At 52.3% G+C, this 283996-nt stretch overlaps 4 protein-coding genes across 10 annotated transcripts in view; 2 read left to right on the plus strand and 2 right to left on the minus strand.

The window, feature by feature from the left end:
- The first annotated feature begins 3073 nt into the window (after window positions 1–3073).
- PHF21B (PHD finger protein 21B) lies at window positions 3074–134517 on the plus strand. Its single transcript, XM_050805905.1, has 13 exons — window positions 3074–3219; window positions 4104–4169; window positions 94306–94398; window positions 98142–98492; window positions 101118–101258; window positions 118825–118876; window positions 121409–121485; window positions 123589–123643; window positions 125370–125392; window positions 127285–127443; window positions 130265–130340; window positions 130674–130777; window positions 132995–134517. The coding sequence occupies exons 1-13, from the start codon at window positions 3166–3168 to the stop codon at window positions 133211–133213; spliced, it is 1470 nt and encodes a 489-aa protein (XP_050661862.1). The 5' UTR covers window positions 3074–3165; the 3' UTR covers window positions 133214–134517.
- Window positions 134518–163684: 29167 nt separating this feature from the next.
- ARHGAP8 (Rho GTPase activating protein 8) lies at window positions 163685–259510 on the minus strand. 3 transcript variants are annotated; one of them, XM_050805919.1, is made up of 12 exons: window positions 259475–259510; window positions 234305–234451; window positions 220670–220757; window positions 213991–214122; window positions 209546–209632; window positions 201076–201174; window positions 197947–198057; window positions 179962–180035; window positions 176955–177032; window positions 175958–176086; window positions 166384–166487; window positions 163685–164195 (listed from the first exon to the last, which is right to left on the minus strand). In XM_050805919.1, exons 2-12 carry the CDS (start codon window positions 234381–234383, stop codon window positions 163875–163877), a joined length of 1302 nt encoding a protein of 433 aa, XP_050661876.1. In that variant the 5' UTR covers window positions 234384–234451; window positions 259475–259510; the 3' UTR covers window positions 163685–163874. The 3 variants fall into 3 exon arrangements, with proteins under 3 accessions (XP_050661876.1, XP_050661875.1, XP_050661877.1); XM_050805918.1 differs by lacking the exon at window positions 259475–259510 and adding an exon at window positions 257434–258367; XM_050805920.1 differs by lacking the exons at window positions 163685–164195; window positions 259475–259510 and adding exons at window positions 166613–166671; window positions 257434–258367 and having other exon boundaries at window positions 166429–166487.
- SULT4A1 (sulfotransferase family 4A member 1) overlaps window positions 175567–283996 on the plus strand; it is a 996812-nt gene continuing 888382 nt past the window's right edge. The window contains exon 1 of the mRNA XM_050806025.1: window positions 175567–175570. The gene's annotated coding sequence lies outside the window, so the exon portion shown is untranslated. The remainder of the gene's footprint in view (window positions 175571–283996) is intronic.
- The window catches only part of PRR5 (proline rich 5), a 71425-nt gene continuing 60660 nt past the window's right edge, over window positions 273232–283996 (minus strand). For 4 of the 5 annotated variants that reach the window (XM_050805936.1, XM_050805935.1, XM_050805939.1 and 1 more), the window contains 5 exons: window positions 283625–283682; window positions 278601–278692; window positions 278025–278165; window positions 275783–275918; window positions 273232–274161 (listed from right to left, as the gene is read on the minus strand). In XM_050805936.1, the coding sequence (XP_050661893.1) occupies window positions 273686–274161; window positions 275783–275918; window positions 278025–278165; window positions 278601–278692; window positions 283625–283682 (903 nt within the window). In that variant the 3' untranslated portion in view covers window positions 273232–273685. Of the gene's footprint in view, window positions 274162–275782; window positions 275919–278020; window positions 278166–278600; window positions 278693–283624; window positions 283683–283996 lie in introns of all 5 variants that reach the window. The other variant, XM_050805937.1, reaches the window with a different exon arrangement.

Below are 283996 nucleotides of genomic sequence, written 5' to 3' on the forward strand. Positions count from 1 at the left end.
CTGAGAAAGAGCATCCCAGACAGAGGGCACAGCATGGGCAAAGGGAGGCCTGGCGCACAGGATGTGCTCAGGAAAATGCACGCTTGCAACGCGAGTGCAGGACTCCTGGGCTGGTTCACATTGGCTGAGCATGGTGGCTCACGCCTGTAATCCCAGTACTTTGGGAGGCCAAGGCAGGAGGATTGCTTGAGCCCAGGAGTTCGACACCAGCCTGGGCGACATAGTGAGACCCCATTTCTTTAAAAAAAAACAAAAAAATTAGCTGGGCCTGGTGGTGTGCCTATGGTCCCAGCTACTTGGGAGGCTGAGGTGGGAGGATTGCTTCGGCACAGGAGGTGGAGGCTGTGGTAAGCCAACGATAGAGCCACTGTGAGCCAGCCTGTGTGACAGACTCACTCAGGAAGTGAGTATGCAAAAAAACAGAAGGGCAGTAGATGTAACTGTAACCCAGATTAGTTAACAGAAACTTGCAAACAGTGCTTTAAGACCATAGTGGGAGCCACTATCCTCCAGCCAGCATCAGCCTGAGTCTGTGTGGGCTGAAGACGACCTGAATATCCTCTGTTGATTTAATTACCTACGTGGCTGATAAAATTACTCAGAATTTTTACCAAGAAGCCAGTGGCATTTACAGAGATTACAGTAGGAATCCTCTTTCTGCACGATTTCTCTCTGGCTCTCCAAGCACCGGTCTCCAGGGCAGTCCACTTTCCTGGGCTGGTGTTCAGCCCAGCAAAAGCACGAAGGAGGGAGGCCGCCGCCCTGACCCGGGCTAAACCCAGAAGCGGGAGGAGTGGATACCTCTTGCAGCACCCCGAGTCAGCGTCTTTGTTTTGCATTTGAGGAGCCCTGCTTCTCCTTGCTTGGGGCAAAACCAAAGGGATCACGGCCACTTCAAACACGGGCTAGTTTTGCATCCACATTAACCGGTAATGGCTTATGTGCCTGTGGTCCCAGCTACTTGGGAAGCTGAGGTAGGAGGATTCCTTGAGCAGGGGAGGTGGAGGCTGTGGTGAGCTATGATTTCACCACTGCACACTAGCCTGCATGACAGAGTGAGACACACACAGGAAATGAGTAACTATGCAAAAAACAGAGGGGCATGTACATGATCCTTACCATAATCCACGTATTAACCACATAATTAAATCAACACAGGATATTCAGGTTGTCTTCAGCTCACACAGATTCAGGCAGATGCTGGCCAGAGGGTAGTGGCTTCGCCTGTGGAGTCTTTTCTGTTCGTTTTTTTTCCGAGACGGAGTCTTGCTCTGTTGCCCAGGCTGGAGTGCAGTGGTGCAATCTCGGCTCACTGCAACCTCTGCCTCCCGGGTTCAAGCAATTCTCCTGCCTCAGCCTCCGGAGTAGCTGGGATTATAGGCTTGCGCCACCACGCCTGGCTAATTTTTTGTATTTTTAGTAGAGAGCAGGTTTCACCATGTTGGCCAGGCTGGTCTCAAACTCCTGACCTCGTGATATGCCCACCTCAGCCTCCCAAAATACTGAGATTACAGGCGTGAGCCACCACTCCGGCCGGCCTCCTGTGGAGTCTTAAAGCGCTGTTTGCAAGTTTCTGTTAACTAATTTGGGTTATGGGTGCTGGGTTATGGGATGAGGGGCCATCTGTATTTGGGGGTCCCAAGCACATAATTTATGACAAATGCCCTAACAGAGAGCAGAACAACACTGGGGTCCTCTCTTAAAAAAAAAAAAAGAAAGAAAGAAAGAAAAGGGGGAATTCCAATAACTTCTGCCAACAAAAGAAATGTGTGACCTGTTGGCATATGTTGAAAGGGACATATGTCGATAGTGCTTGCTTGGGTATTTTTTGTGCTGCCGGAGAGGAATCTGAAGTTAAAACGACTTAACAGCTTAAAAGTTTACTTTGACTTATGATGGCACCCTTTCTCCCCAGCGTGTTTGAAACGTGCCAGTTGCTGCCAACTGGGCACCCGGCACTCCGACCTGAATGAAGATGGCAGCCCCGAGGTGGCTGACAGTGACTCTGGGACATTAACCTCCTGGCTGCGGGGCTGGGGGTTCTGAAACGCGATCTCCGCAGTTGTAGTTATAATTGTTTTAGGTCGCATTGACCGGGCCTGTTTACGACTCTTAACAGTCTTAAAAAGTCCAGTGACATCTGTTGAGAGTTTAATTGTGAGTGTTAAAAAAAAAAAAAAACAAAAACATTAAAGGAAGAGCCAAGAGATCAATTTTCTTGCTGTTTAAACAACACGGAGGCCATCAGGCGGCGGGGGAATGTTGCGACGCGACTAATTTTATCTCCCAAGTCGCGGCGCTGGTATGGACAGGAGGGGTGGAAGAATTTAAATAAAATAGCAGAGGGAGGCGGAGGAGCGGGGAAAGGAGGGAGCCGAGGACCAGAGAGAGAAATGGAAACACGGACTCGCAGCCTCCCAGCGGAAAGTGTCCTCAACTCGGCGTTAACAGCGCAAGGGGTGAGGGCACCGCGTCCCCCGGGATGGACCTGGGGACAGAGAGGAAGACCCCGCGGTCGCCCCTCTCCGAGCGCCGGCACGAGCGGCCCCCGGAACCCCCGAGCGTGCGTCTCCGTCCGCCGCCACTTTTGTTCTCCGCTCGGGGCTCCGGGCCGCGGCGGGGCGGCAGTGCGCAGGCGCGGGCGGGGCGGGGGCGGGGCGCAGCGGGCGGAGGGTCCCGGCACCGCCCCCCGCCGCCCCGGCCCGCTCCATCCGGGCACTGCCGAATTAGCATCGTGCCGAGGCACAACTTTGCCGAGGCCCAGCGAGATCCAGGCGCGCGCTCCGGAGGAAATATAGTCCCTGCCGGCTGGAGGCTCGCGCGGGAGGCGGCGGCGGCGGCTGGGCGGGCGCGCGCGGGGCTGCGCGGGGCTCCCGGCGCCGGGGGGCCATGCGCCGGGCCGCGCCGGCAGCCCGGGGACCCGGCGCAACTTGCCGGGCAGCCTGAGGAGTTGGGGCAGCCGCGGGCTCGGCGCCGCGGCGCCCGGAAGCCTTTCTTCCCCCTCGCCAGCCCCCTTCCCTTTCGGCCGTGGGGGAGGGGGCTCGTGTCCCCCCCACCGAGCCCGGAGGCCGTGTCCGCCCGCGCCCGCTCTGGCTCCCGCGAAGCCGCGCAACTTCCCGGGAGCCCGGGCCAAAGTGAGCGCAAAGTGCTGCCCAAGTTGCCGGGATGGAGCTGCAGAGCCGGCCCGAGGCGCTCGCCGTGGAACTCGCGCGCCACCAGGTAGGTGGCCGGGGGCCGGGCTCGGGGCCGGGGAGTGTGTTGCGGGGCGAGGGGGTTGGGGGACCCGAGCCCGTCGTCCTCTCTTCCCGGTCTCAGGATCTTCCAGGCTGGAGTTTGCCCCGGGGCGGGGGGCGAGGGAGTGATCACACGCGCAGACCCCCTTCTGGGCTCCCCTTCGCCCGCCCCCGGCGCTGTCCTGCACAGTGTGGGGGATCGAGGGCGCGCGGGACCCGAGCCTGGCGTCTTCTCTTAAGCGATGTAGGGTCTGCATGACTGGGAGGGTGCCTGGAGGGGGCCCCTTCGTGAGCCGGCCCAGGGGAGGGGAGTGCGAACAGCCCCCTTTCCGGCCTCCCCTCGGGCCCCGCGCCCGGGGCGAACCTGCCCGGTGGGCGTAAGTAGTTTTGGCGATCGCTGCTGGCGAGCGGCGGCGTGGCGGCCGGAGCCTGAGCGGGGCTCGGCGTGCGCGTGTGTGTGTTGGGGAGATTAGGACGCGACTTGAATATTTATGAGCTTTGCTCGACACGGACTCGCCGTGTTTACTTGGCTCTTTGTTCCTCCCCCCTCCCCCGGCACACACTCACACTCACACTCACTCGCACACGCACCCCGGCCTGCAAACTTGCACTGCTCGGGGCGCGCCGCCGGGTGGCCTCGGCCCCCGCCCCGCCCCGCGAGCTGCCCCGATGAGGCGGCAGCCACAGGTAAGCGGCCCCGCGCGGCACTGCCCGGCCGCCGCGCGTGCGGGACGCCGCCCGGGAAACTTGGGGTACGCTGCGGCCTGTCCCGCTTGCGGGGCTCCGGGCGGGGGGTACCGCGGCCCGCGGGGCTGGGGCTCACCTGACCCCGGGCGGCCGGCTTGAGCCCGCTCCTCCGTGTTTCCGCAGAACGGCGACCTCAAGAAGCAGCTCCACGAAAGGCAGCCGCGGATCGCCGCGCTCAGCGACAAACAAGTAAGCGAGGGGATCGCGGCCCCCCCCCGGGATGGGGCGGGAGGGTAGCCGGGCACTTTGGCGGCGCCCTAAAAAGTGCCAGCCTGGGTGCCGCACGCTCAGACTCCCAGAGGGGTCTGTCTCCAGTTCTCAAAGTTCCCCACCCCTCCCCTTTCCTGGAAAGAAAGAGCCGGGTTCTCCGAGGCGGCGGGGAGAGCCGGCCCGGCGGGGGCCGAAGAGAGGAGCTCACTTAAAAGGCGGCGCGCGGCCCGGCGTCCATTTTGAGGTGGTGGACATGTTTTTGGAACGTGGCGATTTCTCCCGGCTCGGAGTCCCCCGCTTTGCGCTGAGGTGGCCGTGGGGGCGGAGGGGGGCGACCGTGGGGGCCTGGACACCAAGCTCCTTGGGAGCAATTTCTGGGTTCCGTGGCAAACCTCGTTTTGCAATCGTTCCTCGAGGCTCCCCCCGACCTTCCACTTCCCCAGCTTCACTTTTTATTCTTGGAACCTGACGCTAGCTCCCGGGGAACAAAAGAAAGGCGCCCCCGGGACCCCCCAGTTCTGCTCCAACTTTGGGCTCTGGGCGTTAGGTGTAGTTGGGGACACCTGAGAAGCTCCCCCGCGCGGGGGCGCGGCCGCCCACCCCCCTCCCGGCCCCCTCCGGGGAGGAAAAGTTGTCCATTGTGACTTAGTTGCGCTGAGCTCAGCGCTCGGGGTTTCAGCACCACGAACAGATGCCGCCGCCGGAGCCCGGCCGGCCGCGCGCCCCCGCCCCCTGGCTCCAGCCCCTCCCCCGCTGCCCCTCCCCCGCCGCGCCCCCTCCCCGCACTCGCACGCCCGCCCCTTCCCCGCGCAGCCCGGAGCCGAGAACTTTGAGCGGCGCAGCCAATGGCGCGCTGGGGGCACCGCGCTGGCGGGGACGGGGGCGGTGGCGCCCCTCCCTCCGCTGCCCCTTCTCTCCCTCCCTCCGCGCGCCCCGCCCCCGCCCCCGCCCGCGCCGCGCCCCCGGCCATCGATCGCGCTTCCTTCGGAATGCCGGCCGCAGCCGCCAGCGCCAAACTTGGACAGCTCCGGGCCCGCCCCTGCGCGCCCCCGCCCGGGCCGGCCCCCGCGCTCCCACCCCAGCCCGGGCCGCCCCATCGGACGCCCCCTCCCCCGAGGGATTTTCTGGCGTAGGGGAGAAAAGTGGAAGAGGTTGGAGCGGCTGCCGGTGACCCTGGCGAAGGAGAATTCGGAGGCCGGGCGTTCGTGTCGAGTCTTTAAAGTTAAAAAGTGATGGGAGGGGGCGTGCGCGAGTGACGGTGGGGGGGCCCGGGCTTGCTGAAAGGAAGATGGCAGTGCCGCGGGCCGGCGCCTGGTCTGGGCCGCCGGGCTGGACGGGAGGCCTGGGACGAATGCACTAACCCCTTTCTGTCGGTGCCGCGGCCCCCCCGCACCCGGCCGCGCGCCCCCGTCCGGGAGTGGAAGCTTCCATTCCCGCCGGAGGGGGGGGCCCGGCGCGCGGTCCCGGCGAAGTCGTGGAGTTGGCGGGGGGAGGGGACCCAGGCCCGGCATTACCATTTTGATTGCTTTGATGCCATTTTTGGAGGGGGAGGGGTCGGAAGACCCTTTCCCGCAGAGCACAAAGCTGTTTAATCACTGTGTAGAATCAAATCAGATACTTTCTTTAAAAAAAAAAAAAAAAATCCGCCACCAGATCTGGTCCAGTGTGATAGCTGAGGGTTACTAAGCCCTTTTTTCACTGGCTAAAACGGCAAGTTGTTGACTCCGAGTAGAAGATTTAAAAGAGAGAGGAAAAAAAAAATCCAATAACCTGGGAGCTTTTATTGGAACAATGTCTCTTTATGTTTCTGCGTGGCAGTAGTTTTACTATTTGGAATGACTCTTCTGAGCTTGGGTTTGATCATTTTTTCTGTATTGTAGCAACTATTTCAAGGCTGTTTAAATTTTTATGATGATAGTAAATGAGTCGCTGTTTATTATCTGTCATGCCGGAATTTAGATAAGCCGAAAGAAACATTTGAAAATCCTGTTTGAAGGTTGCAGCAGCTTCGGGAAGGAGCTCTCCGACTCCGGGCTGCCTTTGCCTTTAAATTTGAACTCAGGGAAGGAGGTTTGCTTGCGAACTGACCTCCATCTTTTTGTGTGTGTGAGTGTGTGTTTAAAAAGAAAGAAAACAAGGAAAACTTTTGTTCTCTGGCCTTTTAGAAATGTTTCCCTTTTAAATGACTAAAAATAACATCGGGTAAGCAGCCAGGATTTGGCCTGGCCATTGGAACTTGTGTTTGTAACTGCAAAGGTGTTGTTTTTCCATTTTCCTTTGTGGCATTTTATATAACAAGGGCTCATAAAAGAGGGAGGGGAGGGGGCTGCAGCCGTGGTTCAGCATGCTAATAAAGCCGCCTTGTCTTTCCCGGGCTCTGCGTTGAAATCTTTCAGAGGTCACCTATGAAATGAGTTGGGTAGACTTAACATTTACTCCCCTCTCCCTCTCCTTGGGAGAGTTTGGTGGTGATTGGCAGCTAAGCTGGGGAATAGTCGATGAACAAGCGCTTTGGAGGTGACTCTAGGCTGAACTAGGGTTTTGAAGAGGCTCTACTTGGTCACCCCAGAACCTGCCCAGAAGGGCCGAAATGGGGGAGTGGAGATGAAAAGGCAAGTGTGTCACAGTTTGCTTATTTAACTCAACGGAAAATTAAAGGCAGAATTCTTTGAGAGAGTTGCTTAGGGAAACGCTCATACTATCTCCACCTCCAGAGATGTTTTCTATGCTGGAACGTCGGGTACAAAGGTTAAGTTTCAATTAAAAGTGCACATGTGGATGATGAACTAGATAGTAAAATGAACAGATGACCCCATTATCCAGGTCTGTTAGCAGTACACCAGCAGCGGAATCCTGTCGTTCAGGGCCCAACATCAATTTCTCATGGATGCCCTTAGCACGACGTTTTTCTCAGTTACTTTAAGAAACATGGACAAGTGCGTCAAGGTGTTCAGAGGACTCATAGTGGTAGCTTATTGTTCAGAGTAGATAGATAAAAATTTTCTGTGTAACTGTCTAGTTTTTGTCCTACCATGGGGGACTAGGGAACAAACAGGAAGTGAGTTTACATAGGACTTTGCTATTTGAAAATGAAGTTCATATTTTCCACTAAAAAAAAAAAAATGAGGCATCGGATAGTTGGTGAGAGCTGATGAGTTGTGGCGCGGCCCAGGCCAGCTAAGCGGCCTTCCCAGGTGTGGCTGCACCTCGCTGCTGAGCTGTGATGCCGATAGCGGAGGGCCCTCTTCTTTAACAAGATACGATGTGTGAAGACTCCATTAGCTGCTCCAGTGGTTTACGCCATGAGTTTGTAGCACATGCAGAGAGGCAGTAACATTTTTATCTACATTGTCAAGCAACAAGCCCTTCTGTGTAAATAACAGACCCAGCGTAAATATTGGGTGGGTGGGAGTCCCCTCTTTGGAGTTCCGAGCACAGCATGTAGATGCCACGTGTGAGCTGGCATCTCCAGACCTGAACTGAATGCAGGTTCAGCTTTACAGTGGGATTGGAAAGAGCCTTCAGTTTGAACCGCAGTCCATGCTGCTCTGGTCTCAGGAGAAAGACCCCGGAGGTGAGCTTGGGACCATGTGCACTGCCCCAAGAGTCCATGGAGTTGATGAACTCTGGGTTCTGAGGGGCTGTCCCCGAGTGCAGCGGTAAAAATACATTGTCTTGAAAGGTGTTGTGTGTGCGCCCAGCGCTGAGATGTGTCTTCACCATGATTTACCAGCTGTGTCCAGCACTGAGAAGCAGCCACCGAATGAAGCTGGGGGGTTATCCACAGCCCCGCCCCACATTGTTTGCAGTCCTTTGGTACCAGGACTTTGTGTTTTCCAAACTCTCCTCCCAAGCTTACTCTCCTCCAGAAAGGTGCATTTTAATCTCTCTGAAGTAAAGTGCCAGTTCTCATTGTTGAAACAGTATCATTATACATTACAGAAAAAAATCAGTGCAACTCCAAAAGCTCGACACTTAATACTGCTAGGGGAAGATTGTGGGAATGGGACAGCAAGACCAAGCCTGATTTTACCACTGGTTAGCCCGGCTACCACCTGTGTGGCCGTCATCCCCCACCTCTCACACCTGCACCGCACCCCCCCAGCCCCAACACACAGCTGGAGTTTCCTGGACCCCTCCATCCCTTCATCGCCCTGGGCCCACCCACCGCCATCTCTTACCTGGAAGATAGTGATAGCCCCTTCACTGCATCTACTTAACAACAATAACAAAACCGCTTTGTTGAGATACACTTTCCATACACTCTTCACCTATTTGAAGTGTGCCATTCAGTGGTTTTTAGTACATTCACAGATCTGTACAGCCTTCACCACCATCCATTTTAGAATATTTTTATCGCCTACCAAAGGAACCCCTTGGCTGTCACTTCCCTTCTCCCTTTTCCCCCTTCCCCAGCTTTAAGCAACCACTAATCTACTCTGTCTCTAGAGTTGCCCGTTCTAGGCTTTCGTATGAATGGAATCATACTACGTGTGTGTGTGTGTATGTGTGTGTGTGTATATATATAAAATGACTATAGAGTATGATTATGCTATGTATATAGTATGATTCCATTTATGTGAAATAGATATATTTACATCTTTTTGTGACTGGCCTGTTGCACTTAATGATTCAGGCTTCATGCAAGTTGTAGCACGTATCAGTACTTCACTAGCTTTTATGTCAGGACTTCCTGCCATGTAGAGAGAACTCATTCTGTCCAACCGTTCATCCACGAGTGGACGTTTGGCTTGTTTCCACCTTTTCCTGTTTTGAGTGGCATGCTGCATCTACTCTTTTGCCTATTGTGAGTGGCATGCTGCATCTACTCTGGGCCCTTCTAGTACATTCTTCCCCAGAGTCAGTGTCTTAGAATGTGAATGAGATCACAGTGCTCCCTGGCTCACAGCCTTCCGGTGGCTTCCCCTTGCTCTTGGGATGAAACCCAGGGGCCTGCAGAGCCGCAGGGATGGCCCTGTCCACCTGCTCTGCCTCTGCCCCAGAAGCTCCGCCTCGCTCCTGCGGAGCAGCTACAGACACCTGGAGTGCTTTCCTGCCTCTGGGGTATTCTTAGCTTTGCTTGTGTAGATCTCCCTAGATCAGCTCCCTGTTAAGCTCCCTGAGGGGTGCCTGCTGGGCTCCCTTCTGCCTATTCCCAGGGCAGGGATGGTGTGAAGATAGGCAATGATTTGTTAACTGTCCTAGGGGAGCCCTAGCCTGCAGTAGGCCTGGAGCAAAGGGAAGATTTTGAAATCGTGTGTGTTGAAATGAGTGGACCCAGAGATGAATGAGACAAGCTCCCTGCCCTTGCAAACCCGACAAAAGAGTGAGGTGTGGAGAACAGTTTCAAGGAACTTTTGGAAAAAGGCTGTGAAAATCATACTGCAGGAACACCTGCATCATTGCTGGCCTGGAAACTGAGGACAGCTTCCAGAAGGGGGTTGCCTGGGAGATGTGTCCATAAGGCCTCCTGGAGTGGACGGGCAGGGATGGCAGCCAAGCTTGTCAAGGCAAAATGGCCCCAGAGAAACCCACAGTGGGAGGTAAGGGCGCTACTGAGTTTTCTGACCGTAAAACCATGAATGAGGAGGATAGAGAGGGCAGAGAAGGCCAGCTGGGGCAGTGTAAGGACGGTGTCACATGCGGGGACAGAGGGCCTAGAGTTGATACTGTGGCCTCTTGCTGTGCCTGGTGGCTTCTAGGGCACGAGGCAGGAAGGTGTGTGTAGGAGTGCAGGGGTGCTGAGGGCAGGTCAGAAGGGAGGAGCACGAAGGATGCCTGGGCTCCCCAAGTGCATGAGATACTTAGGTGTTTGTCACCTGCATGGGGAGCCTCTTGACAGGCCCCATTGTTGTGGGAAGCATGAGACTGGTGCTGGACCCAAAGCCCTGGGTGACTTGTACATACACCAGCCTGTGAGGGTGGGGATTCCAGGTGACCCTCCCCCAGACTTCACCAGAGGTTCTTAGAGCCAAAGAATTAGTGGGGGACACCTCTGGAAGCCTCAGAAGGCAACTGAGTGGGTAACTCTGCTCGGTTGAAGAAGAAAAGAGTGTGTGTGTGTGTGTGTGTGGTGTGTGTGGTGTGTGTGTATGTACATAAATGCAATTTATAGTTACATGTTTACCAGTTACATTTTTATTTCTATTGATTTAATTTTCTTGGCCACATGTATATAATGACCAATATTTTTGTATTGTTATATGTCAATACAACATTATACATATAAAGCCTGTGTAATGTGTGTAAAATAGTTACTATTTTGTCTGTTACCAAAATGAGAGGAAGGACTTGTTTTTGAAGTTAGGAAAATAATTACCATTCTGCTGAAGTAAATTTTACTAAGGAAAGCGGTGATCAGCATTCTGTCATTTTGGTGACATTTAGGAGATAAAGAAGAATTCTGCTTTCCAAAGATTCTTATTAGAAAAGCAACACATGCTCATCGGGAAAGTGGCAGTACAGGTTTGAATATCGTAAAATGCAGGTCTCACTTCTTCCTGCCCCACCGTATCCTTGGGCGGGAGCCACGGCCTTGAGGCGTGCCCATCAGAGGTGTCGCAGATGCGTCTATGATGTTGGATAAACACTTTCTCACACAAGTCCCTGCACCAGGCATCACTATTCCCAGACCTGCTTTTCACACCTGACATGGTATTGTGGACGTCTCTTGGGAACAGCTCAGGTTAATTCCACGAATACGAAAGGACTTTCCACCAGAAATAACTGGGGATATGGAAGTGGCGGTGGAGGGATATGTTGTGAGTGATGGTGACATCTCATCTACAAGGCTCTACACTTGCAGAGGGCTTTCACTTGATGTCTGCTCACAGCCCACAGCTGTTTTCACATGCAGTTGGGGAGGCAGGTGCGTCCACAGTCACCTGTCGAGGCTCAGTGAGGTATCTGTGTGAGGTGTCTGGCCACCAGGCTCACCCAGGTGGCAGATGGGACGATGTGCTATGCTGGGGGGTGTGGGGACAGCTGGGGGGTGTGGGGACAGCTCCAGGGAGGTGACATTTGCACTGGTAGAGAAGATGGTGGCAGATTGCACACTCGCTGCCATGGCTGGCTGTGGCACTCTCTTCAGTGCGCCTTCTCTGTCCTCCTTGATAAGACTTTTTTTATTTGATTGTCAGGATAATCCTGGGACTTGGGTCGGACTGGGCTGGTGAATCTTCAGGATGGATCAGAGGAGGGCAGCTTTCTGAGGCTGAGCCGCTTGGGACTGCCGTGAATGGAATTGTCAACTCTGCCCCCTAGCCCAGGGTGCCTCCGTGTCAGTCCCCTGCTCGTCTCCAGCTGGTCTCCCATGATGTAGGGTACAAGGTGATGTAGCCAGAAGAGCAAGGGCCTCAAAGTCAGCACATGGGTTCACGGCCCAGCTTCCTGCGTCTCAGCTGAGAACCTTGGGCAAGCCATTCGGCCTCTCTGAGCAAGCTCCGTTTGCCAGCTGTGAAGTGGGGATGGGAATAAGACTCACCCGGTGATTGAGATGAAATCAGCAGATATGAAAGTGCATTTAGATGCAGTGTGAAGGTGTTAAATGTAGGTCTGTTCCTAGAGATGAGGGTTGATTTGAACCACAGGAACCACTCCCTGCCCCGCCCGGGCTCTGACCTGGGCACTTTTGTCTTGTTACGTGTCACCGTTGGGGAGGCGATCTTTCCGTGCGAGAGTGCCATGTTGCTTGTTGCCCCCGTAAAGGTTGACGATCACTATGCTGACTATGCCGCCTGCATCAGCCACTCCAAAGAGTCCGCTTTGATATCTTAGAATCTTAAAACACCTGCTGTCGGAACTGGACAACTGATTTCAATTAACTTTGAATTTTTTCAATGAGATGACTCTGATAATAACTTTGGTAGTCCCATGATGCCTCATTAGAGCTGCTGGCTATGATGATTAGCCTTGTGATTTAGCAAGTTTTTCCTCCAATGCCTTTGCCTCTTCAGGAACCGAATCATGGGCTGTGTCTTTGATTTCAGTTGTGTGAGCAGTGAACACACGAGGCTGCTACTCGCCCCATCTGCGGACACAGCGCTGATCCTGAGGGCGCCACGCTCCTTCTTCAGCAGCTGAGGCTCTTGTGTGGGGCAGCATCTTGGGGAGGCTCTGGTCACCTCTAGAGGGTTAAGGAGCTTTGAGGGTGTCCGGTGGCCCAGCTTTGGAGGCTCTGCCCCAAGAATATCCTCCCGAGTGCTGTGTAGAAGGCTTTTAACTTCGTCTCCGAGAGGCACGTGATAAAGCAGTTTACAGTGCAGGCTTTAAAACTGGATAGACTGGAGTTCCAATCAATCCCAGCTCCATCCTTTGCCGGCTCTTCTGCCTAGGGCAGGCTTTGCCGCTTTGGAGGCTCTGGTTCCGTAGTTATAAAAGGGGATTGATAATAGTTCATGGCCAGCCAGGTAGCAGAGTGCCTGGCGCTCGGTGATCACTCAAGAAACAATTTCGAGAGGCCACAGGATTAATGAGTGGTGCGTTAAGCTCTGGGCCCACAGGAAGTTCTCACGCAGTGGGACTGAAGACGGGTTCTGACGCATCCTGGCTTTCCTGGGGGGCGCTGGCTCTGAGCAGGTGCCTTCTGGTTCTCTCTGTGGACTGGCTTGGCCCAGAGAGGTTGAGTGCCTTGTTGAGATCACACAGCTGGTGAGTAGAGAAGCTGTGGTCCAGTTCTGGACCATTGGGTGCCCAGCTTCGTGACCTTAACCCCAACACTGGCACGTGTAGGGGGAGAAATGACAGTGTATTGGCACCAATATGAAAAGTGAGGTGTGGACTGTTACTCCAGGGCACATGGTCAGATAAAAATAAGTGGAGTTATGATGTTGGAGACGATCCCCAGCAAGTTAGTAACCGTCCCGGTGACCATGAGTGGAACTTTCGTTCCAAAGTAGAAGTCATAGAAGCTTCCTGGGGTCTGGGTCTGAGTCTGGTCTCTGCATCTCCCGGGAGCCTGGCTCTTGGCTTAGCACCAGGGAGTGTGTGGCTGGCCAGGGACTCGGCCAGGATTGCGGGATTGCGGGGTTGCAGAGAGGAGTCTGCAGCGCAAAAGCCAAGCCCTTCGGAGCTGGACGGTTTCCTCCTCCTTTCTCTCACTGGCTTGCATGCTGCTCTCCTTTTTAGTATTATTGATGTTGTTGTTTTATATTTTGAGGTGGAGACAGCTCATTTTGAAATGGTCTCTGTTCTCTGAAGGAACAGATACGCTTTCCGAAGATTGTTCTGCGTTGTTTTTGGTGGTGACTTCCTGTTCAGTAGTAGCAATCCCAGTGTGAGGAGAAACTGCTGATGCAGCTTCGCTCTGGTTACAGTCCCTGACTGCCAAGAGCGGGCATCCCTTGGCAGCTCTGATGGGCCGTACTATATGGTTTTTTACTTTGGCTTGGCACTTGTGCTGGTCTTCTTAAAATATGGCAGAAAGGAGGGTATCCATGGGAGATTTTTATTTTTTTGCCCAGGGTTGAGTTGAACCCTCATCCTGAAGAGGGATGCGAGGGGCAGGCCAGGCTGGGTCCTGGTCTCAAAGTGGGGGTGTTGCAGCCCCTCTGGCAGCGATGTCCCAGGGACGAATGGGGTGAGCATTGTATGCACTGGGCGCGATTCCTGAGGCGCAGCCAGGAAATGAGTAGAGAGCGCTGTTGTCAGTACTACTTTATTAGCAATAATGCAAGAAGCAGAAAGCCAGCAGGACCCCAGAGACATTGCCGTTGAAAAGCAGGGAGGCATCTGTGACTTTTTGTTGATACAGAAACCTCTGAGTTGCTTTTGGTCTTTGGACGGGTGTGCCCAGAGCTGGGATCGGCCCCTGACTTGGGAGTCTGTTGAAATTGAGGGGATGTGCCCCCTGCCGTGGCCTGATGGCTTATGGCTGAAGCTAAAAGCATAGAATGTGAGAACTAAGGGGAGCACCTCGGCCAAGCCCCTCATCTTACCTGAGGGAAACTGAGGCCCCGGTCGGGATTGGGGATTGCACCCAGGAATCAGAGTGAGCCCCGTGATTACAGGTATTCTGATCCCTGTGCTTCGCCCATGCAAGAAACCTGTTGTGTTTGTTTTCACAGTTAGATTCACTTCACCAGAGTTTTCTTTCTGAAGCCGCTGGCCCCAGAGGGCAGCCTGTGCGTGAGAGTTGCTGGGTCCTGCACGGATGACCTTATGTGTGGACAACAGGACTGCCAAGAAAGGACCCTCAGGGCACCCAGATGTTTTCAGAACGGTTGCTCGACTCTCCAAGTAGTTGACTTCTGAATTGCCTAAGTAAGAGACGGGCAGCTTTGGCAGGGCACAGTGTGTTCCGGAATGGTCCATGCGATGAAACTTACTAAATCAGACTGGCTGCAGATCTCCAGGTGTGGGTGAGTTTCTTCACCTTCTGTGTCCCTGGAGAATCAGGAGTCCCTGCAGCCGTCACCTAGCCCAAGTTTGCTTATTTCTGTTTTCAGAGTCTGCATTTGAGGGTAGGGGCCAGCTGTGGGCTTGTTAGGGAAGAGACATTCCCCAGAACAGGAAAGGAGCTGAGAGATGGTGGCAGCGGTTATGGAGGCAGCAGTTATGCAGGCAGCAGTTATGCGAAGCGGCAGCAGAGGGGTCTGTTGGGACCTCCCTGAGGGGACAGCCTTGCTGCAGGCTGCCCCTGGGTGAAGCTGTAGTCAATTTGGGGAGAGGCTTTTTACCCCGGGAAAAAGAAAATGGCTGGAACGAGGCAGGAGGGGAGGGGAAGGAGAGACAGAGAGGGAGAAGTGCTTCTCTTTGGTGTCATCCAGGCGGAAAGCCAATCTGCACATGTAAATGAACTTGAAAATGTAATTAAAAATATATACATATTAGAGACCATGATCCAGAATTTAATGTGAGATGCAGCTCACAAAGTGACAGGTAGCATTTCCTACAATCAGCGAGACTGAGTCTCGGCTGTGATTAATGTGTCTCGGTGGTAATAAATGCACCACAGATAAATGCCGGAATTATTTGTTAAACTCCAGGTTGACAGCCCCATTGAATGCAAAGCTCTGTTTGCCCACATTGCCCACGCCCACCTCCCTGCAGCCAGTGCAAGAAGGTCCCCCCAAGAGCCTGGAAGGAGAGGTGACAGAACAGTTATTGGGGCCATCGTGGACTGAGGCCAGAGCCCTTGAGGTCATTCCAGCCATGGGCATGGGGAAGTGGCAGAAGTGGGCACCTCACGGGAAAGCTGCCAGGAGCCACCTGTGGCTGCCGTCTCCAAGTAGGAGCTGGGACTCGGTGGCCCAGGACCTTCAGCGTAAGGGACTGGAAAGGATGAGGGTAGTGGAGCAGTCTGTGTCTGAAGCCTTCTTGCGTGTTCTCCGGGGTGTGACCAGATAAGGATGCTCAGCTGGGAGGGCCGCGCACCAGGCTCGTGAGCAGTGGGCAGAATAGGCCCTTGTGGTGGTCACAGACTCGGGAGGGAGACAGGTGATCGATGAGAAACACAATGCATGACATATATGACATATGGAGTGGGTTGGAAGGTGGCAGGTGTTGTGGTGAAAAGTAGAGCAGAGGAAGGGGTATGCACATGCATGTGTGTGTGCGTGTATGCACACGTCTGTGTATGCTTGTGTGCATCTGTGTGTATGCACGCGTGTGTGCTTGTGCAGGCACGTGTGTGTATCCGTGTGTTCACGTGGGTGTGTGTGCGTGTGTGCATGCATGTGTATATGTGTGCATGTGTGTATGCATGTATGCATGTGTGTGTGTGTAGGACAGTTGGCAGCTTTAGAGAGTGGTCTAGAGGGGATCAGAGAGTCAAATGGGGTGGGGACCGTTCCTCTCAGTGTGACTGACCTCAGCCTTTAAATCACCACCTGGCATGAGTGTTTGAGAGGGAGCACCCCTTTCATGGGGCAGAATGTTGACCACAGATTGGAAGTTAGGTGAAGGCTGATTTCTGCCCTCAATCTGCAGGAATTCCCTGATGATAAGAGCTGTCTGGGCTAGAACTGGTTGTTTAAGGCCTTCGTCTGCCAAACCACCTCTCAATCAGTGCAGGAGAAGCGGCACCAACCAGCAGTTGTACGGGGAAGCCTGGCCGATGCTCCCTGACGCTGAGATTCTGTGATTCAGAAATCTTGAGACTCATCAGGGACTCTGTGGCTGTGTAATTACAACCTGAGGCTCCCGACCTTGGCAGGGATGGCAGACTCCAAAGCTGTGGGCCGGCGAGTGGTCCTGCCGAGGGCTGGGCACTGAAGAGACCGAGCCCCTCAGCTGGGGGCAGCATGGCCCAGCACCCCCCTGTTGTCATGTGGCATGGGCCCTGTGCTGCCGGCTCCTTGGATTTTTCAAGAGAAGCCAGAAATGAAGTGTGACGTTTGGAAGTGGGCAGTGAATTACAGCCTTTCCACATATCCCCGGGCAGAAGGGATGCCCCTGCAGATCGAGGTGACTGTCGCCTCTGCGACCATCTTTGAGCCTCTTGCCATGTCCCCTCAGCTGTGCCCTCGCCACATGGCTCCTTCGTCTGCATTGTCTGGGGCCCGGCGGAGGTGGGCAGTCCACCCTGACCTCAGGGACAGAATCTGTCTTTCCCTTGGATAGCTCTGTCATGCGGCGGCGGTGGTGGTGGTGGTGGGGGGTGTCATCTAGTAATTTCTTCCCTCCCTCATTTCTGTCTCCACTCAACATCTCGCGAGGTGCCGACAAACCGAGTGCTGAATGCAGTGACTGAGTCAGACTCAACCCGTTGAGATTCTAGAACCTTAGCATCCCAAAGTGCAAAGAGTCTGTGTTGGTGAGTCCTGAGATTCGAGACCTTGGTTCTACAACGGTCCAAGCTCCCAAGGTTTAGCGATTCTGCAGTCCCAGAGTGAGCCCCAAACCCCTGGGAGGGAAGGAGCCGATCACACCACCAGAGTGCCTCGGGGCTCCTCGAGGGTGTTTATCTCTCTCATTTAGATAAGTAAGTGGAACACAAATGCATTTCTGTAAATAGACTCGTCCCCCAGCCCCCCACACGCTCCAGCCCCAGCCACTGCCTCGTTGGAGTTATTTTATTAACGTGTTCTGCTGAGTGGACTTGAATGGGGAACGCAGCCTCTCATATTGTGGATCTAATTATAAGCACGAGGGACTGTACCAAAGAAGCGGCTTTGAAGGGAGAAGAGTCTGGCAGCTTGGTTGAAAGTGTCCTTTAATGAACTTCTGTGGCACTTGTATCTTAGCAACACATTTTATTACATCCTGGTGCAGCTGGACTTGCTATACAGTAATTCATCCCCCCTGCACCTCCCCCCGCCAACCTTGGCGACTGGAGGGAGGGATGTGCCCACCCGCTTCCCCAAGGCAGTGTTTGCACCTCTGCTGCTTTGTTTAGTTGATGAAAAAGGCAAACACAGCTCTGAGAGCCGGGGACCTGGCCGGGGACCTGGCTGGCTGAGTAGAGTGTATGAGCTGGGCTGGAGGGGTTGGGCGGTGGGCGGCCTCTCAGCCTGACCTGCTACGAGTTCAGATGCCATCAGATGCCACCACTGCAGGCTGCCATGCAGGTCTGCTGATTCTCACCCTGGCACTCCCCAAGTTTGTGTATTTTTATCTGGACTTCTTTCCCGTAATGACACTAATTTGGATACTGCGGAAGTCGGGACATTGGCACATCTTTCATCGCAATCAGCAGCCTGTATGTAAGTGGGGGTGGGGGAGTGTTGCTGAGACGAAGTGGGCGCCAGGGGAGGGGAAAGTGGGTCTGAAGCTCTGGGCCAGGCTGCCCCGTCCGGCGGGGCTCAGCTGCATGTGAGCCCAGGGGTTGCGGCCGGTTACTTTTCTCTGTGAGCCTCAGCTTTCTTCTCTGCTGCGTGAGTGTCCTGTGGCCGCCGTAACTGATCCCCACAAGCTGGGCAGCGTAAAACAGCAGAATTCATTCTCTCACTGTTCCGGAGGCCAGAAGTCTGAAAGGAAGGTGTCAGCAGGGCCACACTCAGTCCAGAGGCTTGAGGGGAGGCCCCTCTCTTGCTTGTGCCAGCCCCTGGCGGCTCCTGGCAGTCCTTGGCTTGAAGATGGCCCTCCAGTGTCTGCCTCCGTCTACACCTGGCTCTCTTACCTCGGGGCCTGTCTGGGAGTCTTATAATTCGCCAGTCATGGGATTTAGGGTTCACTCTAAGGCGCAATGACCTCAGCTAACTAATTACATCTGTAATGACCCTATTGCCAAATAAGGTCATCTTCCGAGGTTCCAGAAGGATCTGAATTTTGGGGGGACACCCTTCAACCCAGTACCTCTGCCACCTGAAGCTAGTCCTGCCTACCTCAGATTCAGGTTGCGGGTATGCCCCGGGATGACCCCGCATCAGGTGCCTTTGGCCCAGTACGTGGGTCCACTCCCTATCGTTCTCTCATAGCCAGGAGCTGAGGTGGACAGACTGTGAACCCATGCTCCGTCCCGAGCGGTGGGATGGCAGGATCTTCGGAAACTGTGACCGGGCAGGTGGTTTGAATATTTGAAATCAGGACCGTGTCAGAAAAGCTGGGTGCGTCATTTACTCTAGTTTGTGGCTCTTCACAGGCAGAAGGTTTGACATTAGGTTGTGTGTGTAGTTTTGAAAACCAGCCAGCTGAGAGTTTCACCCTGATTTGTTTTCATCCAGTGGCGAGGAAAGGATGCTTTAGAAGCACAGTCGACCTGGTAGGGATGCACGTTCTCCTGGGTGCACACACAGCTTCCTTGGTGCTATTTGGCCTGCAGGAAAGTAAAGAGTCCCAAGTTGCTCGTCTCCACGAGCCTCGATTTTTCTCATCTGTAAAGTGGCTAAAATGAAGGCCCCTGTCTCCAAGACCTGTGGTGGGGATTAACTGCCTTGAGGAGAAGCATGTGTGTAGACTGCACCTTGCCGTGTGTGGGTGGGTGGTTCTGGACTTGCTGTTCTTGGCTGTGGCCTCTTCTCTGGATGACCGGGAGGCTGGGATCTGTTTCAGCCTCCCCATCATCTGGGCTGTGGGAGAGCCCTTGGGTATGGGAGGATGGAGCCGGTACCGCTGTGGTGGGTGAGTGTGGACAGGCCTCTGCTGCCTTCACTTTCAACAACACGGAGGCCTGCCATGATCCCCCTTTTACCGGAGAGGACACTGAGGCTGGGCAGGGCGTGATGACTCACCTGAGGGCTTGTCTCTGAAGCTGGAGTGTGAACCGGCTTGGTCTGGGTCCCGTGTCCCTGTGTTGTCTATATGTTAAACTGTATCCCAGCCAGAATGGAGCCCAGCCCGCCCAGTCCTGCCAGGAATCCCAGCGAGCTGCCGGCCCCACCCCGAGATGCCGCACGTGGATGTGGCGTTTCAGGTTTACGTGGCTCCTGCCTGGACCTGATGCCTTGCGGTCCCCGGCATCTCAGGGAGTGGCAGAGTGGAGGTATCCCTTCTGACCAAGTGTGAGGACGCAGAGTCCTGTGCCCTGTTGGACTTGGTGGATTTGGGTAAAGCTCAGATCTTTCTGAGTCAGTCTGCGTCTGTAAAATGGGGACGAGGATCTACTGCCTGCTTTAGGGTGGGGTTGCAAGGCTGAAATGAAGAGAACCAGGGAGACCTGGGATGAGGCCAACAGGATCGTGTGAGCAGGGCGGGTGGGGTCCCAAGAGCCTGTTTGTGGGGTCACAGTCAGATCGCCACTCCTGTCCTCCTGTTCCCCACCCCACCACGTCACTCATTCTTACGCCTACTCTGTGCTGGGTGCTTTACACATTGTTCAGTCCACAGAAAGTGGGGCTGGAGCTCTTCCGTGGAGGGTGGCGGCCAAAAGCCGTAGCCGGGCTCAGGCTGAGTTGGTGGGGACCCTGGCCCTGTCGCCCACATGTGCACACGTAGAGGTTCAGTCCCGCATGTGGAAGACACACATCGCCTCTGCTCCTGCCTCTTAGGTGTGTTCCAAGGTTTGATGTGGGTGACGTGTTCGGCGGTCGCCTGCTGTGCGTGGCATCAGCCAGCAGTGGAGCAGGACTTGGAAGGCCGGCCTGGGACACAGGCTGGTGGCTCAGGTAGCCCTGGCACCACTTTCAGTGACTCACTCCGGTTGCACTGGCGTTGAGTGCGTCCACGCTGCGGTGCAGCCACAGCACCGCGTCCCTGTCAGTTCCTCCCGCGCATTTCATCGTCCAGCATCCCTGGGCAGCGGCAGCCTCTGCAAAGTGTCTTCAAGGGGGCTCTGTTCAAACACTCCAAGGGTCCTCCCCTGGCAGGGGCATGAATGGTGCTTTCTGCAACTTCAGAGGGCATGGAGAGAAGGGATTAACACAGAACTGAATTTCTGCTGAACTTAGAGAACTTCTAAGAGTGCACTGAGAGAACACAGCGTGCCCTTGAGGCGGTGCGCTCCCTGTCACTTATGTTGGTCAAGGTAAGGGCCGTGGCCGGGCGTGGTGTCTCACGCCTGTAATCCCAGCACTTTGGGAGGCCGAGGCGGGTGGATCACGAGGTCAGAAGATGGAGACCATCCTGGCTAACACGGTGAAACCCGTCTCTACTAAAAATACAAAAAATTAGCCAGGTGTGGTGGCAGGTGCCTGTAGTTCCAGCTACTCGGGAGGCTGAGGCAGGAGAATCACTTGAATCTGGGAGGCAGAGGTTGCAGTGAGCCGAGATCGTGCCACTGCACTCCAGCCTGGGCGACAGAGCGAGACTCCGTCTCAAAAAAAAAGAGAAGGGACGTTTGCATCTGGGGTGAGACCTGGCCAAGTGTGCTCCCCCCATGTCCGGGTCTAGTTTCTTAATGCCCCCAAATAGTCCATCTTGTGACCCAGCCAACAGCTTCTTTAAAAAAGCTGTTTCTTAGGTTACACAGTTGACTCATTTACTAAATGTGTTTTTGGAGGAGACCAGAGAAAGTGAAGACAAGAGTTCTCAGCAGCCCCTTCACCCTCTAAAGCCAGCGAGGGCAGCCATTGTCCCCCGTGTCCCCAGCTGAGTCCTGCTTATGGGGCTGGACGGACCAGCGGAGCTGAGAGTCAGGTCTGGCCAGCAGGCCAGTGGAGGGAGGCCAACTGGACACAAAACAGAGGTGGAAACAGTGGCCTCCACAGGAGCCCCCCAGCTGGGCACAGGGTGACCACCCCAAGGTCCTCTGAACTCTGTAAGAGGTCCCCAAGGTCCTCTGCATGGACTGACCCTCCATGGGTGTCCTGTCCCCACAGAGAGGACCACAGCATTGACCCTCCATGGGTGTCCTGTCCCCACAGAGAGGACCACAGCATCACTCGCCATCTGGGGGACGCCAGGTCCGTCCCCGTTCTCAGCCTCTCCTTGGGTCTCCTGCGCCGAGGCTGTGTGAGCCTCTGCCTCCTTCCCTGGGGGAGGACGCTCAGTGGGATCATCTGTCGCAAGTCCGCCTGTCATTTTGGTTGTTTTGTGTTCCGTTTGGCTGACATCACTGAAGAAGGAACCACTGCACGCTGTGGGTTTTCCAGGCACCGGAAGTCCCTTCCCGTTTGCACGGGTCCAGCACCTGGGAGGGGGGAGATTCGTGCCACACCGTGGAGTGGCCAGGCTGCCCTTTCTTTTACCCATTTTAGGGAATTCTTACTAACGTGCACATCAAGCTTTTTTGCCTTCTCAAAGAGGGTTTCCTCATTTGAACTTGATCCCCTTGGTGCACAAATGCTAAAATTACGAGTGTTAATGACTGCAGGATGCCCCAACCTGAATTAAAGCCCAGGCTGCATTTCTCTGGACGGTTTTGGAGACTGCCCTGCCCGATGTGGACGGGACCCTCGTGGCAGCTCGGGAAAGCAGATGGGGCGGGGCTTTGATTCCCGCCTCACGGGCCTGGGCATGGAGGAGCCGAGGCAGCAGTGCCCACCGTTGATGGCTACACCTTCCAAGGTGGTTCAGGGCTCCCCCTGGCCACGCAGTTAGCAGCTCCTGCCTTTTTTCCTCGGTCACACTCCTGGCTTTATTAAATAACATTGATCCAAATTTTTATTGCAGTAAAATGGACATAACATAGAACTTACCATCTTCACAGTTTTTAAGTGCCCAGTTGAGCAACATTAGATACATTCACGCTGTGTCGTCATCACCACCATCCATCTCCAGAATTTCCTCATCTTCCCAAACTGAAACTTGGTATCCATTAAACAATTATCCTATTCCCTTCTCTCCCAGCTCCTGGCAGCCGTCATTCTACTTATGTAAGTGGAATCGCAGAGTATCTATCTTTGTGCAACTGGCTTTTTTCACTTAGCAGAATATCCTGTTACTTAGCATAATTCACGCAGGTTGTAGCTCGCGTCAGAACTTCCTTCCTTTTTCAGGCTGTGCAATATTCCACTGCTTGCATGTACTCCATGATGTTTATCCATTCATCCATCAGTTCATGTTTGCGTTGTTTCCACCCCTCGGCTGTTGTGAATAAAGCTCTTAGGAACATGGGTGTGCAAATATGTTTGAGTCCCTGCTTTCTGTTCATGTGGGTATCTATGCGGAAGTGGAATTGATGGATGGGCCTTGTGCTTTGCTTCCTGGGCAAACCCTCGGTGGAGAGAAGCCTGAAGGGTTGCCTGTATCATCCTCTGGGGACATAGTCCAGGGGTGACCGTGTTCCATCAGACCTGTGTCCATGACTGTAGGAGCCATGGTTTTGCCATCACATCCTGCCAGGGAATTTGAGTGCCTCTCTGCTGGCTTCCCCCGGCCCCTGGTAGGCCTCTGTCCAGGGGACATGGGCACGGGTGGAAGTGGAGGCAGCGGCAGCATTCATGGAGCCTGCTGGCCCCTTCGGTGTACACTTTAGGAAGGGCATGCCTGTGCTCGAAAGGAATTCTCCCACTAGAGATTTGCATTGGCATTAAACACATGGACATTAAAAATGTAGCTCACGGCTGGGCATGGTGGCTGACGCCTGTAATCCCAGTACTTTGGGAGGCCAAGGCAGGTGGATCACCTGAGGTTGGGAGTTTGAGACCAGCCTGGCCAACATGGTGAAACCTGTCTCTACTAAAAATACAAAAATTAGCCTGGTGTGGTGATGGGCGCCTGTAATCCCAGCTGCTCAGGAGGCTGAGGCACGAGAATCGCTTGAACCTGGGATGCGGAGGTTGCAGTGAGCCGAGATCACACCACTGCACTCCAGCTTGGGTGACAGAGTGAGACTCTGTCTCAAAAAAAAAAAAAGTCCAGTTCTGGTGGCTTTGGGTAGACTTTATATTATTATAGTGATTCGTTTTCTTTTTTTCCTCTCTCAGGATGATTAGTCAGCAAGGGACCGATTCCCTCATTCCTCATTCATTAACAATAACGTTTGTACAGCAGCATCTCGGAGTGCTGGGTATTGCCACTTACATTAGCCCATTGGATTCACATTTCATGGGTTTAAAAAGCGAGGTTTGAGGGCTGGTGGGCCTTTTCCATGGCACCCACAAATAAAATCCAGCGTTTTCTTTGGAGGAGGCCAAGCTGAGATTGGAGGCAGGTTCCTGGAGTCCTCCTCATCACTCGCACACCACTGCCACTTCCAGCTTGTTCCTTGAGTCCGGGGTTTGAGAAATGTTCATGTGGAGAGTCCCCCAAGGTCTCCCGACCAGCCTGCTTTATCTGTGGCCCTTCAGACTGCGGTCCTGTGATCTGCCAGCCTGCCCTGGGCTGCGGAGAGTTAAGCAGCCAAGGCCTGAACGCTGTGCCCTCCCCGAAGTACATACCTTGAAACCTCACCCCGAGGTGATGGCATTAGGAGGTGGGGCCTTGGGAGGTGATTAGGTCCCAAGGGCTACACCCTCATAAATAAGATTAATGCCCTTATAAAAGAGGCTGAGGGTGTCTCTCTGCCTTCGTGAGCACACGGCAGCCAGGTACCATTTTGGAAGCAGAGAGCAGCCCTCACCAGACACTGCGTCTGCTGGTGCCCTCCACGTGGACTTCCCAGCCTCCAGAACTGTGAGCAGTAGACTCCTGTTGTTTGTAAATTACCCAGTCTAATCTTTTGATGTAGCAGCTCCAAAATGACCACAGCACATGCCATTGCTAAACTTCCACAGTACTCTCCTCTCGATGTGCAGGAAAAAAGACGCAACCTGCAGACCTTTCTCAATTAAACTTTTTTTCCCTGGCATTCATATTTCCTCAACCTTTGGTTCTCAGGTTCTTGCAGAGGACAAAATGACATAATAAGCATCAGACAAAAGTTTACAGTTGATTATGACTGTTTTGAAGACTTTCGTGGACTTCTAGTTATTTTTTTCACATGTAGCTAAATGAAGTTGTATTTTTTTCTTCCTTTCATTTCCCTTTTCCCTTTCCTTTTCCTTTTGACAGGGTCTTGCTCTGTCACCCAGGCTGGAGTGCATGCAGTGGCATGATCTTAGCTCACTGCAGCCTTGATCTCCAGGGCTCAAGCAATCCTCCCACCTCAGCCTCCTGAGTACCTAGGACCACCGGCCCATGCTACCACACTCGTCTAATGATTTTTTGCAGAGACGAGGTCTCACTATGATGCTCAGGTCGTAATCTTGAACTCCTGGGCTCAAGCCATTCTCCTGCCTCAGCCTCCCAAAGTGCTGGGATTACAGGTGTAGGTGAGCCACCATGCCTGGCCTTGAGGTGATATTTTCTATAGTAAAGTTTTTCCTTGATTGTATCATGGGATTAAATATTAGTTCATGGTATTCTGCAAAGATGCTATCCCTTGGCTCTGCTTCCTAAGTAAGTTTGACAAATGCTGACCAAATAGTCCAGGGATTCCCTGTTAGCCATTCTTACTGGTTGAGTTCTTTGTGTGACGGGGAGCTCACTATCTCCAAAGCAAGTCCACTCCAGGCCTGGACACCGTGGATCTTCAGGGTGGCCCACCTTATTTTGGGATCCATCAGTTCCTGTTCTTCCATCCATCTACCCACCTGCTGGGGGAGACCTTTATAATCTATGGCCTGATAGTCAATGAGGGGTGAAGGGTGAGAGAGAGAGGAGAAGGAGGGGTGGGGGAAAGGAGAGGAGAGAGAGAGAGAGAGAGAGAGAAAGAGAGGAGACAAAAGAGAGTGTTGGGGGCTCCATGGATTTAAGAACTGTAAACCTCAATGCCTGCCCTCAAAGGGTTCCTTGTCACCATGAGGAACAGCTGGGGTCCCGATGTAATGATCATAGGTGGTAGCTGCCAGTGCTCTGGGTGGTCAAAGGACCGTGGTATGTCTTGCTCTGAGCTCTAACCCTGTGCACAGCCTCCCCAACTTCACCTCTCAGGTCCCACGTTGGACCCTTGTTAGTTTCGTGAGCTTGAGCCTGTTATAAGCATCCTTGCACCTCTGTGCACTCACGTGCAAGATGAGATGATCGAGTGCACGCCTTGTAGACCTGGAAGTGTGAAGCAGAACCGTGACTGTTACAGCTTAGTGTGGGGCCTCGTGCCTCTCAGCTTGGCCATTACCTTCTGCTGCTGGCTTCAGAAACATCAGTCTCCCTGGGGGTCCCACTGGCCTGCCTTCTCATCTCTTTGCTAGTTCCCACCCTCATCTTGCCAGTCTCACCTCCTAAATGTTTTCATTATTTTTTCCGACTGCTGCCACTATTCCTTTAACCCACAGCAGCTTTCACTGGAAATACTACAGCAGCCCCCTGACTGGTCTCTTTACTTCCAGCCTCTGTCCACTACACCGTGACCAAAGTTGTTTGTCTCAAGTTTAGCCTTTATGTTACTCTTCTGTGCGTAAACACAAACTTTCATTCCCCTTGGCCAATGGCAGTAGTTTCTAATGTCTTCTTAGCCTGTCTCCCAGGTATGAATCTGATAGACAGGCCCTGCTTGGAGCTGGGGCAGGTGCAGGATCCTAGGACCCCACGTGCACCTACCCTCTGCCCAGCTCCAGGACCCCACCTGGACCTGCCCTCTTCCCAGCTCCAGGACCCCACCTACACCTGCTGTCTCCCCAGCTCCAGTACTCTACCTGGACCTACCCTCTCCCCAGCTCCAGGACCTCGCCTGTACCAACCCACCCCCATACCTCTAGGACCCCGCCTGCACCTGCCGTCTCCCCAGCTCCAGGACCTCACCTGGACCCGTGCCCCCCCACCCCAACACCTCCAGGACCCCACCTGCACCTGCCCTCTCCCCAACTCCAGGATCCCCAGCTCCGGGAACACTGGCATGTGGGAGGAATCTGGGCTCCAGCGAGCACAGTGTAGAAGCAGATGACTTGAGGAATAAAATTCAAGACTTCGTTGCAATGGACAGATAGGGGCTTTTATTATCTCGCCTCAAATCCCTTCTTCAGCCTCATCTCTGGACTCAAAACTGCAAACCATTTCTCAGATAATGTAAACATGTGGGGATCACTGAGCCTTAGCTCTCCTGCTTGGGTTGCCCTCTTTTTTTTTTTTTTAAATAAGATCCAGCCCATCCACCAATACCGAAGGCCTAGAGCATCTCCTTACCTTCAAGAAAGGACCTCTGGATTCATCTGGATTGGATCATGTAGATGCAGGTGGTAATGAGGATGGTGGTGATGGTGGTGGTGGTACTGCTGCTGGTGATGGGTGTCATGGTGATGGTGGTGCTGCTGCTGGCAATGTTGTCATGGTGATGGTTATCATAGTGATGGTGATAATGGTGATCATTGTGATGGTAGTGGTGGTGGTGCTCATGGTGATGGTGATGGTTGTCATGGTGATGGTAATGATGGTTGTCACAGTGATGGTGATAATGGTGATCATTGTGATGGTAGTGGCATTGGTTCACATGGTGATGGTTGTCAGTGATGGTGATAATGGTGATCATTGTGATGGTAGTGGCGGTGGTGCTCATGGTGATGGTGATGGTGGTGCTGCTGGTGATGGTTGTCATGGTGATGGTGGTACTGATGGTTGTCATAGTGATGGTGATAATGGTGATCATTGTGATGGTAGTGGCGGTGGTGCTCACGGTGATGGTGGTGATAGCTATGGTGATAACATCAGTGGCGGTCATGGCAGCTGTCATTTACTGACCACCTCCTATAGTAAAAGTGTTTTCCATGTTGCTTTGCCATCACAACACATCCCTGTGAGGAAATATTATCTCCCATATTATCTCCACAGTGGAGGGAATAGAGACTAGAGTTGTTTTTCTTTTTTCTTCATTTTTTTTTTCTTTTGAGAGATGGGGTCTTGCTTTCTTGCCCAGGGTGGAGCTCAGTGATGCAATCATGGCTCAATGCAACTTCCAATTCCTGGGTTCCAGCGATCCTCCTGGTTCAGCTTCCCATAAGTGGGACTGCAAACGTTCACCACCACACCCAGCTAATTTTTTTTGGTAGAGACAGGGTCTCACTGTCGCCTAGGCTGGGCCTTGACTTTTTCATATATCAGGAGCTAGAGCTTGCAAGTGTTGGCCTTGCTACTTGGTGGCAAATCAGACCCTGTGAATTGCAGTTTCCTCTTTAGTAAAATGGATGTAGTGAAAGTCCTCTCTGTTCTGACAAGAGATTCAGGTGTGCAACAGTTAAATTTTAATGAACGAATGGTGGGTGTGGAAGTACCTTACAAACTGTAAATGATATTGCTGTTAGATTATGTTCTTAAAGACAAGATGCTTGTGTGTGTTTAAAGCAGGAGCAAAAAAAGTTTTCAAAGTCCTGGTCACTGAAGTCGATACCCCAGCAGTGAAGTTCCTTGTGTTCCTGGAGGATGCCCTGCTGAGGACCCCCTGCAGAGTTAACAGTATAACAGAAAACCCACAGGGTTGCCAACATCACTTTTAAAGACCTTGACACTCAGGTAGCGTATTCCAGGGCTAGTACCTCCTGTTGCTTTTGCAGAGTCTTTGTGACATTGGCGGTCCCTTGATAGGTCTGACAAATCTCAGGTCAGGCCCGGGGTGCCATCCATTCTTCTTCTGCAGGGCTTGTAGTTGTGTTGGCCACTGGCGGGAAATACCGAGGTTCTGGAAGGAAATAACAGGAATATAATTTCTAACAGTCCTAATACGACTTTTTTTGAAAAATAAAGCTTTCCATGAAATAACAGGATAAGCAGTCCTAACACCCTACAAATTAAATTCATAACTTACAGAGCAGGATTAAAATACAAATAAGCATGTATGTCACACACTTTCATTTTCATGCTGAGCAGGCGTTTTTTTAACTCTCAGGTGTGCCTCCCAGCTACAGCATTGCCAGGCTTTGCACAGGGGCCCTCAGAGCCAGCCCCTTGACTGTACCTGAATCCTCAAATTCCCTTCACATGCAGAAGCCTGGTGCCTCCCCATAACTGGGAAATCCACAACTGGGTCCGGGAGTCTGTGTATAACATGCTTCCCACAAGATTCGGGATTCCCTGAAGTTTTGAGAACTGAGGCTCTGGGTGAGGTTAACTTTTTCCCTGGCCACCTGACCAGATGGAAAGGTGTGAAGGTCATGCTTCTTCAGCTCTTATTGGCCCTTTTGTGGTGGTGATGATGATGATGGTGGTAATGATGGTGATGGTGGTGATGATGGTGGTAATGAGGGTGATGATGATAATGGTGATGATGAAGGTAGTGAAGAAGGTGATGGTGGTGATGGTGATGATGGTGGTAATGATGGTGATGATAATGGTGATGGTGGTGATGGTGATGATGATGGTGGTGGTGTTGACAGTGATGATGGTGGTGGTGGTGATGGTTATGATGATGGTGATGATGGTGATGGTGGTGATGGTGGTAATGATGGTGATGATAATGGTGACAATGGTGATGGTGATAACAGTGATGATGGTGGTGATGGTGGTAATGATGGTGATGATGGTGGTAATGAGGGTGATGATGATAATGGTGATGGTGGGGATGGTGATGATGATGGTGGTGATGATGATGGTGGTGATGGTGACGGTGGTGATGATGATGGTGGTAATGATGGTGATGATGGTGATAATGGTGATGGTGGTGTTGGTGATGATGGTGGTGATGATGATGGTGATGATGGTGGTGATGGTGATAATGATGGTGATGGTGTTGGTGATGATGGTGGTGGTGATGATGATGGTAATGATGGTGATGATAATGGTGGTGGTGTTGATGATGATGGTGGTAATGATGGCGGTGATGGTGATAATGGTGATGGTGGTGGTAATCATGATGGTGATAATGGTGGTGGTGTTGGTGATGATGATGGTGGTGATGATGGTGATGGTGGTGATGATGATGATGGTGATGGTGGTTATGGTGATGATTGGGGGGGTGGTTATGGTGGTGATGATGGTGGTGGTCATGGTGGTGATGATGGTGATGGTGGTGATGATGGTGGTGGTGATGGTGATGATAATGACGGTGGTGATGATGACGATAATGGTGGTGGTGGTGATGATGGTGATGATGGTGCTGATGATGGTGGTGGTGATGGTGATGATGGTGGTGGTGATGGTGATGATAATGACGGTGGTGATGATGATGATGGTGGTGGTGGTGGTGGTGGTGGTGGTGATGGTGGTGGTGGTGGTGGTGATGGTGATAGTGGTGGTCATGGTGGTGATGGTGGTGGTGGTGATGATGGTGATGTGGTGGTGATGATGGTGATGATGGTGGTGGTGATGGTGATGATAATGACGGTGGTGATGATGGTGGTGATGATAGTGGTGGTGGCTGTCATGCCTTGCTAACCTCTGGGAAAGATTGAGGACATCGGCGTGTTGGAAAGGGGCCCAGCTCCGGTTCCTCAGAGTACATGCCTTTAATACTTGGGCATGGAATCTCTCCAAACTTCCCTTTTCCCACCTGCAAAATGGAAATAATATCTGTATCAGCTATAAAGGGCTATGCAAATATTAGTGGTTTTATTATTATTCAGAGGACTACCTGGAGTTTAATCCTGTGAATAAAAAGCAGGAGGAAAAAACTGTAACAATTTGTAAACAGTCTGTGATGTTAGATTGTTTCCATTGAACATTTTATATGATTGGTGTTTAGACATTTATTTTCATCTGCATTGGTTTTTCTTAGGTTAGATTTAAAAACTTTTGTCTTTTAAAATACTTCTTAAAAATACAAAAAGTACAGAAGATGATGTGCTAAGTCTCCCTTTCCTGCCCTTTGGTGTGGTGTTTGTGATAGCCCAGGGCCCTGCTCTTCCAGGCTTGTCTGCTGATGCCCACAGGGACCCTTCCCTGCAGTCTTTGCTCCAGTTTTCTCAGGGCCTTTGCCACTCGTGGGGGTTCATGCTGCAGCCTCTGCCTGAGGTAGCGAGTTCCCTTGGGCCAAGTGGCTAGGGACGACTGGACCTCCCTGAGAGCCACCAACAGCAGCAAACATGCCAACATGTCTGCAGGTCAATGACTGAGAAGCAAGAGGAGCCCAACTCGCTTTCCTGTTTTAGGTCATTCACTAGATTTCTCCCTGGTTTTGCCTTCGAATGCATTTTTTTTTTTTTTTTTTTTTTTTTGAGACAGAGTCTCACTGTGTCGCCCAGGCTGGAGTGCAGTGGCATGATCTCGGCTCACTGCAACCTCTGCCTCCTGGGTTCCAACAATTCTCCTGTCTCAGCTCCCCAAGTAGCTGGGATTACAGGCGCCCCCCACCATGCCCGGCTAATTTTTGTATTTTTAGTGGAGACAGGTGTGGTCCAGCTGGTCTCAAACTCCTGACCTCAAGTGATCCTCCCACCTTGGCCTCCCAAAGTGCTGGGATTATAGGCGTGAGCCACCGCGCCTATCCCTTTGCATGCATCTTGGTCCACATCAGATTCTGTCTTGGGGAGCGTCATTTCATAATCCTGCTGGCTTTGAACTTGTTGTCACAGTCCAGACGTCTTCCTTCTTCTGACTCTTCCTGATAGCCCCAGGTGCCTCCTTCCTGACAGAGCCTGCCGCTCCCGTAATACACACTCACCCCTAATGAGCTACTTAAAAATAATCAATGATTTCCAGATAAAAATCACCATTAATCTTAAATGCCCTCTGTAAACCTTGTTACAAATAATTGCCAGAAACACACAAAGTCTGAAATAAATTAAAATCGACAGCCTCATTTGACGGGAGTTGAGCTTCTGGTTTCTTGGTTATGTGCATCTCTTGCTCGGGCAGAAGCAGTGGCTGCGAGATGTGAGCCCAGGCGGGGAGTTTGCTTAGGACACGCCGAGCACCTGGGCCTGTGGAGGAGTGGGGAGCACACGGGCTTAGAGTCCTGCATACCTAGCTGGCTGGCCTGTGCCCTTTTAGAGTAATCAGATGACCTTCCGAGCCCCAGGTTTCTCATCTGTGGAAGGCTTTGGTAGTGCCAGCTGCCCAGGGTTGCACGTAGGTGATGGCAAGGGTGTGCCTGTCCCAAGTGGATGCTCAGTCATGATCTTGTCTTCTTTCATCTTCTCTCTCCGTGTCCCAGACCAGCCTTTGCAAAGTACTCATACCGGGTCATTCATTCACTTATTCACTCCTGCAGTGAGATACACAGAAGCTGGTAGGAAGCAGAGGTGGCAGGGACACCGGGTTCCTCTCATCTGAAAAAAAAAACACTGAGGCTGAGAATGGAGAAGTGACTCTAGGCCAGTCCTGGCAGAACCAGGAGAGAACCTGCATGCCATGACCCCCTAGCCCAGCGCTGTTTCTACCGCCACACCCCCATTCCCTGGGTGCTGGTGGGTGATGGGGAAACCACATTTGCCAAGGCAACGGGAGCCACCGAGGGCTGGGGCTGGGAAGTCCTGCAATCCCCTGGCCCTAGGGTGGCACGAACCCCTTCTCAGCAGTGGGGTACATGTGCAGGCACCAGCCAGTTCTTTAGCTGGGTTGCCATAGTAACTGGATGCACTTCTGTTACCTTCCTTTCATGGTCAGCCTTTTGTCAGTTTCCATTCCAGAACTCTCAGAATCACCCCAGCACGTCCTTGAGCAGAACACCTGCGTGCCGCTGTAGCTTGTCACGTTTCTTTGTCGGTCTCTGTGTAGCTGTTGTTAAGGGGTACAGAAAAGCCAGTGTTCCCTCCCTGCTTTCTGAGAGAGCACAGGTGAAGGGCTTGTCCAGCCAGGAACGAATTCTCAGGTCCACTTTTCACTGATGCACAGATGCTAGGCAGTCACTTAGCATCTCTGAGTCTTGGTTTCCTCATCTGCAGAATCAGGAAAGTCACATTTCCCTGATCACTCGCCTGTTCATTGAGCCAGGGCTTCCCGAGCACCTACTGCCTGCCAGGCCTTGGGTGAGGTGCTGGGTTCATGACAGCACAGGGTCCCCACCTTCGACAAGTCCACAGCCAGGTCTGGAAACAGATCAGTGCACCCCAACTTGAGGAGTGAAGCGGAGAGTGCAGAGGTCTGAGGGGGTCGCAAGAAGGAGCTTCCAGCCCAGCCAGGGGCTGCTGGAGACGGTATCCGAGGAGGGTAGAGCTAACACAGCGAAAGTGTTGAACAGATCGTGCCACTCAGGGCAGTTTCTTGCCTCCTTCTCCCTCTCCCTCCCAGTCTCTAGGTCTCTCCTCCCCTCCCCTGTGTCTCCCTCTTCCTCCAACCTGATGTGAAGCTTTGGACAATAAAGGACGTTTCCTCATCAGACTTCTTCTATGCCCTTGGTCCCAGAGACATGGCAACCCCCACGCCCTACCCTAAGTCTCTGCAGACAGCAGCTCCAGAGAAGAGAACAAAGCTTAGGACTTATTTATTTCCCGTTTTGCAGAAATGTTTATTTGAAAGCAGCACAGCAAGGTGGAATGGTTTGATTTGATTAGCAAGTCTAAATGTATTAGCAGCAAGACAGAAACGATATTACAATTAGCAGTAATTAGCTGTGTGATGACTCTGGGCGGCAGTGCCGGGTGACAGATGCTGCTTCCTGGTCCTGGGTTAGACGGAGAGGGCACGTTACCCTTGTGAAGGGGCTCGGCTTCCTGGGGCGGGCAGAGGACCCTGGCCTCGTTGTCAAGGCTGAGTGACAGCTAATTGTCCCTTGGAAGAGACACAGGTGTCGGCACCCACTTGTGTTGTGTGGAAAGTGACTTTGCGGTGTCGGGGGAGGCAGTGGCTTGACTTGTATGGATTTGGAACCTTCGCAGCTGCCCAGAATTTGCCTCTGATGGCAGTGGCTTCCTTCGTACCACTCATCCCTTTTCCGATCTTTGTCACACACAGCTCCTCCAGACACCCTTCACTGGGTTTTACCTGTGGGCTGGCTCTGTCCCTGAGATGTGGCCTGTGCTGCATCCCTAGGCCGTCCAGGCCTGCAGTGTGGACGCCCTGTGTGGTGATGCCCGGTAACCCTGCAGGGTGCTGGACGTACACTCAAGAGACTCTGGGAACCGTGTGTCCACATCTCTACATGTTACCTACTTTAGCGTGGGTGAGCAGTGACTGTAAGCTAGTCTGAGGTGTAGATAGAGACACCTGAGGCGCTGAACCTATTTTCCAGGAGTTCAGATCTTCCACTGGGGCCGGACATGTTGACATCCTGCAGAAAGAAACCAATGCTCCTTTTGGAGTGGTGAAAATGTCCTGGAACTTGGCAGGGGTGGTGGCTGCACAGCCTCGCAAATGGACTAAATGCAGTGGCCTTGTAGACTTTGAAATGGTTACCTTTTCTTTCCTTTTTTTTTTTTTTTTGAGACGAAGTCTCGCTTTGTTGCCCAGGCTGGAGTGCAGTGGCGTGATCTCAGCTCACTGTAGCCTCTGTCTCCTGGGTTCAAACAATTCTCCTGCCTCAGCCTCCCAAGTAGCTAGGACTACAGGCACTCGCCACGATGCCTGGCTAAATTTTGAATTTTTAGTAGAGACCGGGTTTCACCGTGTCGGCCAGGCTGGTCTCGCGCTCAAATGATCATGTTGGTCAGGTTGGTCTCAAACTCCTGACCTCAAGTGATCCACCCGCCTTGGTCTCCCAAAGTGCTGGGATTATAGGCGTGAGCCGTCGCGCCCGGCCTCCCTGTGGGTTTCATCAGCATTTCTCTGATTCGGGTAAGGCATCCTCCACATGTAGAATGATCACCCTTTTTTCCTCTTCTACAACACCTGCCCAATTTCCTGGCTCCCGTAGAAGGCTCTGGACAAGTTGGTTTCATTCTGAGGAACAAAGGATGTGTCCACGGGGGAACCAGGTGGCCACTGCTCTGTGTAGACTCTGCGTGGAGCCCCTGCATCTGGAGATCCCAGGTGAGGCAGGCCCACCGGCCCTGGGGAGAAAACTTGGGACAGGGCATCTTCCCAGTTCACAGCCTCATCCCAGTAACGATCCCCTGCAATGAAACTGCACTTTGGGCTCAGAAAACATTTCTTCCAGCTTTATCCCTTTCCAGCACCCCTAGACCTCGCTGCCACGTGGCTCAGGCAGCTCCAGCTGCAGCCCCCTGAGGGTAGACCACATCTGGCTCATTCGCTCCTGCACCCACAGTGCTTGGCACAGATCTAGAGTGTGGAGTATCCTTCTGCTGGCTTGGGGGCAGTGGGGTACAGGGAGGAGCTGCCATCTGGGGGCCGCCTCTCTGAGCAGCCCCGGTCCTTTGGTATTCGCTGCCTGAGGAACACAGTGGCCAAGGCCAAGTTCACCAGTGATACCAGGGAAAGAGCAGCCAACACTCCAGAGGCTGTCGTGTCTCTGACGGGCACCCGAGGTCGTGCAAGAGCAGTCAGGAGGCAGTCTTAAGGACAGGCGGGGCTGCCAGCCTCCTCTCGGCCATAGGAAGGCAGACCCTGGCCCCTTCCTGCAGCCCCTGGAGGGCAGCCAGTGGCAGAAAGGAAAGGTGGTCTCACCTCTGCCCAGCGTCCTCTCCAGCCTCCTCCACCTCCGGCGTGTGACGTGGCCAGCGTCTCAGCAGCTATGCCTCTCCCCTCTTGGCTCCTCCAGCTCCTTCCCTGCTTAGAGGGAGACCTGGTGTCCGTGACTATCTCCATTTACCGGCTGTGTGTGCTCAGACACTTTAAGCTGTGCCCAGTTCATGGTGTTTGGGCTTTCAAAATGTCTTTTTGTCTTGCTTGTTTTTGTTCATTGAGATAAAACTATTGACATAATATAAAAGTAACCATTTCACTCCTGTAATCCTAGCACTTTGGGAGGCTGAGGCAGAGGGATCATTTGAGGTCAGGAGTTTGAGACCAACCTGACCAACATGGAGAAACCCTGTCTCTATAAAAATACAAAAATTAGCCAGGTGTGGTGGTGCATGCCTGTAGTCCCAGCTACTCAGGAGGTTGAAGCAGGAGAATCTCTTGAACCCGGGAAGCGGAGGTGGCAGTGAGCCTAGATCGTGCCACTGCACTCCAGCCTGAGCATCGCAGGGAGTCTCCATCTCAACAAACAAAACAAAAAAACAAAATCACAGGGAGAGTCCTTTTTGTTCCTTCCAGATGAACCAGCACCGAAGGAGAATGATGACGGCGTCGGGGGCTCCTGGGTGTGAGGAGTGCTGCTGGGTGGGAAGCTGGAGTTTTTGGAAAACAATTCAGAATCATCTAGTAAAGATGAAGGGAGACGTACATCTCCTGCAAATCAGAGACCCCACTTGTAGGTATTTCCCTTAGAGAAATTATTACACACGTGTCCTGGGAGGCCTGAATATTCCTAGCAGCCAAAATGAAATAAAACAGAATGTGGTTGCCACTGATGGATAATGGATAAATATGCACATGTATGCACTGTGTCTATGGCAAGGAAAAGGAATGAGCAAGGCCACGTGCAACAGCCGTGACTCTTGGGAGCTTGGAGTTGAAGTTTTCTTCAAAAAGTTGCAGAAGAAAACTTCATATGATTTCATTTAATTAAAGTTCGAAACATGCAGGCCAGGTGCAGTGGCTCATACCTGTAATCACAGCACTTTAGGAGGCCATGGTGGGAGGATTACTTGAGGCCAGGAGTTCGAGATCAGCCTGGGCAACATGGCGAAACCCCATCTCTACAAAAAAAGTGAAAAATGAGCTGGGTGTGGTGGCATGCATCTGTAGCCTCAGTTACTCTGGAGGCTGAGGTGAGAGGATCACCTAAGCCCAGGAGGTTGAGGCTGCAGCGAGCCATGATTATGCCACTGCACTCCAGCCTGGGTGACAGAGCAAGACCCCATCCCAAAAAACAAACAAACCCGAAAAACAAGCGATACCTTTTTTTTTTTTTTTTTTTTTCCAGACAGCGTCTCGCTCTGTCACCCAGGCTGGAGTGTAGTAGTGGTATGATCTCAGCTCACAGCAATCTCCGCCTCCCAGGTTCAAGCGATTCTCCTGCCTCAGCCTCCCAAGTAGCTGGGATTACAGGCACACACCACCACACCTGGCTAATTTTTGTATTTTTGGTAGAGATGGGGTTTCACCATGTTGGCCAGGCTGGTCTCAAACTCCTGACCTTGGGTGATTTGCCCACCTCAGCCTCTCAAAGTGCTGGGATTACAGGCATGAGCCGCCTTGCCTGGCCCTATACACTTTTTGATATACATATGTGGTTAAACTATTAAAGAGTCAGGGAATGAAAAATACAAAATAGGAGTAGTTACCTGTAGCGGGTGGAGGATTTCAAAGTGAATATTTATTTTATTTTTTCCTTCATTCGTTTTTTTCTTTCTTTTCTTTTTGAGACAGGGTGTCATTCTGTCATCCGGGCTGGAGTGCAGTGACATGATCACAGCTCACTGCAGCCTCACCCTTTTGGTCCCAGGTGATCCTCCCACCTCAGCCTCCCCAGTATTAATAGCTGGGACTACAGGAGTGTGCCACCTTTTTGTATTTTTTGTAGACACAGGGTTTTGCCATGTTGTCCAGGCTGGTCTTGAACTCCTGGGCTCAAGCGATCCACGCACCTGGGTCAGTATCCTAAAGTGTTGGGACTGCAGCTGTGAGTCCCTGCCCGGCCCTGGCCATTTTCTTAAGCTGAGTGCTGTGTACATAGATGCTCCTGGTGTTGTTATTCCTCAAATGTTACACGTTTTAGAACTTTTAATCTCTCTTCAGTACTGAATAAAACACTTGTATGTTTTTAAATGGGCCTGTGGGTGTGGGGCTTCCTGCCTCCAATGTGAGATTCTGTGCTTTAGTACCGGCAAATGGGTCTGGGCTGTCCTTGGCCATGCAACCTCCAGGGACAGGACACTTCCAGCTCCCCAGAGGCTAAAACTTGTATAACTTCCGGAAACAAGACAGAACGGTCAAAAGTGCATGAAACCAACTGTGTAAATTGTGAAATGTGCATTGTAATTTTGTTTTTTTCCTTCTAAAATGGCATGAAGCCCCCATTTTAAAACTTTGGATAGGGAGAGATTGGTCAATGGGTACAAAGTTATAGTTAGGTGGGAGGGATGGTTCTCGTGTTGCATTGCACAGTAGGGTGACTGTGGTGCTCACAATATGGTATTAGGTGTCTTAAGACAGTGTAAAGAGAGGATTTTGAGTGTTGTCATTACAAAGAAATAATGTATGAGGTGATGGATATGCTAAATACCTTGATTTGATGATTATGCAATATGTACATGCATCAAAATATCCTACTGTACCCCATGAATATGTAGTTACGTGTCAATTAAAAACAAAATTTTTTCTTGAGACAGGGTCTTGCTCTGTCGCCCAGGCTAGAGTGCACTGGCGCAATCATGACCCACTGCAGCCTCAGCCTCAGCCTCCTGAGTAGCTGGCACTACAGGTGTGCACCACCATGCCTGGCCAAATTTTTTGTATTTTTTTGTAGAGATGAGGTTTCACCATGTTGCCCAGGCTGGTCTCGAACCCTTGAACTCAAGCAATCCATCTGCCTTGGCCTCCCAAAATGCTGGGATTACAGGCGTGAGCTGCCGTGCCCGACCCAAAATTTTTAAAATACATTTTCTTTTTAACCAAGATAAATTCTGGAAATGAAGCAAAACTGACCAGCGCCCTCTCCTGGGCGAGGTGGAAGTGGAGCCCTGGGTGGGAGGACCCGCTGGCCCCAAGAACCCTGCTGGTTCAGCACCACGGACAGCACTCAGAGCAGCCTCTTTCCTGGGCGTCGCTGTGGGCTTCCCTCGCTGATTTGGCGGCAGCTTTGGGGAGGAAAGTGGCAGGAGCCTGGGTTCCCTTCTGCCTTCCTCGCAGGCTGAGATGAGCCGGAAGAAGCTCATGCCACAGTGCTCAACATAACTTGGTGTTCTGTAAATGCTTAGAAAATCCTCTCTGCTGTCAGGGCAGGAGGACATCCAGCGATGAGACCTGCTTGCGACCCATGAGGGGACCCCATGAGCAGTGACAGATGTCACCAGGCCAAGAGGGACGCCTGCTCTCCATACACTTTCTAGGCTGACTGGAGGGAGGGGAGGGACGGGGCCTCTTGTGGCTCTGTGAGACACCCACCCAAAGGCACTTCCTGCTCTGGAACAGTGTCATGGTGGCCAGAGGGGGAGTCCAAGGTCAGGCAGGTGCTGGTCACTCCTCAGGCTTATCCCAGGGGTGGGGCTGGCGGAGGGAGCTGAAGTATCTCAGCCAGGAGCTTGGACCCTTGATTCTGCTTCCCTGGAGAAAAGGTGGGTTTGATGCAGAAGGGGTGAGAGGAGGATGGTGATGGGGGCTTCAAGAAGATTCTCTGCTTTCTTCCCTCAGCCAAGGGTGCAGATTGGGGAGCAGGTGGAGGGAGAGGAGAAGGTGGGGTCAGTGTCCAGGACAGGCTGTGGCTCCATGCTGGAGGAGAGACAGAGACCAACAGGAGGATCTCTGAGGATTCTCTCAGCTTTAAATTCAAAGATGTTTGTTTCTCATCACAACACCCATGTGTTAATTCACATTTCATTTTTATCTGCTTGTTCAGTGATTGGGTACTGAATGGTATTAATATGATCAGAATTTTCAATAACAGGAAACATTACACTATTCATTGAAACAAATTGGTTGGCATCTATATCTCCATATACTACCCTGGTCTTGTTAGATCTAAATCATATTCACACTCAGGAGCTCTGATTTGAACTGTAAACCCAGCATGGGAGGCGGGATACCTGCTGTTTGAAGAGCTCTCTCTCTCTCCCCTCCAATATCTGCTCTGATTGGACACACACTGTACAGCACCAGGCTGCATCTATGAGCAGGTCAGGTGGTGACTAGGGCCCGGAAGTGACCCGCTGTGGTCACAGTGGATTTGCCTAGTGTTAAAACTCAGTGTAACCTGCATGGATGTAGGACTTTGTGCAGCGTGGTACCAAGACGTGGGCATGTCAGCTGTTTGGGTGAAAATGTAAGCATGTGTCACGTCGGGATGTGTTTGTGCAGACCTCTGTGTCCTTAAGCATATGCTTTTTTTTTTTTTTTTTGAGACAGGGTCTCTGTCGCCCAGGCTGGAGTGCAGTGGTGCAATCACGGCTCACTGCAGTCTCAACCTCCTGGCCTCAAGTGACCCTCCTGCCTCAGCCTCCCGAGTAGCTGGAATTACAGGCACCCGCCACCATGCCCAGCTAATTTTTATATTTTAGTAGAGACAGGGTTTCACCATGTTGGTCAGGCTGGTCTTGAACTCCTGACCTCAAGTGATCCACCTGCCTCGGCCTCCCAAAGTCCTAGGATTACAGGTGTGAGCCACCACACCTGGCCGCATATGCATGTGTGCCCAATTTGGGCATTTCGGCCTGTTGTGCATTTTCATCATTTTGTTAAAGAGGGGAAAAAACCTGAAAAGCCAAAGAAGCCGGAAACTTGAGTGTTGATGGACATAGCTACTCAGTGCAACGAGGAAGCCATGGACATAGCTGCTCAGTACAATGAGGAAGCCGGTGGTGGCTTTCCTGGCCCACACTGTGAGTGGAAACTCCTCATGTACGTCGGCTTGGGGTGCTCTGGGCAGAAGCGGGCATCATATGGGTGCTCGAAAGCCCTCACTGAGTCACACACAAACACTCCAGGCAGAGAATGGGACTGATAGTCATGCCTGTCTGCTGTGGCCTTGGCCCAAAGCTTTTAGTGCTTCTGAGCCAGGAGGAGTGTCAGCCTGGCCAAGGTTGTCTCATTGGTGTCCAAAAACTACGCCCCTAGTGTTGTTCATTTCTGCTAATTCTGCCTACATTGTCCTTACCTGCCTCCTCTTCTGGCTAATTCCTGCTAGTTTATTAAGAATTGACTTGGCACCACCTCCTCCAAGAAGTCTTCCTTGACTTCACAGTGCTGGGCTAGGTCTTGTTCAACTGGTTGCGTAGCTTCTGGGGGCAAAAGCCACACTTTCCCCTCCAATGGCAATCCCACCCTTACACAGCCTCGAGAAAGCTGGGAACACAGTGGGTACTCTGTATATATTAGTTATGTTTCAGAATGGTTCCTTTCCCCCTCACCCCAGACAAGCACAGTGGGATTCTTCTCCAGTATTCACTTTGAGACCCTGGTGGGGTTTCTGAAGGTAAGCCCCACAAAAGTGTGCCCCTCACCCCACGCTGGGCCCCTAGGTTTTAAGTCTTGAGGTAGCCCCCACTCAGCTTCCAGCAGTTCACAGAAGTTGCCTTTTTGTTCCTCCCAGTTCCTGGCTCCATCAGCCTGTCCTCACGGTGAGCTGTGGTTCTCTGTCTCTGCCTGTCTCTCTAGTTTTAGGGTTGGCTGTTTGTCCTGTAACCTCAATTATCTGAGGATTCTAAGAAAAGTCACTGATTTTCAGTTTGCTCAACGTTTTTCTGGTTTCAGGGGTGGGAGCGGACATCTGCCAATCTGGAAGTTGACGTGCATAAGTTGAGTGCACTTGAATCTTCTCTTTGCCTCTTTGGCGGACCCAGGGTCCAGGGATGGGGAGGAGACAGGATGGAGACCAGCAGACCCCGTTTTTTCTGGCTGGGGCCTGAGGACCTGAAGGGAGTGCAGCCTCTTGGGGACTTCTTTCTGTATTAAATACAGACACAGACTTCACCGGGCTATGATGACTGGAGATGGGGAGTCAGCCATAGTATTTGCACTTAATTCTGACAAAAAAGCTGAGGGTCATCAGGGCCTGGAGTAGGAGTTTGTTAAAGTGGCAGTCACCTGGTATCATTCTCACAGCTGTGGACCGCCTGCGTGGCAGGGAGGGCATGTCTCCTCATCTCTGAGTGCCCTGCCTGCCAAACTCCCTCCCCTGCCCCCACTTCCTTTGCCCACTGGGCACCAGGCCTGTGCCAGGACCCAAGTTGTCTGGCAGCAAAGGCGCAGCCCCTGTCTGTAGGGGGACGGACACACAGCTCCTTTGCACACAGCTTTGGGACAGGGAGAGGGGCAAAATCCTATTTGTCCCAGGAGAAGCTCAGTTCCACCAGGGCGGGGCATGCAGCAGGTGCTGTGTTTGTTGATTGACTCAGTGAGGACTTTCGAGCACCCACACGATGACCGCTTCTGCCCAGAGCACCCCAAGCCAACGTATGTGAGGAGTTTCCACTCACAGTGTGGGCCAGGAGAGCCAGCAATGGCTTCCTTGTTGCACTGAGCAGCTATGTCCACCGCTTCCTTGTTGCACTGAGCAGCTATGTCCACCAACACTCAGTTTCCGGCTTCTTTGGCTTTTCAGGTTTTTTCCCCTCTTTAACAAAATGATGAAAATGTACAACAGGCCGAAATGCCCAAATCCGTCACTCATTATGCATTTTACCAAAGTAAAAAGAAAAGTTCTCCTTAATCACCTTTCATATTTTCATTAGCAACATCAAAGCCATTAGGTCTGGAAAAGCTCATCTGAGTCATCGTCTCTGGTAAGAAGTTGATGAAGAATGCAAAGGAATTTGAATTTCAAAGCCAAGCCTTTATCTCTCATTCTGTTTTCTGCTGTGAGGGCTCCCCCAAGACCCAGCCCTGTTGTTGGTTGGGGGGGGCCAGCGTGTCTGAACAGATACAGTGTTGCCTACTCTAAAGCATTCGGTGCCGCCGGTGTGGGCGACGCTGTCCTGAGCCCGCTGGAACCCTGATCTCTCCCCTCAACTGCAACCTGGAGGTAGGAGTTGCTTAACCTCCCTGAGCCTGTTTTCTTATGTGTTTATTAGCAGCTGTGGGGCGCCTGCTTCATGCCTGACTTTGTGCTGGACCAGGTGGGGTTTGAGGAAAGACAGATGTGTCTGTAAGGAGCTTAAAGCTGAGCTTGGGAGACAGACCCAGCAAGTGTGGGAGGGGCCAGCAGGCGAGTCCCCACGCTGTGCTGGTGCTGCTGGTCTGGCCACCACACCTTGAGCACCGCTGGGCTGGAGGAGTGAGTGCTAAGCTGATTCTCATCCTTACCAGACCTTAGGAGGGGAGTGGTTTCATTTTACAGATGAAGAAATAGAGGCAAAACAGACGAAGAGCCACCCCCTACTTTCTGCTGGTCAGAATGTAATCAACGTGTCATGACAAAGCCATGTCAGGGCATGCAGTGACCCAGGAGAGAGATTGGCTCTACTGAGCACACCCAGGAGGGTTCCATGGAGGTGGAGGCACAGTGTGTCTTGATGGGTTGTGGGACGGCTATGTTTTCTGGGGAAAGGAGGGACAGAGCCGCCCAAGGGCCAGCAGCCCCAAGGCACTGGAAGCCCTGGAATGGATGGTCATTCCAGGCTTCTGAATGGGGAATTCAGTTGGGGAATTCAGGCTTCTGCAGGTACCAGGGAGAGCAAAGGGTGGACACAGCGTAAATTGGCCCTGAGTCACCCGAAGTCCAAGAGTGGAAAGTGGAGACCCCTTCTCAGCATCTCCCCAACTCTGTGCACGGTACAGGTGGTCTCAGGTGCACCCTTTCTGCTGCCAGCCGCGAATGGCCCTGGGTAGGGCCGTTTACCAGGCAGCAGTGCTTTATCACCTGAAAAACACATGGCAGAAAGAATTCAAGGGAGGACGGAGAAAACCCAAGGATACCTTGTCAGGTGCGAGGAGGGCTTCAGAGTCACACCAAACAGGCTTCATAGCCACGCCGGGGATCCGTGATGGTGATTTACAGGGGCCAGCCGTGAGTGAGGAGGAGCCCTGTGGTTGAAAGACACAGGGTGTGGGTAGATTAAAACTCCTTCCAAAACACAGATTATTGAGCCTTTCCTCCCAGGGTTTTAGATTTCATCACTCTTGGGTGGGCCTGAGAATTTGCATTTTGAGGCAAGTCCCCATGCTCTGCTGGTGCTGCTGGTCTGGCCGCCACACCTTGAGCACCACTGGGTTGGAGGAGGAGTGCTGACTGTGAGTGCTAAGCTGATTCTCATCCTTGCCAGACCTTAGGAGGTGAGTGGTTTCATTTTACAGATGAAGAAATAGAGGCAAAACAGACGAAGAGTCACCCCCCACTTTCTGCTGGTCAGAATGTAATCAGCGTGCTGCTCGAAGGAAGTCTTGAATTTATATCCCTCGCCACTTATCCCCTCAATCTTTCCTGGCTGTATAGTCTCCGAAGAGCTTAGAGTTAAATTTGGGGCAAAGAGGGAACCTTAGGAGGTGAGGCTGGAGGGGGCAGGACCATGGTTCTGTGTGCTGGACTGGATGAGCAGTGCTACAGCAGTTCGGGGAGCTTTCACCACACAGACCCACCTTGACCCCGAAGCGAGGTTTCTAGGGAGGGCTGAGAATTGGCCTGGGAATTGCTGCTGTTGAAGGTAAGCAGATGTGGGTAGGGTCATGCTGGCCTTGCTACCACTGCTGAGGTGGTTAAGGGGAGACCTTGGGGAGCCACCGGTGGCTGTGCGGCAGCAGACCTAGAGGGGTGGGCATGGGGCTGCCGCCTGGCGCACCCAGCCCTACCAGGTCCCACCCTCCCCTAGCACAGGTGCTGCCTTTGGTGGTGCAGCTGTGCTTGACCAGCATCTGCCCAATGGCTTTGCAGCATGAACTAGGAATTCCTGGAGTCTCGAGCCAACAAAAATAGTGTACAGAAAAGATCCCCCCGCCCTTCTGTGCAGAGCAGGTCACATGGCATGGCCAGCCCGGCTTCAAGGGATGGGGAAATACCCCTCCCTCAGGACGCTTTTAATCTTTCTTCCTAGTGGAAAGCATACTGGCCTGGGAGCGAGGCAGGAATGTCAGGCGTCTCTGATAAGCCAGCTCTGTGGCCTTGGGCTGGCTGCACAGCCTCCCTGGGCTCTGGCTCCCCCGAATGTCAGCGCTAGCCTAGAGCTGTGATCTTGGTTGACCACCTGTAGAGCTGACCACCTGTAGTTTCATGAGCTGGCTGCGCTGCTGGAGGATGTGAGGATGATAGAGTCAAGAGCTTGAAGGTTGTCCAGAGCGCATGGAAAAATGAGACAGTGTTCAAATCTCAGCCCTTAGTTGCTGGATGTCCTTGGGCCAGTTAACCTCTCTGTTCCTCCATTTCCTCATCTGTAAAATGGGACACTATAGGCTCTTATAGAATTGTGGCAAGGATCGAGTGAGATAGCGGAAAGTCTGCACTCAGCCGTGTCTGTCGTATGCTGAGCCAGCTGGGCCCTCAGACTTTCACACACCTGATCTGCAATCCTCAAATAGCTTCATTTTTCTTTTCTTTCTTTTTTTTTTTGAGACTGCGTCTCGCTGTATCACCTAGGCTGGAGTGCAGTGGTGTGATCTCAGCTCACTGCAACCTCTACCTCCTGGGTTCAAGTGATTCTCGTGCCTCAGCCTCCCCAGTAGCTGGGATTACAGGCGGGTGCCATCATGCCCGGCTAATTTTTGTAATTTCAGTAGCGACGGGGTTTCACCATGTTGGCCAGGCTGGTCTTGAACTCCTGACCTCAAGTGATCCACCTGCCTCGGCCTCCCAAAGTGCTGGGATTACAGGTGTGAGCCCCTGCGTCTGGCTGGCTCCATTTTTCAGTGAGGGAAATGGAGGCCTAGGAGTTGAACCCCAGGCCCTCCTGACTGCACAGTTCAAGCGTCTTTCCAGGCCTCTGACTAAGAGCTCGAGGGTGGAAGGACCAGGCAGCTTGCAGCAGCTGGTTTTGGGGTGTCCTTTGTGAGGAAAACACCCCTTCTTTCAGGGAGCTCCTGCAAACTGATGCCAGCAGGGCCAGGCGAGCATGGATCACGTGGACACGGGGTCCCTTTGTCCTGCTTTGTAGGTCCAACCGTGTGCCAGTGAGCTCCAGGAAGCAGGGAGGCCTGCGGAGACTCTGGCCACGGGAAGTGTCAGTATCCTTTGGTGCAGCTGTGGATGGTGCCCAGGAGCTGAGCATCTTGTAGTCCTTGAAGGTAACAGCAAAACACGGAGTGATTGGGACCCTTTTGTCCAAGGGACACAGAGCCAAGAGAGCCCCTAGTGGCCACAGCTGGAGCAGTTTGAGCTACAACGTCAATAAAGTAGGACAGGTTGAGTATCCCTCTTCCAAAAATCTGAAACCCCAAAAAATCTGCTCCAAAACCTGACACTTCGAATAGTGATGGGAAACTCAGAGGAGGCGCTCGTTAGAACATTTTGGATTTTGGATTTTGGGGTTAGGGAGGCTCAGTGGATAAGTAAAATGCAAATCCTTCAAAATCAAAAAAATGTAAATTCCAAAACACATATGGTCCCAGGAGGGTTTTGTTTTTGTTTTTGTTTTTGTTTTTTGAGATGGAGTCTCGCTCTGTCACCCAGGCTGGAGTGCAGTGGTGCGATCTCAGTTCACTGCAACCTCTGCCTCCCGGGTTCAAGTGATTCTCCTGCCTCAGCCTCCTGAATAGCTGGGACTACAGGTACTTTTTGTATTTTTAGTAGAGACGAGGTTTTGCCATGTTGGCCAGGCTGGTCTCCAACTCTTGACCTCGAGTGATCTGCCCACCTTAGCCGCCCAAAGTCCTGAGATGACAGGTGTGAGCCGCTGTACCCGGCCTTGTCCCAAGCATTTTGGATAAGGAATAGTCACTATGTATTGCACCATAGACCAACTACAGAGTGAACATTTCTTAGTCCCTGCTGATGCAAATAAATGATTCAATAAATGAACAAAGACGAGACAAGTCTTCCGTGCAGAAGAGTTTCAAATAATTTATGGAGCTGCTCCACCCTCAAGGAGGGAGGGATAGTTCCTACCCCTTAAGGGTGGGCTGGGCACAGCGGCTTCCTCCCAAAGACCACAGTGTGCAAGGAAGGAAGTAGAGTGACTGCAGTGAAGACACCTGACAGTCACACCTCAGCCAGGTGACCAAGGTCAACACCAACAATGACAAGCCGGGTCAACAAGATGCGCCCTGGATATGTGAGGGAAATGGTACCACACACCTTTACGGTCTTCCTCCCCAAAGCCCATAACCCCAACTTCATCATGAAAGAAACAGACACATCCCACTGAGAGGACATTCTGCGAAATTCCTGACCCGTCCTCAGACTGCACAGGTCATCAATAGCAAGGAGAGTCAGAAACTCTCCCAGCCCAGGGCAGCCTGGGGAGAGTGACGACGAAATGCCATGTGGGATCCTCGTTGGGATCCTGGGACAGAAAAGGACATTGGGAAAAACGAAGGAAGCCTGAACACAGTGTGGACTTCAGTTCACAAACTATGTGCGTGACATTGGTTCCGTAGTGGAGGCAGATGCACCGGGCCGGTGTCAGACGTTAACAATTGGGGAAACGGCATGGGCTGCTTGGGAATGCTCTGTGCTATATCTTCATAACTTTTCCGGAATCAAAAACTATTTTAGAATAAAAAGTTTATTTTTAAAAAAGTAAAAGACCTCTTCTGTCGTGGCCCCCCCGCCCCGTCCCCCTGGTCTCTCTGCAGGGTGCATTGCTGGCCACCCCCCCCCCCACCCCGAGCAAGAGGACATCCAGCCCTGACCTCAGGGGACTCGGTGGTTGGAGAATTTTCCTGATTCAGCACCACGTGGTTCTCCATGGAGAAGCAGAAAGAGAATCGCGTTTTCTTGCAAAGGCATTGAGATGTGGTCACCTTTACTTGTGTTTTTTTCTCAACCTGCACGCAGGGGACTTGCCAGTGGGCTCTGGGGTAGATTGCATGTTGAATGGAGAGGCTAGGGGGCGGGAGACAAAGATAACTTAAGCCTTGCGAAGTCTGTCAAGAAAGCATACATCTATCTCTATAATGCACTAACTCGAGCGTGGGCGCTGCTCTGGGAGCCTCTGCAGCGATGTCACCTTTTCCATCTTGGACTGGACCTCACTCCTCAGGTTTCAAAGCCGTTGCCCATCACGATTTTTCTTGGTCTTGATGGGTTTGCTGGAGGTTACTGCGGGGGTCACTGCTACCCCATGCTGGGGCCTTGATGTGTGTGGCAGCTGGCAGGGGCAGCCTGGCCCCCACCTGTGACAGACGGATGGAGGGACCCAGGCTCCGAAGGGAGGACTCCTGGCTCCCTTCACGGCACCTGCCTGGCCTTGACCTGTGGTCTCCCTGCCTGCCCGGGAACTCCCTGGGGACAGTGGCTGGGTCTCTCGAATCTCCAGTGCTGGGGCCTGTCCTTCTCATGGGGACACTGCAGTGGCCCCAGAGCTCCCAATAGACACTGACCTGCCCAAGGGTTGTGTGGCAAGGGCTGGGCTTGGGGGTCCAGCGTGTCTGCTTTGACCTTCATGCAGATTGTGTGACCTTTTGCAAGTGCCTGCACCCGGCAAGGCTCAGGCTTCGCTCTAAAAGGGGCTGGAGACTCCAGGTTTTCTGAGGCTCAGTGAGCAGCAGGGCTCACTGCGTGGTTGCGGCTGTCCCCGGCTCTGCCTCTCCCCTTATGCTGGAAAGGCGGGGGCGGGGCCCTGGAGCCCATCTAGGAGGCCCAGGCAGCATAGGAGCAAGGACTGGAGGGATGCAGGGAGTGCCCAGGATGTGGGAGGGCATCTGGCAGGCTCTGGAGGAGGAGAGTTGAGCTGTGGAAGGGGCTTTCCAGGCTGGAGGGATGGCTGGAGAAACACCTGTCTCCAGAGGGAGACACAGCCCTGCCTTGGGTGCCCGGTGGGTGAGCAGGCCTGTGGGAGCAGGGTCTTTGGAAGTGGGATTTCTGGGTGGGGCTCACCTCCTTTAGGGAGGAAGTGGTAGAGCAGGGGGTGTGCAGCTTTGGGGTGGGGGGTGTCCTGACCCCCTATGCCTAGGAGTCCCTGTTCAGGGCCTCTGTGGTTACATGGCTGGCACTCACCCCAGGCTGCTGGGATGGTCCCGTCTGCCCCATTGCCTGGCATCTGGCAGTGGCTTCAGTCTGGCAGTCTGACTTCCCTGCCGGTGGGCAGTGTGGGCCTACTCAGCTCTTCCCAGGGCAAACACCAGCCACTCAGCTCTGGTCTGGAGAGCGAGGGAGACAGACGGTCCAGACAGCCAGAGCACCTGGGGGGCTGGGGGAGTCATCTCAGCTCAGGGCGCTGGCAAAGGAGTCAGGGAGGAGAGGCTGCATCTGGGATGATAGCGGAAAACCCCTCAGCCAAAAACTGGGGAAATGGCTAGAACCCGGACTGAGCAGGAGGACCAGGGCCATGCAGGACGGAAAAAGTCGAAAGTGGCAGAACCTGTGGGGTGGGGAGGGTGGGGCGGGGTGACTGACTTCTGGCTGGACAGATGGTGAGCTCCGCTGGGTGCAGGTGGCTGGTGTGGTGGTGGGGGGGGGATAGGCACAGACCCAAAGGACCCACATCTGGAGGCTGTGCAGAGGCGAAGAGGCGGGAGGAGTCCTGAGGAGGATGAGCATGGCCATCCACATACGAGCAGGTGTGCAGCCGAGTTGGACCAGAGGCCACTGTGTTCAGAGGTCAGGAAGCCTGGCCTGGCAGCTGCCCTGGACAGGTGGCCCGGGGGGAGCGTCCAGCAAAGCCCGTCTTCGGGCTGCTGTTCAAGCCAGGTTGAGTCCCCGGCTGGAACTTAGAGTGGCTGTGGTGTTCACGCCACATTGCAGACGCCCTGCTGGGAGCCCCGCCACACCACAGGGGAGGGAAAGGACATGGGCCCCTAAGATGCCCCTGCCCCGGGCACCCTGCGTGCCTGGTTTTCCCAACCACCTCATCTCCAGCGTCCGGACAGAAGCTGAGGGTCAGAGATGTTAATGTACTGCCCAGCCTCACACCGCAGAGGGCAGCAGGAGCAGGTTTGGCCCACACCGGCAGCACTGACAACCGGCCTGAGAGGTGGCTTCAGGCCCAGTTTACTGTGAGTCTCCAGGAGGCCAGGTGGCCAGGAGACTTGGGCCCGAGACTGGGGATGGAAAAAAAAGAGGCTTTAAATCCCTCCTAGAAAAATAAGTGAATGAGTGAGTGAGTGAATGAATGAACAGAGTAGACCCACTGCTTGTCTAAAGTCACATGGGAACTTGTGCTGCGGGCAAAAACTTTCCCCCAAAGACCTCACCCTGGGAGGCCTCTCCCTTTAAAATGTAGTTATTAATCACTGCAGCTGGAATTAGCATAATCGGGTCATTTAAATGCTGAGCCACAGTGAGTAAAATCTTCTCCTGCCGAGTCGGGGGCTGTTGTTACGCCGCTGAAGATCGGAGCTTTGAGAGTGGTCCTCCTCTGCGCCCCCGGGGTTGCCAAATGGCCAGGCTTGAGCTGCTCAGTGGGAGACCCCAGGTTCAGGGGTGGGAGAGTCAGTGCAGGGGGCCGGGGTGCACCACGCGAAGTCCCGTCCTCTCAGGCCGAGGCTGTTGGTGGGAAGAGTGGCCTAACTGTTGAGTGTGTCTCTGGGTGGGTCTGTGTTTAGGGAAGATAATGGTTAAACGGTGATGCAGGGAAGACAGAGGGTTGAGGCCTCAGTGAATATTAATAATAACGAGTATATTGAATCCTCCGTGTTTGTCAGTCTAGTGGCAGCGCATACGTACGGATATTCGTCTGTTTCATCTTCCCCACAGCCCCAGGAAACACACACTCTTGCTCTCGTTTGTCCACTCCAGTGATGAGGAAGCCAAGGCTTCCAGCAACCCTCCTGACACACAGCTGGATGGGGCGGAGGTCAGGGCTGGAACACAGCTGACTGGCCCTGGAGCCAGTGCCCTTCCAAAGATGATCCTGAGTGCCCTCTGTGTGCCAGGCTTTGATTCATTACCAGATGAATCGATGATGATGATGACAATGATGACCATGACAAGGGTTGCCAAGAAAGGCCTGGAGAAACCATGGGTCACGTCATCTTGGGGCTCTCAGGCCCTGCTTCATAGAAGTGAGGGCTTCATAGAAGTCACTTTATTTCTAGGTTAAAAAAACAACAACAACAAAATCCTTAACAGTGAGGGCTGATCCACCCTCAGTACCCTCAAAACACAGTTCAGTGTGGCGGGTTGTCCTCTCTTACCAGCGCGCTGTCTTGCCCTCAGGGCTGCTGCAGTGGTGTGAGCGTGGCGGGTTGCCCTCCCTCACCAGCATGCTGTCTTGCCCTCAGGGCCGCTGCAGTGGTGTGAGCATGGCTGCCAGGCCAGGCCTCCCATGAGGTTTCCCCTGTTTCCAGAAGGGAGAGCAGGGATTCCACGTCACAACTGCAGAGTGTCCTTGCGGAGAAGCCGAGATCTTGATTCTGTTAAGAGGAGGGATCTGGGGGACAGCCCCTGAACCCCCGGAGAGCTCAGCTTCCACATTTCCAGATGGCAGTGTCTGCCCAGGGTTGTTGAGAGAACTGGATGAGCCAGTACCTTGCAAACCATGAAATAATGCACAGGTAGAGGAGTCATGATTTGTTTTATCATCATGGTGCTTGGAAAAGAAAACCATACCACGCGGCTCTATTCCTGGTGCTATGAGGTGTTCTTATGCGGCCTCTAAATGCGTCGGGGCTGAGTCCTCTGGCCACATGGCAAGTAGGGCACGCCCCCACCCCGCCCTAGCTTCTATCCCCCATCGTTCCGTGAGGCACCTGCAGGCAGCTCTGCATTCAGGCATGCGTCCATCCAGTACCTGGTGTTCCCTCTGAGCAAGACACTGGGTTACGTGGGACCCAGCTTTTTGTCGGAGTTCCCCGGAGAAGCACAGCCAGTAGGATGTGTGGTGTACAGATGGTCCCTGACTAATGATGGTTTCACCTACTATGCTTTTGTGACTCTGTGATGGTACAAAAGCAATATACGTTCAGTACAAACCGTACTTTGAATTTTGATCTTTTCCCAGGTTAACAATATTCAGTGTGATACTCCCTTGCAATGCTGGGCAGCTGCTGTGAGCTGCAGCTCCCATTAGCCACACCAATGTGAGGTGTTCTGAGCACATTAAGTTAGGCTGGGCTAAGCTATGATGTTCAGCAGGCCAGGTGTATTAAATGTATTTTCAACTTAGGATATTTTCAACTTACAGTGACTTTATCGGGATGTTAACTTCATCATAAGTTGAGGCGCCTCTACCGATCATTAAAAAGTTATGTGAGGCTGCAGAGAAGAGGGAATGCTTATACACTCTTGGTGGGAATGTAAATTAGTTCAGCCACCATGGAAGGCAGTTTGGAGATTTCTCAAAGAACTTAAGACAAAGCTACCATTCGACCCAGCAATCCCATTACTGGGTATATATTGGAAAGAAAATACATCATTCTACCCAAAAGACACATGCATTTGTGTGTACATCTCAGCATCACTCACAATAGCAAAGACATGGAGTCAACCTAAGTGTCCATCAATGGTGGATTGAATAAGGAAAACGTGGTACATATGCACCATGGAATACTACACAGCCATAAAAAGAATAAAATAATGCCCTTTGCAACAACATGAATGCACCTGGAGCTCATTATCTTTATTTATTTATTTATTTATTTATTTATTTTTGAGATGGAGTCTCATTCTGTCACCCAGGCTGGAGTGCAGTGGCGCGATCTCGGTTCACTGCAACCTCTGACTCCCTGGTTCAAGCAATTCTCCTGCTTCAGCCTCCCGAATAGCTGGGATTACAGGGATGCACCACCACGCCTGGCTTATTTTCATATTTTTAGTAGAGACTGAGTTTCACCGTGTTGGCCAGGCTGGTCTTGAACTCCTGGCCTCAGGTGCTCTGCCTGCCTTGGCCTCCCAAAGTGCTGGTATTACAGGCATGAGGCACCACGCCCAGCCTGAAGGCCATTATCCTAAGCAAATTAGTGCCGGAACAGAAAACCAATTACCACATGTTTTCACTTGGAAGTAAGAGCTAAACATTAGATTCACAGGGACATAAAGATGGCAACAGCGGACACTAGGGACTTCTAGAGCGGAGAGGGGAGGAGGGGAGCAAGGTTGCAGAACTGTTGGGTACTGTGCTCACTACCTGGATGACAGGATCAGTTGTACCCCAAATCTGAGCATCACAAAGTGTATCCATGTAACCTGCACCTGTACCCCCCTGAATCTAAAATAAAAGTTGAAATTGTATAAAAAATCATGCTGGGCACGGTGGCTCACACCTGTAATCGCAGCACTTTGGGAGGGCGAGGCAGGTGGATTACGAGGTCAGCAGATCGAGACCATCTCGGCCAACATGGTGAAACCCCGTCTCTACTAAAAATACAAAAATGAGCTGGGTGTGGTGTGTGCCTGTAATCCCAGCTACTCGGGAGGCTGAGGCAGGAGAATCGCTTCAACCAGGGAGTCAGAGGTTGCAGTGAACCGAGATCGCGCCACTGCACTCCAGCCTGGGTGACAGAATGAGACTCTATCTCAAAAAACAAAATCAACTCCCGTGATTTTGAAGGGACAGATCCTCAAGTCCCAGAATCTGCAGTGGGCAAGCTGGAGAGCCTGGAGATTTGAGGCTGTAAGTTCCAGTCCAGAAGGAGGCTGGAGACCTGAGAAAGGCTGACGCTTCAGTTTGCCTCCGAAGGCAGGAAAACCCTGGTGTCCTGGCTGAGTGCGGGCAGACAGCAGGACTTCACTTACTGAGATTGTTTGCTTTGTTCAGGCGTCCGACTGGTTGGACGAGACCCTCATTCACTGGTGAGGGCCACCTGCTTTACTCAGGCCACCAATTCCGATGTGAATCTCATCCAGAAACATCCTCGCAGACACACCGAAGTCACGCTTGCCCAGATGTCTGTGCACCCCGTGGTCCGGTCCAGTTAACACAGTCACCACCACACAGCTCTCGGGGAAGACAGACGCGGGGAGAACCAGCAACCAGGTCACCCATGGCCCCTTAATGTGGGTGCAGACAGCAGCGACTTCCAGCCGGTGGAGAGTTGGCGACGATTTGGGAAGCAGGTGACAGTAGTCGTTGAGGGACAGGAGTCGGGGGCTTTGCCTGGTGCTGCCAGACTGCAGTGTCGACCCAGAATTTTCTCATTTTTCAGGCAGTGAAGGAAAAAAGAGATAGTTGTCTTCAAAGCCGCCATCCGACACTGAACTCAGGTAGCTGTGGAGGGAAGGGGGTGTCTCTGCAGGGCCAGGACAACTGGAGATCAGCAGGAAATGGAAAAATAGATCCAGCAGTGGGTCCCATGGCTTGTGGAGGCGTCCAGGGGTTTCCTGGGATGGTTGCCCTTTCAGGCGGATGTTTACTTAGCATCTGCTGGGTGCCAGGCCTTGTGGGAGGCATTGGGTGTGCAGTGAGGGGTGCTCAGGTTCAGCCATTAGAGAGGGATGCAGGACTAGAGACACGTCCGATGCTGAGGTCACACAGCGGAGGGCCCGCTCTCTGGAGTGCAGACTGGCCCTGCTCAGAGCGCTTCCTGGAGGCGCTGCCCCGACTTCTCACGAGCTGGCCGGGCTCACTTTTGCTGCCTTACGTTTGGCTCAGCCCCTGCCCTTGCTGTTGCTCCGGGTGGGCCCCGTGAACTCCTGGGCTTCTTTCATAACTCTGGTCTCAACTGAAGCCATTTCCTCTCCTGGGATATCTTCCCTCCTGTGCACCTATTGGTCGTCTCTTTATTGTTTTCAATGATCAGCTCCTCCATGAAGTCTTTTCCCTCGTGTAGCACTGGCTGCCTGTCATTGGTGCCTCTGCTGTGCCCAGCTCAGACATCCTCTGCAGCACCGGAACCACCTGGGTGCGTCTGAAATGACCTGCCCGTCTTCCCCATCACTGGCTTCCTCTCCGTGGTAGGAGCAGAGACAGACTGGTCTCCAGGTCAGAGCCAGGGGCAGCCAGGTGTGAATGAAGCCTGCTGAGCACGCAAACACTTCTCTTGGGGCCTTGGGACAGCACTTGGCTAGAACTGGTGTCTGCCGATCACCTGGACCAGTTAGAAAGGAGGAGGAAGGACCCAGGCAGGGGACAGACAGCAGGAGCAAAGGTCCGCGCAAGAGCAAGGCACAAAGAGGCCCAGAAGTGTGCGAAGTCCCACAGTTAAGGCGTGAAGCACAAAGTGGAGAGTATGAGAAGATGGGTCGGGGGGAAATGTCATCATTCTCTAGGTGTTTGTTATTCAGCGTCACCAACACACCAGGCCCTCCAGAAGGCATGCGAGCTTCGTCCTGAGATGGGAACAGATCATCAGTGGTTTCAGGACATGCCAGGGGAGCTTCCAACAAGGAAGAGACCAAGACAGACAGAAACCGGATCTGAGAGGGAGAGGAGGCCATGCAGGAAGCAAAAGAAGGCTTCCAGAACTCGCTCATCCTCCGAGAAATCGGGCAGCAGACCACCCGTGAATCAGAACATGCACTCCAGCGGGGACCAGCCATGGAACCAGCAGGAGACACTGGAAATAAATGTAGATCGTGCAGTTAAATAACCAAAGGAAGGGCCGGGTGCGGTAGCTCACACCTGTAATCCCAGCGTTTTGGGAGGCCAAGGTGGGCAGATCATCTGAGGTCAAGAGTTCGAGACCAGGCTGGCCAACATGGTGAAACCCCGTCTCTACAAAATACAAAAACCCTGTCTCCACAAAATACAAAAATAAAAATACAAAAATTAGTCAGGTGTGGTGGCGGGCGCCTGTAATCTCAGCTACTTAAGAGGCTGAGGCAGGAGAATCTCTTGAACCTAGGAGGCGGAGGTTGCTGTGAGCCAAGATCACGCCACTGCACTCCAGCCTGGGCGACAGAGTGAGACTCCGTCTCAAAAAAAAAAAAAAAAAAAAATCGAAGGAGGGCTGGAAGATGAAGCCGAGGAGATAGCTCAAAAAGTAGAATAGGATGCTAGTGAAATGGGACTAGGTGAGAAAAATTGAGAAAATTGGAAATGTCCAACTAAGGAGTTTCAGATAAAACAGGGGCATTGGCAGAGAGAACCGCGTGGATGGAGTGTGCACATTCGTTATCGAAGGACACAGGCCTCTGAGTTGAGAAAGCGCTTGGAGTTCTCAGCACAGCTAACAGGAAAAGGTCCACACTGCAGCGCACACCATGAAATTCCAGAGCCCGGGGTTTGGGCAGACCCCGACTAGACCCTCACTGTACAGGGAGAGGGGCAGTCCGGTTAGTCACGAAGGAGTCAGGGAGGCAGCAGGCCCGGATGCCAGAAGCCAGCAGAGCCGTGCACTCGAAATGCCCAGGGATGGGGACCGGGTGCAGTGGCTCACGCCTGTAATCCCAGCACTTTGGGAGGCTGAGGTGGGCAGATCACCTGAGGTCGGGAGTTCAAGCCCAGCCTGACCAAATGGAGAAACCCCGTCTTTACTAAAAGTACAAAACATTAGCCAGGCATGATAGCACACGCCTGTAGTCCCAGCTACTCAGGAGGCTGAGGCAGGAGAATCACTCGAACCCAGGAGGCGGAGGTTGCAGTGAGCTGAGATCGCGCCATTGCACTCCAGCCTGGGCAACAAGAGTGAAACTCCATCTCGGAAAAAAAAAAAAAAAAGCCCAGGGGTGATCAGGTCTAGCTAGAGTTCTGCTTTTAGACATGCAAGGCCTGAACGGGTTTAGAATGCTTGTTTCATGCGTCACCTTTCTCAGAAAGCTACTGGGCAAGGCATTCTACTGAAATAAAGGAATTAAGCCCAGAAAAACAGCGGATCTAAATTCAGGAGAGGGGCCTCCAGCAGCCTGGAGAGAAACCTATTTAGGTTAGCAACAGGGAACTGGTGCCTGGTGTGTTTGCACAGGAAAGGGTTTTATAATTCTATCAGGGAACTTAGGAAAAATTAGCAGCAGGAACACAGAACACCAAACAAATGGGAATTCAAGGCAGGAGAAAAAAAGCAGTGCTAGAAGACAGAGAGGGCCGACTATTGATTCCATGCATACATTATTTAAATATGAATAAAATGGACTTGAGAACTCCCTCTGGAGGCAGCGTGAGGATGGGCAGTGGCAAGCCCCAGAGGAAGGCTGTGAGGGGTCCGCGGTCCGCACACTCGCCCTGCATGGCAGCCCGGGTCTCTCTCACTCCTACAGTCAGTTCGGGAACTTGCTTTTGTACCTTCAGAGGGTTTTTCATTCAAAGGATCAGGGAAAAAACCCAAACAACTTTTTCCGGAAGAGCTAATTGTTGTAAAGTGTACTGTCCGGTGCCTGAGCCTCTGAGGCTGGGTGGGCACTGTGCAACTGTGTTCTCAACCTGCCTTTCCAAGACTGCGGTCCCCTGCAGAGGCTGTGGGCCCACAGCAGTGGCCGAGGAGTGGACACACGGGGCCGGGGAGGCCACAGGTACAGCAGAATGTGCAGGACAAGAGAGCTATGAGCTCAGAGGGAGGAGGGAGGGGGCCGTGCTGAGGTGGGGGTGGCCGTTGGACCGCCATGTGGGCAGTGGCCTCCGGGTACAACTCCCACCACCAGCAGGAGGGCTGGGACGAGGACGGAGCACAGGACTGAGGTGTGACGGCTGCCTCCTCTTTCCCTGTGGTTGGTGAGTGGACGTGGCCGTTGTTTCTCTTCACTTGATGGGCTCCTGAATGCTGCAGGCCCAGCCATGAGCATCTGGGGTACAGCTCTGATGAGAAGGGAGGGAGGTCAGAGGAGGAGGGAGAGCCCACCGCTTGGAGGGGCCCCTGTCCCTTAGCCCTAAGTTTTCTGTTTCCAAAGTGGATTCCAGAAACAAAGCACTGCCTTGAGCGGGCCCAGCAAGAGGTCCCCCGGACCTTTCCGGCGGTCAGGCCTCATGGTCCCGCTGGCCTTGGGCTTCAGACCTCCCAGGGCCACTTGTGGAGAGTCCCTCGAGGTCTCCTGGGCAGCGACCGCCTCGTGAAGGAAGCTCGGCAGCTCTGCAGTCCCAAAACGTGTGATAAATCCCAGTATTTCTGCCATTAAATGATATTGTCACAAGGGCTGAATTGCCACTTGCAATGAGTAAATTAAATATTGACGATTTCATTGACGGTTAGATTTAATTTGGAGCCTTCTTGCTGGGGCCGTAATGGGGCTGCCGATGGCTTACTGTTTAATCCCGTCTGTCACCCCGTTAAGTGTTGAGTAATGAGGAAAAGATACACTGCTCAGGGTGAGAAAGCACTGACTCTCGGGCCCCCGGGTTGAGCCTCCGCCTCATGGGTTGGGTGCCCCGGCACTGGGGCCGCTGTCCAGACAGCCTTCCTCTTCCTGCTCAGCTTCGCCCCCAGGCAAAATCCCCCTCCCCGGAGAGCCTCCTCCCTTGGTTCCCTTATATCTCTGACCCGTCGAGGCCAGCCTGGTGGGACGTTGCTCGTGCAGGGCACACAGGGCATCTCCCCTGTGCTCCCACCGCTGTGTCGTCAAGCTGGAGTGCTCAGCCGCCTTCGTCTCGGGTTGATGGCTGGACGTGGGGTGGGAGGGGACGGAGCTGCGTTGTTTATCGCTGTGCCCATGACAAAGCACGGTGCCTCCCTGTCGTGGACCAGGGCTCATATAGAACTACCAGGAAAGTGCGTGCCCTCAGCCTCCCCACGCATCTCTCTCCTCATCTGTAATGTGAAGGAAGTGTCTTTGAGCGCTGATCACAGCCCGACTCAATTCTAAGCAGCCGCATCCGTCAGGGCTTGCCAGAGAGCAGAACCAATGGGATACAGATGGGGGTGCGTACAGGGATTGATCATAGGGGCCTGCAATGGTGGAGGCCGAGAAGTCCCATGATCCGTCACCTGGAAGCTGGAGACTCGGGAATGCCAGTGCTGTCATTCAGTCCAAATCTGAGGCCTGAGGGCCTGGGGGTAAGTCCCAGAGTCTGAAGGCCTGGGGACCAGGACCTCTGAGGCCTGAGAGCAGAAGGAGGATGTCCCAGCTCAGGAAGAGAGAAGCCATCCTTCCCTGCCTTTTTGTTCTCTCTGGACCCTCAGTGGATTGGAGGGTGCCTACCCGAACTGGTGGCGTGGGTTCTCTTTCCTGGGTCTACCTGCCCACATGCTGATCTCTTCCGGAAACGCCCTCACAGACACATCCGGAAAGCGTATTTACCAGCGGTGTGACCCCTTAGCCGGGTCAGGCTGCCATGTGAAATTAACCGTCACAGGACCGTGAGCGCATCTTCTCACTTTGAGGTCACAGCACCCCTGTGAGTATAGGTGGTGTTTACCCAGATGAGGAGGCTGAAGCCCAGAGAGGTTCAGGGGTCTTCCCGAGGTCACACAGCTGCAGAGTGGCTCTGTGTGCTCCTCCCGGGTGCTGTGCTGGCTCTTGTCTGCAGTGGGGCTGGTGATGTTGCTCCGAAGCCTCCTCTGAGGCCGGGACTCTGGGTGCCTGGGAGATACTCACAGCATGACCGCTGACTTCTTCTTAGCCGGCCATTCCCACCCTCTGCCCGCTCAGGCTGGACACAGCTGCACCGCTGGACGTGGTCCCTAGTGTGGTCACTCTGGGATTTGCTTGATCATGGCAGCTGGGCTGGAAGCTCCACCTCGCCTGCCACCCCGAGGTTCTGTTGTCCCTGCCTGCTCCCAACGTTGCCCGTCCTGCCTTCTCTCCCCCATTCCTTCTCCCTGGAGGACTGTCCCCTGTGCCACCTGGCAAGATTTGCCTCTTCCTTCAAAGCCCGACACTGGAGCCCTGCCCAGAGCCTGTCTTCCGGCGGGGCCGGACCGCTCCTCGGTTAAAGTCCTGGGAGTGTGGGGTGGGAGGCTCAGGTGCATCAAACCTGGTCTCTACAAACGCGATACGCTCGGTGCCTGGAGATGGGTGTTGGTGCCTTTGGTTAAAGGATGGTTTTGTGATGTGAATAATTACTGCTTGGTGAATCTGTAGACCTGAATTGCTCAAGACAGGCCAGATGGTTTTATTTAGAGAAGCAGGTAAAATGGGATGGAAGATGGTAAAATGCAGACAGGGCTTCATGCAGAAACACTGTGTGTTGCTCACGCTGGCTCGGCTGGTGCGAGGTGGCTCCACGCCACAGAAACCTGCCAGGGTGGAGCAGCTGGACCATCAGAGCCGGCTGTTTCTTCATTCACTGTAGCTGTTTGTCCAATGACTTCCTCAGATGTGGCATTGGGCACCAGGCAGGGAGAGAGGAATCTGGCAAGATCCAGATCCAAGATCCCTGAGTGTGAGAGGGCCTGGAGGAAGGGCAGCCTGCGCATCCTGCGCTGGATCCCCAGAGAGGGAGGGGTGGTGTGTCCCAGTGACTGCAGATTCTTTCAGAAGCCTGGAGAGTACCAGAGAAGCACTGGGTGCTTGGAAAAAGTATTTTCCGAGGGGACTTTTTTTTTTTTAAACAACAAGAAAGAAACTAAACGTACAATGCATTAATAAGAAAAGGACCTCGCCAGTGCTCTTTCCTGTAGCTGCATCAGCGGGTAGCTTTCCTTCCCCGTAAACCTGGATCCTCTCAGGGCCCGAGGAATCACGGTGGGCCACACCCCACTGGGGGTCTGCTCTGATCCGAGAGTAGGAAGAGCCGGGCGGGGTGGTGGTTCAGGCCGAGGGCACGCTGAGCTGCCTTCCAAGGCCGAGCCTGGCTTCGTCTCTCTTGGTGGGGTGGGCTTGGGCAAGTTACTTCACTGCTCTGTGCCTCAGTTGGCACAACTGTTGGATGGGCGTGATCATACCTTTCCGTAGAGTTGTCCTGAGGATTAATTAATGCTTAAAATAGTATTTGGTGCCTAAAATTCCGTAAGGTGTTAGGTATTATTTTATAAGTCATGCTTGCTTGTAATACTAATGGGTGCGTTTGGGTCTGACAAAGTCCAATGCATTCCTCAAAATTCTGCTCACCCACACACCTGGCAGCTGCAGGCCTCAGGAAGGAGGTCTGGGGCCTCTCCTGGGGAGTCTCCATTTTAGCAGGAAGCTCCCTCTCCACTCCCCTACCCGAGACGCACTGCAGAGAAAACATTTAGAGCTGTGCCCAGTGTTGAAAGATCCGCTCTGGGGCTGGGATGGTGTTGAAGCAGAGAGGCTAATTAATAAGTTAGAGCAGGAAAAATAAAACGAAAGGGAACGTGGAAAATTAGCAGTGATCACACCACAGAAACCCAGTGGAACCTGTGGCTGGTTGGTTTGCGTAAGATTTGCAGGGAGGGGTAGGGAGGGGCACTCACGGGAGCTTCAAAGACAGGAATTGCTGCGAGTTCTAATTTCCAGTGTGATGCGTCAAATGGGTTGAGTTTCTGCTTTAAAAAAAACTGGGAATTTGTACCGCAGCTAGCTAGTGCATCCTGCCCAGGGCTTGGGAATCAGACCTGTGAGAGCCATTTCTGCCCCAGCTGCAGGCCTCAGTGTCCGAGAGAAGAGTCCTGTGGGGACCTTCTCCTTCTCAGTCTCAGTCTCACGGGCACCCTGGGTCTCAGAGGGAAGAAGGTGCTGCTCAGGGCTGAAGCCATCCTAGCAGTTGGGCTTCTGATGCCTGGCCCACCCCAGCCCACTTCCTGCCCCCCACCCTGGGCTAGTATAGAAGAGGCCCAGGGGTCTGCGGCATGGGAAGGAGTTAGGTCAGGAGGGCACAGGGCAGCCCAGCACACAGGGCTCAGCATTCCTGAGGGCGACCGAGGGCTAGGAGGGTGCTCGATGCAGGGGCTGAGCCCTGCCTTTTGCCCTGAGAGCTCTCTCTGTCACTGAAAATCTGTGCCTAGCACCCCGTTCACATCACTGAGGGCTGCCAGGGTCTCTGAACCTCTGGGGTTATTTAGAGGAGGTTCATAATTATAGGCTCTTTAAAAATCATAGAATCTTGGAATCAGACTCTTATACTCTTCTCTTTTTCAACTGTAAACATATTCATCGTAGGAGATGTGGAAAGTATAATATTCTCCATGAGAGGCAATCACTGAGTGATTAGATGTAATTCCCATCAGTCGAAAGCCCAAAAACTCTGGGCATCGTTCAGTCCGCTTGGAACTTGACTTTTTCTTCGGTTCTGCCTCCTCGTGCTCCCTCCACCCCCGGGATAGATGGGAACTTTTTTCCATGTCGAAACCGTTTTCAGTGACTATACGCCATTCTGTTGTGGAAACATGCCACGGTGAACTTAACAGTTTCTCTCACGTTGCATACATGTTGGTTCTATTTTCTTTTCTTTTTTTCTTTTTTGAGACGAAGTTTCACTCTTGTTGCCCAGGCCAGAGTGCAATAGTGATCTCAGCTCACTGCAACCTCCGCCTCTCAGGTTCAAGCGATTCTCCTGCCTCAGCCTCCCAAGTAGCTGGGATTATAGGCGTCTGTCACCACACCCAGCTAATTTTTGTTTTTTTAATAGAGACGAGGTTTCATCATGTTGGCCAGGCTGGTCTCAAACTCCTGACCTCAGATGATGTACCTGCCTTGGCCTCCATAGGTGCTGGGATTACAGGTGTGAGCCACCGCACCCGGCCAGTTGTGTTTTCCTAATTGTATACGTAACACGCAGTGAGCACCATCACAGAGAAGTTCAACCATAGATCTGAGAATCATGGAATCATTTCATCATAACCACTGTTACTCAGAATCTTTATTTCACTCGTGTTCACCACCTCTTTCTTTCTTTCTTTCTTTTTTTTTTTTTGAGACAGAGTCTCGCTCTGTTGCCCAGGCTGGAGTGCAGTGGCACAATCTCGGCTCACTGCAAGCTCCGCCTCCCTGATCACGCCTCCCGGGATTCTCCTGCCTCAGCCTCCCGAGTAGCTGGGACTACAGGTGCCTGCCACCGCGCCTGGCTAATTTTTTGTATTTTTTTTGTAGAGATGGGGTTTCACTGTGTTAGCCAGGATGGTCTTGATCTCCTGACCTTGTGATCCGCCCACCTCGGCCTCCCAAAGTGCTGGGATTACAGGTGTGAGCCACTGCACCCGGCCTCACCACCTCTTTCTAAAAGGAATTTGAAGTAATAAAGGACAAAAGGCAAGGAAAAGTGAGATGGGAAACGCACAAAGCTAACAATCCACTAAAGCTAAACCTGCACCTATCCCGTGACCTAGGAGTTCCACTCCTGGGTGCACACCCACCAAAAATGAGGGCCTGACTCACCAAAAAAAAAAAAAGGTGATCAGCATTAGCCATTCTTTATGATAAACCCAAACTGGAAACAACCCAAATGCCAGTCAGCAGTACACTGGAGATGTAGATTGTAGTCCATTCACAGAGTGGAATACTATGCAGCAGTGAAAAAGGACATCTTCTGGGTACAACAACTTTCACGTATCTCGCAGGTGTTAATGTTGGGCAAATGCATCAAGACCTAAAGAGTGCAAACCTTGTGATCCCTTTTATGTAAAGCAGGGATTCCCATCCCCTGAGCCACAGACTGGTACTGGTTTGTGGCCTATTAGGAACTGGGGCTCACAGCAGGAGGTGAGGAGTGGGTGAGTGAGCAAAGTTTCATCTGTATTTACAGCCACCCCCCATTGCTCACATTACCCCAAGTTCCGCCTCTGGTCAGATTAGCAACAGCATTAGATTTTCATAGGAACATGAACCTATGTGAACTCTGCATGCGAGAGATCTACGCTGCACACTCCTTATGAAAATCTAATGCCTGATGATCTGCGGTGGAGCCGAGGCAGTGACGCTGGCACTGGAGTGTGACTGCAAATCCAGATGAGCATTAGCAGAGAGGTTTGACTGCACAGAGACCATAGTAAATCAGTTGCTTGCAGACTCATATCAAAACCGTATCTGTGAATGGCAGGTGATTAAGCTGCATCTGGGGGCAGGCTTTATATTGGCAAGTGAGTTGACGTACTTCAGTTGCACTGCTGCGTCTGCTGGCAGGCTTTAGGTCAGAACCTGACACTTACTTTAGTCTGCATATGGCCCGCCTGTGATGTTATTTACCACTCTGTCCATGCCTCTTCCCCACACTGAGCACGTGTCTCAGTCACAGTTTTGGTAAGTCCACCAGCTAACACTGGCCAAAATGAGTAAGAAAAATATCAAGCGTCTCTGGAGAGCTTCTTTGGAAAGGGGGAAAGGCCCGATGATGAAACAGCAGAAGACTCAAAGAAAGCTGCATTTAAAAGGAAACGGGGAGAGCCCTGCTTCAATTACGGGTTCATTGCAACACGTGATTGACATTCCTCAAGCCCGCTTTGCATAATATGTGACCACTGGCTATCCAGTGAAGCCATAAAACCTTCAAAAGTGTTTCACCACGTGGCGACCAAGCACCTTGCCTTAAAAGACAAGCCTTTAGAGTTTTTCAAAAGAAAAAAAAACACGAACACGAAGAACAGAAGCAGTGATTGAAGGCCACCACTTAATCGACTGTGTCTGCACCGAGAGCATCACTCTTACTGTCTGATCGCATTGCTAAAGCTAAGAAGCCCTTTACTGTTGATGAAGAGTTGATCCTGCCTGCTGCTGCTAAGGACATTTGTCGTGAACTTTTGAGAGAGACTGCAGGTGAAAAGGTGGCACGCGTTCCTCCTTTGGCTAGCACCATAAGTAGATGAATTGATGAAACAGCAGAGGATGTTGAGGCACAATTGTTAGAGGGGGTTAATGAGTCACTGTGGGACACAACCCAGGGTTGACGAGTCTACCGATGTTGAAAACAAGGCAACAATGCTTGTTTTTGTGCAACATATTTTCAGGAGGATGTGTTATGTGTGCTTTCGTTGCCAACCCACACCACAGCTGCTATTCAAGTCTTTGATTACATATCAGGAAAGCTGAATTGATCACTTTGTATTGGTATGTGCATGGATGGAGCGACTGCCATGGCTGGACGGCTTTCTGGTTTCATTACTCAGGTCAAAGAGGTCACTTCTGAATGTGAGTCCACACACTGTGTCATCCATGGAGAAATGCCGGCCAGCCAAAAAAATGTCACCTGAACTTAACAGCGTTTTGCAGGATGTGATTAAAATGATCAATCACATTAAAGTACATGCCTTTAACTCAACGTCTATTCTTGCAACTGTGCCAAAAAAGTCACCTGAACTTAACAACGTTTTGCAGGATGTGATTAAAATTATCAGCCACACTAAAGTGCATGCCTTTAACTCACGAGGTCTGTGCTGGCAGCTCTGTGAGGAGATGGACACAGTGCACACACGTCTTCTCTGATGCACAGACGTGAGATGCTTTTTAAAGGTAGATCACTGGCCAGAGTTTCTGAGTTATGAGGGCTGCTCCAGAGGTTTCTTTTAGAAAAATAGTCACCACTGGCAGCACATTTCAGTGACATAGGATGAGTCGCAAAACTTGCTGACTTGTGCGACACATTCAACCTGCTCAACAAACTCAATCCGTCACTTCAAGGAAGAATGAACACTGTGTTCAACTCGGCAGGTAAAGCGGCTGCCTTCAAAGCCGAATCGGAATTATGGGGGTGACGAGGGAACACTGGGATTTTTGACACGTTTCAAACATTAGCAGAGATTTTGAAAGAGTCGGAGCCAGGGCCTTCTTTCTCCCAGCTAGTGCATGATCACCTGCCTCAGCTTGCTTTTTTCTTTTCTTTTCTTTCTCTCTTTTTTTTTTTTGAGGAGTTTCGCTCTTGTTGCCCAGGCTGGAGTGCAATGGCACGATCTCGGCTCACCACAACCTCCGCCTCCTGGGTTCAAGCAGTTCTCCTGCCCCAGCCTCCCGAGTAGCTGGGATTATAGGCATGCGCCACTATGCCCAGCTAATTTTGTATTTTTAGTAGAGACGGGGTTTCTCCATGTTGGTCAGGCTGGTCTTGAACTCCCAACCTCATGTGATCTGCCTGCCTCGGCCTCCCAAAGTGCTGGGATTACAAGCGTGAGCCACCGCGCCCGGCCCCTACCTCAGCTTTCAAAAGAGCTTGAGCGTTACTTCCCAACTACCAGAGAACCCCAAACGGGGAAGGAATGGATCCACGACGCATTTGTGGATGAGCTCCGTGGCTCACCTTTGTCTGAGCTACAAGAGGAGAGGATCTACTGCCTGAGGCTGCAAATGATAGTGGCCCTAAAAGTGTGTTGGAAGAAACTTCAAATCTCCATATGTTCTGGGTGAAAGTCCAGGCGGAATATCCTGAGATTGCCACGAGAGCACTGAGAAGCCTGCTTCCATGTCCAGCATCCTGTCTTTGTGAAGCAGCGTTTTCTCTTTTTTTTTTTTTTTTTTTCCAGACAGAGTCTCACTCTGTCACCCATGCTGGAGTGCATGGCGCAGTCTCAGCTCACTGCAGTCTCTGCCTCCCGGGTTCCAGCGATTCTTGTGCCTCGGCCTCCCAAGTATCTGGGACTACAGTTGTGCACCACCCCACCCGGCTACATTTGTTTTTTGTATTTTTAGTAGAGATGGGTTTTGCCATGTTGGCCAGGCTGGTCTCAAACTCCTGACCTCAGATGATCTGCCCGCCTCCGCCTCCGCCTCCCAGAGTGCCGGGATTACAGGCATGAGCCACTGCGCCCAGCCTGAAGAGAGTTTTCTGCAGTGACAGCAACCAAAACGAGATTATGGAGTAGCCTGGACATTAGCAACACCTTTAGGGTATCCATGTCTTCATCACCCCCAGATGGGACTGTCTAGTTGCAGGAAAACAAGCTCAGATCTCCCACTTATGCTATGTTATGGTGAGTTATGTGATTATTTCATTGTATATTACAATGTAATAGTAACAGAAATAAAGTACACAATCAATGTAATGTGCTTCAATCATCCCCAAACCATCATCTCCCTCCCAGGTCTGTGGAAAAACCATCTTCCACGGAACTGGTCCCTGGTGCCAGAAAGGTTGAGGACCGCTGATGTAAAGTACAGAACAGGCAGCACCACGTCCGAACGGGACAACAGCGGGGAGGAGGTCCCGGCGCCCTGTGCTCTGGGTCCTGAACTCAGCGGTCATTGTCTGGGTGTGGATGAAGGAGGAGTTCCTCCAGCTGTGCCCTTAAGACTTGCACACGTCACTGTTTGTAAGTTGTATCTGGATAAGTAAAAAAGAAAAGGAAGCACACCGAGCAGAGCCGAAGTGACGAACTGAAACAGATCTGAGCTTCCGGGAGCCAGGGCCACATCCTGGTCATCAGCCCTGTGCTTGGAGACCCAGATTCCGCCTGACCCTGTCCTCAGGCCTTTCATGGACGGCAGTGGCAAGAGCAGGTACGAAAGCAGAATTCACACTGGTCCCCACAGGGTCCGCGTGGAAGGCGCGACATGACAGGGAGGCAGAATTTGGTGCCTGTGCTGCCGAGCGGGGCTGCAGTGAGTGCTCTGTGCCCAGCCTGCCGCAGGAGATGCACCCAGAACACCCGGAGGGCCCGGAGCCCGTCCCTCTGCCAGGCCATTCATGGGAGCTGTGTGGCAGAGAGGCTCTATAGGTCGGGGGACTGGGCCCTGGCGCTGGCCAGGATTTGAGACCCAGCGGGCACTTCCTAACTTAGCATCCATGACTGTCAGTCACCTGCCCGTGCGTCAGTCTGCTTGACAACAAAGACGGCAGAGCCCTGCCTTGCGAGATCATTTTAAATGAGATCATGAACATGAACAGAATGCTTGGTGCCGAGTAGGTGCTCAGAATGGCAACACGCAGACTGGAGGCAGCCCTTCCAGAAGCACTGAGAATCAGCAGGGCCAAGGGTGGGGGCGGGGATCTTGCCTGGGGGCTGGGACAGCTCAGCCTGCGAGGCCAGGCTTCTCATGGGGAAGGGCTCTGCCACCCACGCAGTGTGCGATCTTGGGCCACTCGCTTAATTCCGGTGTGCCTTGGTTTCCTCATGTTTAACGGGATGAATAACGGGACCTCCTGGTGGCATTGTCATTGGGCTCCAGTGATGCCAAGTGGCCACAGCCCCTTTAAACGGAGCATCTGCTTGGCCAGCCTCTACCCTGTGCCCTGTTTCCAGGTCCTGCAGAGTCACCAGAGGCTCCTGCTACCCTCCCTCCTTCTGTAGGGGGTGGCTGAGCTGGCAGGGGCCTCCACAGTGTCACGGAAGGTTCCCCAGCCACAGGCTTCTGTCTCCCCTGTTGTGTTCAAGGCCTTGGGCTGGGGTGGGGACTGTGGTGTGCAGCCCCTGCAACGTGGAATATTTTCAGCCCCTGGAATCCTGCGCATCCCCCTGAGATGGAGCATGAGGCAGGAGTCTCCTGCAGGAAGGTGGAATTGATTCTGCCCACGCATTGTCCATCCACCCTTCCATCCATCCACCCCTCTGTCCATCCATCCACCTGTCCATCCACCCTTCCATACGTCCACCCACCGTCCATCCATCCACCTGTCCATCCACCCTTCCATACGTCCACCCACTGTCCATCTACCCTTCCATCTGTCCACCCTTCCATCCATCTACCCTTCCATCCATCCACCCACCGTCCATCCATCCACCCGTCCGTCCACCCTTCCGCACATCCACCCTTCCATCCATCCACCCACTGTCCGTCCATCCACCTGTCCATCCACCCTTCCATACGTCCACCCACCGTCCATCCATCCACCTGTCCATCCACCCTTCCATACGTCCACCCACTGTCCATCTACCCTTCCATCTGTCCACCCTTCCATCCATCTACCCTTCCATCCATCCACCCACCGTCCATCCATCCACCCATCCGTCCACCCTTCCGCACATCCACCCTTCCATCCATCCACCCACTGTCCATCCATCCACCTGTCCATCCACCCTTCCATACGTCCACCCACTGTCCATCTACCCTTCCATCTGTCCACGCTTCCATCCGTCTACCCTTCCGTTCATCCACCCACCATCCATCCACCCTTTCATCCATCCATAATAACAGGACTTCCCGCATTTCCTCTTTCCCATCCCACTCAGTGCGTGTTCACTGAGCACCCAGGATGCCAGCACTCTTCGAGACATGACCTCCTCCCTGTGCTCTGAGAAATGAAAGCCCAGCAGAAGGGATTGAGATTGTAGGCATGTCGGGAGGGCATAGAAGGTGCTGGTAGAGGGGTAGAGGGTGGAATTGGGGTGTCTGGCCTAGTTTGGGGGTGTCAGGGGAGGCTTCTCAGAGATGGGGAGCCCCTCTAGTCTCTGGCATCCCTCCCCACTCCCAGCCTCAGAAGTACTTGGTGCCTACTCTGCCTTCGGCCTTGGAAGGCGGCTTCCTGTAGTGTTCAGGGCTCTGCTGCAGTGCGCCTCCTCTGAGACGCCCTCCCTGACCACTCTGGCTCCAGCAGGCCTCCCGGCCCCCATGCTTCTCTCCTGCAGGGCCTGACTCTCCCTGATGAGCCGGTGGAGGCCAGGGCTGTGTCCACCTGTGTGTAGTTAGCTCTGGGTGCTTGGCACACTGTAGAAACTTGGTAATTATTTGGGGAGCAAGTGGGTGACCTGGGCAAGAGGCAGGGGACAGAGTGACCCATGCAGAACGAACAGCACAGATGGCCCTGAGGTCACCCTCAGGAGGGGATGGTAGAATCTTCGCCATCTCACTGCCTGGGGCCTGAGGCCCAAAGGGTTCTGGTCCCATCTCAGAGGCACTCAGCCCCCTGTGCAGTCCCGGACTTAGGTTCAGGCTGGCCCCTTGTGCTTACCCACAGCTTCCTGTCAAGGTCAAGGTAAGCAGGACTGCTTTACACCCCACCCCCCAATCCTGCCAACAGTATTTGGGAGGAGACCGGTCAGGTGCTGGAAGATGGCATTCCTGGGGTTCCCCATCACTCTCTGTCCCCACGACCAGGCCCTTCTGGAGGCACTCATTGCCCTGCAGCCCAGGTGCAGGGGATCTAAGCAGCGTGGGGATTTGGGGCTGGGGCTGGGGCCAGGGAAACAAACCCCAGCTGTGTGGTCACTGTGCTGGGAAACAGACCCCGTGCACTCAAGCACAGGTGATTCTGCAGAAAGCACAAAACCGTGTACTCTCGGTTCCCACCCAAGGATGGGAGGGTCTCAGATTTCTGGGGGCGGCTGCTTGGGAAGCACAGACAGGTGCCTCCCATGCTTCATGTCATTCAGCCGGAGTGAAATGGCCCCATTCACAGGGCGCTGGGGGAGGCTGGGTCAGAGCCCTGCTGCTCCCGCCCAGAGCGAGTCTGTCCGTTCCCACTGGGGAAAGCCAGGTGCCCATGGGCCTCCCAACACGAAGGAGATAGATGGTAACACACTCACACCTGAACCAGGTCTTCAGGAAACCAGGATTTCTGCAGCATTTTGTGTTCTTGGAGGGTTTTCCTGCCGTGGTAACCTAAGAAGCAAACCTCATTTTCATCAGTGATTTAGAGGCAGGAAATTAATACGTGAGACAGGCAAGGAGTGAGTGGGCCGTGGCAAGCACCTTCGAGGTGCGGGTGCAGCCCCGTATGCAGGAATCTCGTGCTTCTAAGAGGTAAGCATCACTCTCGTTCATGGAGGAGGAAACGAAGGCTCGGGACTGTGGCAGGAAGGTGGGAGTGACAGTTGAGGCTCCGCTCTGCCTGACTGTGCAGTCAGATGCTTTCCTTCCCCACGTCCTTCCTTCCGGGCCCCTGACTTCATTAGAGCAATTCTGAACCCATGCAATGGGCTGGGCAAAGGGTTTCTTCCTCCATTCATTCATTCACTGATTCACTCACTCATCGGGGGCTTGGTCAGCTTATTTCTTCCTGGCTCTGAGGATGCTCTTCTCGAAGCAGACATTCCCATTCGAAGGCCAGGACCCCACCATCCGCATCTAGCAGACAGAGGAACCAGGATGAGCCAGCGTAGCCCTGTGATGCGTCATTAGCTGGTGGACAGGCTCAGGAGTGGACGGGAGCTGGGCCTGGCCTGGAATCTTAGGAAATACCCTAACTCTGCTGACGCCGGCTGTGGGGTTCCTAATTTGTCCAGATACCGAGGCAATAATATAAACGTGGTATTGATGGCAGGGCCTGGGCAGGGCCTCCAGGTGGCCCTCATTAAGTCTCGATAGCTCCCAGAATCCAGAGGGTGCTTCAGATGACCAGAGAGGAAGAATGGATGGAAACAGACATCAGAGGTGAGCATGCCGTGGTGCCCCTCCCAGCACAGGCGTCCAGCCCCTGGACAGTGGCCCCTGGCAGCTTGAGGCCCCAGAAATAAGATGCACATGGAAAGGAACCTTATTTCCTCCCCAAATTCCCATGAAACTCTGGGCACCTTTGCCATCGGGGTTCTCATAGCCTGACAACACATGCCATAGGTGGAAGCCACCAGATGCTGGGCACACAGTCCTTCACTGTCTACAGAACAGCTGCAGCCTTTACAGACGGAGAAGCTGAGGCTTGTGGGGCTCAGCGTCTTACCGAAGGTGGAGCAGCGGGAGGATAGAGGAGGGAGCTGGGTTGAAGCCAGGTTTTCTGACCCCAGGCCCAGTGCTGTTCCTTCTCTCAGGGTCCAAGTGTGCTGTTGAGTTCAAAGGGCTAAAGACATTTTACTGAGCAGCTATTGTGTGCCAGGCCCAGGGGCTTCCATCTGCATGAGACCCAGTTGTCAGAGGAGCTTGGAAGCCGGGCCTGGAATGCTGCAGGTGGCTTTTCTCGGTACCCCACAAGTCTGCATGGTGCCGGGGGTGCCACTGGACTGGATGCTCTGGCTGCTGCCACTTCTTGGACCAAAACTGGCAGAGACTAAGGCGGGAGCTGAGGATGAGCGTCACATGGCCCAGGAGTCGCTGTCATGTGCCCGGCCACTGAGTGTGGACCCCAAACCCATCCATCGAAATGTAAACCTATGTTTGGTTTACAAAGAAAGTGGGTGGGAGTGGGGCACAGCGGTCAAGGATCCTGGTATGAGCCAGCTGCCAGGACTCCAGACGAGCCTGCGGCGCCTGGAGGAAGCTTGCAGCTGCCCATGTCCCCACGAGGAGACAGAGATGTAACTGAGCCTGCTGGAGAGCCGGGCACCCCCAGCACCAGTGAGGCCTTTCCCAGAGCCCCACATGCTCGTCGTTCCCAGACGTTCCCTGGTACGTCTCTGGGATCTAGCTCAGATGGGGCTCTGCTCAAAACAAAAGTAGGGGCTTGGGTTTTTCTGTCCCCCCGCCCCCCGAGCCCCAGGCCAGCTCTGTCCTAGGGATTACGGCCCTGCTGTTATAATCAAGCCCCTGTGCTTCGGTGTCCCCAAGCCCCGGCTGTGCTACTGGGGGACAGACACAGGGACCGTGTGCTCCTGGGGACGGGCACGGGGACTGTAGGCAGCTCTTTTCTCCAGGCTTCCTGTGGGGGGTATGTTGGCGCGAAGGCGGTAGGCAGGCAACCCCGGAGCGTGTTGGGGAAGAAGTGGAGGGCATCGCGGGCAGGAGGGGCTGGCCTTGGGGGCAGAGGCAGTGCTGAGCAGGATTCAGTCCAGATCTTCCATCTACTTTGTGTGCTCTTGGCTTTGACTTGTCAGCCCTTGTGAGGATGGGGGGCCCTCCCCGTGGGGGGTCCGCCTGTGGGTCCCTGCCTCAGGCTGTATCCTAAGTTCTGAATCCCTCTTTCTTCACTGAGTCACACGCTTCACCCTGACCCCCAGGAATCAGCCACTCCAGCCCCACCCCATCATACAGATGGGGAAACTGTGGTCCAGCCAGGGCAAGGGTTTGCTGCTGAACCAACTCCTGCACCCCTGTCCTAGGTGTCCTCCCAGGACTGCCACTCCCCGGAAAGCCTGGGTGGTCCTGCCCTCCACGCAGCTCCCCGACAGCTCGTGCGCTGGGTCTCAGCTCAGGGGCCAGGCTGTGGCCGAGCTGCAGACACCTTCCTCCAACCCTGTGCCTTGGCTGTGTCCTCAGGGCCACAGACCTTGGTGCCCTGTGTGGGGCAGCTGCTCCTGGGGCACACATGGGCTCTGCAGTCAGCTGCCTGGGCTGGACCAGCTTGCTCCGCCTCCCAGCATTGGCAGGTCACATTTCTCTGTGTGTTCAGTGGGATGGTAATAGTGCCTTTCCACGGAGCTGGGGGGATGAAGTGTGGGACTGGCCTAGGGCGGGGTCGGTCAGGAATTGTCGAGATCCCTGCGGTTATTCTCTTGCCCCTGGGCTGTGTGTTCCAGGGTCCTGAGGCTGAGGGTGCCCCCAAGGTCCTACTGTGGCTCAGGAATCCGGCAGGGCCCATTGGCTGCCCTCCAGATGGTGCCTGGCACGCACTGTCCTGGTGGCCTGGCTCTGTGTCCCAGGTCCCGACACCAAGTGTGAGATGTTGCAGGCCCTGGGTTTTCTGCTCCTGTTCGGAGTCTGGCTGGGAAAAGGGAGAAGGCGGACTTTTTGGTGGTGCTGAGACAGGGGCAGGTGCCGAGCCCAGCATCCCAGGCCCTTCTGGCCCCAGACTTGCTGTCCCATGTCAGGCTGTTCCCCAGGGCCGCACTCCCCCCATTGGGCCTCAGGCCGTGTCGTGGCCTTTTCTTTCAGGGTCCTACTCATCATCACCTCCTCTGGGAAGTGGCATCTCTGTGCTCCCGCAGATGGGGTGGGGGATGGGTCTGTGCCCACTGAACGGGCAGTCCCTGGGAGACGGGGCTGCTTCTGACTCAGTGCTGTGTCCCCTGTGCCTGGGGTGGGTGCTGCGTTGGCGAATGAATCGATGACAGGTGGCCCCCCAGCTTGTGCCCCTGCCGTCCTCACCTTGGCTCGTCACCATAGCAGGTCTGTTTCCTGACCAGAATGAAGGCCCTGCCCAGCACCTAATGGGTGCTCCCGAGCCCACATCGAGGCAGAGGCTTAGAATGACGGTGGCCTCTGCCCACCCCCGCCCCATTCCCCATGCTAACGTGGGAAGTGGGGTTGGTGGCATCTTATAGTTTTGCCTTGTGCCCACCACAACATCGGAGAAAGAAAGCGATCCAGCTGGGTTGGGATCTGTGATTTTCAGGTCTTTCTGGCCCACCTCCTCCACCCGCTGTTACTCAAAGCAGTGGAGATGAAAACCAGAGCTGAAGTGGCCTCAGGGGAGGAGGAGGAGACTGAGCTTCCTCCTGAGGAGTGGGATTGAGAGGCCGAGTCACAGAGGGACAGACTGGCCTGACCCGCTCCGGGGTAAATAGTCCTGGAAGCGCACAGCCGCTGACATCCCCACTGAGCTGGTGGCACTGCCGGGACCTCTGGAGGTCTCTGGAATCTCCCTCTGGGTGTTGCCGGCTGGTAGCTGGGTGGTCTTGGGCAGGTCACTCAACCTCTGATCCTCCCTTTCCTCAAGTGTAAAGGGAATGGTTATTGTGAGCTCACACAGCATTCCTCAGTTGGTATGGATGTGGGTCGTTACTGTTCTCGAATCCCGCTGCTCATGCGGCCAACGTTTGTTGATCCTTTAAAAATTGCAATGAGTTGGAACGTTTAGAAGTTGATCTATTGGCTTGGCGCGGTGGCTCACGCCTGTAATCCCAGCACTTTGGGAGGCCGAGACAGGCGGGTCACGAGGTCAGGAGATCGAGACCATCCTGGCTAACACGGTGAAACCCCGTCTCTACTAAAAAAATACAAAAACCTAGCCGGGCGTGGTGGCGGGCACCTGTAGTCCCAGCTACTCGGGAGGCTGAGTCAGGAGAATGGCAGGAATCCAGGAGGGGAGCTTGCAGTGAGCTGAGATCCGGCCACTGCACTCCAGCCTGGGCGACAGAGCGAGACTCCGTCTCAAAAAAAAAAGTTGACCTATTAATGGAAATTAAAATTACATTCCATGAAACAACAGCCCCCCACTCACCTCCACAGCCCCACCCCAAACTTTGGACACCTTCACATGAGGAAGGGGGGTGTGCCCATCTCACCCACTCCTGCCCACATAGACCAAGAGTTTGCCTCTAGTCCCTGAGCCTTGTCCAGCTGACTGGGGCTCTGGAAGGTCCCAGCTGCTAGGGTTAGCTCTGCCTGTTCCTTCAGCCCCTTCACCTTCTAGGTGGGGAAGCAGGTGCTTCACAGAAGTCCCTCCCTCCCGGTTATTTTTATTTGTCCACCAACGTCTGAGAGCAGTGTTCTCTCATCCTTTCCCCGTCCTTCCCCACCCGCTACTGTTTTTCGGGGGGCCATTTGGGCAGCCGCCTTCAGCCCCTGGGATCGTCCCTGACCCCTTTCAGTTGTGCCTCATAATTTGAGACCCCAAAATCTGAAATTAAAATCCTCCTCCATCCTGTTGGCCCCCGCTGCGCGCTGAAGCCTCATTATTCCAGCTTATTAACAGGAGGACCGCGTGGACAAGGGGTGCCTGTGATGGGGCTCGCAGCGGGCGGGCAGGAGATTAGCAATGCTAATGCTGGTAATTAGGGATGTGGCGTTGGCGCTGGGTGCAGGCTTGCTGGCAAATTTAAGGGCCAGATTTCCTGTTAGGAGTGTGGGAATAATTAAGGTGGCTGGAGGGTGTGGACAGGCTTGCCGGGAGATAGGTTCAGGCCCTCTTGCCAAGATGAGGCGCGGAGAAACTGGCGATCTAAACCCGCGGCACCTGCCCTGGCAGAGGTGCAGCATCTTTTTTTTTTTTTTTTTTTTTTGAGACGGAGTCTTGCTCTGTCGCCCAGGCTGGAGTGCAGTGGCCCGATCTCAGCTCACTGCAAGCTCCGCCTCCCGGGTTCACGCCATTCTCCTGCCTCAGCCTCCCGAGTAGCTGGGACTACAGGCACCCGCCACCTCGCCCGGCTAGTTTTTTGTATTTTTTTTAGTAGAGATGGGGTTTCACCGTGTTAGCCAGGATGGTCTCGATCTCCTGACCTCGTGATCCGCCCGTCTCGGCCTCCCAAAGTGCTGGGATTACAGGCTTGAGCCGCCGTGCCCGGCTGAGGTGCGGCATCTTAAGCACTTCTGCATTTCACAGATTGCTCCTTTTTACAGAAGGGGAAACTGAGGCTCAGGGTGGCAGTGGCTTGCCTGAGTCCCCACCCCACTGGCCCCGGCTGTATTTTGAGGATGGGGACTTTATTGTTGTCCCCACCACCTAACTGTGGGCTTTTTCTGAATATTTCATAGATACATCACTCTCCTGCTTAAAGTCCAGAGCCCGACCACGTCTCACTCATCCTCACCTCCCTGGCCCTCTGCAGCCTCCTCCCGGTCTCTCTGCCTCTATGGGCAGCCTCTTCTCCATGTTGCATTACTGGGCAGCTCCTGGACTGCTGGGCTCCCACCTCTACCCGACTCCCTCTTCCTCAGACCCACCCTCCCGCAGGTGGCCTTTGCTGCCTTCGGCCCTACCCCTTTGCCGTTCCCTAGCCCTGCTCCCACCCATGCCCTGTGGCCGTGAGTTCTCCTGGTCTCCTCACTGATGCTGGGACGGGCTGGGTGTCCCACGGTTACCCCCACCCCATGTCTGGGAATCGTACTTACCCTCCAAGACAGTGCCAGCGTCTCCTTCACCCCACTGTGCTCACAAATGCGTTGAGCCCCCTCTGCTGTCCCCACCTGGGAAGCTCATGGGAGGTCCAGGGAGAACCTTAGTGTTTGCTCCGTGCTCAGTGCTTCCTGCATTTCATTGAAACTTCGTGGAAACTTTGCAAGGTGACAGGTGAGGCCTCAGGTGGGGACACCAGTCACGCATAGCAGTCCTGGGGCAGAGCTCAGACGTGTTCTACCCACGGCCTTCTCTCCTCCACTTACCTCAGTGCACCCTGGAGCTGTGGTGTCTCCCCAGCCGTGGGTGAAGGAGCGTCTCCTGCCTCTATGGGTCATGCAGCTTCCCCCAGTCCCTGGCTCATCACAGCAGCCTACTTCTGGCTCAGCGGGAATCTCCCTTTTCCCTAGCCCTATCTGAGCCGATCTTGAGTTTTCTGCTGGAGGCTCCTAAGGGGCCTTGGCAGAAGGCAGGAAGGGCCTGCGCTTGTGCAGGTGCTGCAGATGGTCGGTGCTGGCTCTGAGCTCACGCACTGGAGGTGCCATGTGTGTGCAGCCCAGCAGCCTGGTGGAGGTTTTGTGAACTCCTTGATCTTTTTCAGTCCTCAGCCGGCTCCTGCTTCTCTTGCAGGTCCAGGTGCTGTCAATGCATAGCAGAGAAGTGACACACAAGTCCTTCCTGAATGCCTTCCTGGTCATCAGGCCACAGTGCATTTATTTCCATAATGGTGCATCCAGATTTCCTGCCTCATATTCAGTGCCACCCAGAACCTGTTCCTGATCGGGTTCCTGGGTCTCCTTCTAGAGATGGCACCTTATTTTTCAGGCCCTCATTGACATAACTGTGAATATTTACTCCATTCCAGATGAAGCAACTTAGCCATGCAGCTGCCAAAATGAGGGGTTATCAGTGCTGCCCCTGAGAGGGCATAGGTCTGTGTACCGGCTGGGCTCCTCCAGCGGCTCCCTTGGCCTTGCCTTTCTACGAGGGTTTGAGCTGCAGCTCTTGTCCTTAAAATATATAGATTTTTTTGGTCGGGCATGGTGGTTCACGCCGGTAGTCCCAGCACTTTGGGAGGCCAAGGCAGGCGGACCACTTGAGATCAGGAGTTGAGACCAGCCTGGCCAACATGGAGAAACCCTGTCTCTACTAAAAACACAAAAATGAACCGTGCATGGTGGCAGGCGCCTGTAATCACAGCTACCCCGGAGGCTGAGGCAGGAGAATAGCTTGAACCTGGGAGGCGGAGGTTACAGTGAGCCGAGTCCACACCACTGCACTCCAACCTGGGCAAGACAGCGGGACTCCGTCCCAAAAAAAACCAAAACAAAAACAACAACAAAACCGGGCATGGTGGCAGGCACCTGTAATCCCAGCTACTCGGGAGACTGAGGCACAAGAATGGCTTGAACCTGGGAGGGGGAGGTTGCAGTGAGCCCAGATCGAGCTACTGCACTCCATCCTGGGTGACAGAGCGAGATTCTCTCAAAAATAAAATACGTAGATTTTTAAAATTTGAGGTAAAATTTGCATACTTTGAAATTCACAGATTTTAATTACACTGCTGGATGAGTTTTGACAGTTGTGTACACCCAGGTAACTTATACTCCAAAACACAGCATTTACATCACCTCAGAAAATTCTCTCCTATACCTGCCCCATCCGTTCCCCCAGAGCACCAACTGTTGCGATTTCATCACCGTGGATTAGTTTTGCCGCTTCTTGAGCCCCACGTCCGGGGAGGCCTGTGGTCTTTGTATGGGCTCCCTTCATTCCACGCGGTGCTGTGAGGCTCCTCCGTGTCGTTGAGAGTATTTGTCATTCTTTCCCTGCGTGTTTCTCGGTGGCATCCCATGGTGTGGGGGTCCCATGAGAGGTTTGTCCACTCACCGGTTGATGGACATTTGAGTTGTTTTCCCTTTCAGGGGATTATGAATAAAGCTGCTCTGAATTTCATGCACACGATGTTTGGGGGATCTAGGTTTTCATTTCTCTCGTGTAAACACCTAGGAGTGAAATTGCTGGGTCAGAGAGCACAGGTGTGTGTTTAATTTTGTAAGCAATGACCCAACTGCGTTTTGAAGTGTTTGCACTGCCTCCCACTCCTGCAGTGCTTTGTGAGAGACCCGGCTACTTCTTGATGGCCCAGCTCAGCCCACTTGGGTCTCTGTCCTCGGCAGCCTGCACCTGTGCTGAGCGTGCACCTGTGTTCACACCTGGCGGCCGCCTGGCTGTGATGTCTCCCTCTCTGCCCAGCCTTGGAGGCTCCTTTTTCCCTGGAACTTGGTCCTTCAAGGCTTTCTCATAGTCACTGCTCTTGGGGATGAATAGGATTTTTATTTTGTCTGGGTGTGTCTTGATGTTACCATGGAGTTAAAGTTTCTCGTCCTTCCACTTCCTCAGCAGAAGGGAATGTTCAGCCGGACGCGGTGGCTCATGCCTGTAATCCCAGCACTTTGGGAAGCTGAGGCAGGTGGATCACTTGAGGTCAGGAGTTCGAGACCATCCTGGCCAACATGGTGAAACCTCCTCTCTACTAGAAATACAAAGAAGTAGTTGCCGGGTGTGATGGTGGGCGGCTGTAGTCCCAGCTACTGGGGAGGCTGAGGCAGGAAAATCCCAGGAGGTGGAGGCTGCAGTGAGCTGAGATTGTGCCCTTGCACTCCAGCCCAGCAATAAGAGTGAAACTCCATCTCAGAAAAAAAAAAAAGAAAGTGGATGTCCACAACTTTAGTCTTAAATTGTAAGCTTCCTGTAGAACAGCATTGTCTAATGAAAGCACAGTGAGAGCCGTATGTGTAAGTTTACATCTTCTGGTAAGCCCTAATAAAGTAACAAGAAACAGGTGAAATTAAAGTAGGGGGGTGAAAATCATTTTGATAATTATTTTATGTAACTCAATATGCCCAAGATATTAGTTCAGCATGTACTTCATTTTTAAAATATTAATGAGATACTTTAATACCTTTTCATGAGTCTTAGAAGTCCCACATGTATCGTCCACTTGAAGCCCGTCTCAGCTCAGGTTGGCCATTTGCAAGGGCTCATCAGTAACGGATGGCAGGAGGTGGTCCTGTCTCGAGGGGGCGCTGAGGCATCCGGGTGGGATGTCACATGCAGATTAGGAACTGGAACAAGAAGGGCTGGGGACAGGAGGCCACGGGGCTGCTGGCAGACAGGGAGAGATGAGGGTCACAGGCTGGGAGCTGGCATTTCTGCTGGGCCAGAGAGACAGTCGGCCTGAGGCTGAGGCCTCTCTACAAGGAGCTGCCTTCAGAACCAGGCGGGACCCGCAGCTTCCCCTGTGCCATCCCCACTGGACCTGGCCAGGGAGGAGCGCTCCAGGGCTCATGCAGGTGACAAGGCAGACCCATAGCCCCGTTCCATAGCTCTCCCGGGAGGGGGCTTGGCCCATTCATCCCAGGAGTGAAGACAGCAGCCAGGTTCTTCAGGACCCTCCAGAGAGATGTTCTCCACGGTGTTCGGAGGACAAGGAATGTTTCCCCTCTCCTAGTACATTTAAGTCAAAATCTAAAGCTTATTTTCAACACGTTATTTGCACAGTTCGAAGTGCTGTTCCTTCTAAAACTACCCCAGCGGAGAGAACAGAATGTGGTGTGTCTCCTGGGCAGCACGTGCTCAGCGCCGGGCTCAGCTCACAGTGGGTTCGTGCGAGGTCGGAGCTTCCCCGAGGAGGGCAGAGACGGGGCAGAGCCACCCCTTCTTGAGCTGAACACTTTTCTAGTCTCACTAACTCTGCTCGCCCTGTGGAGCTGGCATCGACGTCTCCATCTTACAGATGAGGAAACTGAGGCTCAGGAGGTTAAACAGCTTCAAGTCTCAGTTGCAGAAGGTCGTGTTGCCCTTTCCCATGAGACCTGCCAGTTTCTTGGGGCCTCCAGGGTGCCAGGTGTGTGCCATGTGCTTCTGTTTTAACTGTCAGGGCAAACCTGTATGAACTTTAATTCTCCGTGTTTACAGAGGAGGGAAACTGAGGCTTGAGGAGTTTGAGTAACTTGTTCAGGGTCTCATAACCCCTAGGTGGCAGGACCGGGGTTTCCTCTCGGCTCTTTGGGCTATGTTCCTGAAGCTTCCAGTTAGACGCAAGTCAGAGGGAGTGTGTTGGGGATGGGGCGACCACTGGACCGACTGCCGCAATCCTTTTCCCCTTGATGAAAGTGAATATTTATACTGCATGGGTGTGTGTGTTTAACCAGCCACCGAGATGTCAAAGGCCCTGGGAACTGCCTCTGGAGCAGAGCAGGGACTGTCCTCCTCTCCAAAGCCTAGTGCCTTGTGTCTTCTCTCTCCACGCCCCTGGCAGGTCTCAGCAAGGGCTGGGACACTTTCCAGGGTGGCCTGGTGGGGCCTGCTAAGCTTATGGTGGGTCTGGAGTTAAGTAGCCAGACCAGCAAAGAGTGAGGACCAGGCAGGGATGGGGGATGTGACCATCCCAGACACTTTGCAGAAGTGGGGGCAGCGGGGACTTTGGACGAATCAGAAGCTTCTGGCCGAGGGGGGCCTTCAGTTCTTCTAACCCCAGACTCGGGGGGCTTCAGGACTCCCTACAGCCTCCAGTTATGGGCCCACGTGGTGTTCCCCTTGGCTTGGAAACTCCTGGAGCCCCAGTGCCTACCTGCAGAGTCGAGATAGCTTGATGGGTGTGACCTGTCCATGTGCTGCCGCCTGGCCATTCCCAGATGGACCCGACGCCTTGACAGGCGAGGGCTCCATTCCTGACCATGCCGTCCCGGTATACCTCTAGTCTGTCCCTCTCTGCCTGGGACGATGTTGTCCCTTCTTGGCCTGAAAAATCTGCTCATGGAAGTCCCTTCTGTTGGATGTGGACATCTGTAAGGAGTTTCATTCGCATTTGTTGTGATGATGTCATCGCTCCTCCGTGTGCCTGTCTGTCTGAGGTCGCGTGCAGTGATGGATGGCTGGGTACCAGGCTGTTCTAACATCCTCACCACCACCCTCCAGGACAGGGGAGGCAGGTGGGCGAGGTGCAGGTGAGGGCCGGCGGCACCTGGGAGTCAGGAGGAAGTGGCCGATGGGACTCTGAGCCCCGTGCAAAGGCCCCCTGCCTGGTGGCAGCCACCAGGACCACCCTCCGGGTCAGCCGTCCCCAGGAGGGGAGGGGCTGCCATGCCCACGTCAGAGGGGAGGAAGCAGAGGTCAAGAAGGGCCCCTCTGGTCTTGTGGTTACACATGCCATGTATTTTCTTGTTAGTTTTCACCAGGAAAACGCCCTCCAACAGCATGGAAATGCGGTGACTGCTGAGCGTGGCAGGATCTCAGTAAACAGGCAAAGGCGCTCCATGAGCCCATGGCCTGTCTCCCGGGGACTGCCAGAGCCTTCCCTGTGGTTGTGTGAATCATTTGTATTCAGTTACTGTGCCCAGAAAACCCTTCTTTCGCGGTGCAGGGTACATACAGATTCATTCCTCACTTGCTTGGGGCAGTCGTCTCTTCTCTCTCTCTCTCTCTCTCTCTCTCTCTCTCTCTCGGCAGTCGTCTCTCTCTCTCTCTCTCTCTCACACACACACACACACACACACACACACACACACACACACACACACACACACCACCCCTGCACGACGGGCTCCAGATACTCGTCTCCCAGAATGATGGAGATGAGCTAGGCATGGAGGTGCATGACCAGCCTCAGGCAACTCCCGCACCCCGCTTACCGCTTCCCCTTCCATGTAGGCGAGACCTTCCCATGGACTTCCGTCAGGTCGCGGGCAGCACATTCTGATGCTCTCTTCTGGTCTGTTTCCCCAGACTGTGGGCAGAACCTCTCATCTGTGCACAAGGGGCCCAGCGTAGGGTGGGTGTGCAGTGAACACTTGCTGAGTTTAGTCAGTGCCAAGGGCTTCAGGAAATAGAAGAGGCCGAGCGCAGTGGCTCACGCCTGTTACCCCAACGCTTTGGGAAGCCAAGGCATACGGATCCCCTGAGGTCAGGAGTTCGAGACCAGCCTGACCAACATGGAGAAACCCCATCTCTACTAAAAATACAAAATTAGCCGGGCGTGGTGGCACATGCCCCGTAATCGCAGCTACTAGGGAGGCTGAGGCAGGAGAATCGCTTGAACCCAGGAGGCGGAAGTTGCAATGAGCTGAGATGCGCCACTGCATTCCAGCCTGAGTGACAGAGCGAGACTCTGTCTCAAAAAAAAAAGAAATAGGAGAGATCTTGGCTGTTTTCCCAGCGGGGCGGGAGCATTTGCCAATCCAACCAGAAGCCCGTCCCCGAGGACAGGACCCGCTCTCCTTGACGAGTGCCTTGTTAGAATGTGAGGCCCCTTTGAGGGGCTTGCGGGCACCTCTAGGATTGCTAGAATGTTCTGTATCTCGGTCTGCAGGGTGGTTACTTGGGTGTAGATGTCTGTCAAATCCAGTGAGCTGTGGTCTCAGCTCTGTGCCAGTAGAATGTAAAAGTAGAAGTAAAATGGGCCCTTACTCTGGAGGGCCAGGGGTTGGGGATAGGGTGACTGGGGTCCACCCACCCTTGCATACCTGCCCACACCGCAGCTAGCTCCAGGAGGCCTCTGCAGAGAGAGGAGCACCTGCTGGGCCATTGTCGGCATTCCGTGGTGCAGGTGCAGAGGTGCACCCTCAGTTAGATCCCAGGCAGTCACCAGTGTTCCATGGCACAAGTGCAGAGGTGCACCCTCAGATTCCAGGCTGTCGTTGGCATTCCGTGGTGCACCCTCAGTTAGATCCAGGCCATCGTTGGCGGTCCATGGCGCGGGTGCAGAGGTGCACTCTCAGTTAGATTCTAGGCTGTCGTCGGCATTCCGTGGTGCAGGTGCAGAGGTGCACCCTCAATTAGATCCCGCTGTCACCGGCGTTCCATGGCACGGGTGCAGAGGTGCACCCTCAGTTAGATCCAGGCTATCGTCGGCATTCCGTGGTGCACCCTCAGATCCAGGCCGTCGTCAGCATTCCGTGGTGCACCCTCAGTTAGATCCTAGGCCGTCTGAGGTGGGGATGATGAGGCTGAGGCCAGCGGGACTGCATGAGCCCACCTTATGTGGGAATTAGATCTCAATGACTGCCTATTTTGCGAGATCTGGAGGTCGGTGGGGACAGGCAGAGGTACTACTATCAGTTGGATTTTACTGCTACTGTGATTTGTTTGGAAGATGCGTGCCTGGCGGTTGCGGCCCCCCCAGATCCAAGGGCCCAGGTAGGGGGTTCAGGGCCCCCTGGCTAGGAGGGAATAAGGACACTCTGATAGTGGGTGAGCAGTCTCTGGGGACACAGGGACGAGTAAGTACCAACCACTTCTGTTTTTCCTCTTACCCCAGGCTCAAGGGAGGCAGCGCCTCTCCTCTGGGGTGGGGCATTTGCCCCCCAATCTGCTCTCTCCTGGCAGCCCTTGCAGCAAGCCCATGGCCCCTCTTAAAGATCAGATTTTGCTGCATCTTTAGGAAACATGACCAGAGGGAAAACTAACCTCTGGGTCTTCCCAGTGGAGGTTCGAGGCCTCCAGCCTCTGCCCCAGGTCCTCTGTGCAGTGACATGGCCTCACCCACCCTGTTCAAGGCCTCAAGTCTGCATCTTTCCCCGTGCCCTGCCTTCCTTCCTGGGGGATGTGGTTTAGAGATGACCCCTCCTGTCCAGCCCCTCCCTGGATTTTGGACATTCCCAGCAGGCTGCTGGCTGTGCCAGTCCTCTAAGAACAGGGCCCACGGTGGGAAGGATTGCACAGGAGGCTCCTGGTGGGTTCCTGGGCCCCTGGAGTCCAGATCTCTTCCAGATGGCATGTTTTCCAGTTGAGTAGATGCATACGTGGCCGTTTTAGCTTGTCTCACGGACACCCTCCACAGCAGAACTAGTGACCTCAGAGGCTGCCACTTCCTTGCAGAAGTTTCCAGAATACACCTCTACACATGCACCTGTGGTCACTGGGGACCTCGCAACCATTTTTTTTTACAACCCCCCCCTCCAAGATCACAACCCCCAATCCTTAGTACATGATACCATTCAGAGTGTGTGTTTTTTGCTAAATAGCATAAAATTACATCCTTTCAACTTAATCAAACTGCTCTGCAACGCCGAGGGCCGCCGAACGGGTGTTTTAAATGTCAGCATATGGTAGCCACTTGCGTTGTCTGGCACTTTTTGATTAAGAGCAGCTCCCCGTAAAGGCCTCTGCGATTGGTTAAGTGGCCCTGGGCAGCCTGCCTCCGCCGGCCTGGCTTTAGTCAGGGTCACCGAGACCGAGCCGGGTGGGAGCTGCCTGTGCCTGGCAGCTGGGCTACAGTGGCCACAGATCTTTATTCCCACAGTGCTCTCAGTAAACAGAATTGCCTTAGAGCAAGACATCAGCAGCATTCTGGAGTCAGAACTTTAGAAAATGACTCTTCGTGTGGTCAGTGTGGCTCATGCCTGTAATTCCAAGGTGGGTGACTCGCTTGAGCCCGGGAATTCGAGGCTGCAGTGAGCTACGATTGCGTCACTGTACTCCAGCCGGGGCAACAGAGCAAGACCTGGTCTCTGAAAAGAAAGAAAACGACTCCTTGTGGGGCTTGCTGAAGCTGGCTTTGGAAGAGGGTTCCTGTTTTAAAGCCCAGCATTGAGGTCTCCTGAGAGTCCCCTGGGCGTAGCTCACCTCTCCGGAGCTGCCGGCTATCGGGGCTGTCCCCAGCACCCTGGGAGAGAGCAGGATTCAGGTTGGGGAAGGGCTGCGGGCCCCGGACAGCTGTTCCTGGCAGGAGACGATACCGAGGTCCAAACAGGCCTCTGCACCTCGGGGTTGGGGGAGGGGATGCCGCCCTGCGTCCTGCCCTTTCAGGGGATTGGCCAGCAACCTGTCGGAAGAGGTGAGAGCCCTTCTGGTGCTTGCCCCAGACTCACACTCAGCTCCTGGGCGTGGATTCAAGGCCCCCAATGACAGGGCCTCCACCTGCCCCTCCTCACCTCCTTCACTGCCCACCTTTGGGAGCTGTAGTCTCCAGTTCTCTGAGCCCCTTGGCACACCTGCTGCTGGTGCCTCTGCCCCTCCCACCATCCTCCTATCCCGCCTCTTGACTCCTATGTGCTTTCCTGACTGCCCATGGTAACGTTCCCGTCCAAATTGCAAAGTCCCACTCAGACACCCCCTCCTCCAGGGAGCCTTCCTGCTTCCAACTCTAGACAGAGCTCCCTCTGTCTCCTTTATGCATATTTATTTACTGTAAAATATGCAGAGGGCCCTATAATAAGCCTCCACATGTTCTCCACCCAAATGGGTAAACAGGGAGGTTGGGCAGTTTGCTTCCGATCACTTTCTTAAAGGCTAGACCACTGTAGAGGCAATAGGCATTCTCCAGCTTCCTCCCTTCCCTCTCCCCTCCCCAGGGGCAGCCGCAGTCATGAGTTGGGTATAGACCCAGCCCTGGTTGTGTGCGTTTATGGGACACCAGCCGGCCACACCCGCCGCAGTGCTGGCTCTGCCTGAGTCAGGCCGTGGGTTCGTGTTGTTCACCCGAAGGGGTGTCTTCCACACTCTTGGTGATCGGGGCAAGTCTGGTTTCTTCCCTCTAGCTGCTGGGAAGTTTTCCATTGTATGAGAACTTTCTGGTTCCTCTTCTCTCTCCTAGTGACAGTGGGTGGATCCTAGCTTTCCTGGTTGCAGCTGCTGCAGAGGCTGTCCTGTGCTCAACAGAGTTGCCCCCGGCTGGAACTGCAGGCCTGGGCTCACTGCCTCACCTCATCTGGTGACCTGTCGCCTCCCCTCCCTCCAGCCCTGTGGACCCTCGCATCTCCGTGGGTCCCTCAGGCCTGCCACCTCATGCTGCATTGCTGTGGGTGTGCGTTGGCCCACAGAGGTGCCCAGGACTGAGAGGCAGCAGCACCATTGGAACGACTCAAGTGCCACCGGCTGCTGTTAGAACACCTGTGTGCCGGGCGTCTCCTGGCACAGGGAGCTCCCCTCTGGCCCTTGTAACAGGGACAGCAGTGCTTGCTCTCTTTCTTTGGAGATGTGGGGAGCGATGCGTCTGGCATGACCAGGGCCAGTCCAGGAGTGAAATTCAAACGCAGGCGGGTTGGCCTCCCCTGGTCTTTGTCGCAGATATGCCGGGCGTGGTGGTAAACGCATGTGGGCTGGAGGAGGCACGGAGCAGCCAGCTGAGACAGGAGGAAGTGGCAATTTCTCTGGAGTTTTACATGCACTCGCCGTGGCCCTTGCTGTTCTCTCCTGGATGAGCTTGGGGTTCATGAAGTCAGGATGTCTGAGTGAGAGTGGGGGACATCAAATGGGGACGTAAAGGCCAAGCCTAACCACACTCATGCAGCAGCGGCGGCCCGTGGAACCAGCTTGTTCGTTGCTGACAGTGATAAAGGCGGCAGTTGGATTTCATCTGTGAATAATGAACTGGTTTCACATGACAGTGAAAGTGGTGCTTATGTTCTATTAATATTTATTAGCTGTTATTGATGTTGGAACTGACTTGTTTTCTTTGCCCCACATCACAGCAGTTCTATAAAGATGCAAAGAAAATTGCAACTCGAGAAGCAATTAAATCGCCGTGCTCTGTGGCTGCGCGTGGCGGCTGGGCCATGTGGAGAGGAGAGCAAGGCCGCCTTCCATGGGGGCTTCCTGGGGGCTTCTGGGAGGCCTGGGGCTGCCTCCCCGCTCACCTCCCCAGCCTGGTGAAGCTCAAGTGTCCGGAGGCCTGTGGGTCCTCAGCCCCGGCAGTGGAGCCTCAGCGGTGAAGGGTTGGGGGCCTCTCAGCCCCAGGGCCTCGATGGTGGGTGAAGACTGGAGAGCCTGGTCTTACCCTTGTCCAGTGAGGGTCTCCATGGGAAACACGGCCCACTGCGAGGAAGCAGCCACAGAAACCCCGTGCTTTCTGTAGACAGTTGTCCTGGTTTCTTTAAAAAGTTCCTTTAAGGCATGTGTGTTGGCTCATGTCTGTAATCCCAGCACTTCGGGAGGCTGAGGCGGGCAGATCATTTGAGGTGAGGCGTTCGAGACCAGCCCGGCCAACATGGCGAAACCCCGTCTCTACTAAAAATACAAAAATTAGCCAGGCGTGATGGTGGGTGCCTGTAATCCCAGCTACTTGGGAGGCTGAGGCAGGAGAATCACTTGAACCTGGGAGGCGGAAGCTGCAGTGAGCCGAGATTGTGCCATTGCACTCCAGTCTGGGCGACAGAGTGAGAGACTCCGTCTCAAAAAAAAAAAAAAAAGTTCCTTTCATGGGAAGAAGGGGTGCTGTGGGGCTGTTCTAAATGGAAAGAAGCAGAAGAGACCCACAAATGACAGGGCTTGTCCTGGACTAGGTCCTGCTTGTAAATAACAGGACAGTCAGGCAGTTAGACTGTGGCCTGGCAGTTCGAGGACGGCGGGTGTGGGGCTGGTTCTGCTGTGTGGGGTAGGTCCTGGTGGTATGTGCTGAAGTGGGAGTGGGAAGAGCTCAGGGACCCTGCACAGCTGATGTCAGAGCCAGTGCTGGAACCCCTGTGCTCTGCCACAGCTCCAGAGCCAAGTGCCCAGAGTGCTTAGAAACTTTTATTAAAAACAGATTTTTCCAGAAGCACGTGTGGCTTTTGACCTGGAAGGTTGTGGAGTCTGTACCAACACCTGTCTCCTCCCCCGTGTTTGAGATTCCTGGAGATTTCCCCAGCTGCCCACACCCCCAACCCCTTAGCCATGGCAGGAAGAATTTGAAGTTATCTTTGACTTATGGCCCCTTTCCCCCCCCGCTATTAAAATGCTTGGAGCTGTAAACATAGTCACAAGCTCATTGATCTTGAAGAAAGTGCAGCTGTAAAGTACCGGGTGCTGGCGAAATCGCCTCTGAGATGACTGTTTCTGCTGGTGTCGATAAATTCCAGCTTGGAGCAGAAAGGTCAGCCCTTGCCAGATAAAATGGCTTTCAGCTCGCTAATTAAAGGTTTGTAGGGAAGTGGAAGAACGCACTCAGGTAGGCTTGGAGCGAAGAAAACACGCAGAGATGGGAGAGCCTGAAGCCAGCTTAGTGCTGGCGGAGAATGGACGGTTGTTGGAAGGGGACGGCAGTGTTCAGGAAAGAACCCACCGTCCCAGGGGTTGAGGAGGGGCCTGCGAGGCAACCCTGTTTACAGCAAACTTCCCCGGATCATGGGGACTTTGGGCTTTGCCTCAGAATCATCTCTCCTTTGGTGATGGGGCTGTGGGTCTGCGGTTGCAGAGCCTACTCCTTCTGCCGACCTAGCTCAGGGTGCTGGGTGCTTGAGGGTACCCCATACTCGGTGCTCCCTGAAGAGCTTCAGGGCACCTCGAGTCCCAGGCAGGGGCACACACACCGCGCTCAGGTTGGTTTGGAGTTTTGGGGGAAGCGCGTGGCCAGGCACTGTTTGTTCCGCCGGCCTCCCGCGGGTGTGGATGTTCCCCCAGGGTAGGTTGTGTCTCTCTCTTGGTGACTGACTAGGGAGGATCAAGTGGAAGTAGCTCTCCCTGTCATCTCCTCCTCACCTCCCTCTCCGGGCTCTGCCTCTCCACCGCCTCCATCCCTCCCTCCCGTGTGGGTCTCCCCTCCTTTCCCTGCCCCCTGCTGTGACCTCCTAAAGTAGGGGGACAGGAGTTGCCAGGGTCCCAAGTCAGGAGGGAGGGTTGAGCCTTGACAGATATAAAGGCTCAGAAACAGACACAGAGCCAAAGACGCTCCAGAGAAGAACTCATGTGGAAACACAGAGCCGTGCACACCCAAGTGGGTATTGGAAAAGGCAATAGCTACTTACAAGCCACATCCGGACAGATACAGTCACCCCCAGCCCACATGACAACACCTGAACACAGACACGGCCACCTCCGGCCCACACAGCAACACCTGGACACAGACATGGTCACCCCTGGCCCACACAGCAGCACCCAGACATGGCCACACGGCCACCCCCGGCCCACACAGCAGCACCCAGACACAGACACAGTCACCCCTGGCCCACACGACAGCACCCGGACACGCCAACCCCTGCCCACACGGCCACCCGCAGTCCACATGGCAACACCTGGACACAGACACACAGCCACCCCCGGCCCACACAGCAACACCCAAACACAGACATATGGTCACCCCTGGCCCACACAACACCTGGACACGGACACACGGTCACCCCTGGTCCACACAGCAACACCCAGATACAGAAACGGCCACCCCCAGCCCACATGGCAACACCCGGATACGGACACGACCACCGCTGGCTCACGCAGCAACACCCAGACACAGACACATGGCCACCCCAGGAAACACAGCAACACACAGCTACCCGTGGCCCACGTGGCAGTACTCGGACATGGACACATGGCCGTCCCAGCCCACACGGCAACCCCTGGTCCACAAGGCGACGTGTAAAACACACATGGCTGTCCTTTGCCCACCCAGAACCATCTGCAGAGGCAACTTGGCACGGCAACCCTGGAGGACTCAGGCACGTGTGGGCTTGGAAAACATGACAGCACACACCCACCTTGCCTGGAGGGCCACCCCATACCTCCTCACGGGCTGGACCACGTCTGGAGGCTTTATCTGGGGCGTCTGAGTGAGGACGGAAGCCCCAGCAAAGCAGGTTCTCTGGCACCTGTGGGATCTGCTGGCCAGCCCCACCCATGTGGAAATTTCTCCTCCCCCGGGCCCCAGGCCTGCCCCTCATGCACCCACTTACGGAGAACCTGCCTCAGGAATCTACTGCAGGGACGTTCCCACCACAGAACCTGCTTCCCTGGGAACCCACGTGCTGCGTAGGCCTTCATGCCACAGCGTGCGCTTCCCTGGGAATCTATTGCAGGGACATGCCTCATGGGCCTTCCTGCCACAGAACCCACTTCCTCGGGAATCCACCGCAGGCCAGGCCATGTCGGCCTTCCCACCGCAAAACCCACTTCCCTAGGAATCCACCACAGGGACGTGTTGCGTGGGCCTTCCCACCACAGGACCTGCTTCCTCTGGGCCTGCAGCCCCAGGTGGGCGGAGTCACCTGGAAGCTGGCTTATCAAATGGCTGCTCCTGCTAGCCTCCCACCCGCATGGTCTGTGCTGGCCTGGGGCCCCAACTGTTGACCAGCTGGGTAAATGGCACTGGCTGGCAGGCCAGGGGCGGGGAGATCAGAGCCTTCCACACACCTTGCTTTGTGGAAGTTGGGGGGACACTGGTGGTGGAGTTTGATGTAATGGGGAGGACAGTCCCCATAACCCCCATCTTTGAGACATGCATTTGGGAAGGTGGGCATCAGGCGGCACCTGAGGTGGTCTCAGTGCTGCCCACCAGGGTGTGCCGGCCGAGAGCAGCAGGCGGTGTTATAGATTGGGAGCTGCCTCATCAAGTGGCCGAGGCTGTTTGTCATGTGCTCCACATTGCATAGAAAGCTCTGTTTCAACAAATGTCCAGAGTGAATATCTAGGGGAATGTGGGTCATTTGGTTCCACGCAGAGAGGCAGGCATCTGGCTCGGAGGACATGAGCCTCTCAGAGTTTTGACCCCATGGGGCAGGTGGCAAAGAGGAGGCAGGAACCGACCGAGCATAATCAGAGAAACAGCTCTGTGCATGGGGCCTGAGACCCTCTGCCGTGTCATTTGAGGATGGATGATATTCATTGTAGGGGTGGAGAGATATTGATAAGGAGAGAAATGGGGAGGGAATTTTTAATAGCTTTGTGGAGGTATAATTGATACACAATAAACTGCACGTGTTTAGAGTGTACAATATAAGTTTGACAAATGTAAACCCGTTGCCACAATCAAAATCGTGAACACATCTTTCTCCCTGAAATGTCCTGGTGTCGTTTTGTAATCCCTTCCTCGCATCCCTACACCATTTCCACAAAACCTGGGATCTATTTTCTGTCACTTTGTTTGCAATTTTCAGAATTTCATATAACTAGCATCATACAGTATGGATATTTTTTGGAGTCTGGGTTTTTTTTGGCGGTGTTATTTTGTGATTCATCCATATTGTGTGTGTCAGTAGTTTGTTCCTTTTTATTGCTAACTAATACTCTGTCGTGTGAAGATACTACAGCTTGCTCATCCGTGTACTTGTTGGTGAGCGTTTGGATTGCTTCCCGTTTTAGGCTGTGACACCAAGAGCTGCTGTGAACATTCATGTACAAGTCTCTGAACGCGTACCTTCCCTTCTCTTGGTGAATGCTTGGGAATAGAATGGCTGTCTCTTATCGAAAATGTCGTCGTCTGCCCAGGCTGCCATAACAAAAATACCATGGACTGGTTGGCTTAAGCAACAGAAATCAATTTCTTATGGTTCTGGAGGCTGGGAAGTCCAAGATCAAGGTGCCAGCAGATTCAGTTCCTGATGAGGGCTCTATTCCTGGTTTGCAGATGGCCACCTTCTTGCTGTTTGCCCATGGCAGAGAGAGAAAGAGGATGAGAGAGAGAGGACACAAGCTCCCTCATGTCTCTTCTTATAAGAGCACTGAGGGCTCCACCCTCATGACCAGATCACCTCCCAGAGGCCCCATCTCCAAATACCATCACATTGAGGGTTAGGATTTCAACATTTGGATCTGGGAGAGGACACATACGTATGTTCTGTTCATTGCCATACGTATGTGTAACTTTTTAACTGTCAAACTGTCTTTCAAAGTGTGTCATTTTATGTTCCCAACAGCAGTGATTGAGAGTTTAGTTGCTCTACAGCCTCACCAACACTTGATTTGGTCAGTCTTTTTAATTTTAGTCATCTGAATAGGCTTGTATCTTATTGTGGTTTTAATTTGCATTTCCCTAATAACTAATTATGTTTAGTATTTTTTATTTGCTTATTTGCCATCAGTAGTTGTTCTTCTCCTCCTTCCTCCCCTGTTCCCTCGCCTCTTTCCTCCCCTCCCTCCTCCCTTCCCTCCTCCCTTCCCCTCCCTCCCTTCCCTCCTCCCTTCCCCTCCCTCCCTCCCTCCCTCCCTCCTTTCCTCCTTTCCTCATCCTCTTACTCTTCCTCCTCCTCTTTCTTTTTCTTTCTTCATTTTCTTCTTCTTGGATCTCACTTTGTCACTCAGGCTGGAGTGCAGGGATGCGATCATGGCTCACTGCAGCCTCAACCTCCTGGCCTCAGATGATCCTCCTGCCTCAGCCTCCCAAGTAGCTGGGACTACAGGCACTTGCTACCATGCTCAGCTAATTTTTAATTTTTTTTTTTTTTTTTTTAGAGACTATGTTGCACAGGCTGGTCTTGAACTCCTGGCCTCGAGTGATCGGCCCGCCTCAGCCTCCCAAAGTGCTGGGATTACAAGTATGAGACACCGCCTGGCCCAGTATATCTTCTTTAGTGGAGTATCTGTTCAAATATTTTGTTCATTTTTAATTGAGTTTTTTGTTTTCAGATTATTGAGTTTTGAGAGTTCTTTCGTATATTATGGATAAAGGCTTTCATCAGATAGGTGATCTGTATGTGTTTGTTTTCCAGGGCGTGGCCACTTTTTGCATTTTCCTAACATTGTCTTTCCAACTCTGGGAGTTTCTTATTTTGTTGAAGTGAATTTATTATTTTGCCCTCATATCAATTATTATTTTGCCCTTGTATCTAAGATTCTTTGCCTGACCTGACATCCCAAAGATTTATCTTACATTTCGTGTAGCGGTTTTATAGTTTTGGTCCCTACATCTAGATCTCTGATCCATTTGTTCTTTTTTTGTTGTTGTTTAAATACGGTATGTGGTACGGACTGAAGCTCTTTTCTGTTTGATTTTAGTATATGAGTATCTCCTTGTTCTAATACCATTTTGAAAAGATTATCTTTTTTTGTACTAAATAAGTTACTTTTTTGGGCTTTGCTGAAAATCAGTGGACATTGTATGTGTAAGTCTACTTTGGACCTCCATTCTGTTCCATTGATCTATTTATGCATCTTCACGCCAGTACCACACTGTCTTGATTACTGTAGCTTTATAACAGATCTTGGAGTCAGATGATGTTAAGTCTTTCCCTTTGGTTGTTATTTTTGTTTGTTTCATAGTTGTTTTGGCTATTCTAGGTCCTTTATACTTTCATATGCTTTCTAAAGTCATCTTGTCAATTTTTTTTTTTTTTTTTTTTTTTTTTAAATACTGGCTGAGATTTTGATTTGAGGTTGTGTCGAATCTGTAGATCAATCTGGGAAGAACTGAAATCTTAACAACGTTGAGGCTTCTGATTCATAGTTATGGTATATCTCTTTCTTAAGTCTTTAAAAATTTCTCAGCGATGTGTGGAAGTTTCTAGTATACAGGTCTTATATAGCTATTGTCAGATTCTTCCCTATTTCTTGTTTTTATTTCTTGATGCTATTGCAAATGGCATTTAAACCTTTTTGAATTTCTAAATGTTGGTGGCCAGTATATAGAAACACAACTGATTTTTTTTTTTTTTTTTTTTTTTTGAGACGGAGTTTTGCTCTTGTTGCCCAGGCTGGAGTGCAATGGTGTGATCTCGGCTCACCGCAACCTCCACCTCCCAGATTCAAGCGATTCTCCTGCCTCAGCCTCCTGAGTAGCTGGGATTACAGGCATGCGCCATCACGCCCGGCTAATTTTGTATTTTTAGTAGAGACGGGGTTTCTCTGTGTTGGTCAGGCTGGTCTTGAGCTCCCGACCTCAGGTGACCTGCCCACCTCCGTCTCCCATAGTGCTGGGATTACAGGCGTGAGCCACCGCACCTGGCCCACAACTGATTTTTATATACTGTTCCATCCTGCAATCTTGCTAAACTCATTTATTAGTCCTAACAGCTTTTAGAAAAATCCGTTGAGGCCGGCATACGGTTTTTCTTCATCCATGTGTTATTTTAGCAAATTACACGGACTGACTTTCAAATGGCAAAGCAGCCTTGCAGTCCTGGGATAAACTCAGCTTGTTCATGATGTCTTATCCTTTTTGTTGTTGTTAGAATTGATTTGTTAACATTCTGTTAAGAATTTCCGCATCTGAGTTCAAGAGAGAACCTCACCGATCCCTGGCCACTGATAGTTTGGCTGGATCTGAGCAAGGGGGTCCCTCTTTCCCCATTGGGCAGGCTCATGGGGTACAAATGTGGCCACGTAGAACTGCTCCATCAGGACCGAGCGCAGTGGCTCACACCTATAATCCCAGCACTTTGGGAGGCCGAGGTGGGTGGATCACCTGAGGTCAGGAGTTTGAGACCAGCCTGGCCAACATAGTGAAACCACATTTCTACTAAAAATACAAAAGTTACCCAGGCGTGTTGGTGGGTGCCTGTAATTCCAACTACTCGAGAGGCTGAGGCAGGAGAATCACTTGAACCCAGGAGGAGGAGGTTGCAGTGAGCCAAGATCACGCCACTACCTTCTAACCTGGGCAACAGAGTGAGACTCCATCTCAAAAAAAAAAAAAAAACAAAAAACTGTTCCATCGGGGCTGTGGGTAGTGGTAGTTCCCACAAAAGGAGACTTTAGACAAGTGGGTACCCCAAAACACATCTCCTATACGTGTGTGGGCCTGGAATGGAAGGGTACCATCTCCCTTCTCCTTACCCTGAATGTCCTCCCTGCTCCTGGTGCTGCCATCCCATTGTGTGTTGGCGAGACCCCCCATTGGGCTGGGATTTGGGGGGACATGTTGGTGCACACACCCAGGCCGTTCCCCCTCCTGAGGGACCCAGTGCAGATATGCACCAAGGGCCTGAAAAATATCCCTGCCTTTTTGGTCCATGCATCCCTGTATTCAGACTCTTCTACAGAAATGCTCTGTGATGTGGAAATGGATTTATCCACAAAGATGTTCGCTGCAGCATTGTTTATTTACTGGAAAAAGATGGGGCTAGAACTCAAATTTCCAAGAGTAGAGGATTGGCTGAGGAAATGCCATTATGTCTGCCGAATGGAAGATCCCATAGCCATTAAAGGAGTGATTTATGAAGATCGTAGCGACATCACACCTTGTCCTTAAGTGAAAGTAGAAAAATAGGTTACAAAATTCTATATATAGCTGTATGAAAAATTCACTGAAAAGAGGAAGCCGACGTGTAACAAAGGGTAATTGATTTCTGGGCAGTGCTACTCTTTTCCTTTCTCTAGTTTCCAAACTTTCTGGAAGGAATGTCGATTACTATTGTGATATTTTAAAAATCATAAGAAAGGGAAGAGTAGCATTTGCTGTCTCCAAGGCAGCTGCCCCCTGCTTGGCCAGGCTGAGGGCGACGGATTCGGTCTCAGCTGCTCGTCCCGTCTCAGCGCTGACCTCCTCTATCTTTCAGGCTTTGGGAACGATCACTGCAGTGCCTGTCACGGGTCCTCAGGTCAGCTCCTTGCAGAGGTTGGCCGGGCAAGGAGCGGCAGTGCTACCTCAGGTAAGCAGCCCTCGGGCGGGCCCTGGGGTATCCGTCTGTCTGTCCCCGCAGTCTCTGTTTCTCACCCTTCAGCGCTGAGGTTTCTGGTGGGCACTGGGCCAGGCGGAACCCATGCCCTGTCAGCTGCAACTTCCCCTCTCACCTCTTCTATCCGTTCTTCAATGGAGACATTTGGACCAGATACATTTTTTTCAGCAAGGAATTGGGAAATCAATTTAGTGGGTCATGACCAGAATTTTTTTAAATGGAATAAATGAGGCCAGACTAAAATAGAATGGAAATATCAAGATGCATCCTATGCCTTGTTTTTTGAGCAACTTGATTACAGACTGGGTGACTACATCATGTATGTTTTTGACTATGGGTTATGGTCAGGAAGTTTGAGACACTGTGGATGAGGGGATTCATTTCAGGGACAGCTCAGACTCTGGGCCAGGTGCCCTGGTTTCTTTTGCAGGGTTCCCCCGATTGGACTCCACGCTTGGCCCCAGTCACCTGACCTCTCGGCCTTCGTGGGCTGAGGCTTCTCACCTGCAGAGGGACTGGTGCCGGCGCTGGCTTCCTCCGTCGGTGGCCGTGAGGGTTGAGTCAATGGTGGCTGTGAGTATTGTCAGGAGAAAACATTTGTAACCATGCCTGATACAGAGCAAACGCCAGGTAATTATTCACCAGTTCCCTTATTACCACAAGCTCAGCTTTGTTGAGCACCTGCTGTATACAGTATAGTGGGCCAGGGGCTGCCAGTGATGAAGACCAAGATGACCCCTGCCTGTCATGGGACTTGGGGCTGGACAGACTCCCCCAGCTCGAGGATGGCGAGAGGTGGCTGCCCTGAGCTCCTCTTCTGTGTGGCAACTTTCCCCAGGTGCCCACTTGAGCTGAATCAGAGTCTAAAGCAGGGGTGGCCAATCTTCTAATCTTTTGGTTTCCCTGGGCCACATTGGAAGAAGAAGAATTGTCTTAGTCCGCACATAAAATACACTAACACTAACAGTAGCTGATGAAATAAAGGGGAAAAAATGTAAAAAAAAACTCTCATAATGTTTTAAGAAGGTTTGCATTTGTTGGGCCGCATTCCAAGCCATCCTGGGCCGCGTGTGGCCCGTGGTTTGGACAGGCTTGGTCTAGATGGAGGACAGACAAGGAAAAGGATACTGTGAGTCCAGGGTGATCGGGCCTTGCCAGAAAGAGACACAGGGGTGGCGGAAGCCCTGAGAAGGCTTGCCGTACACCTGGGCGTCAAGGAAGGCTTCCTGGAGGAGGCAGTGCTTGAGCTAGGCCTCAGGGTGAGAAGACATTGCAGGCCGAGGTGGAGTTAGGCCCCAGAGGGAGCCCCCCAGGAGGAGAGTGCAGGGTGAGAAACAGAGGCAGAGGTGGTAGGGAGAGACCAGAGTCCAAGCACTGAGGGAGGGAGGATGGGGCAGTCCTGGAGGTGGAGAGGCCACTGGGGACCTTAGAGTCGGGCTTCCCCTGTCAGTGACCTGTGGGCAGCAGGGAGCTGTGCGAGGCTTCAGAGCAAGGCAGGCTCCAGGGAGAGGCTGCAAATCAAGGCCAGTGCTGTTTCCCTCTGCCCCACACCCACCCTTCCTCCTCTGTCCCTTCTGCCTCCTGAACCTCTCTCTCCATGTTTCTTCCTTGCTGTCTCTGCCCCACAAATGCCTGCACCTGCCGTTGACCTGCTGGCCTCCAGGACAGTCAGCTAAGGCCAGGAGGTATCCAGCTCATGCCGGGTCCGGCTGCCGGCTGCTGCTGTTCCAGGTGGCTCACGGGGAGCACAGTAGGCAGCCTGTGATGGGGCCAGCCTCGCAGCGTGACCGCAGACCTGAGAAAGGAGAGAGGGTGGACCCGGGGGCTTCCTGGCCGGGGGCTGCATGCAGACCCGGAGACACAGGCAGAAAGGCTATAAGCTCCGGGTCCCTCGAAGGTGTTCTCTCTGGGGTGGCTCAGGCCAGATCCTGAGCTCCCAGCTGAGCTTAGTTTCTGTGTCTGGCATCTGTGATTGACACCAGCTCTCCCATGTCCACAGTCTGCTTATGTAGGGTGGGCGGCCGGGGTCAACCGGAACAGGTGGGGAAAACCCAGATGACCAGGGAGGAGCCGACAGAACACGGAACGGCCACTGCCACAGCTGAGGTCCTCACTGACCACCATGTGGGCGTCCACCCGCCCCCACACCAGTCCTCTTCAGAGGCAGAGAACAGCATTTTTCCATCGGGTGACTGTCTCCAGCTGAGGGCTGGCAGGAACGAGGATTCTTTAAAGCCTTTGGTATTAGAGTTTGTGTTGGGCTGTAAGCCTGGCATGGGGGGACAAAGGCCCTGACCTCTGGTGCCAAGGACAGAGTGGCAGGCTTACCTGAACCCAGGCTGGCCACATCGCCTCCCTGTGGTATGGTCAGGGCCCTGATGTGGGAGGCTGGGCTCCTTTTGCTGAGGACCCAGCATGGCAGGGGACACAGAGGTCACTAGACTCAAGGGCCAGCTCTGTGCCAGGCACTGGCAAGGAGCTGACAGACATGATGCTGTCCAACCGAAGAGCATGCTGTGTCTTGGTGACCTGCCCAAGGCCACAGGGCCGTGTAGGAGCCACCCTGGACAATTCTCTCCACATGCACCACTGGACACAGGGTGGGAGGAGATGGGCGGGGCAGCACAGCACTCTGTGCCCTTCACCGATGCCAGACAGGCCCTAATGATAACGACTGTAGCATCCTTATTACCCGTGAGTCTCCACTGCACACCTCAGTTTGCTCATCTGTAGAATAGGCCAGGACGGCCACCCTGCAGCGCGAATGCAGCGGGGCTCAGATGAGAAGGCAGGTCGTGCCCCTTCTCCTCGTCCCCTTGTCTCTCGGGACACGATACTGGCCTGGACCTCCCAGGGTGGGCGTGTCCTCATGTGGGGCATGCGGCGCTCCTGGTTCCATGCATGCGGCCAGTGGTGGTGGCTCTGATGGGAATTTCCACCATCAGAAACACAGCTGGGTATGGGGACGCTGGCGACAGCCCCCAGTCAGGTACACCCAGCACTTCCTGTGCGTTTTCTTTCTTCCAACCCCCAGTAAGTGTCATCACCTCATGCAGATGAGGGACCTGGTCCAGTTCAGGGGTGTCACTAGGACCCCAGAGGAGCCAGGATTGGGCCCAAACAGTCTGTCCAGAGCCCTGGCCTGAACCACCCGGTGGCTGCCCGGCTGCCCTCTGCTCACCTTCACTGTCATTGGAGTCCCGCAGCAGTCACGCGGGCTCCGCTCTGGTTTTCGTGGGAGCACAGCAGCAGCCCCCACCCAGATTGAGAAGCAGAACTGGGCAAGGCGCAGGAGGCCTCGCAGCCCCTCCCAGTCCCTGTCGAGGGGCAGCGCTTTCCAGACTTCCAAAGCCAAAGGGGGCTTTGCCGCTTGGGACTCGATCTGCAGGGCATCACACGGCACAGACTGTCCCCTCGCGTCCAGGCGCTGCCTTCCATCCTCCCCACTGCTCCTCACCATCTTCTCTGAGTGCAGCTGGGAGAGCCTTGGGTCCAGAGCAGCCCCTCCTGAGCCCCGTGGCCAGTCGGTGCAGGCTCAGGAGGTGGGAGGCGTTGGGGTCCAGGTCTCACCCTCTGTGAGGCCGAGATGGGCTCTGTGCTCTTTCCGATGCTGCCCCCATCCCCTTGAATATAGGAAGTCTCTGAGCCAGGGCGGCCCCTCCCCTGTGCTGCTGTGTGTCTGCCTGTCTGACCACACACCCGTCCCTTCTTCCCAGGTTAGGCCAAAGACTCTGATTCCAGACAGCCTCCCCGTTGCCCCGGGCCGGGACCGGCCACCCAAGCAGCCCCCGACATTCCAGAAGGCCACTGTGGTCAGCGTCAAGAACCCCAGCCCAGCCCTCCCCACCGCCAACAACACTGTCAGCCATGTGCCAGTGCCCGGCAGCCAGCCCCAGGCCCTTGCCGAGCCCGCCGCCCTTGCCTCTCCGCTGAGCAGTGCCGGGGTGGCCTACGCCATCATCTCCACCTCCCCCAGCAATGCCGCCGCCATGGCCCCCAGCACCGCCGTGTCTGTGGTCAGCGACAGCATCAAAGTCCAGCCCCTCCTCATCAGTGCTGACAACAAGGTAAGTGCCCACCAGCAGGCGCCTGAAAGGGTGTGCGGCCGCATGCAGGAGGGAAGTCTTATGGGAAGGGCCAAATGAACAAGCCCAGGCAGAATGAATGACCGGAAGGCAGAATGATCAAGTGGCCAAATGAATGGGGCAGAAACAGAGGAGTGAATGAATGAATGGAGTATGAACACATGGTTAAGGGAGTGAATCAGTGCCTGAACAAATGAATGAATATGCGATCCAGAGACAGTGTGGCTGAATGAATTAATACCAGTGGAAAAGGAGTGATTGGTCAATGAATGAATTCATTCAAATGATTAACCAATTAATGACGTGTGGCTGGATGAGTGGCTGGAAGAGATATCGATTCTCCGTCTCTGCTGGTGGAGTTGGACGATCAAGGGCTGTTTTTACCCCACTGCCCAAGGGTACAATCTCCCATAATTTTTGCCAAGTTTTAAAACTAAAACTAAGGTCCTCCCGCTGTTCCCCTCTGAGCTTCTGGTGGTTGTGCTGTTTGAGGCCTTCGGGGCTGCCTCATCCCTGCCGTCCCCTGTCTGTGGCCTCTCTCTCTGTTCCCCATTTGGGGTCTTCCAGGCCGCCCCTCTCTTGCTTCTGGCTGGGGTGCCCTCTGCTTCCCCGGCCTGGATGACGGCCGACCCTCACGTGACCTGGTGCTGTTGCACCCAGTGCATTCCCGGGAGTCCCGTGCTTCCAGGCTCTCCCGCCCACTGAGGGCCCCTCAGAGAATTTGCAGTCTGGAGAGTTGTCATGGGCCATGGCGGGATGGCAGGTGTATCCCAGGAGGGCACCTGATCCAGACAAGGTGCTTAGCAGATGTCGGAAGGAGCGTGTCTGTTTCACTGCAACTGCACCAGCATTTGATGTTGGCCTTTTAAACACTTCTTTGTCCATTTACTAGGCACATACAGATGCCTCGTTGTTGAAAGTTGAATTCCCTTGGTTACTGTTAAGCTTAAATGTTTTTCTTACACTTCAGAATTCTATCTTCTCATGGGTGACTTGAGAATGTCCTTTTTCCTATTGGAGATCTTAATGTTTTTCTTCCCATGAATATAAAAAGGGACATTTTTTTTTCCATACAGAGATTTGGGGGTTTTAAAAATGTGATACGAAGAGGAAGACAGCGCTTCCCTTAAACCAGCAGAAAAATGGGACATACTTTCTCTTTGTGCTCAGAAGCCTCAAATTCATCAGACAGTCACCACCTGTGCTTAGGGGAAAACAAACCAAAAAAACACCCAAGTTCAAGTCATTCCTAGTTTAAACCAGACTGTGACTGATAGATCCTGGAGAATTCCTCTTCTTGGAGCCATGAAAACTAGCAATTCTTTCCCAATTTCCTATCTAAAAAAATAAAATGATGGAGCTAGAGATGCAGCGGATCCTGGCCCAGGGAGAGGCTGGCCCGGATGGGTGGATTTCTTTCTTTTTTTTTTTTTTTGAGACGGAGTCTCGCTCTGTCACCCAGGCTGGAGTGCAGTGGCCGGATCTCAGCTCACTGCAAGCTCCGCTTCCTGGGTTCACGCCATTCTCCTGCCTCAGCCTCCCGAGTAGCTGGGACTATAGGCGCCCGCCACCTCGCCCGGCTAGTTTTTTTTTTTTTTTGTATTTTTTAGTAGAGACGGGGTTTCACCGTGTTAGCCAGGATGGTCTCGATCTCCTGACCTCATGATCCGCCCGTCTCGGCCTCCCAAAGTGCTGGGATTACAGGCGTGAGCCACCGCGCCCGGCTCGGATGGGTGGATTTCAAGCTGATTTTCAGCATCACACCCTTTCATCAAACCCGAGCATCCCCTGAGCCCCGAGGAAGGCTGACTAAGGGGGGCTGGCGCAGGGTAGCATCTGAAGACCCCCTTCCCCTTCCCCATCCACCACATGAGGGGCCTCATGGCAGTGAAAAAACTAGAACGTTATTCCCACCTGTGTCCCCAAGCCAGGCTTGTGTGTCTCAGGCACTGTGGCGTGAGGAGGGTGAAACGGAGCCAGGCCGACCTGAGGGGTTCTCAGCCCCTCTGCCTCCCAACTAGATGGTCTCAGGCCAGGAGCAAGTCTGAGCTCTCGTGGCCTCGGTTCATCTGCACCTGAGGTGGGATGAGAAGTCCTCGCTGCCGGAGTGTGCACAGCCTCCCTGGGGAGAGGTGTGGCTGGTTTTCACTGATGATCAACCTGACACTCAGAAGCAGTGACTCCCCTGAGGCCACACAGCTGGGACGCGGTGGGGCAGGACTGGAACCCAGGCCTTCCTGGTTCCTAAACCAGGCCGGCTTCTCGTGCAGACCCTCCCCATGGTGGAAAAGGTGTGTCAGGAGGGGCAGGTGCTGGACACACAGGGGTGCAAACCACTCAGTTCCCGAGGATCCTCCCTCCTAGGATGGCCCGGCCCAGGCTCTGTGCTCCCCAACCCCTGCCCTGTGCCCTACCAGCTACCTCCCCAGCCCCCTTCACTCTTCCATTCCTCCCCGTGCCCCTCACCCTCACTCTCCAGCCTCCTCCACCCCTCCTCTCTTCCCCTCACCCCTCCCTCCCCATCACTGTCCCCTCTGTCTCTCCTCTCTCTCCCTCACCCCTCCCTCCCCATCACTGTCCCCTTCACCCCTCCATGGCTTCTTCCAGGTCATCATCATTCAGCCTCAAGTGCAGACACAGCCCGAGAGCACGGCAGAGTCGCGACCGCCCACAGAGGAGCCATCTCAGGGAGCTCAGGCCACCAAAAAGAAGAAGGAAGACCGGCCCCCGACCCAGGAGAACCCCGAGGTAGGACAGCCCTCTCCGGAGGGCCCAGGCCCTGCTCAGCCTGCAGGTGCCGTCTGAGGCCGCTGTGTGTAGCGGGGATGGCCTCACTATGGGGTGGTGCCGACAAGCCACGGGCACAGCTGCCCTGTGCAGTGGGCAACCAGGATGGGGCCTCGCCCAGCAAGCCCGGGTGTCAACTGTTCTATCTCAGGGAGGCACTGACTGAACGGCAGTGTGGGGCGGTAGTTAGCACAAATTTTAGAACCATTCTGCGTGGGCCTGCACTCCCGGTTTCCAAAGGTGTGACTGTGAGCAGCTCGTGTCTGTTTGCTCGTCTGTACGGCGGGAATGGCAGGGCCTCCTTCCTCGCAGGGCTGCTGAGAGGACTCTGCAAGTTCATGTTTGCTGAGCCCCTGGACAGCACCTGGTGGGGACTTTTGGTCATTACACCCCCTCCCAGGGGCCCCGGCTGTGGGCCCCTCCGTCCTGAGTCCAGGAGGGAAAGGGGCTCCTCTGGGCAGCACATAGCCCCGAAGCGGTGCCTGCCTCTTCTCTGCCGTGGCCAGTTCTTGGTGTGTGCAGGACCCTGGGCACTGTAGAAGTAGCTTTGCCCCGGGCTGGCATGAGAGGTGCAAATGTCTCTGGAAGGTACCTGGAGAACTTGCCAGAAATTGCCTATATCTCCACCTCCCACACACACCCTCTGAAGGAGGCCAGATAAATAAGCTCATATTGAACCATCCAAATACATAGTGGACGCGCAACCCCTGCACTGATGGTGGCACGGGGACAGCAGCTGACTCAGGGCTGAACTGGTGGTGGCAGCAGGTGTACTGCAGCTTGGTCCTCGACATCCTAGGCCAGCACCAGCCCCGCATCCTCCACTCTGGGTCTTTTCCATTCAACCCTTCCCGCCCAGGTTCCTTTTCTTTTCTTCCTTTCTGTCTTTTTTTTTTTTTTTTTTTGAGATAGTCTCACTCTTTGACTCATGTTGGAGTGCATTGGCAGCATCATAACTCACTGCGGCCTTAGCCTCCCAGGCTCAAATGATCCTCCCACCTCAGCCTCCCAAATAACTAGGACCACAGGTGTGCACCACCACTCCTGGCTATTTTTTTTTTTTTTTTTTTTTTTTTGAGATGGAGTCTCACTCTGTCACCCAGGCTGGAGTGCAGTGGCTGGATCTCAGCTCACTGCAAGCTCCACCTCCCGGGTTCACACCATTCTCCTGCCTCAGCCTCCCAAGTAGCTGGGACTACAGGTGCCTGCCACCTCGCCTGGCTAGTTTTTTGTATTTTTTTTGTAGAGACGGGGTTCACCGTGTTAGCCAGGATGGTCTCGATCTCCTGACCTCGTGATCCGCCTGTCTCGGCCTCCCAAAGTGCTGGGATTCCAGGCTTGAGCCACTGTGCCCAGCCCTGGCTAATTTTTTAATGTTTTGTAGAGACAGGGTGTATTAGTCCGTTTTCATGCTGCTGATAAAGACATACCCAAGACTGAGCAACTTACAAAGGAAAAAGGTTTAATGGAGAACTCACAGTTCCACGTGGCTGGGGAACCCTCACAATCATGGCAGAAGACAAGGAGGAGCAAGTCACATCTTACATGGATGGCAGTAGGCAAAAAGAGAGCTTGTGTAGGGAAGCTCCCGTTTTTTAAACACATCAGATCTTGTGAGACCTATTCACTATCACAAGAACAGCATGGGAAGGACCCGCCCCATGATTCAGTTACTTCCCACCAGGTCCCGCCTACAACATGTGAGAATTCCAGATGAGATTTGGGTGGGGACACAGCCAAACCCCCATATCATTTTGCCCCTGGCTCCTCCCACATCTCATGTCTTTGTATTTCAAAACCAATCATGCCTTCCCAACAGTCCCTCAAAGTCTTAACTCATTTCAACATTAACCTCAAAAGTCCATAATCCAAAGTCTCATCTAAGACAAGACAAGTCCCTTCTACCTATGAGCCTGTAAAATCAAAAGCAAGTTAGTTACTTCCTAGATACAATGAGGGTACAGACACTGGGTAAATACAGCCATTCCAAATGGGAGAAATTGGTGAAAACAAAGGGGCTACAGGCCCCATGAGAGTCCGAAATCCAGTGGGCCAGTTCAACCTTAAAGCTCCAAAATTATCTCCTTTGACTCCATGTCTCACATCCAGGTCATGCTGATTCAAGAGGTGGGCTCCCACAGCCTTGAACAGCTCTGCTGCTGTGGCTTTGCAAGGTACAGCCTCCCTCCTGGCTGCTTTCACTGGCTAGCTTTGAGTGTCTGCAGCTTTTCCAGGTGCATAGTACAAGCTGTTGGTGGATCTACCATTCTGGTGTCCAGAGGACAGTGGCACTCTTCTCACAGTTCCACTAGCCAGTGCCCCGGTAGAGACTCTGTGTAGAGGCTCCAACTCCACATTTCCCTTCTGCACTGCCCTACCAGAGATTCTCTATGAGGGCTCTGCCCCTGCAGCAAACTTCTACCTGGACATCCAAGCATTTCCATACATCCTGTGAAATCTAGGCCGAGGTTCCTAAACCTCAATTCTTGACTTCTGTGCACCCGCAGGCTCAACACCATGTGAAAGCTGCCGAGGCTTGGGCTTCCACCCTCTGAAGCAATAGGCTGAGGGGTACCTTGGCCCCTTTTAGTCATGGCTGGAGCAGCTGGGACGAAGGGCACCAAGTCCCTAGACTGCACACAGCAGAGGGACCCTGGGCCCAGCCTAAGAAACCATTTTTTCCTCCTAAACTTCTAGGTCTGTGATGGGAGGGGCTGCTGCAAAGGTCTCTGACATGCCCTGGAGACATTTTCCCCACCATCTTGGTGATTAACATTCGGCTTCTCATTACTTATGCAGATTTCTGCAGCCAGCTTGAGTTTCTCCTCAGAAAATGGGATTTTCTTTTCTATCGCATTGTCAGGCTGCACATTTTCTGAACTTTTATGCTCTGTTTCCCCTTTTAAAACTGAATACCTTTAACAGCACCCAAGTCACCTCTTGAGTGCTTTGCTGCTTAGAAGTTTTTTCTGCCAGATACCCTAAATCATCTCTCTCAAGTTCAAAGTTCCATAGGTCTCTAGGGCAGAGGCAAAATGCCGCCAGTCTGTTTGCTAAAACGTAACAAGAGTCACCTTTGCTCCAGTTCCCAACAAGTTCCTCGTCTTTATCTGAGGAACTGAGACCATCTGAGACCATCTCAGCCTGACCTTATTGTTCATCTCACTATCAGCATTTTTCTCAAAGCCATTTAACAAATCTCTAGGAAGTTCTGAACTTTTCCACATTTTTCTGTCTTCTGAGCCCTCCAAACTGTTTCAACCTCTGCCTATTACCCAGTTCCAAAGTCACTTGCACGTTTTGGGGTGTCTTTTCAGCGACATCCCATTCTACTGGTACCAGTTTACTATATTAGTCTGTTTTCATGCTGCTGATAAAGACATACCTGAGACTGGACAGTTCACAAAGGAAAGAGGTTTAATGGAGAACTCACAGTTCCACATGACTGGGGAAGCCTCACAATCATGGCAGAAGGAAAGAAGGAGCAAGTCACATCTTACATGGCAAGCAAAGAGAGAGCTTGTGCAGGGAGACTCCCATTTTTAGACCCATCAGATCTCGGGATACTTATTCACTATCACGAGAACAGCACGGGAAAGACCTGCCCCATGATTTAATTACCTCTCACAAGGTCCCTCCCACAATACATGAGAATTCAAGATGAGATTTGGATGGGGACACAGCCGAACCATATCACAGGGTCTCTCCATGTTGCCCAGGCTGGTCTTCAGCTCCTGGCCTCAAGCCTCAAGTGATCCTCCTGCCTCAGCCTCCTAAAGTACTGGGATTACAAGTGTAAGCCACCAAGCTCAGACTCAGTTCCCTTTTCCCTCCCTGCTGTGCCCTTCATTCCACAAGATTGAGATGAGACATGTTGGCCCCCAGGAGTGGTTTCTGTCCACCCTATCCCCACCTGCAGCACCCTGCCCCAGATCCCCTGCACCCCTGCAGCTCCCAACGATCCTTCCCATCAGTGTACTGTCGTTACCAAAGGAAACCCGCTGTGCATCCCTTTACTTTTTCCTTTAGTTGTTCAACACGCCTTCGAGTTTGCTCCCTGCCAGGCTCCGTGCCAAAGGCTAGGGACGTCAGGATGCTGGTAGCAGTGGTCCTTGCCCTTGGGAAACTCGCTTCCATGGGTAAAGACAGATGGCTACCAAGGACTCTAATGGGTTCAAAAACACATGTGTCATGAGAGAATTCTAAATGAAGTGCTACAGGAGATGAGGGCAGAGGGAGAGAGCTGTTTCCTCCTGGAAGGACTGAGGAAGGCTTTGGAGAGAAGGTCCATGGTCTGCAGGGGTAGAAGCGTTGCCAGGATCCAGCAGAGAACAGGAGGCAGAGGAATAGCTCACCAGCCGGAGGGTACTGCATAGGCAGTAGCACAGGAGTGGGAAGGGACTCCACACACCCAGACTAGTCAGCTGGGCTTTCGGACTGCAGTAGGGGGTGAAGACAGACATTGGAACCTGGTCCTGGAGGGCCTGAATGCAGGCTGCCAAAGTGGAGCTTTGTTCTTAGGTAATGGGGAGCCATGGAATATCTTTGAGCAGAAGAATGACTTGATTATTGTCCTTTGACATGTCTGAAAAGCCAATGAAGTCAAGTAGCTGCTAAGTGAGGCTACAGCGCGAAGCAAGTCTCCTAGGTGGCCCTGGGCCTAATCGTCTCAAGAAAGTCCGTTCCCTTCTGTGGCAGCGTCTGCCCCTGCATGTGCACGGTGAGGCCCTGGCCCAGCTCGCAGCCCACAGCTCCCATGATGACCCTCCTGTCCTCCCTTGGGGTTCAGCTGCACCCTTAATACTGGGGAAGGTATTCTGGGTGGGTTCTCTTTGTTGTCGCAAAGTATTTAATATATCTTACTGTGCATTTATACAATTAGTATAATTACATCCAATTACATAATTAGCGTAAACATATGCGATGACTTAAATAGATAGAACTTGCAGTTACGGCATGTCCTGAGATAAAAAATCCTTATTAAAATTTATTTTAAAAGAGGACCAAGGCCGGGCGCGGTGGCTCACACCTGTAATCCCGGCACTTTGGGAGGCCGAGGTGGGCAGATCACTTGAGGTCAGGAGTTCAAGACCAGCCTGGTCAAATGGTGAAACCCCGTCTCTACAGAAATACAAAAAATTAGCCAGACGTGGTGCCACATACCTGTAATCCCGGCTACTTGGGAGGCTGAGGCAGGAGAATCACTTGAACCCGGGAGGCGGAGGTTGCGGTGAGCGAATATGGCGCCACTGCCCTCCAGCCTAGGCAACAGAGCGAGACTCCATCTCATATACATACATACATACCAAGAAGAGCTGTGCTGCACAGACTGCTGGACCTTGAACCTGTCAATGAAGTGTCTGAGTTAGAGCCTGGAAGCCGGACAGCAGCACCTGCCCCTAGAAACGTCACGGGATGAGCCAGGGTCAGCCAGTAGGGGTGTAGATTTTTGTGAAGAGACATGAGTGGTGTTTGTGCAACTCCACTGTCACCACATCTCTCCAGAAAGTGGCACTCGCCCTCAGCAGGGCACACGCGGGACGGCCAGCCTGGGGGTTGCTCGGAGCCACGCTGCAGCAGAAGGGGACGTCCAGTCCAGCAGTGTCCCAGAGTGACCTGTGCACCCTGGGGAGGAATATTTCAGTAGCTCTCGGACTCCACAAGGTCCATGCAGGGAACGGCAGAATGAGATAGGACCACCTAGGAGAGCGCTAGCTGCCGCCTGTCCATGCTCAGCATGCGTCAGTTTCAGGCCTCACAGGAAGGGACTGTTGTTAGTCCATGGTACAGATGGGGACGTGGAGGCCAAGAAGCACTGATCCTCCTCAGAAGTGGGAGCCACCCCCAGGCATCTGGCCTTAGAGCCTGCTGTCTGTGCTGTGAAGCCTTGCCACTGGAGATGCCACCTATGCCTTTGGTCAGGCTGAGTGGAGGTCAGGTGTGGGGTCAGAACAGACTCCTCAGGACCCGAACTGCTCAGTCATGAAGAGGCTGTACGGTACTTTGGATTCTCATCCTTCCCTGATTTTCCCACTTGTAGCTCACAGCTTTTCCTCCATATAAAGATTATGGTTGTGAAAAAGGCCACATTACCAGCCTTCCCAGGGGGCCACAGGCTGGCCTCACCCAGCGCCCCTGCACTTTCCAGAGATTCCAGCAGGTCAGTGGATCATGGGATTGTGTTCCTGGCCCTACATCCCTCTTTGCTCTGGCTGCTAGGGAGCTCACAGGCCAGTCTATATCCCACCTCTAATAATTGTTAGGGCCTATGACATGACTTCACCTTACTTTCCTAGGTTTGCTGTCCTTTCTTCTTTCTTCCTTGTTTACTGTCTGTTTCAGCATGTTGTACAAATGCCCCACAAAGCCTTTTCCCGGAATCAGGATGGATATCAGTAATGAGCGCTTGTCTTTTAGCTGTGTTCCGCCCTTCCTGTGACCAAGGCCAAAACCTCCTTGAAGGGCCTGTCCTTTTGTGTGTGACTGAGACTGCACTGCTCATTCCTGAGGACACTTGCTCATCTGCTCTTCCAGGTCACAGCCAGGGAAGCTCTTCCAGGTCACAGCCAGGGAAGCCAAAGTCTCTCGTGATCCTAAGCCCAGGGCTCCCAGGCCATGCACATCCCACGCCCCACTCCGCACTAAGCACATGCAGGACGCTGAACACTGCTGGGCTGTTCACCCCACACAAGCACACAGAGGTGGGATTGTGTCCCTTTTAGGATTGGCAAACCACAGGCTCAGAGCGACTTGCCCAAGGTCGTAGCTGCAACTCAGCTTGAGCCAGCCGGGCCGCGACCTCACATCTCCAGCCTTTCTGCCATCCCTCAGATGCCTCCTGATTTCAGCCATAACAGAAAATGACACCTACAGCAATACACAGAGAGTGGGGACCCAGGAAGCAACTTGGAGTAGAGGTGGAGGCTGGGGGTGGGTAGGGCCACTGTCAGACTGAGGTTTCCCAGCTGCCAGGCTGCCCTGGGGTTTCTCACAGCAAGGGTGAGATTGCGGCATGGACGTGCTTCCTAGCGGGCTCCTCACATCTGTGATGCTCTATAACCCATGACATGCGTGCACCCACAGGTGTCAAGGTGACGGACAGCGGAAGCTCAGGGATGTGAGGTGGCTGTGTCCAGGGCAGGGTGGCGGCCATCACCCCACGCTGATCACCACTGAGCCTCGCGGCTGGCTCTGCTTCCCCTTCCTTCTCCCCCTGTCCTCACGGCAGCTGCACAGTAGACGGGGCAGGAATTACAAGGTTCATTTTACAGATGAGGAAGCTGAGGCCCAGAGGCAAACCACATGTACGATCACGGGGCTGCATGCTAAGTTCAGACAGAACCTGGGCTTCTGGCTCCCGACCCGGGGCGCTCTCTGCTCACTCCTGTCCCAAGGCCTACAGCCTTCCTTAGGACAGAGCTGCAGCCCTCTCTCTGACCACCTATTATCCTGGCCTCAGCCAGCATCTGAATGAGTCTGGCTGCCCTCAGATCAGCACAGGCCCTGCAAAGGGCAGTCGGAGCAAGGTCTCAGCCCTGCAGCTCTCTGGGCAAGCCCTGTTCACACACATGCTTTGGCCCTGTGCCCGGCCCTCCTTCCTGTCTCATACCTGCCCAGGGCTACTGCAGTGGATCCCGGCCAGTCTCCCTGCCCCTGGATGGCTTCCTCCCTGTCTATTCACCCAGCAAATGATCTTTCCAATATTCGGAAATAACTAAGTCACTCCCTCTCTTGAAATCCATCCAAGCACCCAGTCCGTCAGGAAGACCCTGGGTTCTCACGTGAATGGACACGTCTGTTTCAAACCCACAGCAACTCCAGATACAGTGGAGAGAGAGAGGATAATGATGGAGCCGAACGTTGTTGTGTCCCTAAAACATGTCAGCCAGGGACCCACACCCTTGGCTGTCGGGCTCCAGGTTCGAAATTGAGCAAGGGTGACCCTGAGAGTGGGCAGCTCACACAGGGCAGTGAGTTCCAATAATTCCTTGGGTAAGAGATGAGTGGACCAGGCTCCTTTGCTGGTCTGGGCCACAACTGGACCTGGGGAGCTGGCCAGCACTGAGGCAACCGCAAACTCGCTGAAAGGGAAAGGTGGGTGTAAGGGAGAGAAAAAGAAAGAAATTGTGCCCAGATGAGTCTTGACAGAATTCTCACATATACGAGATCTCACGCCAAGGGCGGCGATCAGTTAAATCAACATTTGGAACATGAATTTATTCCAGATGAAGTGAACTGTGCTAAACACTCTAGCAACAGCTTTTAAATAAGTGTGTTTAGGATGCACAAAGAAAGGAGTAATATCTAGAAATAAATAAGGAATAATGAAGCAGAAAAATCAAGGAAATAAAGCAAGATTAGATGAACATACAAATTCGAAAATCTGATCGAAGTTCTTAAGAAGAACCTAATTAAACAAAGGATATATAAAACTAAAAACTATTTTTTGAATTTCATATACTTTTCCCCCTTCTGCCTCTGGTGTCCCTTACCATAAAAAGCATGTCAATGAGATGACATTTAAAAAGCTTACTAGACGGCAGGAACAGAGATAATTAGTGCTTTTGAACAGGACACCATGCATGGGGCACAGAGATGCAAATATGTGAAAGAAAAACTATGCAGGAGCAGGCAGGGACAGAAAGCAAGTGGGGAAACCTTGCTTTCACCTCCTGGGGCTTTCAGCAGGAGGGAGTGGGTGTGGGGCGATGGGGCAGGTGGAGAAGCAAAGCAGAAGAATGTCCCAGGATTGAAGAGCATCAGTTTGAGTTTTTAGATCAAAAGTAGACTCCATATCTCAGGTGTGATTAATAAAACCAAATCTAGGAGGCTAGAAATTCATGTCAAAGAGAAAAATCTTAAAAAACGAGGAGGGCAAGAACAGCGGAATGACAGATGTGCTGGGGCCTCCAGCAGCCTCAGCCAGATGACCACGGAGCAGTAAATATCTGCAGACTGCCGAGGGAAAGTTGCTGCCAACTCAGTATTTTATACCCAGTTAAGCTGTTTTTCAAGAGCAAGGGCAAAAGACATTTTGCACATAGGAAGACTAAGGGTTTTATCACCCACAGACCATCCTTAAAAGAACTGTGCTTTAGCCAGAAGATAGATGAAGCCAGAGACAGCCAGTGGGTGTAAAACAACTGAGTGTATAGACTGTTAAATAACAGGTAGATGTATTTAAGTGTAGACTGAAAAAAAAATCCAGTTTTGTTTTACAAAGCAGATAAAAGGAAAATTATAGGCAACAAAAATGGGTTGGAGGTGATGTTTTAGAGGGAGTTAGAACATGCCAAGAGCAGTGTAATTTGGGGAAGAAGAATAGAAATATTAACTCTAGCCTTCATTAGAAAAATGTAGGCCGGGCGCGGTGGCTCAAGCCTGTAATCCCAGCACTTTGGGAGGCCGAGACGGGTGGATCACGAGGTCAGGAGATCGAGACCATCCTGGTGAACATGGTGAAACCCCGTCTCTACTAAAAAATACAAAATCTAGCCGGGCGAGGTGGCGGCGCCTGTAGTCCCAGCTACTCGGGAGGCTGAGGCAGGAGAATGGCGTGAACCTGGGAGGCGGAGCTTGCAGTGAGCTGAGATCCGGCCACTGCAACTCCAGCCCGGGAGACAGAGCGAGACTCCGTCTCAAAAAAAAAAAAAAAAAAAAGTGTATAGTTAGAAACATATGCTGAAAACATTTAGGCTAATCAGTGAAAAAAATGTAATGCCACCTATAATTTCTAAATCAGCAGAGGAAAAAAAGTGAATGTGGACCTTTTTTTTTCTCCCAAGAAGTAGGAAATGAAAAAATAAAAAGGATACACTGAAAATACAAATAAAGTGGAGGAAATAAGTCCAAATAACTCAGTAACCATAATACATGCAAATGAAATCTTCCTACTTTTAGAGGAATGAGAACAGGCTTAAAAACAACCCAATCCAGTTGTATGCTGCTTGTCAGAGGCATACCTAAATAAAAAAAACACCAGAAAGGTTGAAAGGAATGAAAAAGACATTACTGTGAATACTAAAGGTGGGATCATCCATCAAGATAATTTAACAGTCACAAACTTACGTGCACCATAGCAGCATCGTTTGGGATATGTATTTGGTGCAAATGTATTACGCAGTTACTTTGCACCAGCCTAATAGCAGAACTGTAAGGCAAGACATTTGACAAATCCACAGAACACAGGTTTGAACACATGTCTATCAGAATGAAGCCAGTCGATCCCACAGGGCAAAAAGACTTGGCTGAGCTTCCAGTAGGAACAGAGCAGCTACTTAGAACTGAGACTCTCCCTGCATCCCATATAAACTAAGAGCAACAAGATTTTTTTTCTTCGTTTTGCAGATTTCAGACATGAGCGGAGCATCAGCAGACTGGGCAGGAAGCGTTAGTGTCGTCAGAAGCAGCAGAGGTCAGGGCTGGGCAGCAAGCTGATGGTGCAGTGAGCAGTGGCCAGGAGTGGTGTAGGAGACTCTAGGGAGGGCCAAGGAGCCACAGGCTGCAGAAAAAGTCAGTGGCATGTACTCCCTGAAGATCAGAAGTCCATCTTGAAGTGCAAAAGGAAGGAGAGTGTCTGAGCCGGCCTTAGCTTAGACGGGGCCAGGTCAGGCGAAAGCTGGGCCTGAGATAATATAGAATGTGCTGGAGGGCTGGAGGAGGGAGTGCTTGGTGTTGTTAGGTCGTAGAAAGTGCCAGGCAAAATATGCCTCCTGGAGGGATTGCACCTGCAATCTGTAAGGCATCCAGGATCAGGGAAGGTGGCAGAAACGCTCTTTGACCATGGGGGAGAGGCAGAGGAGGCGTGGTTAACCGGAGAATCCCACTGAGGGATGAAGAATGAAGTCAATTGCCTCGGCAGGAGAGGCAGAGCCTTTGAGTCGCTTTTAGAAGGCTAATGTAATCCCTTTCCCACCTGCTACAAATCTCCAGTATAGGAAAATTCAGCTCATTTTAGTTACGTTTAACAACAAAACATCAATATGAAGCTGCTATAAGCAAAAAATACGGAAAAGAGAAGCTATTTTTACCATGAGATAAAGAATACTAGGAAAAAAAATTTGATCTTCTGTTGTGATTATTTTTAAAAAAGAAACTTAATAAAGCAATCAGCACTAAGAAGGAACCTACACAGCTAAGTTACACAGATTTATGGAAGAGATAGCTAAGTGGCTAAATTACTGGAGAGAATGAACCATGAGCTGTAATTATTCACAAAAAAAAATAATAAAACCACCCCAGAAATGGATGCATAGCTGAATGAACACAGAGGGCCATAGATACAGCAGAAGACACGGTAAGGGACACCAGAGGCAGAAGGGGGAAAAGTATATGAAATTCAGAAAATAGTTCTTTTAGTTTTATATATCCTTTGTTTAATTAGATTCTTCTTTAAAAATTTAGAACACCAATTTGTGAGGATAAATTCCATTCATCAGGGCAAACACAGATCTCAGGTAGCCCTGGAGCTGAGGAATACGTTTGATATTTGGTAAAATTTGTGAGTCCGCAGCTTTTTGATGATTGGCCTTGCACTGCCCTGTAATCTTCTCTGTTTCTGTGTTGAAGAGCTCACCTTCCTGGTATCTGGGGTTCTGCAGCTGCTGCTGCTTGAAGTAAGCATTAGTAAGATGTATTGGGATTTTCACATTGCTGATAAATTTTGGTTGAGGTGGCAATGGCAAATTCCCGGTGTGTCCTTAATTGAGGACCAGAGGCCCAGACACAAGTAGCAGCCACTGCCCAGCTCTGCAGGAAAACCGCCCGCCCTCTTGCTTCTGTGGCACCCAGTGAGGAGGATCAGAAGGTCCCGGGGGTGATGCTGGCTTGCAGTTTTCTCCCATGATGACTGAAGGCTTTTTGCCATGACTCAATAGCTTCCAAGGCATATCTTCAGTAGGAGAATATCTAGGCATTTTGTAAAGTTGAACTACACGGATACCACCATTCTTGTCACCACCAACTGTTTGTAACAGTTGCAAGAACCTTCTCCTTTTTCTTTTCAACCTTGGATTTAGCGGCTGAGTACTTCCTCTTGTGCATGGCCTTTCTAGAATACATAGCAGATTGGGAATATCTGCCAATTCCTCTGACAAGGATGGGATTTCAACTTCAATGGGGCTTCCCCCTTCTTGGGCTTTTTAGCTTTGAGGTTCCCCCTTTTCACCTTGCCACCAGCATCAGCCTTCTTGGCTTTGGGTTTCTTCTCCTTAGTATCCAACTTCTCACCATCTTGCAAGACAGGAAAGAGAATAATGAGTTGTTAAGTTTCATAGTAAGTGAAACCTACGGGAGGCAAGCAAAGAAGATACAACACATGTATAATGGGAGGCATCAAAGAAGGAAACCAGAATGACGAAATCGTTTCCATAATTTCCTGCAATGAGGTGAATTTGGCTGTCCTGTGGTTGGCATTGGCTCCTGTTTCCTGTTCATAACCTGTCCTCAAATGAGTGTGGGTGAAGGGGGACTCGGGGAGAGGAAGATGGTGTGAGGAAGCAGAGGCACCACATTCCCAGTGTTCTCCCAGCCCAGCCTTCCCAGGTCAGGCAAGTAGAACAGCTGCTAGCAGCTCAGGACGTCCTAGAGTCCCTGCCACTGTCCAGTTAGTTAGACACAGGGTCCAAAAGTGATATTGGAACCAGGTGGCGCCAGACTGCTGCCAGACTGGTACTGATTGGCTGAGCTGCTGGATGGCCCCAGAATTCCCAGTCAGGCAGCTCTGCAGCCCCCTCAGTCACTCCAGTGTTCTTCCATCTGTGTGAGTGCACATCTCACAGGATTGAATTTGACGGACCCCACTTTTCATGGTATGGTGATGCTTCACTTTTTGAAGTACAATTAAAGGAAAATGTCCTGAACTTTTAAAAAGACTTTATAATCTGCATCTTGAAAGGACACATTGGATCCCAGGGAAAGCTGATGTGTGCTCCCTGGGGAAAATGTGCAATGCTGAGACACCCAGTGAAGTTACCGACTGTAGAGGGAAAGCAGTTCAGCTAGTGTCTGACTTTTCCACCGCCACATTCAATTCCAGGATACACTAGCGTAACATCTGCAAGATAATAAAGGAAAGAAAGAATGAGCCAAGGATTTCATATACAGCCTAGCTGTCCAAGTTTAAAGGCTACAGATAAAAAGTTGTAAATCTAGCCGGGCTCAGTGACTCACGCCTGTAATCCCAGCACTTGGGGAGGCCGAGGCAGGTGGATCACTTGAGGTCAGGAGTTTGAGACCAGCCTGGCCAATATGGTGAAACCCTGTCTTTACTAAAAATACAAAAATCAGCTGGCATGGTGGCGGGTGCCTGTAATCCCAGCTACTCAGGAGGCTGAGGCAGGAGCATCGCTTTAGCTTGGGAGGTGGAGGTTGCAGTGAGCCGAGATCGTGCCACTGCACTCCAGTATAGGTGACAAAAAAAACGTTGTAAATCTTTGGAGAACTCAGGAAATGTTCCGTGAGCCATTTATGAGAAACTGCTGGAGGCCCAAACCCAGGAAACCAAGAGACACGGGGAAACTTTGGTACCAGCGTTGGGGTGAGCATCAAATGTATTTAACTATGGGTGAGGATGTCAGAATAGAATTTAAATATGATGTGCTCCGATAATACATAAAAGATTCATTTAAGTAAAATTGAGAAGGAGGCAAAGAAGGTGGGAAGTGGAAAGAGTTCTCAGATTAGCTTATCTGTAGCAGTTGGGACTTTAAATGAATCAGAAAATACCCTTTAAAGCTGAAAAATTAAAGAACGATTTTTAACAGCATAGAAGTAAAAATCAGAAAGGAGTAAACCATTCGAGATGATCTGGAAAACCCAAGAGAATGGCTGAAAAAGCTGCAGACAATAAGAGAATTTGGCATTGCAGCAGGGTGTAAAATTAATGTAAAAATATCACTAATCTTCACAGCAACACGGCAACCTGTTAGAAGCTTTATACACAATCCCATTTACAATTGCAGCAGAAAGATTAAATGCCAAGAATAAACATAATACGAATATTCAATGTCTATTTGAGGAAAAATTTAAAACCCCTTACGACAGAAGAAAAGAAGGAGAAGGAAGGAGAGGAGGAGGAGAAGGAAGGAGAAGGAAGAAAAGAGAAGAAGAAAGAGGAAGGGGCTGGGTGTGGTGGCTCACACCTGTAATCCCAGCACTTTGGGAGGCCGAGGCAGGCACATCACCTGAGGTCAGGAGTTTTGAGACCAGCCTGGCCAACATGTTGAAACCCTGTCTCTGCTAAAAATACAAAAATTAGCCGGGCTTGGTGGCAGGTACCTGTAATCCCAGCTACTTGGGAGCCTGAGGCAAGAGAATCCCTTGAACCCAGGAGTTGGAAGTTGCAGTGAGCCAAGATTGCGCCATTGCACTCCAGGCTAAGTGACAAGAGCGAAGCTCTGTCTCAAAAACAGAAGAATAAGAACAGAGGGGCATGTCATAGCTTTAAGTAGGAAAACTTAACAATATGAAACTGTCATTATGCCCAAAGTTAATTTATAATTTTAACATTCCAGCAAATCCACCAACTGATTCCCTCATTCTCAGAACTCCTTAAGATGGTTTCTAAATTTCACACAAAAAATAAGAAGAGCCAGGAAACTGAACAGGAAAAACAGTGAAGGGATATTCTAATCCTCCCGGCTATTAAAATAGACCCTAAAGCCTTGAGAACTGAACATGTGGCAGGAGCTCCTGGAGAGGCAGATTTAAGGAACAAAATAGAAGACCCAGAAATAGACCCAAATAAATCTATGATAATTTAGTATATGATTAAAGTGACTCCTTAAGTCAGTGAAATATGGAAAGACGGAATTTTCAGTAAGTGGTATTGGAACAAATGGTAGCCATACAGAAAGCAGTGAGCCCCCACTTCCACCGTGCACACCAGGATCCCGTTCCAAATGGATCAAAAATTTAAATGTAAAAAGTGAAACTATAGAGACTAAAATTATTTTATTACCTCAGCACCTCTAGCCAGGATCCAAAAAATAAAAACACTGCAAAAGAAAATATTGATAAATTGTATTAAAATTTAAATTTTAACTACAATTTAAAAACTGATACTTTTTAAAAAAAATATGGAGATGAATGGCAACAAAATGAAAAAAAGCCCAGCCTGAGTGGAGCCTGATTCCCAGCTCCTTAAGTGTGAGCTGTCCATGGTGACTCATTCCCAACTAGTACAGTATGAGGGCGGGGGGCGGGCGCAGAAACAGTGACTTTGAGTGGAGCTTGGCAGACACATTTCAGCCAGTGACCAGGGTCACCAGCAGTGATGAGACAGGTGGGTGGTCTGTGCCCTTGCTCTGATGTGATGAGAAGGTGTGTTACCTCTGTGGTCTTCCTTCCCAAACCTACCACCCCACTGCACTCATGAGAAAAATAACAGACAAATCCCAAGTGAGGGTGCTTCTGCAAAATACCTGACCAGTCCTCCTCAAGCTGTCCAGGTCATTAAAAAAAAAAAAAAAAAAAAAAAAACTTGCTGAGAAACTCTCACAACCCAGAAGAGTGCGAGGAAGCATGGTATCTAAATACCGTGTGGGATCCTGGAACAGAAAAACAAAGGACTGGGCACAGTGGCTTACACCTGTAATCCCAGCGCTTCCAGAGGCAGAGGTGGGAGGATCGCTTGAAGCCAAGAGTTTGAGACTAGCCTGGGCAACATAGCAAGACCTCGTCTCTACAAAAAATTTAAAAATTAGCTGGGTGTGGTGGTGTGCACCTGTAGTCTTAGCCACTTGGGAGGCTGAGGCAGGAGAATTGCTTGAGCCCAGGAGTTTGAGGCTGCAGTGAGCCACTGCACTCCAGCCTGGTAGACAGAGTGATACCCTGTCTCTAAAAAACAAACAAGACTAAAGAAATCCAAATAAAATATGGGTTTTAGCTGATAATAATGTACTGATGTTGGCTCTTTAGTTGTGATGAACTGGGCGTGGGTATACAGGAACTCTCAGGAATGAGTCTTGCAACTTCCCTGTAAATCCGAAACTACAATAAATAAGCCAGTCCCATAAATAAAAGGTAAATGGGGAAAATATATTGCAAGTCATATCCCAGACAAGGAAATATTGAGTCACGGGTTCATCAAATACTCACGAGCACCTACTCTGTGGCTGGCCCTGAGTGAGGCTCTGGGGTTAGTCCTCTTACAGCATGGTGGCCGCAGAACTCCTGGCAGGCTCTATTTCGAGGCCGGCAAGAGAGCCTCACTCCAGTCACCAACAGGGATCTTATGTAACATAAATGCCACAGGAGTGGTTCCAGCACCTCTTCGCCCTGTGATGTTACCTAATCCCATGGTATTTTCAGTCCTGCCCACACTCAAGGCAGGGAATTATATGGGGTGACTACACTGCAGGGTAGGGGCTCGGGGGCCATTCTGAATTTCTGCCTTTCACCACCGAAGAATGTCCAATGAAAAAAAAAATGCCCTAGTGAGCTCTGTAGACAATACAGCGTCATGACCTTTTCACAAGTCAAAAACAGGTAAGGGTTGGGCATGGTGGCTCGGGTCTATAATCCCAGCACTTTGGGAGGCTGGGGCAGGCTTGCAAGACCAGCCTGGGCAACGTGGCAAAACCCCATCTCTACAAAAAATACAAAAATTAGCTGGGCACAGTGGTGCGCACCTGTGGTCCCAGCTCTTCGGGAGGCTGAGGTGGGAGGATCACTTTCACTTGAGCCCTGGAAAGTGAAGCTGCAGTGAGCTGTGATTACTCCAGTGCACTCCAGTCTGGGCGACAGAGAGAGAGCCTATCTCAAAAAAAAAAAAAAAAAGATAAAACTAAGTGCCACCCTGTTTCATAAGTGATAGAAATATATGCATGTGTATACAAAGTCAAGGAAATGGTCATTACGAAACGAGAAGGATTAGGATCACTAGAAATGAGGGTAAAAAGAATGAGATAAGGGGAGGGACACAGAAGAGATGCAACTTACGGGTCAAGTGTCAGGTTTTGAGTTTATTAGTAGGTTTATGATGTTCAATTTATTATTAAATAAACAAAATGAAAGCCATGAAAGGACTAATGGAGCAAAAGTGTTATGAACCAGTGACAGTGATTAGCCCAGCTATGTGCACCTTAGCTCTTTAAAGTATGTTTGAATACATGCATCCAGTGTTTTCAAGGAGCCCCTCCAAATTGAGCTGCAGATGCTCTCTTTGGGAATCCTATTTCCATGTGTTTCTTAGAAACTGACTTGGTGTCTGCAGTTGGGGGCCTCAGCGGTTGGGGTACCCATAAGGATTAGCCCAGCTATGTGCACCTTAGCCCTTTAAAGTATGTTTGAATATGTGTATCCAGTGTTTTCAAGGAGCCCCTCCAAATTGAGCTGTAGATGCTCTCTCTGGGAATCCTATTTCCCCATGTTTCTTAGAAACTGACTTGGCATCTGGAGTTGGGGGTCTCTGTGGTTGGGGCAGCCATGAGGTATTGCCCTGCACCTGCCGTAGCAGACGTTTGTTGAGTGCATGAATGAACGTTGACGTTTGTGTTAATGCTCCTTTGTCTATTCCTTCCCTCAGAAAATCGCCTTCATGGTAGCGCTAGGCCTGGTTACCACGGAACACTTGGAAGGTAAGGAAGGATCCAGGTAGCAGCAGGTTGGGCTAGGACTGACCCAAAAGCCGGGGTGTTGGGGGCCAGGCGTGATGTCGGGTGGTCTGGGCTTCAGCAGCAGCTGGTGTGGGTGTAGTGTGGCCTCACACTGCTGCAGTGGGTCTCAGGATGTCCTGGCTCAGATGGCAGCGTCTGTGTATGAACCACCTCCCAGGAGGTCTGCCCCAAGTGCCTGAGGCTGGGTGGCTGTCATCAAAGACACACAAGACGGAGAAACCTTCCAGGCTCGCCCTGGCTCCATGACTATGCACAAAACCCACGGTGGCACTTCCTCATTTCAGCAGAGGGACCGTGCGGGTTCCCTGTCCTCAACACAGGGAAATGACAAGAGGCAGACTGCCCGTTCCCGCCACTTTCTCAGGTGTGGGCAGGTTACTTCTGTGTGTCTCAGTCTCTTCATGTGTAAAATGGGTGATGGCTGAACTGTCCTGGGGGATTGTTGGAAGCAGCGCTGAGAGCTGGCCACCAGCTCGCCTGCCGTCAGACTAGCCTGCGGACTTCATGTGTGCCACCAAATGTGTCCATCAAAATTGGAACAGTAGTTTATTTGAGCAGACGGGACTGTGACTCTACGAAGGGGCTGTGTGACCTTACGGATGAGGGCAGTTTCACGTGGGCCGTGAACATCATCGCAGAATGACAAGGGCGATCTCAAGTGAGCCGCGAACATTGTCGTAGAATCTTAGGACCTGGAAAGCCTCAAAACCAGCCCCCTTGGAGAAGCCCCCATGGGGAAACCGAGGCCAGGGAAGCTGATTCACTCGCCAGTTAATACCAGGCCCAGGCTGGAATCCGGGCCTCCTAACTCCCAACCCAGAACGTTTTCCACCACACCCATCTCACCTGCAAAGGCGTTTCATAAAGGGAAAGCACGTACCCTGGTAACCCTGGATGCAGGAAGGTTCGCTAAGGTTCCTCTCCCTAAACGCAAGAAGGAATGAAGTGAACCCCCGCAGTGCCCGAGGCACTAGCGGTCTTTAAGGCAGTTTCTCTCCATTGCAGCAGGTGAGCGACCGAAGCCCAGGGGAGGGGAGGGACCTGGCTGAGGTCATACAGCTCATCCGGGGCAAGTGGGAGCAGAGCAAGCCTTCCCGAGCTCAGCAGAGCCCAGCACACGGGGACCCCAGTGTGCCACGCAGGCTCCAAGAAGAGAACCCTGTCCCTTCATGTGGCCTGGGTCTGACTTGCTCCCTGGCAGCAACCAGGGTGGGGAGGGCCAGGGGAGAGCCCCAGCCTTCCAGATCCCTGGGCAGGGAAGCCCCCTGCAAGCAATGCTTTCCCTGGCCTTCCCCTCCCTTCTGCGTGCGTGGTTGGAAGGCATTACTCTCCAGCCAAGGTTCCTTTGTAACCCTCCGTAAGAACATCTGCGAGTCCCCGCCTGATGGTGTGAGTGTGAGTGTGATGAATCCCGCTGCCCTCGGCGTGCCTTTGGGAACGGTTTAATCTCCGACCAAAACCACGGCACCACGGAGGCAGCATGCGGCTGTGGGAACAGAAGTCTTATGCTCAGGTCCTGCCTGTGCGCTGGCCAGAGTCCCTGGGCAAGGTCCTTCCCCACTCCAAACCTCAGTTTCCTCATCTGCAACACAGGGAAAACTGCGCCTGTAAACTTTGTGGGATTGGTGAGCGACAGCACAAAGTGCTTTCCTAATAGGTGTGATCATTCTTGGTCTTATAAATTGTCCTCATTTGGAAACCTCCCCAGCCTCTGCTGTGATATCCTTAAATATTTCTTTCTTGAGACCCTGTGTTCTTCCACAGAAGGTCTGAGCGCCTTATAGAAAACAGGCTGAGTAATATTGAAAAGGTTTAAGAAGCAAAACTAGGTCTGGGAGACAGATTAGAAGATGCTAGCACAGCTGCATACGGAGAGGCAGGTCATGGGTCCTGCCTGGGGGTCAAAGCAAAGAAAGAGGAAAAGAAAACACCATCAGTGTGGCCGTGCCCGTCACTCGCACACGAAGGATTCCTGCTGGGGGCTGCACTGGGGCAGAGGCCACCTGGGTAGAAGCTTTGCTCCTGGGCTTCCGGGAGCTGGGAGCCTCACCCTGCAGCTCACTGGACCAGTGGTATCACCAGACCAGTGGGTATCACCAGACCAGTGGGTATCACCAGACCAGTGAGTATCACCAGACCAGTGGGTATCACCGGACCGGTGGGTATCTGCCATCTTTCAGGTCCCAAATAATGGCCATGGGCCAGATAAGGACACACAAGGAGGACCCCACGCTAAGAGTGGGCACCTGGATTTGGGGTACCTGCCACCCTCCCCGCAATCTGTCGTTCAGCCTGAGGCCACCAAAGCTGTCCTGCCATGGAGTCCGTGATTCCTGGAGGCCCTAACCTGCCCTGGGCCACCCTGTGGCATGGATGCTGAACAGACAGGCTTCAGAGCAGGAGGGGATGGTGGTGCCCAGGGCTTGACGAGGAAGCATTTGGGGTTCCCAGGGCAGGCAGGACCCAGTAACTGCTGTGTCTGTGCCTTTCCAGAAATCCAGAGCAAGCGACAGGAGCGGAAGAGAAGAAGCACAGCCAACCCTGCCTACAGCGGCCTCCTGGAGACCGAGGTGGGGGACCTGCCAGCCCCATGCCACCAGGAGGGTAGGGGGCTCCCAGTGCACAGCCTCCAGGAAAAGCTCCAGGGCCTCCCTCATTCGCTTTCCTAACCACCCCCCTCGTCTTTCCCTCCTGGGCGTGGGGCCGAGGGATGACTGTAAATAATACCTCTTTCATCACCTCGAGTTCAGAATCAATTGATAGGAAGATGCAGAATAGGAGATGTCAGTTTATTCCTAATGGAGGCTGCCCTGGGGAGCGTGGCCTCATGGGAGGTGCACCGGCTTCTAGACTCTTCGCCCTGAATGATCAGGCGAATCCCCGGTCACAGGCAAGGCTGGACACCCCGGCCTCCCTGGACCACCTCACACCTCGTCTAGAGCCTGTGCCATCCACTCATGGCTGGGAGAGGCTGAGGCTGTACACAGCCTGGAGCAGGCGGGCACCATAGAGGAAGGCCCAGAAGGGGCTGGGTGGGCGTGGCCAGTGCCCTTCCCTTCTGTCAGTTGGAGCGTCCATCCCCAGGGATGGGGGTTGGAAACTGAGAGCCTGCACCAACATGGGTCCAGTGCAGCAGGGTTGGGACTTCAGGATGCTGTAGGGGAACCAGGGCCTCTCCCGTGAGCTTGTCCCCAGGGAAAAACCAGATCATAAATGATACCTTCCTGTCCTTGTAAATGACAGTCCAAAATTCTTCGGTTAAAATCCTAGTGTCATCTCCCCAAAGCCAGCTCTGCAGGGTCTGTTGGGACGTTTAGCTCTGAGGCTTAGGGTTTTCTTAGGGGCAGTGTCTTGGAGCCTTTCTCTGGGATGGAAGCCGTTTCCTTAGAGCTCCGAAGTCCAGAGCTTGGGGCAGCTGTCCTGAGGGAAACGGTGTGCCCCAAGGTCAGTGCCTGGTGTGTTGCAGACGCCAGCTCTGTGAGATCTGCAGGAAGGCGAGGAAAGTGCGGTCTCACCTCCCAGGGTGCGGGCTAGTCTGGGCCACTGTCTGGAGTCCTGAGTCTGGGGAGCCTGAGCTCAAGTGGGAGGGAGGTATTTGGCACAGAGTGGCAGCCAGTTCCAGGCCCTGCCATTGCCCTGTCTGTGGGGAGAGCCCACTGTGGGGCGTCCTCTGGCCTCGTCAGCCTGTCCACGCCTTTCCTCTGCTTCTGCCTGTCCTGCTCCTGTTCCAAGAACGTGCCCCACATGGGCCATTTCACACCATTCACTTCCTCTTCCTTCATCTGAGCAAGCCCTGTCCCCCGACTCGGACCCTTGATAAGAGCATCGTGGAAGTGTTTTCGGCCTCCACCCAAGGAAATGGTGTGTTCTCCACACAGTGAGGGCTCCATTCCTTTAGATTTGTTCGTTCATGAAAATGCGGCTGCTCTGTGGACGAGGCGTTACCCTAGGCTCCCGAGTCTGAGGCCAGGGCCAGAGACGGCGTAAGCAGGTCAGGAGTCAACCCAAGGTCCCGCGACCCTGAGCCTGGAGCAGGCACACAGCCCAAGGGGGCCCTTCCCCAGGTCCACAGCCTGACCACACCGAGAGAAATGGTGTCAAATCCAGCAACACAGTTCTACGACAGCCACAGCCAAAGCCACTTCAAACCACCAAGGTCTAGACCGGTGTGGCCTGTGGTTGCCAAAGCCAGGACTAAGGCTGCTCTTCTGGAATGTTCCAGAAACGTTTGTCCACATGTGATGTTTAAGGCCACATGCCAAGAAGTGGAATCTGGGGGAGCCAGTCTATAACACCCATTTCTCCACCTGACTCCAGACCCAGTTGAGAGGCAGGAGATAGGTGGAGAATGTGACATGCACCATGTGACTGATGTGCCCCACGGACGGCCCTTTGTGAGCTAGATGCACCCACAGGTGCAGAGAGGGTGTGTCCTAGACCTCCTGCAGGCAGAGCCTTTGTCGACTTCCCTGCCCCACCCCGCCCTCAGTCATCCCTGCGTCCTTCTGCCTTGTATTTGTTCCTGTTTCTGCCCCTGGCAGGGGGTGTTCAGCCAGAGCCTGCAGCCCTGGGTGGGGACCCTGTCCCAGAGTGAGTCCTGACCTGGGGTGGAGTCACCACCGAGGAGAGCCTGCAGACGATGGGGTGTGGTGTTTTGTTTTCTGTCCCTGCAGAGGAAACGGCTGGCCTCCAACTATCTCAACAACCCCCTGTTCCTCACAGCAAGAGGTAAGCACCGGCTTCAGGCTTTCTGCCAGAGCTGCTCAGGGCCACGGGGAGTCATCCCTGGGTGGTCCTCCACGCCTGGGCCTGGGCAGGGCTGCCCGCCTCCCACTGGGCTGACCTGGGCAGAGGAAGGTGAGGACGCTATGCTGAGAGGAGCCTCCCACCTCCCCACTCCTCCTGCAGCCTGTGTGTGAGCTTGGAGCTGTGGTCTGGGGGAGGTCCACAGCCTGGGCCATAGGTGTGAGCATGACCGATGTGGCATCTGCAGGTGTGACCCAGCCCGGGTGCTGCTGCTTCCATATTCCCCTGGAGATGACCTCTCTTCCCCGCACGCAGTCAGCCTCTGATACTCCTGGGCTGGGCTGGTGCCTCTCAGCCCACACCTTGCCCACCCTCCTCTGCCTGCTCTGGGCATTGGAAGAGCACAGGCTGGACTGGGGTGGGGGTCTCAGCCCAGCTCTGCCTCTGCCTCGCTGTGTGCATTGCTCTGGGCCGAGGGCTCCTGTACAAGGCATCAGGCCAGATCTTCAGGCTGGGACCTGGCCTGAGGCCTCTACCTGAGTCTGCAGTGCCCCTCCCTCCTCTGCCAGCCGTGCCCCAGTGCAGGACCTCAGGGAGCCACGTCCCTGCATTCAGACAGCAGCAGGAAGCTGCCAGTTCTCTTCAGTTAGAAAACCATAGTCCCATGGGCAGGAAGTGACGGTCAGCTTCCTGGGATTCTGTGTAGCTTTCAACATGTCACCATCCCTCCCTGGGCCTCTAGAAAGTGGGACCACAGTCACCTGCTTCTCAGAGCTGGGACAGTGACTTGAGGGGTGAGTGTGACTGCACTTTGTGAGCTGTCGAGTGCTGTGCAGACGCCGGAACTGTTCTTCCCGCTGGGTGGCATTATTTGCAGACGGATCTGATCTAGAGCCTGAAAGATACCTATGTTTGCGATCATTAAAATGTGTGGTTTGGTATCATTTACTAGAATGAGTGGATTACAGTCAAAAAAGAGTTGAAAATAAGTCACTTTGAGGGGTTCCTGGAGCGATGGTTCCTTTCCCTGGGCAGCTCACTACCACCATGTCCTCAGTGATCACAGGGCCCACATGAGCCTGTTCCCATGGTGGCTCCTAGCTGTGACCAGGGCAGAGACCCTTACTCCCATCCTGCCCAGGAGCAAGACCCCAGGTATCACAGGGCCTTGTGATAGCCCCATCATACCCTGGGGTGAGAGCCCAGGTATCACAGGGTCCTTGTGATACTCCCATCATGCCCTGGGGTGAGAGCCCAGGTATCACAGGGGCCTTGTGATATTCCCCTCATGCCCTGGGGTGAGAGCCCAGGTATTACAGGGTCCTTGTGATACTCCCATCATGCCCTGGGGTGAGAGCCCAGGTATCATAGGGGCCTTGTGATATTCCCATCATGTCTTGGGGTGAGAGCCCAGGTATCACGGGGGCCTTGTGATACTCCCATCATGCCCTGGGGTGAGAGCCCAGGTATCACAGGGGCCTTGTAATACTCCCATCATGCCCCGGGGTGACAGCCCAGGTATCACGGGGCCTTGTGATACTCCCATCATGCACTGGGGTGAGAGCCCAGGTATCACGGGGGCCTTGTGATACTCCCATCATGCCGCGGGGCAAGAGCCCTTGCCACATGAGGCCTCATGGACTCCAGTCCTGATCCGTGCTCCTCCGACGGCCACTAACATGTTCTCCGCCCTTCTTCCCTGTGCTAGCCAATGAGGACCCCTGCTGGAAGGTACGTGTCCCCTCCCTCCGTCTTCACGCCTCAGGGGTGGAGAATGTTTTCAGTACAGTCCTTGTAGGGTCCCTCCTAGAAAGAGGGAAAGAGCCTGGGTGGTGCAGAAGGCCTTTTGGTTCTGCCCTTAAGTGCTAAGAGCTTTGTGCAACACTCAGCCAGCTTTCCAGCCTGCCAGGCAGTGTCAAGTCGGGCGTTGCCACAGGGCTCTGCTGTCAGCTTCAAACAGGAGCCCTCCCTGCTCAGAACTGAGGATACAGAGACTGTGGGGGCCACTAAGGCCCAACTGGAAGCAGCCAGATGGTGCCCCCTGGCCTCCACCCTGGCTCCACCGGCCTCAGTGTGACCTGGGCAGAGCTGGCCCTCCCTGGTCCTCCGTGACCCATCCAAAAAGGGGCTGGACTTGTTAATCCCCAGGGATTCACCCCACACACCCATATTTCTGTGACCCTGTGGGGCCCCCACCCCCTACCCATGCACACACCACATCCCTGATTCCCAGAACATTGGCTGGTCATGACCTCGTTCATGGCACAGTCTCAGAATTTATTCAGCGTTTTTCTTCACTGAATTTCTGATCTAATTCTAAAAGAACACTCAAGTCCCTGCACATTTGTAACGGTCAAGCCTCTAAGAAGCAGTAGGTGATGATTGCCGTCAGCTCCGGTTAGGCTGTGTCATTTTCACAATAGCCCTGCAATGGCACAGGTTGGTGCTGGGGGGCCTGGTGGCGTTTGTCTGCAGACACCTTGTGCTCATCCAGGGCAGGCTTGGGGACAGGGGACACCTGGAGCCTGAGCCCTGTCCCCACAGAGCCCTCAGACTTGGGAGGGCCTCGGCTTCGAGGCAGGCAGTCGGGATGCTGGTCCCGACTCCACCTTCAGCTTGCCGTGTGACAACCGCCTTCCCCCCGCCCCGGCCTTTGCATGACACACAGGGTGGAGATGGGGATCTCTGAGGCCTCGTCTGAGGGCGCTGCCCCTTCGGCAGGGACATCCAGTGTCCTTGTGGCACGGGCCATCCCAGAGGAGAGTTCTCTGCTCTTTCCCAGCTCTGAAGTTGGAGCATGCTATTGACACATGGATGGCGAACAGAGAGTACAGGGTTTTTTTTTTTTTTTTTTTTTTTTTGAGATGGAGTCTCGCTCTGCCGGCAGGCTGGAGTGCAGTGGCCGGATCTCAGCTCACTGTGAGCTCCGCCTCCCGGGTTCACGCCATTCTCCTGCCTCAGCCTCCCGAGTAGCCGGGACTACAGGCGCCCACCACCACGCCCGGCTAGTTTTTTGTATTTTTTTTTTAGTAGAGACGGGGTTTCACCGTGTCAGCCAGGATGGTCTCGATTTCCTGACCTCGTGATCCGCCCGTCTCGTCCTCCCAAAGTGCTGGGATTACAGGCTTGAGCCACCGCGCCCGGCCCTACAGGGCCTTGAGTGGGGCCACGCCGCCCCTCCAGGCAGCGTCCACATAAGCAGTGGGGGCGGGAGGGAGTGCCGCACGCATCACTGGCCCCGCTCCCCGCACATGGACCTCTGGTGCAGCACAGACCCTGAGAGGGCAGGACACCCTGCCTTGTCGCCCGCACCTGGGCTCCAGGTCTTAACACAGAAGAACCAGGTTATGGGAGTCACACCAGGCCCGACTCCGATGCTCAGAGCCCCAGCCCCTAGTAAACCTGGCCCTGTGGGTGCCCCGCCTCCTCCCAGGGCCCAGGCCTGACCCCACACTGTCGCCCTCCAGGGTTTATCCCTCTGTCTCCGTAGAGTTGCTGGGAAACGTCGGCAGAAGAGCGGCCACACGTGGGTCAGACACAGCTGCCTGGGCCTGACCCTGGCTGACCCGGCCCCCGCTGACCCGGCTTGGCTGACCTGCCTCCTGCCCTCCCTTCTCTTCCAGAACGAGATCACCCATGATGAGCACTGCGCTGCCTGCAAGCGAGGGGCCAACCTGCAGCCCTGCGGCACCTGCCCGGGGGCCTACCACCTCAGCTGCCTGGACCCGCCCCTCAAGACGGCGCCCAAGGGCGTGTGGGTGTGCCCCAGGTGCCAGCAGAAGGTATGGGAGACTGTGTGGCCCCCTCACCCCAGACTGGCCTGGAGGTCCCCACCGTAGGCAGAGGCAGGGAGGGCAGAGGAGGGGTGAAAAGAAGGGCTTGGGTATAGTCAGGCTTTTTCAGCCTCAGCACAATTGACATTTGGGGCTGGATAATCCTTGGTTGTGGAACTTTATCCTGTTTATGATGGAATTTTTTTTTTTTTTTTTTTTTTTTTTTTTTTTGAGACAGAGTTTCACTCTGTTGCCCAGGCTAGAGTGCAGTGACACGATCTCGGATCATTGCAACCTCTGCCTCCTGGGTTCAAGTGATCCTCCTGCCTCTGCCTCTCAAGTAGCTGGGGTTACAGGCGCCCGCCACCACACCCAACGAATTTTTGTGTTTTTAGTAGACGGGGGTTTTTTTTTTTTTTGAGGCAGAGTTTCACTCTTGTTGCCCAGGCTGGAGTGCAGTGGCGCGATCTCGGGTCACTGCAACCTCCGCCTCCCGGGTTCAAGTGATTCTCCTGCCTCAGCCTCCCGAGTAGCTGGGATTACAGACGTGCACCACCACGCCCGGCTAATGTTGTATTTTTAGTAGAGACAGAGTTTCTTCATGTTGATCAGGCTGGTCTCGAACTCCTGACCTCAGGTGATCCGCCCACCTCGGCCTCCCAAAGTGCTGGGATTACAGGCGTGAGCCACCGCAACCAGCCAGTAGATTGGGGTTTCACCATGTTGACCAGGCTGATCTCAAACTCCTGATCTCAGGTGATCACCCGCCTCAGCCTCCCAGTGTTGGGATTACAGGCGTGAGCCACCGTGCCCGGACTATTATGGGATGTTTAGCAGCATCCCTAGCCTCTACCCATGAGATGCTGATAGTGGTCTTCTTTCAATAATGGCCTTTTTTCACGCCTGTAATCCCAGCACTTTGGAAGGCCGAGGCGGGCGGATCACAAGGTCAGGAGATCGAGAATGGTGAAACCCCGTCCTACTAAAAATAGAAAAAAAATTAGCCGGGCGCAGTGGCGGGCGCCTGTTGTCCCTACTTGAACCCGCGAGGCGGAGCTTGCAGTGAGCCGAGATTGCGCCACTGCACTCCAGCCTGGGTGACAGAGCGAGACTCCGTCTCAAAAAAAAAAAAGGAAAAAAAAAAAAAAAAAAAAAATGGCCTTTTAAAAACCTGAATCTTGCTTTGGGGAATCTAGTCTAAGGAAATAATTCAAATAGGGATAAAGTTTTGCGCGCAGAGAAGCCCCACACCCTTTATTTACAAAAGACTAGAGGGGAAACAGCCTCTCCTCGCAGCAGGAGATGGTGGAAGATCCCAGCTGTACACTCAGTGAGATACTCCGTCAGCATCCAACAGGTTTTTACAAAAAGTGTGATTCTTTGGATCTTGTTCACTATATGGAATTAAATTATAAAAATAAAAAACAGGCTTTACAGCTGCTGTATAGTTTGGGAATCAGCCATCTGAGAAAAACGGCAGAGTAAAAACCCTGGGAGAAAATGCTTGGGAGTGTGGCCCCTGAGTGTGGTGGGTGGCAGGTGGTGGCAGTGCTGGGCTTCAAGTGTGCCTTCCACAGATGCAGGACTTGTGTGGTCATAGGGAGTTACCTTTCTCTCTTTTTCTTTTTCTTTTTTTTTTTTTTTTTTTGAGATGGAGTTTCAGTCTTGTCGCCCAGGCTGGAGTGCAATGGCACGATCTCAGCTCACTGCAACCTCCGCCTCCTGGTTCAAGCGATTCTCCTTCCTCAGCCTTCCAAGTAGCTATAATTACAGGCAGGAGCCACCACGCCCGGCTAATTTTTTGTATTTTTAGTAGAGACAGGGTTTCACCATGTTGGCCAGGCTGGTCTCAAACTCCTGACCTCAGGTGATCTGTCCACCTTGACCTCCCAAAGTGCTGGGACTACAGGCATGAGCCACCGCGCCCGGCCCGGGAGTTTTAATACTTTATTTCAAAAAGTATTAACCATTGTGAGTTCCCATCGTCCTTGGTTCTGTGGGGGTCAAGGGCAGTGGATGTGGTGGGCAGGTGCTGCTGTCGGGCTGTTCCCTGTGGGGGCTGCCTGCCCATCCTTTTTTTTTTTTTTTGGTAGACAGGGTCTTGCTCTGTTGCCCAGGCTAGAGTACAGGAGCACGAGCACAGCTCACTGCAGTCTTGACCTTCGGGGCTCAGTCAGTCTTCCCACCTCAGCCTCCTGAGGAGCTGGGACCACAGGTACACACCACCATGACCAGCTAGTTTTTAAATTTTTTATAGAGGTTGGGTCTCACTTTGTTGCCCAGGCTGATCTTGAATTCCTGGGTTCAAGCAATCCTCCCACCTTGGCCTCCTAAACTGCTGGGATTAATGACTAGCTTTTTTTTTTTTTTTTTTTTTTGTGCCTCTTCTTGCTTTTTTTTTCTTTCTTTTTGGTCACAACTTTTTGAGGGCATGTGGAGAGGGAACAGGATTCTGTTCCCCACTTCAGCACAGTGTAGGGGGGCATCGAGTCTCCCCATTTGTCCCTGGCGTGCCTGGGGCCGCTGCCTTCAGCTCTTCTGGATGTGGGAGAAAGACAAGTGATCATTCATTCGAGAAGTATTTGAGCCGCTGCCAGGGCCCTGGTGATGAGCAGGAGGAGAGGCCCAGAACGTTCCTGCTTCATGGAGCTGATCTTATCGTGTAGCCCCTGTAAGCCGGGCCATGAGGCAGGTGCAGCTCCAGCTCCTGGTCTCGGGTGAGGACCCTGGGGCCCAGGGCGTGCCCTCTCAGGGTTACACAGCCAGGGTGTGGCCAGTCCCAGCAGGTCCCGGGCCTGTCCACTTTTTCATTTCCCCATCTGCTCCCCAGGCCTTAAAGAAAGACGAGGGTGTGCCCTGGACTGGGATGTTGGCCATCGTGCACTCTTATGTCACCCACAAGACAGGTGAGGCATCCTTGAGGAGTGGGAAAGGGTCCCTGCTCCCCCTCCTCCCCCACCCAGGCCTCTGGGCTCACCTTGTCCTGTGGGAGGACGGGTAGGTCCATTCCCTTCTGGGCCAGAGCACTGAAAAGTGGGACCCTGGGACCGATCCTGTGTCTGGGGCAAGTATGGCCAGGGGAGAGTGGCTCCAGGTCCTGTGCAGTTGACCACAGCCACTGGCTCCTTCAGGGGGATGACCTAGGCCTTGGTTCCATCCCTTCTGCCCCTCCCATTTACTCTACGGCCCAGCCACTCCTTACCTGCTCCTATCTGGCGACTTGGCCTTCTCTTTTCTAGTCAAAGAAGAGGAGAAGCAGAAGCTGCTGCAACGAGGCAGTGAGCTGCAGAATGAGCACCAGCAGCTGGAGGAGCGGGACCGGAGGCTGGCGTCAGCAGTGCAGGTGTGCCCCGGGGCCTGGGGGAGGCTGACCTCAGTCCTGCAGGTGTGCCCCGGGGCCTGGGGGAGGCTGACCTCAGCCCTGCAGGTGTGCCCCGGGGCCTGGGGGAGGCTGACCTCAGCCCTGCAGGTGTGCCCCCCTGGGGGGGCCAGGTGTGCCCCGGGGCCTGGGGGAGGCTGACCTCAGTCCTGCAGGTGTGCCCCGGGGCCTGGGGGAGGCTGACCTCAGCCCTGCAGGTGTGCCCCGGGGCCTGGGGGAGGCTGACCTCAGCCCTGCAGGTGTGCCCCAGGTCTGGGGGACAGGCAGATGTGTCCTTAGAACCACAGGTGTAGGTCCAGGCTGGCCTCAGTGCCGGTGTGCACCAGGGAATTCTGGGGGACAGGCAGATGTGTCCTTGGAGCCACAGGTGTAGGTCCAGAGCTTCACTGTTCACCTATAAGGCCCAGGAAGAAGACAGAGTCACCAAGGATCCCCCAGCAAGCCAGTACGTGGAGAAGGCAGCGCTGTGGCTCATTCAACAGATACTTACCAAGCGATTGATAGCACGCTGGCTGTGCCCCTGCTCAGGCCCCTTGGCAGGGCCCTGACTCTGAATCTGTTTTCTCTTGTGTAAAGTGAACATAATTCCTCCTCCATAGGATGGAGATAGACAAGATAATGAAGATGATGGTTGTGGTGGTGGTGATGATGGTGATGGCAGTCATGGGGATGGTGGTGATAGTGGTGATGGGAATATGATGGTGGTTGTGGCGGTGGTGATGGTGCTGATCACAGTGATGGTGATAGTGGTGATGTGATAATGGTGATGGTGATGATGGTGATATGGTGATGGTGGTAATGATGATGGTGCTGATCACAGTGATGGTGGTGGTGATGGTGGTGATGGTTGTAATGATGATGAGGATGGTGGTTGTGGTGGTGATGGTGGTGATGGTGCCGATCACAGTGATGGTGATAGTGGTGGTGATGATGGTGGTGGTGGTGATGGTGGTGATGATGGTGCTGATCACAGTGATGGTGGTGGTGGTGACCATGGTGTGTTGCTAATGTGGTGATGATGATAATGGTGATCATGGTGGTGATGGTGCTAACCACTGTGATGCTAATGGTGGTGGTGATGATCATGGTGATCATGGTGGTGGTGGTGGTGATGGTGATGGTTGTAATGATGATGGTGGCGATGATGTAGACCACAGTGATGGTAGTGATGATTATGGTGATGGTGGTGATGGTGATAATGGTGATCGTGGTGATGGTGGCGGTGGTGGTGGTGGTGATGGTGATGGTTGTAATGATGATGGTGGTGATGATGCAGACCACAGTGATGGTGATGGTGGTGATGATAATAGTGATTATGGTGATAGTGGTGGTGGTGGTGATGGTGATGGTTGTAATGATGGTGGTGATGGTGGCGATGATGCAGACCACAGTGATGGTGATGGTGGTAATAATGGTGATTATGGTGGTGATTATGGTGGTAGTGCTGATGGTGCTGATCACGGTGGTGGTGGTGGTGGTGATAATGGTGATCATGGTGATAGTGATAGTGGTAATGATCACAGTGATGGTGATGATAATGGTGGTGATGATATGTTAGAGGATGGTGATGGTAATGGGCCCTGGGGAAGCTCTTTAAATGCAGTGTCTCATTTAATCCTCTCTATAACGCTATGAAGAGGCTTTGTGATTGTCCCTATAATCATTTTAGAAACCATCTTGGGGAGGTTATTTGCCCAAGCAGTATTTGACCCAGAGTAGATGGATGTGGGACTCTAGGCATCAGTCCTTACTGCTTCTCCTTGTTGTGGTGGCATGTAGAGAGATTGGAAAAGACCACACAGCACAGCGGGCAAGAGGAAGAGCAGAAGGGCAGCCGGGAAGTGAAAGGTCTCCGAGGCTGCTGCAGGTTGGCCAGCAGGAGGAGGAGGAAGAGTGTGGGCAGCTAGCAAGGAGGAGGAGGTCACATCACAGCCATGGGGAGGACGTTCCCAGGCAGAGGCACACTTTTTCTAGCCCTAAGTTCCAAAACAAGCATCGTCTCCTGTGGGTCTGGCTGCTCTTTAATTGCATTTGTACCACTGCCTGGCTTTTGTGAAAGCCTCAGCCTGGTTTCTTGCAGGCATTTGCAGTGGAGAGGAGAGGGGCCCAGACGGTGGCTGCCCCAGGATGGCTGTAGAGCCAAATGCTAAGACCCTTTCCCCTGACCTTCTGCCCCAACAGAAATGCCTGGAGTTGAAGACAAGCCTGCTGGCCCGCCAGAGGGGCACCCAGTCATCCCTGGACCGCCTGCGGGCCCTCCTGAGACTGATACAGGGCGAGCAGCTGCTCCAGGTCACCATGGCGACCACTAGCCCCGCCCCACTGCTGGCCGGGCCCTGGACCAAGCCCTCAGTGGCAGCCACACACCCCACCCTCCAGCACCCCCAGGGCCACAACTGACCCCGAGGGACCAGTCTTCACACCCACGGAAAGTTTTTGGGACCCTGCTTACCCAGCCTGGGGGTTCTGTCGGCCTTAATTCATAAACACTATGAATTTCCGACAAAAATTAACCAGACAGAGGAGAGGAGGGAGAAAGAGCTGGGGGAGAGGCCTAGAGCCAAGACCAGGTGGGGGTGCGGCCCTGTGCCCTCCACACTCACAGGAGGTACCTAGGAGCCAGGTGGGAGTACGACAGGCTGTGGCACACAGCCCCACCCCCGGCCACCTCAGGGCTGCCTGGGCCTCCGGCTTCCAGGCCCTGCTCTCCACGGCCTCCCTCTGGCCCACTGGAGGGGCAGGCTGAGGCTGTGGAGGGGACAAGCGCACCGCCCAGCATGCAGTCCCCGCTGAGGGCACCGCCTCTTGGTGTCCTGTGGGAGGGGAGCTGAGAACACACGGACTAGCTGAGTGGTAGAGGTAGTTGGGACGAGAAGCAGGGTAGCGGATCTAGGTAGTTTCCCGATGCCCCACACTCCTAGGAGGTCCACCTGGGGTGGGCGGGCGGGCCTGGGGCACCCCGTCGCCTTTGCAGAACCGCCCGGGCCCCTTTCTGTCAGTATTATTAGGGTTACGAATTGCAGCTGTTTAACTTGAAAGACATTGTCAGAGGTGAGCGTGTCTGGGCGCCGGGACGCTGCAGTGATCCCCGCCAGGGCCTCTGCCCTTCCTGCTCCGTCTTCGGGGCCCTCGAGGCTGCCTCCTTCCTTTTGCCAATCTCTTGGACTCAGTTGCCGTTGATGCATTTTTCTCATGGAGTTTCTGGGCAGGGTGGATCTGCAACCCTGTTGGGGAGGGCATTTGGCAGGTTTTCTCTTTGAGGTTGAATCATTCAACTTAATGACTGAAGCCTCTTCTTGTCTTATTTGGAAGAGCCGATAAGTATTCCACTCCTCCCTTCTTGCCAGTGCAGACACTATGCCAAAAAATAACTTCACACTTTTGTATGGCGTTTTTATTGTGAGACATTTAATGTGAATGGCGGGGGGACTCTGGCTGACTTCCTTTTCTGCTTCTAGTAGTCTCTGCTTCAAGGTACACATGGGAACACCTCCCCTCGGAAAGCCCGGCCAAGCTGGAAGATCCAGCAGGTTTTTTAAGAGCCGGGTGGAGGATTGGGGAGGAAAGAAAGGGCGGTGGGCTCAGGAGGTTCCGACCTTCGGGGACCAGACTTGCTGCCAAGGGCTTCTGCATCCAGGGTGGGCAGTGCCGGCCTGTCACCCTCGCCCGATTCCCACGTCCCGATCCTGAGGGACTTAGCACAACAGGACAAGCGTCCAGGAGCCACGGGCTCCCACCCCGAGCATATCACATGGTGCCGAATTGCACTGAACACGCGTGTGTGCGTCGCACGCGGCCACGACCACAGACACGCACGCACACACGCAGAGGTGCAGAGCGAGGAGGCCGGCAAATCCCGCAGCTGCCACGGTCCCTCCTGTCATTCTCACGACTCCGGGAGAAACTGTGCCGTATGATACAGATCTATTTTAATACACTTAACACTGGGTGAACAAGATTTTTATATTCTTTTATTGATGAACAAAGCGAACCGTGTGAGGCACACGTCTTCTATATTGGCTACTCTGTGCCAAGTATGCATTACCGCGTGGCTTGCGATGTCCATGTCTTCAGCTTCCTTTTCTGTTGGTTTGGTTTTCTTCGCGGATGGATTGAGTTAAATGTTTTAGCAACGTCATGGGAGGATATGAAAGGTTGGACCCGGGAGGGGTAGCTGCCAATGTGTCTTGAGATTGTTAGTTGTTTTTTTTTTGGACCGAGGAGGACCGTCCAGTGGGTAGTGAGGATAGAGAAAAAGTGTTTGTCTTAAATACGCCAATGTAGTTTTCCTTCTTTCCAATGCATTAAAGTCGATCGATGATTTCAAAGCCCTGTGGTTTTGGTGTCCTTGCCTTGCGGAGAGGCCCCTGGGAGTGCCCGGGGCAGCCAGGTGGGCATTGGAGAGGCTGGAAATCAGGGTCCTCTCCCACCCCAAAGAGGGAGGGATGGAGGGGGGAAATAGGAGAGAGCTCGGTGCCCTCCACTCGCTCACCCCCATTCCCAGCTCTCAGAGACGGCGGGTGACCGTTTAGGGCTAGGATTGAGGGTGGAAAGCCTTGGAAACGCAGCAGGCCTGTCACTGTGTGGAGCCCAAGGTGGTGCCCTCTGCTCCCTCATGGGTTCCTGCCTCTCGGCCTGGCAGCATCGCCGCTGTCTCTCTCCCCCAGCAGTGGATACACGCGCTCCTGCAGCCACGCTGAGCTTACACCTTGCCCTACGGAGGAAACCGGGGAATCAGCCCCCCTGAGTCCTAGCTCCTGGCATTGCACAGGGCGGGGCTCTGATTGAACCAGTGGGTCAGGGCTGACCCCTGGGCAGTCAGCTGTGGCCAGAGGCTGTTGTCTGATGCCAAAGTGGGGTCCAGTGATCCAGGGGACAGAGAAGTGGAGGGCGTGTGGGGCTGCCACATGGTCCCACTTCATGGCTTACCCTGGGGAGAATAGTTTGCGGGGAGGGGAGCAGGTTTCAAGTTAACTCTGCCTGAGTCCTCCTGGGGGCCGCTCAAAAGACCACACTCAGCGTCCAAGGCCTCTTGGATCCTTTTCAATCCGGCTCCCCACCCCTTTGCTCCTCTGGAACACCAGGTCAGTAGTGACCTCCCATGGCCAGATCCACGGGGTGCTCCCGGTCATCACCCAGACCTCTCGGAACCTGGGGACACATTGGCCACACCCCCTGCCAAAGGAGGCTCCCGGGACCTCACTCCCGCTGGTGTGGCTGCTCCCGGGTCTCTGCTCCAGACTTGCTCCTCTTCTACCTAATCATCGAAGGCCCAGGCCCAGGTCTGTGCTCTGATCTCCCGTGGCCGGCCTCACCTGCCCCTGGCTTCTATCTGTACCCCCAGACTCCCTGCACAGCTGCGGCTGTCTCAAGCTCCACAGTCTCCACCAGGCCAGTCCCTCCACCTCCCCATCTCAGAGGAGCTTCAGGCTGCTGGGGCCGGCACCCTGGGAGTCACCCTTGGCTCTTCTCTCCCACCCTGCATACCTGGTCCTTGGCAAATCCATCAGCTCCGCCCTCAGGACGAAAGCAGGATGGGACAAGTCTCACCGCCCACCCCAACATCACCTTGGTCCCAGCCCCATGATCTCCCCTGGGTTCCTGCAGCCGCCGCCCACCTGCTCTCTCCCCCTGACCCGCTGCAGTCTCTTCTCAAGCCAGCAACTGGTGTGATGGCGACACTGTTAAAACCTTGTCATCCGGGCGCCTGTAATCCCAGCTACTCGGGAGGCTGAGGCAGGAGAATTGTTTGAAACTGGAAGGCGGAGGTTGCAATGAGCCAAGATCGCATCACTGCGCTCCAGCCTGGGCGAAAGAGCTAAACTCCGTCTAAAAAACAAACCAACCAACCCCCCCTGCTGCCCTGCGTCTCGTTCAGCAAAAGCTAAAGGCCTCACCCTACTCACCTTACTTGTGCCTCCAGGGCCACAGGCCCCGCTTGCTCTGGCCTCTGGTTTATGCCCTGCTCCTCTCCTCCTTGCCTCCTCGCTTGCTCCCACCGTGGGACCTTTGCACATGCCGTGCCCTCTGCCCCCAGCTATCTCCCTGGCCGGCTCCCTGAAGACCTGACCCTGAGCACCGCCCCCTCTCAGTGCTGCCTTCCCAGCCCCTTCCCCAGGACTCTGGCATTGCCCGTCCTCCTGCCTGCTGTTTGGTTCCTCGGGCTTCCACAGCCTGCCATGTGTACCCCTGTCGGTTTTTGTCTGCCTGCTCAGGAAGACAGGGAGTTCGGTTGGTTTTCTTTCCGAACCCCAGCATCTAGAAGTGCCTGGCAAACAGTTGGCACCCAGCATAGACTTTGGAGAGACAGAGCTGCCAGGCCTTGGGGCTGCGCCATCCTGGTTCAGGGCCCTCCCCTGGGGAGTCCCTTAGGCCACCCCAACTGCCAGGTGAGGCTGGGCGGGCAGATGAGAAAACAGAAACCAGGAAAGCGATGGAATTGCCTGAGATCCTGCAGGTTGTGAGTGGGTGTGCCCGGACTCCACTCGATCCTTGTCCTCCAATCCCACGCGATTCCACCACAGCCTCACTCCCAGCCAGGGACGGGGCTTGGGCGGCTCCTGTGACCTCCAGCTCCCGGACCATGCAGGGGATTCCCTCCAAAGCACCCCTCACTGCCCTGCCCCTCTACTTCAGCAACAGCGGCTCCCTCCCTCCCTCCCTCCCTCCCAGGGACAGCTCTGCCATTAGAAGGGGGCTCCCACGACGTGCAGACATCTGCCGCTCATAGTTCAGCACACCCCACCCCACAGCACCCAGGGGACCCTGCGCTGGGGCAACCCTCAGTTTGGGATAGTGGTCACTCCAGAACCCCCACTCCCAGCTCCATCTGATACAGCCCCTGGAGAGCAGGGTGCCCAGCTCAGGGTGGGCTGGCTGTCCAGGGCAGGCCGTCAGCGTGGAAGGAAGCTTCTCTTTGGCAGATCCGAAGGGCCAGCATCCCTGCGCTGCTGCTTGGGGGCCATTGTTAAGTAGGGGACGAGGGTTGCTTGAGCACAAACACAGGGACACTGCGATGGCTGAGCTGATCAACGAGACGGTGGCCAAGTGACTCATGAGCAGGTAGCTGGACGGATGGACGCTTCCTATCCAGGGTGGGACCCTGCTTATGAATTGTTTATTTCTGGAATTTTCCATTTAATATTTTTGGACTATAGTTGACCATGAGTAACTGAAACTGCAGATAAGTGGGGATTACTGCATAAGGGTCATTGTACTGGGGGTTAGGACTTCAACCCTGGGGCACACGACTTAACCCTGCTATGGTTTGAATGTGTCTCCTCCAAAATCCAGGTGTTGCTTGTGTGATAGTATTAGGCGGCAGGGCCTTGACAAGGTGATAGACCCTGAGAGCGCCTGCCTCGTGAATGGGATTGGTGCCCTTATAAGAGGGGCTTGAGCAAGGTATTTCATCTCTCTCCCCTTCTGCCTCTGGCTGTGTGAGGAGGACACAGCGCTCCTCCCCTCCAGGGGAACCGTTGGAAGTAGAGAGCAGCCCTCACCACACAGCCGACCTATGGTGCCTTCATCTTGGACTTCCCAGCCTCCAGAACTGTGAGAAAATCCGTTTCTATCCTGTGTAAATTGCCCAGTCTGTGGTTTTTTGTTGTTGTTGTTTGTTTGTTTGTGTTTTGAGACAGAGTCTCACTCTGTTGCCCAGGGTGGAGTACAGTGGCACGATCTTGGCTCACTGCAACCTCCACCTCCCAGGTTCAAGCGATTCTCCTGCCTCAGCTGCCTGAGTAGCTGGGATGACAGGCGCTCGCCACCATGCCAGGCTAATTTTTGTATTTTTAGTAGAGACGGGGTTTTGCCATGTTGGCCAGGCTGGTCTTGAACTCCCGACCTCAGGTGATCTGCCCACCTCAGTCTCCCAAAGTGCTGGGATTACAGGCGTAAGCCGCTGTGCCCAGCCTTAGTCTGTGGTATTTTGTTATAGCAGCAGAAACTGACTAAGACAAACCCATCATAGACAGCTTTCCTTGGGTTGCCTGAAACCTGCTTCCCTGTGGCTTCTGCTCTCTGGAGCCATCTGGAGCTGCCCTGTTTGCCTCCTCTGCCCCTCTAGGGGTGCATGGCCCATGATGGTACAATATGAGTACCACATCTCCCAGTCAAGTTGATTTGTTAATGAACAGGCTACATGACCCAAGCCATGCCAGCAAGAGGCCTCTCCAGGAATTGTACCAGTTCCCTCATGAAAGAATCATCTAGCACTGAAGAAAGGCCCATGTGAGCCCTAAGTACCTGGGAGCCCGCTTATTGGTGTTTTCAAACCTTATTAATTATTGAAAGCCTCTGCTTGCCCACCCACCAGCGTTGGTACCTGCAACCCACCAGGGTGTTTTCTACTTGCGAGTGACTGTGGACCAGCCCAGCCCAGCCAGCTCAGCACACCTCAGCACCCAGAGGGCTTGCAGCTGCTCCTTCTCCAAAGAGGTCTGAGTCTCAGCCTGGGGATGGGCTTCCCCTTCCAAATTGTTCCTCCCCAGGATACTTTCGTGTAGCCCGAGGGTACTCTTTAGAGATCAGTTTCTACCCTAGTAGTTATTGCCCTGTTATAGCTACTGATGGTTTACACCGAATGTTCCCTTTTCAAATTATTGTGTGGTTTCTGTTTCCTGAGTGAACTGTGACTGATACACCTTACATCCTGAAACCTTGCCACATCCTCTTATTAGTTCTAGTAGTTGTTTTGTAAACCCCGTAATGCTTTCCATCTAAACAATTATGTCATCTGCAAGTAGAGTCAGTTTTACTTCCCTCTTTCAAGTCTTTATGCCTATTAGTTTTCTTGCCATATTGCAATAGTCAGGATCTCCAATACGGCGTTGAATGGAAGAGGTGAGACTGGGCACCCTTGTCTTGTTTCTGATTTTATAAGGAGAACGTTTCAATCATTTGACCATTAAGTACATGAATTCGTAGATAGAAAGTCCCTGCTTAGTTTGCTTTGAGTTTTTAAAAATCACAAATGATTTTAAAATTTTGTCAAACACTTATATTCATTTTTAAAACAATATGGGTTATCTCCTGTATTCTGGAAATACGATGACTTATATTGATTTTCAAATGTTAAACCAACCTTGAATTATTCAAATAAACTTGGTCACTGTATAGTATCCTTTTTCATATTGCTTTATTTGATTTGCTAATATTTAAGTATTTTCATATTTATATTTATGAGGGATATTGACCTATAGACTTCTTTGCAATATCATCATCATATTATGATATTAAATAAGTTGAAATGTTCTATTTTCTGAAAGAAGATCTTTTTATTTGTTAGAATTCACCAGTGAAGCCATTTGTGCCAAGAGTTTTACATACGAGAAGGTTTTTTTCTATTTAAAATTTTCAACATATTTAATATACAGGGCTATTCAGATACTCAGTTTCAGGTAAGTTTAATTATTCAAGGAGTTTGTTGTCTTGCTGTTTATAATATTTTCTTATTTTACTATCTGTAGACTCTAAAGTGATAATTTTTCTTCTTAATTTCTGATTTATTTTGATCTATCTAGCTATGTGTTCATGAATTCTATTTATCGTTTCAAAGAGCTAATTTTTGGCTTTGTTAATTTTCTCTATTGTTTGTTTTATTGTTGTTACTTATTTCTGTTATTTCTTTCCTTCTACTTATGTGGGTTTACTTTGATACATAAATTTTGTTTTCTTAATAATGACTAGTCACTAGTTGTTGATTTTAGAATTTTCTTTTCTTTTTCTTTTTTCCTAATATAAGCATTTAGATTTCCCTCCAGGTACTGTTTTAACTGTTCCACAAATGTTGACATATCGCATTAGCATATATTCAAATTAATTTGGATTTGAATTCAGATTGTTTTCTCACATCCATTATGATATCTTCTTTGACATGTGAATTATTTAGAAGTGTGGTTTCTTTTTCTTTTTTAAAAAAAGAAAAAAGAAACCTAGATATCACTTATTTTTATTTTCAATTTTATTTCATTATAGGCTTCACATGATTTCAATTCCTTTAAATTTATTGAGACTTGTTTTATATTCCAGAACGTGGTCAGTATTTCATGACTGTAGCATGTGCACTTTGAAAAAAATATGTATTCTTCTGTTGTTGGCGGTAACGTTATATAAATATCAATCAGGTCAAGGTGGTTGATAGTTGTTCAGATTACCTGTGACTTGACTTTCTGTCAAGTTGATCTTTCATTGTTGGCTGTAACATTATATAAATATCAATCAGGTCAAGGTGGTTGATAGTTGTTCAGAATACCTGTGACTTCACTTTCTGTCAAGTTGATCTTTCATTGTTGGCTGTAACATTATATAAATATCAATCAGGTCAAGGTGGTTGATAGTTGTTCAAATTACCTGTGACTTTACTTTCTGTCAAATTGATCTTTCCATTGATGAGAGAGGGGTGCCAAAGTTTCCAACTATGATTATGAAATGTCTATCTTTCTAATTCTGTTGTGTTTTTTTTTTCTTCCTGTATTTGAAGTTCTATATTCTAGGTGCATTTACATTTGATAGTTAACATCTTCTGAATAAAGTGACCATTGTATCACTATCAGAAGACCCTCTCTAACTGATGATACTTTTTGTCTTGAAGTTTATCTCATCTAAGGTTAATATAGACACCCCACACTCCTGATGCCTACTGTGTGCATGGCGTATCTTTTTGTATTCATGTACCTTCAACCTGTCTTTGTATTTAAAGTGAATGTAGTTCGTTCTTGCTTTTATATCCGTTTTGACATCTGCCCCTTAATTTTGGAGTTTAGTCCACTAATATTAGAGATAATTATTGATGCAGTTGGTAACTTTAGTATTTGTCTCCTGTTTGTCCCATTTGGTTTCTTGTTCCACTGTTTATCTTATCTTGGCTTTTGACTTTTTTTGGTTTAAGTTTTTGTTTGTTTGTTTGTTTGAGACAGAGTCTTGCTCTGTCGCCAGGCTGGAGTGCAGTGGCACAGTCTCAGCTCACTGCAACCTCTGCCTCCTAGGTTCAAGCGATTCTCCCGCCTCAGCCTCGCGAGTAGCTGGGACTACAGGTGTGCGCCACCACGCCCGGCTAATTTTTGTATTTTTAGTAGAGACGGGGTTTCACCATGTTGGCCAGGATGGTCTTGATCTCTTGACCTCATGATCCACCAGCCTTGGCTACAGGCGTGAGCCACCGCGCCCAACCTAAAAAGTTTTTTTAATATTTCACTTTTAATTTTTTTGTTAGCTATATCTTCTTTTTTTTTTTTTTTTGAGGCAGAGTCTCTCTCCGTCGCCCAGGCTAGAGTGCACTAGCGATCATGGTTCACTGCAACCTCTGCCACCCGGGTTCAAGCAAGTCTCCTGCCTCAGCCTCCCAAGTAGCTGGGATTACAAGCACCCACCATCATGCCCAGCTAATTTTTGTAGAGACTGGGTTTCACCATGTTGGCCAGGTTGGTCTTGAACTCCTGACCTCAGGTGATCCACCCCCCCTTGGCCTCCCAAAGTGCTGGGATTATAAGCATGAGCCACTGCACCCAGCCAGCTATATCTTTTTATGTTATTTTTTGGTAGTTGATCCATGCATCAGAATATACATCCTTACCTTTCAGTTTACTTAAGGTTAATATTGTAAGCCCTAATAATAAATTTTTTAAATTTACAGCTGTAGGTAAAGACCTTGTTCCTTTCCTCTATGAGGAGTTTGGTATATCTTCTTCCCATCCACTTTAAAAAAATTCTTCCTATATATACACACACACACATATACACACACACACATATATACAAGAAGAATATGTATATTTATATATATGTCAATGTGGATAATATTCAATCCATGAACAACATATAGGATTATCTTGGTAGCTTAAGATTTTACACATATGGTGCCATGCTCTGTTTATTGTTCTGCAGCTTTTTTCCTTCCTAACACAATATTTTGAGATCTACCTATATTGATACATTCACTTCTATTTTGTTCAGTTTATCTGCAGGATACTCTTCAATCTTATGAATAAATCCCCCAATTTGTTTGTCATTTCTTCCACTGATGGATATTTAGGCTGCATCTAATTATTTTCTCTGACAGCAGTGCTGCGGTGATGTTGTTATACCTACTTTCTTGGTTATTATCTAGACTTAGAATGCTCGAGCTTCACCAGCTCGCTAAATTGCTCTCCAGAGTGACTGTACTATTTGCATTGTGACCAGCAGTATACGAGAGTGCCCATTTCTCAAAATATTAAGAATAGGAGCTCTAGATAGTCACATTCCAAGTGATTTTTCTTTTCTTGTTGTGTGTGGTTTTGTTTTTAGGACAGGGTCTCCCTGTCACCCAGGCTGGAGTTCAGTGGCATGATCATGATGATCTCAGCTCACTGCAGCATCAACCTCCGGGACTCAAGCAATCCTCCCATTTCAGCCTCCCACGGAGCTGGGACTACAGGCACAGCTTGTACACCTTCTGTCATTGGGTTTTTTTTTTTTTTTTTTTTTTTTTTTGAGACGGAGTCTCGCTCTGTCGCCCAGGCTGGAGTGCAGTGGCGCGATCTCGGCTCACTGCAAGCTCCGCCTCCCGGGTTCACGCCATTCTCCTGCCTCAGCCTCCGAGTAGCTGGGACTACAGGCGCCCGCCACCACGCCCAGCTAGTTTTTTGTATTTTTAGTAGAGACGGGGTTTCACCGTGTCAGCCAGGATGGTCTCGATCTCCTGACCTCGTGATCCACCCGCCTCGGCCTCCCAAAGTGCTGGGATTATAGGCTTGAGCCACCGCGCCCGGCCTTTTTTTTTTTTTTCTTTTTTCCCCTAAGCAGTAAGTTATTGTTATTTTAACAAAAAAGTAAAGCTTTTTGATACCAAGTCAACAGCAGAGAGGCTGGGCACAGTGGCTCACGTCTGTGATCCCAGCACTTTAGGAGGCTGAGACGGGCAGATCACTTGAGGTCAGGAGTTTGAGCCCAGCCTGGCCAACGTGGTGAAACCCCGTCTCTACTAAAAATACGAAGATTACCCAGGCGTAGTGGTGCATGCCTGTAATTCCAGCTACTCAGGAGGCTGAGACAGGAGAATCGCTTGAACCCAAAAGGGCAGCAGTGAACAGAGATCGCACCAGTGCACTCCAGCCTGGGTAACAGAGTGAGACTCCATCTCAAAAAAAAAAAAAAAAAATCAGCAGAACCTGCTCTTTTTCTCATACTCCTGCCATTCCAGGGACAATCACCCTTAGTTGCCCACATTATCTCAAGCCAAAAACCAGGAGGTGTTTACGACTCTCTCATCTCTTCTGTCTCCCAGCCTGCACCTCCCTGTGGCCTGCACATCCTGCTTTAGTTCTTAAAAACAATTGTGCATTTACTTTCTTATATTCTCCCTAGCTATTAAGCAAGCCCTTTGAGGGCAGGAAGTGTCCCGCACTCTTCTCTGTAATCATGAGACTCGCACTGCCTGGCACAAAGCAGGTGCTTGGGAGCGCACAGGGAATTGCAGGGTGGATGCCGACCTTCCCCATCACACAAACAGAAAAGGCTCAGAGAACTTACACAGGTCACACACCCACCATGTAGGACAAACACCCAAGCTGAGCCTTGTGACTTTCAACTCCCGCTCCTGGGCTAAATGACTTGCCAATGGTCACACAGCTGCAAATGGTACCAGAAGTGGGGTGCCCAGTCTTTGCCCCTCCAGTGACAGCAGGCTGGCTTTCTTCAGGGTAGGCTGACTACTTGGTTTGCTGCAGAGTTTTATGCCTCGACAGAATTCCATAATTCATTGTGGATGTCAGTTACAAGTTCTGGGCAGCCCGCCTCATCTCTGGAGTCACTTAAAATCTCTGTCGTTACTGCAAAAGTGAATGTTTGGACAATTTATTCTGTGCGTCCTGTCAGTAGAGACACCCTGGAGTCCTCATTTCAGCATCGCATTTCATTGTTTTAAGCTGAAATGCGCTGATGTGCTTCCAACACATTATCTCTGTAATCACTTTCTTTTGCTGTGGAAATGATCAGGAAATTGTGCTTTGATACAAGGGAAGGGTGACGAGGCCACGCAGTGCTAAGCTAGGATTCCACAATTAACGTTTGTGAAAGGGAAACTCTTATCAAAGAAGCCACAGGAGAACATCTTGGGGCCACCTCTTGGAGTCAGGAAATTTGAAACATATATTTCACAGATGTGCGTTTTGCTGTAAACCTCTCTGCATAATGCATGAGACTTGATTTAATGTCATTGTTAATTCTGGGGCTCACAATGGTGGGCTCTTCAGGGAGCCATCATTTTTATTTCAGTTTTTTTTTTTTTTTTTTTTTCCTGGCAACAGAATTCTGAGGCCATTTTCGGGTTGTTCTGAATTGTGTGAGTACAAGACACCTTCCTGGGGAGGGGCTGCAGATGCTGGGTGTGGCTTTTCCAGAGGCTGTGGCCAGGGAGACAGGTGGCTGATTGCCTCGGGCTCCAAACCGAGCCACTCTTGGGGATCCCACTCAGGCCTGGTCTCAGTGCCTTGTGCCTGGATGTGTTTGGTCACAGCTGGAGGGTTGCACTGTTTTAAAAAAAGACGAATGAGTGAATGAAAAGAAAAAGGCTTTAGGCTGGGCACAGTGGCTTATGCCTATAATCCCAACACTTTGGGAGGCCAAGGTGGGTGGATCACCTGAGTTCAGGAGTTCAAGACCAGCCTGGCCAGCCATGTAAAAATACAAAAAAAAAAAAAAAAAAGAAGAAGAAGAAGAAAACCAGGCGTGGTGGCAGGCACCTGTAATCCCAGCTACTAGGGAGGCTGAGGCAGGAGAATCACTTGAACCTGGGAGGTGGAGGTTGCAGTGAGCCAAGATTGCACCACTGCACTCCAGCCTGGGCGACAGTGAAACACCATTTCAAAAAAAAGAAAAAGGATAAAAGGCTTTGTAGCAGAGTAGAAAAGAAATGAAACAATAACCAACTTTCAAGATGCATGAAAGAATCATTCTGGCCTAGGTTAGCTAGGAGTGAGAGCTAAAAAGAACAGATCTGTTTTTGATCACGTATGGTGAAGGTGCGGGAGGGAGTAAGAACATGCATGAAGGGAGGGGGAAGACATGGCCAGACATTGGACAAGAGACCAGTGGGAAAGAAGGAGCTGGGAGGGGAAAGGGGAAGAGAACAGTCCAGAAAGCCCTGCTGAGGCCCACAGGCCCCGGTGGCTCCTCCGAAGGCCAGGGCTCAGGGCTGGGTCCCTGCAGTCCTGCTCCCGGGAGCCCTGAAGCAGTGAGGGTGTGAGGTGCAGCCCCCCACTCCAAGCTGGATGAGGGCTGGTGTGGAGTGAGCAGGGGCCTGGAGCCTCTCAAAGGACTTCAGAGGCTGCCAGGGGCACTGCCATGCGTCTGTTTCCTGCTAAACGTGGGCTGATGGTGAGAGCTGACAACCCAGTGGATTAAACTTGCTGAGTCACTGCAAAAGGTGGGGCTGATCCTAGCTCAGGATGTCTGGTCTCTGACTGGCATTCTCAGAGCTGGAAGGGAGCAGGCAGTGTAAAAAGCCATTGCAGGACCAGGTGCGGTAGCTCATGCCTGTAATCCTAGCACTCTGGGAGGCGAGGTGGGTGGATTGCCTGAGCTCAGGCGTTTGAGACCAGCCTGGGCAACATGGTGGAACCCCATCTGTACTAAAATAAAAAAATATTAACCGGGCATGGTGGTGTGTGCCTGTAATCCCAGCACTTTGGGAGGCTGAGGCAGGCGGATCACCTGAGGTCAGAGGTTTGAGACCACCCTGGCCAAGATGGTAAAACCCTGTCTCTACCAAAGATACAAAAATTACCTAGGTATGGTGGTGCACACTTGTAATCCCAGCTACTTGGGAGGCTGAGGCAGGAGAGTCGCTCGAACCCAGGAAGCGGAGGTTGCAGTGAGCCGAGATTGTGCCACTGCACTCCAGCCTGGGGGTTAGAGCGAGACTGTCTCTAAATAAATAAAAAAATAAAAACCCATGTATAGATGGGAAGCCCAAGGCCCAGGTGCCTCCCTTTGGCTCCCACAGCTCCATGGAAGAACATGGGTTTGCCCTGGTTCAAATCCCAGCTCTGCCACTCACTAGCTTTGTGACTTCAGGTGTGTTCTCTTACTTCTCTATCAGGGGGACCTCTGGATTCTCATTTGCACACTAGGAATGAGGATATCAGAGGGCACACAGACCCACTCCAGTGTTCTCACGGGAGAAACCCATGCAGTAGGATTAATACTCCCGGCCTCCCCTTGCCCCCTCCCGTGGGAAGACTAGGGAATATCTTGACACTCCCCAGAGAGGAAGCCAGGCCTGCTCAGCTGTGCCAGTCCTCAAGCGCCAGCTGTCTGCAGGGCCCGTGGCTGGGCCGTGAGTCCGTCTGAATCACAGTGGCCAGTTAGCAAAGGCCCCCATCCACAGATCAGAGGCAGGCCTCTGGGCAGCTTTAGGCAGACTTTGATTTCCGTCTGTGGGACTCCTGAAAGATCGCTTTCTCAATCTGGCATAGTAGGTAGCTAGTCAGACGTCAGCGGGGCAGGGGAGGGCTCCCCCCACCCCCAGTAGGAAAGTCAGGTGGCCATCAGGTGATAGCAAGGCAGTTGTTACACGGTTTCTCTCAAATAGTAATTGGTTGCAGCCAGAGCCAGGGAAAGCAGTCGCCTGGTAGGTGAATCACCTGAAGCTGGTGATAAGATAATAAGCTTCCCCTATAAAGAGCTCAGGAGTTGGGCGAGGGGGCTCACACATGAGCACTGAGAGGCAAAATGGTGGTGTTTAACTTGTGTTTGACCTCATGGGAACGCTCGACTGGTAAGGGGAAGACGCCTCAGGTGAGTATGAACACAGCTCCCCTCCCAAGTGCTGGCAGGCCTCTGTGCATGCGGACACCCCACCCCGAGGGAGGAATCAGGGGAGAAGGCACACAGACCCCAGATGCGTGCCGACACATAAAACCCTTTTTTTTTTTCTTGAGACAGAGACTCACTTGTCGCCCGAGCTGGATGGAGTTCTGTGGTGCAATCTCGTCTCACTGCAACCTCCACCTCCCGGGTTCAAGTGATTCTCCTGCCTCAGCCTCCCAAGTAGCTGGGACTACAGGTGCTCACCACTCCCTCACCGCCCCCCAGCCCCGCCCCCCCGCCTGGCTAATTTTTGTACTTTTAGTAGACACAGGGTTTCACCATGTTGGCCAGGCTGGTCTCGAACTCTGGACCTCGAGTGATCCGCCCGCCTCGGCCTCCCAAAGTGCTGGGATTATAGGCCTGAGCCACTGCACCTGGCCTACCCTAAGTCGAAGGTCAAACCACACGCTTGATCTCTCAAGTTGCCCGCTTGGCCCTCTTCCAGGGGTGCTTTGCTTTCTTTCGTTCCTGCTTTAAAGCTTTTTAATAAGCTCCTGCTCTAAACCTTGCCTCCTCGGTCCTCAGTCTCCCACTTATCCTTATGCCCCTCAGTTGAACTCATTCTTTTCCTTTTTTTTTTTTTTTTTTTGAGACAGAGTCTCGCTCTGTTGCCCGGCTGGAGTGCAGTGGCGCCATCTCGGCTCACTGCAACCTCTGCCTCCCGGGTGCACGCCATTCTCCTGCCTTGGCCTCCTGACTAGCTGGTGTCATGCGCGTCCGTGTGAAGAGACCACCAAACAGGCTGGGTGTGAGCAATAAAGCTTTTTCATCACCTGGGTGCAGGCAGGCTGAGTCGGAAAAGAGAGTTGGCGAAGGGAGATAAGGGTGGGGCCGTTTTATAGGATTTGGGTAGGTAAAGGAAAATTCTAGTCAAAGGGAGGTTGTTCTCTGGCGGGCAGGAGTGGGAGTCACAAGGTGCTCAGTGGGGGAGCTTTTTGAGCCAGGATGAGCCAGGCACAAGACAATGTCATCGCTTAAGGCAAGGACCAGCCATTTTCACTACTTTTGTGGTGGAATGTTAAGGCGGGGCAGGGCATTTTCACTTCTTTTGTGATTCTTCAGTTAGTCCATCTGGGCATATACGTGCAAGTCACAGAGGATGCGATGGCTTGGCTTGGGCTCAGAGGCCTGACATTCCTGCCTTCTTATATTAATAAGAAAAATAAAACAAAATAGTGAAGTGTTGGGGCGGTGAAAATTTTTGGGGGGTGGTATGGAGAGAGAGAATGGACGATGTTTCTCAGGGCTGCTTCAAGCGGGATTAGGGGTGACGTGGGAACCTAGAGTGAGGAAAAACTAAACGGAGGACACAAGGTCTGTATAAGAGAAGGAGAAAAAACAGGTATTAAAGGACTAAGAATTGGGAGGACCTAGGACATCTAATTAGAGAGAGCCCAAGGGAGTTCAGCATAATTACTTGCTTGGTTGGTGAGTTTCTAGGCTCTAAGTTTTTGGGGTGCAGTCCAAGTTGGTCTGGTGTCTGGAATGAGACTGGGACTTAATAAAAAGGAGTGTCCACACAGGAGCTCAAATGCGCTGTAACCTGTAGCATTCCGAGGACAGGCCTGAATTCTGAGAAGGGAAAGTGGTAAAAGTATTGTCTAGTCCTTTTTTAAGTTGGTGGCTGAGCTTGGTGAGGTGTGTTTTTAAAAGACCATTAGTCCGTTCTACCTTTCCTGAAGATTGAGGACGGTAAAGAATATAAAGGTGTCACTGAATACCAAGAGCCTGAGAAACTGCTTGGGTGATTTGACTAATAAAGGCTGGTCTGATATCAGACTGTATAGTGTTAGGAAGGCCAAACCGAGGAATTATGGCTGACGGAAGAAATGACCGCGGTGGCCTTCTCAGACCCTGTAGGAAAGGCCTCTGCTTATCCAGTGAAAGTGTCTACCTAGACCAAGAGGTATTTTAGTTTTCTGACATGTGAGTAAAGTCAATTTGCAAGTACTGGGCTGGGGCAAGTCCTTGAGCTTGATATGTAGGAAAGGGAGGGGCCTGCACAATCCCTGAGGGATAGGAGAATAGCAGATGAACACTGAGAAGTGATCTTGAGGATAGATTTCCATGATGGAAAGGAAATGAGAGGTTCTAAGAGATAGGCTAGCGGTTTGTAACCTACATGGAAGAGGTTATGAAATGACGATAGAATAGAATGGGCCTGTGAGGCTGGAAGGAGATATTTGCCTTGGTCTAAGAACCATTTGCCTTGTGTGGGAAGAGATTGACAGGTGGAAGTTTCAGCGGGGGAGCAGGTGGGAGTGGCCAATGTGAAGGAGGAAAACTGCCGTGAGGGATAGAAGTTGGAAGCTAGCTGCTTTTTTAGCTAACTTATCAGCATAAGCATTGTCCTGAGCTATGGTTGGGGGAGGAAAATCGATTTTGGAAGTTAGGAAACTGTAGAGAGTTGAGCATAGTTGGTGATTTTTAGGGCCTCTAACAGTATTAAAGCGGTGGCAGCCGCTGCGCGCAGACATGAGGGCTCGGCTAAAACAGTAAGGTCATCAGGACAGAAAGGCTACAGGACGTGGTCCTGGCCCTTGTATAAGAATTATGTCCACACTAACCATGCCTAGGAAGGAAAGGAGTTGTTGTAGAAGGGATTGGGGTTTGGGAGATTAGCCGGACACGATCAGCAGGGAGAGTAAGTGTGTTTTTATGAGAATTATGCTGAGATGGGTAACAGATGAGGAAGAAATTTGAGCTTGACTGAAGTAATGGGGGCTGTCCGTGAGGCCTTGCAGCAGTACAGCGCAGGTAATTTGCTGAGCCTGATGGGTGTCAGGGTCAGTCCAAGTGAAAGCGAAGAGAGGCTGGGATGAAGGATATAAAGGAACAGTAAAGGTATGTTTGAGATCCAGAACAGAATACTGGGTTGTGGAGGGAGGTATTGAGGATAGGAGAGTACATGGGTTTGGCACTACGGGGTGGATAGGCAAGACAATTTGGTAGATAAGGTGCAGGTCTTGAACTAACCTATAAGCCTTGTCTCGTTTTAGGACAGGTGAAATGGGGGAATTATAAGGGGAGTTTACAGGCTTTACAAGGCCATGCTGTAGCAGGTGAGTGATAACAGGCTTTAATCCTTTTAAAGCGTGCTGCGGGATGGGATATTGGTGTTGAGTGGGGTAAGGGTGATTAGGTTTTAATGAGATGGTAAGGGGTGCATGATCAGTCGCCAAGGAAGGGAGTAGAGGTGTCCTATACTTGTGGGTTAAGGTGGGAGGATACGAGGGGAGGATGTGAAGGAGGCTTTGAACTGGGGAAAAGGCGGCAATGAGGTGTGGCTGTAGCCTAGGAATAGTCAGGGAAGCAGATAATTTAGTTAAAATATCTTGGCCTAATAAGGGAACTGGGCAGGTGGGGATAACTAAAAAGGAGTGCATAAAAGAATGTTGTCCAAATTGGCACCAGAGTTCGGGAGTTTTAAGAGGTTTAGAAGCCTGGCCATCAGGCTGGGCGCGGCGGCTCACGCCTGTAATCCCAGCACTTTGGAAGGCCGAGGTGGGTGGATCACTTGAGGTCAGGAGTTCGAGACCAGCCTGGCCAACATGGTAAAACCCTGTCTCTACCAAAAATACAAAAAAATAAGCCAAGCGTGGTACCACGTGCCTGTAATCCCAGCTACTCGAGAAGCTGAAGCAGGAGAATAGCTTGAACCTGGGAGGCGGAGGTTGCAGTGAGCTGAGATTGTGCCATTGCACTCCAGCCTGGGCAATAAGAGTGAAACTCCATCTCAAAAAAAAAAAAACAAAAGGCCTGGCCATCAATACCCACAACAGTTATGGAGGCAAGGGAAGCAGGCCCTTGAAAAAAAGGTAATGTGGAGTGGGTAGCATCCATATTGATTAAGAAGGGGACAGACTTACCTCCACTGTAAGAGTTACCCAAAGTGATAGTCCAGGAGGCTTCCGAGGCAATGGGGCAGCGTCAGTCTTCACCCGCTAAGCCGAGAAGATCTGGGAAGGAGTCAGTCAGGGAGCCCTGGGCCAGAGCTCCAGGGGCTCTGGGAGTGGCTGCTGGGCAAGTTGGACAGTCCGATTTCCAGTGGGGTCCCGCACAGGTGGGACATGGCTTAGGAGGAATCCCAGGCTGCGGGCATTCCTTGGCCCAGTGGCCAGATTTCCGGCACTTGTAGCAAGCTCCCTGGGGAGGAAGTTCTGGAGGAACTCCTGGCAGCTGCGGTTCAGGCGTTTGGAGTTGTGTGCTGGAGATGTGGCTGGGGTTTGTCTCACAGTGGAGGCAAGGAATTGCAACTCAGAAATAAGTTGCTACTTGGCTGCCTTTACTCTATTATTGTACACCTTGAAGGTGACGTTCATTAAGTCCTCTTGTGGGGTTTGAGGGCCGGAATTTAATTTTTGGAGCTTTATTTAATGTCGGGAGCAGATTGGGTAATAAAATAAAATGCATATTAAGAATAAGATGGCCTTCTGACCTTTCAGGGTCTAGGGCTGAAAAGCGTCTCAGGGTTGCTGCTAAACGGGCCATGAATTGGACTGGGTTTTTCATATTTGATGAAAAAGAGCCTAAACACTAACTGATTTGGGAGAGGTCGGATAAAGAAAAAGGAGCATTAACCTTGACTATGCCTTTAGTTCTAGCTACTTTTTTAAGAGGAAATTGCTGGGCAGGTGGGGGAGGGCTAGTCGCTGAACAAAACGGTAAGCCAGACCGGGTGTGAGGAGGGGAGATGATAAAAGGATTACAGGGTGGGGGAGCGGAGGCTGAGGAAAATTGGGACCTAGCTTGGCCTGGCCAGGAGGACAGAGGTCAGATGGGTCTGTAGAAAGGAAGATTAGAAAGACTCAACGACGCTTGGGGTTGGGACTGAGGGGACAGGCAGGAGGGAAAGAAGGAAGATTTGGGATGATTGGGAACAAAGGCTAGGGAGGGACCTATATGTAAAAGAATGCCTGGACATCAGGCACCTCAGACCGTTTGCCCATTTTACGACAATTTTTAGGTCTTGTAAGATGAAGAAAGCAAAAGTGCTGTTTTCTGGCCATTTAGAGCCACTGTCAAGTTTGTATTGAGGCCAAGCGGTGTTGCAGAAAAAGATAAGGCGTTTAGGTTTTAGGTCAGGTGTGAGTTGAAGAGGTTTTAAGTTCTTTTTTTTTTTTTTTTTTTTTTTTTGAGACGCTCTGTCGCCCAGGCTGGAGTGCAGTGGCCGCATCTCAGCTCACTGCAAGCTCCGCCTCCCGGGTCTACGCCATTCTCCTGCCTCAGCCTCCCGAGTAGCTGGGACTACAGGCGCCGCCACCTCACCCGGCTAGTTTTTTTGTATTTTTTAGTAGAGACGGGGTTTCACCGTATTAGCCAGGCTGGTCTCGATCTCCTGACCTTGTGATCCGCCCGTCTCGGCCTCCCAAAGTGCTGGGATTACAGGCTTGAGCCACCGCGCCCGGCCGAGGTTTTAAGTTCTTGAGGACACAGGCTAAGGGAGAAGGAGGAATGGAGGGTGGAAGGTTGCCTATAGGGAAGGAGGCAAGCCCAGAGAAAAGAGAGAGTAGAGACACAGAAGGAGTTCGGGGGTTCTTGCCCTCCAGAAAAGCGGGAAAGGGGTCGGGGTGTGGAAATACAGGATTGGGGCACAAAAATAAGAGGTTGGGGCGCAAAAATAAGAGGTTGGGGTGCAAAAATAAGAGGTCAGGATTCTTGCCCCTCCCCCAGAAAAGCAGAAAAGGGGTAGAGACAAGGAGAGAAGGGGTCAGGGTGCTTGCCTCTCCCCCAGAAAAGCGGGACTTGCCGCTAAGGGTGAAGGACCAAGGCAGGCGTCCCTGCAGCGTGGTCAGTCACCTCTGAAACGTGGGTGAGTAACCAGAGAGGCGTCCCTGCGATGATTAAACACAGAGGGAAGGCTGCCTTCCCCAGTCCGTGACCGGCGCCAGCATTTTGGGTCCACGGATAAAATGTGTCTCCTTTGTCTCGACCAGAAAATGAAAGGAATTGAAATTAAGAGAAGGGAGAGATTGAAGGGTGGTGCGAAGATTGAAAGGAGAAAGACGTTGAGGGATAGTGAGAGAGGTTGGAGAAGAGAGTAAAAGGAGGCCGCTTACCCAATTTAATATTGGTGAGATGTTCGCGAGATGTTCCTTGGGCTGGTCGGTCTGAGGACCCGAGGTCGTAGGTGGATCTTTCTCACGGAGCAAAGAGCAGGAGGACAGGGGATTGATCTCCCAAGGGAGGTCCTCCAAGCCAAGTCACTGGGATTACAGGTGTGCTCCACCACGCTTGGCTAATTTTTTGTATTTTTAGTAGAGACGGGGTTTCACCATGTTGGCCAGGCTGGTCTCGAACTCCTGACCTCAGGTTGTAGCAGGACAAGCGGCAGACAAAACTCCTCAGACACCGAGTTACAGAAGGAAGGGGTTTATTCGGCCGGGGGCATCGGCAAGACTTCTGTCTCAAGAGCCGAGCTCCCCGAGTGAGCAATTCCTGTCCCTTTTAAGGGCTCACAACTCTAAGGGGGTGCGTGTGGGAGGGTCGTGATTGAGCAAGCAGGGGGTATGTGACTGGGGACCGCATGCACCGGTAATTAGATCAGAACAAAACAGGATAGGGATTTTTACAGTGCATTCCTATACAGTGTCTGTAATCTACAGATAACAGAACCGATTAGGTCAGGGGTGGATCTTTAACTACCAGGCCCAGGGTGCGGTGCCGGGCTGTCTGCCTGTGGATTTCGTTTCTGCCTTTTAGTTTTTACTTTTCTTTGGAGGCAGAAATAGGGCATAAGACAATATGAGGGGTGGTCTCCTCCCTTATTCCCCCCGTTTGAGATTCTCACTCATTTTATTAGTGGGAGTTCTCACTTTCATTTCACTACCCATGTCTTCTTGCAAGACAGATTGATAGTGATTTATATAGTACATTTGTGCTGAGGCATTTTGGTGAACTAAGGTAGCGATGAAGCTTTCTGTCATTCGAAGAAGTACAGGCAGCAAACAAGGGAGCAGTAGGCAGGTTCCTATTATTATTATAACTCCTATTATAAGAGTTTTAAATCCTCCTAGCACTAGGAACCATTTTCCAAACATGGCCCCAGGATCAAATCCATGCCACACTTGCATGGGCACATGTGCCAGTTTTGTCATATCTATGTCTTTAACTACTTGCCCTTGATCATCTATGTGTAAACAGCAATTAGTAAGGTTAAGTTTTCCATAGACCCCCCCTTCAGCTGCTAGCAAGTAGTCAAGAGCCAACCTATTTTGATAGATAGCATTTCTCATCTGAATTTCTTGCTGGGCCAGAATAGTCAAGGCTGTGCCAGTTTTATTAGTGATTATTTCTAAGACAGCTTGTAACCATATGATTCGGTTGATCATGTAAATGGGGGTCCGGTATCCCCATGAGCCGTCTTGTGCCCGAGTAGCAGGCCCATAATATTGTATGATTCTCTCGGGGGGCCATTCATCATCTTTCCAATTTCCTATAGCTATGCTTCTCTTTTACGGGACGCATAGACGGGGAAGCCCAGGAGTTCGCCTGTTTTTATGGGCAGTAGGAAGAAAGATGGTTTAATAGTGCCAATAACACAACTACCTGCCCACTGCTCAGGTAATTTGGCATAAGCTCTATGCCCACATATCCAATATAATCCAGTGGGGGCTGTCCAGTGCCGGTGGGACTCCAGGTGGGTCCACACGGTTTGCAACTTTGGGAATTTGCTAAATGGATTCCTCTCTGTGTGATTTGAACTCCACCAAGTGACTGTTTTTGTGGTACCATTATACAGTTTCTGTTCCAGACAACTAAGTCGTCCTACAGGGTGAGTGAATTCTTTTCTTTCTCTAGCAATGCAATATTGTCCAATAATTGAGGATTTTAGGACCCAGAAATTATCCGGGTGATTCTTTTGAGCTGGGAATTCATCAGGAGCTGGGTCTGTAGGCACTAATTCTCGGGCTTCCTATGGCCATTGATCTCCTATTACAATTCCTCTACATACATAACATGAAGTGACATTGAGAGACTGGGCTACATGCTCGGCTAATTGCAAAACAAATTTCTTGTATTTCCTGGAATTTCTGGTACTGGTACATTTAGTTCATCATAGAAAGTTTGAAACACTGGCTCAGGAGAGCATTTGTAAACTTCTCCTCAAACCAAGATACTTACTCGAGGATCCACTCTGGCCCCGTCAATTCCTAAGGTCACACACTCCTCTTTTTTCCAGCAAGGATCAAGGGGATTGGTTATTACTAGCTCTAAGGGGTCACATTGTCCCTTAGTACAGGAAGCGCCATTTTTTCCTTTCCGAAGGTGGACTGGATCCTTTTCATCTTTTTTTTTTTTTTTAAATCCAAGTGGCCTAAATGACACAAAACCAATATTTACATTTATTTCCACACAGTCCTAATTTATGACAGATGTACTTATTTTCTGCCATATAGCCTCTTTTCTAATTAAGAGAACCACACCTTATTCCTAACTTCTTACTATTAATGACAGCACAGGCATCAAATTTTAAGGTGACTTGTTTGGGCACCCTTTTTTTCTTCTGTTTTGGCTAACACTTTACTCATATCATTTATGAGCTCCCACCAGTCGTTCGTTCTTAATTTTAAGAACTGTGGTCATGGGAGGCTCAGATGGGTCACAATACACATCAGGTTGGTCATTTCCTGGGCTACATACCTTGTATAGAATAGCATTATACAAACAAGTTCTTTTTAGAGTTCCAGTACACTTACAATAACCATAAAATAATAGGACCTTAGCAACCTTTTGTCCTACCTCAGTGACTTGATGTATACACTGGGAACAGCCCTCAGTCTGAGGAAGGTCAGTTGAAGTCCTTACTGTACAAGTCCAAATTTTAAGGAAAATGAGTCCCGCGATGGGTTTCCTCATGCTTCAGCCGTGCGTGGACCAGTCAGCTTCCGGGCATGACTGGAGCAGGGCTTGTCGTCGTCTTCAGAGTCACTTTGCAGGGGTTGGTGAAGCTGCTCCCGTCCATGTACCACTTACAGTCTACTGATGTTTAAGGATGGTCTCGGAGGTAGGGCCTGCTAGAATAAACTGAGTCCAACACCTCTACACAGTTATGTTCAACTGGACTGTCTGATACTGGGAATAAGGTGGTGGGGTTTAGGGTTTTGCAAACTTCAGTGGTTATGTGGGGATTTTCACACAGCAAGCTTTGGTACTTGGTTATTCTAGCATTTGTTAACCAATGATGTCCTTTGGTATTTATTAAAGTTACCACAGTGTGGGGGGCCTTTATATTCAGGTTTTGCCTAAGGGTTAGTTTATCTGCTTCTTGTGCTAACAGGGCCTTTGCTGCTAGGGCCCTTAGACCTGGGGGCCAGCCTTTGGAAACTCTGTCTAGCTGTTTTGACAAATAGGCCACTGGCCTTGGCTAGGCCCCACAGTCTGGGTTAAAACTCCAACTGCAATTTTTTTTCTGACACACAGAGTGTGTCAGGTCAGGTAGCCTGAGGGCTCGGGCCAACATGAGTTTTTCTTTTAACTCATGAAAAGCTCATTGCTGTTGGTTGTAATAGATGTAGTTTATCTAATCTACATTTTTATTAACTGTCACCTACTAAGACATTGACTTAAATCGTGCAGCTATTTGATTTCAAGCTTTAAATGGATCTAGTATTCCTCGTGGGACTCCAGTTGCATCTAAATAGACATGAGAGTTGAAAAACTCAAAAGGGGCTTTCTCTCACTTTATGATGTCTTATATTTTTTTTCCTTCTGGTAGATGAAATGCCAGGGTGAAAGGGATAGCCAATTGGACTAAAGTACAAGTGCCACTCCAGTTATTCAGCAGAGTGCCCAGTAAAGGTCCACCATAACACTACCACACATCCGCTCAGGGATGAACAAGGGCTGACTGATTGATAAGCTCTTGAAAATTCTTAAGCTCACTGCATCCTTTCAGGTCTCCAAGGAATGCTAAGTTTCCTCCCTGTCATGAGAGACACGAAGTGAACTTAGTGTTGGGGGATGGAAGCTGGATGGCCCTCTGGGGCTGACCCGCAGGGACTTGGGGATATAGCAGACAGAGCTTGGCCTGACTTATTACTCCAGGCTGTAGAATCCTGGAAAAGAGCTACCATGCAGCCTACGCCTGGTCGACTGGAGGACCACCTTAGTGGAAGGGGGACAGTCTGGGCCTCTGGCCTGCCATGTGTAAAGCATAACAATTGCTTTTGTTTAATGTGCAGATGGAATATTTGATTCATTTTAACCAGGCATTTGCGTCTTGGTATCCTGTCTTAATTGCTAAAGTTTGTTTTAAGTCTTTAACTTCTATGATCCTCTAGTAAAATGAATGTATGGTTTTAGGGAAATTACAAAACCAGTTGGGGCAGTCCATTTTCTCTTTAGTGGTCCACAGAACGTTGGACCAACTATGGCATAAAAGCCCTACATCGGGGGGCAAAACTCCTGGTTGGCACTGGGGTCTTTATCGAAATCTCCCTGGATTAAATGGTCCTAGTTTACTAATGCCCAGTCTGAAGAGAGTCCGGAGGGACAGAAGTACTTTTCTGAAGGAGAAAGCTGTCTTTGACTTGGCAAGTCCTCACAGGGTATAACAAGGCAAGCATTAAATGCAATAGTTTGAGAGGAAATTGACTTGGTTATATTAATAACTAGATGGTCAGCAATAGAATGAGGAAAGAAGAAAGAGTAATATAATAGATTAAGAGTTAAATTTTTCTTAGCTTTAGTTTGGTAGGGTTTTCCCCTGGGACTATGGCCCACGACTCTGGAGGGGGTGGCACTTTTCTTGACTCAGGTGTGATGAGTCCATCCTTTTTTTTTTTTTTTTTTTTTTTTTTTTTGCTATACGAACAGCAGTCTTAGTGGTTAGCAGCACAAGGTAGGGTCCTTCCCAGGTTGGCTCAAGTTTTTCTTCTTTCCACCTTTCGATGAGAACGTGATCTTCAGGCTGGTGCTGGTTTACTGGAAATTCTAGGGGTGGTACATGTGCTAAAAGACTTTGTTTTTGTTTTGTTTTGCGAGAAAGGAAAGTGGAAGATAAACCAAGTATATAATTTTTAAGAAATTGACCTTTTGTTTTAAATGTGGGGACCTTAACAGTGGACTTTATAGTCCTTAGTGCCTTTTTACTGAGAAATTTCCTTTTGCACCTATTTTATTAGTTTTTAAACCAAAGAAAGCCAAATACCATTTTACATTTAACAATGCTTCTCATATGATTTTTATACCAGATAAGCTAAACTTTATATTAGTGTGTTACTAATGTTAAACCTAATTTTAATAAAACCTTGTAGACATATTTAATTTTTAATGTTTGACCATAAGGTAAGATTTTATAGACTCTTTTTAACCTTTTATAATTTTTGCTGAAGAGCAGTTTGGTGCTTTAAGAAAAACCTGTTATGCTTTTACTTGAATGTCCATTTCACAGAAAAACTGGATGATAACTTCTTTAACTTTAGCTAATATGTTTATACACAGAATGTTCTTTACAATTAACATTTTAAACCTTGCTTAAACCTTCAAAACAGTCATTTTTAACTTTTTTTTTTTTTTTTTTTTTTTTTTTTTTTTTTTTTTTTTTTTTGTGAGACGGAGTCTTGCTCTGTCCCCCAGGCTGGAGTGCAGTGGCGCGATCTCGGCTCACTGCAAGCTCCGCCTCCCGGGTTCACGCCATTCTCCTGCCTCAGCCTCCTGAGTAGCTGGGACTACAGGTGCCCGCCATCGCGCCCGGCTAATTTTTTTTTGTATGTTTAGTAGAGACGGGGTTTCACCGTGTTAGCCAGGATGGTCTCGATCTCCTGACCTTGTGATCCGCCCACCTCGGCCTCCCAAAGTGCTGGGATTACAGGCGTGAGCCACTGCGCCCGGCCTCAATTTTTAACTTTTTAATGTAGGTAAGAATGTACATTCTTATGCTTCTTTATAATCCTTTTACCAAAGGTATATTTTGCTTTTCTTATACACCTTGCACATAAACTGTTTTTGTTTTTGTTTTCAATAGTTTTACATTCAGGAGGCCTAGTTGCTTTTTTTTTTTTTTTTTTGAGACGGAATCTTGTTCTGTTGCCCAGGCTAGAGTGCAGTGGCGCAATCTCTACTCACTGCAAGCTCTGCCTCCCGGGTTCACGCCATTCTCCTGCCTCAGCCTCCCAAGTAGCTGGGACTACAGGCACCTGCCACCACACCAGGCTAATTTTTGTATTTTCAGTAGAGACAGGGTTTCACTGTGTTAGCCAGGATGGTCTCGATCTCCTGACCTCGTGATCTGCCCGTCTCGGCCTCCCAAAGTGCTGGGATTACAGGCATGAGCCACCATGCCAGGCCTAGGCCTAGTTACTTTTAAATTGTACAACATTTTTTGCCTAAATTCTTTTTTTTTAACAAACTTTTTTTATAACCTTTTTTTCTTTCACGACTTTTACAGGCAATTTTTTTTTGACATGCCTTAACTTTCTGACTTATTACAAACATTTCTTTCTTTAAACAACCAGTTAATTTATTTCAGGACAAGAATTTACCATATAACACTCTTTTTATATAAATTCCGCCCCCCCTTTTTTCTTTTTTTTTTTTTCCAAAGATCATAACCATTCTTTTCCAAAGCGAATCTTTTCTTTTTTTTTAAATGCCTGTGGACTAGAATGTCTAAGGCCACAAGATTAGAAGTTACTATAATCCATGTTACACTGTTAACTTTTAGCAAACTTTACTTTTGTTGAAAACCTTGTAAGTTTGGGATTTTAATTATCGTTTGCTATTAATAAGACCTTGTTTTGTCCAAATTAGGATTGGTATGATGGCTTTTAAAGGAACAGGGTACACTTTTTTTTTCTTAACTACTTGTATATCTCTTTATCTGTTTGACTTTGTCTCTCTCTCTCTCTGACTTTCCTTTTGCCTGTTTCTTCCTCTGTCTCTCTGCCTCTCTCTCTCCTTGACTCCCTCTTTGTCTCTTCTTCTCTGTCTCTTCCTCTCTCTCTCTTTGCCTCTTTTCCTCTCTGTCTCTTTCCTTTCTCTCTCTCTGCTGGTCTTTCCTTGCCTCTGCCAGCCGCTTATGCTGCTGTTCTCTAAACTACCATGTGTCGGGGGCGGGGGATCTAAAACAAGCTGGTCTGGGTTCCCTCGCTTACAGTTACCTTGTGCCATACCTTTGAAACAAGGGACCTGTCGAGGCTTCCTTCTAATGGCCAACCTACCTCTAATGCTGGCCAGTCTATCTTACACAAAGTTTTAAGTTTTCCTGCTGTCATAGTACTCCAGTCTCCCTTATATCCTTTTTTTTTTTCTGAAAATTTTCAACATAGTTCCTAGTGGAGTGGGCTTACTCTGTGCCTCACCCATGTTTCCTCGAGATAAAACACCACGCTCACACCACACGCACACCACAAAACAAAGAACAGGTAAAAAGGGCACACACACACTTTTGTAGTTTACACCAAATCAAAATCAAAACCAAAATCAGAGTACCCAGAAATCCAAGCCAGGTCAAAACCAACGTATCAAGCAATCCAAGTCAAGTCAAAAACAGAAACCAAAGTGCTGATACAGGCACACCGTGGGTGATCAGGCCACGCTTCCACTCAGATGGAGTGGGCAAGTTTCAAAGACTAGTCTTAACAAGTTTTAGATGTTCAGACTCCGAGTGCCCGTTCCTTCCCGGTGTTCAGCCACTGTGTTGCTCCTCCACGGGGGCCTGCCACGCACTGCCACACACTGCTCTGGCGAGGCGTCCCACCGGGGCAAATGCCTTCCCGGGGGTGCTCTCAGGATCCGCGTTGCTCGGGCTGGTCGGAGTCCCCGGCAGGGATGTTCCACAGGGCAGGCTTAAGCCGCCTAAGGAGCTGCCTTGACCATCACCAATCACCTCGCTTCCCGGTCGGAGAACCAAGGAATGTAGCAGGACGAGCAGCCGACAAAACTCCTCAGACACCGAGTTAGAGAAGGAAGGGGTTTATAAGTGCCGAGCTCCCGAAGTAAGCAATTACTGTCCTTTTAAGGGCTCACAACTCTAAGGGGGTGTGTGTGAGGGGTCGTGATTGATTGAGCAAGCAGGGAGTACGTGACTGGGGGCTGCATGTACTGGTAATTAGATCAGAACAAAACAGGATAGGGATTTGCACAGTGCATTTCTATACAATGTGTGTAATCTATAGATGGCATAACCGATTAGGTCAGGGGCTGATCTTTAACTACCAGGCCCAGGGTGTGGCGCCGGGCTGTCTGCCTGTGGATTTCATTTCTGCCTTTTAGTTTTTACTTCTTTCTTTGGAGGCAGAAATTGGGCATTAGACAATATGAGGGGTAGTCTCCTCCCTTAAGGTGATGCACCTGCCTGGGCCTCCCAAAGTGCTGGGATTATAGGCATGAGTCATCGAGTCCAGCCCAGTGGAACGCTTTCTTCTGAGGAGGCAAAGATAGAGGCTGCTGCAGAACTCAGGGATTCGCCATCAGTAACATACCGTGTGACTCAGGTAGGTTATGAGCTTGGGCAAAGAGGGGTGTCATTTGGGGACTCCATCCCTAGCTGGGATGGCATGAGGCTTACCGGGGGCGTGACAGCCACTCTGCAACCCTCCCTATCCCTGTCCCCATGCCCGTGACCCTGCACCATCCATGTTCTGAAGGCAGGGCCAGCTCAGCCCCCCCACCACGGAGCTGCCACTGAGCCTTCCTCTCCCAGAAGGAAAATGGATTCAGCCAGTGGCTCCCACCAGCCTGGCACCCTCGTGACTCAGCCCCATCTCCTCTGCCCAGAAGCAGCTTCAAGAAACTGTAATAGGATCCACGCCCTTGGTAAAGGAATAGCTGGGCCTCAGGGGCATGGTGGTGCCACCTGGACATCAGACGGAATCGGGGTCCGAGGCTGGTTGGAAGAAAGCTGAACCCTGTCTGGCTTGCAGGCCCAGCTTGCCCTGGAGTGCGAGGTGCCCGCCGTGCACCGATAGGTGTGGGGGGTCGCTCGGCAGCCACACAGGCCCCTCAAGGACAGCAAGCACTAGCAGGGTAGAAAACACAGCGGCAGACAAGGGGCTGGAGAATAATAGGAAGATGCAAGTGAAAAGGGAGGAGGCCAGCGAGGAGACCTCACCCTCCAAGTTCAGAGCAGAGCCCTGGGCGTGGGTTTGGCCTGGGGCTGCCAGTGATTGCCCCAAGCATCCGAACGGGTACAGGGGTCCCGGCGCAACTAGGTCAACACCCCATGCAGGCACGGGGGGGCCGCCACGGGGGCTCTGCGGCGGGGACTTCTGTTTGCTCCCCCGAACCTCCCCCGCTTCTCCCTGCAGCAAGAGCTGGGGAGACAGCAGCGTGGGGCTCGAGGGTAATCCCCTGCAGAGGCTGTCACTCCTCCCCCACTGCTAGGTCTCGGTGGGGCTTCATCCCGGCCCCGGGGGTGGGGCACAGGACTCAGGCCTAAGCCAATCAGAGCCTTCCCTGGCTGCAGCGATGGGTCGAAGGTGAGCATGTGACCTAACCTTGTCCAATCACAGTGAAGCTGGGGCTTTTTTGCGGGGAAGGTGACACTAAGAGTTGTATCCTCTGCCATCTTTGATGGACGCACAGGACCCATCTAGCCAGAGGAGTCAGCCTGCCTGATTGCAGAGTCCTGTCGCACCCCAGAGCCCTTGGGCAGCTTGGCTGCTTTATTCCCAATTCTTCACCCTCCCCATGTCCACCTCTTTGCAGGGCCCTCCCACGGTGACTCTGGCCTTGGCCACCAGGCTTGCTTTGGCCAGTGGGATGTGAGCATACAGGACGCCAGTCAAAGCATGCAAAACTGCAGTAGCGCTTGTGTGTGTGCCTGGGCCTATGTTATGAGAATGTGCCCTTGTTCAGCCATTGGAAGGACTTGGCACATCTGCAGGAGAACAGACCCACCCAGCTGACCTACTGACACATGGGCAATAATGAGGAGCAGCTGCTTTCAGTGACTGGGCTTGGGCGGTGTGTTACCCAGCAGCGTGGCGGCAGCAGCAGGGCGAGCCCCTAGCCACTCCATTCCCGTTTTCAGTTAAACCGCATTGAGTTATGATTCAAAACATCCATCCTAACAAATGCATTACTCTAGCCCGGTCCACAGCTCAGGAACCATGGCGGAGTCCAGGGACCAGAGGCATGGAGTTTTCATTAGAAGGTTGTGAGTTCATCTAAGGCCGGGTTATTTTTACAGATGGCAAGTTTACAAAACACACAGTGCACAGACAGGGGTGGGAGGTAGCTTGAAATACACAGAATGTTTGCAACACTAGGGACGCCTTCTGGCCACCGTCAGGGGACTCGGAGGTAGGGTAGGCGTGGTGAGGCCGGTGGCTCGTGTCCGCGGCACAGCCTCCTGCAAAGGGGCTGCCCTGCTCCCCTGTTGCAGCGGTGCCAGGCTGTGCTCCCCAGATGCCTCTGGGGCGCTGAATATCTTTTCATAGTACTCGATCAGCAGCTCCGTGAACAGGTTCAGGGGCACAAGGGCACTCAGGGACGAGGACCCCTGGGATGGCCAGATCAAATTCAGCCCAAAGACACAGGCCAGGTTAGAGCTGTTCATTTTGTTGAAGATGCTCTCCTGGGACACCTGGAGGAAACCACAAATGAGAAAAGGGGAGTGAACACCAAGGGCGGTGGGGACCTAGAACTCCCTCCTGAACTGTGGGAGGGGCAGATGTAGAGAGAGAAGCACTGGACTGGGAGCCAGCAGCCAGTACAGGGACGCTGTATGGCCACCTGCCCACTCAGAGTCTCAGTTACCCTATCTATGAAAGGAAGGCTTGGCCTCGACGTCGTGGAGGACCCTCTGGCTCTGACTTTCTGTGACAGCCTCAACACCCCACCATCTCCTCTTCCACTGTGCCGTCTGGGGAGACGCACTCTTGGGGACGGGCTGTAGCACAGACGGTGGGAGCTAGGGGCCTCTCTGGCCCTCTGCTCTGTGGGTGGCGAACTGGGCATGAGGAGGACCAGCCAGCACGTAGGGGCGGCAAGAGTACAAAGAGCTTGTCTCCCAGAAGGGCTCCCTATCCGTCTCGGCCAACACTTATAGCACCCCCAGGAGCGGGAGTCCTTTCTCCAGCTTACAGAGGAACTTGGGGTCTGCAGGGTACAGGAGACTTGCCCAAGGTCTTGTGGCCAGCCAGGGGTGGGGGGGCCATGTGGGCCAAGGTGAGGGCAGGGTCTGTTCTCTTCTCCTTACCTCCCTACAAGCTTAGAGCTGGGGGGGGAACCTCAGAGTCAGAAACAGGCGTCATGAGGATGTGAGTGCCAGAGCAGAGAACGGGAGGGGGGCATGGCCAGGCGTCACGCTCACAGATCTGGCGAGAATGCTCAGACTTGCCCAAGCCCTGCTTCAGTGAGACAGCCGGAAGCCTATTAGGCTCTGCCTGCCTGCCAGTCCCCACAGCCCCTCGCAGGTGTGCACCAGCCAGGCCCACTGCAGGCCGCCCCTCCTCAAGCCGAGACTGCAGAGTCCTCATGAGGTCCTTGGATGAGGTCTTTGGTGGCCAGGGCGTGGTATTCCAAGGCCCAAGCAGGGCCTGATCCCTCGAGTGCCAGTGGGGGGATAACATGCAACACCACGCCCCACCAGGTGCATTCACATTGGTGCCCGTGGAGGAGGCAGCTAAAGAGAAATCAGTCTCTGCCAATGAAAAAGAAGTAGGCCAGGTGCGGTGGCTCACGCCTATAATCCTAGCACTTTTAAGAGGCCGAGGCAGGTGGATCACCTGGGGTCAGGAGTTCAAGATCAGCCTGGCCAACGTGGAGAAATCCCATCTCTACTAAAAATACAAAAACCAGCCGGGCATGGTGGCACTCACCTGTAATCCCAGCTAGTCGGGAGGCTGAGGCAGGAGAATGGCGTGAACCCAGGAGGCGGAGCTTGCAGTGAGCTGAGATCCGGCCACTGCACTCCAGCCTGGGCGACAGAGCAAGACTCCGTCTCAAAAAAAAAGTGAAAGAGGAGAGTAAATTTTAGTTTTGGGCTTCTGAGAAACAATAGGGAGAAAAAAATTGTTTGCTGTAAAACCAAGAGGTGGCATTCTCCGACAGACTCTGGGATGTGACGCCTGCTCTGCCCAGGCCCTCCTCTCCCCTACAGTGGGCAGTGCCCGCACCCTGCACGGTCTGAGGCAAAGGCCTGGGGAGATGGAGAGGGATAAACATTCAGGGCCGTGGGTCCGGGGGGCTGGAGGTGGACCCAGGGGGCCACGTGGAGGCAGAGACGGGAGGGACCAGGAGCTGGGAGAGGACAGGAACGATCCTCCTCTACAGCCTGTAGGAGGGAGTGCAGCCCAGTACACCTTGAGTTTGAACTTCTGGCCTCTAGAAGAGTGACATGGTAAACTCTATTGTTTTAAGCCACCCACTGTGTGGTCACAGGAACCTAATGTACATGGTTCCGGGTGTGTCCCTTCCACAGGAATGGTCAGTTCAGTCCACAGTGAGGGCCTCAGGCTCTGTGCCAGTGGTAGATGCAGCTGCCACCTCCCAGAGACTCAGCCCAAGCAGGAGATCACATGGGGGCAGAGGACTCCAATACCGAAGGCAATGGCCAAGGGACAGCAGGTATGGGAGTGGGCAGGGGGTCCTCAGCAGGGTGGGTGCTTGACTGGGCCTTGGATGAAGGCCTTGGTGGCCAGGGGAGTGGTTAGGCCCAACCAGGGCATGACCCCAGACCTGGGACAAGGAGGGGACTGGTCCAGGCAGGCCTAGCATGGCAGGAGATGCCACTGGGCCTCACCCCAAGCACCCCCCCCTTGCCCACTCACTGCATGCAGGAAGCCCATGAGGTAACGGAGGACAACATAGTTGTGCTCTGGAAGGCTCCGTAGGATCTGGCGGCAGCAGGTGACGCGCAGGCTGCTCTCCACACCTGGAATGGCAGGGGGCTCCCTCCTGAGCTCCAGAAGGGCCAGGGGCAGTGCTGTGTCCCGGCCCAGGAGGAGGGCAGCTCTGAGGATGGACTGTCCCACAGTCGGGCCTGGGCCCCCCACTTACTTTCCGGCTATGTGGCTCTGCTCAGCAAACCCTCTGTGTGTTTGGCTGTTCTTGCATTGCTACAACGAAATTCCTGAGATAGGGTCATTTATAAGAAAAGACGTTTAACTGGCTCATGGTTCTGCAGGCTGTACAAGCATGGTACCAGTCCCTGTTCAGCTTGTGGGGAAGCCACAGGAGCCTTCCAATTATGGCAGAAAGGAAGGAGGCGCGTCACATGACAAAAACAGGAACAAGAGTGTGTGGCGCAGAGGTGCCATATGCTTTTAAACGAGATCTGGTGAGAACTCACTATCTCGAGGACGGCACCAACCCATGAGGGATCCGCCCTCATGATCCAGTCACCTCCCACCCGTCCCCACCTCCAATGGCGAGCGTTGCAATTCAACATGAAACGTGCTGCGGCCTCAGATCCAAGCCTTATCACCTGAATTCTGCAAGCTCCATTCCGCTGCTTTATCACCCAGTAGCACCACCTTCCAGGAAGTTGCTACAGCCGAATCACTTTATGAATGGGAGTGATCTAGACCAGGGGTTGGCAAACTACTACGGGTACAGACTCTGTGGCAACTACTCGGCTCTGCCCTGATGAGGCAAAAGCAGCCATAGGTAATGTATAAAGTGGCCGTGGCTGTATTCCAGGGAAACTTTATTGGCAAATACAGGCAATGGGCCAGATCTGAGCTGAGTAGTTGCAACAGACTGCAAGGCCCACGCAGCCTAACATATTTACTATCTGGCTTTTTACAGAAAGTTTGCAACCCCTGCTCTAGACTAACTGCCTGCTCAAGATCTCAGCACCACACCTCCCACACACTTTGTTGCTCTTGGGCAAGGCAGCGTCCCACCCTCCAGGGGCCTGATCCAACTGGCCCACACTTTGAGACCCCCCCCCCGGCCAGTTACCCTTATAACCACCGCCACCCTTTGAGCTCCATAACCTTCCAATCAAAACCTACCAACCAGCCAGGTGCAATGGCTCACACCTGTAATCCCAACACTATGGGAGGCTGAGGCAGGCGGATCACTTGAGGTCAGGAGTTCAAGACCAGCCTGACCCAACATGGTGAAACCCTGTCTCTACTAAAAAAAAAAAAATTAGCCAGGTGTGGTGGCACACACCTGTAGTCCCAGCTACCTGGGAGGCCAAAGGAGGAAAATTGCTTGACCTCAGAAGACAGGTTGCAGTGAGCCGAGATGGTGCCATTGCACTCCAGCCTGGGCAGCAACAGCAAAACTCCATCTCAAAACAAGTATTCACCAAGTTCCCGCTGCAGGTGCATATGTGAACAGATGCACGTCTGCACTCAGCCGCCTGCATGCTCACGCTACTGTGTACCCACCTTCTCCAACCCACCAACCACCCTCTCCCTGAGCCTTCACAGAGTTGCTGGTGAACACCAGGTGCTCTGCAAACACCCAGAGAGCTACAGCACCCCACTATGATCATTCCTGTTGGCTTCTTAAAAGCCATCATCCCATAAAATCAAGCTGTTGTTCGACAAGGAGTTCCCTTGAGTATTTCAACTGAGCCTGGTGGCTGCCATCTCCTTCTCGGGGTGTTACAGCCTGAACCTTATCTAAGAATAATGGTCCCAAGTGGGTACTGGTGCCGGTCACCCTCAGCCCCCACTGGGGTCCCTCTGAGACGAAACACTTGCTGGCAAGTAGGCAGGACGGGTGAACTGAGCATCACAACTGCCAATGTCACTGAGCACTCCCTACAAGGAAGCAAGCAGGTCAAGCGTTTCAACAACCCCAGTGTGGAGAGAGAGGAGGAAAGCAAGCTCTGAGAGGTTAGGTGACTAGCCCAAGGTCACACAGCTTGCACGTGGGAGGCTGGGCCTCGAGGACTCTCTGACCTCCCCTTTCTCCTCCAGAGCAGGCCATGAGACCATCCCATGAAAGGCAACTTCCCTATACCCAGAGGGAAGGGGCAGCCTCCTCTCTGAAGATGGCATTTCCCCTAGTTTCCTGCCCCAGGCTCAGAGCCCTCTGTCCATCGCATTTCCCACACCTCTCCACTCTTCAGCCAACCTGGCGTCAGCACACTCAGGGGACCAGGTCTCCGGGCCTTCATTTCCTTATAAAGTCACCCATGTCATATACAACTTCTAGTAAATACACTGGTGTGTTTTTCTCTTGTGAATCTGTCAGTCGAAGCAACACGCCCCCACCAAAGAACCTGAGATGGGTAGAAAAAGATTTTGACCCTCCCTGTGGTTTTTCTGTAGCCATGGGGATGAGGGACCCTTGGCTGGAACACCTCGCTCGGTCTGGGAGCTGCATGGAGAGCCAGGAGCCCTGGTAGAGCCGGCCAAAGGTAAGAATTCTTACTCAAGGCTGGTCGTGGTGGCTCACACCTATAATTCCAGCACTTTGGGAGGCCAAGGTGGGTGAAGCACCTGAGGTCAGGAGTTTCAGCCCAGCCTGACCAACATGGAGAAACCCCGTCTCTACTACAAATACAAAATTAGCCGGGTGTGGTGGTGCATACCTGTAATCCCAGCTACTGGGGAGGCTGAGGCAAGAGAGTCATTTGAACCCCGGAGGCAGAGGTTGCAGTGAGCCGAGACTGCACCACTGCACTCCAGCCTGGGTAACAAGAGCAAAACTCCATCTCAAAAAAAAATTCTTACTCAAGTCAGCCTCCCGGATTTCTGTCTGCAGCGCCCAATTGTGTGAGGGTGGTCAAAATCTTTGTCTTCTTCCTTTCTGAATTTGGACCAGCAGAACAACATTCAGAAGAATGGGTTCTTTGGCTTGTGACTTTCATGAATCTGATTTCGAGGACTCCTCGGTGATCTCAGCCTCCCAGGAAGAGTCACTGTTTGCCTTTGTCTCTGTCTCTTGGGTCATTTGTTGTGAGGAGGAGAATCATGGGGTAAGATTCTCCTTTTGTCTTGTGTCCTGAGAACTTGCCTTTATGGCCAGTTTGGCTTCCAAATGCCTGGAGGAACAGTCAACAGCCAGGATGCAGCCCCAAGAGTTTACAGGCCGGGCGCGGTGGCTCATGCCTGTAATCCCAGCACTTTGGGAGGCCGAGACGGATGGATCACCTGAGATAAGGAGTTTGAGACCAGCCCGGCCAGCATGGTGAAACCCCGTCTCTACTAAAAAATACAAAAATTAGCCGGGTGTGGTGGTAGGCGCCTGTAATCTCAGCTACTTGGGAGCCTGAGGCAGGAGAATCACTTGAACCTGGGAGGCAGAGTTTATAGTGAGTAGAGAATCTCAGCCACTGCACTCTGGCCTGGGCAACAGAGTGAGACTCCGTCTCAAAAAAAAGGGAATTTATATCTGGCCAGATAGAAATGTGAGTTGCACTCTGATATGTTGGAAGGTGTTGCCTCTAAACCTCGTGTTGAATTGTAATCACCAATGTTGGAGGTGGGACTGGTGAGGGGTGATGAAATCAAGGGGACAGATTTCCCATAAATGGTTATCGCCACCTCTTGGTGCTGTTCTCATGATAGTGATTTCTCAAGAGATCGTGTTGTTTAAGTGTGGGGCATGACCTGACCCCGTCTCGCTCCCACTCGCACTGTGTGAGGCGCCTGCTCCTCCTCCGCCAAGATTGAAAACTTCCTAAGGCCTCCCCGAAGCCAAGCAGAGCCAACACCATGCTTCCTACAAAGCCTACAAAACCATGAGCCAACGAACCTTCTTTTCTTTATAAATCACCCAGCCTCAGGTATTTCTTTATAGCAATGCCGACTCGGTGACGGCTGACATCCTACCAGCCGCCACCAGCTCTGAGGTGCTTGTCTGTCTTTTGGCTATCTGTGGGGTAACTTTGGATCTTGGGGTACCAGCTATCACCAGCTCTGGGGTGCTTGTCTTTCTTTTGGCCATCTGTGGGATAACTTTGGTTCTTGGGGTACCAATCACCAGCTCTGGGACGCTTGTCTTTCTTTTGGCTATCTGTAGGGTAACTCGATCTTGGGGTACCAGCCAGCACCACCTCTGGGGCACTTGTCTAAGTCTGTCTTTCGGCTATCTGTAGGGTAACTTTGGATCTTGGGGTACCAGCCATCATCAGCTCTGGGGCGCTTGTCCATCTTTTGGCTATCTGTGGGATAACTTTGGATCTTGGGGTACCAGCCATCACCAGCTCAGGGGCACTTGTCTAAGTCTGTCTTTTGGCTATCTATCTGTGGGGTAACTTGGGATCCTGGGGGACTCTGAGAACATCTCTTGTATCCATGGCCACAAAAAGGCCTATTGGTTTCGAGTCACATTGAATTAGGTACACCTTTGGTTAAAAACAAAAAACAAAACAAAACAAAAAAACAAGGTAAAAAGGACTATTTGGAAATAATCTGGGCAAAGAAAAAAATCTTTAGGGCCTTCTCCTGAAATATTGATAACAACTTTCACCCTCAACAGGTAATCTTAACTTGTATGAAACGATGTGTGAAAGTTCTAAGATCTTGGTTTGTGGCCGGGCATAGTGGCTCACGCCTGTCATCCCAGCACTTTGGGAGGCTGAGGTGGGGAGATCACTTGAGCCCAGGAGTTTGAAACCAGCCTGGGCAACATGGTGAGACCCTGTCTTTACAAAAAAATATTTAAAAATTAGCTGGGTGTGGTAGTGCATGACTCAGCTACTTGAGAGGCTGAGGTGGGAGGATTGCTTGAGCCCAGAGGTCAAGGATGTAGTGAGCCAAGATCAAGCCACTGCACTCCAGCCTCAGTGACAGAAGGAGACCCCGTCTTAAAAAAATTTGTTTGCAGATATGCATGTTATGTATATATGAAAATCTTCTCCCTCTGATGGTATTACCAAGTTAATTTATAAAATCCCTTAAAGGAGTTCTATTCAAATTGGCTTAGAGAGACATGAGCATTTATATAAAATATTTCTAAAACGCTCAGAAATAGAGAAACTAAGCCAAATATTCAAGTTCATGTGACTTGAGTAACTCTAACAAGATTAGTCTGATACTGTTCGTTTATTAAAAACAGCTGTATAGGTTGGGCACGGTGGCTCACGCCTATAATCCCAGCACTTTGGGAGGCCAAGGAGGGCAGATCACCTGAGGTCAGGAGCTCAAGACAAGCCTGGCCAACATGGTGAAACCCCGTCTCTACAAAAATTAGCCAGGCAAGACGGCCGGTGCCTATAATCCCAGCTACTCGGGAGGCAGAGGTGGGAGAATCGCTTGAGGTGGGAGGATTGCTTGAACTCGGGAGGCGGAGGTTGCAGTGAGCTGAGATGGCGCCATTGCACGCTAGCCTGGGCGACAGAGCGAGACTCCATCTCAAAACAAAAACAAAAACAAAAAAACCAGCTGCATCTTCTGAATTATTCATATTAAGTATAATCCAAGCATACATTTTTATGTAGCTGGGTTTACTAGTGAAGTAGGGTTAAAAATAGATAATAAGGGCCGGGTGCAGTGGCTCATGCCTATAATCCCAGCACTTTGGGAGGTTGAGGTCAGAGTTCGAGACCAGCCTGGATGACATGGTGAAATCCTGTCTCTACTAAAAATATAACAATTAGCTGGGTGTGGTGGCACACACCTGTAATCCCCGCTATTCGGGAGGCTAAGGTAGATGGATTGCTTGAGCATGGGAGGCAGAGGTTGTAATAAGCTGAGATCAGGCCACTGCACTCCAGCCTGGGCCACAAAGCAAGACTCCATCTTGAAAAAAAAAATGAGGGAAATTCCTTGAAATGATGACTAGCCTTATTCAGTGTTATGTATGGCATTACAGTGAGTAAGGAAGGCCACTTCCTGGCAGGCCCAGGAAACTTAAAATATATTGATTGAGAACCTGGAGAAGAGAGAAATTCACTCAAATCTAAGGATACTACAGGCAAAGTCTGATGGCAAATTTTTTTTCTTTTTTCTTTTTTTTTTTTGAGACGGAGTCTTGCTGTTGCCCAGGCTGGAGTGCAATGGCGAGATCTCGGCTCACTGCAACCTCTACCTCCCGGGTTTCAAGCGATTCTCCTGCCTCAGCCTCCTGAATAGCTGGGATTATAGGTGTGTGCCACCAAGCCTGGCTAATTTTGTATTTTTAGTAGAGATGGGATTTCTCCATGTTGGTCAGGCTGGTCTCGAACTCCTGACCTCAGGCGATCCGCCCACCTCAGTCTCCCAAAGTGCTGAGATTACAGGAGTGAGCCACCACACCTGGCCCTGATGGCAAATTTTGGGCTTGGCTTTCTAGCCTCAAGAGGCTTTTAAAAAGTGAATCTGAGATGCCTTATTAAAAGTTCTAACAAGGTAGACTTAAAAAGAGCCTACATACATCAATTCTCATTCTTGCTGCCCTTATGTAAATAATCAGGCCAAATCTAGTGAGACCAGACTTATTTTGTAATTGAGAATCAAAAGAGAAGCACCGTATGGAGAAATGATGCTCCAGTGGAAAACTATGGTGCACGCTTGCGAGTTCTCAGTTCCTCTCATTTCCTCCAATATCTGGCTACAATGCTCCAAGCTAACATTTCCAGTTTTGCTCCTGCCCCCTCAGTTGGCATGACAAAGACCTAAAACCTGCCACTTCCCCAAAGCCCGAAAGCTGACGCTGGAAGACTTGATACAAACTTCAAAGAAATCATCACAGCAGACGATGTACAGATAATCCTTGTGCCTCCTGCTGTACAGGCCGCTCAGAAAGTTCACCGGAACACCCAGTGCCATCGCCAAAGACATCTAAATTGCACACTATGAAATTCACTGGCCGGCTGCCGCCACTCTCACTCTACCATGAAAAGATACTTCAAGCCAACATCTAGGAATCTTCTCAACTAAATGTTCTCTTGACTGAAAAAATAGAGTTTAGGCCAGACACGGTGGCTCACGCCTGTAATCCCAGCAGTTTGGGAGGCCAAGGCGGGCGGATCACGAGGTCAGGAGATCCAGACCATCCTGGCTAACACGGTGAAACCCTCTCTCTCCTAAAAATACAAAAATTTAGCTGGGTGTGGTGCCACACACCTGTAGTCCCAGCTACTCGGGAGGCTGAGGCAGGAGAATTGCTTGAACCTGGGAGGTGGAGGTTGCAGTGAGCCGAGATTGTGCCACTGAACTGCAGCCTGGGTGACAAAGACTCCATCTCAAAAACAAAACAAAAAACAACAAAAAACCCCAGAGTTTATGGTTTGTTCAAACCACTGAACTTCACGTTTGTTGACATAGAAAGGCCCCTTATTAACAGGCTGACTTAGGTAGTCACCCTACTCCCACCTCCACCACTACCTTCTGAAATGAGATACAACTGTTTACCTGGAGTGATCTAGTCACAGCACTGACAGAAGGATTCATGCAGCATGAGACAATCTACCAACTATGTTTCTGGACTGTAAAACTTCCTGGGGAAAGTTTCAGACGGGGGAATGCTGCGGTCCAGAACACCACCATTCCAAATATGGCTCAGCCGCTCAAAGTGCTGGGATTACAGGCACGAGCTACTGTGCCTGGCCCACAACTGCAAGCTTTCTAAACGAACTGCTGCTCAAAGAGGGGTTCCAGGGCCTATCTCCCTGTCACCAGGTTGTGGCTGGAAGAAAAAGTAAGTTCTCCTGGTAGCATTGAGTTTTCTCAAGCAGGAACCTACAGAGGCTGCAGTCATCATCCCTCTGCAGGGGCTAATGAAATCTGGAAGCTTCTGGAAGTTTCTCTCTAGGACAGAGCCTGGCACATTCAGGTGATGGAGCATTGTCCATCTTGCCTGCCCTGGGCCCGGCTGGTGGGAGGATGCTGAACGGAGTGCCTCCTTCTCTGTCGCCACCAGATAGCTACCTCTACACACATGATCAAATTTGTCTCCATGAGGCTCAGCCTGGCTCTGAACTCTCCCAGGCTTCCCATCCACTAGCCAAAGTCAGTCAGCCCTCAACATCTTTCATAGTCTTCCAGGCTGTAGGAGAGACCTTCCCCATCTCAGACAGGGCCTGGCATCTGGCAGGCACTTAGGAGCACTGCTGAGTAAATGGGTGTACACTTGCCTTTGAGGGGAGTTTGGCGTCCAGTGACCTTGGAGGGATGCCTTGTGATTGAAATCAATCTCCAGCCCCCGGCCCTCCCCAGAGGTCAGGCTGGTCTCCTGTGTCTCAAAACCTGCACCCTCTAACTGTGTAATTGACCTTTCTGGAGTGGCCACCCCCTGAGTCACCATAAACCATCAGGGCCCCCGATAAATAACAAAGATAATTCCTGTCCTTTGAGAAATTCCAAGGTTCAGAAGTCACCCCCCCAGGGGCCAGGACAAAGGCCAGGCTGCCCTTTGGGTAAAGGCGATTCTTGAATACGTGAATACCCGGGGGGGTAGAAACTTTTTTTTTTTTTGAGACAGAGTTTCGCTCTTGTTGCCCAGGCTAGAGTGTAATGGCGCGATCTCGGCTCACCACAACCTCTGCCTCCCAGGTTCAAGCAATTCTGCTGCCTCAGCCTCCCAAGTAGCTGGGATTACAGGCATGCACCACCACGCCCAGCTAATTTTATATTTTTATAGAGACGGGGTTTCTCCACGTTGAGGCTGGTCTCGAACTCCTGACCTCAGGTGATCCGCCTGCCTCAGCCTCCCAAAGTGCTGGGATAACAGGCGTGAGCCACCGCGCCCGGCCAGAAACATTGATTTTAAGATTCAAGATTTGTCTTTAAAATATCTTAACCCAGCTGCTTTAGAATTAACACCAAAACCAGGTTTCCCCCTTCGACTGATAGTGCTCCAACAAGAAAGGTGGGGGCCAGAGGTAGTCCCATTTGAAAAGACGGTGTTTGATGACTGAGATGAAGGCCTGAGTGGTTTTATGGTGCTTTGGAGGCATCACCTTCCTTAGCATTCGCCAGTATTTTGAGATACTATTATGGAGTTGTTCACGAGTCATCTGTGCTCAGCCACACTGAGCATGTGACCGATCACAAAGCATCTGTAGGATCAGACCCTATAGCTGCTCAGTTCCTATCACATATGCTTGGCATCCTACAATGACTGGGGGAGAAATGCCGAGAGCCCCTTTCTAGATGAGAGAGCTGAGGGTTTGGGGGGCTGGGAGGTGGTATAGGCAGGACTTTGACCAGGATGATGAGCCCCAGATCTAGAAAGCCCCCCATCACCCTGCCTCCCGGCCCAGCTGCGCCTGAGAGACCGGCCTGAACAACCCTGACCGACCGCACCTGCTCTGCCTTTGGACAGTGTGGCCTGTCTGTCCACGGTGGGGCAGCCCCAACGACCCTCTCTCTTGCCCTGCAGTGCCAGGTGGCAACAGAATGAGGGTGGGGACACGCCACCTAGGCCACCCCAGAGCCTGACCCTGGGCCAGTAGCTGGGGGACAGCATCTGAGGACCAAGCCCCCCAACTCCCGCCCCGGGGCAGCTACGCACAAGTGATCCCGAGAATCTGCTCATAGGCCTGGAAGGTCAGAAGCGGCTGCGGCAGCTCTCGCAGGAAGGTCTTCAGGATCACCGCAGGGATGTGAATGTCCCCGTAGTCGTCAAAGTTCACGGGCTTCCCTGCACACAGAACATGGCACTGCTGAGGTTTGCACTCCGGCCTGGGCACTGCGGCTATAGAACGAGCTCTGAGACAGGGCGTGAGATGTCCGGATGGGAAGTGCTTGATGCTGGAGCCATGTGTCCTGGGGATGATGCTGTCCCCACCTACAAATGGGGTGCTCTGACCCCATCAGCCCCTATACCACCCTCACTGCCTCCTCCTGGGCTCTCAGTGGAGGATGGGGTGGGCTGCTGGCTTCTCTGTGGTGTGCTGTTGCTCCCAGCTACAATGCCAGCTCTCTGAGGTCAGGGCCATGGCAGAGATGACACTGCAGGCCCCGGGCCTGAGACAGGCAGTCCTGAGCTCGGCCCAGTGCAGACCTAATGCTCCATTTTTGTGTGATGCACAACTGGTCGCGGGAGCGAGTTGGATCGAGGGCAAGTCTTGTCAGCGGCTTCGTTAGTATCAGTGTGATGTGCCCTCAGCTCAGAGGCCACTGCCCCTGCCCGCAGGTTACACATGGCAGTTAAGGAAGCCGTGCTGAGCCAGTTCGGGGGAGCTGCCAGATAAAAAACCAGCTGCCCTGCACTGCAGGGTGTCTCCTGAAAGCACGTGCCCACCTGGTGCAGATGGAGAGCCCCTAAAGGCAAAATGGCATCGTGCGGCCACCATGTCCCAGCAGGGTTGGGGGTCTGGACAAAGGGTCCCTACTCTGGACTACCAGTGGGCCCCTCGATGGCTCCTGGGCAGCTGCCCCCACCCTGAGTGTTTTCTGGGAGTTGGATGGGTTGTGGGGGCGGTGCTTCCCTGCCTCTGCTCTGAGGCCCGGAGTGCTGTGCTCGCTGGCCAGGCAGCTCGGGGCTCAGGACTGTGGGACAGCCTCACCTTGGTTGTAGAGCCTCTGGATCTCGCGGACGGTCTGCACGCTGGCGGATCTCCGGAACAGGCCCTCGGTGCGCAGGCCTGCAGGAGAGGAGCTTCCGGGTGTCTCACAGGTCCCAGCCCACTGGGCTTCCAGGACGTTATATGACACCCCCTTGCCCACGGCATCACCCACCTGTGGCTGGCCTCCACAAATTCATTTGTTCCTCAGATCTTTCCCATATTCCCCAACCCGCCCGATTTCCCACCTCTGTGGTCCGTGGAAAGGGAAAGCAGAAACAGATTCTAAACTCAGACAGACCTAGGCTCTACTCCAGCTCTGCCTGCCAGCTGTGTGACCTCAGAGAAAGCACTCAGCCTCTCTGAGCCTATCTGCCTTGTTTATCTACAGAGTAAGGCCATGAGCTCCTGTCTCCGAGGGCTGCAGAGAGGACTGGACACGCTGATGCCCAGCACGTGCCTGGCACCTGGGAGGCCTCCAGACATGTGGCTTCCCACAAGGGCTAGGGCTGAGCTGTCCAGCACAGCAGCCAGTAGCTGTACATGAGGACTGAACTTTAATTAAAATTAAATAAAATTAAAAATCTAGTCACTCAATTGCATGAACCTCATATGACCTGCTCTATTGGGCTACTGCCACAGGGGCTGGTGGCTGCCATTTAGACAGTGAAGATACAGATGATGTCTAAGTTCGATTAGGCGATTCTGCTAAAGAGGTGATTGTAATCAAAGAAGAAAACTTGTCTCCATTGTCTTTTTTTTTTTTTTTTTTTTTTTTTTGAGACAGAGTCTCGCTCTGCTGCCCAGGCTGGAGTGCAGTGGCCGGATCTCAGCTCACTGCAAGCTCCGCCTCCCGGGTTCCCGCTATTCTCCTGCCTCAGCCTCCCGAGTAGCTGGGACTATAGGCGCCTGCCACCGCGCCCGCCTAGTTTTTTGTATTTTTTAGTAGAGACGGGGTTTCACCGTGTTAGCCAGGATGGTCTCGATCTCCTGACCTCGTGATCCGCCCGTCTCGGCCTCCCAAAGTGCTGGGATTACAGGCTTGAGCCACCGCGCCCGGCCCACATTGTCGGTTTATAAAGGGGGCTTTCAGCACTTGTAACTGGCTTATGAAAGCAGCCCTGGGGTGGAGGAGAGGGTTTCCTCCGGCCAGGCCCCTGCTGGCTCCAGAGCCAGGAAGAGAAACAGGCCTGAGCCTACCCTTGGGGGGCCTGCAGTGGATGACAGGGGTACCCTGGAACACCAGGACCTAGGACTGTGGTGCAGGCATCTGGAGGTACAAGTCTTCTTGGGACTTGCAAGGCCTGACCTCCCCTTCTCCTCTCAGCTTCCTCCAAGCCCCACACGCTCCTGCACTCCCACAGCCATGGGCCTCTGCACCTGCTCTCTTCTCTGGGGCCTGTCCCCCGGCATGGCCAGCTTCTCCCCGTCCTCAGACCTCAGCTCTACTGCCCTCCCTCAGGGAAGCCCCCCAACAAGGTCAAACCCCCTAACAGGGACCCCGGTCTGGCAGGGCCTCCTCCCTGACGGAGTCAGCATCTGGGTAGCTCTTGGCGGAACAGGTGCTTCTTCCACGTCCCGTGTGCTCACTTTCATATCCCCAGAGTCTGGCACGAGGGAGGCACCCAGCAAATGTCTCCCGAGTGAGGGACTGAATGATGGGGGCACATGAAGAAGGCAGTTCTGTCCAGGAGAGGGGCAGAATTGGAGAGGGCTTACAGAAAGCAGGACCTAACTGGCAGAGGGCAAGGAGGGGCTGTCCAGGCCGGGGACAGGTGGGCCCCCTGGGGTCCCAGTGTGGGATGCCCCCCGTACCTGTCACCTGCCAGCCGAGCATCGTGGCTCAGGGAAATACTGGGGCCACAAGGTCTGGGGTGTGAGGGAGATGGCCCCCCCATGCCCCCGCCCAGCACACCTGCTCACTGATGCCATCCCCGTGTGCACAGACTCTCGTGCCAAAGCGCATTTCCTGGGCACCCTGTCCTACAGGTGAGGATGGGCTCTCCAGGCCCCGCCTGTCTGAAGCAGGTTTTTCAAAGACCACCCACCGGGCCTGCTCCAAAGAGGAAACCAGCCCACTCGCAACCAGAAGGTGCAGGGCCGAGGCGGTGCTTTCTGAGCCACTGCACGGGAACTCCCCGCCGGATGGAACATGAGACACGGACCACAGGGTGGTGGGGTCTCGGGGGCCCATGGTGCTGCGTCCGTGGCAGAGCTGGGGTCTGCTTTAGGGGCTTTGGCTATGTTGGGGGAATTCCCTGAGGAAGCAACCACTGAGCTGGGCTCTGGAGGCTGGAGGGAGCCAGCCCTGTCTGGGCGGTGGCGATGCGGGAGGCGCTCACTTCCTGTCTGACACCCACACAGCTGCACTGCAGCACCCACGCTGGAGACCACCTGGCCCACTGAGCACACCTGCACCCCTGGTGCCAGATAAGCCTCCCTGGTGCCTGCTCCTCCGTGGGAACCTCTTTACTCCCATTAAGGTAGGAAAGCAGCCTCCACACACCTTCTCCACGGACCTCAGTTCTAGCCTCAGGAGCTGTGGAGAGCCCACAAGGCTCACCCCACTTCAAGTTCCTGACTGCACCCACCCCACTGGCAATGGTGTCTGCAAATCAAAGTTGATCCCATCAGAGGAGCCCCCATTTCCAGAAGGCTTCCTATAGACCAGCACTGCCCGAAGTGCTTTGTAGCGCTGTCTCATTTAGGGGTCACAACAATCCTGCAAGTTAGGTACTGTTTGTTATTAACCTTACTGGACAGACAAGGGAATGGAGACCCAGAGAGGGTGAGTAACTGGCCCCAGGTCACACAGCTAGTACACAGGGGAGACAGGATTCAAACCCAGACCATCCAAGACCAGAGCCCAGACCTGGAGCCACTGTGCTTGAGCCCCTCCCTTCCTGGTCACACCCCCTGGCTTATGGGTGCTCAGGATCCAAGACAGACCACCCAGAGAGGTGCACCCAGCAGCCCTCACATCACCCAGCTGGAGCCGGCCCTGTCTCACCTTTCTGTCTCAGGTACGTCACTGTGAACCTCAGCACGGGGGGGATGAGTTCGCCTTGATTTTTGTCTTTGAGGCTGAGAAAAGAGAAAAGAAAGGGGCAGTTTTTACCTGAGTTTGATGGGTGATCATAATGAGAAGAGGCGCTGGTCCTCTCCACACCCCTGTGAAAACACAGGACCCAGGCACCATCCAGGAAGACAGAGGCAGGCTCTGCCCTCAGGAAGCACAAAGTCTGGAGACCGAATAATAAAATGATAGTGCAGCATTTGAGAACTCCACGAGAGGGATATTTATGATACAGGGAAGACCTGGGGATTGGGGAGGGCTTCCCCAGGGGGCAACTTCAGAGCTGGGTTCTGAGGGATGAGTAGGAGCCTGCCAGAGGACAAAAGAGAGAAGGGCATTCTACACAGGTGAGCCATACTGAGAAGTCCCAGCAGTATGAGATGGCTTGGCTGTGAGGGTAGAACATGAAGCCCAGGACTGGATGCCGATTCAGTTAAAAAACATAGTTGACAAAAACCCAGTATGTTATCTGGGTTAACCTGTCTCTTACTGTGCTATTTTGAGACAGAGATTCACATAAAGAAATGTTGGCCAGGCACAGTGGCACACACCTGTAATCCCAGCAGTTTGGGAGGCCAAGGCAGATGGATCAGTTGAGCCCAGGGGTTCAAGACTAGCCTGGCCAACATGGTGAAATCCTGTCTCTACCAAAAATACAAGTTAGCCGGGCCTGATGGTGTACACCTGTAATCTCAGCCACTCTCCAGGCTGAGGCAGGGGACTCACTTGAACCCATGAGGTGGAGGTTGCAGTGAGCTGAGATCGCGCCACTGCACTCCAGCCTGGGCAATAGAGCAAGAATCATCTCAAAAAAATAAAATAAAATAGGCCGGGTGCGGTGGCTCACACCTGTAATCCCAGCACTTTGGGAGGCCGAGGCGGGTGGATCACTTGAGGAGTCAGGAATTCGAGACCAGCCTGGCCAACATGATGAAACCCTGTCTCTACTAAAAATACAAAAATTAGGTGAGCATGGTGGTGGGCACCTGTAGTCCCAGCTACTTGGGAGGCTGAGGCAGGAGGATTGCTTGAACCCGGGAGGCGGAAACTGCAGTGAGCTGAGATCGTGCCACTGCACTCCAGCCTGGGCAACAGAGCAAGACGTTGTCTCAAAATAAAAAAAAAAGAAAAAACCAATTTACAGATGAGGAAACTGAGGCTCAGGACATGGACAGAACCTGCCCAGGGTCCCATCGTGTGAAGAATCATCACTGGTCACCGTGGTGGGCAGAATAATGGCCCCCAAAGAAATCCATGTCCTAATCCTGAGCACTTATGAGAACCTACGGCAAAAGGGATTCTGTAGGTATAATTAAATTGAGGATCTTGTTTTTTATCTTTTTATTTACTTATTTTTTGAGGCAGGGTTTCCCTATGTTGCCCAGGCACCTCCCTGGGATTATATGTGTGTGTCACCATGCTCAGGTAAACTGAGGCTCCAGAGATGGGAGACTGACCAGGACTATATGGGGAGGCTCGATCCTATGGTCGGAATGTTTAGGCCCCGTCAAATTTCCTAAGCTGAAACTGTAACCCCCAAAGTGATGGCATTAGGAGGTGGGCCTGTGTGAGGGGACTGGGTCACTGAGAATGTGATTAGTGCTCCTTTATTTTTAATTTTTTTTTTTTTTTTTTTTTTTTGAGATGGAGTCTTGTTCTGTCACCCAGGCTGGAGTGCAGTGGCGCGATTTCTGCTCACTGCAACCTCTGCCTCCTGGGTTCACGCCATACTCCTGCCTCAGCCTCCTGAGTAGCTGGGACTACAGGCGCCGCCACCATGCCTGGCTAATTTTTTGTATTTTTAGTAGAGACGGGGTTTCATTGTGTTAGCCAGGGTGGTCTCGATCTCTTAACCTCGTGATCCACCTGCCTCCGCCTCCCAAAGTGCCAGATTACAGGCGTGATCCACCGTGCCCGGCCTAGCGCGCTTTTAAAAGCAACCCCAGAGAGCTTCCCCTTTCTCCACATGAGGATGCGGCTAGGAGGCACCATCTATGAACCAGCAAGCAGGTCCTCATCCTACACCGAATCCTCAGCATGAAAAGGGATGTGCCGGCTTCCTTGAGCGGCGAGCCAACAGCACTGACGAAAATCATTCCAACCAGGCCACACAGAGGCGGTCCACGTCACAGCTGAACAAATGGGCCCAGCGAGCTACAGTTACTTGCCCGAATCTGGTGGCACACAGACTTCCCAGCCTCCAGCTCATAAATCTTTGTTGTTTATAAGCCACTCCATTTATGGTACTTTGTCATAGCAACCGGAACAGATTAAGATACCTGACAGAATCACAAAGATCCTTGCAGAGGATCTTGTGAGCAGAAAGGAGAGGGGATGTAACAAGGGAAGCTGGGCCAGAGTGATGTGCTAAGAAAAAGATGGAAGGGAGGGCCGGGAGCCAAGGAGCATAGGCGCCTCTGGAAACTGGAAGACAAACAGATACCCTCCAGAGCCTCCAGAAAAAATGCAGCCCTGCCGAGATTCTGATTTCAGGACTTGCGACCTCTGGAATCACAAGAAAATAAATATGTGTTGCTTTAAGCCACTTTGACAGCAGTCACAGGTCCCCAGGACCCTGTCTGGATCAACAGAATTTGACAGAAGCAACGGTTCAGTTTCTGGGCCAGGTCCTTCTCTCCCATCCTAAAGAGCCTGACTCTTCCCACCTGTGATCTCGGGAACCTTTGCGCTGGAAGCCCCGAGCTGCCCTGGACGAAACGCAGCTATCCTGGGAACGTCACGCCGGGGACACTGCGGGCAGGTGCTCCGGCCAACAGTCCCCACTGAGGTCAGAGGTGCAGGATCATAAGGCATGTCTTGGATGATCCTGGCCAGCCACCAGCTGGACACCACCACGTGCCCTCTGCCAACGCCCCACGGGCAAACTCACCTGGCCGAGTTCTGCCCAAATTCCACAAACACCAGGAGCCATGTAACGTGGTTGCTGTTGGAAACTGCTAAGTCCTGGGAATCTGTGAAGCGGTAACAGGTAACGGAAGACTCGGTCATGATGGAAAGAGCCCGACTGAAACCCACCGGGCTGAGAGTGAAGGCTTTCCTCCACGTGTGTATCGTCTGCCTCATTTCCACCATCATTTCATGAGCCCAAGTTAGAGATCAGAGGACGACACTGGGAGAGGCCAGGTGACCAGCTCAAGGTCCCGTAACCGAGGGCTGGCCCGGGGAGGCCAGCCCGGCCTGGGCTTCCATCTCTGCTCCTCCTGCTGCGCTCCACGGCCCCCTGCGAACGTCTCTCTGTCGGAAGATTTTCAGGTTAACATGGTATCGAGTGTGCTTTAGCTTTATTCCAAGATTTACAGAAGAATCCGCTGATCCACTTAAATGGTGATTAAAACTCTGTCCACAGCCATAAGGCTTCTGCATATCCTAATCTCGATGGATGGTTTGGTTTCAAGGCGATTTCACTTTTGCTGAAGCTTCACACTGGGGACACTGAGCAGCAATCCACAGCTCCCTGAGGTGCCGAGGGGCCTGGTGTGGCCTTCAGGAGGTCCTGCTGCTGCAGGAATACAGACCTGGCGTCCCGCCTCTTTCCCATCTTGGTTTCCACTCTGAGAGGGCAAAGGTGTCCTGGAGCCCACAGAGACAGTGTCCCTGGGGAGGGAGGAATGTGGCGGGCAGGTCCTTTTCTCCCAGGATGCGCCAAAGTTACAGGCTGTTTTCCTCCCCTCTGCCTCCTTAAGGAGCCAGACCGACCCTTCCAAGCCCTGGCCCTCCCTGCCCTTAGGAGCTAAATCACCACTGGCCAGTTTCCTTATCCTCTCCAGCCTCAGTTTCTCAAATGGAAAGCAGAGATGCTGGCGCGCTCTCTCTCCAGGGTCTGCAAATATTAAACGGCAAGGGAGGTACAGGCTTTGCTGAGCTACAAGTCAACGGCACTGACGAAAATCGTCCCAACGCCAGGGGCTGAGCAGCCTCCCAGGCCACACACAGGTGGTCCGTGTCACAGCTGAACCAATGGGCCCAGTGAGCTACGGGGACTTATCCGGGTTCACGCAGCTGGAGAGCCTGCATCCATTGATTCCAAAGCCCTGGCTGGCTACTGTTCCCAGGGAGGGGGCCTCACTGAGTCCTGCTGAACAGGCGGGACAATGCAGAGTTATGAGGAGAACGAGTTCCTGAAAGATCCCTTTGCCTACTGCTTTGTCTCTGCACTGTCCTTTAAAAGCAGACTCTCAGGCGGGGCACGGTGGCTCACGCCTACAATCCTGCATTTTGGGAGGCTGGGGTGGGTGGATCACTTGAGGTCAGGAATTCCAGACCAGCCTGGGCACTATGGAGAAACCCTGTTTCTACTACAAATACAAAAATTAAGGCCGGGCATGGTGGCTCACACCTGCAGTCCCAGTACTTTGGGAGGCCGACGCAGCAGATCACGAGGTCAGGAATTTGAGACCAGCCTGACCAACATGGTGAAACCCCATCTCTGCTAAAAATGCAAAAATTAGCCAGGTATGGTGGCACGTGGCACATGCCTGTAATCCCAGCTACTCAGGAGGCTGAGGCAGGAGAATTGCTTGAACCCAGGAGGCGGAGGTTGCAGTGAGCCAAGATCGTGCCATCGCACTCCAGCCTGGATGACAGAGCAAGACTCCGTCTCAAAAAAAAAAAAAAAATTAGCCAGGCATGGTGGCGCACTCCTGTAATCCCAGCTACTTGGGATGCTGAGGCAAAAGAATCATTTGAACCTGGGAGGTGGAGGTTGCAGTGAGCTGAGACTGCGTCACTGCACTCCAGCCTGGGAGACAGAGCAAGTCCCCATCTCAAAATAAATAAATAAATAATAAAAGACTCTCAGAGCAGGAAGAGACTCTGAGATTATCCAGCCCAACCTCTTCAGGCAGATGAGAAAACTGAGGTCTCCAAAGAGAGACTTGCCCAGAGCTGCCATGCTCCCAGCCAAGCGTGTTTTCCGCTGCATTTGAGGAACACCCATATCTACTCTGAGGCTCTCACAGTTAGCGGAACAACAGGGCCCCGGCATAAAATGACTACTCTCCATAGAGCAGCAACCCACAGTTTGGGTTTCTCCTCCCCTGCCCATCCCCTACTTGCTGGCTCAGAGAGAGGCTTGTTCAATGGACTGACAGAGTCAGTGCTGTGCATAACAATGACCCCAGGGGACTCTGGTTGGCAGATGTGCTGTTTCCTGGCTGGGCAGGGATGCCCAGGGCGGTGGTGAATCGTATCATACCACGTTCATCTCGTGCATCTCAATGTGTGCATGCCAGGGTCAGGTCTCAGCAAGGATGCACAAACTGCATTAAACCCACACCATGAACTAAAGTTCCAAGATGCATGCTGGGCAGGAGGACCCAGGAGCACAGTGCACAATTCACTGGTCAGCACAGTGCGCTCTGCGGCCAATCACTCCCACCTGGCTTTTCAACATTTGTCCACCCACTGGAGGGCATCGGGGATTCTCAGCACATAATTCTTGCTTGTACCCTTCCCCTCGGGAGATGTGCTTAGAGTAATTCAGAGCATGTTTTTTCTCTGGTTTTGCATGCAAGGAATGCACAAATAAGGAGAAATTGTGACTTTTTAAAAACAGTAGGGGCTGGGTGCAGTGGATCATTCCTGTAATCTCAGCACTTTGGGAGGTCAATGTGGGTGGATCACCTGAGGTCAGGAATTCGACCAGCCTGGCCAATATGGTGAAACCCCATCTCTACCAAAAATACAAAAATTAGCCAGGTATGATGGCACGCACCTGTAGTCCCAGCTACTCAGGAGGCGGGGGCAGGAGAATTGCTTGAACCAGGGAGGTGGATGTTGCAGTGAGCTGAGATCGTGCCATTGCACTCCAACGTGGGTGACAGAGTGAGACTGTCTCAAAACAAACGAAAAAAAGAAAAAGAAGGAAGGAAGGAAGGAAAGAAAGAAAGAAAAGAAAGAAAAGGGAAGGGGGAGGGAGGAATGGCAACCTGAAATTACAGTGATAGCGGGGAGTGCTGAGCAGGCCTGCCTCAGTTGGGCACCCAGGCTTTTCCCAACCCTCTTAGATGGTCATGCATCTTTTTTTTTTTTTCTTTTGAGACGGAGTCTCGCTGTGTCTCCCAGGCTGGAGTGCAGTGGCGCGATCTCGGCTCACTGCCAGCTCCGCCTCCCGGGTTCGCGCCATTCTCCCGCCTCAGCCTCCGAGTAGCTGGAACTACAGGCACCCACCACCACGCCCGGCTAGTTTTTTGTATTTTTAGTAGAGACGGGTTTTCACCGTGTTAGCCAGGATGGTCTCGATCTCCTGACCTCGTGATCCACCCGCCTCGGCCTCCCAAAGTGCTGGGATTACAGGCGTGAGCCACCGCGCCCGGCCTCATTCATCTTCTAAATGTAACATCTCCCCTCCCAATATTTGAAATGGGATGAATGGCTGCAGCTTGCGTCACTGACCTGCAAAGTTCTCAGTCAGAGTCAGCCAGGGAGGTCCTGGATGCCCACGGAAACGGGCAGTGCATGTGAACGATCACAGTGACCACTGTGTACTGAGGACCTACTGTGCACCACATGCAATACTAAAGCCCACTCACTGCATCACTGTGCCCCCATTTTTATAGAGGACAAAACTGAGGCTCAGGAAAATTATCGTGTCTGGAGTCACACAGCCTAGGGTTGGCTACAGCCAGGGTTCAAATTAAAATCTGACTTCAAAGTCCTCATTATACCTGGGTTCAAAAGACAAGCAGTGTGGCACACACCCGTAATCCCAGCTACTCAGGAGGCTGAGGCAGGAACATTACTTGGCCCCAAGAGTTTGAAAGAGCCTCGGCAACATAGTGAGATCCTGTCTCCAAAAAAAAAAAGTACAGATCACAGTCTTGTATTTAGAGTTAGGATGTGGTACAAGGTGGAGGTGCTGTGAGGTGAAAGGTGGCAACAAGGCACTGGAATCCTGTAGTCTCACATGTGCAGGGCTGCCTCTCTTTGTAGGTAGATGGGGAAGGAGAAACTGCTTGGTATCCTTAGCGAGGTCAGTCCCCAAAACTAACGGGGTAGAGGTTCTGGCAAGTCAGGTTGGCACACATGGCTCAGAACCAGAGCCTATGGGAGGCCAGCGTCCCACCCTGGAGGCTGATCGCAAAGAGGACAGTGTCCTCTCCAGACAGCCACATGGTACAGGAGGCGGAAGAAGAGCATATCTCAAACACACAGGGAAAAAAAGACTAGAAAAACAGATACTTATCAGTTCTTTTCTAACAAAAGTGAGCCCTGGCTCAGTTAAAACCTTGGCTCTGGGAGATAAGCAAAAACTAAAAGGGCCACGTGGTCCTCCTTGATAATAAGATCACCATCAGATCATGTTTCTTCCAGTGGCAAAGAAGGAGTGTTAGAGTGGGGTGGAAGACAACACCCAAAAGTTGTATTCTCTGAAGAGTCTGCAAGTCCCCAATCCTTCTTTTTTTTTTGAGACTGAGTCTCACTCTGTTGCCACGCTGCAGTGCAGTGGTGCGATCTTGGCTCACTGCAACCTTCGCCTCCTGGGTTCAACTGATTCTCCTGCCTCAGTCTCTTGAGTAGCTGGGACTACAGGCGCCTGCCATCAAGCTCAGCTAATCTTTTTGTATTTTTAGTAGAGATGGGGTTTCACCATGTTGGCCAGGATAGTCTCAATCTCTTGACCTTGTGATCCGCCCGCCTCGGCCTCCCAAAGTGCTGGGACTACAGGCATGAGCCACTATGCCCGGCTCCACAATCCTTCTTTATTAGAACTAGATTGTTATAAATTAAGATATAAATTCTAATCCCTAAGGCAACAATTGAGAAAATACTTTAAATATATACATAGCAAAAGAAACAAAAAATTGAAACGGTATGCTAGAAAGTATGTATTTAACACAAAAGAAGGTATTAATGAAGACATAAAGGAACAAAAAAGACATAAGACATGTAGAAAACAAATAGCAAAATAGCAGATGTAACTTCTGCCTTATAAGTAATCACACTAAATATAAATGGATTAAATAATAAAGAAGGTGGAATGGGGAAAAACATGACCTAATTATATGCCGCCTGCAAGAGACACATTTTAGCTTCAAAGACACAAATAGGTTGAAAGTAAACCTATTTTCAACCTAGATACAAAGATACACCATGCAAACAGTAACTAAAAACAGCTGTAATGGCTATATTAATATCAGACAAAATAGACTTTAACACAAAAATTGTTACTAGTGGCAAGGAAGGACATTTTTATCATCATGCAAGGATTCATAAGAAAGTAAGAATCATAAAAATTTATGCACCTAACAATACAGCCCCTAAACATATGAAGCCAAAAGAGAGAGAATTGAAGGGAGAAATAAATAATTTTAAAATAATACTGGAGACTTCAATCCCCTGCTTTCAATAATAAATAGAACAACTAGGCAGAAATTGACAGAGAAATAGAAGACTGAAAAACACTAGAAACCAAGTAGACTTAACTGACATTTATAGAGCACTCCACCCAACAATAATAGAATGTACATTTTTCTGTGTCCATTGAATATTCTCCAGGCTAGACCATGTTATACCATATAACAAGCCTCCATAAATCTAAAGTTAAATCATACAAAGTAAGTTATCTAATTATAATAAAAGAAAACTGAAAATCAATACAGATATGTGAAAATTTAACAACAGACTCCTAGAAACCAATGAATCAAAGAAAAAAATTACAAGAGAAATTAGAAAATATTTTAAGATTAAAATGGTGGAAATAATACACTAACAGATACACCTATTGCAGGACTTAACGAGAGAAATTTATAGCCATAAACGCTTACATTGCAAAAAGAAAGATTTCAAAATAATAAACATTGCACCTTAAAAAACTGGAAAAAGAAAATGAACTAAATCTGACACAGGCAGAAGGAAGAAAGTAAAGATTAGAGTAGAAATAAATAGAAAATAGGAAAATAATAGAGAACATCATCAAAACCAAAAGTTGGCTCCTTGAAAAGATCAACAAATTGACAAGTTTTTAGCCAGACTGACCAAGAAAAAAAAGGGTGAAGATTCAAATTACTAAAATCAGGAATGAAAGAGGAAACATTACTAGTGACATTATACAAATAAAAGGATTATGAAGAAGTACTATAAACAATTACATGCCAACTAATTAGAAAACCTAGAGGAAACAAACAAATTCCTGGAAAGACACAAACTATCAAAATTGACTCAAGAAGAAATATAAAATATGAATAAATACAACAAGCAAAGAGGTTACATTAGTAATTTTAAAACTTCCCACAAAGTAAAGCCTAAGATCAGATAGCTTCAGTGGTGAATTCTGTCAAATGTTTAACAAATTAACTCTAATATAGTGCAAATTCTTCCAAAAAATAGAAAAGGAGGAAACACTTCCCAACTCATTCTAAGGCCAGTATCACCAAAACCAGACAAAGATATCGTAAGACAAGAAAATGACAAACTAATATTTCTTATAAATACAAAATCCTCAACAAAATACAAGCAAAGCAAATCCAGTAATACATGAAAAATATTATACACCATGAACACAAATTATTTATCCCAGGAATACAAGGTTTATTCAACATATAAAAATCAATCAATATAATATACCATATCAATAATATAAAGGACAAAAGCCATGTGATTATCTCAACGGTGATGAAAAGCATTTGACAAAACCTAACACCTTTACATGAACAAACAAACAAACCACTCAACAAACTAGAAACAGAAATGATGTTCCCAGCCTGGGCAACATAATGAGACCCTGTCTCTACAAAACAAATGTAAAAATTAACCAGGTATGGTGGTATATACCTATAGTACCAGCTACTTGGGAAACTGAGACAGGAGGATCACTGCAGCCCAGGAGTTTGAGGTTACACTGATCTATATAATTGCACCACTGCACTCCAGCCTAGGCCACAGAGGGAGACTCTATCTCAAAATAAACAAACAAATAAATACAAACTTAAAAAAAAAAAAAAAAAGAAAGAAAAGAAAAAAGTTCTCTCTTTTTTTTTTTGAGGCAGAGTCTCGCTCTGTCTCCCAGGCTGGAGTGTAGTGGCGCCATCTCTGCTCACTGCAAGCTCCGCCCCCTGGGTTCATACCATTCTCCTGCCTCAGCCTCCCGAGTAACTGGGACTACAGGTGCCCGCCACCACACCTGGCTAATTTTTTGTATTTTTTAGTAGAGACGGGGTTTCACCGTGCTAGCCAGGATGGTCTCGATCTCCTGACCTCGTGATCCGCCCACCTCAGCCTCCCAAAGTTCTGGGATTACAGGCTTGAGCCACTGCGCCCAGTCAAAAAGATGTTTCTTAACCTGATAAAGGGCATCTATGAAAAGCACACAGCTAACATTATACTTAGTAGTGAAGGACTGTTGATTCTTTTGTTGTTGTTGTTGTTTTTTAATAGACACAGAGTCTTGCTATGTTGCCCATGCTAGTCTTGAGCTCATGGCCTCAAGCAATCCTTCCACCTCAGTCTCCCAAATAGCTGGGATTATAGGTACATGCTGCTCAGCCCAGCTTAACTGCTGATTCTTAAGATCAGGAATAAGACAAGGATGTCTGCTGTCATCATTTTTATTCAACAATGTATTGGAGGTTACAGTCAGGCATAATTAGGCAATAAAAGGCATTAGGTTGAAAAGGAAGAAAGCCATCTCTATTTGCAGATGACATGATCCTGGATATAGAAAATTCTAAAAAATCCACACACAAAAAAATATTAGAACTAATAAACAAGTTCAGTAGGGTTGCAGGACACAAGATCAATATATTTTAAAAATGTATTTCTAGAAACTAGCAATCAGTAACAAAAAGATAGATTAAAAATTACATTGATGGCCAGGTGCAGTGGCTCACGTCTGTAATCCCAGCATTTTGGGAGGCCGATGCAGGCAGATCACCAGAGGTCAGGAGTTTGAGACCAGCCTGGCCAAGATGGTGAAACCCCATCTCTACTAAAAATACAAAATTAGCTGGGTGTGGTGGCTACAGGTGACTACACCTGTAGTTCCAGCTACTGGGGAGGCTTAGGCAGGAGAATCACTTGAACCCAGGAGGCAGAGGTTGTAGTGAGCCAAGATCGCACCACTGCACTCCAGCCTAGGCAACAATGCAAGACTCTGTCTCAAAAAAAAAAAAAAAAAAAAAAAAAAAAATTTACATTGACAATAGCATCACAAATCAAAAAAAAAAAAAATTTAACAAAAAAGTTCAAAAAACTGGTACAGTGAAAACTATAAAATGCCATTGAAAAAAAGTTAAAAGACCTAAATAAATAGAAAGACATCCCATGTTCATGGATTGGAAGACTACTATTAAGATGGCAATACCCTCAAAATTGGTCTACACTCACAGCACAAGCCCTATTGAAATCCCAGCTGCCTTTTACAGAAATGAACAAGCTGATACTAAAATGAATACAGAAAGTAAAGAGATACAGAATAGCCAAAACAATCTTGGAAAAAAAGTTGGAGGGCTCACAATTCCCAATTTCAAAACTTACTACAAAGCTACAGTAATCAAGATTGTGTGGTGCTGGCATAAAGATAAACATACAGACCAACAGACAAGAATTAGAGTGCCCAGAAATAAACTCTCATGTTTACTGGTTTTTGACAAGGTACCAAGACAAGTGAATGGGGAAAAGAAAAGTATTTTCTTTTCTTTTTTTGGAGATGGAGTTTTGCTCTTGTCACCCAGGCTGGAGTACAATGGCACAATCTCGGCTCACTGCAACCTCCGCCTCCCAGATTCAAGTGATTCTCCTGTCTCAGCCCCACGAGTAGCTGGGATTACAGGAGCCCGCCACCACGCCCAGCAAATTTTTTTGTATTATTAGTAGAGACATCAGTTTCACCATGTTGGTCAGGCTGGTCTCGAACTCCTGACCTCAAGTGATCGACCCGCCTCAGCCTACCAAAGTGCTGGGATTACATACAGGCATGAGCCACCCTGCCTGGCCAGGAAAAGTCTTTTCAAAAAATGGTGCTGTAACAACATGCAAAGAAGCAAATCAGACCTCACGTCACAACATATAGAAAAATCTACTCAAAACGTTATCAAAGACCCAAATCTAACAGCTAAATGGTAAAACTCTTGGAAGAAAACATAGGCATGAATTGTCATGGCCTTGGATTTGGCAATGATTTCTTAGATAAAACACCAAAAGCACAAGTGACAAAAGAAAAAAATAGATAAACTGGACTTCATCAAAATGTAACTTTTATGCTTCAGAAGATACCATCAAAAGATGTAGAGACAACACATAGGATGGAAGAAAACACTGGCAAACCATACATCTGATAAGGGCCTAGGATCTAGCATATATCAACAAATCTTTACAACAATGAAAAGACAGTTCAAACAAAAAATAGGCAAAGGATCTAGTGAATATACATTTCTCCAAAGAAGGTAAACAAAGGGCTGATAAGCACATGAAAAGATGCTTAACAGTATTAGGCATCAGTGAAATGTGAAACAAAGCTATAATGAACTACACTTGACATCTACTAGGATGGCTATGATGAAAAATAAAAAACAGGCCAGGCTCGGTGGCTCATACCTGTAATCCCAGCATTTTGGGAGACCAAGATGGGTGGATTACCTGAAGTCAGGAGTTCGAGACCAGCCTGGCCAACATGGTGAAACCTCGTCTCTATTAAAAATAGAAAAAAATTCGCTGGGCGTGGTGGCACATGCCTGTAGTCCCATATCCTTGGGAGCGTGAGACAGGAGAATCGCTTGAATGCAGGACGTGGAGGTTGCAGTGAGCCAAGATCATGTCATTGCACTCCAGCCTGGGTGACAGAGCAAGACTTTGTCTCAAAAAACAAAAAACAAACCAAAAAAATTAGCTGGGTATGGTGGCAGGTACCTGCAATCCCAGCTACTCAGGAGGCTGAGGCAGGAGAATCATCTGAACTGGAAGGCAGAGGTTGCAGTGAGCCAGATTGCGCCACTGCACTCCAGCCTGGGCAATGGAGCAAGACTCCACCTTAAAAAAAACAAAACAGGCCGGGCGCGGTGGCTCAAGCCTGTAATCCCAGCACTTTGGGAGGCCGAGACGGGCGGATCACGAGGTCAGGAGATCGAGACCATCCTGGCTAACACAGTGAAACCCCGTCTCTACCAAAAATACAAAAACTTAGCCGGACGAGGTGGCAGGCGCCTGTAGTCCCAGCTACTCGGGAGGCTGAGGCAGGAGAATGGCGTGAACCCGGGAGGCGGAGCTTGCAGTGAGCTGAGATCAGGCCACTGCACTCCAGCCTGGGTGACAGAGCGAGACTCCGTCTCAAACAAAACAAAACAAAACAAAACAAAACAAAAAAACAGTAACGGCCAGGTGCAGTGGCTCATGCTTGTAATCCCAGCATTTTGGGAAGCTGAGGAGGGTGGATCACCTGAGGTCACGAGTTTGCCACCAGCCTCGCCAACGTGGCAAAACCCTGTCTCTACTAAAAATACAAAACTTAGCTGGGCGTGGTAGCGTGCACCTGTAGTCCCAGTTACTCAGGAGGCTGAGACAGGAGAATCGCTTGAACCCGGGAGGCAGAGTTTGCAGTGAGCAGAGATCACACCGCTGCACTCCAGCCTGGGCAACAGAGGGAGATTCCCTCTCAAAAAAAAAAAAAAAAAAAGATTAAAAAGAAAAAAGAAAAAAAATGCCAGAGCTCAGCCATGACCTGCTCCACCCAGGCCTAAGGACACCTCAAGCTCTGCCCTGTACCCACCTCCCCCAGCTGCCCACACAGGCCTCAGGTTTCCATTTTTCCTCTTCAGGGATGGCAAGCAAAGACCTCTTGAATCTTTGACTTCCCTTTAATGTATTAACTTAATTAGCTCATTCTAAGGTGATAGCTTTCTGCTGTATGCTTTTGAACTTAACTCGGCAAATTAACATTTGTGAATAGGATTCAGTTATGAATTTTAATGACTTTCATTCATTCACAGTCCAAACAAATTACATATCTAGTGCTTCCTTTAAAATGTTTATTGCCATTTTATTATAATCATTGGCAATGAAACCACATATTAATTTAAAGAGGCAACTGCATGGATTCTCGCTCCAAGCGGCACGCGCAGTGTGGCCCATTGTCCCGAAAGCAGCTAAGGACCGGACTTTTACAGTTACAACTGGCCCTGGAGAGGGATGGACTATGACAAGGTGACAGTTAAAGCCAACGGCCCTGCATTAGTACACTCTGAAAGGCACCTGCTCAGAATGCAGCGTATCTCTTGGTGGCCTTCTAGGAGTTGAGGCCTACAGCCATGGCTAACCATTTTCCCACACTTCACTCACGTAGATGGCTTTCGAAGTCTGTGAGCTGTGCTTGTTTTTTCTTTCTTTCTTTCTTTTTTTTTTTAAGGGGGAGTCTCTCTCTGTCTCCCGGGCTGGAGTGCAATGGCAAAGTCTCGGCTCACTGCAACCTCTGCCTCCCGGGTTCAAGCAATTCTCCTGCCTTAGCCTCCCGAGTAGCTGGGATTATAGGCGTGCGGCACCAAGCCCGGCAAATTTTTTTTTTTTTTTTTTTTTTGTATTTTTAGTAGAGACGGAGTTTCACCATACTGGCCAGGCTGGTCTTGAACTCCTGACCTCAGGTGATCCACCCGCCTCGGCCTCCCAAAGTGTTGGGATTACAGGTGTGAGCCACCATACCTGGCCTTTGTTTTTCCTTTTTAAAGTTTTGTTAGATGATAAGAAGAGAGAAGTGACTCTGAACAATAAAATAAGAGATGAGAAAGGCGTGGCTGGAGTCTCCCAGCTAAGGACCCACCCCTAGGCCCCTGTGTGTCAGAGCACATGGAAGCAGTATCAGCCCAGCAGAGCCCCAGTAATGGGCTGGAGGCACAGGGCTTCAGGAACATGGGGAAAGCGGTCATCTGATGGCTGGAAAATCCTGGCTTGGGCCAGGTGTGGTGGCTCACACCTGTAATCCCAGTAGAAGGCCAAGGCAGGTGGATCACTTGAGGTCAGGAGTTCGAGACCAGCCTGGCCAACATGGTGAATCCCCGCTTGTACTAAAAATACAAAAAAATTAGCTGGGTGTGGTGGCATGTGCCTATAGTCCCAGCTAATCAGGAGGCTGAGGCAGGAGAATTGCTTAAATCCGGAAAGCAGAGGTTGCAGGGAGCCAAGATCCTGCCACTGCACTCCAGCCTAGGCAACAGAGTGAGACTCCATCTCAAAAAAAAAAAAAAAAAAAAAAAAAAAAAAAAGTCTCAAAAAAAACCAAAATTCTGGTCTGCTGGCTCAGCCTGCTCAAGGGCTGAGTTCTCACCAGCACCTCCAGGAGGAGCCTGAGGTCACTGCAGGTGCCTGCCCAGCCCAGCATTCCTGGGCGGCCCCTAAGGGGTGATGGGAGCTGAAGAGCTGTTCATACCCGCACATTCTCACAATGTCTGAAAAAGGAAAAGGAAGTACTATTTGGTAGTAAACTATGTGTTCCAGATATATTTGGGGTGAACATTCTATTTCAACATATATTCTCTTGCTCATTTACTGGCACAGTGCTTACAAAATGTCTAAGTGGCAACCCTTTGTGTGTGTGCCTAGTTGGGGAAGGCGAGGGTGAAACAGAGCTGTACTGTGCAGTACAACTGTCAAAAGTCACTTGCGACAGTTCTAATTGAAATCAGTTAAAATGAAATACAATTAGAAATTCAGCGTCTGCACCAGCCGCACCAAGCACTGGCTACCATACCGGGCCGAGCAGACCAGGTCCATCCTGACAGAGTTCCATCAGACAGTGCTGGTCTAGGGGTCCACGCTGGGGCACCAATGGTCCTCTTTAGTGTTGAGATGCCCACCCAGCTTCACATTTGCACTCTAGGCCCAGCCCTCTCCTGGGCTCAAGCACCCTAGAAGCAACCTTTGCTGGTTCTGGAAATAAGATTTAGACACACTTCCCTCCCCCTAGACTCACAACTACCCACCACTCACTACCACCTGCTTTATTTTCATGTGGCCCCAGTAACCAATTACCGTCAACTCAGTGGCTTAAAACAACACAAATGGGCCAGGCGAGGTGGCTCACACCTGTAATCCTGGCACTTTGGGAGGCCAAGGCAGGTGGATCACCTGAGGTCACGAGTTCAAGACCAGCCTGGCCAACATGGTGAAACCCTATCTCTATTAAAAATACAAAAATTAGCCAGGCGTGGCAGTGGACACCTATAATCCCAGCTACTTGGGAGGCTGAGGCAGGAGAATTGCTTGAACCCGGGGAGCAGAGGTTGCCGTGAGCTGAGGTCACACCACTGCACTCCAGCCTGGGGGACAGAGCGAGACTCCGTCTCAAAAAAAAAAAAAAAAAAAAAAGCAAAACGAACAAACAAAACACCCAAATGTATTATCTCATATCCTGGAGGTGTCAGGAGTCAAAAAGGGGTTGACCCGACTGTGTTCCACCTGGAGGCTCCGGGGAGAATCCGTTCCTTGCCTTTTTCAGTTTCTAGAGGTGCCTGAGTACCCTTGGCTTCTGGCCCCGCACCTCTCTGGCCTCTGCTTCTGCTGCCACATCTCCTCTGACTCTGACCCTCCTGCCTCTCTCTTGTAAAGATGCTGGCGATTGTTTTGGGCCCACCAGAGAACCCAGAATAACCCCCCATCCCAAGATCCTTCACTTAATCATTTCTGCAAAGCCCCTTTTGCCACGTAAGGTGACCTAATCACAGGTTCTGGGAATGAGGGTATGAACTTCATTGGGGTCCATGACTCTGCCTCCCTCCCTATCCTCCCTGAACTCCACCACTCTCGGCCAAGAAAGAAACAGGCAAGTCTCCAGGGCCGAATCCACTCCCCTCTAACCCCAGGAATGCCCTTGCCCACATGGCTCAGAAAGGGCGGGTGACCGATGCATCTCCTCCCCTGGCCCAGATGCCACCCAGAGCCTCCTCAGTTCTCAAAACCTTTCAAAATGTTTCAAAATCTACCCTGGGTGGCCAGGTGCAGTGGCTCACGCCTGTAATCCTGGCACTTTGGGAGGCTAAGGTGAGTGGATCGCTTGAGGTCACGAGTTCAAGACCAGCCAGGCAACATGACCACTCTCTCTCTCTACTAAAAATACAAAAAAAAATAGCCAGATGTGGTGGCAGGTGCCTGTAACCCCAGCTACTCAGGAGGCTAAGGCAGGAGAATAGCTTGAACCCAAGAGGCGGAGGTTGCGGTGAGCTGAGATGGAGCTACTGTACTCCAGCCTGAGAGGCAGAGCAAGACTCCGCTCCTGCCAGCCCAAAAAAGGACTGTATACCAGAAATAAGGAAACAAGCTGAGAGAAGAAGTGAGTTTGAGGTCATGCGGCTGATAAAGGGTATTAGGGAGGACAGGTTACGCTGCAGTAACAATGACCCCTAAATCTCAGTGGCTGAGTCCAGCACAAGCCTATCTTCTCTATGCCTGTGTCCAGCCTGTTAGCAGGGTGCACGGTGATGCGGGGATCAGGGATGCAGAGTGACCAGGCACCGTCTCTGCCTCACCCAGGCCTGTACGTGACCATGAGAGGCAGCTGCCCACTGGCTCCGGAAGCTTCTTCTGAGCACGACACGCCCCACATCCACACCTAAGCACATTCTGTGACCACGCCCTCCTTGAAGGTGGTGGGAAGTATATGCCCAGAGGGCAGCAGTGACAGAAGCTGGGGTGGGAACCCCAGAGACCCCATCTGCTACCCACTGCCGGTCCCCCCACCAGGCACAAAGCAGCGAGCACGCCCCCCCGCCCCCACCAGGCACAGAGCAGCGAGCACACAATCCCCCACCAGGCACCAAGCATCGAGCCGCAGCCTCAGTGAGGAGCTCAGGCTTTATCTTTCCTGCAGGGTTAAGCTTGGCTGCTGGAGACAAGTCTGGGGAAAATGTCTCTGGACTCTGAAACGCCCCACAGCTCCCAGGGTCCAGGGCATAGGAGCAAGCACATCCCTGGCTCACTTACTATTGCAGACTGACGCCAAACTGCTGGGTGGGCAGCGGGGGCCGCGGGGGCGGCGTCTTGGTGGGAGGCGGCATCCGGCCCTCGTGCAGGCTCTGGAGCTTCTCATCGTACCTGCAGACACAACAGAGGCCGGGCTCTCACCTGGCAGGGGCAGCTGGCATCCATGGAGGTGCTGGGTGGAGCTGGCTACCCCACAAACACCTGCAGGACACCTGGGCATCCCCTCCCTCGGGGCACACACACCATGCTGCCAGCTCACACACATTCACATTCACGCGGTCACAATCCCCCACTGCTGTCGCCTATTCTTGCAACAGGCAGTAGCCCAGTCCCCAGCAAGTGTCCATTCTCTCCTGCGACCCCTGGCCAGCGGGCCTACCCTGGCCGGCAGAGTGGCCTCACCCGCTTGCCATGCGGCCAGCCCCGAGGTGGGCGTGACCACCCTCAGCTCTCCTGAGTGTCTGAAATTAAGACAAACGCTGGCTTGTAATGCTAAAGGGGACTTGTCCCTTTTGTTAATTACTTTGTCCCCAGTGTCTGGAAAGGGCTTGCTGCCTAGTAGATGCTCAATTAAAATATTTGTTGAATGAATGAAGAAAGCCATGAACAGCTGGACTCTGAAGAGGATGGATAAATTCTGAAGGAAGCTTAATGTTAAAGCCTTCCAGTAAAAAGAACCTCTGTGCTGGGCGCGGTGGCTCATGCCTGTAATCCCGCACTTTGGGAGGCCAAGGCAGGCGTTTCACTTGAGGTTAGGAGTTCAAGACCAGACTGGACAACATGATGAAACCCCGGTCTCTACCAAAATTACAAAAATTAGCTGGGCATGGTTGTGCACGCCTGTTATCCTAGCTACTTGGGAGGCTGAGGCAGGAGAATCACTTGAACCCAGGAGGTGCAGGTTGCAGTGAGCCAAGATCGTGCCATTGCAGCCTGGGCGACAGAGCAAGACTCTACCTCAAAAAAGAAAAGAAAAGAGCCTCTGTGCAGCAGGTAACAGTCCTCCCTTAACACAGTCCTCCCTTAACACAGGCCTCCCTTAACACAGGCCTCCCTTAACACAGGCAAATACATATTGAGGCCCTACTATGTGCCGGGCACTGTGCATACAGCAGTAACCTGACCACAGGATGGGGGGAGAACATGATCATTAGTCAGCAGTTCGGGAGCAAGGCAGTCAGTGACACAAGATGGTGCAGGCACACGTCGCAGAGGCACCCGGCACGCAGGAAAGGTCTGCAGAGAAGGCGGCACACTGGACTGAGCCTGGCCAGCCAAGCAGGTGTGAGCCGCTGCCACGTGCGGTTGGGTTGTCCTTTGTGAGTTAATCACAGCGCTCTGTGTCCCGAGTGGCTCCCCAGAGGTCTTTGTCCCTCATGAGGGGCCTACCATGAAAGGGTTATTTTGTGTACTTTACAGATTGGGAAACTGAGGCTTGTCAAGGTCTGGGGACTTGCCTCAGGTCACAAGCTGGGACGCCAGCCAGGATTCAGGACCCCAAGGCCCTGCCCTGCTGCTTTGCCAGTGGGTCTCAGCCTCCGGTCCTCGCAGCACCCACCAGGAAGTATGTGGGGGTGGAAAAAATCCAGACTTAGCCCCCAAGTCTAGTAGATGCTCAATTAAAAGCATCAGGATTGGACGTGTCCTCTGGGGTTCTGCTGCACGGCTATGGAACAGGGGTACCGGCTCCCTATAGAGTAAGTTCAGGAGCTCCCAATGTCCAAGCCCACACACCTCTCCCAAACCTCGTCCCCTCTGACTCACAGGACCCTGCAGCACCCTCAGTGTTGCCAGCCACCTGCACATTCCAGAGGCCCTAGATTGCACCCAGTAGCCATTGAGAAGCCGGAGCTGGGTGTTTCAGATGCCGTCCATCTCATCCCCAAATTGCTCTCCCACGCGGGAGGATGTGAAGCTTTGTCACCAGATCAAATCACTTCCACCACAGAGCTGCTAAAAATACATCTTCTGAGCCGTGTCCATGGACTCCCCCGGGTCACTCTAGTGAGGTCTGGGAGTGGAGTCTTGCCAGGGCCCACGGCAGACCAAGGATTCCCATCATCCTCCCATGGCCTCTGGGTCCAGTTCACTCTCCTCTGCTCGGCACCAAGGACTCCCAGCCCAAGGTGACCTCCAGCTTCACGTTCACCAACTTCTGCTTGATCACTTGGGACTTCTTGCTGCCTCCAGATCTCCCAATATTTCACCCACATGTTTGCAGGAGGGCTTCCTGGCCTCTTGATCTAGCCAACTGTCCCTGTGAAACTCACTTTAAGAGCCACCTCCTCCTGGAGGTCTTCCTGGATTACCCCCACATATCAGTCCCCTTCCCAGCTGGGTTCAGTGCCTCCTCTGGCCCCTGTCATCACTGATTTGTGGCCCTCACTAGCCTGAGCGTGTCATGAGAGCAGGGACCACACTCTCTAAACACCTCTATATCCCAGCACGTGCCACATGACTTGGCATCTGGAGAGAAGTTAGTATCTCCATTGCCCTTGCAAAGCTACCAGTCTCACCTGCATGCACTTTGGCAAGAGCCTACTCCTTTAAAGGAGCCCCTCAGAGAGGGAGACAGGGGCAGAGGGAACCCAGGCTGGGGGTCCAGAGACCCAGGCTGGATCTGCACACCCTGTACTGGCTGCATGGCACGCACCTTCCTGGGCAGCCTCTATTCATCCGGGCCTACGTTTAAGCCTCGTAGCAGACACACCAATCAAGCTTTCATCATCCAGCAGACAGGTCGTTTTCTAGAGCGTCTGCGACATCCCTGAGAACATTTCATTCTGTACACAGCGTTATCCACACGCCTGGGAAATTCCCCCAATTTTCTGCTCAAAAGCAAAAACGGTAAACACCAAGGCAACAAACGGCCAGTGCCCGGCTAGGGCTTTTTTTAAAATCAGTTCTGCAGCGGTGGGCGAGGTAAGCAGCCCGTCCTGCACACAACCTTTGCAATCTCATTTCTCTGAGTCAGCAGCTGCAGATCTTTGTTGACGCCGCAGATTTCTGAGCCAAAGCTAGCCAAGCACACATTTGGAAACAAAGCCTTAAACATTCATGGATCGAACCAAGCCCTTTGGAAGCACGAAGAGGTACTGATGTGGCTTCTGGGGTCTAACCGGCACTCACCGCAGAACTTCGGGAGGGATTATCAGCTGGTCGTATTTAAGGTGTTCATGGAGCTCGCTCAGGTAGTTGAAATAGGTGACTTTTTTCCCAAACTTGTGACTAAGAAAGCAGAAGCAAGAGAATAAAGAAACCATTAGGCGCCAGCAGAGAGGCCAAGGGTTGCAAGGAGGGAGGGGGGGCTGGCGGCAGACCAACGCAGGCATTTTTCTTTTTTTTTTGAGACAGAGTCTCGCTTAGTCGCCCAGGCTGGAGTGCAGTGGCGCGATCTCGGCTCACTGCAAGCTCCGCCTCCCGGGTTCACGCCATTCTCCTGCCTCAGCCTCCCGAGTAGCTGGGACTATAGGCGCCCGCCGCCTCGCCCGGCTAATTTTTTGCATTTTTAGTAGAGACGGGGTTTCACAGTGTTAGCCAGGATGGTCTCGATCTCCTGACCTTGTAATCCGCCCGCCTCGGCCTCCCAAAGTGCTGGGATTACAGGCGTGAGCCACCGCGCCCGGCGGCATTTTTCATATTAAGAAAATGTAAACTCTGACACGACTTAAAACCCGAACAAGCAGCGCACGCCGGGAGATATTTTGCTTTCACGAGATCTCCAATGCACCAAACACTCTGGAGTGGCTCATCTGCATAAAAATAAATATCTGCCTCCAATTTACATCTGCCCTGAATTTGCATAGATATAGGAGATAGCGCGGAAGTGCCAAGAAGCGCTCTTGGGGGATGCAGGTTAGGCAGGGGACACTAAGGCACTGGCACAGACAACCTCTGAGGTTGACACCTGCCCCAGGGCAGCCTCAGCTGCTGGTGGTTTTGGGGTCAGGATGGCTTCACATTTGGCCACCTCTTCTAAGGACGAGGATAAATGAGGTTCTCCAGCTTTGTCTCCAGGACAGTCTCTGGGACCCCAGGGAGTAGCGCAGCCAGAAGGCCAGACATGCCCTGGCCTGGTGCAGCAACTCCGTTTCCTCCCTCCCCTTGTGCCCCAGGGCAATTCACTCCCTCTCAGTGCCTGTATCTGAAAGTGGGGGGTTCCTTCTCCTAAGTGAGGGCGGAAGACAATGCAAGGCTATTTGCACTTCTAGTCCGCTGCCTGATGTCTGGTGGACATGCTTGCTGCAACGACTGCTATTAGTAACAAGGCTCAGCATGAATTGCAAAGTGGGGATCACTAACAGATGTGAGCATGCCTTTATACAGAAGCCTGTAATCCTCCCCTTCTTTATGACAGTCTGTTTGGTTTTTGTCATACATATATGAGTTTTATTTTGTAGGACAGTATTATTTCCTTATTGTATATGTTTAAGATATACAACTTCCCCCCCCCCCGCCCCGAGATGGAGTCTCGCTCTGTCACACAAGCTGGAGTGCAGTGTTGTGATTTCGGCTCACTGCAGCCTCTGACTCCTGGGTTCAAGTGATTCTCCTGCCTCAGCCTCCCGAGTAGCTGGGATTACAGGTGCACACCACCACTCCTAATTTTTGTATTTTTAGTAGACACAGGGTTTCTCCATGTTGGCCAGGCTGATCTTGAACTCCTGACCTCATAATCTGGCCAGTTCGGCCTCCCAAAGTGCTGGGATTACAGGCATGAGCCACCGTGCCCAGCCAGGATATACAACTATTAATGTGGGTAAAGAATTATACTGTTACTGGAAAAGGAAAGTTATGTATTCGGCCAAACCGAAGATATTTTATGTTATTTTATGACAATTTGAAAGTCTTAAAAAAAGTATTCATGTATTTTCTTTTTTTTTTTTTTTTTTTTTTTTTGAGACGGAGTCTGACGCTGTTGCCCAGGCTGGAGTGCAGTGGCGCGATCTCGGCTCACTGCAAGCTCCGCCTCCTGGGTTCACGCCATTCTCCTGCCTCAGCCTCCTGAGTAGCTGGGACTACAGGTGCCCGCCACCGCGCCCGGCTAATTTTTTGTATTTTTAGTAGAGACGGGGTTTCACTGTGGTCTCGATCTCCTGACCTTGTGATCCGCCCGCCTCGGCCTCCCAAAGTGCTGGGATTACAGGCTTGAGCCACCGTGCCCGGCCCATGTATTTTCAATGTCATTTTGTGAAATCAAAATAATTCAAGTTACCATTGCAAAAATAAAAAATACGGAGATCATCACAGGTAGGAGGATCCAAAGGGACAGCGCCAGCCCAACGCTCAGCCCAACGCTCAGCCCAGTGCCAGCGCCAGGTTCCCAAAGGAGCCCCAGGGAGGCCGAGCTGTGTGTATTGGCTCCCCCTAGTGGACGAGAAAGAATCGGACCTGGGGGCCGGGGGAGTGGGGTGGGGACTGCCAGGTAGGAGGCCAGGGAACCCGGGCTGACGGCTGGGGCTCCAGAATAGTCACCAAAGTGCAGTGTGCCCCTCACACCAAAGACAAGGGGAGGGAGGAAAGCGGGGCCTGCTTTAGTCCTCGCACCCCAGCCCCCCGGGGGAAGGGGCTGGTGGGACCCCTGCGGGAGTGTCCTCACCACCTGCCCATTTAGACTCCACAGGACTCGGGGACAGTCTGGTCTCTGCCGGAAGGCTGCCAGAGGCTCTTCCCGGGGCTGTAAAGTGCTGTCAGTGTCCTGTGTGATGGGCGGAAGGAACCCACTAAGGGCCGAGGGAGCCTTGCCCCTCTGCAGTAACCATTCTCAGGGACAGAGGTGCCCGCTTCAGAGCTGCAGGGAGGCCTCCCCTGCCCAGCCCCTCACCTTCCTCTCTGCAGCCTCCCTGACCCCTCCTGCAGGCCAGGCTCTGCCGAACATGGACTCGGGGGCAGGCGCAGCCAGAGGCCTACCACTTGCCTCTCCCTCTCGGGAAAGGGCCCACAGGCCAGCTCAGCCAGGGACTCCCAACACGGCGGGCGGCAGTCACTGCGGTTCTGGTTAGAGCCGCAGCCACAGGCACCACCTGCGGGGGTGTGAGTCGGGAGGTCTGGGCCAGACCCAGGGCTCTTTTGTGTGTGGGCGTTTGAGAGCCTCAGAGGTCTTCTACTTCCTTCATTTACGAATGAAGACTCGGGGAACAGAGAGATTATGTGGCTGCCCAAGACCTCACAGGCAATGGGCAGCGGAGCCCAGTCTGGGCTCCAGAGTCCCAGCCCAGCTCCTGTGGTCCTCTCCTGGCAGCTGCTTATGTCCAGGCACAAAGCAGGATGAGGGGCAGAGTCACACAGGCTCGGGTTGGATCCCAGCCCACGCCCCTCCTCGTGGTGCGACCTTGGGTGTAACCTCTCTGAGAATCAACCTCTTCTTCTTTGAAACGGGGAAAATGTGGCTGACTTCACAGTACTATTTTGCGGTGCCTGGCACATAAGATGCATAAGATATTGGAATCAATACAAAAGGGTAGTGTAAAAAGATTTTTTTCCCTTTTTTTGAGGAGGAGTTTCACTCTTGTTGTTGTACTCCAGCCCAAGCTGGAGTACAATGGCGCGATCTCAGCTCACTGCCACCTCCGTCTCCTGGGTTCAAGCAATTCTCCTGGCTCAGCCTCCTGAGTAGCTGGGATTACAGGTGCCCGCCACCACGCACCACTAATTTTTGTGTTTTTTATAGAGACGGGGTTTCGCCATATTGGCCAGGTCGGTCTCGAACTCCTGACCTCAGGTAATCTGCCCACCTCAGCCTCCCAAAGTGCTGGGATTAAGGGGTGAGCCACTGCTCCCAGCCAGCTTAAAAACATTTTAAAACAGGGCCAGGTGAGGTGGCTCATGCCTATAATCCCAGCACTTTGGGAGGCCAAGACTGAAGGATTGCTTGAGCTAAGGAATTCAAAATGAGCCTGGGTAACATGGCAAAACCCTGTCTCTACTAAAAATACAAAATTTAGCTGGGCATAGTGGCATGCCTGTAGACCCAGCTACTTGGAAGGCTGAGGTGGGACGATCACCTGAGTCCAGCAGTTCAAGGCTACAGTGAGCCGTGATGGCACCACTGCACTCCAACCTGGGCAACAGACTGAGACCCTGTCTCAAAGCAATGAAACTAAACAAAACGACGACAACAAACAAAAAACACAGTACTAGCAACTAACACTGAGTCTTTGCTAGTGCCTGGCAGGCCCTATTCTAAACAGTCAACATGGCTTACTCCTATAATCCCAGCACTTTGAGAGGCTGAGAAATGAGGCCAGGAGTTCCAGTCCAGACTGGGCAACATAGCAAGACCCTGTCTCAACAAAAAAATTGTTTTAGACTAGCTGGGCATAGTGGTGCGCACCTGTAATCCTGGCTATGTGAGAGGCTGAGGTAGGAGGACCACCTGAGCCCAGGAGGTTAAGGCTGCAGTGAGCCATGATTGCTCCACTGCACTCCAACCTGGATGATGGAGCAACACCCTATGAAAAAAAGAAAGAGAGATAAAAGGAAGGAAGGAAGGAAGAAAAATAAAATAAACACTCTATATGTATTGAGTCAGCGAATTATTGTGACAATGGAATGACTTAAGTAGCCTTGTCAGCCACATGGGGAAACTGAGGCAGAGAGGGGTTGCCTTTCTTGTTGAGGGTAATGGACGGCAAGGGTCAGAGCAGTCGAGCCCAGGTAGTCTGATGCCATCACCATCATGCCGTCCAGGCTGCCACGTGGAAAACAAGAGGAGAAGGTGAACTTTTTTTTTTTTTGAGACAGAGTCTCGCTCTTGTTGCCCAGGCTGGAGTGCAATGGTGCAGTCTCAGCTCACCACAACCTCTGCCTCCCGGATTCAAGTGATTCTCCTGCCTCAGCCTCCCAGGTAGGTGAGATTACAGGCATGCACCACCACATCCGGCTGAAGTTTAGATTTTTAGTAGAGATGGGGTTTCACCATGTTGGTCAGGCTTGCCATGAATTCCCGACCTCAAGTGATCCGCCCATCTCAGCCTCCCAAAGTGCTGGGATTACAGGTGCCCGGCCAAGCAGGTGAATTTTTTTTCCAAGAACCTTAGAGGTTTCCAGAGCTCCAAGTGCAACAAAGTCGGACTCTGTCACCCAGGCTGGAGTGCAGTGGCGCTATCTCAGTTCACTGCAATCTCTGCCTCTTGAACTCAAGCAATCCTCCCACCCACCTCAGCCTCCTGAGTAGCTGGGACTAAGGTGCGCGCCACCACGCCTGGCTGATTTTTGTCTGTTTTGTAGAGGCGAGGTTCCACCATGTTATCCAGGCCGGTCTTGAACTCCTGGGCTCAAGTGATCCACCTGCCTTGGCCTCCCAAAGTGTTGGGATTACAGGCGTGAGTCACCATGCCTTGCCCTCTAAGGATTTTTCTTTTTTCTTTTTCGAGACGGAATTTAGCTCTTGTTGCCCAGGCTGGAGTGCAATGGCGTGATCGTGGCTCACTGCAACCTCTGCCTCCAGAGTTCAAGTGATTCTCCTGCCTCAGCTTCCCGAGTAGCTGGGATTACAGGTGCCCAACACCATGCCCGGCTAATTTTTTGTATTTTTAGTAGAGACGGGGTTTTGCCATGTTGGCCAGGCTCGTCTTGAACTCCTTACCTCAGGTGATCCGCCTGCCTCAGCCTCCCAAAGTGTTGAGATTACAGGCGTGAGCCACCGCGCCCGGCCCCTCTAAGGACTTTTCTAAGGTAAATGACGGGACTAGCTTTTTTGCCATGTCAAATATGTCACATGTCACATAGGGCACAAGGGTGCTGGGCCTGGTTAAACACAAACAAAACCTCACCTTCCGATAGGGAAATGTGTGCGGCACAGGCCACTAGGTGAGAAAAACTGTCAGGAAATTCTAGTGACACGAAAGGAGCTCTTTGGCCACAAAAATCTCTCCGTAGATTAAGCAGGAGCTGACTCAAGCCTGCTGCTCTGCCAGTTCTCCCAGTGGGTCTCGGGGCCACACGATTCAGTCCCTGGAATGACAGCTTTGGTAGCTGATAAGAAAAGGCCAGGCGCAATGGCTCACACCTGTAATCCCAGCACTTTGGGAGGCGGCGGGTAGATCACCTGAGGTCAGGAGCTTGAGACCAGCCTGGCCAACATGGTGAAACCCAGTCTCTGCTAAAAATACAAAAATTAGCCGGGCATGGGGCAGGTGCCTGTAATCCCAGCTACTTGGGAGGCTGAGGCAGGAGAATCGCTTGAACCCGGGAGGAGAAGGTTGCAGTGAGCAAAGATCGCACCACTGCACTCCAGTCTGGGGGACAAGAGCAAGACTTTGTCTCAAAAAAAAAAAAAGCACTTTGGGAGGCCGAGACAGGTGGATCACGAGGTCAGGAGATCGAGACTATCCTGGCTAACACAGTGAAACCCCGTCTCTACTAAAAAATAAAAAAATAAAAAAAAACTAGCCGGGCGCGGTGGCGGGCGCCTGCAGTTCCAGCTACTCGGGAGGCTGAGGCAGGAGAATAGCGTAAACCCAGGAGGCGGAGCTTGCAGTGAGCTGAGATCTGGCCACTGCACCCCAGCCTGGGTGACAGAGCCAGACTGTCTCAAAAAAAAAAAAAAAAGAAAGAAAGAAAGAAAAGAAAGGCTCCAAGCTGCCTGAAAGGGCAGTTCTCTCTCTTTTTTTTTTTTCCTGCAGCCTTGAAATCCTGGGCTCAAGCAATCCTCCTGCTTCAGCCTCCCATGTAGCTGGGACCACAGGCGCATGCTACCACATCTGGCGAATTTTTAAATTTTTTATAGAGGTGGGGCTCACCTTCTTGCCCAGGTCAAACTCCTGGGCTCAAGTGAGCCTCTTGCCTTGGCCCCCCAAAGTGCTTGATTACTGGCATGAGCCACTGTGTCTGGCTGCAGAGTAGCTCTCGATGTGCCCCAAGGACCAGTGCTTGCCAATATTCCTCTGAGTGCCAGTCACAGTAAGAGACAAAGGGACACCGGGACAAGGGTGGGACGGGGCAGCGTAGCCCTTGGGGCGGCAGCTGGCTGGTGGGGAGACAGGCAGGTGCCTGAGAGCCCGAGCTGTCCATGCTCCTGGGGGGCCAAGATGCTTCCCAGGGATGGATGGGAAATGGGAAGGAGACAGAGTGTGGACTCTGAGGTCCCAGCTGGCATTCCAGCTCTGTCCGAGTGCTCCCTGTACACGGAGTGTCACACCCACTTGCACGATGTCTGTGGGGCGTGAGGAAGAGACCTGTATCAGCAGCAGCCTCAGAGCCACGTGGGTGGGCTCCAATAGGTGGAAGGGGCTGAGTGGGGAGATGGCAAAGGTCTGTGAGATTCGAACCTCTGGGGAAGAATGACGACCCCTCCAGGGATGTGCCTCCTGTGCCCAAAGGCTTCTTCCCAGGGAGGCCCTCCAGGAGTCCTCCCGCCCCCTCACAGAGGCAATCACCTCACCCGAGTATCCTGACGCATCTGGTGCACACCGGGGCCCTCCTGCTCTGACCCCTCCCTCGCCTGCAGAACTCACCCAGGCAGGGCCAGAGCCACCGCTCAAGAGCGACATCTGTCAGTCTCCTCCCCATCCCACCCCTGTCATGTGGCTCCGTGCACACAGTTTGTGCCTGATGCATACAGCCCAAACAGAAGAAAATACGGGACGCCCAAGCGACCCAGGCAGAGACCCCCAGGCCTCACCAGCCCCTTGAGCTCCTGCTTCCCAATACTGAGGCAGAAATCCTTCAACAGGAACAAGCCTAAATACGGAAGAAGCTGACTGAAGTCGCCACATTTCCGGGCTGTGGCTGCCTCTCTTTAGGCCACTTATTTGGGTTGCTATGCAATAAAAGCTTAACTCAGCAGGCTTGGGGTGTCCAAGCCCTGCCCATTCCAAAGAGAAGCCTGGCCATGGGCGACCTGCTCCTGGGTGGAAACCTCTCGGCCCCTGGAGGAGTCAGCCTGGTCACGTCTTTGCACACTGGAGGCCTTGGGCCAACACCACAGAGTTTGTGCCAAAAATGTGATTGAGGGTGGGGGCCCTGGGCTGTATTCATCTCATCTCAGGAGGAGCTGGAGACCGAGTGACTGAGGTCAGCCAGGTGGATACTCCGTACCTACATGACTGACCTGCAACAAAAACGCTGGGCACCAAGGCTCGGTGAGCTTCCCTGGCCAGCCATGCTCCCTCCTCCTCCACACGTTCTTGCTGGGAGAGTGGAGCACTGTCTGTATGAAACCGCCTGGAGAGAACAGCTGGGAGCTTGCACTTGGACCTCCTGGACTCAGCCCTGTGTGCCTTTTACCTTTGCTGACTTAAATCTGTGCCCTGTCTCTGTAACAGACTACACCAGTGAAGATAACGGCTTTCCCGAGATCTGTGAGTCCCTCTGGAAATGCATGGAACCCAAGGGTGGTCGCACAGTGTGGGGGCACAGGTCAAGGCAGGGGGCTAAACACCAAGGGCAAACCCCACAGGTGTCAAAGGCCAGCCACTCCTGTCCATGACCTGGGCCGGCCTTGTGACCCCCCGCAGACCCCCAAGCGGGTGGGGAGCCCCAGATCCACAGGCACCCTGGAGACGGGCCCTCCGTGGCACGTGGATAGGGAAGGCCGTCCCACGGACACTGAGGGACCTCCAACCCCAGCGGGGTCCTCTCCCACAGTCCCGCACACCTGATGAGCGGCTTGAAGATGTTCCACAGGACCTTGATGAAGCTGGTGGGGTGCACCACGTAGAGGGCCTTCAAGTTCTTCTTGTATCTGAGGAGGGAAACAGGAGATGACTTCAGACTGCCAGGCTCCGAGAAACACCCCACGCCCAATAGCCCAAAAAAAGCTGCCTCCACTGTGAGTCTCAGAATGTTACTTCTCTCAACGGGATCAATTTAAGGACATCAAACAAAGAATGAAATAAACTCAGGGAGATCGAGACTATCCTGGCTAACATGGTGAAACCCCGTCTCTACTAAAAAAATATAAAAAACTAGCCGGGCGTGGTGGCGGGCGCCTGTAGTCTCAGCTACTTGGGAGGCTGAGGCGGGAGAATGGCGTGAACCCGGGAGGCGGAGCTTGCAATGAGCCGAGATCACGCCACTGCACTCCAGCCTGGGAGACACAGCGAGACTCCGTCTCAAAAAAAAAAAAAAAAAAAAAAGAAATAAACTCAGGGAAAAATCAGGACCCCTCACCCACTGCCCCCGCCAGGCATGCCTGCAGCCCTTTACAGTTCGCAGAGGCACACGTGCAGGTCGGAGCCCTGTTTATAGGCACTCACTCACACCAGGGTGGGGTGGGGGTCTGAAGCACAACCCGGGGGCAATCTGGCAACAGCTCTCAGAATTAAAACCGCACAGAGACTCTCGGCCAACACCTCCCCTGCCGGGAGCTGACCCGGACCAGAAGGAGCTCGCCATGTTGGTTATGATGGCAAAAAAACCCGGCAATAACCTAAACGTCAGCCGGCCAGAGGCTGGTTCAGTGCAACAGCCGCCCACACAATGGAACACCAGGTGAGCTTCCCTCTCTCCCTCTTCCCAGTCCCAACACTTCCTTCTTGAATATTTCAGCCCAAAACCATCAGGTTGGGCAAGAAAGGTACCTCTAGCGACGGGGAACTCACCACCCCTGGAGACACTCCACTTTTGGGTAGTTTAATGTCTAGAGTGTCCCTCCTTTTTGCTTCTACTGAGCCAAGATCTGTAACGTTAACCCTAACCCCCACCCCTATCCACCCTCCTGGGGAGTAGGAGAGTCACACAGAACAAGTCCACCTCTTTCATCTGATGACTTGAAGGCCACGGCTGTCACGTTCCTCTCTTCCCTGCCTAGTCCCCTTTGGCCAAGGTTAAATGATCGCCTATTGGAAGTCACTGCTTCAAGTCTCCCCACCTGCGTGGATCCGCTTATCAACGCCCTTCAATGTGAGAGCCCTGACAGCCTCCCCAGGCTGCGGCAAGGCCGGCCTCCTTCCCCGGGCTGGTGCTTTGTCACTGTTCACGTCACTGCTGCCAACACAGATTCCAACTCGCCAGCAAGATTTCATACATCGACCACCGGCACATCTTACCTGGATGTTAAGGAATTCTGCTGCTGTCTCTCAAGCAGGAATGACCCATTCCTGACGTGCGAACCGGCAGCCCCCTCAAGAAAGGGAAGGGAAACCACCTGGGCTGATTTCGGGTTTGTTTCTCTGAGCTGATTTCTGGCAACTGAGAAGTGGGGAAGGCACCTCAAGGAATCTGGGGTGCATCTTCGATTGTCACTTGGGGAAGTGCAGAGGGCAAAACCTTCAGCTGCTTTAGCTCAAGACAGGGCTACTGTGCACATCCTGCTGTGTCAGCCTGAGCCTCCTGAAAGGGCTGCTTTAAACACATCACTCACCTCTCCTCAAGCACCTGCCATGGCTCCCTGCTGCCTCTTAAACACAGTCCAGCATCCTCTGTGCCCCTCCCTCCTTTGCTGCCTTCCTCCAAGGCTCCCCACCCTACAGTCCAGCCCCCCACCAACTGAACCAAAGTCCACCCTGCTCTTTCTTGCACCTGGCCATACCTCGTACCAGAAACAAAATCCAGTGATTGCCACTTCGTGACACCCTGCCCACCACTCCACGGGCAGCTCAAAGGCTGCCTCCTCCATGCAGCCTTCCTGATTACGCTGGCTGGAACCTTGGTAACTTCCTGCCAGTACCACTTCACTCCTCCATCCTCCCATCTAATGCTTATTAAAAGCCTGCTAGCCGGACACACTGGCTCACGCCTGTAATCCCAGCACTTTGGGAGGCCCAGGCAGGTGGATCACGAGGTCAGGAATTCAAGACCAGCCTGGCCAACATAGTGAAACCCCGTCTCTACTAAAAATACAAAAATTAGCCGGGCATGGTGGCTCACGCTTGTAGTCCCAACTACCCGGGAGGCTGAGGCAGGAGAATCACTTGAACCTGGGAGGCAGAGGTTGTGGTGAGCCGAGATCTCGCCACTGTACTCCAGCCTGGGCAACTGAATGAGACTCTGTCTCAAAAAAAAAAAAAAAAAAAAAAAAAAAAAAAAAAAGCCTGCCATATGCAGACCCTTTCCCACCTGCAAGGGATGCAGAGACAGGTCAGGGGTCACAGCCTAGTGAAGGAGGCAGACCCATTCACAAACCCCTAAGTGTTAGGATTGGTGCCTGCTCAGGGACACTGAGGCTGCAGGGGAGGGGCTATTGATTCTCCCAGGACAACCCAGGAAGGCTTCCTGGAGGAGGACATGAGCTGGGGCTAGGCCATACTCCAGCTTATACAGGTGCCCAGTAAATGACTACAAAATGCAGCAACAATTCTTTGCCTAAGACATGGGACAGGGAACCAAGAAGTCCCTCTAAAGGTCCTATTGATAATGGCAGCAGGACCCAAAAGGCAATTGGAGGAAGGACTTCTGGGACAATCAGGTGCTGCCTCCCACTGTCCCATTGACTCAGGTATCTGTCAAGCAGATTTCTGTTACAGGTTTGAAAGGACTTCGAAGAAGGAAAACCCAGAGGAATCTAGGATATCCATATCAATACCCACCGCCGCAGTCTACGAGCCACATATATTGCAAAGTTGATTGCTAGGCAGGACGTCCCTCAGGAAAAGTCCACTGACTCCAGGCCATGGCCGAGTGGTGAGTAGCATGGGGTGGGAGAGGGAGGCAGGGGCCTGGGGTGGGGTCCTGCCCTACCACACCCAAGCTGAGTGACCACAGGTAAGTCACTTGCTCTCTGGGGCCTGTGTGCCCATCTGTAAAATGGAACTGCCCATCCTACCAATAGTAGGCATCGGAATGCCCCTTGCAGGCCGTAAAGGGCTGTGCAGGCAGGAAGGGGGGTTAGTGAAGAAACAGTCACGCAGTTGGTTTCTTTGGACCAACTCACTGGAATTCACTGGACCAGGGATGGGCGAAAGGGCACGCAGGACGAACCCAGCCTGCTTCCTGCTTCAGTACAGCCTGCAAGCTAAAAACGGCTTTTTGTGTTTTTAAGTGGTTGAAAAAGAAACAGAAGATATCATGACACGTGAAAATGACATGAAATTCACATTTCAGTGTCCATAGCGTTTTACTGGAACACAGTCCGGCAGAGTCGTTGCAATAGAGTGACTGGCCTGCAAAGCTAAAATACTGACTGATTGGCCCTTTAAGAGCAAGGATGTCAGCTTGGTGTGGTGGCTCACACCTGTAATCCCAGTACTTCCGGAGGCTGAGGTGGGAGGATCGCTTGAGCCTGGAGTTTGAGACCAGCCTGGGCCACACAGTGAGATCCCCATCTCTACAAAAAAATACAAAAACTAGCTGGGTGTGGTGGTGCGTACCTGTAGTCCAGCTACTCAGGTGGCTGAAGCAAGAGGATTGCTACAGCCCACTGAACTCCAGCCTGGGTGACAGGGCGAAACTGTCTCTCTTTTTATTTATTTTTGTATTTTTAGTAGAGATGGGGTTTCACCATGTTGGCCAGCCTGGTCTGGAACTCCTGACCTCAGGTGACCTACCCACCTTGGTTTCCCAAAGTGTTGGGATTACAGGCATGAGCCATGGTGCCTGGCCAAGACGTCTCTTAAAAAAAATAAATAAATAGGGCCGGGCGCGGTGGCTCACGCCTGTAATCCCAGCACTTTGGGAGGCCGAGGCGGGCGGATCACAAGGTCAGGAGATCGAGACCACGGTGAAACCCCGTCGCTACTAAAAATAGAAAACATTAGCTGGGCGCGCTGGCGGGCGCCTGTAGTCCCAGCTACTCGGGAGGCTGAGGCAGGAGAATGGTGGGAACCCGGGAGGCGTAGCTTGCAGTGAGCCGAGATCACGCCACTGCACTCCAGCCTGGGGGACAGAGCGAGACTCTGTCTCAAAAAAAAATAAATAAATAAAAATAAAATAAATAAATAAATAAATAAAAATAAAGGAAAAGAAAGAATCCTCTGCCCGGGATTCCAAAGTCTTAGCCCAGAGGGGAGGTGAACCCCCACTGCCCCACGTTTGCTCACCCCCTACCCTCCGCCCTTCCAGGCCCCTCCCCCACTGCATACTGTGTGAGCACTTGTGGCCACAATGCCTCCTCCTGCCACACCTAGCCCACACCCAGGTCCCCGAAGGCTTGCGGGCACGCACTTCCTGTCGAACTCCTTGTATGCGCTCTGGAGCCAGCCCAGGGATGGCTTGTTCCGGCTGTTCAGCCCGTAGTGGAAATAGATGATGGTATAATCGTTCTCGACGTACTGGTCCAGCGTGTACTTCAAATACCTGGCATAACACAGAAGATTCAGTTATGAAAATCACCTGGCCGGGCACGGTGGCTCAAGCCTGTAATCCCAGCACTTTGGGAGGCCGAGGCGGGTGGATCATGAGGTCAGGAGATCGAGACCATCCCGGCTAACATGGTGAAACCCCATCTCTACTAAAAAATACAAAAAACTAGCCAGGTGAGGTGGCGGGCACCTGTAGTCCCAGCTACTCGGGAGGCTGAGGCAGGAGAATGGCGTGAACCCGGGAGGCAGAGCTTGCAGTGAGCCAAGATCCGGCCACTGCACTCCAGCCTGGGCAACAGAGCGAGACTCTGTCTCAAAAAAAAAAAAAAAAAAAAAAGATCACCTGCTCATTATTGAAATCCAACGTTTCCTGCAACGGCAGCTGTGGTCACCCAGTGGGTGCCAGCACTGGGCCACACGGAGACTCCATGCACCGTGGGCCCCGGTCCTCATTTCCCAGATGACCTCTGAGGCTGAGGCGTTAAGGGACTTACCTAAGGTCACACAACTAGTAAGGGGATGTGGTAGGTGAAAATATGGCCCGTGGAAAGAAATCTTTATCAAATCCGTGGAACCTGAGAATATGACCTTATCTGGGAAAAAGGTCCTTTGCAGGTGCAATTAAATGTAGGACCTTGAGAGGAGGGGCTCATCCTGGACTACCCAGGCGGACCTTCGGTGCAATCACATGCATCCCTCTAAGGCAGACGTGAAGATGAGAAGTCAGAGGGGAGAAGGTCGCGTGAAGACAGAGGCAAAGCAGAGCAGAGCGTGACGTGGCCACCAGCCCTGGAAGGCCCGGGACTGCCGACAGCCTTTATGGGCTGGACAGGCAAGGAAGGGATTCTCCCCTCCGCAGGGAGCACGGCCCTGCCCACACCTTGATTGTGAACTTCCGGCCTCCAGAATGGTGAGAGAATACACTTCTGGTTTTACGCCACCACATTTGTAGTCATGGTTACGGCAGCCCCAGGAAACTCGTGAGGAGGATGAGCTGGGATTCGAACCCAGGAATGCTTGACTGCTCAGCCCTTGCCATTAACCCCAATACCACAGGCCCTTCCACCTCAGACGCCCTGCTGCTTGCTGCATTTCTTTTTTTTTTTTTTTTTGAGATGGAGTCTCGCTCTGTCGCCCAGGCTGGAGTGCAGTGGCCAGATCTCAGCTCACTGCAAGCTCCGCCTCCCGGGTTCACGCCATTCTCCTGCCTCAGCCTCCCGAGTAGCTGGGACTACAGGCGCCCGCCACCTCGCCCGGCTAGTTTTTTGTATTTTTTAGTAGAGACGGGGTTTCACCGTGTTAGCCAGGATAGTCTCGATCTCCTGACCTCGTGATCCACCCGTCTCGGCCTCCCAAAGTGCTGGGATTACAGGCTTGAGCCACCGCGCCCGGCCTGCTTGCTGCATTTCTAAGGCAAGCAATTCCCTCTTTCCAGGTGAGCTTCTAACATTTTGCTTTTCATTATAAAGTGAGAGTCCTGACACTGCTCTGCGTCTGTCACCTGCCACCCACTATGGTGTAGGCTCTACCCACTTCCCATGGACCACGTTCCATCCTGCCCTGCTGCACCAAGGAAGCATTGTCTTCATGTCACCTGTGGGAAAGGGCTTGCCCTGCCATCTGCAGGAGGAAGGGCTGCAGAAGGACCTCCTTCCTAACCCTCCATCAGCACTCTGCAGGGCCTGACACTGAGCCAGTCAGGCCATGATCCCTCAGCTCAGATTGTCCAGGTTCTCACCTGGAGCACGTCTTGTAATTAATCCACCCAGGTGGTCCCGCTCTCTGAGGCTGTGGGCGAGGTGCTCTGCAGACAGATGCCCCCAGAACTGCCTCAGGAGAAAGCCCCAGCTGCCTGTGCCCATCTGCAGATGCTCGGCTGGTCTTGCACTGCCCGGAAGCCTGGAGACCAAGGATGCCAGCTTCTCCTTTGTGCATCTGATTTATAAGCAACGTCAGAGTGCCCTCTGTCAAAAGCCCAAACCACCTGAACTGCAGGCCTTCTACACATTCAGTTCTCTCAATGACCTTAGCAAGCAGGTACTATTATTTCCATTTTATAGACAAGTCAACTGAGGCTCACAGAGGTGAAGCAGTAAGGGGCAGAGCTGGGCTTCGAACCAAGCAGCGTGGCTCCAGCGTCCACACACTCAGCGTCTCTGAGAGCCTGGGCTGCCATCCACGCTTGCTCCCATCCCATTGTCTGCTTTGATGTGGAGAAATCACGCACATCTGACCTCACACCATGCGTGATTTCAGATCACCCGTGGTGGAAGTAACTTCAACACCCATCTTCCAGCGCATTGCCTGTCTTGAACGCCATGTGGGCTAAGCCACTGAGGCACACTTCGCCAAGGTCATCCTTTACTGAGTCACTGTCTCAGAAGACCAGGTCGAGACTTCCACCTGAACACAGAGGGGTGGAAGAGTCCCCGAGCCACTGAGAATGTCTCACTCCTCCTCACTTCTCAGGGTAGTCACTTTCGCATTTCGCAAATGACTTTTTGGAGAAAGGGAAACTGAGGCCAGTGTCTCTGCACAGCTCATCTTCCCACTCTGGACGCCTTCTCGTAAAAGCAGGAACTCTTCCTCTGGCCCCAGTGCTGGGCTCCTCTGGGTGCCTTCTGTTCAGTGTGCTAAAATCCTCTGGGTGTCAACGCATCTGCCCACGTGCTCAGCACAGGAAGTCATTAACTAAATTACCAGTTGAGTTTCAAAGACAGACTCTTTTCTTCATCCACTTCAAAAATAGGAGCATGCATCTGGCCACAAAAAAGCCATCCGGTTGAAATGGATAGGGAGGATAACGGACGGAGTGTTTTTTTCATAAAGGCTGCAGAGAAGGCTAAGCCTGATGGCTCTTACCAAGGCCAAGAAGCCCACAGAGCACCTTTACATGAGTTAGAAAAAGATGCGTTTTCCTCTGGGAAGATGCTTGTCCCGCACTGAGTGAAAAGAATACCAGCTGATAGTAGCTTCTCATCTGGTTAGCCTTGTGCAGTGAACAACCTATACAACTGTTCAAGGAAGCCATGCTTACCACTTCCACCTAATAGTAAAGGAATCTTGAATAAGTACATAAAAGAGCACAAGGTACCAATTTGTTGTCAGGGGTGCTTTTTGTCCAATGGAGTTGAAACTCACATAATATAAATTAACCATTTTAAAATGAACAATCCTCCAGTGGCATTTAGTGTATTCACAAAGTTGTGCGATTACCTCTCTATGGTTCTGAAATATTGTTATCAACCCAAAAGAAAACCGAGACCTATTAAACAGTCATTCTCCCCATCACTCCTCCAAGCCCTGGCAACCACCAATTCACAGTCTTCGAAGGCACTTTTGTCTTTATAAGAACAGCAAATCCTGAGCTCCCTCCTGGCCCAGCAGCAGCCCCGTGGGGAGAGCTGACCCACAGGTCACGGGTCTTTCCGTGCCTAAATGACCTGACAAGGGAATGCGTCCTCTCAAGACGACCCCAGGATACGAACTTTTCCTGAATCTGGCGTCCGTCTCTCCCTGTGTGCCTGGTGAACACCAAGAGTGGGCAGCAGGCTGGCATCACCTCCTCACTGGAGTGAGCACCCTCTGGGGAAAGCCAGTCTCACTGTCTGGGGTAACCAGCCCCAGGATCCCAGCTGCATCATGCAGGTCTCACCGTGCAGCAGCAGCACTGGTGGAAGGTGCTCCTGGCACCTGCTCCCCGAGAGGTCTCCTTCGCCACTGCAGTTTCAGCTGTGGTCGGAAGATTCTTTAACAGACCAGACAGGATGCATCTATCGGGGGGACTCTCACAAAGCAACCAGCCCAAAGTCTTCTGGGTGCTTCTACGATCCGATCGTGCCTTTGTTCATCTCGAATTAGGGGTTCCAGGTCGCAGCCTACTCCCTGAGTTCCTTGGCTTTAGCAGTTAGATGCTGGCATCTGGAAGTGGCGGAAGGCACAGCCTCCCCGCCAGGGTCATGTCCTGAGCTGTCCCCAGCAGTGAGGGAGTCCGTGGCAGGCCAGGTGCCGTGCTCCCTGTCCTCACAAGGGCACAATAAATGTTTCCAGGGGCACCCAGAGATCGGCCAGGGCTCGGCCTTGGGAACGAAGCTCAACCAGTTCACTGTCAGGGAGCAAATTCCAAGGCTCTGAGAACCTAACTTCCCTCCACTGAGACTGAGCTTCTCCCCTGGGCCTGGGGAGCTCTCACTCACCTGGACGGGGATTCTGGCAGGGGCGCTGCTCTCGCTATTTTGCCAACTCTTCCCCCAGCAGCAGCTCTCCTGGGCCCGGGGGTTTCACCAGGAAGGAGGCTCGGTGGCCGCCTTATGAAAGCAGTGTGGCCAGCACAGCAGACACCAGCAGCCAGGGACAGATGAAAGAGGGGGACAGGGCGCCCAAGGCCATACACAGGCGAGGGGCAGGCGCTGCCTTCTGAGCAACAGGAAACGGCCAGTGCAGAGGGTGCAGGGCAGGAAGCCCATGTGGCTTTGAGAAGGGTGACGGAGGGAGGGAAGGAAACAGGCAGACTTAAGAGGCCCGGGCCAGAGCTCAAGAATGTGGACTCAAAGACGTCCTGGGCTGGAGAAGGCTCAGTCCTGGAGGGGGTCTGGTGGCCTGGGGGTCATGTGACAGCCATCTAAGGGCCCATGAGTCAATCTAGTTTAGGTTAGACTTTCACTCTGAACATCCAGTCTGTGCTGAGCACGAAACAGTGATGGAGAAGTGTGGGCATGGGAGGGGGTGTGTGCATGAGAGAGGGGTGTGGGCATGAGAGGAGTTGTGGGCATGGGAGGGGCTGTGTGTAGGGGAGGGCGTGTGTGCACAGGAGGGCGTGTGGGCACGGGAGGGGGTGTGGGCACGGGAGGGGGTGTGAGCACGGGAGGGGGTGTGAGCACGGGAGGGGTGTGGGCACGGGAGGGGTGTGGGCACGAGAGGGGTGTGGGCACGGGAGGGGGTGGGTGCATGAGAGGGGTGGGCCCATGGGAGGGGGTGTGAGCATGGGAGGGGGTGTGTACATGGGAGGGGGTGTGTGCATGGGAGGAGGTGTGTGCATGGGAGGGGTGGGCCCATGGGAAGGGGTGTGTACATGGGTGGTGTGAGCATGAGAGGGGGTGTGTGCATGAGAGGGGGTGTGTGCATGGTGGTCGGGGGTGGAGAGAGGACAGCCACAGTAGGGGAATGGCACAAGATGGAGGTGAGCACACGAGGGGACATATGCAAGGGAGGATGTGTTTGGGGTTGCTGCACGCAAAGGCTGGGGAAACAGAAGGTACAGGCCCAGGAGGGGTAATGTACAGATAGATTGGGGTAATGTACGCAGCCTTGGTGGCTATGAGGGCCCCTGGGCTTGTCCCTTCAGAGGATTCTGTTCAGAGCAGTAAAAGGTTCCTTGACCAAGTCAGTTGGGAAACGGCCTGAGACCTCCCCTTCTCAATGCTCCTGGCGCTTGTTGGTATGGGAAACCAACAACCTGGATTTTCTATGGCCCCCACCCCGTACCAGCTGTGGCGCCCATGCGCACCTGGGTAGCGCTGGGTGTATACAAGGTCCAAGCACCCCTCACTCAGCCCCTTCCATGTCCCACTGCCTTGTGTCTCAGAGTCATCTCCTGGCCTCAGTTTCCCAAACCGCAATGTTGATTTCCTCAGTTCACAGGTGGGCCCTGATACAGTGACTATCCAATGCCTCACATACAGTAGGTGTTCAATAGATGCCTGCTGAGCCGATGACAGCAGCAGCAGCAGGCCCTTGTCTTCTGTCCTGGGTTTGAATGGCACCCCCCAAAATTCCACCCAGAACCTCAGAGTGTGACCTAATTTGGAAATAGGGTCTTTGCTGGTATAATTAGTTCAGATGAGGTGCTATGGGATTAGGGTGGCCCTAGTCCAGTGGCTGGTGTCCTTATGAGATAGGAAGACACAGAGGCAAAAAGGCCATGTGAAGACTGAGGCAGAGAAGGGAATGACACGGTCACCAGTCACCCGGGGCCCCCTGGAGCTGGAAGAGGCCAGAAGCTCCCCCGCAGCCTCCAGGGGGAGGGCAGCCCTGCCGCTGCCTTGACCTTGGAGACTGGTGCCCTCCAGAACCAAGGAAGGTCCACTCAGCATTTTAAGCTGCCAAGCATGTGGTCTTTTGTTACGGCAGCCACAAGAAACTCATACAGCTCCGAAGGTGTTCCCGGAGAGAGGCCCAGGGAGGTTTCAAAGGGACAGTGTGTGTGGGAGGCCTGGCACTTGGCAGCCATGTCATCTGTAAGGTTGGTCTACACCTAGGACCAGGGTACTGTCCCTAACTCCAAAGGGAGGCACCCACAGCTCGAGTAGCTAAAAGGAAACCAAACATGGCTCCCACTGTGCTAATGAATGGTGCACGGAAGCCCAGGGACCGGGGGTGTCCACAGATGGCCCTCCAGTAGGCTTATGAGTGCAACAGCTCTGCACACCAACAAGTTCACAAAGGAGGCCTCAGAGCAGGTGACTCACAGGGAGGTGGGGTGAAGGGATGGGTACAAGCAACATGGAAAGACAGGGACAGAAAGAGAGGAGCAGGACACTCACTCCAGCAGCCGCTGGTGGTCCAGCTCATGGGAGGGTGGCATCCGGCAGCAGCTGAACGTGACAACGCGTCTTCCAAAGCGGTCGTCCCCTGGAAGAGCAGACACAGGTGAGCCTCTGTGCCACCTTCTCCTAGAAAACCCTTGGGCACTTAGCAAAAAGCAGCCTCCTTGGCCAGCCCAGCCTGAGCTGGGAGGCACAGGCAGCAGCATTGCGACACCTGCTAAGTGAGCGTCCACCAAGTGTGGCTTTACACACATGGCCCAAGTTCATCTTCACGACCAGCCATACCCTGGAAATAATCCCCCCACTTTATAGATAGAAAACTGAGGCCCAGCAGGGTTAAGTCATCAGTGCAAAGCCAGCCGGCAGGCTGTACCAAAGACTTAAAACGAGACACATCTGACTTCAAAGGCAGGATATAGCTTTTTGCCACGGTGGAGGCCAGCGTGGCCTGGGGGACAGTGGCTCTTGGGCATGACCTCATGTCGGGGATTCAGGAGCCCTCTCAGGAGTACAGATGCTCAGTCCTGCCCTCCGTCATAGCCCGGGCTACCCTGTGTCTCTTGACACATCTGTGTCGCCAACATGGACAGCTGCAGGGAGGGGCGCCCCCCACACATGGACAGCTTCGGGGAGGGGCACCCCCCCACACACATGGACAGCTGTGGGGTGGGGTACCCCTTGAGAGCTGGGACTGGGTCTACTTATCTCTGTCCCCAGAATCCAGGCTCCGGGCCAGGCGCTTAGTGAGATAAAAAGAACAGGCCGGGTGCAGTGGCTCATGTTTGTAATTCCAGTATTTTGGGAAGCCGAAGCGGGCAGATCATTTGAGGTCAGGAGTTTGAGACCAGCCTGGCTAGCATGATGAAACCCCATCTCTACTAAAAGTACAAAAAAATTAGCCAGGCATGGTGGCACATGTCTGCAGTCACAGCTACCTGGGAGGCTGAGGCAGGAGAATGGCTTGAACACGGAAGGCAGAGGTTGCACTGAGCCGAGAACACGTCATTGCACTCTAGCCTGGATGACAGAGCAAGACTTTGTCTCAAAGATAAGATAGAACAGACTCCTGAAGGAGAGGGCCCTGCGGACCATCCTCCATGCCTACAGACACAGCTGCCCCGCCCCTCCCAGCCCCGACCCCGCCTTGCTCCACCCCACAAATGGCCAGAGGAGGTTAGAGACCTCATGGTTCAGACCTTCCTCCTCTCTGCCCAGGGCCCTGAAAGAGAGGACCCCCTGCGTGCAGGACACCCTCGGGAAGGCCCTGACAGTGACTCAAGTGCAGTCTGATGTCACCCCCCACCCCCTGGATTCCCCGCACTTTCTCATTCCAGGGCCACAGCTCAGGGACACGGAGAATGGATGGGCTGCCCCGCTTCCCAGCACCCACAGCTTCTTCATTACAATTAAACACACAAGGACACAGGTAAGAACAGCCTGTGGCACAACACATGCCAAGGGTGAAAATGCGGCACAAAGGGGTGCAGGCAGTGGGGAGGGAGCCCAAACCCACACCAGGCTGTCGTCAGGAGTGGGGAACATGGAGATCCCTCCACTCTGGTCCACGAGGCCCCCACTGGCCTCCTCTCTGCCCCTGAGGACCTGGCCCAGCAGCCTTCGTTCAATTCTTCAAGAGCATCCTCCTGCCCGAGCTTCCACCTGGAATGCTCCGCCGCCTCCTTCCCGACTCTACACCCCTTCCCACTAAACCCCACCTCTGCAGGAAAACTGTTGCCCCCCATCCACAATGCCCCCGGGCCGGTCTGTGGACGTGCCGTTGCATATGGGAGCAGCTCCTCTGGCCATGAGCACAGACAGGGGCTCCAACCCCAGTGGTGCGGGCCCAGGAGGGGTAATCTACAGGGAGAGGCCACACACAGCCTTGGTGACTTTGAGGGCCCCTGGGGTTGTCCCTTCAACGGGCTCTGCTCAACGCAGTGAACAGTTCGTTGGCCAAGGTTCCGGGCCTGGCACAGGTGCTGGGGGCTGTGCAAAGGGGCCCAGGCCCTGGCTTCTCTGAGGGTGCCCATCTCCCAGGAGACCTTGGGGCACCCAGGGTGGGGGCTGGGGATGGGAAGCCTGGAGCAGGCTGCAGCCCTTCCTCCCAGCACTTTCTGCTCCCTCTTCCTTTCCACCCACACCTGCGCCTTCCAGCACAAGAGCATTTGCATTTTTAAAAGTCCAGTTCCTCAGTGGCACCAACCACATTTCAGGTGTCCAGCAGTCACGCGCAGTGGGGGCTGCCCTGTACAAGGCAGGGATGGAGTGTGTCCAGCATACAGAACATTCCACTGGGCAGCGCTGACCTCGAGGGTGCAGACTAGGGTGTAGACCTCAGGGAAGGGGCTATGGGACTGCTCAGTCCGCTTCTAACCCTGTGTACTCGGGGAAGAGTGCCCCAGCCCAGCCCAAAAGAAAACACAAGTCCCCCTGAACCCTCAGAATGTGACACTGGAAACAGGGTCACCACAGATTTAATTAGCTAAGCATCAAGATAAGATTATCCTGGATTTAGGGTAGGCTTCAAATCTAGTAACTGGCAGGGCACAGTGGTTCACACCTGCAATCCCAGCACTTTGGGGGCCAAGGTGGGAGGATCACTTGAGCCCAGGAGTTCGAGACCAGCCTGGGCAACATAATGAGACCTTCCTTGTCTCTAAAAAAATTTTTTTGGCCAGGTGCGGTGGCTCTCTCTTGTAATTCCAGCACTTTGGGAGGCCGAGGCGGGCGGATCACCCTAGGTCAGGAGTTCAAGACCTGCCTGGTTAACATGGTGAAACCCCCTCTCTACTAAATATAAAAAATTAGCTGGGTGTGGTGGTGCACACTGGTAGTCCCAGCTACTCAGGAAGCTGAGGCAGGAGAATCTCTTGAACTCGGGAGGCAGAGGTTGCAGTGAGCCAAGATTGCACCAATGCACTCTAGCCTGGGCAACACAGTGAGACTTCGTCTCAAAAAAAAACAAAAACAAAAAAACAAACTTATTGGCCGGGTGTGGTCGCTCACACCTGTAATCCCAGCACTTTGGGAGGCCAAGGCGGGTGGATCACAAGATCAGGAGTTTGACACCAGCCTGGCCAATATGGTGAAACCCCGTCTCTACTAAAAATACAAAAAAATAGCCAGGTGTGGTGGGGGTACGCCTATAGTCCCAGCTACTTGGGAGGCTGAGGCAGGAGAATCGCTTGAACCCGGGAGACAGAGGGTGCAGTGAGCCAAGATCTTGCCCCTGTACTCCAGCCTGGGCGACAGAGCGAGACTCTGTCTCAAAAAACAAACAAACAAAAACGACAAATTGTTTAAATTAGCCAGTTGTGGTGACATGCGCCTCTAGTCCCAGCTACTCAGGAGGCTGAGGTGGGAGGATCACTTGAGCCTGGGAGGTCAAGGCTGCAGTGAGCTGTGATCGCGCCACTGCACTCCAGCCTGGGTGACACGGCAAGACCCTGTCTCAAGAAGAAAAAAAATTCATTACAACTGTTCTCAGAGTGTGTCCTTGGAACGAGAAGGGATGTCAGTGAGCTTTCTCACCCCTCAGCTATGAAAGGTCATGAATCAAGATTCCACACTTCGCTGGGTGCGGTGGCTCACGCCTGTAATCCCAGCTCTTTGGGAGGCTGAGGTGGAGGGCTCACTTGAGCTCAGGAATTTGAGGCTGCAGTGAGCAAGGACCATGCCACTACACTACAGCCTGGGCAACAGAGTGAGACCCTGTCTCTTGAAAAAAATTTTTAAAAAAAGTACACACCTGCGTGCATGCATGTACCCACACGCACACTGGCACGAGTGCACACACACGCACACGCACAGCGTGTGAACTCAGATGTCCCCGCCCTGGCTGCCTGGCCAGGGGACTGTTTTTTATTTAGGCCACGCATCTGATTCTTCCCGGGAGCCTGGAAGCTACTCTGAGGTTTGGAATCCTAGAGCAATTTCACAGCTTCCAAATACAGCATCCTCTTCATTTCACAGTTCCTTACGAATTCTGGTCACGCTTCCCATTTGTTTAGCAAGCTTCTGTTTTAAAGGGTTGCACTGTAAGCCACGCTTTTATTTGCTTCCCTTGCCAAGTGGGAGTTTTCAGGCAGAAAATCTTCAATGGCCACCCCTGAAAGTAGAGTGTTTTCCAGACAAAGTGTCTGCCACCGTGGAGGCCAGGGGTTCTATGGCTGACCCGGAGCCTGTGCCCGCCTCCTGTGGGATAAAAGCGGAAAGAACAACTTTGCTCCTCAAGTGATGAATCATTTATATGGCTACTGAAGAAACAAGGAGTCAAATCAATGCCTTTAGGGTTGAAAGAGAAAGATAACATCAGGATAAAAAATTTAAAAAAACTGAGTAGCATTATCATCTCTGGAATCAGAGCAAGTGCAAAAGTCTTGGGGGATGTGCTAGATAATTGGACCAATGGAAGATCAGCTCAACCAGCATTTGTTGGGGGCCTGCTGTGCACTCAGCTCTGGAGAGAGAGACAGCCCCTGCCAGGCCCCAGGGCCCAGGGGAAAGGGATCGGGGGAAGTGGCAGGTCCACGCCCAGCCCCACAAGCACCTCTCTGGGAACCGTGGGAGCCCTGGCAGCCACACCCATCACCTATGTCTGCAACGGCTTTTATCTGGGCTCAGACCACCCTTCACAGGTTGAGGGCACCCGCACGAGAATGCCACCCACACGTCTGGCCAGCTGGCTACAAATCTAGGGGTTCCCACAATCCCTTCCTGTTTGCTAATTCGCTAGAATGACTTGAGAGCTCAGGAAGGCACTACACTAACAATTACAGTTTTATCACAAACATCGCAATTCAGGACCAGCCACAGGAAGAGACGCGCAGGGTGAGATGTGGGAGCGTCCTGGCCACAGAGCGTCTGTGACCTCTCTCCCGTGGAGTCAGGAGGCCTCCCCTTTGCGCCCATCGTCATAGCATCACCAACCGGTGATGGCCGAGCGGCCAACGGAACCTCTAGAAATCCAGGGCCCCCACTGAAGCTTCATTTCGTCGGTGGGACTGATGGAATCACAGGCCACAGAGTGAACTCAGCCTCCAGCCCTTCCCTTCCTGGAGGTCTTGGAGCCCCACCCCATGAATAACAAAGATACTCCTTTCACTTGAGAAATTCCAAAGACTTAGTTACATTGCGGGAACTGTGGACCAACGATGGCCAGCCCCATTCCGAAAGATACAGCATCGGCCCACCCCGCACCGCCACCCACCGTTGGCTGCCCCAGAGGAGCACACCGTGGGGGCCTCCACCCACCAGGCAGAGACGCAGCAGATGCTGGTCTCCAGCAACAGCAGAGGCAGCAGAAGCCGGGGCGCCGGGCAGTGGCTTTGTGTCCAGCTCCAGGCCATTCTGGGGAGCACAGCAGCGTCTGCTCTGGGACCCCTGTCACTGAGGAACCACAGGGGGTGTTCAGAGGTCACAGATGTGCCTCCCTGAGCTACTGCAACCCAAATGGGAGGGAGGGTCAAGGTCGCCGGGGCAAGGACTGAGGTTTGACTTTCTCTATGGAGCCTGGGAAGCCGGTGAGGAGGGGTGGGGACAGCCTGCAGCAAGGCCAGCGGAGGCTGCGGACGTGGAAAGGAGTGCAGATCCCAGGGACAGCGGCAAAGCCACTTACAGAGGAGGAGACACAGGAGGAGGAGCTGTCTGTGCTTGTGTGGGCAAGAGGGGCTGCGGTGCCACCTGGGGTCGGGGAGGGGCTGGGAGGCTTGGAGGAGCAGCCCGCCAGGCTGGTGGGTCCCGGGAGGTATCCTAGGAGGCCTGGTGAGAGAACTCGGCTCAGACCTGGTGTCCAAGAAAGAGAACCCTGTGGGCCACAATGGGCCACCGCAGGTCTTAGGCAGCTACTCTGCAGGTCCCAGCACCCTCCTTCTCATACCTACAGGCCCATCCCAAACCAGGGGGCTCCCCTCCACCTCCCTCCCTCGTCTGGTTTGCAGGTGGTGGGGAGGGGAGGGCTCGTGGCCTGCCAGTGCACCGGTACCTATCGCTGGTCAGGGTGTTTGTGCTGGCTGGGGTGGTGTGGGGAGGGGACCCGTGGCTCTGGTCAGCTGGCCCAGAGGGTAGAGGGGGATGTGAGGATGAAGCCAAGATAGGCAGATAAGGATGAATTCCCACCTGAGGAGCTTGAACTCAGTTCAGCCAGCCACAGGGCCCGAGGTACCCAACCACACCAGGAGCCCCCGTCCACTCTGCCATCTGCAATGAGGGTCAGAGGGTCCCAGGACAGAGTATGGTACATGCAAAGGGACCCCAGCCCAGAGCCCACACTGGGTCATGTCCCTGCTCCTCATAAGCATCCTGCTTGCATACAGTGCTGACTCATTCATTCAGTAAACACCTATTAAACACCTACTGTTTGAAGAGCCCATGGCCTTGCATGATACTGAGCTCTGAAAGTGAGCTGCCATTGAAGGCTTTTTACTCCCTCCCAAACCAGAAGGGCAACTAATTTGGTACTTTGTTTTCATACCAACAGATTTCTTTTTTTTTTCCCAAGAGACAGAGTTTGGCAGGAGTGCAGTAGCATGAGCATAACTCACTGCAGCCTTGATCTCCTGGGCTCAAACGATCCTCTCGTCTCAGCCTCCCAAGTAGCTGGGATTACAGGCATGAGCCACAGCATCTGGCTCATATCAATAGGTTTTTTTTTTTGTTTTTTTTTGAGATGGAGTCTCGCTCTGTCGCCCAGGCTGGAGTGCAGTGGCACAGTCTCGGCTCACTGCAAGCTCCGCCTCCCAGGTTCACGCCATTCTCCTGCCTCAGCCTCCCCAGTAGTTGGGACTACAGGCGCCCGCCACCACGCCCGGCTAATTTTTTGTATTTTTAGTACAGACGGAGTTTCACCGTGTTAGCCAGGATGGTCTCGATCTCCTGACCTCGTGATCCGCCCGCCTCAGCCTCCCTAAGTGCTGGGATTACAGGCATGAGCCACCGCGCTCCACCATCAATAGATTTCTAAATGTCCTTCCAAATGAACACACAGCATTATTCACACCTGATAAACTTACAAAGCTTAGAGCAAGTGCCATAGTGGAGAAGTTGGGTTCCTTATACTATTATTTCTACATCTGAAGCATTTGAAAATTTCCATAATGAAGTTTATTATTATTTTTTTTTTTTCTGAGACGGAGTCTTGCTCTGTTGCCCAGGCTGGAGTGCAGTGGCCCAATTTAGCTCACTGCAACCTCCGCCTCCTGGATTCAAGCAATTCTCCTGCCTCAGGCTCCCCAGTAGCTGGGACTACAGGTGCACACCATCAGGCCTGGCTAATTTTTTGTATTTTTAGTAGAGATGAGGTTTTGCCATGTTTGCCAGGCTGGTCTCAAACTCCTGACCTCGTGATCCGCCTGCCTCGGCCTCCCAAAGTGCTGGGATTACAGGGTGAGCCACTGTGCCTGGCCAATGAAAAGGTTTAAAAAGAGAGAGAAAAAGCAAAGGGCTGTACCCAGCCTGCCAGAGTAGAATCTCTTCCTCTGCCCAGTCCCTGGCTGGGCTGGTGCCTCTTTGGTCATCTGCAATATGGAAATACTAATGAAACTGACTTGGAGGGGTTACAGGAAGGATTAAACCAATAACCTGCAGGAAATCTTGGCCCAGCCCCAGAACACAGTAAGTACATTGTGAGCTGTTACTACGGACCAGGTAGGATGCTGGGTGCTTCCAGGAGTGCTATGTCTCATCTCTTCTTTTACAGGTGAGAAAACTGAGGCCCAGAGGCCAAGTAAGCATATCAGGATGGGTTGACACGGGCAGCTGGCCGAGGCTGACTCCCAGCCAAGCCTCCGCAGCTTCCTCTGCCCTGTGCACGTCCCACACTGAGGCCGGCCTTTCTCGCTCCCTCGGTCTCCCCAGCAGCTGAGAGGCATCCCCAGAACTTTCAACCTTCCCACTTATTAAGCCGTCAATGCTGCATCTGTGTTGATGCCATCAGTCAATATGAGTAAATACCCTTCGCTGTTCTCTGGGAACACAGGCCAGCACATCAAAACCAGACTTCAATATGATATAATATGGAAGGAAATGAAAACTATCAATAAAATGCAGATTCTGCAAGGCATCAGATGAATTCACGACCCCTGTTTCTCCCCTCGCTGGTTACACCACCACATCACTCACTGTCTGTGCAACGGGAGAAGCCTGGTTTATGAATAAAGAAACGATTCCCAGAGCTGTTACCCACAGGATGCGCAGGGCGATTCATCATTCTCTCCCAGTGGAGGGCGATTAAAACGCATCATAAAGGCAGCAGCAATCTATCGGGAGGGAGTCGCACGTTTGCTATGGTTTTTGTTTGAAGTTGCTAACCAATTTTGCAAAAGTGGAAGGAGAGCTGACCTCCCTTCAGGCCTGCGTGCTGCAGGAAAGCTCAGCTGGCCACGGAATGGGTTATGTGCCGGAAGATCCGAACCGAGGGCGGTGGATGTGTGTCGTCCTGCAGGGTCAGGTCCAGCGTGGACTTCTCTCTCTCTCCCCTGCCATTCACCACCCTCCACGTCTCTGAGCATCTACCTCTGCCTCTACTGGTCCTCAGACCTGGAACCTTCCATTCCCCACCCTGCTTCACACCACCTGATGGATCTCCACTCTGAGGTCCCAGCCTCAGTCCCAGACCAGAGCTTCAGACCCCAAAACACTTGCTCAGCCCCACGATGACCACTTCTTAAAATACTGAAGTCAACTTTATTTACAAAACACTATTCTGGCCAGGTGCGGTGGCGCATGCCTATAATCCCAACACTTGGGGAGGCCGAGGTGGGAGGATCCCCTGAGGTCAGGAGTTTGAATCCAGCCTGGCCAACATGATTAAACCCCATCTCTACTAAAAATACAAAAATTAGCCGGGCGTGGTGGCAGGCACCTGTAATCCCAGCTACTCAGGAGGCTGAGGCAGGGGAATCACTTGAACCTGGGAGACGGAGGTAGCAGTGAGCCAAGATCATGCCACTGCACTCCGGCCTGGGCAACAAAGTAAGACTTCGTTTCAAAAAACATAAAACAAAACAAAACAAAAAAACCACTATTGTTGGTGCCAAAATTCTACAAAGCTTCCATTTGGCCAAGTATATAGTCACTCAAGCAGGGAGAGATCATTCAAAATTTTGTTTGACAGAAATTTGGTTTCTGGCTGGTTTCTAGATGTTGGTCATAGGGGAAGTGGCACCTGGGAGAGAAAAATTGAGAAACACGTTGGTGGGGAGTGACATCTGGTGACACCTCAAGAATACAGGAGAGCCCTCGGCCTAAGAAGTCCTGGAGGGGTCCATGCCACGCCCTGGAGGAGCAGGAGGGAAGGGGGTTCCTGGTCCTGAACTGTCCCCCTGGGCCCACAGGAAACTCAGGTGCATGAACTGCAGTTAGGGGACGATGGAACAAAGCTGATGCCAAGGTGAGGCCCAGGAAGGGGAGAGGCCTCTGTTCTGCCAAGAACAGTCCTCAGTGAGCGGCCATCTGAGGGAGTTCTCTGCTGGTTGTCCCAATTGAAAAAGCCACTGGAGGCCAGGTGCGGTGGCTCACACCTGTAACCCCAGCACTTTGGGAGGCCGAGGCAGGTGGATCGCGAGGTCAGGAGTTCAAGACCAGCCTGACCAACATGGTGAAACCCCACATCTACTAAAAATACAAAAATTAGCCGGGCATGGTGGCAGGTGCCTATAATCCCAGCTACTCAGGAGGCTGAGGCAGAGAATTGCTTGAACCCGGGAAGTGGAGGTTGCAGTGAGCTGAGATCACACCACTGCACTCCAGCCGGGGCAACAGCGAGAGTCCATCTAAAAAAAAAAAAAAAAAACACAAACAAGAAAAGAAAGAAAAAAGAAAGAAAAAGCCACTGGCAATGGGAAGTTTTGCTCTAATTTTCTCTGTCTGTATCCATCAATGCATCTACAATGGAATGTTTAGATTTTTCTTGCTTTGGCGCCTGGACTATAAACTATTTCACCAGAGAGGAGAGTGACTTCCACTCAGCTCTTCTCCAGGCACCTCCACCCTTGTTGTTCCTGATGACTGCTGGTTAAGGCCGGCATCTTTTCAGGATGGCTGAGGCCCTCAAATGGTCTCTTGATATGGTTAAATTTCTCAAGAAGCTGGGGGTATTTTTGTTTGTTGAGATGGAGTTTTGCTCTTGTTACCCAGGCCGGAGTGCAATAATATAATCTTCACTCACTGTAACCTCCGCATCCTGGGTTCAAGGCATTCTCCTGTCTAAGCCTCCCCAGCAGCTGGGATTACAGGTGCCCACCATCACGCCCAGCTATGTTGTATATTTTTAGTACAGACAGGGTTTCACCATATTGGTCAGGCTGGTCTCGAACTCCTGACCTCAGGTGATCCACCCGACTCATCCTCCCAAAGTGCTGGGATTACAGGCATGAGCCACTGCGCCCAGAGAAGCTGCGTTGTAAATAAGTGAAAACTCTGCTCCAACACAAGAGAACTATCTAAAAGCTGTGCCATCATCTCCCAAGGAAGTCTGCAGACCCTGGCTCAAGTGTGGACTCTGAAAACTTCATACTCTCCCCGGGAGGAGCACACAACCCCAGCACAGCCCACAGCACCCTAATGACACGGAAGGACCCACAGTACACTGCACTGAAATCCCACAACATCCCTCCAAGGCTGAACCCTGGCAGGTCCTCCTGTTCCAATTAGTTTTCTTTACGCTGGGAGAAGGATGAATAATCTGGAAGGTTCCCAGCTCCCGGGGTACCCACCAGGAGAGCAGGTGGAGGGAGGCACGTTGAAGAAGAAGGCCACGTTCTGGCTGTAGTGGCTCAAGCCTGTAATCCTAGCACTTTGGGAGGCCGATGCGGGTGGACTGCCTGAGCTCAGGAGTTCGAGACGAGGCAACACAGTGAAACCTCATCTCTACTAAAATACAACAAAATTAGCTGGGCATGGCGGCATGTACCTGTAATCCCAGCTACTCAGGAGGCTGAGGCAGGAGAATGGCTTCAACCCAGGAGGCAGAGGTTGCAGTGAGCCAAGATCACGCCACTGCATTCCAGCCTGGGAGACAGAGTGAGACTCTGTCTCCAAAAAAAAGAAGAAGAAGAAGGCCAAGTTACTTCCCAGGGCTCCTCCTCTTTTTTTTTTTTTTTTCAGACAGAGTTTTGCTCTTGTTATCCAGGCTGGAGTGCAATGGTGCGATCTCGGCTCACTGCAACCCCCATCTCGTGATTCTCCTGTTTCAGTCTCCCAAGTAGCTGAGATTACAGGTGTATGCCTCCATGCCCAGCTAATTTTTGTATTTTTAGTAAAGATGAGGCTTCACCATGTTGGCCAGGCTGGTCTTGAACTCCTGACCTCAGGGGATCCACCCACCTTGGGCTTCCAAAGTGCTGGAATTACAGGCATGAGCCATGGCCTGTAGGTGGCCTGGCCGTCTCTTCTCTTAAACTCTTCCTTGAAACCCCTGGAAACGTCATCCCATGTAGCAACCCCCACCACCCCCAGTTTTTGGTTTCAGCTAGGCCACCAGCTGGACATTTTTAAAAACATCTCTCAGATCCATGCCCTCCTCTGCATCCCATTGCCACGACATTAACTCAAACCTCTATGCTTGCTCTTACTGGCCTCCCTGACTCCAATAGCTGCCGTCATCATTCTCCACCCCCAAAGAGACTTCTAAATTATACATCTGATTACATCCGTCCTGTTTAATGTGCCCTAGAGCCACCATGACCAAGTGCAAACTCCTCTGCTGACCCTCCCAGGCTTTGACAATGTGATTTCTGCTATGTGGCCATCTTGCAATTAAAGCTTTTAAAAAATGCTTAGTGATAAGCTGTCTATAACAGATGCACTTTCTGTGCAGACTGAGACAGATTGAACAGTAAAAGGATGGAAGAGGCACACGTTACCAACACCAGTGATGAGAAAGCTGGTATAGCTGTCGTGGCTATGTTAGTATCAGAAAAATCAGACTTTAACACAAACAGTATCACCAGACATAAAGAAGGCCATTTAATAATGGTAAAAACCGCCGGGCGCGGTGGCTCAAGCCTGTAATCCCAGCACTTTGGGAGGCCGAGACGGGCGGATCACAAGGTCAGGAGATCGAGACCATCCTGGCTAACATGGTGAAACCCCGTCTCTACTAAAAAAAATACAAAAAAAAAAAAACTAGCCAGGCGAGGTGGCGGGCGCCTGTAGTCCCAGCTACTCCGGAGGCTGAGGCAGGAGAATGGCGTGAACCCAGGAGGCGGAGCTTGCAGTGAGCTGAGATCCGGCCACTGCACTCCAGCCTGGGCGACAGAGCAAGACTCCGTCTCAAAAAAAAAAAAAAAAAAAATAATAATAATGGTAAAAACCATACCTATAATCCTAGCACTTTGGGAGGCCAAGACAGGCCGATTACTTCAGTCCAGGAGTTCAAAACCGGCCTGGGCAACATGACAAAATCCTGTCTCTACAAAAAACAAGAAAATTAGCCAGGCATGGTGGCTTGTGCCTGTAGTCCCAGCTACTCGGGAAGCTGACGTGGGAGGACTGCCTGAGCCCAGGGAGATAGAGGCTGTATTGAGCCAAGATAGTGCCACTGCACAGCCTGGGCAACAAAGGGAGACCTTGTCTCATAAAAAGGTCAATACATCAAGAAGACATAACAATCCTAAGTATATATGCTCCTAGTAACAAAGCATCGGCCAGGCGTGTGGCTCACATCTGTAATCCCAGCACTCTGGGAGGCCAAGGTAGGGGGAATCACCTGAGGTCAGGAGTTTGAGATCAGCCTGACCAACATGGCAAAAGCCCGTCTCTACTAAAAATACAAAAATTAGCTGAGCGTGGTGGTGGGTGCTTGTAATCCCAGCTACTCGGGAGGCTGAGGCAGGAGAATCTCTTGAACCAGAGTGGCAGAGGTTGCAGTGAGCTGGGATCGCACCACTGTACTCCAGCCTGGGCAACAGAGCAAAACCCTGTCTCAAAAAAACAAAACAAAACAAAGCAATGCAAGATGTTTTCCTCCAACCAACTGCTGGGCATGGAGTAGTTTGTTGTCTACATTTTTGCAGATGTTTGTTGCTTTGGATGAGACATAACAGTGCCCTTGATTAATGAAACAATTCATTAAATTTCAGCCTCTGCTCTTTAAACACTAGCAGGACACTGCCCGTTGGCTTCTCAGAGCACCTGGGCAATGCTTTGACAAGTGTACAATTTATTTCTCAAAACACATTAGCAGGCCCTCCTTTTCCAATTAGTTTTACTTTTTTTTTTTTTCGAGACAGGGTCTCACTCTGCCACCCAGGCTGGAGTGCAGTGGTGTGATCTTGGCTCACTGCAACCTCCACCTCCCGGGCTGAAGCAATCTTCCCACCTCAGCCCCACAAGTAGCTGGGAATACAGGCATGCAACACCATGCCCGGCTGATTGTTTTGTTTTTTTTTAAGAGATGGGGTCTCACTACGTTGACCAGGCTGGTCTCAAATTCCTGGGCTGAAGCAATCTGCTCACCTTGGCCTCCCAAAGTGCTAGGATTAAAGGTATGAGCCACTGCACCTGGCTCCAGTTAGTTTTCAATCTTGCCCAGCTGCAGTGAGGCAGCCCCTGCCAAGCCCACTTTGTCCCAAAGTTGCTGAGAGGAAGGCCGCCCTGCCCACGGCCCTGTGGACCGCCCAGCTGGGGCCCTACCTGCCACCTGCAGAATGCCATGTCTGGCCACGTCGTAGAACGGGTGACTCGTGCTCAGCGCGGGGTCCTGGCCAGCCATGGGCACCACCGAGGGCCTCCTCCTCACTGCACCCAGCACAGCAGCCGCCGCCTCGTCTCTCTGCAGCTCTGCGGCAGACAATGAAGATGAAAGGAAGTCAGTGCGTTCTCCAGTAAGGAGGGGAGTGAGGGAGCCTCCTGATGCCTTTCATAAGACAGTTACCCACCTCTGCTGCACACACACTATGCACGCTACCTCAGCTGAGCACCCAGTATGCGCCCTACCTCAGCTGAGCACCCACTATGTGCCCTACCTCAGCCATGTACTCACTAAGCATTCTCTCTCAGCCGTGCACCCACTGTATACCCTACCTCAGTTGTGTACCCACTATGTGCCCATCTAGTGTCCAGCACCATGGAGGGAGAAAAATAAGATTTAAGGGGCAGATACTGTCCACATTGACAGGGGTGCAACTAAGGCTCAGAGAGGGAGGTGCGAAGGCTGAGTATAATCGCAGGGGGTGCTTACAAGAATGAGGCATGAAGGGCTGAGTCAAGGAAGCAGTCATGACCGTAGGTGGAGGCAGAGAGAATGATGGGGAGAGGCTCTGCGGGGCTGGGCTGGAGGCGGGAGAGCCCAGGAAAGTGGGCGGGCAGCAAAGGGCAGGAAACAAAGCCTCCCTGGAGCCTCCAGAAGCACGCCCGGCCGCCAACGCGTTGACCTCAGCCCAGGAGACACCTTTCAGACAGGCGGGGAAGCTAAGGTCTCTGCCATTTGTGCCGCTGACGGGGTGGGGACTTGCTGCGACAGCCACTGGAAGCTTGCACAGCCCTGGCCCCAGGGATGCCCATTCTAGTGGGGAAGGGTGGAGCAGAGGCATGAGCAGGGGAAGGAAAGAGACCTAGGGGAGGTGAGTGCAGGAGGCGGGCCTCCAGGGACCTTCACCCCAAGTGTGACAGAGCTACTGGGCGTCCTGAGTCGTGGGTGGTCTGCCCTGCCTGACGGGGCTTCTGGGATCCCTCTGGCTGCAGGGAACGGGGAGCAGGAGGCTGGTGGGGGCCGAGCTCTTCAATGACAAGCCCTGGGTGGGGGTCCTGGCTGGTGCTGGTCCTGAGTGGCAGTGAAATGAACAGCCCGCCTGCCTGTGTGTGGACAGCTCAGGGATGGACCGGTGAAGGGGTTGGGAGGGGCACTCAGGGAGTGGCAAAGCCCTGCAGGCAGGGGAGGGCCTCCAAGGTCAGCGTGGCTGGGGTAGAGCCAGGTCAGACCATGGAACCTTGAACCTAGAGAGGACTTGTGCTTCATGCAGGGTCAGGAGTTCAATACCAGCCTGGCCAACGTGGTGAAACCTCCTGGGCCCTGAGAAGATTAAGCAGAAAGATGGAGTGGGGCAGCCTGGCCCAGAGGGAGGGAGGGGAACATGTGTATCAGGCTGGAGCTGGGCTGGCCCAGGACCACTGCAGGCACCTGTCTGGAAACTCCCGTGGCCCTACCTATCAGCCACGTGGACACCCCCCATCACTACACGGTGGACACCTCCTGATGTTTCAGTGCTAAAGTGTGCAGTGGGAAACAGTGTGGCAGTTCCCCAGAAAGCCAAATCTAGGACCCAGCAGTTCCACTCCCAGGGAGAAGCCCAGGAAAGCTGGAGACAGGGACTGAGCAAATACAAGCACACACATGCTCAGAGCAGCACCGCTCACAACAGCCAAAGGGTGGCAACGGCCCAAATGTCCACCAGTGGATGGATGCATGAGCCACGTGCGGTCCAGCCATATGGTGGAATATCACTCAGCCGTAACAGGATGAAGTTCTGGCCTATGACCCAACACGGAGGAATCTGAAACCGCTCTGTTCAGTGAAAGAAGGCAGGCACTAAAAAGCACACACAGTAGGATTCCATTTACATGAAGTGTCCCAAATAGGCAAATGAATGGAGACAGACAGCAGATGGGTGGATGCCAGGAATCGTGGGAGGGAGGGCAGAGGAGTGTCTGCTTAATGGGAGTTTCCCACTGGGGTGCTGAAAATGTTCTGGAACTAACTAGCAGCGGTGGGTACACAGCACTGTGAGTGGACTCAACACCCCTGAATTGTGTGCTTTAAAGTGGTTCTTTTTTATTTTTAGTTACTTTTTCTCTTTTGAGATAGTGTCTCGCTCTGTCCCCCAGGCTGGAGTACAGTGGCATGATCTCGGCTCACTGCAACCTCTGCCTCTTGGGTTCAAGCCATTCTCCTGTCTCAGCCTCCCAAGTAGCTGGGACTACAAGCATACAGGTGCATGCCACCACACCCAGCTAATTTTTTTGTATTTTTAGTAGAGATGGGCTTCACTACGTTGGCCAGGCTGGTCTCGAACTCCTGACCTCAAGTGAACTGCCCGCCTCGGCCTCCCAAAGTGCTAGGATTATAGGTGTGAGTCACCACACCTGGCCCTAAAGTGGTTAATTTAATGTTACGTGAATTTCACTGCAATTAAAAAACAAAGGGCCACCCGTGGTGGTGCATGTCTGTAATCCCAGCTACTCAGGAGGCTGAGGTGGGAGGATCAACTGAGCCCAGGAGGTCAGGGCTGCAGTGAGCCAATTTCACGTTACTGCACTCCAGCCTGGGCAACACAGCAAGATCCTGTCTCTAAAAATAAAATTTAAATAAATAAAATAGGCCAGGTGTGGTGGCTCACGCCTGTAATCCCAGCACTTTGGAAGGCTGAGGCGGGCAGATCACCTGAGGTCAGGAGTTCAAGACCAGCCTGGCTAACATGGGGAATCCCTGTTTCTACTAAAAATACAAAAAATTAGCTGGGTATGGTGGCAGGCACCTGTAATCTCAGCTACTCAGGAGGCTGAGACAGGAGAATCGCTTGAACCTGGGAGGCAGAGGTTGCAGTGATCTGAGATCGCACCATTGCACTTCGGCTTGGGCAACAAGAGTGAAACTGCATCTCAAAAATAAATAGACTGGGCACGGTGGCTCATGCCTGTAATCCCAGCATTTTGGGAGGCTGAGGCAGGAAGATTGCTTGAGTCCAGGAGTTTTGAGACCAGCCTGGGCAACGTGGTGAAACACTGTATCTACAAAAAAAAAATACAAAAATTAGCCGGGTGTGGTGGCATGCACCTGTAATCCCAGCTACTTGGGAGGCTGAGGTGGGAGGATTACCTGAGCCCAGGAAATGGAGGCTGCAGTGATCACGCCACTGCGCTCCAGCCTGGGTGACAGACTGAAACTGTCTCAAAAATAAAAAAACCAAAACCACAAAAGACATGTGCTCTGAGCAGCACTATTAAAAGCTCCATGGCCAGGTGCAGTGGCTCACACCTGTAATCCCAGCACTTTGGGAGGCAGAGGCCGGTGGATCACAAGGCCAGGAGTTCGAGACCAGCTTGGCCAACATGGTGAAACCCCATCTCTACTAAAAATACAAAAATTAGCCAGGCATGGTGGCTCATGGCTCACACCTGTAATCCTAGCTACTCAGGAGACTGAGGCAGAAGAATTGCTTGAACCCGGTAGGCAGAGGTTGCAGTGAGCCGAGATCACCCCACTGCACTCCAGCCTGGGTGACAGAGCAAGAATCCATCTCAAAAAAAAAAAAAAAAATACCCAAACTGGAAACCGCCCACATAAATCTCCACAGCAGACAAAGGAGATGTAAATGGCGGACGTCCTACAGCGGGATGTTATGTGCCATGTGAACAGGCCACTACAGACACGCATACCGACGTGAGTGGTCTTGCAATATGTTGAACAAAAAGTCAGACACCGATCAGGTGCGGTGGCTCATGCCTGTCATTCCAGCACTTTGGGAAGCTGAGGCAGGTGAATCACCTGAGGTCAGGAGTTCGAGACTAGCCTGACCAACATGGAAACTTCATCTCTAATAAAAATACAAAACTAGCCAGGCGTGGATGGCAGGCACCTGTAATCCCAGCTACTAGGGAGGCTAAGGCAGGAGAATCGCTTGAACCCGAGAGGCGGAGGTTGCAGTGAGCCGAGATCACGCCACTGCACTCCAGCCTGGGCAACAGAGTGACTCTGTCATAAAGGAAAAAAAAAAAAAAAGTCAGAGACCAAAAAGTCACTGTGCAATTCCACTTTCTGCCTTTCATTACATATCTATTCCAATATTCCTGATCTATTTGTGGTGTGTTTTGCAGACCGTCTTTTGAACTAATGGTAGCCGCTGCCTGGTTCACTCATTATGGGTGAATGAAAATCATTAACATGTTGGTTTTATTATCTGTGTGAGAGTTCTGATTTTCCATTTCCTGAAAGTTACCTTTTAACATGGGGTTAGAGAGAGAGGAGGGCTGACCATTAGAATTGAGGGCAGAAATCAGTCAAGGTGAGGCCATTATTTCTGCTGCTTCGCCATCATCCCCAGGGCACAGAAAATTTATTTTAGCCTGACCATGTGAAGAAGTTACAGAAGGAAGAATGGCCATAATCAAAAAATCATAAAATAGGCCGGGCGCGGTGGCTCAAGCCTGTAATCCCAGCACTTTGGGAGGCCGAGACGGGCGGATCACGAGGTCAGGAGATCGAGACCATCCTGGCTAACACAATGAAACCCCGTCTCCACTAAAAATACAAAAAAATTAGCCGGGCGTGGTGGCGGCGCCTGTAGTCCCAGCTACTCGGGAGGCTGAGGCAGGAGAATGGCAGGAACCCGGGAGGCGGAGCTTGCAGTGAGCCGAGATCGCGCCACTGCACTCCAGCCTAGGCGACAGAGCGAGACTCCGCCTCAAAAAAAAAAAAAATCATAAAATAAGGTGTTGGCATGGCTGTGGTGAACAGGAAACACTTCTACACTGCTGGTGGGAGTGTAAACTAACACAACCACTATGGAAAACAGTGTGGAGATTCCCTAAAGAACTAAAAGTAGAACTACCATTTGATCCAGCAATCCCACTACTGAGTATCTACCCAGAGGAAAATATGTCATTATACAAAAAAGATCCTTGCACACGCATGTTTATAGCGGCACAATTCGCAAACGCAAAAATGAGGAACCAGCCCAAATGCCCATCAATCAACGAGAGGATAAAGAAATTGTGACATATACATACGATGGAATACTACTCAGCCATAAAAAGGAATGAATGAATGGCGTTCATAGCAACTTGGATGAGACTGGAGACTATTATTCTAAGTGAAGTAACTCAGGAATGGAAAACCAAACATCGTTATGTTCTCATAAGTGGGAGCTAAGTTATGAGGATGCAAAGGCATAAGAAAAACACAGTGGACTTTGGGGAGTTGGGGGAAAGGGTAGGAAGCGGGTGAGGGGTAAAAGACTACACACTGGGTGCAGTGTATACTGCTCAACTGATGGATGCACCCAAATCTCACAAATCAGTACCAAAGAACTTACTCATGTAGCCACACCACCTGTTCCCAATAACCTATGGAAATAAAAATAAATAAATAAATACATATATACATAAAATAGGCCACGTGCAGCGGCTCACGCCTGTAATCCCAACACTTTGGGAGGCTGAGGCAGGTGGATCACCTGAGGTCAGGACTTTGAGACCAGCCTGGCCAACATGGTGAAACCCTGTCTCCACTAAAAATACAAAAATTAGCTGGGTGTGGTGGCAGGCACCTGTAATCCCAGCTACTCCAGAGGGTCAGGCAGGAGAATCGCTTGAACCTGGGAGGCGGAGGTTGCAGTAAGATTGCGCCATTACACTCCAGCCTGGGTGACAAGAGCAAAACTCCGTCTCAAAATTAATAACTAAATAAAACAAAACAATCACCATTGGGTGTAGGCCGGGCGCGGTGTCTCAAGCCTGTAACCCCAGCACTTTGGGAGGCTGAGACGGGCGGATCACGAGGTCAGGAGATCGAGACCATCCTGGCTAACACGGTGAAACCCCGTCTCTACTAAAAAAAAAAAAAAAAAAAAAACTAGCCGGGCGAGGTGGCGGGCGCCTGTAGTCCCAGCTACTCCGGAGGCTGAGGCAGGAGAATGGCGTAAACCCGGGAGGCGGAGCTTGCAGTGAGCTGAGATCCGGCCACTGCACTCCAGCCCGGGCTACAGAGCAAGACTCAGTCTCAAAAAAAAAAAAAAAAAAAAAAAAGAATTCAGAAGGGGGGAAAAAAAGAAGCTGCAGAAGGAACGCACACGGGGTGTCTGATAGCAGCTGTTAAATGGGTAACGAGCGGTAGGGAGGAGACTTTGGGCCCAACAGTGGCCCTGCTCAGGGGTGAAAGTCTTTGAATTTCTGCCAAGAGAAAAGTGTTTAAAGCAGCCTTTTAAGGACATGAACCAAGGCCGGGCACGGTGGCTCAAGCCTGTAATCCCAGCACTTTGGGAGGCCGAGATGGGCGGATCATGAGGTCAGGAGATCGAGACCATCCTGGCTAACACGGTGAAACCCTGTCTCTACTAAAAATACAAAAAACTAGCCAGGCGACGTGGCGGGCGCCTGTAGTCCCAGCTATTTGGGAGGCTGAGGCAGGAGAATGGCGTAAACCTGGGAGGCAGAGCTTGTAGTGAGCTGAGATCTGGCCACTGCACTCCAGCCTGGGTGACAGAGCAAGACTCTGTCTCAAAAAAAAAAAAAAAAAAAAAGGACATGAACCTACCTGGCTGGTGGGAAAAGGGCTACTACATTCTGATCATGAGATTTTATGGTTGGGAATGATTTGCCAGGACCTTCTCCAAGCAGAAGAACTCAGGGATTTCATTAAAAAACTGTTGGGAGAAACGTTTAAAACTGAGATGAACGTTTAAGCATCACACGGGGAGTCAGCCGCCAGGGTCTGAGCCCAGCCCCAGTCCCTAGCGTGAGACAGGCATGTACCATGACAGAGGCTGCTCCAACTGTGCCCAGCGGGAGGCGGTAGAGGATGCCTGTTGAACAGCAGAGTGTCACGGGAGTGGAATAATTCAGACTTGAGGGACACGAGCTAGGGAGACACAGCAGGTTCTTGAGCAGAGGAGTGCCTGAGAACCGCAGAGGCTTCTAGAACCTACAATAGCTCAGGAGCCTGAGGGCAAAAAGCCCGTCCCAGAAATAGCACGAGCAGCACTGCAGGAGGAGCAGGTGCACGGGACATGTCCTGAGCTGCATGGACGGCGAGGGTGATGGACAGACGGGGCAGGGCACAGCAGGCCTTGAGGCAGGGGGAATACAGGGAGAGGCTCCCAGCGGGAGGAGGGGTGAGTTACAAGCAACAGCAAACACCTCTTCCACGAACCCCTACCCCCACCACTGTAGGTGGTGGGGTACACCTACAGTGCGCAGCGACATTAATTCTGCTCTGACACCGCCCGCTGAAGCAAGTCCTTCAGTTAATCACCAAGTCCTCCCGGAGTGCCCGGTGCTGAGAACCAGCAAGTGAAGCCTCAGTAACTCAGAATAAAGGGCGACATGGGGAGGACCCATTTAATGAAAATTCTGAACTACAGGAGCCTATTAAGGAGACAAGGTTTTATGACTCTCAAACAAGGCAGGTGGCACTTCAGGAGATGCTGCTTACCACAGGCCTCACCACAGTGGAGAGACAGGAATAATTTTAACAAGTACAAGGATGCCTGCATTTTTGTTTTTTGTTTTTTTTGAGACGGAGTTTTACTCTTTTTGTCCAGGCTGGAGTACAATGGCGTGACCTTGGCTCACTGCAACCTCTGCCTCCCAGGTTCAAGGGATCCTCCTGCCTCTGCCTCCTGGGTAGTTGGGATTACAGGCACCTGCCACCATGCTTGGCTAATTTTTTGTATTTTCACTAGAGACTGGGTTTCACCATTTTGGTCAGGTTGGTCTCGAACTCCTGACCTCAGGTGATCCACCCGCCTTGGCCTCCGAAAGTGCTGAGATTACAGGTGTGAGCCACTGCGCCTGGCCGGATGCCTACATATTAATGAGGGTTACAGAAGCCTCTGGAAGCAGCTTGTACTTGTGACATCTTCCGGGGATGGGAAATGCCTTGAAATTTCAGACTACAACTTGGTAGCTGACACCTGAAATCTGGACGTGACCCACTCGTTTCTAACTTACTCACCTGGGAGCGGAGGACTCACTCCATGAGCGGCCAGAACCAGGAAGGCTACTGGTTTCTGAATGAGGCAAAGCTCGAGTTGAAACATCAAGCAAATTTGGAAATGTGGGTCAATCTAGGTGACTGAAGGAGTCCAAGGAAGCTAATTTTTCCAAAATGCTAAGTAGCTACATAATATAGATAAACTGATTAAAAATGAGATGTGATTTGTGCTAACAAATAGAATTCAGGTACTAAAAATTTCCCTTAAAGAGTTATGGGCCGGGCACGGTGGCTCACGCCTGTAATCCCAGCACTTTGGGAGGCTGAGGCGGGCGGATCATGAGGTCAGGAGATCGAGACCATCCTGGTTAACACGGTGAAACCCCATCTCTACTAAAAATATAAAAACTTAGCTAGGCTAAGTAGCTACATAATATAGATAAACTCATTAAAAATGAGATGTGATTTGTGCTAAAAAATAGAATTCAGGTACTAAAAATTTTCCTTTAAGAGTTATGGTCCAGGCACGGTGGCTCACACCTGTAATCCAAGCACTTTGGGAGGCCGATGTGGGTGGATCACCTGAGGTCAGGAGTTTGAGACCATCCTGACCAACATGATGAAACCCCATCTCTACTAATAATACAAAAAAATTAGCCGGGCATGGTGGCACATGCCTGTAATCTCAGCTACTTGGGAGGATGAGGCAGGAGAATCGCTTAAACCCGGGAGGCGGAGGTTGTGGTCACACCATCGCACTCCAGCCTACGCGACAAGAGCGAAACTCTGTCTCAAAAAAAAAAAAAGAAAGAGTTATGTCCCCTCAGGGTTGTGATAGCCCTACTGGAGGTGTACACAGGTTAGGGAAAGGCTGCCTGCAGATGGCCAAGCTGTGGGCAGTGGCCCAGCTACCACCCAGAAGGCCATGAGGGGAAAAGCAGCCAAGTCCACTAGAGGCTGATATCCAGGCAGCCGGACACTCACCACCTCTGCTGACCCATGGGCCCAGGCCAATCATATGGGACATAAAACGCTGGTGCTGAGTAAGAAAAATTCACAGCACTCCTTCTCCCTTCAGTTCATGTGTTGTGCCGCCCAGGAAACCTCTGCCTCTTGGAATTTCTATTAAAAAATATTCCCCAAGGCTGCACACTGTGGCTCGGGCCTATAATCCCAGCACTTTGGGAAGCCGAGGCAGGTGAATCAACTGAAGTCAGGAGTTCGAAACCAGCCTGGCCAAAATGGCAAAATCCTGTCTCTACTAAAAATACAAAAAATTAGCCAGGTGTGGTGGCGAGTGCCTGTAGTCCCAGCTACTCGGGAGGCTGAGGTAGGAGAATTGCTTGAACCCAGGAAGCAGAGGTTGCAGTGAGCCACGATTGCTCCACTGCTTCCAGCCCGGGCAACAGAGCGAGACTCCATCTGCCCCTCAACTCCCCAAAAAGAGGCTGGGCACGGTGGCTCACACCTGTAATTCCAACACTTTGGGAGGCCGAGGTGGATGGAGCACCCGAGGTCAGGAGTTCAAGACCAGCCTGGCCAACATGGTAAAACCCTGTCTCTATTAAAAACACAAAAATTAGCCAGGAGTGGTGGCACATGCCTGTAATCCCAGATACTTGGGAGGCTGAGGCAGGAGAATCACTTGAATCCGGGAGGCAGAGGTTGCAGTGAGCTGAGACCATGCCATTGCACTCCAGCCTGGGCAACAAGAGCGAACTCCATCTCAAAAATAAATAAATAAATAAATAATAAAGGCTGGGCATGTTGGCTCACGCCTGTAATCCCAGCACTTTGGGAGGCCGAGACGGGCGGATCACGAGGTCAGGAGATCAAGACCATCCTGGCTAACATGGTGAAATCCCGTCTCTACTAAAACATAGAAAAAAACTAGCCAGGCGAGGTGGCGGGTGCTTGTAGTCCCAGCTACTCAGGAGGCTGAGGCAGGAGAATCGTTTGAACCTGGGAGGTGGAGCTTGCAGTGAGCCGAGATCACACCACTGCACTCCAGCCTAGGCGACAGAGCAAGACTCCGTCTCAAAAAAAATAAATAAAAAATAAATAAAAATAAAAATAAAATAAAAAATAAAATAAAATCCCTCAAAGAAATACCAATAAAGAAGAAAACAGTCAAATGTCATACAGTCCCTGCGACCGTAAAGACACTACATTATAAAGCCATTTTTTGGTTGATGTTGTTGGTTGGATAAATTCTATTCAAACTACAACGTCTATCACTGCAGCTGTGTCAGCCTCGGCCCAGACATCAGCAGTGACAGGACATTCACCACCTTCTCAGGAAGTTTACTTCGTCTTGGCTCGGGAATGACTGCTAAAACGTTCTTCCTCTCGCCAAGACTAAAATCCATCTCTATTAACACTGTCCATCCTTAACTCTAACCCCGTGGCTGTTGAAAACCAGCCTGGTGTGGAAGGAAAGGCATAAGACTTGGAGTTAGAAAGGCATGAATTTAAGTCCCTAGAGCAGAATGAGTGAGCATCCTGTAGCCAGACTACCTGAAGAGCCTCTGGCACCTGTCTCAACCCTGTATCTCCATTTCTTACCTTGTAAAATATAGACAACAACAGCACCTTCCTCATAGAGAGCACAGAAGGACTTAGTGAGATAATGCAGTCAATTGCCCAGCATGCTACCTGGCATGTGATTGGTATGCAGTAGATGTTCACAGCCATCATCATTACATTGTAAAGGGTGTGTTCATAATTCTACATTTTGCTGGGCATGGTGGGTCATGCCTGCAATCCCAGCACTTTGGGAGGCTGACGAGGGTGGATCATTTGAGGCCAGGAGTTCAAGACCAGGCTGGGCAACATGACAAAACCCCATCTCTACTAAAAATACAAAAATTAGCTGGGTGTGGTGATATGCACCTTTAGTCCCAGCTATTTGGGAGATTGAGGCAGGACAATCACTTGAGTCTGGGAGACGGAAGCTGCAGTGAGCCAAGATCGTGCCATTGCACCCCAGCCTGGGCAACAGGAATGAAACCCTGTCTCAAGGAAAAAGAAAGAAAAAAGAAAAATTCTACATTTCACATGGTTTTACAAATGCCATACTATCCTAGTGTCATAAAACACCTGTCCTGTGAAGTATGTTAATATTCTGCTGACACATAGTATAATTAGTAAAACCCAAGCTGGCCAGGCGCGGTGGCTCACGCCTGTAATCCCAGCACTTTGGGAGGCCGAGACGGGCGGATCACGAGGTCAGGAGATCGAGACCATCCTGGCTAACACGGTGAAACCCCGTCTCTACTAAAAAATACAAAAAACTAGCCGGGCGAGGTGGCGGGCGCCTATCGTCCCAGCTACTCGGGAGGCTGAGGCAGGAGAATGGAGTGAACCCGGGAGGCGGAGCTTGCAGTGAGCTGAGATCCGGCCACTGCACTCCAGCCTGGGTGACAGAGCAAGACTCCGTCTCAAAAAAAAAAAAAAAAACAAGCTATTTGGGGTCTTTGGGGAAACATGTTATTACTATAAAAATGCATGCATGTTTCTATTCACCAATCAGAACATGGTAAAGTTTGCAAAGTAAATGTCTTAAAGTGCAAAAGTGAAGCTAAATCTACATCTTGAGACAGGAGACATCACTACAGATACTACAGACATTAAAAGGATAATGAGGGAATATTACAAATGCCCTTATGCTAATACATTCAACAATCTAGATAAACTTGACACAATTCCTGAAAGACACAAGCTACCAAAGCTCACTCAAGAAGAAACTGATAACCTGAATAACCCACTATCTAGTATATAACTCAAATTTGTTAAGAAAAGCTTCCTGGCCAGGCTTGGTGACTCACATCTATAATTCCAGCACTTTGGGAGGCCAAGGCAGGAGGGTCACTTAAGCCCAGAGGTTTAAGACCAGTCTGGGCAACAGATGAGATCTCTTATCTACAAAAAAATAAAGATTAACTGTGCATGGTAGTGCACACCTGTAGTCCCAGCTACTTGGGAGGCTGAAGTAGGAGGACCGCTTGAACCCAGGAGGTCATGGCCGCAATAAGACACGATTGCACCACGGCACAATCACGGGAGACAGGAAGAGACCCCGTCTCAGAAAAAAGAGAGAAAACAAATGCAAGGAAAACTCTGGTGCTACATGTGAATTCTACCACATGTACATTAGAAATAATACCAGTTCTCCACTAACTCTGCCGGAAAACAGAAGATAAGGAAATACTTCCTAACTTATTTTATGAGGCCAGCGTTACCCTTATGCCCAAACCAAAGACAATACAAGAAAGCTTCACTCCCTTAGGAACATAGATAGACACAATCTTAACAAAATATTAACCAATCAAACCCAGCAATATATAAAAAGTACAACCTATCATGAACAAGAAGGGTTTGTTTCAGCTTTGCAAAGTTGTTTTAATATTCAAAAATCAGCCAGCATTTTGGGAAGCCGAGGTGGGTGGATCATTTGAGGTCAGGAGTTCGAGACCAGCCTGGCCAACACGGCAAAACCCTGTCTCTACTTAAAAAAAAAAAAAACAAAAAAAACAAAGGTCAATCAGTGTAGTTTGCAGTGAGCCAAGATTGTTGCCTGGGCAACAGAGACTCTGTCTCGGGAAAAAAAAAAAAGTAAAACAGTAGTAAAACAAACATAAAAACATAGTAAAACAGAAAAGGAAAAAAATGAGGATCTCAGTAGATGAGATCACAACATTCGAGACTCACTCATAATAAAACTTAGCAAAATAAGAACAGAAGAAAACTTCCTAAACCAGGTAGAGAGCAACTACAAAAAATCTACAGCTAACATCACATAGAACAGTGAAAGACTGAAAGCGCTCAGAACAATGAACAGTGACAGCCCTTCTCAGCACCTCTATTCAACAGTATATACTGGAGGTCCCACCCACTGGAATAAGACAAGGAAGAAAAAGGCATAAAGATTGGAAAGGAAAAGCAGTAAAAATTTACTTGCAGGACGGGCGCGGTGGCTCACGCCTGTAATCCCAGCACTTTGGGAGGCTGTGGTGGGCAGATCATCTGAGGTCAGGAGTTCAAGACCAGCCTGACCAAAATGGTGAAACCCCATATCTCTACTAAAAATATAAAAATTAGCCAGGTGTGGTGGCAGGTGCCTGTAATCCCACCTCCTCAGGAGTCTGAGGCAGGAGAATCGCTTGAACCCGGAAGGTGGAGGCTGCAGTGAGCCAAGATCACGCCACTGCACTGCAGCCTGGGGGACAAGAGCAAGACTTTGTCTCAAAGAGAAAAAAAAAAAAAAAAAAGGCCAGGCGGGGTGTCTCATGCCTGTAATCCCAGCACTTTGGGAGGCCGGGGCAGACGGATCACCTGAGGTCAGGAGTTCAAGACCAGCCTGATCAACATGGTGAAACCCCATCTCTACTAAAAATACAAAAATTAGCCAGGCATGGTGGCGTGCGCCTGTAGTCCCAGCTATCTGGGGGGCTGAGGCAGGAGAATCGCTTGAACCAGGAGGTGGAGGTTGCAGTGAGCCAAGATCATGACATTGCACTCCAGCCTGGCTGATAGAGCAAGAATCTGTCTCAAAAAAAAAAAAAAAAAAAAAATTCCTTGCAAACTACATGATCATCTAAATACAAACCCTAAGGAATTTACAAAGGAACTACTAGAACCAATAAACAAAATTAGCAAAGTTTTGAAAAAACTTAATATACAAAAATCAATTCTATTTCCATATGCCAGCAAAGAACGAACTGAAAATTAAAACTTAAAAAACCATCAACAACAGTGAAACTGCCTTTGCCGAAATTATAACAGTGAAAAAATTATGACAGTGAAAGAGATTTGATCTGACCAACTCCATCTTGCCTTTAACCTCCAAACTGCCTTTGGTAGTTCCTGGCCATGGGCCAAGCTAACTTTGGAAGAAGTTTAGTTTATAGTTTAAATGATAATATCCCTTCCCAAAACTAAATCATCTTTATAAAACTAATAAAAGGCTACAAGGTGAGGATTAATGAGAGGGGTCTGAATTCTGCAAAGACCTAGGCGTAGTGACCAGCCATTGTTCCGGAGGTCACAAGATTTGTATCTTCCCCAGTTACTCCCACAGATAACATCACTACTGTAGAACCCAAGATTAGGCTGGACATAGTGGCTCAGGCCTGCAATCCCAGCACTTTGGGAGGCCAAAGCGGGTGGATCACCTGAGGTCAGGAGTTTAAGACCAGCCTGGACATCATGGTAAAACCCGGTTTCTACTAAAAATACAAAAATTAGCCAGGCATGGTGGCAGGCATCTGTAATCCTAGCTACTCAGGAGGCTGAAGCAGGAGGATTGCTTGAACCCAGGAGGTAGAAGGTGCAATGAGCCGAGATGGCATCGCTGCACTCTAGCCTGGGCGATAGAGTGAGGCACTGTCTCAAAAAGAAAAAAAAAGAATCAAAGATTGGCCTTTGGCAATTCCTGGCAGATGACTCCACCTACACCCAAGACTCATGACTCTAGTCCTGTAGTCCCCATCCAGAAGTGGACTCAGTAGACAAGGAGAATTTTATTTTTTATCTTTTGAGATGGAGTCTCGCTCTGTTGCCAAGGCAGGAATGGGTGGCACGATCTCGGCTCACTGTATCCTCCACCTCCCGGGTTCAAGAAATTCTCCTGCCTCAGCCTCCCGAGTAACTGGGACAACAGGTACATGCCACTATGCCTGGCTAATTTTTGTGTTTTTAGTAGAGACGGGGTTTCACCATGTTGGCCAGGATGGTCTTGAACTTTTGACCTCGTGATCTACCCGCCTCGGCCTCCCAAAGTTCTGGGATTACAGGCGTGAGCCACGGCGCCTGGCCAAGGATCATTTTCTACAGCCCTGCGATTGCATCCTCAACCAATCAACAGCACCCATTCCCTAGCCCTCTGCCTGCCAAAATATCCTTGAAAAAGCCTAGCCTCTGAATTTTCAAGGAGACTGATTTGAGTAATAACTCCCGTTCTCCTGTGTGGGTTGGCCTTGAATCAATGAAACTGTTTCTTTACTGCAATCCTGCGGTCTCAGTGAATTGGTTTTTCTGTGTAGCGGGCAGGAAGAACCCAGACAATTACAATAACATCAATAATTACAAAATACTCAGAGAGAGAACAAAAGAGGTGCCTAACCTTTACACAGAAAACTACAAAACATTGTTGAAAAAAAGTAAAGGGACCTAAGGATACAGGGAAATACATCACACTCCTGGATTAAAAGACACAATATTGTTATGACATTAATTCTTCTCAAATCCATCTAGAGATTCAAACACAATCCCAACCAAAACCCCAGCAGGCTTTTCCACAGAAATTAATGAACTGTTTCCAAAATGTATTTGAAACTAAAAAGGGCCCAGAATGGCAAAAGCAATTTCAAAAAAGAAGAAAGTTGGAAGAAGTTCTGATCTTGAGACCTATTATAAAGCTACACTAATCAGGACAGTGTGGGGTTGGCAGAAAGAGACACACAGGTCAGGGGAACAGGACAGAAAGTCTCCAATAGACCACATATATGTTCAGCTGATTTTCAGGAAGTGTTTCAGGCCAAGATGGCGGGTGGATGATGCAGCCGCAGGTGAAAGATGATGGAGAACAGGACGACGCTCACCAAAACCCAGGGCTGCTCAAAGGGAAAAACATGGCCCGGTGCAGTGGCTTAGGCCAGGCGTGGTGGCTCATGCCTGTAATCCCAGCACTTTGGGAGGCCGAGGCAGACGGATCACCTGAGGTCAGGATTTCACGACCAGCCTGGCCAACATGGTGAAACCACATCTCTACTAAAAATACAAAAATTAGCCAGGCATGGTGGTGCACTAATCCCAGCTACTCGGGAGGCTGAGGCAGGAGAATCACTTGCACCCAGGAGAAGCAGGTTGCGGTGAGCCGAGATCATGCCATTGCACACCAACCTGGGCAACAGAGACTCTGTCTCAAAAAAAAAAAAAAGAGAAAAACACTCCTCCATGACAGGGACTCTGGCAGCCACCACCTCGTGTCTCAGCCTCCTGGGTAGCTGTGATTACGGGTATGCACCACTACGCCTGGTTGATTTTTGTATTTTTAGTAGAGATGGGGTTTCACCACGTTGGCCAGGTTGGTCTTGAACTCCTGGCCTTAAGCAATCCACCCGCCTCAGCCTCCCAAAATGTTGGAATTACAGGCGTGAGCCACCGCACCTGGCCTGAAGATTATCTGTGGCTGTAAGTTTGCTCTGAGCACCTAGCTCATTGAATGAGCTGGCACTGAATAAAGGAAAGTCATTTTTCTCCCCACCTTCCCAACCAGCATGAAAACAGGCCCTTAGCCTTGTTGTTCACAATTTTGACCCAAGTTTTGTTATGTAGGCGTGACTGGATACATCACTGGCCATTGGTGATCCACTCACACTCCAGTCTCTCTCCCTCCCCACAGGTTGTGAGGGACTGATAGCTCCAACCTTCAAACACATGACTGGTTCCTCTGGGACAGCCCCCATCCTGCAGCTATCTACAGTACAAACCCAAGTATGGTCAAGAGAGCTTGTAATCGCTGGGCACAGTGGCTCATTCCTGTAATCCCAGCACTTTGGGAGGCTAAGGCAGGTGGATCACCTGAGGTCAGGAGTTTGAGACCAACCTGGCCAACATGGTGAGACCCCCATCTCTAACAAAAATACAAAAATTAGCCAGGCGGGGTGGTGGGCACCTGTAATCCCAGCTACTCAGGAGGCTGAGGCAGACGAATTGCTTGAACCCGGGAGGTGGAGGCTGCAGTGAGCCGAGATCGTGCCACTGCACTGCAGCTTGGGTGACAGAGTGAGACTCCATCTCAAAAAAAAAAAAAAGAACTCATAGTGAAAAACAAAAGATGCTCTTCCAAGGGTTTTAGGAGCTCTGCCAGGAACCAGGGACAAAGACCTAATGAAGATTTTTTTGTTTTAGAGATGGGGTCTCATGCTGTTGCCCAGGTTGGAGTGCAGTGGTATGATCATAGTTCATTATAGCCTTGAACTCCCAGGCTCAAGCGATCCTCCCGCCTCAGCCTCCGAGTAGCTGAGACTACAGGTGCACAGCACTGTACCTGGCTTTGTCCCCTATTTTGTGGAGAGTGGGTCTCACCATATTGCCCAAACTGGTCTCAAACTCCTGGCCTCAAGTGATCCTCCCACCTCAGCCTTCCAGGTCACTGGGATCACAGGCATGAACCACTGTGCTCAGCTAAGATTCATCACACCACAGCCCCCACCTGCAGGTCTGCTCCTATCTGTCCTTCTGACCTCTGTTAAGTCAATTCTCTGATATGGTTTGGCTGTGTCCCCACCCAAATCTCATCTTGAATTGCAGCTCCCATAATTCCCACGTGTTATGGGAGGGACCTGGTGGGAGGTAACTGAATTATGAGGGCGGGTTCCCCCACACTGTTCTCATAGTAGTGAATAAGTATCACGAGACCTGATGATTTTATAAGGGGAACCCCCTTTTGCTTGGTTCTCATTCTCTCTGCCAGCTGCCATGTAAGACGCCCTTTGTTCTTCCTTCACTTCCACCAGGATTGTGAAGCCTCCCCAGCCACACTGAACTGTAAGTGAATTAAACCTCTTTCCTTTATCAATTACCCAGTCTCCGGTATGTCTATCAGCAGCGTAAAAATTAACTAATATATTCTCTCTTTTCAAACAGGAGCATGGCAGGCCCCTCTCCATATACTCTTAGCTCCCTGTATCCATTACTCATAGCTCTCAACCAGGTGCAAGTTTACAGATGTCCCTTGGGGAATTCATTCCAGGACTCCTGGCAAATACCAAAATCCGCAGATGCTCAAGCCCCTGCTGTAATATGGTGTAGTATTTGCATATAATGTATGCACATCCTCCTGTATGCTGTGAATCACCTCTAGATTACCTGTAATACTTAACACAATGTAAATGCCCGTAAATAGTTCTTACATTGTGTTGTTTAGGGAATAAGGAGAAAAGTCTGTATAAATTCAGTACAGACACAACCATTTATTTTCTTTTCCCAATACATTAAATCCGTGGTTGGTTGAATCCACAGATGAGGAAACCATAATACGGAGTCCATGGAATCAGAGTCCACGGTTACAGAGGCCACCGATATGGAAGGCTGACCGCACTTATTTCCGTAATCCGTTTGCTAATGTTAACACGGGCCTCTCTTTGCAGATCAAAGTTTCATGAGGACCAAGCCCATGCCTGGACTTGCTCAAACAGTAAACATGGTACCTAGTACAGGGCCTGGCACATGCAGGTCCTTCGTAATCATCAAAATGAAGTGAAAATAAACCAGACGTTACAAGTGGGCCCTTTCTCCTGCCCAGTGGGCTTCAGAGCAGCAGCTCCATCCCCTAAAGCCTGCCTCACCCTGCATGTGAGTCTGCACACACCTCAACTCCCTCCCGACCCTCCCTGCCAAGCCCTTTCTCTTGGAGCCTCCCCCAGGGTGGGGGACAAGGGCACATAGGAACCATCAGCATCTGTGGGGCTGGGCTGGCTGCAGCCCTTCATTAGAGACGTGGACCCGAACAGGCGTGCTGGCAGAGTGGATGTTATGCAAAGGAGATGTCAAATCACCCAACTGTTCTATTTATAATTCACAGCAAAATGGTTTGTTGCTGTAAAAATATATTTGCACATGACATAAATAGACCCTCACAGCAATTATCTTAATGCTGTAGCTACAAATTAACACCTACTTACCTCAGGCAAATTAGCACCAAATTTAATTTGAGCGGCACGTCCAATGTGCAGGGCATACAGAGGAAGAGCTCACTGTGGTATGTGCACAATGCAGGTTCTCGTTTTGGAACTGGGGGTTCTGATCAAGGGCTCTTGGGAGGAGGCGGCGATGGGTCTGACGCCACCCAGGCCTAAGCTTCCAAGACCCAGAGACAAAGAAGCTTACACAGAGTCATACCTGAGGCAGACACTGGCCAGTGACTCCTGGGAAAGTCCAGGGATGATGGGGACAGGAGCTCTTGCTCATGGCTGAATGGGGGTCACTACTGAGCTGGGATTCCAGGGTCCCCCAGTGGGATCCCATAAAAAGTAACTTCCACTCTTTTGTCTCAGGTATGCACGAATTTGTTAATACAGACCCTCACTACCCAGTCTTCATCACAACCACCACTGCGTCCCCAACATTGGCAAGACGGCATGCGCAAGGCCATCTGTTCAGGCAGATATATGAGACCCCCAAAGGTGGCAGCAGCAAAGTCCAAACAAGCTGTGACCTGCATCAAGACCTTGTCAGAAGCCTGCCCACAAACCCAGGGAACTTCAGCACCCTGAAAGAGCAAGGGGGTCTCTAAAGGGCTGCTGGGGCCACCCCCTCTCCTATGGGTCAATACTCAGAGCTCCTCACGCAGCCTTTAGGGAACGCCAAGCATCTCTTGCCCTGCGCAAGGGCACCCAGGTGATCATTCAGGTGCACAACTCTCACCTGCACACCCTCCAGCTGCAAGAGGTGGGGCTGTCCCACCTCCCAGGGCCTGCCCAATTAGGCTAAGAGTAATCGTATCTCCCTTTTCAAAGGTTAATTCAGGAACCCAAGTCAGAGCTAATCAGTACAAGGCAATCTCCCTGACCACAGGAATCTGTTCCTTCAGGCCCCTGAGTATCCCAGGTGCTTCTGAGACAGAAGATCCTGTTTCTCAATAGAGAACCACTGTGGGAGTCTCTCCATGCAGCTGGGTATGCAGATGAGACCTGGGGGACTGCAGCCAACTTGCCGCCCCTCTGCAGACCCAGCAGCCCACAGAGAATGAAGGGAATAGCCAATTCCTGATCAAGCCATACCTGATCTCCACACTATCCCCAGACTTTTGCAGCTACAGGGGCCAATGCATCCCCCTCGACTTTGGGCTGGTTCAGAGTTGTGTTTTCTGATAATTACAGCCAAAAGCGTCCTGATGCTCCAGATGCCCTGCCTACCCCAGATTGGGACAGGGGCTTCCTGTGGGCTCTGGCAGCCCTCAGGTCCATCACAGCCCTCATCAGTCTGCATCATGTACCTGAATGCTCTTCTTGACCCATCACTGCATGTGCCCTGACAGCAGGGCCACGTCTGACTCACGTCTGAGTCTCCGCACTCAGCCAGCCCGGAGTTGGGGATATGAGCAGGGACTTGGGAGGTCTGTTGAATAAAAGAACAAGCAGAGGGCTTGGGACAGAGCCCAGGATCCAAGGCCCGGCCTGGTTCCACTCACACTCCAGGGTCACCCCCACCATCCACCTTGTTCACCTCTTTCTCTGTCATTCCAGGTTGTCCCTGAAGTGGATGCAGCTGGGGCCTCTGCCATGATCCCTACCATCCACACTTGGGCCTATCGGGGGGACCCTGGGCTCTCTCTTCTCCTCCCTAAAAAACGGTAAATCCGTGTCCTCCACTCCCAAACCAGGATCTCAGGACCGACCTCTCTTCCAACTCAGACTTGAATAACCAAACTGCCTACTCAGCACCTCCCATGACAACCGTCTGTCAAGGGCTTTCTGTCATTCTTGGAGTAACATTCAAACCCCTGCACAAGCCTGAAAGAGCCTGTGGTTTGAACCTGCTGCCCTCCAGAGCTCATTTCATTCACTCCCACCCCATTCCCTTTGCCCTGGCACACCGGCCTCCTGGCTGCCCCTCAAATACACCCCCACTGCCACCTCACGGCCTTTGCAAACGCCATGTTCCCCCACCTCTCCACTACCTGGAGCGCACGAAGTAAGTGATCCACAGATGGTTTCTATCATCATCATTGGCTAAAGTCCAATTCAATGACTCAGTCTCAATTCAAATCTACCTCCTCACCGGCCTCCTGGGAAATTAAAGTAGGATTCACGGAGCCCCCAAACACCCAACCTTGGCTTTCAGATGCTTTTTTTTTTTTTTGAGACAGAATCTCGCTCTGTCACCCAGGCTGGAGTGCAGTGGCACGATCTTGGTTCACTGCAACCTCTGCCACCTGGGTTCAAGTGATTCTCCTGCCTCGGCCTCCCAAGTAGCCGGGATTACAGGTGCACACAGGTGCACACCACCACAACTGACTAATTGTTGTTGGCCAGGATGGTCTCAATCTCCTGACCTCGTGATCCGAGCGCCTCGGCCTCCCAGAAGTGTTGGGATTACAGGTGTAAGCCATTGCACCCGGCCTCAGATGACTCTTCACAGAAAGATCTGGTTACGCTTTAGCCAGCCCAAAGAGACCTGCCCTCCCTGCAGCCAGAGAGGAAACTGCCACGGGTCCCTGGAGAACTTCAGGCAGCCCTGTGCCTTCCACCTGTTCCAACTCCCTCTGTGACCCCATGCAGGAATCTCCCTCTGTGCCTCCGAGGTGGAGGCCACTGGCTCCTATGAAAAAGCAGCACAGGCTGGGGGCAGTGGGTCACACCTGTAATCCCCGCACTTTGGGAGGCCAAGGTGGGCAGATCACTTGAGGTCAGGAGTTCGAAACTAGCCTGGCCAACATGATGAAACCCTCTCTCTACTAAAAATGCAAAAAAAAAAAAAAAAAAAAAAAATAGCCAGGTGTGGTGACAGGCACCTGTAACTCCAGCTACTCTGGAGGCTGAGGCACAAGAATCCTTTGAGCCCAGGAGGCGGAGGTTGCAGTGAGCTGAGATCAGGCCACTGCACTGCAGCCTGGGTGACACAGTGAGACTCCATCTCAAAAACAAAACAACAAAAACATTCTGAAGGAGTGGGGGTTAAAGTTTGGAAAGAATTTAAAAGATCAAAGGGCCAGGCATGGTGGCTCACACCTGTAATCCCAGCACTTTGGGACGCCAAGGTGGGCAGATCACCTGAGGTCAGGAGTTTGAGACCAGCATGGTCAATATGGCGAAACCTTGTCTCTACTAAAAATGCAAAATTAGCCAGGCATGGTGGTGCATGCCTATAATCCCAGTTACTTGGGAGGCTGAGACAGGAGAATCGCTTGAACCTGGGAGGCAGAGGTTGTGGTGAGCCGAGGTCGAGCCATTGCACTCCAGCCTGGGCAACAAGAGCGAAACTCTGTCTCAAAAAAAAAAAAAACAAACCCAACAATTAAATATTTAAGGCAATTGAGAAATTCAATACTGACTGAGCATTGGCTGATATTAAGAATTTGTTGCTGCCGGGCGCAGTGGCTCACACCTGTAATCCCAACACTTTGGGAGGCCAAGATGGGGGGATTGCTTGAGCCCAGGAGCTCAAGACCAGCCTGGGCAACAAAGCAAGACCTTGTCTCTACAAAAATTTAAAAACAAACCAGGCAGGGTAGTGTGAACCTGTCTGAGTTACTTGGGAGACTCAGGTGGGAGGATCCCTTAAGCCCAGGAGTTTGAGGCTGCAGTGAGCTATAATCACACTCTAGTCTGACCAACAGAGCAAGACCCTGTCTCGAAAAAAGGAAAAAATAAAAAATTGTTGCTAATCGTTTTGAATACGAATAGTACGGCAGTAATGCGGGGAAAAAAGTGGCGGGGGCAGGATTCAGGCTTGATCTATCACAATGCATTCATATATCAAAACATCACATTGATCACTGTAAGTGTGCACTATTTTTGTTTGCCAATTATGCCTAAATAAAGCTGGAGGAAAAAAATTTTTAGAAAAAGGATTCACCTTGCAGTATTTATGGAGTGTGAGGTCTGGGAGCTGCTGTAAAATGATATGGGGAATAGGGAGGGGAGGGAAGGGGTGAGAGGGTGGAAGGGTGAGTTGGAGGAAGGGCGGGGGTAGGTGTATGGGGTGGGTGGGGTGAGTTGGAGGAAGGGTGGGGGTAGGTGTACAGGGCGGGAGTGGGCTGGGGGCGGTTAGCACAGGCCAGGGTGGCTACAGGGTGGCTATGGTTGATGCTGGGAGATGGCGGCTCATTGTACATCCTTTGAATGTCTAAAATTCTCCACAAATAAAAAGAACTGAAATGAAAAAATAAACCCAAGGAATTACAACAGCATGGGGTCTGCTTTGGAGAGTCAGGTGGGAGTCCCAGCTGCAGGGGCCTCAGAGCCTCCCACCCCAGCCGAGAGCCACTAATCTGCAGCCCAGACAAACCCACTGCCCCGTCCGAGTTTCCTTTGCTTGTTTTCATTTTATGGCCAGGTAGGGGAAGGCAGTGGGGAGCTACCCAGGAGTTTCAGGAATTCAGACCTACCCAACCAGTTCCTTCTGGACAGTCACCGGCTCCACTCTCCTCCCCTGGAAAGTCACTGCTCTTGTCCAGGCCACTGAAGAAAGAACGGCTTGGCCTTGGCCTTCAGCATGGAAAGAGCACGCTCTAAACAAAGAGCATTCTTCTCTCGTCTCCCCAGGCAATACCTTCCCCCAAAAGGTCAGGAGACAGAACCAAGACCACTAAACACGAACACCTGCGCTTCGCATGCATTAACTCATTTAGTTATCCCAATGGCCCTATGAGTCAGTCGGTAATGACGTGGCCCCTATTTTGCAGATGAGGAAACCAAGCAGAGTGGCCAGCAACTGACTCCAGGTCAAGGGAGTGAAAGGCAGGCCCCATCATGGTTGTTGAGCAGTGCAGTGCCTGCCTCTCCTGAGCCCGGACATTATCCCCACCCCCGACTTCCCCAGCCTCAAGACAAACTGAAGGTTTATGACACTCATCTGAGAGGTGAGAAAACGGGGGCCCAAAGACCTAACTTGGAGAGTCACTCAGCCAGGTCCTCTGCCTTCCAGGGACACAGAAATCTGGACACAACAAGATGCCAGAAGCTCCAGGGAGCTCCAGGGGGACTCCCCGTGAAGGCAGGTGGGGCAGGACTCCGGAGCAGTGCACTCCCCCGCAGCTAAGCCTCCTTGCAGGAGCATTCCTGCAAGGACACCCTCACCCACAGCGCAGGGCCCAGAGGGTCTCCCCTCAAACGCACCCCAGGGAGGCCAACCAAAGGACATCGACTTCTGAAACGGCTGAGTCTTAAGTGCTGAGTTCCCAGCCGGACAAATGTCAACACTGTTCACAGGGAAGCGAGGGAGGGCACAGAGCCCTCTGGAATCCACACAGCCTCTGCCACAAAAGCCTGAAGCCGGTGGCCAAGGCCCTGTCCCCCTCCCGCCAAACAATCCCGCCCTCCTTCCCGGTGGACTCTGCGGTTCCTTCTCCGGGGCCTTCACACTCCTCCCAAAGCACCTGGGAAATTTCCAAGCCAGGGTGTGACAGAGCCCCAGGGATTCTCAGAAGCCCCCGCCCCCCCCACCCACCTCCACCCAGGACTGAGGGACAGTGAAAGGCAGGGCCTCTCCGCCTTCCTGACGACCTCCGAGGCTGCTAGCGGATTAGTTTCAACTTTGGGCTTTTAGGCGGGGGCCGGTGGCTCTCGTCGGTAATCCCAGCACTTTGGGAGGCCCAGGCGGGCGGATCGCCTGAGGTCAGGAGTTCAGCATGGCCAACATGGCGAAACCCTGTCTCTGCTAAAAATGCAAAAATTAGCTGGGCGTGATGTCAGCGCCTGTAATCCCAGCTACTCTGGAGGCTGAGGCACGAGAATCGCGTGAACCCAGGAGGAGAGATCGCGCCACTGCAATCCAGCCTGGCGACAGAGCGAGACTCAGTGTCAAAACAACAACAAAAAAAGTTTCTGCTTTTAACTCCTGGGGGTTCCACCCGCTGTGTGTTGAACCGACCAGACACCCAACCGCTGAGATTGAATCAGCGCAGCACCTGCTCCGGCCTCCGTTTTCTCATCTGTGAAACCAGAATGACCTCACCCACCTTGTAGGTTTGGTGGGGGGGGGGTGCCTCCCCCATGCGCTGACCCGGCCTAACCCGAGACCCCATGACAGAAGCAAAAAGGGAACGTTTGAGCTGACACCTTCCTGCCAGACCAGACCAAAACCCAGGCAGAGAGAGGCGAGGGCGGGGGAGGCCGTGCGGGGTGAGAGGGAACAGGACCGGGGAAAAAGCAGAAAAGGGGACGGTGGGGGGCGGGGAAGAAAGGAGGTGAAGGGAGAAGGAGTCTGGAGCCCACAGGGGAACTGGAGGCTGCGCGCCGGCCGGAGGGGCTCCCCACGGCCGCACGTGACGTCGCGCCCGGCTGGGCGTCCCTACCTGGCCAGCGGCCCCTTGTCCCCGCGCACGCCCTGAGAGCCCCCGCGGCGCCCCCCCGGAGCACGGCCCCTCCCTGCACGCTCCCTCCCGCCGCCGCCCGCCTTAACTAGCCACGGACCCCGCCGGCCCCCACCTGCGTTCCGGGTCCACCGCTCACCTGGCCCCTCCCCGGACGTGGCTCCCGGGCAGGCTCCGCCCCCCCGCCCCTGCTACCGTGCGGGAGCGATTTCCCAGGTGCACGAGCTGACACTGGGTCCACCTGTGTGTAGGGGGAGGGGGACAGGGCGGGGTCGGGCGGAGCACGCGCACTCAGGGACCCCTCGCACATCGCACCCTGGGCGCCCCGATTCCCGCCTGGGCCGCGTCCCCGTCCCGCACAGCACCCATGCCTGGGGTGGGCACTTTCTTGCTGATCCATTTCCCCATTTCTTATTTTATTTATTCATTATTTTACTTTATTATTATTATTTTTTTGAGACAGAATCTCGCGCTGTCGCCCAGGCTGGAGTGCAGTGGCGATCTTGGCTCACTGCAACCTTCACCTCCTGGGTTCAAGCAATTCTCCTGCCTCGGCCTCCCAAGTAGCTGGGATTACAGGGACCCGCCACCATGCTCAGCTAATTTTTTGTATTTTTAGTACAGACGGGGTTTCACCATGTTTGCCAGGCTAGTCTTGAACTCCTGACCTCAAGTGATCCACCCACTTCGGCCTCCCAAAGTGCTGGGATTACAGGTGTGAGCTACCGCACCCGGCCGTGGGCCATGGTTTAAAGGCATTTTGTTCCTGACTCACTGCCTCAGCCATTATCTGCATATTCGTGCAACTTGTGCTACAGAGAACAATGTGTAGCCAATCAACAACTTATTTTTATTTTAGATTCAGGGGGTACATGTGCAGGTTAGGGAATATATTGGGTGACACTGAGATTTGGTTTTCTGTTGATCTCCTTACCCAGGTAGTGAGCACAGTACCCAATAGGAAGTTTTTCAGCCCTTGCCCTACTCCCCTCGCCCTTTTGGAGTCCCCAGTGTCTCTTGTTCCCATCTTTATATCTGTGGGTACCCAAGGTTTAGCTTCCCCTTAGAAGTAAGACATGTCATCTTTGGTTTTCTGTTTCTGCATGAATTCACTTAGGATAATGGTTTCCAGCTGCATCCATGTTGCTGCAAAGGACATGATTTCATTCTTTTTCATGACTGCATAGTATTCCATGTTGGATACGTACCACATTTTCTTTATCCAATCCACTGTTGATGGGCACCTCAGCTGACTCCGTATCTAACCTATTGTGAATGGTGCTGCTATGCACATATGAGTGCAGGTGACTTTTTGGTAGAATGAGTTATTTTCTTTTGGGTGTATACCCACTAATGGGATTGCTGGGTTGAATGGTAATTCTATTTCAAGTTCTTTCAGAAATCTCCAAGCTGCTTTCCACAGTGGCTGAACTAATTTACATTCCCACCAACAGTGTATAAGTATTCCCCATTCTTTGCAGCCTCACCAATATCTATTATTTTTTGACTTTTTAATAACAGCCATTCTGTCCAAAATCAAGATGCTGGCAGAAAATAATAATAATAGCCATTCTGACTGATGTGAAATGGTTTCTCCTTGTGATTTTGATTTGCACTTCTCTGATGATTAGTGAGGCTGAGCATTTTTTCATGTTTGTTGGCTGCTTGTATGCCTGTATGTCTTCTTTTGAGAAGTGTGTCTGTTCATGTCTTTTGTCTTTTTGGTTTTTTTTTTTGAGACAGAGTCTTGCTCTGTCACCTAGGCTGGAGTGCAGTGGCGCCACCTCGGCTCACTGCAACCTCCTCCCCTGGGTTCAAGCAATTCTCCCGCCTCAGGCTTCCAAGTGGCTGTGATTACAAACACATGGTACCATTAATTTTTGTACTTTTAGTAGAAATAGGGTTTACCATGTTGCCCAGGCTGGTCTCAAACTTCTGACCTCAAGGGATCCGCCTGTCTCGGCCTCCCAAAGTGCTAGGATTACAGGCACAAGCCACCGTGCCTGGCCCCTTGACCACTTTTTAATAGGATTATTTTATTCTTGTTGATTCGTTTAAGTTCCTTATTGTTTCTGGATATTAGTCCTTTGTCAGATGCATAGTTTGCAAAGATTTTCTCTCATTGTCTGTTTATTCTGTTGATAATTTCTTTTTGCTATGCAGAAGCTCTTTAGAACAATTTACTTTTTTTTTTTTTTTGAGACAGAGTTTCGCTCTTGTCGCCCAGGCTGGAGTGCACTGGCGCAATCTCCGCTCACTGCAACCTCTGCCTCCCAGGTTCAAGCAATTCTCCTGCCTCAGGCTCTCAAGTAGCTGGGATTACAGGCACCTGCCACCATGCTCGGCTAATTTTGTAGTTTTAGTAGAGACAGGGTTTCACCATGTTGTCCAGACTGGTCTTGAACTCCTGACCTCAGGTGATCCACCCACCCTGGCCTCCCAAAATGCTGGGATTACAGGCGTGAGTCACTGCACCCTGCCAATTTATGTTATTTTAATGTAAATTCTTGGTAAACAATTTACCTTCTTTTCCTTTAAAAACCTACTTGTAACTGTTGCTAATCAAAGTGAATATTCAGGGCAACTTGAATGTATACTCCCAGGTTGCAGTCCTCAAACCTGACCCAAATATACTTTTTTTTTTTTGAGACAGAGTTTCGCTCTTGTTGCCCAGGCTGGAGTGCAATGGTGTGATCTCTGCTCACTGCAACCTCTGCCTCCCAGGTTCAAGCAATTCTCCTGCCTCAGTCTCCCAAGTAGCTGGGATTACAGGCATGCGCCACCACGCCCAGCTAATTTTGTACTTTTGGTAGAGATGGGGTTTCTCCATGTTGGTTAGGCTGGTCTCCAACTCCCGACCTCAGGTTATGTGCCCGCCTGGGCCTCCCAAAGTGCTGGGATTACAGGCGTGAGCCACCGTGCCCAGCCCCCAAATATACTCTTACTTATATTAATTTTGCCTCCGTTTTTTCCTTTAGGTCAACGACTCCCTGCCACAATGATTATTTCAGGTTCTGGAAGGAACGGGGCCTGCGCCAATCAACACAGGCCTTCCTCCAGCCACAGTGAGCAGTTCAGGCCAGAGTAACTGTACTTTGCCTGGATGGTTGGGGCTTATCGTGCCCCCTCTTTCTCTCTCCCCAAGCCCTGATGACAGAGCCTGGCACACAGGGAGTGCTTGTGTTGGGGATAAAAAGAGATCTTTTCCTCAACCATGGCTCGGTGCATGGCTGAGGCCCCCGTAACAAAAGACAGATTTACAAGAGAAAAACCTACACATGTGTTTAATGTAAGGTTTATTTTGACACAGGAACTTTCATAAGGAAATGAAGATCCAAAGCAACAGAACAGTGTGTATTTCTACGCTTCGGTTTGATGAAAACTGGACAGTTGTGGAGGAGTCTGATTAGAGGACGTGTTAGTCCATTCTCACGCTGCTGATAAAGACATACCCTCCATGAAGTTGGGACCCGCCCCCCCGGCACCCCTGCCGCCCACCAAGCCTTTCCAGAGGCTCTCAGTGGTGGTTTCTCCCTCATTTCAGAAGAGATTAGAATGATCCAAGCTGGCCGGGTGCGATGGCTCTCACCTGTAATCCTAGCACTTTGGGAGGCTGAGGTGGGTGGATCACCTGAGGTTAGGAGTTTGGGAGCAGCCTGGCCAACAAGGTGAAACCCCATCTCTACTAAAAATGCAAAAATTAGCTAAGCATGGTGGTGGGTGCCTGTAATCCCAGCTACTCGGGAGGCTGAGGCAGGAGGATCCCAGCTACTTGGGACTCTGAGGGAGGCAAAAGGGGTGGATTATCTATGGGTTTTCCAGGAAAGGGACGGGCAATTCCTGGAACTGAGAGTCCACCCTTTTTTAGATCATATTGGGCAACTTCCTGCTGTTGCTATGGCATTTGTAAACTGTTATGGCACTGGTGGGAGTGTCTTTTAGCATGCTAATGAATTATACTTGGCGTATAATGAGCAGTAAGGACGACCAGAGGTCACTTTCATCGCCATCTTGGTTTTGGTGGGATTTGGCCAGCTTCTTTATCACATGCTATTTTTTTTTTTGTTGTTTTTTTTTTTGAGATAGAGTCTTGCTCTGTCACCCAGGCTGCAGTGCAGTGTCACCATCTCGGCTCACTGCCACCTCCGCCTCCCAGGTTCAAGTGATTCTCCTGCCTCAGCCTCCTGAGTAGCTGGGATTACAGGTGCACTGCCACCACACCCAGCTAATTTTTGTATTTTTAGTAGAGCCGGGGTTTCACCATGTTGGCCAGGCTGGTCTCGAACTCCTGACTTCAGGTGATCCACTCATGTCGGCTTGTTAAAGTGCTGGGATCACAGGTGTGAGCCACCGTGCCCGGCCCAGCATGCTATCTTATCAGCAAGGTCTTTGTGATCTACAGCTTGTGCTGACCTCCTATCTCATCCTGTGACTAAGAATGCCTAACCTCCTGGGAATGCAGCCCAGTAGGTCTCAGCCTAATTCTCCCCAGCCCCTATTCAAGATGGAGTCCCTCTGGTTCAAACCCCTCTGACAATATGAACGGACAACCTCCATTTCATTCTCTCAACACCTAAGCAGCTGCCTTCTTCTTGTGCAAAGAATTCGTAACCATCCTAGCCTGCGGCCTGTTCAACGAACACAACACAATTTGTGTGTTATTATTTTATACTTTCCTGGCTCTCGAAGGACTCGACGTGGTAAGAAAGTGTGGTGCTGTCTACCTTCTAATGAACATAGATAGCTGAGCCTCTGGGCAGATCAGAAGTGCAGCCTATTTCTAGGTCAAACACAGGAAGTGTGCTTGAGAGCAATGAATGCTCGCAAAACATGACAAGGGAGTGACAATGTCTTATTCCAGCAACGTACACACACTTGATCGTTTTCATCTGGCACTGGGTGCAGGGTTCTCTTTTCCTGTTGTGGAATGTAAACATTTTTTATATTACCATGTAAGATCCGGCCCTCATGAAAGAAGGGCAATTTGTAGGGTTTCTGTTTTAAAAAGCGACTTTGGACAGGCGTAAGGGAAACCACCCCCCTAGTCGGCCTACGGCTGGCAGAATAATTTTACAGCATTAAGAGATGTCAGGGGGTGGCCGGGCGCGGTGGCTCAAGCCTGTAATCCCAGCACTTTGGGAGGCCGAGACGGGCTGATCACGAGGTCAGGAGATCGAGACCATCCTGGCTGACACGGTGAAACCCCGTCTCTACTAAAAAAGCTACTCGGGAGGCTGAGGCAGGAGAATGGCGTGAACCCGGGAGGCGGAGCTTGCAGTGAGCTGAGATCCGGCCACTGCACTCCAGCCTGGGTGACAGAGCGAGACTCCGTCTCAAAAAAAAAAAAAAAAAAAAAATACAAAAAAACTTAGCCGGGCGAGGTGGCGGGCGCCTGTAGTCCCAGCTACTCGGGAGGCTGAGGCAGGAGAATGGCGTAAACCCGGGAGGCGGAGCTTGCAGTGAGCTGAGATCCGGCCACTGCACTCCAGCCTGGGCGACAGAGCGAGACTCCGTCTCAAAAAAAAAAAAAAAAAAAAGAGATGTCAGGGGGAAAACCACCCTCCTTGCATTTGTGTTTTGTGAAAATCTCATACAAATTTCGCCACCATAGCTTAGCGATATTAACATACATACAATAAAGCAACAATGCCGAATGATTGTGTGGCGAAGAATGCAGGTGTGCTCTGCCATTCATAATCAAAGGAAAAAGAAATATAAAAGAACTGTACAACCCAGGCCGGTTCCCTTTTCAAGTTCTTTCTTCTGTTTTTCCCCCAAGCACTGTTTAATCAGTAATCAACCAGTTAGCCATTTCCTTTTGTTGCTATCACAATAACTCCTTGCATTTCAAATGCCTTGCAATAGCAAAGAAGGAATAATCATGCAAAGTAAAGTAATTACATCTGAATGGTATTATTCTCGGCTTTATTAAATTTGCTCTTACAAATGTTTCTGAAGTCGCAGAGTTGGTTCTCCTCCAAGCAGCAAGTTCCACATAAATAAGTGCCTGGGGATGGAGAATTTCAAGGAAGAGGGAATAAAAGATCTATGTCCAAGGTCTTGGGCTTCCCATTTGTTTTCTCCCAAATTAACTCAGCCTGCCAGCTGCTTGAGCTAAGACTTGGCCTGCTTTTAACCTTATTAAAACCACGAAGCCAACACTGCCCCCCGATTTGGGTGTATGACTGCCAGGTTAGGGCAAAAGGGATAAAGGGATGTGGAAGATCATCTTCCAACCCTCTCCCTTTATGGGCCAGGATCCTGGGATTCAGTCGCTTAAGGGGCCTGCTTTATCCCTGTGTAGCCTGGCCCAGAAACCCAGGCAGGTTCCCTGACCCCTGCCCGTCTACTTCGTGCCTTGGACCCGTGTCAGAGCAAATGCGTTGTGTGGTTAGTGCTGCCGGCACACTGAAGGTGTGTGCGCTCTCCACTGTTTTTTGGGATCTTTGGGTCTAATAATGGAAACCCTTCTGATTTGCAGCTGAGGTGGCTGTGCTCCGGCTGCCCTGGTTGACAGCAGGGTGGACGCTGAGCTTGTGTACCGACCTGCCCACCCCTCAAATGCCTTTACCATATTGGCACTCAAGACCTTACAGACATCTCACAGCCCCAAGGTGGCCTGACAACGGGTTTACCCGGTCCCTTTGCCACCAGGGCCCAGACAGTGACAGGCTGCACCATTGTGATGTCCACCATGAGAGAGGAGGCTGCCCTAGAATTCATAATCCTGAAGAGGGTGTCCCCAACGATGCCCAGCTTGGGTGGTGAGGGAGGGCACAGTGGCTACAAAGTGAAGTGCCTGGAACATAATGGGTATCGACACTGGTGGCAGTTGGGTTTGGTCCAGTGTAACTGGGGCATCTCTGTGTGTGGGGAGCATCTGTGCAGCAGGAGTATCCCCATACGATGGGCGCCTCTCTGTGTGCTGGGAGCATCTGTGCAATGGGATCATCTGTGCAGTGGGAGCCTCCCTATGTGATGGGAGCCTCTCAGTGTGTGGGGAGCATCTATGCAATGGGAGTATGTGTGCTATGGGATCATCCCTATGTGATGGGAGCTTGCTGTGCTGTGGGAGCATCTGTGCAGCGGGCTCATCCCCGTATGATGGGAGCCTCGCTGCGCTGTGGGAGCGTCTGTGCAGTGGGATCGTCCCCATATCATGAGAGCCTCGCTGTGCTGTGGGAGCATCTGTGCAGTGGGATCGTCCCCGTATGATGGGAGCCTCGCTGTGCTGTGGGAGCGTCTGTGCAGTGGGATTGTCCCCCTATGAAGGGAGCCTCGCTGCTCTGTGGGAGCGTCTGTGCAGTGGGATCGTCCCCATATCATGAGAGCCTCGCTGTGCTGTGGGAGCGTCTGTGCAGTGGGATCATCCCCATATCATGAGAGCCTCGCTGTGTTGTGGGAGCATCTGTGCAGTGGGATCGTCTCCCTATGATGGGAGCCTCGCTGTGCTGTGGGAGCATCTGTGCAGTGGGATCGTACCCCTATGATGGGAGCCTCGCTGCGCTGTGGGAGCATCTGTGCAGTGGGATGGTCCCCGTATGATGGGAGCCCGCTGTGCTGAGGGAGCATCTGGGCAGTGGGAGCCTCCCCATATGTTGGGAGCCTTCCCTGTGAGGTGGCTGCAATGCTGCCGGTTTCCCATCAGGCCCACTGTCGTGTGGGGTGATTTGGGACACTGTTCCTGGAAGTGGGCTTGGCTCATCCACCTCATGACAGCTCTAGGAGCTCGCAACATTCTTCAGTAAACTCCTTCTCTGCATGATCATTGGCATCTGCCTCGGCTGCTTGCAAATAAGAGCCCGCCTGATCCCACATCCTCATATTTGATGCTCCCCTGGCCTCTTCCCCCACCAAACACAGGCTGACATGAATCCCCATAGTGAGGAGAGAAATGTCAGCATGAGAAATTCCTCTTGCAGATGATGTCGATGATAGTTTACATTTTTATAGCTTTTTACAGCCTGTGAGAGCAGTTCTGAGCTCTCTGCAAACACATCAGTCAATGAGGAGAAGGGTTCTTGGGGGTAAAACCACCCGTTTATTATTAAGCCATTATTACCTTCAGGTCAAAAACCATTAAGTAGGCGTCTGCCCGATGCTTGTCACCTGCACAGAGCTCCTTTGTCAGAGATGTCTGGTGTCTGCAGTTTACAATCTAATAGCCCTGCTCTGCATGTGAGTCCACCTTGCACAGACAGGCAAAGAAACAGCACCGGTCACTGATTTCATAGCTGGGGAAGATCCCAGCTATAGATCGGGAAACTGAGGACAGGGTGACCTGCGCAATGTCACACAGTGCCCAACTTAGGATCAGACCCTGGAGGTCCTGGCTCTGCCCATGAGGGGTGTATAACATACATAAATATATACAACGAAATATCCCATGCCAGCCTTCTCCCCACTCACGGACTGTGTGATTCTAGAGTACTGGGAAAAAGGGTGTAGCGTCAAGTCAAACCTGGTTGTGCCAAGCAACAAGCATCTCCCAATCACAGGGGCCTCCACCACCGTAGCCATGCCGCACGTCTGCCTGCTGGAGCAGGCTTGCCTGGGACACTGCCAACCACTGTGGCAGAGGGAAGGACAGCCCTGGAGGGGTCTCTGTCTGGCAATGAAATACTCCAGCTCTAAAGTGCCCTGCATCACTTCCACTTAGAACTCACTGGCCAGGGCTGGTCACATCGCCACCCCCAACTACACAGGGACCAGGAAGAGCATCATGGTTCTTAGGGGCTCATCTCCAGTCTGTGCCAGTTGCATCCCTGAGGCTCCCGTGCCTCAGCGGCCTCCCTATTCCTCCCAGCATTTCTGAGGCTACTGCCTGCTTTACCGCTGGACACTCCTGGAGTTGGGGACCACGGTCCCCCTGATGGAGTGCTGTGTCCCTCCACTCCAGTCTCAGTAGAGAGACCAAGACGATCAGGTCATGCTCCCGAGGAAAGCAGCTACAGGGGACTCCAAGGAAGAAAGGAGTCTTCCTCTCCCCTTTCCTTCCTTCTCTATCTTTCCTTCTTTCCTTTTCTTTTCTCCTTCCTCCCTCCCTTCCTTCTCTCCCTTTCCCCTCCTTTCCCTCCCTTCCTCCCTTCCTCCCTCCCTCCCTTCCTTATTAAAAAAAAATTAGCCAGGTGTGGTGGCACGTGTCTGCAGTCCCAACTACTCTGGAGGCTGAGGTGGGAGGATCACTTGAGTCCGGGAGGTTGAGGCTGCAGTGAGCCGTGATTGTGATTATGCCACTGCATTGTAGCCTGGGCAACAGAGACAGACCCTGTCCCCACCGCAAAAAAAAAAAAAAAAAAAAAAAAATTAACCTATAAATAAGACTTCTGGGTCGGCCGGGCAGGTGGCTCACGCCTGTAACCCCAGCACTTTGGGAGGCCTAGGCAGGTGGATCACGAGGTCAAGAGATTGAGACCATCCTGGCCAACATGGTGAAACCCTGTCTCTACTAAAAATACAAAAATTAGCTGGGTGTGGTGGCAGGCGCCTACAGTCCCAGCTACTTGGGAGGCTGAGGCAGGAGAATCGCTTGAACCCGGGAGGTGGAGGCTGCAGTGAGCTGAGATGGCGGCTCTGCACTCCAGCCTGGGCGACAGAGTGAGACTCTTATCTCAAAAAAAAAAAAAAAAAAAAAAAAAAAAAAAAAAAAAAAAAAAAAGGCTTCTGGGTCCATACCTAAAAGAATTGGAAGCAGGATCTCAAAAAGATATTTGCACACTCGTGTTCATAGCAACATTCTTCACAACAGTCAAAAGGTGGAAGCTAGCTTCCTGCCCTCCCTTCCCTCCTTTGCTCCCCTCTCCTCCTTTCTTCTCTCCCCTTCCTTGTGTGTTTACTGTGGTAAAATACACACAATCAAATGTGCAGTTCAGTAGTGTTAAGTAACATTCATGTTGCTGTGCAATCTCCAGAACTCTATTTATCTTGCAAAATTAAACTCGAATCCCATCAACGACTCCTTAAACCCCCCTCCAGGGCCTGCCGACCACCACTCTACTTTCTGTCCCTACGGATTTGCTTATTCTGAACATTTTGGAATGGAATCATCCAGGATGTGGTCTTTGCTGGCTGGCTTCTTTCACTTCACATCAGGTTTTTAAGTCTTATTCATGTTGTAGCATGTATCAGGACTTCATTATTATTATTATTTGGACTTCATTCTTTGAGGCTGAGGAATATTCGCTTGCATGGATGACCACATTGCGTATCCATTCAGCTCACGATGGACCCTTGGTGGCTTCTACCTTTTGGTGGTTGTGAAGAACGTCGCTACGAACAACACGGGTGTGCACATATCTCTTTGAGATCCTGCTTCCAAGTTTTTGGGTGTAGACCCAGAAGTCATAATTATAGGTTTTTTTTTTTTTTTTTTTTTTTTTTGCAGCAGGGACAGGGTCTCGCTGTGTTAGCCAGGCTGCAGTGCAGCGGTGTGGTCATAGTTCACCGCAGCCCACCCCGTGTGCCCTCCCAGACTCATGTGATCCTCCCATATCGGCCTCGGGTACTGGGACTACAGGAACATGCCACCACACTTGGCTAATTTTACAATTTTTTTAAAGAGACAGAGTTTCACCCTGTTGCCCAGGCTGATTTCCAACTCCTGAGCTCAAGCAATCCACCCACCTTACCCTCTTAAAGTGCTAGGTCTACAGGTGTGAGCCACCATGCCTGGCTGTAAGCTATTACTTTCATGGTCAAATGGAAAATGACAAATGGGTCCACGCTTATTGTGGGCACCCCTTTAGCCTACACGCTTCCCAGTCCCTCTCTCTTCTTCGGAAGTCTTCCCTCCTCTGGGAGGGGCTTCGGCTGCGGGCCTCTCCACCTTTGGGACTCCTCCTCTTCCTCTCCCCAGGGCCGGCACATCCAGAGAGCACATTCGCCCCCTACCTCGTGATTCCTGGGCCACAGCCCACCCAGCAGCACCTTCCTGAAACGGAGCTAGTCCTTCTAGAGATGAACACCATGGGGTGCAAAGTGAGTGCTTGAGAGGGCACACGGGGTGGGCACCAGCACTCCAATGGACCCACCTCTGAGACCTCCTGCCAGGGCTTAGCTGCTGTGTGGTGTATACTTGCACACACACACAGACACACATGCACACACACACACACCACATCCCTACCCAAACACTTGCACACACACATACACACACACACACAGACACCCAAGCAAATCTGAGCTCTCAGCAGGGGTGCAGTCAGGGTCTCCAGGAAGGCTATCGTGACCCACCCTGGGTTTTCCTAAGTGCCACCTCCCCCCAGACCCTGTCACAGTGCGGGTGAGGCTCCCATGTCCCGGCAAGCCCACGGACCCCAAAGCGGGGCTGAAATGCAGATTCAGGGTCAGCAGATGCGGCCAGGGCTTGAGATTGTGCATTTGAGAGGTCAGGGGTAGAGCGTTCATGAGAATCCTGCGCAAAACTTACAACACACACACAAAAGACGAAAACGATAAAGCAGTTTCTAGAACCCCAGCCCTGGAGATGCAGAGGAATCCACCCCACTGGGGACATCCCTGGAGACACCCATGGTAGACCAACCACTAATTAGCCAGCGATTTCACTCTTTTAACAAACCTTAGGGTGTGGGAGACAAGAGCAGCAAATATAAGAAGCCATCTGCTCATTTCTGTTGTCAACATAATGTCACCAAGCCCTGACTCTGTGACAAGGCGCAGCTCTCCAGGGGGATGCCTTGAAGACCAGACAGGATGGAGCGCACGATTCCCCATGCCTCTTCCCTGAGTCACTCTATTCCTTAAAAGATAAACGGGCAGGGTGCAGCAGTTCATGTTTGTAATTCCAGCACTTTGGGAGGCTGAAGTGGGTGGATCACCTGAGGTCAGCAGTTCAAGAACAGCCTGGTCAACATGGTGAAACCCCGTCTCTACTAAAAATACAAAAATTAGCTGGGTGTGGTGATGCATGCCTGTAGTCCCAGATACTTGGGAGGCTGAGGCAAGAGAATCGCTTGAACCTAGGAGGCAGAGATTGCAGTGAGATGAGATTGCACCACTGCACTCCAGCCTGGGTGACGGAGCGAGACTCTGTTGGGATTACAGGTGACCAATTTCTAAGATGTATGAATGCAGATCACCTCTGACATCTTTGGGAGCAAGGCTGGGACACACACACACACCCTCTTGGTGGGCTGCTGCTTTACAGGGCTGGGAGTGTAGCCTTGTCACCTCCTTGGCGTCCCCACTGAGCCCCCTGGGCTGCTGCAGGGCCCAGGCCCAGCACCCACCTCCTGGGCTGCAGCTCCCCCATCTATGGTTAGGGATGCTGCTGGCTGCTGCCCAGGGGCCTCCTCTCCTGCCCCGGGGAGGGAGGACAGAGAGCTCAAGGATCGCCTTGCCATGGGCCCAAGTGCCAGCCAGCAGGGGCCACCAGTGCCTGGGCCACCCTAGGCCCTGTAGCGTCCAGGATGCTTGACCCCCCATGATGGGGCCCCCACCACTTGGGGGCAGAATAGAGGGTCTAGTACCTTAGTGAAGACAGAGCCCAGACAGCAACTCCCTGCCACGGCTTCTGGTCATTGGTCCTCCTGCCTTGAGATGACTGCTGACAACCCTGCTGCTAATGGTCACCCACTACTCCCCAAGCCAGGCCACCTCTGGCTCCATGATGCAGCTGGGAGCCAGAGCTTGGTTCAGGGATTTCGGCCTCGTCAGCCTGGCCTAGTGGTTCTCAGACCAGGTTCTGGTTTCCTGTTCAATGACCACCTGCCCCTAGGCCTGGGACCTGAGGCCGCTCTTGCTCCTCTCCTTGCCCAGCTGAGCCCTGCCTGGGGCTATTACCCATTCCGAGCAGCTTCAGAGAGCTCCACAGGGTTGGCATATCACAGATGACAAAACTGAGGTTCAGCAGAGTCAGAAAGCCGGAGCTCCCCCCGCCCCCACCCCTACACCCTCCTATCCTGAGCTGAAGCAGGGGTGCCAGGTCTGCTTTTCCCACCAGAGAGGGAAACTCCTCCATCCCGAAGGCTCTGCTGGCAGACAGCCTGGGCCAGCTCTGGCCATGACTCAGACGTCAGGTGATGGCCTCCTCCTGCTCACGCCCGGCTCACACCCACCCAGTTCCCCTGCCCTGGGCCTTTCTTTTGCTCAGCACTCCTTCCCCACCTTGAGAAAATCAACGCCACGAGAGGCGAGCGCGTGGAAGGCTGCTGGGGTGGCGGATCAGCCGGTGAACGCGGTGTGGAAAGATGCCCGCCATCAAAGACCCCCACACCCCTCCCCATGGAGGCCACGCTGACCCGATGCTTAAAAAGGGCGGGGTTGGCCAGGGAAGCCTACCCCAGGCTCAGCTCCTGCCCTGAAAGTCAGAGTGCCCGTGGTGCTGGGCTGGCCTCTGGCTCTCAGTAACATTTGGGCCTCACTGAGGGGCGTACAGGGAGCAGACCCTGCCTGCTGTGGCTGAGGGGGGAATCCTGACCACCTGGGGACTCGGGAAAACCTGTCTGAGGCTGCAGGGGAGGTGAGAGCAGGTGCTAGCTTGTCCTTCCCAGGCCAGGTGGCCTTCAGCAGGTCACCACCACCCCCCAGGCCCCCTGGGCGCTTCTGTAGCACGGGAGGAGCTGGCAGATCCCACCCCCACCCCTCCTTCCCTCCCTCCAAGGCTTCCTGCTAAGGCCGGGGCAAAGTCAGGGCCAGTCCCACTCCCCAGCATCCCAGCCCTTCCGTCCACAATCTCCCGATCCTGCCATCAGTGACAGGGATGGTGGAGCAGTAGGGAGGCCTGGACAACAGGCACAGGTCGGCCCCCACCACGCAGACCCTGGGAACCTGTGCTCCCTAGAAAGTAGCAAAGGCCTGAGGGTGAGCACCCTGAAGGGGCGTCCCCAGGGCAGGCACCGCAGACATGAGCTGGGTCGACAGGTTTTATTCCACCCCTTTCCATCCCCATGGCCACCCCAGGCAGGAAGAGACAGGTGTGCTGGAGTCTGGTCACTCTGGGGCCCGGCGTGGGCAGACCCCACCAGATTCACATTCTCTGCGGGCAGGTGTGGACGCCAGAGGACTGGGGCAGGAGGAGCGTGGGAGCAAGCGACCGACCCCTGTCCCTGACCCAGGCCCCCAGGTAACGCTGACTCATCCGCCTGACACAGACCTGGGCCGGGCCTAGGAGGCTGATGGTATTTCCAACCAAGACAGAAACACAAAGCAACTGAGGCCAGTGAGGAGGTCACCAGGGCTGGCGGGACGGCACAGAGTAAAAAAGTCTCTCTCTCTCTCTCACACACACACACACACACACACGCCACATGGACACCTCCGCACATGGGGACGTTGTCAGTAAAAACTCAAGGCCAGCTGTGAGGCCTCACACGACACTCTGCCGGCCACCAGAGCCCTCCAAGTTGGACATGCCAGAGCCCCGGCCCCGGCCAAAGTCAATGAAAATCCCTTCAGAATCTGAGTCCACGGACTCCAGGATCTGGTCCACCAGGTTCTCCGGGCTGGCGTGGGGCAGGGAGCTGCGGGTGGGATCCGAGCCCTGCTCAGGGGGCTGGGTCGTGGGGTAGAGTCTGCTGGGGCAGGGCCCTGAGTGGGGTGCTGGGGAGGACCTGAAGGCCCCGGCAGAGCCCTGGCCGGGCGGGTCGGAGAAGCCCTGGGGCTCGGGGCAGGACGTCATCTCTGACACGGAGTGCCTGCGGATGCTGGGGCCGCCGGCCGCTGCGCCCTCCGCCTCGTGCTCCTGCACGGGGTTCAGCAGCGGCGTGTTGTAGCTCTTGGAGCGCACCACCGGGTTCTTGGCCAGCACGTCCCCCGAGCGAGAGCGGCGGAGGAGGCGCTTCTCTGGGGAGAGACATGGGCACTGTCACACCAGAGGCTACCTGTGTCCCCGCCTACCTCGGCACCTGCTGCTCGCTGCACACTGGGTCCTCGTGCAGGGGCAGCTGCGGGGAAGGCTCAGCCCACGCTGATCCCAGGCCCGGCCCAGCAGATCCTGCCACCACAAGCTCTGACACTAGCTCAGGTTCTGGTCTCTCTTCTCCAGCCTAGGCCCAGCCTGGACACACAGGACCTCAAGTCAAATGCCTGGGTTTGAACCTGCACCCTGCCAGCAACCTGTGTTTGACCCTAGGTAAGTTACCTAACCCCCGTGCCTCAGTTTCTCCACTTGTGGAAGCGTATGGACTTTGGCACCTGCTGGACGTCTACACTTTCCTAGGCAGGTACAGCCCCTGCCCCACTGGAGCTGATGTCCAAGGGGATGAAGCGGGGGGGGGGGGGCGGCAAGAAGTCCACGCAGGCGAGCTATGGGGTCAGGTTGTGGGGCTATGATGGGGGCAGATGGGGGCAGATGGGGACAGGCCCTCCATGTAAGGTCAAGGCGGGGATTCCATCCTGGGGATGCAGGGAGCCTGTGGTCAGGCAGTTGTAAATGGGCCTCACTGGCTGCAGCATGGAGAATAATAGACTGTGGGGGCCGAGGGCAGACATGGGGACTCGGGGAGGAGGCCCCTTGGGTCATCTGGGCAGGAGGCAGTGGCACTGGTGGCTGAGGCTGGTGACGGGGCAGGGTTCGGGCTCTCATTTGGGACCCTGCAGTCCAAAGAGTGGCCACCAGGTGGCAGGCGACACACATGAGCGGCTCAGGAGCCTTTCCCGGACCAGGGGAAGAAGGTCCCATCAGGCACGGGCTGAGGTCCTGCCACCCAGGGCTACACCGAGCCTGAGTGGCTCAAAGTTCTCCAGCGGCCAGGGCACCACCTGAGCTGAGACACACCGGTAGGCAGGTTTTACACCAGCAGGTGGGGATGTGGAGCCCCTCTGGATGAGGAGGGCGTAGTCCCAAGTGGGCCTTGCCCCAGCTCTGTTCCCTCTGCCTGGGATGCTCCCAGCCTCCAGCTAATGGTGGGACACGGAGGGGACTCACTGGTCGGCCTCCCCCGCTGGAGGGGAGGGGCGTGGCCTCGGGCTGGTGCACAGCAGGTATTCAGAGGACACTGCTGCAGGATCGCAGAGGCTCTCCGTCAAGGGAGCAACGTGGCCAGCTGTGCTGGACGCACCAGGTAGCCCCGGGACGCCGCCCACCCCCAGACCTCGTCCCTCCCAGCCTCAGTTCCCTAACTGAGCCAGGAGTCCTCAAGCTTCAGCATGTGCATGTTCTGAGCACTCCACCTGACCCATTTCTGACTTTCAAGACTGTCCATGAATGTGGCCTCCTGGGGAACGCAGAGCCCTAGTGGGACTCTCCAAGGTGTGGCCACATTACTGCTCACGGTGTTAGTCCACCGTCACAGATCCCCAGGTCCAGGCCGGCACATGGCAGGCTGGGGGCTGCTGCCCGGCTGAGAACCAGTCTGGAGTCAGATCCTGGTTCCGTCATGGGGCCTCGGTTTGCCCATCTGTTCACAATGGACAGGGCCCATGGTCACCCCTAACCCAGCCCAAGGCCCAGGCAGACCCCTACCCAGGATGCAGGAATGGGTGAAGGGCCCCTCGCTGGAGTGGAGGCCGTAGGTGCCCAGGTATGGCGACACCACCTTCTGAACCAGCATCTCCAGGCGCAGGTAGTCCTCGGTCACGCCCCTGGACTCATGTACTCCCTGCAGGAGAGTGGGGTGGGGGTAGGGGGGGTCATGCACCTGAGCTTGGTGGCCCCAGGCTCTCAACCGTATGTCCCACCCACCAGAGAGCCTGTCCTCTGCCTCCCACCTCCCATTCCCATGGGCTCTCTGTCCCCATGGCAGGGCCCACAGTGGTCTCCCAGCCCCTCTCAGAGCACGTGGCCTGAGTCACTCTGCTGCTCACAGCAGCATCATGACCTGGGAGACCACGGTGTGCCCTGGAAAAAGGCTGTAGCCAGATGAGATGGGCGTTCTGCACCTTCCACCCCTCGGAGGGGCCCCGTACTCAAGAGTCCTAGAGGCTTTGGACAGTCTCTCCAGAGACACTGGCTGACCCCACCCAGGGAGGGCCAAGATGCTCACCTGGGGCTCCCTGCCCCACGGGGCCAGGTGCAGGCCCCATCCATCAGACACCTCCTCACAAGCCCCTCTCTTCTTCCCATCCCTGGCTCAGGCCACCTCCCCTCATCTGGAGCTCTGAAGAGCTCACCGCTACCTCCAGGCGTATTCGAGCCACAACCTGGGAGATGAGGCTGCTCACCCAGCTGTGTGCTGAGCGGGGACAAAAGCTCTGTGACCCCAGCACCCCACACAGAGGGCTGGGAGAAAGCTGACATATAACGAGTGCTTGCCCTCATTAAATGAATGAATGAATGAATGAGTGAATCCATGAATAATGGAAGACAGCAGGCCTCAAGGGGCTGTCAGGTGGTTCAGGCACAAGATACACGGGGGTAGAATTATTTTTTTCTTGAGACAGAGTCTCACTGTGTTGCCAAGTTGGACTGCAGTGGTGTGATCTCACCTCACTACAACCTCTGCCTCCCAGGTTCAAGCAATTCTCCTGCCTCAGCCTCCCGAGTAGCCGGAATTACAGGCATGCGCCACCACGCCCAGCTAATTTTTGTATTTTTTTTTTTTTCTTTTTTTTGAGACAGAGTCTCACTGTGTCGCCCAGGCTGGGGTGCAGTGGCGCGATCTCGGCTCACTGCAAGCTCCGCCTCCTGGGTTCACGCCATTCTCCTGCCTCAGCCTCCCGAGTAGCTGGGACTACAGGTGCCCGCCACCACGCCCGGCTAGTTTTTTTGTATTTTTAGTAGAGACGGGGTTTCACCATGTTAGCCAGGGATGGTCTCGATCTCCTGACCTCGTGATCCACCCGCCTCGGCCTCCCAAAGTGCTGGGATTACAGGCTTGAGCCACCGCACCCGGCCAATTTTTGTATTTTTAGTAGAGACAGGGTTTCGCCATGTTGGCCAGGACGGTCTTGATCTCCTGACCTTGTGATCTGCCCTCCTTGGCCTCCCAAAGTGCTGGGAGTGTCCCCACAGACCCTAATTTTAAAAGATCTTCACGGGAATTCAGAACGATAAAGAGGGCTTTGCACCTGCGAGACCTGGGGTGTGGCTGGGCTCCTGCCCTTGTTAGCTCCCAGCAAGCAGGACTTGAATCTCCTACCTGTAAAATGGGGTGGCCGGCAGTGCCTGTGCGGTCCTACAACAGCGCTATGAGCTGGCCAATCGCGAAGTGTGGTGCCTGGGAAGGGCAGTGTGCGGAAACCCCCGGCTTGCGGTGGATGCCACTGGGGGCCCCACTCCTTTCTGGGGCAGGTACCCTCTCCCCACCTGCTGTGAGGGGGGCTAACAGCTCTCAGAATGTCTTCCCCAGAGCTGACCCACTGACGAAAGACCTCTGGACAGAAATGACTGGGCCACTGTGCGTGCGTGTGCATCCGCGTATGTGTGTAGTAAGTGCACATGCATGTGTGTGTGCAAGCATGCATGTGTATAGTATGTGCGTGTGCATGTGTGTGTTGGAGGTGGCTACAACCCCAGGCTGGCCGACGCAGGGTGTAAAGGCCCAGCCTTGTGCCTAGGAGGAACAGGTCTGCGGCTTGAGCTCTCCTGAACCCATAGCTCCAACCGGCTGCTCCCTGGTCCCAGGTCCTGACAGGCTTCTCCTCTGATCGGGCCCTTCCTTAAATCTCGTGCCCCTCAATCCTCGTCTCATGCTCTGCCTGTGAGCATCTGAGCCCAATTACTGCCCTATGGTCCCCATGCCCGACGCTGTGCCCACTGCACCCACCTGCAGCACCAGCAGCATCTGCACGATGGCAGGGGGCACGCGGGCATGGGCCCGGGCCAGCGCATCCTCTAGCTTCACACTGAGGGTGATGGCGTTCCGGAAGTGCAGCAGGGCCAGCTGGCGCACCGACGGCTCCTTGCCCTGTGGAGGGAAGGCACCCCACCCCACCAGCTGTGGTCACAGGCGTCCTCATCTCCCCTCTCCCGGCCCTGGGACCCCAAAGGGGGAAAAGACCTGCTGACCCTCAGGCCCCTCCACCCGTTCTCCTCAGATGACCCTGTCCCAAGGATAGAGGGTCCCTTCAGTTTCCTCTGGCAGTGAAAGGGTTACTGTCACAGAGCCCCCTACTCTGTGCCTCGCTGCTGCTGCTGGGGGACTCACGGGGAGGGAGGCGTCCGTATCTGCAGCTTGAGCAGGTGGAAACAGGCTCCAAGCAACTCAGGAAGCCCAAGGAGAGCAGCACAGAGCAGAGCAGGTGTGTGGGCCCCCCAGCCCGGCAGCCCCCCTCTGTAGAGTGAGGCCAGGGTGGGCACGGCAGGGGCACTGGGCTTCCCTCCCCAGGGCTGGGCCGCCCACCTGCACCGGGTAGAAGATGGCCTGCAGCATGGGCAGCACGTCACTGAAGAAGAAGTCCCAGGTCTCTGCCAGCGAGTCCAGCAGCTTCTGTCCTGTGGGCAGGGGGGCCGTCACCACTGGGCCTGGCTGGCTCTGGCAGATGCCTCCACTCACCCAGGATGGGTTGTCGGAGGATGCGGGAGTGGAGGGCCTGGGCTCAGGCCCCTGGAGGCACCTGCCCAAGGTCGATGTCCAGCTCCACAGCTCAGCTGTTCTGTGGCCCTGGGCCCACTGCTTAACCTCTGTCTTCCATTTATAAAATGGGGCTAAGGGATCAGCCTCCCAGAGCTGAGGGCATGAAATGAGAACAGGGAACTTGGCTCAGGGTCTGCTCCTGGCAGATGACAGCTACCAATTCCCAGGCCTTTGTCACATACCAGACCCACACAAGTGAGAGCCACAGAGGTATACATCTGGCACAGGTGAGACCCGCACAGGTACACCCAGCACAGGCGAGACCCGCATAGGGGAGACCTGCACAGGCAAGACCCACACAGGTACACCCAGCACAGGTGAGACCCACACAGGTGTGATTGGCACAGAGGTTTCAGCTCACATCCTAGTCTCATCAGATCCTCCTAATAACCCAGTTAAGCAGTTGATCTCACCTACCCACCAACCTCCTCCCTCCTCCCCCCACACTGCCTGCCCCTCCAGCAAACATTTACAGAACACCTACTCTATGTTAGCCCTGATACTGGGCACTGGGGACCCAGCTGAGCCCCAAACAGCCACTGATCCATCACATGGCAGGGAAGTGGGACACTGAGCAGGATCATAAGGGCAGTGGCTAGCAGTGACTGACCCCCACCAAGCAGACAGAGGCTGAGCCTCCGAGGAAAGGGTGCACCACAGTCAGTCGCCCGGAGGACCCAGGGCCAGGCCAGCTCAGGCTGCCTGTGGTCAGGTCTGGGGAGCCACGGAGACCACTTCCAATAGCAGCACCAAGTCCAAGGGAGGAGAGGGTGCAGAGGGTCAGGCAGGGAGGGCTTCCTGGAGGAGGGGCGATCCAAGCTGGGCTTGCCAGACTTAGTGGTATGGGGACACATCTTGACAGGTGAGCCTCTGAAGCAGATACATAGGTAGCAGACATCGGGACCAGCTCTGCAGGATTTCTGCTGGCCCTGGGAGGAACGGTGCCATTCACTGGGTGAGTGACCCTTGTGGGATGGGGACAGCCACCCAAGCTGGCTCTGAGCTCCGGTGGGAAGGGCAATGTGTAGGACCCTTGGCCTTTCTGCCCGGACTGAGCGGCGCTGGGATGAGGGCTGCTGGGTCCAGGGATGCACAGTCCAAGGGCGTGTCCCCAAGGCCTCTGCTGTCCACCGGAAGCCAGACGAGCAACTGGCGAGAGAGATCTTGGTGTGGCCGCCTCTGAGTGAAGAGAAAAGCGTCGCCGGCTGTCTCTCAGGCTGCAGCCCCGGCCAGCAATGCTTTGAAGTTTCCATGGGAACGTGGAGGCTGAACAGGGACCTTTGCCTCTTTTCCGCACTCTCTGGGCCCTGCCCCTACTCCTGGAAGCCCCCAGGTTCATGTAGGTTCGAGGGCACTAGGAGTGGGACCCAGCCAGGAGCAGCCCCGGGGGCTGGGGGCGAGCTGTACTGGTCCCCATCTTCGGCTCCCGGCCTGGTGGCCAGCCCTCTGCCCTCCCGGGTAGCCCACGCCTGGCTCCGAGGGCGACGGGGGCCAGCAGGAATGCCCCGGACGGGCGGATGCTCACCGCCCCGCCAAACCGTGCCCGCACACAAAGTCCCTTCAGTTCCCCTCTGCCGCGGCAGGAAGAAAGGCGGCTCAGTTCCCAGGCCAGCCGGGGGGTGGCTCTGGGCACCGGCCAGGCCCGCGTTCTGCTGAGCGCAGGCTGTTCTCCAGCCCACGGGGCGGAAATACTGCGGAAAGCAGATGTTGTAAAACAGAATCCAGGCCCCGGCTGGAGCCACACGGTGACAAGAGGCCAGGAAGGGCAGCCTCGTGGCTGGTGGGGCTCCTCTGTGGGGCAGTAGGGTTAGTCAGAGGCAGGCACGGGGCGACCCCAGGAAGTTCCTCCAGGCGGACTCAGTGGCATCCTCTATGAAAGGGGTGTGATACACGTCCCCACGTGGGCAGGTGGAAAGTGGAGATTAAACAGCACTGGGCATTTGCTGCCGGCAGGACGGGGCCGGGGTGCGCGCGCCGTGCCTTGACTCCAGCCCAACAGTAGCAGGGGCTGATGCAGGCGAGCGGCCCCGCAGTAGCTCCACGCTGGCTCCCACCCTGCGGTTCTCACTGTGGGCGCAGGCCGGGGTCTTTCCTTTGTCTGAGTGCTGAGGGCCCTGTGCAGGCCCTGGAAATGAACCACCCTGTCTCGGTCCCTGTCGGGAGACCCAGGAACAGGAAGGAGCACAGGGCAGTGTGAAAAACTATGCGCTGGGTGGACCAGGTCAAGGGCATCTGGCGTGGGGACGGCCAAGGCACAGGCATGGAGGCAAGTGTGTAAAGCAGCACAGATGGATAACGTAACCCACACTGGGTTTGGATTCCCTGGTGGACGAGTGACGGCAGATCCCAGGGCCCGGCAGAGGACCAGGAGCTCCTGCCCAGAGGTCCCAAGTTTCAGGTTGCCAAGGAGTTGCCCGGCTGCAGCTGGAGCCGATTCCCTTAAGCCACACAGAGGCCATCGAACCACCACCCCGGCCGCGGTCCAGCCTTCCTCCCCTTCCTTGGGAGGGAGCCCTCCACCTCAAGGCCGCTCCTCCAGGCTCTCTGCTTCCAGGACCCGCTCTGCCCAGGGGCTGAAGTCCAAGGCCTCCCTGGAGGCAGAGAAGGGGCAGGGGGCAAGGTCCTGGGGCTGCCCCACAGGAGGCCATCACCACCCTCCGGCAGAGTTGCAGGCTCTGTAGGGACAGCTCCCACTGGAACTCAAGCAGGGGTCGGGGGCAGGAAGGGGGAGGCCCCTGAGGCCACCCATCAGGGTGTGGACTTGGCTATGCCCCCACTGCATGGGGCCGAAAGGGACCAGACATTCCCCTGAACAGACCACACTTTGAGGCCCTACTCAAGGGCCACTGCCTCCATGCAGCCCTCTGACTGTCAAGGTAGAATGAACCCTTTCTTCTCCAGGACACTCCTTCACATTGACATTCATCACACTGGACCGTCACCCTCTGGTCCGTGTCTGTGTCCCCAATTGGGCTGTGAGTCCCTGCAGGGCAGGGCCAGGGTCTCCTCCATCTCTGGGGCCCCAGAGGTCACCTGGGCCTGACATGGAGAGAACACTCAAGTGGACAGAGACTGTTCAAACCCACATTGCTAAGACAGGGGTGCTGAGGCCGGAGAGGAAACCCTGTGCCTGCAACTTCGTGGGAACTGCAGGCCTGGGCCTTGGACTCCCAGCTTAGAGCCCAGTGCCTGTCCCTGAGGCCTGGGGAGACCAGGCAGGGTTGGCGAGGTGGAAGAGGATGCTGGGCCCCTAGGTGGGGCCTCTCAGGGCTGCCCTCTGCCCCTTCTGCTGGGCAGGCACCACTGCTGGGAGGCTGCTCCGGACAAAGCTCCACTCAAGCCACACAAAACTCCCTTCTCCGAGAGCCCCAGCTCCCCTGGGCCAGACCTGGTGGGAGGCACAGGCACTACTGGAATGTGCCACATCAGGCAAGGGGCGTGGGCGGGCATCTTCCTCAGGTGCCAAATGCTCACAGCTCTGTCCTGCCAGCCTAGACGCTGCCTCCTCCAGGAAGCCTTCCCAGAACCCCCGTGTCTCCCCCACGGTCTGATGGTTCTCATAGCCTCTCTTCGTGTTCCTGTCTTGGCTGGACCCACCCAACATGTGCATTGGAGGTGAGGAAGGACCATGACATGCAGCTCCAAGGTCCCCTGAACATGCCAGGCCTCTGGGCCTGTGTCCTCCTCTGTGGAGCGGGCTAATAACTCTTTTTCCCAGGGTCAGAGGGAGGCTTGGAGGAGGAGCCTGGGGCAGTAGAGTGAAGAGTATGGGTTTGGGAGCCGGTGGCCTGCTTGGCACCCTGGCTTTGCCACGGAGCAGCTGTGTAGCCTGGGAGGGACACCGTGCCTCACTTTCCCCATGTTCAGTGCTAACAATGGTGGCTTCTTCACAGGGTTGTGGAAATCAAATGAGTTAGTAGATGTGAAACACTCGGGACAGTCTAGCAGGGAGGGACGCAGACGCCCGGTGCCTGGTGCACAGGTGCTCAACACACAGGTACAGCGCAGGCCCGATCGCAGCACAGGGCCGGGTGCTCAGCACGGCCTGAGCAAAGCAGCATCCGTGGGAACTGAGTGGCCCCCGTCAGCTGACCCCGCTCCCAGGGCAGCTCGCTCCTGCAAGGTTGCACACGCTTCTGCTGCTGCCCGAGGCTCTCGGCCACAGGGAGCCCATCCTGCACAGTGAAACCAGCGGGGACCTCGCCCTCTGCCATGAGAAGGGTAAAGGGTGTGTGCCCTAAAGTCAGGCAGACCTGGGTTCGAGTCCCGCCTCTGCCCCGATGTGCACGGTAGCTGTAGGCAAATCACCTCTCATCACTGTGCTCTCCCACTCAGGAACAAGAACCTGAAGGTCCCCGTGGGTGGCTGGGAGCCTCGACAGAGAAAACTCAGCTGAGGCCTGGACCCTGTCCCCTCCTCTGTGAGTATCGGCGACCTCAGCCCTAACCCACTTCTCCTCTGACTGCAAAGACCGGGACAGGGGTTCTTCCAGGCTGCGGGAACAGAACTCACTAGGCCCGGAAAGCCCCGTGGGCAGGGAGGGGAAGCAGGGCCTTTCCCCGACGTCTCGTAGCCCTCCTCCGCTCCAGCAAGTTCGGAGGGGCAGAGCCTCTCCCAGGGTCCCCTCTGGGTAGGGATCTCGGCCCTGCTGCCCCAAAGCTGTATGTGGTCCTTCACAAGTCCTCCGGACCAGAGAGCCACACCTCGCACGGAGAGGCCCCAGCGTGAGGCCCCGCAGCCAGCCAGCACCCAGCACAGTCCAGAGTGGCCGCCATGGGGCCCACACTCACCCTCGTAGAAGCGGATCTTGTCCCGAAGGATCACCATGCCTTTTGTCAGCAGCTGATTCTGAAGGTAAACACAGAGGGGGTGTCACCGCCCTTGTGGATGCCTTGGGGTGTCCTGGCCAGCAGGGCCCCCGAGAGTCCATCCACCAGGGAGCAGCTGAGGCTTAAAGAGGGAGGAGACTCACCGAGGCCCCACAGTCCACCTGCTGCAGGGCCTGAGCATCGGTTCTCTCAGGGGGCGACTGACCCAACCCTGGGTTGTCACGAGACAGGGGGTGGTCACACGGACATCCCGAGAAATGGGCAGGGCCTACAGCCCCTTGCACTGGGCTCGGCTGGGCAGGCAGAAGCCTGGCATGTCCCACAGTGACGAAA

This window comes from Macaca thibetana, chromosome 10 (genome assembly GCF_024542745.1).
Source record: "Macaca thibetana thibetana isolate TM-01 chromosome 10, ASM2454274v1, whole genome shotgun sequence".
Classification (NCBI taxonomy): Eukaryota; Metazoa; Chordata; class Mammalia; order Primates; family Cercopithecidae; genus Macaca; species Macaca thibetana.

Excerpts from the sequence above, each read along its gene's own strand:
- PHF21B (XM_050805905.1), top strand. The coding sequence starts at position 3,166 with ATGGAGCTGCAGAGCCGGCCCGAGGCGCTCGCCGTGGAACTCGCGCGC. Across the intron at positions 3,220-4,103 it reads TGGAACTCGCGCGCCACCAG|AACGGCGACCTCAAGAAGCA; the intron begins GTAGGTGGCCGG and ends GTGTTTCCGCAG. Across the intron at positions 4,170-94,305 it reads CCGCGCTCAGCGACAAACAA|GCTTTGGGAACGATCACTGC; the intron begins GTAAGCGAGGGG and ends TCTATCTTTCAG.
- ARHGAP8 (XM_050805919.1), bottom strand. The coding sequence starts at position 234,383 with ATGGCTGGCCAGGACCCCGCGCTGAGCACGAGTCACCCGTTCTACGAC. Across the intron at positions 209,633-213,990 it reads TACAAGGAGTTCGACAGGAA|ATACAAGAAGAACTTGAAGG; the intron begins GTGCGTGCCCGC and ends TTCCCTCCTCAG. Across the intron at positions 198,058-201,075 it reads ATCCCTCCCGAAGTTCTGCG|GTACGATGAGAAGCTCCAGA; the intron begins GTGAGTGCCGGT and ends TTGTGTCTGCAG.